Below are 248,424 nucleotides of genomic sequence, written 5' to 3' on the forward strand. Positions count from 1 at the left end.
GTCGGGTCTATGACCATTTCAAAATGCTCCTTTTACTCATTTAACCTCCTTCAATGAAGTGTTTCCTTTCCCTACCTCCATCTGCCACCCCCAGTCCAGATAAGCTTGAAGTTGAAATGCTTTTAGAAAATAAATGAAATTCTATCATTTTATAAAATGTATTCAGTTTGGGCTCCAAGACATATTTTTAAGTCTATCATATCCAAGTATGCACAGTCCTAGGTAGATCGTTACTGACCAACCTGGTTTGGCTGAGATGTTGTAGCTTACTTTTGGTTCCCTACATAACCCCTTGTGTAGTTTTAAGCCCACATTCCTAAAATAAATGGCTCCTGATTCAGTAAACAGACATAAATTAGACTGATCTTTGGATAAACACAAACTTTATTTTTATGGAAAGTATTGTTCACTTTTTACACACCCATACCTGAAATCCAGCCAAGACAGTCTCTTCTCTTACAGAAATCTGTGCTGCTGTTATTTCTTAGAGAAAGAATTCTAAATCAGGGAGCTCAGAGGAATGACCTAAAATCTCATCAGTGTCCTAAATTCTGTGCTAGTAATTTTGGAACCATAATTTTAGAACATGAGTTTGCACTGAGAGCTAATAATACTACAGAACCTGTTGCTATCATTTCAAAGCCTAGATCAAAGGTTTTACAAGCAAAGAACATTAAATCTCTTTAAAAAATTAATCTACTATGCCATTTGCAGGACAACCCAGATTAATCTTTTGTTTTGAGGGGCCTTGTCCTCTCTGTGTACTAAAGGCAGAAGAAGCAGGGATGGACAGCAAAGTCTTAATAGCAGCTTACTTCCATGGTTAGAGAAAGATTTTCAACTAAAAATTTCCTGATCTGTGGCTTAATATAGTATAACAATCTTTCTTACTGTTTAGACTTTGCTGATGAAGAGGAGAAGAAAACAAGAGACAGCTCCTGGGATCATCATTTATTTTAAGGTCTTCCCGAAAACTCTTATGATACGTCAGTGACAACTGTGCCCCATTGGTTGTTTTCTCTATTTTCAATTATTTTGTCAGCAATTGAATGTGTGCAAGAAGCCAAGCATTTTGCTAGGATCTGAGGGGCAATTTGACCCCATTTGTACTCTCCACATAAGAGCTCACTTGTGACCCACTTGTGACCAGTGTCCCAGTGAGAATGACGAAGTCATCATTATTTGCTTCTGGAACCCCTCCACCCTCCTCTCAGTGCTTTGCTCTCTCCAAAGACTCAGTTCCAAAGCATTGCTTAGAAAATAGTTCATATTTATATGAATAAATCCATCACTAACTTCCCTTTTCTCTTTATCTATAATTTGTCTTCCCCAATAGACTCAGAGTTTACCATTATGGAAGAAATACAGTAATACGTGAGTATTGTATTTCAAGAATAACACTTTTTAAAGAAGACCCCAAGAGAGAATAAAGTTTAGCTCAAGATACAAGCCTCCAGCAAAGAATTTTCAGGCTATGAGGTATCCATTTCCCTGGGCCCTTTCATCTCTTCTGGTTACAAGAAGTAGAAATATACTAATACCAACAAAGTAGCATTAATAAGTACACATATTTCATGGACCAAGAGCAGGAAGGAAAGAACAGATGGCCATTCAGTGGCATCTTGACTGGAAACTGGAATGATCAAAGGTAGCGTCGTTCTCCCTCCCTCTCTTTCTCTGACAGGGATGACAGGATTTCTAACTCCTGTTCCCCTGAGTTTAGTCCATCTTAGGTCCTCAACCAGCTTCTTCTGATGCACCTTGCACGTGGCTCCATGTGGCCAGCAGGCCTAACTCTGTACAGTTTCAGACCTTCTACCCATCACCAACTATTATCAGTCTTAGTCCTTCAATCCAAGTATGAAGGAGGAAAACAGGGAAGAGAATGGGTGAGCCAGAGTCTGGCTGGTCCAACCCATCTCTTCAAGTCAAGCTATAAAATTTTCTGACTAACCAATGTATAGACAGATAGTGGATAAGGTATTCACTTCTAACCCAATTATCTGGACCCAGAAAGTATTAAGATACTAGAATATGTAGGGCTGTCTAAATGGGATCTGGACAGGACAGAATCTTCAAGAAATCTGGATAGGGGCAGGGAAAGAAACATCCTTCAGTGGACCCAGCCTCTGTATCCCTAACCATGAAATATCTATAGGATGTTAGACACCAGGATAAGTCCCTCCTCACTTCCTCTTTTCCAATTATTACAGATTTGTTGTTCTTGTTGTTTAAATCCATTTCACATCTGTTACTTGCCTCCCGCAACTCTTTTGTTCTCATTTACTTTAGGCTCTCAACCTTCAGAACATACTTAGTATTGAAACAAAGCAAAACTCACATGGATCATCTCGCAACCATGATTGCCACTTTGGCAGCAATCATGAAAGAGGGTGCTCAGACAACCTCCATCTGTGGTTGGCTGTAACACTGAGTACCATTGAGACAAGTGGGCAAAGAGAATTGGGTGTCCCAAAATACCCTTCACAAAGGGTCGAGAGAGGAGCCCAGGGGCTCTGCATTGTCCTCTTTTCAGCTTGCAAGATTGGACTGACCCTGCCTCACAACAATATAAGTTGGTTTCTTTTTCATACCTACATGATCTCTTAAAGTTCCCTTCCTCCCATATGTTAGCCTTTATCTCAGCTAGAGGGGAAAAAAAATTCAATGCTGATAGCAAATTCTCCACCTGTACTCAATACAGTGGCTGGAAAAACCATGCCATGGAAGATAGAAAATAAAATCTTCCCTGATATAAAACTCCATTATTCTACAAATTCAACTATTCTCTGGTTACATCACAAACATCATGTAATATGATGTGTTTGATAGTGTGGAAAACTTGCAAAATAAACATCCTTTTTTCCCCCTTCAGATAGGACTTTTTGACAGATAGGAGTCCCTTGAATATTAGAGGAATGTTGAACAAAGTAGAAGGAACTCCACCAAGTTCCTCCACCAAGAGCCACCCCAGTTCTATTATTGGATTTGCTGTTGACTAATCTTGTTACTTTAGGCAAACTGTTTAACTCCTGCTGAAGCCCAGTTTCCTTGCAAGTCACGTGCCACGTTGCATGTTAAATCAAAGACTGCTGGTTGCCAGGAGTCATTCGTCTCCCCCTCCACCCTGCCCCGTTCTTACTGGTGGAGCTCATCTCCCACAGTAGAGGCTAGAAATGACCATCTCACTTCTGTAGCTTCTCTGTAGTTAGGACATGAGCATGTAACTGGTCTTGGTCAAAGAAAACTCATCATTCTGCCTGGGATCTTCTGGGGAAGGTGCTCCTTACTACTGAAAATTAATTTACCTTCTATATGCCTTTGGAAGCTCTCATGCCCAGAGTTGTGGTGGCCATCATGGCACAAGGACAAGGAAGATAAGAGGGTTATATCTTAGAATCTGATCCATAGTGCCTCCACCTTTCGAGCTACTGAATTACCAACCCTAGAACTTATTAGACAATTTGATCTCATTCTATTCTCAACCATTTTCACTGGGGAATCCCATTATGTACAGCCAAAATACATCCTTGTTGAATAGATGCCTTGGTCTCTAAGACCCCTTCTAGCTTTAACAACATATGATCAGCTAAGAGACAAGGAAAGTTGTTCTCTTGATGGATAAACTACAGATATTGATTTTAAGGATCAATAGTGAACAAACTTTAGAAAGTGATACCAGACTTAAAAACACGGAGTGCAGAGAGTGGTTGATATGTTGTGGCTTGAAGAGCACAGACACGAACACATCCCCATCTCCACCCCAAACATCCCCCACTGTCTTTATACCCTGGTTGGGGAAGGAGCATCTATAAGTGTATATCTGTAATATTCTCACTGCCCACCATTTGCACACCGTTCCTATTTTAGGAATCTGCCTCCCACAATGGAAGCCCAAGGGAGGTTTTCCCTCTTCCTATCCCTGGTTGCCAGAGTAAGACAAGATGACCAAGGCCTAGCCAGCTGAATGCTTCTACACAAAATTGCAAATCTTGGAAAGTGGTGATGAGAGGTACCAAGGCAATACTAAAGCTATTGACCCCAGAGTCCTTGGCCTTGACAGGGAAATGAACCCATCGCAAGTGGTGACTCCCCGACCAGACTACGTCTGTGGTGAGAACCTGAATAAGAATTCCAGACGCCCAGTCTCCCTTGGTCCTGCCTGCATTTTGAGGCTGCTCCTTCCGAAAGCTTCTGGGAGCTATTCCCCATGTATTTCAATAATCCGGTCTCCTGGTTTCGGCTCTGTTTATCATAACCAAGAAACCCAAATGACAGAGAGTCAAAGTCTTGATTGTGAAGAAATGTATCTGCAAAAGTCCAGATTTTGTACAAACCCGTGAAAATAGAATTTGGAGGAATAGCCAAAGTGTTTGAAGGATATCTGGAACTTTCCATAGCTCTGGCCCTACCAAGAGAGGAGTATCAGCCTTTGGAGGCACTGAGAGAAGGAACTTTGACCATCCCTGAGAACAGCCTCCCCAGAGACTTTTGAATATCGTTAGTGGTCATTTATATGTCAGCGAGCACTGTCATTTCTCACTGCCTTCCTTCAGCGACAATCATGATTGTTCTTCGAAAGTGTTTTAGACGTGTGCTCAGTGACATGTGTGTGTTTGGGAACCAACATTGAGTAGAATATGACTTTTATTTTTATTTTAAAGATTCTATTTATTTATTTGACGGAGAGAGATCACATGTAGGCAGAGAGAGAGGGGGAAGCAGGCTCCCTGCTGAGCAGAGAGCCAGATGTGGGGCTCCATCCTAGGGCCCTGGGATCATGACCTGAGCTGAAGGCAGAGGCTTAACCCACTGAGCCACCCAGGTGCCCCAGAATATGACTTTTATTAAGAGTGACACCTGCAGTCAGTTGAGTGTCTGCCTTCAGCTCAGGTCATGCTCCTAGGATCCTGGGACTGAGTCCTGTGTCAGGCTCCCTGCTCTGCAGGAAGTTTGTTTCTCCCTCTAGCTCTCCCTGTTTGTGCTCTGTCTCTCTGGCATATAAATAAAAACTTAAAAAAAAAAAAAAAAAGAGTGACACGTGCAGAATTACCTGGGGACAGAAAAGGCGAACACCTTCTCCATTTGTGGTGGGGTAGTTTCCCTACCCCCAAAGACCAGACTTCCTGCTACAATTATAAAAACAGATTACAAGATTAAATAAAACAAAAGGAAAGCATAAATGGGAGTTGTATCAAAACAAAGATAGTAAGTTCACTGTAGGCAAACATTGTTGCTAAAAAAAAAATACAATGAACAAAATAAGAGAGAAAAATATTATCATTAGAGAGAAAACAGGAATCTGTACAGCTGAATTATAATATAGTGAAATATCAAAGACTCAAATCAATAAGATAAATTGAAAGATTGGATTAAAATGAATAGTGAAAAGGAAAATAAGGTCACAAATAGAGATCAAAAAGGTAACCGCCCCCCCAAAAAAGCAACCCAAATCCAAACAGAAGCACTATATTTAAAAACTCTAATTCAAAATAAGAAAGTATACCAGTGGGTGCAAACCTCTAAAATGTGTGTGTGTTGTAAACAAAACCACTCCATTCTCAGTAAAGATAAGGAAACAGCAAACATCAAAACATTGTCTTTGGAGGAAGCTTTAGTCTCCTGAGTGGTGTTCAGGAACAGAGACCATGAGGACAAGGAGCAAAGAGGAAAGTCCATCTATAACCTCCCGGGACAACTATCCTGTCCGTTCTTCCCCAGTTAAGCTAACACTCTGTCTCAAACAGCAAGAAACAGCCCCGACAGTTAGGCAAGCATACAGCCCTCTTAATGTTTGCTTTTGCTGTCACCTTTCAGTGAGCCCCTGCTGTATACATGTGAATATGAAGCCAGTCACTTTCGTGTAAGTTCTCTTATTGGATTCCCTCAACAACCCTGAGGAGGATCAGGGATTCTCAAGCACTATGGACACACCAGGGATTTGTTTCCTCTTGCTGCTGTCATAAATTACCACAAATATAGTGGCATAAGCAGTACCATTTTTTTCCTTATAGTATGGAGGCCAAAAGTCCAAAACAAGTCTTATAGGGCCAAAATCCAGGGGTTGGGATATGCTGGTTCTTTCTTCTCACCTTTTCCAGCTTCGAAAGACGGTCCTCATTCCTCAGTTCAGGACCCAGCATCGACATGTCTAACCTCTCTCTGTTCCCACCAGGACACTGTCTTCTCCCATGCCGAATTTTCTTCTTTCATCCCTTATAAGGGCCTTATAAGTGCATCGGGTTCATCCAGATAATCCAGGACAATCTCTCCATCTCCCAGTCTCTAACTTGGTACATTTATGTGGTTCCACTTTTCCACAGAAGGGGGCAACCACATGGTCTGGGGCTTAGCACGTGGACATCTTTGGGGCCATCCTTCAGCCCCCCCCCCCACACCCATTGTGTCAGACTTTTTCGAGGGGTAGGTTGTTTAGTTCATAACCTTGTAACTTCACCAATCCGCCCTTTTTAATGATTATATTAAAATGAGGTGAACAGTCAACATCAGGAGAAGCTGGGTGAGGGGCATATGTGAAACCTAGTTTGGGTAACATTTCTGCGTCTAAAATTAGGGAAAAACGAAAGGATGTGAAGGACAAGAGCAACAACCAAAATTTTCCTGGGAGTTTTATGAAGAACAGAAGTCTTCAGATCCCTCCCACGTGGACGACCATCTCCGAAGACAGAGCTTAAGGATCTGTGGTTGACACAACACGTGATCCTGTCTCACAAGAAGCTCTGAGAACTGCTCATTTAAGCTCACGCCAGGACTCCTCAGAAGCCGACCTGGCATCTTTCAGAAATGTAAGTTCTCAGGCCTACCCCTGACCAACCAGTCAGAACCTCTCCTGGGCATGGGGTCTGGGAAACTTGCGATTTTCTCACACAGCGTACTTGGATAAGCACCTAGCTGCACGCTTTCGAACAGTGGGTTGTGACTCCTCTTATTAGCACCCAGTTCTAGCCCGAGATCGCTGAGGATCAGTAAATAAAATACTGAAAGTGAAGGGCGCCTGGGTGGCTCAGTGGGTTAAAGCCTCTGCCTTCGGCTTGGGTCATGATCTCAGGGTCCTGGGATCGAGCCCCACATCGGGCTCTTTGCTCAGTGGGGAGCCTGCTTCCTCCTCTCTCTGTCTACTTGAGATCTCTGCCTATCAAATAAATAAATAAAATCTTTAAAAAAAACTACTGAAAGTGAGGTAGCTATGAGGTGCCAAAGCTAGAAGAAAATTCCTCAATTTTCAGCGGAAACCCTCATCAAACTGTCCTTTAAGTCTGACAGTTCAACCCTCAAGTGTATAGCATTAAAATCTTTCCCAAATGAAAATATATTATTCTGTAGGAACAAATCATTAAGAGGAGTCAATCACAGGGGCATGTGGGGGGCTCCGCTGGTTAAGTGTCTGACTTTGGGTTCGGCTCAGGTCATGATGTCAGGATCGTGAGATGGAGCCCTGTGTTGGTCTTGGCATTCTGCGTGGAGTCTGCTTAAGATTTTCTCTCTTCCTCTACCCCTCCCCCCAAATTCATGTTCTCTGTCTTTCTCTGAAATAAATAAAATCATTTTAAAAAGATGAACCAAAAATAATAATAATAATAATATGATTTAAAAAAAAAAAAAAGACGAACCAGTTAGTTCATGAATCACACATGAATGGCGTGACCTGCTACAACCAGACTTGAATGAGACTCAGGATCATAGGTCTGACAGCCAGAGGGAAATCTGATATCACCGACCCAACCATATATGTCAAAACTATCAGTCCAAATAGTCCTTCCTGAAATTATTTATTCTACGATCTACTTAAGCACACTCACACTGCTCAGATATAATGTCCCAGTAATGAGATCCAGAAACTAGGAGAATTTTCTGGAGGGTTAGACAAGGAGGCAGTTTGTATGTATGCTGGAAGGAAGAACTTGTTCCCACTCCAAACCCACTGCCTGCTTCTTGGGCCCAGCACACCGAAGGATGCAGAGACTAAAAGGGCACTTGGTGATGCAACTCAAAGCAAAGAATATGAACATAAAAAAGTGCTCTGAGAGACTGACCAGTGTAGCAGGTGCCACGTCTGTTTGCGAGCTGGGAGCATACCTGCAGGGTCTGAGCCCCTCCTGGGGATCACTGTCCACCTTGGTCCCACATGGGTGGAAAAGAATGACCCTGATGATTGGCAGCCAGCACCAGATGTGAGGTGGGGCCCCAGGAAAGCGGGGATAGACATTTAAAAGCATCCAAAGGAAGAAAGATGTTTCCACCAGGACCTCAAGCAGAGTAATTATCTGGGGAGTGGGGTTCAAGAGGCGAGCCCATGAGCCACTCACACCCGCCACCTGTCTGCAGATGGCATGTGACTTAAAACGCACACATCTAGCCTCAGTTATGTTTTCCTGGACCCCTGAATGTGTCCAGATGACTGCAAGGATATTCACTAATGAGCCAAACCCCCATCTCACCCGATGCAAAGACAGAACTCTAAATGGGCAGAAAGGCAGGCACAGGGGCCAAGCCCTGAGCAAGGCTTGGTGGGAGAAGAAAATCAGCATCTCCGGAGCCGACGGAGGGTCCAGGGGTGAGCCCAGAGTCACCATGTGGACCTCAGTGCCAGGCTGTCCTCTTCCTCCAGATTCTAGAACTACATGGGAAGCTGACTGGCCACCCGCTCCGATCACTTGCAAATACCAGAGATCTTTAAAAAACTTGCTGATTTCAGATCCTCATTTTTCCAGCCCATAAAACCTCAGGCTCTAAAGAAAACTATTGATCTTTGAAAGAACAAAGGTGAATAAATTCCAGAAAGGATTCTGGGACCTGTTTGATGCTGGTTCAACAACTTTCACCTACAGCCTGATCTGAATTCATTTTAACGTGTTTTGTAAACCACTCAAGTCCTTAACATCTCTTGCTGAAGGATGGAGGCCTAGAGCCTCCACGCAGAATGCAAGGAGAAGAGAAACACACTCTCTGTTCTTTGAGCAGTCCTGATTCGCTGGCTGGCTTCCAGACTACGGGATGAAATCAGGACCTAAATTTGTCACTGACCTGTTTTCCCATCTCTGGTGTAGTCAGATCATGTAAGTCCAGTGCTTGGCAGTCATTTTTGTGTGAAACTCAGATTTCACCTATTCTGTTTTTCATACCCAAATTTTGTCAATAGTAACCTAAACTTCTAGTTACCTTCAGAAGTGGGGAGCGACACAATGGCATGTGGGCCAAAGACGCCCAGGAGAGATCCAAGCCAAAAACACAAAATGTCCCTCCATGAATGAGCTCATACATGTGCTATTTCCAGATCCCTGCTGAGGACACAAAAGGCTTAGGAGAAATCAGAAAAATCACGGAGCTGACCTGATTCCATTCAGCATTTTTGAAAGCCGTTGCTCTGCACTGATTGAGAACAAATCTCACCCGGGCCCTGCCCAGCCCCTGGCATTGAGAGCTCTTTGGTGAGGTGTCTGATGCCTAGAATCCTAGAACAGGACACACAAAAACAAAATACACAGCTCCCGGCCCCCCAAAATGCCCAGTCCAGTGGAGGAAAGATGCGTGAGCGTTGACAAGGGAGCACAGCAAGTGCCTTGTTGGAGGGGAGCCCTGGCTGGAGGAGCAGAGACAACAGGCGTCCAACCCAGCAAGAGCCGAGAGGAAGGTTGGGAGGGAAGGCTACTTGGAGGGAGTGAAAGGGACAGAAAAGGAGAGCAATCCTATACCAGGAGGACACTGGTTGCCAAGCTTCAGTGGGCAGAAGACCCACCAGAGGGCTTCTGTTGAAATGCAGATTCCCAGCCACCCCCTCCAAGGGTATTGTCCATTAGGACCGCAGTGGATCCCCAGAATCTGATTTTTCACAGCATTTCCGGGTGATTCTCTGGACACCTGGTCCTAGTCCCCATTTTGAGAATCATATTCCCCAAACCAAGCCAACGTCACGTCCAGTCTGGAAAGGCCCTGCTCCAGCACCTCACAGAGAAGGCCTCAGGACTGACTCTGCCTATTTTTTCTGGTCTTTCAGCTGCCACCGGCTTGCACCCAGCTCCTGTTCTCCTGGGAACCCTCAGGCCCTCCTCTGGAGAAACAAGCTCTCTGGAAAGTACGCCCTCAACTCCCCAAGGTCAAGCGAAGGTCTTGAGTTACAGTGACCAGGAAGAATTCGCTTTCCATCCTGACCTCCAAAGAACAAAAAATCTCTATCTTTAATGAAAACATTGTGAAACATCCTCAGGGAGCAGAGTCCGGGAACCTTTCCTAGGAAGCCCCTAGATCATGTCTTGTGGGGGTGGGGATGGGGGGAGCCCCTCCCAGGGCCCTGCGAGCCAGTTCTTGAACAGCTCACCCTATCCTACTCCCGCCTCTCACAGCACATGCGCACGGATAGAGGCTTCATCTCCGTGCAGTCCAGTGAGTTTTACGCTTCCCTCCCTATTTTCAGAAGATAAGGTGTGACAGCCTCTGATAAGGCCCCAGGGATTCTCACCAAAGGATTCTCCGAAGCATCCAGAAGAAGTTCTGAAGGGCTGATGGCTCCCGGAGCCTCCCGGAAGGGACAGAGCTTGGTAAGACAATTCACACCCTCTGACAGAAAAGTGCTCAGGAGACACCCCTTGTCACTCGATTCCCCAACCAGACTGGTCTTATTTCTTCTGTCCCCTGTGGTCCCTTTCTGCATCGTGTCCCTCCAGATGTGTCCGCCTTCCCAATCTCTCCCATCCTTTTGCTTATGTTCCCTACACAACCCACTCAGAGCCTCCTTGTAGGTGCCCGGGTCACCTGAAGTCACCACAGGCTCGGAAACAGCCTCCTGACTCCAATCCCTCCCGCCAAGGTCTGCCAAACACGGCTACTGTCTGGGGAACCCTCCAGGCACTGGCTCCCCAACACCTCTGTGAAAGACCTTCTTCAGCACGGGGCCCCCCTTCACCCCACGCAACAGCCAAACAGACCTTCACGCTGGATTCTTTCGAGGCTTTGAGTTGCGGCTGCTTTTAAACTTTGTTTTCAGAAATATTCTAAGTACACGTGGTCAGCATTCAACCAGAGCAAGAGGCGGGAGGGGAGAAGCAGGTCTCCCTTGGCCAGTGACTCCCCTCTATGCACCCCTTCCCGGAGACAACAATGTTGCTGGCTTCGGAGCTCTTCACTGTGTCAGTGTCTCTGTGGATACACACCCCCCCCTTTTAAAATAAAATAAATAAGAGCACACTATAAACACTGTTCTTCACTTGGCTTTTGTCACCTGATGGTGTCGTAGGGAGTGTTCTGCATCAATACATAGAATCAGATCGCCTTCATCCTGTTCAGCAGCAGTAGAATATTGCATCATAAAATTTATCATAATTTATGTCAGCAGTACTCGAGTACACAATTTGATGAGTGCAGACGTTAGGTACTAAAAACTATGCTAACCTATACATCTAGCTCTACTTAGAGGCACGTTGACACCAGAACTTCCGTGTCCCTCCCTTGCAGGGGCCCTTCCTTGAACTTTTTTTCCCAAAAAGGGAACTGTGAAATTACATATATATGGCAAGACCCACGAAATCTGGAACAGCACCTGGATGTGACATAAATGCTCTATGAGAGCAGAGGCCAAGTGTGTACTTCACATTTCGAAGACGGTCACTGCATTCCAAAATCAAGTCCAAATTCACGTTCTCACCATCCCCCACAACGCCCTGGGCTTCTCCTAATACCTCGGGTAGGTTGCAACCCTTTGCACCTTGTTTCCTATACTCGGGTGTTTGCCCCTTCTTCTTCGAGGGGTTGCAAGGACCCTGAAGTCAGCACTCAAGTCCTCTGTCTACTCTGCCCAGCACTCATCGTAAGTCCTTTGCCCAGCAAACACTCAAAAATGTGTTCCATCTGTGTCAAGTCTTATTCAGATGCAATGGTTATATAATCAGTCAACAAAATGCCGATTAGGTGAATATTAATATCCTGCCTCACCTTAAATACAATTTAATTTTAGATTGTGCCCATGAGATACCAGCCCCGCCAGCTCTGTAGATCTAATGACTGTGCTGTTTCTCATTGTTAACGTCATGTAAAAAATAGTACAGAGTGGTGGCCCAAGGCCAAAGACCTACAAAATATTACCTAATATGTTCTTCCCACTCTTTGTTATTAATATTAAGCCACTGATAGCACAGTCCAAATAGAACCTTGCAAAGAAATTTAATTTGCAAATATGAAGAAGAAAAGCTCATTGAAGCCGACACATGCTGGCTGCCTCATTCTCGTTATCTTGTATTACTTTGCCATGGAGGCACATTTCATTTGTTAGACATAGTTGGTTCTTGACAAAACAGCAGTGGGTATTAGAAAGCTCTTCAAGTTCTTTGCAGTGTCTGCTGATAAGTTTGGAGGCATTCAAGTTCAGGTGCCCAGAATATGCGGGCATTCAACGGGATGGGAGGCATCTTCTCTCATTTAAAGCGTTAAGTTTGGCAATATTGGAATCTTTGCCGGAGGCCTCATTTTTCCTTGATCTAATAAAAGCTGATATTAGAGGATCCCTGAATTCAGTGTTAGCATTACTGTACATTACTCTGAACCTCTTTGACTATCATTAGATCTTTACTTGATTCCGACCCAGCTAATCCCTCTGTGTTTCCTGTATCTCTTTGCTTCTTCATTTACCCTGGTATCCTGTACCTATGATATGCCTCATCATCCCCTGGGAAGCTAATTAAAAACACATCCCCCTAGTCCCACCCGTACCTTGTGTGACTCAATGATTTCTCTAGCCCAAGTTTAGTCCCTACCACTAGCCTTGACGTCACCAGATATTCAGACTCTCGGGCCCCACCGCAGCCCCACTGAGTTAGACCCTGCCCTATTAACAAGATCCCCACCAGATCACACATGCCCTAAACTGGAGAGAAGCACTGAGCTGTACCCCCTTCCTTCCCCTCTTTTCTGTTTGTCTGCTTGACTCCATCCCCCTCTCGTCTAGTCAAAGACATTATTCCTTAAACAGCATCTTTATTTTCTTCTGTCGTCACCATATGAGACTCGGGGAAGATCACAGTGAATGAGTCGAAGATGCTACCATTGTAGAGTTGATGTTCTCTTCTGGAGGACAGGTAATGAGTGAGAGCAACAACTGAAATAAAATAGGGAATGACTGGGAGAGGTTAAGAAAGAAAGCAACACAGCAGAATGAGAATGAGGCAGGAACCCCCATTCCTACTTTACGGAGGAGCTAATGAATCTCAGAGGTGCCCAAGGCAGGACAGAGTCACACGGCCAGTAAATGGCAGGTCTCTCTAATACCAGAGTCCACTGTTTTGACATCTCTGCAAATATGGCGTCATGGAAAACCAAGTGGGATTCCTCCATACCCCCTTGTTGCTCTCTTTTCCCAGGATTTCTGACCTCTCTCCTCCCAATTCCACAAGGCAGGTGGAAAAAAACCTAACCTTTCACCCCAACCCCAGAAGGTCTAACTGTCCCTCCTGTGAATAAGGAAATGAACTATGTTGTCATAATTTTAAAATTCCATCATCTTCTCTCTGGGAAAACAAAAACAAAAACTAACACCTGCTTCTCTGTATCTACAGATCACTGATAGTTTCTCCTTGAATCTTTCCCCAGAAGTGGCACAGGTAATAAACTAAAACACACACCTAGCTTATAGAACAGATTTCAAATCTTCTCTCTTCCAGGTAGAAAGACATGTGGCTGATACAAGTCAACTTTCGGCAAACACCTGCCCAAGAGCAGGGTTCAGTTTTCACAGGTACTACCCTAAAATATCCTCATCCAACTCTGATTCTCTGAAATGTTGTCATCTGTGATACAATAGAAATATTCAGGTTCTACAACATTTTAACAAACCACAAACACCATGCATTTGTTCTAAGAGAATCTTTTACAACTTTGCCCGTATTTAATTGTGACAACTACAAACAAATTTCATTTTGTACAAATACTTATAAGAAAATTTGGAGCTGGGAATGCCTGGGTGTCTCAGTTGGTTGAGCATCTGCCTTCGGTTCAGGATCCCCGGGTCCTGAGAACCAGCCCCACGTCAGGCTCCCTGCTCAGCAGAGAGCCTTCTTCTCCCTCTGTCTCTGCTCCTCCCTGTCGCACTCATTCTCTCCCTCCCCCTGTCTCTCCCAAATAAAATCTTTTAAAAAAGAAAGAAAAGACAATTTAGTGCTTGTTGAACCAGGTAATGGGAAGATATTTTGGCTTCAACAATAGTAATGAACTTTTTAAAAATTTGCCTTGGAAAAAAAGTGCCTTGGCACCATTAGTTTAATGCAAAGTAAAAGAAGAGCATTAAATACTTGCTTTCAACATTTTTTCCACCTTTCCCCCTTTGTGTGTGATGCCATATGGTATTCAAGTTTGACCATGATTACTCTTAATCATGAGTATTGCCAATAATTGGCTTATAAAACCAGACATAAGCCATGCAGTAAAAGGCTTTTCCCTACAGATAAAGGCTAACTAAGGAATGAGCCCATGAAGATCTTTCTCTTCCTCTGGATTTTGCTGTGTGGGAATGTGAGACCTGAGCCCACCTATTGAGAATGAGGCTGACACCTTAAACCAAAAGTGTTGGCTGAAAAATGGATCCAGAATTTTTTTTAAGTATTTTTATTAACATATAATATACTATTTGCCCCAGGGTTACAGGTCTGTGAATCATCAGGTTTACACACTTCACAGCACTCACCATAGTACATACCCCCCCCAACCACCCTCTCAACACTCACTCCCCTCAGCAACCCTCAGTTTGTTTTGTGAGATTGAGTCACTTATGGTTTGTCTCCTCCCGATCCCATCTTCTTTCATTTTTTCCTTCCCTACCCCTCAAAACTCCCACTCTGTCTCTTAAATTCCTAATATCAGGGAGTTCACATGACAATTGTCTTTCTCTGGTTGACTTCTTTTGCTCAGCTTAATACCCTCTAATTCCATCCATGTCACTGCAAATGGCAAGATTTCATTTCTTTTGATGGCTGCATAGTATTCATTCCTATATATATATGTATATATACATATATATATATGTATATTTACATATATACATATATTTACCACTCTTCTTTATCCATTCATCTGTTGATGGACATTGAGGTTCTTTCCATAGTTTGGCTATTGTGGACACTGCTGCTATAAACATTGGGGTGTATGTGCCCCTTCAGATCACTATGTTTGTACCTTCAGGGTAAATACCCAGGAATGCAATTGCTGGGTCACAGGGTAGCTCTATTTTCAACTCTTTGAGGAACCTCCATGCTGTTTTCTAGAGTGGCTGCACCAGTTTGCATTCCCACCAACAGCGTAGGAGGGTTCCCCTTTCTCTGCATCCTCACCAATATCTATCATTTCCTGACCTGTTAATTTTAGCCATTCTGACTGGTGTGAGGTGGTATCTCATTGTGGTTTTGATTTGTGTTTCCCTTATGTCGAGTGATAGAGCACTTTTTCATGTGTCTTTTGGCCATCTAGATGTCTTCTTTGCAGAAATGTCTATTCATGTCCTCTGCTCATTTCTTGATTGAACTATTTGTTCTTTTGGTGTTGAGTTTGATAAGTTCTTTATAGATTTTGGATAACTGCTCTTTGTCTAATATGTCATTTGCAAATATCTTCTCCCATTCTGTTGGCTGTCTTTTGGTTTTGTTGACTGTTTCCTTTGCTGTGCAAAAGATTTTTATCTCAATGAAATCCCAATAGTTCATTTTTGCTCTTGTTTCACTTGCCTATGTCAATCTTTCAATGAAGAAGTTGCTGCAGCTGAGGTCAAAGAGGTTGCTGCCTGTGTTCTCAAGGGTTTTGATGGCTTCCTGTCTCACATTGAGGTCTTTCATCCATTTTGAGTCTATTTTTATGTGTGGTATAAGGAAATGGTCCAGTTTCATTCTTCTGCATGTGGCTGTCCAACTTTCCCAACACATTTGTTGAAGAGACTGTCTTTTTTCCATTGGACGTTCTTTTCTGCTTTGTCGAAGATTAGTTGACTATAGAGTTGAGGGTCTATTTCTGGGCTCTTTATTCTGTTCCATTCTATGTCTGTTTTTGTGCCAGTACCATGCTGTCTTGATGATGACAGCTTTGGAATAGAGCTTCAAGTCTGGAATTGTGATGCCACCAACTTTGGTTTTCTTCTTCAACATTCCTCTAGCTATTCGAGGTCTTTTCTGGTTCCATATAAATTCTAGGATTATTTGTTCCATTTCTTTGAAAAAAAAAATGGATGGGCTTTTGATAGGGATTGCATTAAATGTGTAGATTGCTTTAGGTAGCATAGACATTTTCACAGCATTTGTTCTTCCAATCGATAAGCATGGAATATTTTTCCATTTCTTCATGTCTTCCTCAATTTCTTTCATGAGTACTTTATAGTTTTCTGAGCACAGTTTCTTTGCCTTTTTGGTGAGATTTATTCCTAGGTATCTTATGGTTTTGGGGGCAATTGTAAATGGGATCGACTCCTTAATTTCTCTTTCTTCTGCCGTGTTGTTAGTGTATAGAAATGCAACTGATTTCTGTGCATTAATTTTGTATCGTGACACTTTACTAAATTCCTGTACAAGTTCTATAGATTTGGAGTGGAGTCATTTGGGTTTTCCACATAAAGTATCATATCATCTGAAAAGAGTGAGTTTAATTTCTTCTTTGCCGATTCGGATGCCTTTTATTTCTTCTTGTTGTCTGAGTGCCGAGGCTAGAACTTCTAGTACTATGTTGAATAGCAGTGGTGATAGTGGACATCCCTGCTGTGTTCCTGACCTTAGGGGAAAAGCTCTCAGTTTTTCCCCATTGAGAATGATATTTGCTGTGAGTTTTTCATAGTTTTGATGATATTGAGAAATGTGCCCTCTATCCCTACACTTTGAAAAGTTTTGATCAAGAAAGGATGCTGTACTTTGTCAAATGCTTTTTCAACATCTATTGAGAGTATCATATGATTCTTGTTCTTTATTTTATTAATGTATTATATCACATTGATTAATTTGCAGATGTTGAACCCACCTTGAAGCCCAGGAATCAATCCCACTTGATCGTGGTGAATAATCCCTTTAATGTACTGTTGGATCTTATTGGCTAGTATTTTGACAAGAATTTTTGCATCCGTGTTCATCAAGGATATTGGTCTGTAATTCTTTTTGATGGGATCTTTGTCTGGTTTTGGGATCAAGGTAATGTTGGCCTCATAAAATGAGTTTGGAAGTTTTCCTTCCATTTCTATTTTTTGGAACAGTTTCAGGAGAATAGGCAAATTAAATGTTTACCAAACATTTAATTCTTTAAATGTTTGGTAAAATTACCCTGGGAAGCCATCTGGCCCTGGGCTCTTGTTTTTTGGGAGATTTTTGATGACTGCTTCAATCTCCTTACCGGTTATAGGTCTGTTCAGGTTTTCTGTTTCTTCCTGGTTCAGTTTTGGTAGTTAATGTGTCTCTAGGAATGCATCCATTTCTTCCAGATTGTCAAATTTCGTGGCATATAGTTGTTTATAATATGTTCTTATAATTATTTGTATTTCTTTGGTGTTGGTTGTGATCTTTCTTCTTTCATTCATGGTTTTATTTATTTGGGTCCTTTCTCTTTTCTTTTTGATAAGTCTGACCAGGGGTTTATCAATCTTATTAATTCTTTCAAAGAACAAGCTCCTAGTTTTGTTGATTTGTTCTACTGTTCTTTTGGTTTCTGTTTCATTGATTTCTGATCTGATCGGTATTATTCTCTTCTCCTGCTGGGTTTAGACTTTCTTTGTTGTTTTTTTTCCAGCTCCTTTATGTGTAGGGTTAGGTTGTGTACTTGACCTTTTTTGTTTTTTGAGAAAGGCTTGTATCGCTATATACTTTCCTCTCAGGACAATCTTTGCTGTGCCCCACAGATTTTGCACAGTTGTATTTTCATTTTCATTTGTTTACATGAGTTTTTTTTAATTATTCCCTAATTTCCTGGCTGACCCATCCATTCTTTAATAGGATGCTCTTTAACCTCCATGTACTTGAGTTTTTTCCAGCTTTCCTCTTTTGATTGAGTTCTACCTTCAGAGCATCATGGTCTGAAATATGCAGGGAATGATCCCAATCTTTGATACCAGTTGAGACCTGATTTGTGACCCAGGATGTGATCTGTTTTGGAGAAAGTTCCATGTGCACTAGAGAAGAATGTGCATTCTGTTGCTTTGGGATAGAGTGTTCTGAATACAGGAGCCAGAATTTCTAAAACAAACTGAGAGCCTACACTATCTGAGGACCACTGGCTACCGCATTGCATCAAACCTAATATGCCACCCATTGTAAGACATGCCATTATTTTATGCAGCACTAAGGAAAACCTCTATACCTGTGACATAATACTTTCTTAAGTTTAGGTTTTTCAAATCTGTTATTGAAATAGTTCTTTTAGACTTGTTTGGGTTTACATTTTCACTGTCTTTTTAGACATAATAATAGGGCACATGGAAACAAATTTAAGGTCAACTCAACACTTCATACTTAGTCTGACTCTCCTTAGATCTAGGATATGTCATCCTTTTCTGTGCCAGTGAGGCCACTGGTGGTTTTTTTTTTTTTTTAAATGAATGGTCCAGTGTTTTCTTTAGGACATTCCTCAAACCCAGTGGCACCCATTCTTCAAACATCAATATGCATATCGAGCAATGACCATGTTGCAATTACAGCCTGGCCACCAGTGATTCTAAGACACATTGAAATATTAAAATATAGAAAATGTGGTATACAGTGTATGTGCTATTCTTGTCCTTCTTGCTGCATGGACTCTACCCATCAACCAGTGAACATGACCACCAAGAGGCCACCCTACTCCTGCTAACACAGGTCTAAGTGTAGCTTCGGTATCAGGTCCAACAACTGGAGAGAGAGGGCCAAAAAGAGGGTCTGAGTTGCAGGATCCTATAAGGCAACAGTGATTGTTGAATGATGAATCATTGGTGAAACTTTATGCTGTATCAGAAAGCAATTCTTCAGGCCATGGCAACTGGCTGGCAATTGGGATTATAGCCACATTATAATTCTTCGTCTGACACATCCAACCTGACTGAATAGTGTCTGACATTATTTGCCACAGTACAAAGAGGAATTTGGCATCAATGGTTTAGAATACAATGTTTTAAAGTTAGTGTAGTAAGTGATGATCTATGTCCAGAGTCATTTAAAAAAAAAAAAATGTGTTTATCACAGAGTATGAGGAGGAGCTTGGAAGCAATCTTTATAAATTTGAATACAATTTAAGAATAAATATATTCAAGATAATAATACATTTGCAAGGAAAGAGGTACTCATCTTGAAATTAAATGTCCTCTAAAATTGGTTGTGTACAGTGAATGAGTCCTCAGGATGAAGTGGGCACTTTGAATATTATCATTTCCTAAAGGAGAACACTGAGGCTTGCAAATGTTAGGGAACCTGTACGAGGTCTCTCATGGGGAAATGGCAGAGCTAAGATGGATTAGACCTTGTCTTTTAATTGACTAAGCCTAGCTGTTTTCCCTTACACCTCACTGTCCATTGTCACTAATTTACTAATAAAACCTGGGGTCCCAACTTAGCCTTTAATGAAGATCAGAGAGGTGCTTTGTTCAACTCTCACCCAGAGAGTAGAGTCCCCTGCATTGATTTAGACATGTAGCTTACTCAGATTTTGGAATTCCTCATGTGAATTGGGATATATGAGAAATGGTTGGAGGACCCATAATTTACACATTGAGGGAAGAATTGACAACATTTAAATATTTTCTTGAGATTTACACCAACTCTTTTGATGCCATTGACAAAAATGGACAGTACTTGGTTGTCTGGAAGTATAAAGAGAAAGAGACAGGGAAAGAATGAATGATGACAGTGAGGACAGACATATGGATATAACCCATAATTGGACTTTTTGGAGAGATTTATCATTCTTCTCAGTAGCCATATTCAGGGCAGCCAATGGGCATAAAGTGAGGCAATCTATAAAAGATGGAATAATATCTTCTTTTCAGAAGTTTAGGACTGGTATATATGATATGCCTTACATAGTGTCTGACATATCCTTTCATTCATTCAGTCTTGGTTTTTTACTCTTCGTACTTGGTACGTATCCTGTACCAAGGATACAGCAGTAAATGATGAAACAAAATAAGACACATACCGTACTCTGAAGAAGTTCATAGTTTTGTGAGGAAAACTATATTACATTAACTGTGAAAACTATACTCAAACAGAGCAACTAACTGAAGAGCTCCCAGCAGCCAATTCCGGAGCAGCATGAGCAAGAAAACAGTCCTTAATTATAACTCAAAGTATAAAATAAATATTCATAAATCCATACAGATAGAAATGAATGAATGAGTAAATGGGGGAGAAGAGAGAAATCTCCCATGCCTGAGATTCCTAAACCTGAGTACCTGGGTGCCTTAGTTCGTGAAGCAACCAACTCTTGATTTTGGCTCAGGTCATGATCTCAGGGTTTTGGGATCAAGCCACCATTGGGCTCCATGTGGAGTCTGTTTGTCCCTCTCCCTCTGTTCCTCCCCCTCCCACCTCTCCCCTCTAAAATAAATAAATACACAGCACATTACCTCTGTGCTCTTCCTAAAAAAAAAAAAAAAAAAAAAAAAAAAATCACTCCTGTCTAATAATGAGAAAAACTTCAGGTAAATTCCAATTAAAAGACATTCTACAAAATTCTTGATCAGTACTCCTCAAGACTTCCAAGGTCCTCAAAAAAAAAGGAATATTAGAGAAACTGATTTAGCCAAGAAGTTAAGGAGATATGATGGGTAAATGTATTTGGTGTCCCTGGGTAGGATTCCGTGACAGAGAGAAAATTAGGTCAAATTTAAGGAGATCGGAATGAAGTATTGATTTTCACTAGAAATAATTTATCAATATTGGTTCATCAACTATAACACATGGACTGTATTAATATAACATGCAAATAATAATAAAATGGATGCTGGATATACAGGAAGGTACTATCTTCACAACTTTCCCAAAATATAAAAGCTGTTGTAAAAATAAAGTTTATTTTAAGGAAGCATTTGTAAAAAAAAAAATCCAGAATGTGCTTGTTCTAAACTCTAATAATCATTCTTTTGAAAGTTTTTTAAAAAGTGCTCTTAGCAACAGGCATCTGGCAGTAGGAGAGCAGGAAACTGCTAGATTTGACTTCTGACTTCTGTGTTTGCACATTTATAAATGGTTTTCCTGAGGCAGTGTTGGAAGAGCTGAATTCAGGTTCATTAAAGAGTAGCTAATATTTTAATTCTAAGACTTGCTTATAAAAAAAAAAGAAAGAAAGAAAGAAAGAAAGAAAGAAAGAAAGAAAGAAAGAAAGAAAGAAAGAAAAAGAAGAAAGGGGAAAAAAGGACCTCCTTCCTTAGCCAGAAATCTATACCACGCACTGCTGCAATCACTCCTGTGAGTCAGGCTTACCTGGGAGCGGCTGCCTGGGGGAGCAGACATATCCCACCCAGGGCATGATGGTGTTTTTGGTTTTTTTGTTTTTTTATCTTTGATATCCTGTTGTAGTTTTGTTTGTTTGTTTTAATTTTTTCAATTTATTTATTTTCAGAAAAACAGTATTCATTATTTTTGCACCACACGCAGTGCTCCATGCAATCCGTGCCCTCTCTAATATCCACCACCTGGTACCCCGACCTCTCACCACCCACCCCCCGCCACTTCAATCCCCTCAGATTGTTTTTCAGAGTCCATAGTCTCTCATGATTCACCTCCCCTTCCAATTTACCCCAACTCCCTTCTCCTCTCTAACACCCCTTGTCCTCCATGATATTTGTTATGCTCCACAAATAAGTGAAACCATATGATGGTTTTTGTCCAAAATGCTTCCACCAGCCCATCAGCCTATGAAGGAAACTAATGGGTAGTAAACGCCTGCATGCCCAGCATGAAGGTCAGGTCCTCAAACAGAAAATCCTTACTCTTGTTTAGCATTTCTGAAGATAAAGTGTGGAAACCCCCATTCACAGATGAGGAAACTAAGGTTCAAAAATAATGTGGCAGACCGGCCAGAGCTGGTTCCCTGCTTTTTCTACCTGACATGGCATAATTGTTTACCCTCTACAACATAGGAGTGTCCTAATGAGAGAGAATCACTTTTAAAGGTCTGTCCTAGCTACAGTCATATGAGAATGTACAAAGTTCACAGAATGGTAAAAATGTCAATCAACTTTTCCTGCTAAGAATTAAAAAAAGAAAGAAAGAAAAGAAAAGAAAAACAACTCTTCTGGCATAGTCAGTAGTCAGATGTTTGAACTCAAAGGAACTCAGCAAAGTAGGTCTTGGTGAATTAAATGTGCCTTTAATTGGTGTTTTGGTTGAATGTCCCTTTTGCAGCAGAAGAATCCCAAGTAAGTGCCATTAACAGGGAGCTCGTTTTCCAACTGAGTGACCAGGATTGGGGGGAGGTTGTAAAGTTTGGTTTTTCTATTTTCAGTGGTGCTCTGTTGTGTGAAGTTAATGGGTTAGAAGTAATTTGTATGGACAGGCCAAAATATTTCCAGCAACCAAATCCAAAAATACTCTAGCTGGCCAAAGCAAACACAACCTGTTCTGCATTTTACCCTGCGAGTGGCCTTCTCCCAGCCCAGGGCTCAGACATCACAGCACCCCCCCTTCCCCCCCACCATCCCCCCCAACACCAAGCACACCCCTGTGTGTTTTGCCACAAACTGCATATTCTGTGAGCCATGACACAGTCTCTTTATATGTTAAGGGAACTCTTCCCTTCCCCCTTCCTCAGTAAACCTTTCTGGATCGGGAAGTAAATCATTGGAGCTCCTGTTTTGCTTCAGTAATCTATAGCTAACGTCCTCTGAATATTTCTGAGTCTGCCAGACAAAGGTGAAGCACTTTATATAATTATTCTCAGACTACCTTGTTTTAGAGAGAAGGAAATTAAGCATCCAGAATGGAGGGGCGGGGCGCCTGGGTGACTCAGTGGGTTAAGCCTCCGCCTTTACCTCAGGTCATGATCTCGGGGTCCTGGGATTGAGCCCCGAGCCCCGCATCTGGCAGAGAGTCTGCTTCTCCCTCTGCTGCTCCCTCCCCCGCTTGTGCTTGCTTGTGCTCTCTTGCGCCTGTGCTCTCTCTCAAATAAATAAACAAATGAATAAAATTTAAAAAGAAGAACGTAAATAATTTCACCAAGATTTCCCACCAGTGGGTGGGAGAGCTTTAGTCACAGTGAGCCATTCCTGGGACAGGAACAAAATATAAAGCAAGACTTCCCGCCCTTCTCTTTTCTTGACCCAACTGCATTCCAACACAACAAATTCCGTTTTAATACGTATTTTTTCCACTAACCAATGTATTCAGGGAGCACTATACCAACAGCAGTATGTAGCTTTTACCTTAAAAATAATTATTATTGTAAGTAATAGCCAAATGCATTCTTATTATCAAAATGCAAGATACACTTAAGTATTTTTAGCTGCCCATCATTTCTTTCCCATGGTAACCTATTCTTTGTTTTAATGGAGGCAAAGAGATTTCTATCGGATCTCTCTGAGGGCAGTAAGACTTGGCCATTCCAGGATCTGAATCTGCTGCTTCAGCAAGGAACTGACTCTTCTCAAATGCTTTTGGACCTTTACTGTTCGTTTCTTAATTTCCTCATCCCCGGCTTATGATTATTGAATGTCTAATGAAGGTTGTATGGTAGCCTGCCTCCGGTGCGCGTGCGCGTGTGTGTACGTGAGTGAGTGTGAGTGCTGGCTGGGGGCGGTTCCTTAGGCTGGCCTCTGTCTCCCTGTCCTAAGGTACCTGGGTCAGGTCTCTACTATTCCAGAGCCTGCTCCCGCTTGCTGAGGGTTTGGAGAGGGTCACACGCAGCTTCATCCTTTCCCCCTCAGAGTGATCTGCCACATCTGTCTGGCAGGATCTAGACCTCCTCTCAACTTGGATCTTCCATGATCTTTAAACTGCATTAGTCATGGTTTGCCAGAGAAACAGAACTCACAAGACGGGTGCGTGCATATAAACATAATTGGAACTATACATATATACACACACATACATATATGGGAGACAGAGAGAGATTTTAAGGAATGGGCTCATATGATCTTGGAGCTATGGGTACCATGGCCTAGCCAAGTTGACCTATGAAATTAACCACCACACACACACACACACACACACACACACAATCCCCCCCCCCTTTTTTTTTTTGATAGCTTCAGATAGGAGAAGTAAGATTTGGAGACAGGAAATTGATTAAGTTACTATGTATAGGACAGTATATCCCTCGGGATAAAAGTCTCATGACAGCCAAGACTGCGGGACACCTGGGTGGCCCAGCTGGTTAAGCATCAGCCTTCAGCTCAGGTCATGATTTCCTTAGATGGAGCCTTACATCAGGTTCTCTGCTCAGCGAGGAGCCTGCTTCTCCCCTTCCTTCTGCCTGCCGCTCCCCAACTTGTGCACTCTCTTTCTCTGTCAAATAAATTTAAAACATCTTTGAGAAAAAAAAAGAAAGAAAGAAAGAAAGAAAGAAACGGGCTGTACCTGCTGGCTCTAGTAACCCCAGTATCAAGTGTGATGTAAGCACTCAGTCAAACCGTTCCTTCTGTGGCAATCCTATAGGCCAGACATATTGATAAACTTCTCATTATGGAAAAGACTAGTTAGCCACCCAAATTTGTCTTCATAGTAAAAGAACATTATCTTATTTGGGGCAGCCTTGGAAGGACAATACCCCCCAAACAGAATCTGGGCAAGGCCATATGACCAAATTGTGACCAGTGAGATACAGCCGAAGTGTTGAACGGGACTGTGGGGTTTTAAGAGAGGGACACAATGTCTAGCCCCTTTCTCTACTTGCAGTCTGGATTACACAGATGATGATGAGCTCAGTCAGGATCCTGGCACAGGACACCGTGGGTCACACCCCAGCTGAGGGCAGGAAGGAGGCTGGGCCCCTGATCAAATCTCACAACCATTCTGCACCCCCACCCCCTTTGACTGCTTCCTCTAGACTTATGTTACATAAGAGAGAAAGAGACTTTTATTCAGTTTTTATTCAGTTTATTCAGTTTAGGAAACTGCTATTTTCTATTATAAGAAACCAAACAATTCAAATTAATATAATTCCCACTAAAAGATCTGGAAATGTGGATAGAACATAGCACATTCACATAAATGCATAGCTGATCTCATAAGTCAGAACACAAATTTAAGGAAGTTAAAAAAAAAAAAAAAGTTTGGGAGCCAGGATGCTTAGATGAACTACACCAACCAAAATGAAACGTAGACTGGAAAATGTTTGCCCCTGGCAAAGGGAAATGAAAATGGAATTTGCCTGTCTCCATCTTTGCTGTGGATGAGATAAAACTTGTGCTAATTTTAACCACGGACCTCTCCTTATACAAGTGTTAGGATATATATATAAGATGTATCTTACATCTCTATATAAAATATATACACTTACACATGCATTCACATATACGTACATCTCATCTACATTCCATGTTGTCTCAGAAAGCCCAAAGTAGGAAAATTAAGATAGAAATGTGTCCCACAGGAGCGCCTGGGTGGCTCAGTTGTTAAGCATCTGCCTTGGGCTCAGCTCATGATTGCAGAGTCCTGGGATCGAGCCCCACATCAGGCTCCCTGCGGGGAGTCTGCTTCTCCCTCTCCCACTCCCCTGCTTGTGTTGTATCTCTCTCTGTGTCTCTCTGTCAAATAAATAAATAAAATCCTTTAAAAAAAAAAAAAAAAAGAAAGAAAGAAATGTGTCCCAGAGAAAGCAAATGTGAAACCTCTTTGGAGGGACCCTCCCTCACAACCCAGGAGGCAAACTCTGGTGACCCAGGATTCCCTCATCTGAAAAGCCCCTATTGAATATAACCTCAAAACCTAAAATGACAAACTTCGGGGACACAAGACACTTTCAGAGAGGGAGGACAGAAACAACAATTCGACCAGGAATCACCTCCTATACTATAATTATCATGCATAGACCATAAAAGAAAGATGTTCGCCATGTTTATGAAATAAAAGATGGAATTCAAAACAAAGGCAAACAAGACTGCACACCTATGTCCAAAGAAACCAAACAGAACTTCTAACACACTAACGCCTGCATCTACGTTCGTGCATATTTATTCAGCTAAGTTTAAAAACTCCATGGAGGGATTAAATGGATGGTTCTAAGGCAGATTAGGGTGTGGAGAAGGAAATTCATGACCTGGAAGCTGTAGCTAAAGAAGTTACCAAAATGTATCTAATCCAAGTTGTAAAGAGACGAGAGAAGCTCAGTCCAGGGACACATGAAGGTGTGAAGGTCAAGAATGTTAGAGAAATGAGGGAAGACACGTGTCGCCAAGTGCAGGAAGCAGAAGGCTTCTCGAACAGTCTGTGTGGAAACAGGTCTGGCAGTGAGGAGCCATGCGAGAACCAGGTCTGCCCCGTTTGCATGGACCACGGGGCAGCACAGTGTGTCCTGGAGAAGAAAAGGAATGTACCAAGTGCCAGGCATAACACAAACACATCGCTTGTTTAGTCCAAACAAAGTACAGTAAGCCAGAAATCATCACTCCCATCTCACAGAGAGAAGACCGATGTTCAAAGACATTAAGGAACCTTCCAAAGCCACTCAGAATGAACAGGAAAAGCCCATTCCTTTCTCTCCAACCCTGTGCCATTTCCCGGTGCGAGACCCCCTTGCACAACACATGAAACCCCTTACTATCTCATCTTCTCTTCTTCGAAACAAAAGGAAATCACCCTCCTGCTCTAATCACTTTCCAGAGTGGCCACAAGGATAAAACACAAGTACAAGCAACATCTGAAATTCTAGAGATCTGTGATTCTCAAAGCACATTGACATTGCTGACCCTCTGGGGTTAACACATGGTGTTGCTACCCAACCGTGGCAATGACCTTGGAGCACCTCAAGGGAGGCACTGGTTTTCACAGTAGTGCATTTTGGGGTGTCATAAAAATCTCAGTTTTCTGGTCGGTGCGATAAGGTAAGGACAGTTAAACTTCAAGATTCTTTATAAAACAGATTAATGTAAAATTAACATAGATAAAAATTTTCTGTGAATCTGGCTCTGGGCTAAGCATTTTCTGCACCTTCTCTCCTGAGAGCCTCACCTGGACCTAGGAGGTAAGTGTCGCTGTTGTCCTTATTTTCAGATGGGAACAGAGGGGCTCAGGGAAATGGGAAGACACACCTGAAGTTAGCTCGCTGGTCAACCGTTAGTTGATAAATCAACCCAAGTGACTAGATGGCAAGGTCCATTCTTGTTCTTAAACATTATACTTCATTGACTCCTAATACTGACATGGTTTTTGAGAAGAACCAACAAAAGTGCTTTGCAAAGGACAAGAACACACTCCAAAGCTAAGTTTCCATTTTGTATAAACCACAATGAACACACATTAAGAATTAGGCCCATTTACAGCCACAACCTCAATTTTGTTTGAAAAGTTAATGTTCTCTTCACAATAATCTTGCCACTGACTTCAGCTTTATCATTTGAAAAGGTATTAATGCACAGAATTAACATTTTTTAAAAGATTTTGTTTATTTATTTGACAGACAGAGATCACAAGTAGGCAGAGAGGCAGGCAGAGAAGAAGGGAAGCAGGCTCCCTGCTGAGCAGAGAGCCCAATGTGGGGCTGGATCGCAGGGCTCGATTTCAGGAACCTGGGATCGTGACCTGAGCTGAAGGCAGAGGCTTTAACCCACTGAGCCACCCAAGCGCCCCCAGAATTAACATTTTATTATTCTATTTCTGTTATTAACTCCCAAGTCCTTCCAGTCTTTACAAGAATTCTTTTTTTTAAATTGATGAATGTTTTCTTACTTGGATGTGGAAAACTTGGGTTTGCTGAGCTGGCCAGAGATTGTTTTATTGCAAAAAAAATCAATATGCCCTAAATGATATCACATAGAACTTCTCAGATTCTTTGTTCACCTGAAGAATTCAAAATGCCCGTTGAGAGTGAGGAGTGGTGTGCTTGTGTGAAAGGCGGGGAAATATCATTAGGCCACAATTATTTTGTCTGGGGTGTGTGTATGTGTGTTGCACACCATACAGATACACACACACACACACACACACACATATAGATATATACAGATATCTATATATTTATATATTTTTTTAAAGTAGAATTAAATCAAAAGTAAAGTAAACTCAAGGAAGTAGATAATAACATGATCATTAAAAAAGAGATGATCTGGGGCACCTGGGTGGCTCAGATGTTTAAGTGTCCAACTCTTGATCTCAGCTCAGGACTTGTCCCAACTTCGAGCCCCATGTTGGGCTTCATGCTGGGCATGGAGCCTACTTAAAAAGAGAGCGATTGAGAGAGAGAGAGGATGTGATGACCCTTCTGAAGAAATTATTTGAAAGTTAGCAGAGATTTTCCTGTGGGAAGTTTTTCTTTACAGTAAAGAAAATAGAGCACAGCAAATTACACAGATTAAAGACCAATGATTGGTGCTTTCTAATATTAATAAAGGAAAATACTGCCTTGGTGTCAGATTTTTTTTTTCTAAAATTGTTCTTTTACAAAAAGCAGTATTTGCTTTTGCTTTGGGGCTGAAATAATATTGCTTAAAAAATAAAACAATGCGTCATCTGGAAACTCTAATTTCAAGATCATTCACCAAACCCAAGGATGACTATGAGAAGGAACAGGGACGGGGAAGAGGGAGCTACTCCATTCGTGTTTAAAGGACAGAGTGTGGAGGGTCGCTCTGGCAGCCATGATTTTTAGAGGGAAGCTGGACTAGATAAATTCTCGAGTCATTTTATCCTACAATTAGGTCATAATGAAAATACTATTCAAAGATGTCAGGAGAACCAAATGCTATTTCCTAGAACATGAAGCAAAAAAGTGTGTGTGTGTGTGTGTGTGTGTGCGCGCGCGCGCGTGCGCGCGCATGTGCATGTTTTAGTCAGTTCAACACTAGATGGCTCTAGTTACAAAACCTGTACATTTCACAAGTCTAAGATCCTGAGATGTGACAGCAGAGAACACATGGTGTCTAACCTTGTGGATCAGATTCTGCTCTCCTCCCAAGTCTTAGAGGCATTAAAAACAGCACCAAGCTTTTATTTTTAAACAACTTTATTTGACAGAGAGAGAGAGAGAGAACACAAGCAGGCAGAGCGACAGGCAAAGGGAGAGGAGGAAGCAGACCCTGCTAAGCAGGGACCACACCTCAAAGCTCCATCCCAGGACCCTGGGATCATGACCTGAGACGAAGTCAGCCGCTTAACCAACTGAGCCACTCAGGCGGCCCAAACACCAAATTTTTAGGTTGAAATACTGTGCCCCTCTGGAAGAGAGGGCTTACCGAGAAGTGCTTACGTCACAGATTCAAATGCTGCACCGACACAGCCTTGAGGATGGAGGTTTAATTTGCTCTGTAATTCTTCCTCTCCATGCTCCGACAGTACGCTATTTTCAAACCACTTCCACATCTGCCAATTCATTTGATCCTCTTTCCAGCACCACGAGGGAGAGATGTTGTCCTCATCAAAGGCAAGGACACTGACACTTCCACAAGGGGCAGAAACTTGCTCAAGGTTACTCATAAGTAATAGCTCATACGTGATATAGCACCTAAATGATAACATTAGCACTGGATTCCCCAAGTACCAGCTCCCAGCTCAGAGTTCTTTCTACACCCTAGACAAGGAGAGAGGATTAGACGTTTGCCCTATGTAGTGTGTTTGGCATGGCCCTTTCATTTTCTAGAACACTCCATTCCAGTTCATTAAATACCCCCATCAAATACCCAAAATATATTTTGAATTCTTAAGAAATTGAGAACGGTGAAGAAAACTTTCATGGAGGTAGGAGAGGGAGGATTCGGGCTAGGAGGGAAACGTCTCGTTCTTGGTAGTCTTTGGCTTTGAATTACCTTTGAAGTTTTTTTTAAGCTTCGTGTTTTACCTAAACCATCAGTAAACGATCAACACTTTTTACCCAAATACACAGCTCTGCTGGGTGGCAAAGTCAGTTTGATATTTAAGGCAAGATTAGTTAAAATCCATAAGCCAAATAATTCACACATGCAAATAATTGTTGAACGCTAGCATTTAATGAGCGCTTAGGATGGACTACTCTGCAAATCTCTCCCTTCATCCATTCTTTCTTGCTCCGGTGCCACCACCCTAATCTCAAACCCATTACCTTCCATCTCCTCTCCAACAGGTCTGTCAGATATGTCACCTGCCTTAAATCCAAATCACTGACTCTTATTTGAATATGTATGCGACTACACAACTCTAAGACAAGAAACTCGAAGACAAGAGAAGGGGAGAGGCAATGTTATCTCAAGATGATTTATTCTCAACCTTATACCCAAAATAGACAAATGGATCATGTGGTTCACTTCCTTAAAATCCTTTCAGTGACTTCCCACTGCCTGGGAACAGCACTGGAAATCTGTGGCTCTAGGCTCTTCTCCCCACTCACCCCTCACACCTGGCCTTCTACCAGATATTTGAATGGGCTGAAGTCATTCAAACTCAGGATGCCCACTGTGCTATGTCCACCTGCCGTGATGTCCAGTTACACACTAGCTTAGGTTCCCATGGGGAATGCTTTGTGTACCATCCGGTAGGTACCCCTCGGTAATACTTATTCCAACTCCATTTAATGAAGTATCACGAGGAGTATTTGCTTGATCTACTTTGTCCACTCCTGAATCCCTGAAGACTAACGTATTATTTTGAAGCTTTTAAAATTGTGCTTCACCATCAATTTTAGATCATAATGGGTACACAGAGAGAGACACACAAAATGGAGGAGTTTCATGAACACACCCCTTCTGTATGCAATTCACTTGATAATTTCTGCTCTTTTTTTTTTTAATTTTATTTATTTATTTGACACAGAGAGATCACAAGTAGGCAGAGAGGCAGGCAGAGAGAGAGGAAGGGAAGCAGGCTCCCTGTTGAGCAGAAAGTCCGATGTGGGGCTCAATCCCAGGACCCTGGGACCATGACCTGAGCCGAAGGCAGAGGCTTTAACCCACTGAGCCACCCAGGCGCCCCTCTGCTCTGTTTTAAAAATGTTGTCTGCAACCCGGTTTATTGAGTTTACAGCCACTAAGAGACTCAAACCTCACGTGAAATAACCACTCATCTAACACAGTGCTCAGCCAATAGTAGGGCCTTGATGATTATTTACAGAACAGACAAATGAAAAAAATATTCACCAACCGCTACTTAAAATGATTTGTTTTCGTCTGCATTGGATAATAGGGGTTTGATTATGACTTTGTCTCTCCCCAGAGAATGGGGCCCCAGAAGGGCTAACCCTGCCTATTCTGGGTACATTTATTTCCCTTGATGGGACTGATGGGATCAGGTCATGGGGTGATCTCCTCCTGTCCCCATGCCCCAGACTGTCCCCTTAAGTACCCTTCAGAAAGAGAGACTGTTCATTATTTCCCTGTTGATGGCAGACGTTTATATTCCTATCCCTGCAAAAAGAGGACTTAGAAAATAAAGAACTTTCCAGCAATATCTTTATTTTTTTTAAGATTTTATTTATTTGACAGACAGAGATCACAAGTAGGCAGAGAGGGAGGGAGAGAAGCAGGCTCCCTGCTGAGCAGACATCTCCCCCCGCCCCCAATGCAGGACTCTATCCCAGGACCCTGGGATCATGACCTGATCTGAAGGCAGCAGCTTAACCCACGAGCCACCCGGGCACCCCAGTTCCAGGAATATCTTAATGACACCAAATGCCCAGAATGAGATTTCTCCAAAAAAAAAGCAGGGAAACTGCTCAGTGGGGGCCGGTCCCAGGGGCTTGTCCAGGGGTGTGTCCTTCATGCATCTGTAGGTCTGTGGGGAACTTGAGTGCCCCCACCCCCACCCCCATGAGCTCACTCCCAGGGCACAACTCCAGGGCAAAACACGTGTTCTGTCACCCCGGTCTTGCAACACTTTGGAAGAAGTAGAGATAAACCGACGCTTGCAAGCGTCTGAGAACTGAAAACCGGTAGCAGAATGAACATTCCAGCAATAGGCATTATGTCCTGCATTTTAGATTCTGGTGTGCTTGGTTGATGCCTCTCTATGTCCATACAATGGAAGGATTGTTCATTCTGTGCGTTTTCATGGTCCGCATGCTTCTGTTAATAGTTGGCTCCTAGAAAATCTGACTCCTCTTACTTGAACTATCTATCCCCACAGTGCCCTGGGTGGAAGTAGGCGCAAGAATGCAACATCAGTTGTTCCAAAACTGGCTATAGTGCAAATATCGTCTTCCACACTAAACCTTTCTATGGGGACAAGAAGCACAGAATTACTTCTGAGATTTTTTCTCCAAATGATAAGAAGTCTTTTTGCTCAGTTGAAGGGGAATGGAATGGTTTAGTGTATGCAAAATATGCAACAGGGGAAAATGCAGTTTTTATAGATACCAAGAAGTTGCCTATAATTAAGGAGAAAGTGAGGAAGTTGGAAGATCAGAATGAGTATGAATCCCGCTGCCTTTGGAAGGATGTCACTTTCAACTTAAAAATCAGAGACATTGATGCAGCAACCGGAGCCAAGCATAGACTTGAAGAAAGACAAAGAGCAGAAGCTCAGGAAAGGAAGAAGGAAATTCAGTGGGAGACAAGGTTATTTCATGAAGATGGAGAATGCTGGGTTTACGATGAACCATTACTGAAACGTCTTGGTGCTGCCAAGCATTAGGTTGGGAAATGCAAAGTTTACACCGGAGGACCAGGGCAATAGGCATAATTAAGCAGCAATCTTCATTTGGAGAACCTATTCATTCCCTTCTTATTGCAGTGGTTCCTATCTCAGGGATACTGGACTTTATTTATGATGCAGATGAACAATTAAAGCGAGAAAAGCTTAAAAAAAAGCATAACCAGGTGAGGGTAGCCTCTATTCTATGGGGCCTGCGGTTTCTAAACCCTCAGGGCAAAATGTACTCAAAATTGGGAGGGCTTTGAGTTTTGTTTTGTTTTGTTTTTTTAAGTGGGCTTTATACCTTTAGGATCTTCCTCTATAGACTAGAGCTCTTAATGAAGAACTTAGAATCTCAAGGTTAGTTCTTGAAAATGTCCCTTCCTTTATTCTTCAAAAATCAGGGTTACCACTGAGGTTTCAAGCCAGGAACAATAGCTTTGGATCTCACATAACCCAGTCCATAGCTGGTGCCCTCTTAAAACCCAGATGAGCAGCTTGCATAAAAAAGAAGCCCATTTCCCCAGCCCCTATTTACTTGGTTATGTAAATGTTTTCTGTATTTCAGTTTTTGTAAGCCAGCGTTTATCTGCATACTTGACCTGAAACTCCACACTTTACTCCGTGCAAAACAGTGATCTAAAACAGCATGAACAAAAGGAAGAAAGCCAGATTCTCCCCGATTTCCCCTTAGACTTAATATCCCTTCCACGGAACAGAGAGCAGGGGAACTAACGTAAATTAAAGCCGAGCTGCCCAAACTACAGTGAGTTCCGCTTTTTAAAACACGTAACTCAGGACAACAGCTTCAAAAGCAATATTCACATCAACGGTTTTTAACACAAAATATATTTTAATGTCGTCCACTAAGGAGCCTGGCCCTTTTGTAGATTCTACGGCTGCCGTGACCCAGTTATCTGGTCAAAGGGCTGTATGGATGCAAGGGACAGGGCGAGTTAAAGTTTAACTCCCAGGAATTGTAAACCAAACCTAAAGCCACTGAACCTTTGGAGTTTGATATGTTGATTAGAGCATAACCAGAGTGACACGTTGAACTCGCCACAATCAAGGAAACCTTTTCCGGGTGGGGACCTCTGCAATCACTCAGGTACGGTCCATGTGTTTGGCTATTTCTTGCTTCAACTCTGTGAAACTGTGCATTGTGGCTCAGTGGGAACGCAGCGAGAAGAGCTTCTATCCTACTGCCTATGCAGGGAGCTTTCTGGCTGGGCTTATACTAATGGAGCAACCTGAAAACAAGAGAATATACTTCAAGAGTCACATAATCTCAGAATGAAATGGCTGCCTCTTCTGGTCCTTGATTTAATCTATTTCTGAGCCAAAAAAGTAGATTTACCGCCTTGGGTTCAAGAGTACGGCTACCGTTTATGAGAAGTTTATTTAGCTGGGAGCGTTGGGGTTGACTGTGGGCTGTGGTCCTAGGACCCCCGGAAATATACAAAATGTAATTACAAGAAGAGCATTAACATCAGTGGTAGATTCTGATTTCTCTGTGTAGGTCGTAATTCCTATCATACCTTAGCTTTCGTATTTTCAGTTCTCTCCTTCCCTCTCCTTTGCCCTTCGCAACCACCCAAAATCTCAAACAGAAAACCCCGAAGAAAAGAAACCCACTCAAAGTCATCTTGGTGGATTCTTGCTATCTCTTTGGCCAGAATCCTACTCACCAAAGGAACGCCTTAAGCTGTTCCCTTTTTCATTCTAGCAAAAGAAAAAAAGAAAGGAAGAGAGGGAGGGAGAGAGGAGGAAGGAAAAAGAAAAGAAAAGAAAGAAGAAAGAAAACAAAAACAGACATGGAAAATAACTGGTTTTGAATGTGTTAAAATCTCAGCCTTGGGCATAGCTAATTATTAGAACTTTTTCTCGGGCTGGTTTGGGCGACGGGACTGCAGTGGATATATTTTCCCGTGATCATTTTGTTCAGTCCAGAAAGAGGATTTGCAACCAAAACAGGCTATGATTGTATCTTAAGAAAGGTGTCAGAGCACATAACAGGAATATCCATTCCTGCCAGAAATCTTCAACTCTGATTGAAATACTTTTGTTCCACAATTACGAGAATGAATTCCAAGGAGAACGGGCTCCAGGTTAAACAAGAGTGTTTTACAGGAGGACTGTTGAGCTATGTCTTGCTTATTTTCCAGAAGGGAAGGAACACGGAATTATTTGTGCCCTGTGCAAGATTAGTGTTTTGCAAAATGTACACTGACAAGCTCAACTTTCGTTAGAATTTAGAAGCTTCAAAGGTGTGTTGGTCTGGTCTGAAACATCCTTCATGATTATGTGCTGGAACATACACAGTAGGAACAGAGGTCTGGGGAGAACAGTGAGTTCTCTAGAATAAACACGGACCTGTTTATCTCTAGAATAAACACGGACCTGTTGCAGGGCAAAGACCTTCCCCTGCGAAATACAGAATAATAGAGAGACGACTTATGGGTTCACATTTTAGGGCCGTATTTTCTGGAATTTTATTGATAGTGCCCATTTGAGATAATTCTCACATTTTGCTCTTCCAATTTATTATTTATCGGGTATAAGGGAAGGGGAAAGAAATTTGAAAAAAGAGAGGAAAAGAAAAAAAAAAAACTTGGTGGGCAAATACAAACCGACATGATGGATAGGAATACGCTGAATATTTAGTTATTATTTTTAACTGGGCTAATCCCAAATTGTTTTGTGCTGTTTCAAATGTGACATTTCCTACCCTGTAGTCAGTGGATGTTTGTAAGTGTGGCTCAAAAAAAAGTGACCCCGTTATCAAGTGGAGGAAAGGCAATCAGATACTTTAAAGCAGGTCTTGTTATCACGTGAACGTCTGGAGTGAAACTAACAATGACAGATGTTGGTTGAGCTTTATATGGGCAAGCGTCGTCCTCAGCACCTTCCAGGGTTCGTCTATATTATTCTTCAAATAGTCCTATAAGGTAGATACTATAATAACATTTTACTAATGAGCAAACTGAGCAGGGATTAGTTACCTCGCAGACTCAGCATCACCCAGGCGGGGAACAATGAGCCAGATTCCCCAGCCGGGTGGACAGACCCCGGAGCCCAAGTGTGTCACCATTGTAACTGTCTTCACAGGCACTGGGGCATTACTATGTGTGTACGTGTATGCATTTCTGGTGAGCGTTGGGCAGTGCGAGATGTTTCGTTTCCTCGCTTCATTTACAACAGAACGGCTTTTAGGAACGTCTATTAACGTGTCTCAGAAAGGGATTCCTCTGAATGCAGGTTAAGAAAGAATAAATCCTTTCGAGAGCTCACACCCAGTGTTCATAAAACCAGAACCCACTGAAACTACCAGAGAAACCATCTAGGGACCTGAAGGTCTAGCTGTCTTCCATCAAATAGGACCATGCCTCTTTTAGACACTTTGCAAATTCATTCTAGAAAGAACACTGGACTCCCGACAGAGGGTGGCTGGAAGGCAGGTTCCCAAGTCCCCAAGCTCTGTGGCCTCGGGCACACTACTTAATGTCCCTGAATCTCAGATTCCTTGAGTTTGCCATGGGGGTAGAAGCCACCTTGCAGAATTCGGTGAAGATTAAATGAGATGACACAGCAAAACAGTTGAAGCCAGTCCCTGGCGTTCAGTAGGAATTCAGTGAAACTCTCTTCCCCTTCCCATTTCTCTATTTGTAACAATCTCCAGAAAAATATCCAGAGGCTTTCCAAACTTACCTAGTAGCTACTCTGTCAAAACTCTACTGATAGAATAATAATAATTAAAAAACTCTACTGATAAAGTCAATCAAAAACTATACATAAATAACAAAAGTTCTGATTAGTCACCAAGAATAACCGTGTTCTAGACAAAAAGACAGAACCTCTTATTTTCTCTTATAAAAAGACAGCAGCAACAAAAACACAACATAGCATGCTTTATTTCAGAGAATGTTGCTCAAGGAAACTCTTAGCTAAAGTAGCCCAATGCCCTTTTCCCCAAAACCCACCGGGCAGTCTGTGGTGGCGTGTGTTCATTTCATCACACAGCCAGTTGATGTTACAAATCTGTTTCAATAACTCTCTTTTAAAATACTGTCATCCCTCAGCAGGCTGGGGAGGATGCTGGGTACTGTTGCACAATTGTTGTCATTACCTTATGTGTCTCTAAATGACTCAATCAGTTCAAACAAGATGGTATTGATCGATGGAGGATAAACACCATTTGATCTTACTCATGGAAACAGTAACCAGGCTCCTCTGAAGTGTAGTTCTAACAGCCCAATTCCCCTACCCCCCCACCCCAACCCGGGGGAAAAGCATCTGGAAAAGGGGAGACACCACTGCAGTGACATTACCTATTAGAAATCTGAATCCCATCTGCTCCTTGCAGATCCTATAAGATGCAGGTGATTGTTAGGGAGTGTTTCCTGCTGATTAGATCAGGAAAGATGGCTCATCTATCATTTGAATCCATCTGACTTAATCTAATCTGAATCTCAGTCTTAAAAACTACATAGAAGCTTTAATTGGATAAATTAAGGTTTTGTGTTGAATATTTTTGATTCACCCAAATCAAAAATTTAAATATTGCCTTTTATAATAATGGCTGCTTTGACTAAAATATGCTGGTAACTTGAGCTCCCTAATTTGATTTTTTTAAAGGTTTTATTTATTTATTTGAGAGAGAGAAAGAGAACACAAGTCAGGGGAGTAGGAGAGGGAGAAACAGGCTCCTTGATGAATAGGGAACCCCCCCACTCCATGCAGGGCTCAACCCAGGACCCCAGGTTCATGACCTGAGCCAAAGACACACACTTAACCAACTGAGCCACCCAGGCCACTGAGGCTCCCCACTAATTTAATTTTTTAAAGATATATAAACTCAGCTTTTTTCTTTTCCTTATACAGCTATGTCTGTGGAATTTTATAGGGTATTAGTGATCCTGTGGAAAACATTCACCAGGTTTATTTCAACAGGGCTCCATCCCTGGTAAAAGGAGTAGGAAGGCCATAGTATGGACTGAGATAATCCCCTCCAGTCTGCAAGGGTGTGCACAGTGTTCTGCCCCCAGCAACAATATGGCTATGGAATTAGCACATGACAATTTGGCCAGACAGAATGACCAAGAGAGAAAACTGGTTTGCAATTCTATAAAATCTCGCCTTTGGTGATGTAGTAATGTCCCCTCTTCTTCCAGTAGTTAAAAATGAGCATTGTTTTGGCGTGCTCAACTGATTCAGAGAACACTATACTTAACATAGCAGAACCCACTACTGTTGCTACCTTATTTCTATAGAATATTCTAGTTTACAAAGCATTTTAGACAGAAGCATTTAGACTTTTCTTTAAAAGATTTATTTATTTATTTGAGAGAGAGAAAGAGAGCATGAGAGGCAAAGAGAGAGGGAGAATCTGAAACAGACTCCCCACTGAGTGCAGGGCCCAACCCAGGGCTCTATCTCACCACCCTGAGATCATGACCTGAGTCAAAATCAGAAGTCAGACACTTCACCTGTGTCAGTCACACCTGTGCCATCAGGGACCCCTAGACTTTTTTAAAGCCAGATTTCCTCATGGTCAATGCAGCATGCCTACTTTCTTCAAGGTAGCTCAGCCATCACATCTCATTCCAACTGTGAGAAGCTGGTTAAATGCAAGATGCTCACACAGAGTCTAGAAGCCTAGCGGGGCTCTCAAAGCGGAGGCGCATTACATCCGGAGTTCACCTACCGTGCGGGACGTGACTGCCCCGGTGATGAGTAACTAAGAGGTTAGATGAAACTGGGAAGAGAGGGTGAGAATCCCTGCAGAAGGTGAGAGGAAAACTAGTCCCATAGGAATCCTCGAAGGAAAGGATACTACAAAGATTTCAAGTATGGCACATCCAAGAAGTGAAGAGAGGGAGCCGGGCTCCCTCCTGGAACATCGGCTGTGTGTTTGTAGGGTTTCTGTATCTAGGCAACTCTTCCTTCTTCCTCTCAAGTGATCTTTCTTATTCTTCCATCTAGCTTTTCTGTTAGGACTAGATTTAGGGTTCCTCTTTCCAGCTGGGGGCTTCTGCGTAAAGTAAGTTGGCTTCTTAGATTTAAGCCCTAATCCCTCTGGTTACTTTCCCCGGCAGTTAGAGATCAGATGCTGACACCATGCGGCAAGAGTCTGTGTTGGCACATGGGCATGACCAGGTCAGGTAGCCTCTTGCCTGAAGGTCCCCAGCAAAGCCTCACAAGGCAGGCATTGACTGCTGGCCAGTTAGAGTCGGTGGCCTATGATGACGACCATGACAATGACATGAGGAATAGCTCTTCCAGACTGACATAGCTCCTGCCACATGCCGAGCACAGAGATGGACTTGTTCAACCCTATGGGATTCTGTGGAATGGGTTCTATGGCTATGCTGTTTTCCCAAAAAAGAGGTCAAGCCTCAGGACCATGGAGAAACTTGCCCCAGGTCACAGGGCTGGAAAGTGGTGAAGACAGTAGTGAACCCCAACAGTCTGGTGTACACCACTGTGCAGACAGAGTGTGACCAGAGCATGGAGAAGCACTGGATCTTGGAACTGGAGCTAAATTTTGAGGTCCTCTACTGGACAGAGAAGAACTGAGTTTCACCAAGGACAAAAGACATTTTGGTTGTTGTTAGGGAAAGAACCCAAGTGTAGACCCCCAGCCCTCAGTAACTGCCCTGAATGACTTGGCTTCCTCATGCCCAGATTCTGCGAGGGTCTGAACACAGCACCTCCTACCTGGAGGCCACACCCTTCTCCCCAGGGAAAGAAGAACTGGGCTGCTAGGTCTGTAAATGCTCAGGGAGCCCCAAATTTAAACTGCCCTAATTTGGAGCTTTAAATGGAGACCCAGAAGTTCCCAAATAGCAGCTCTACCAGCCTCAATGGAATTATTCATCTAGGATAACAAGAGCGTGCTTCCAGAAGTTCCTTGTTAAAATACACATTATTTGGGAGACAGGGCATGAGTGATAGGGACACTGTGAGGTATTGACATTCAGGAACACATTAGCCTAAAATCGCTTAGCAAATTAACTAGCCTGGCAAAGCCCACCAAGAAGGGCATTTAGGACAAGTCGATTGTGACTTGTAGGTAGGGAAGAGAAGACAGAGAGGAAAATGGCCAAGGATAGAGGTGTCGTGGGGAACAAGAGGAAAATGTAAGGTATTTGAATGATGGCTATTTGTCTGATCTTTGAGGAAGAATTTACGTATTAATTTTGAATGATTATTAAAGACATTTGAGCATCACACTTAGCAGATTCTTCCCTGTCTGTCCCTCGCTACAGAACAGAGAGTTAAGACAGGTGTCCTGGCCAGAACAGGAATCATCCAATAATGTTAGTACATGGCCCTGCTTTTCCAAGGCAGAGATGTTCTCCATCACGGGCAAGGGCTCCTAATTAAGCCGGGATAAAATAATTGGAAGGAACCTGGGTCATTAGCAAGGTAACAGAATAGAAATCTGGATCTTCACACCAGAGGGCAAGCCTCTTGGCCTGTGTTGTTTTCATGGTTACTACAAAGAACATCAGGACTCAAAGTCACTTACAAATAGCAGGGTTAGGGACACCTGGTTGGCTCAGTGGGTTAAGCCTCTGCCTTCAGCTCAGGTCATGATCTCAGGGTCCTGGGATCGAGCCCCGCATCAGGCTCTCTGCTCAGCATGGAGCCTACTTCTCCCCCCCTCTTCTCTGCCTGCCTCTCTGCCTACTTGTGATCTCAGTCTGTCAAATAAATAAAATCTTAAAAAAAAAAAAAAATAGCAGGGTTATCAGCATGACTAAAACACAGGTATGAGATAATATAACCTGTGCCCAAATCAGTCCCCTACAGGGGCACAGCAGAAGACCCCTGAAGAGAAAATTATGGGGGCAGGGGCTAAGCAGAGCATCAGGACGGAGGAGGAAAGGGCTAGGGATTAGTGTCTATTTCAAGGGGAGCTGCTGGTTGGAAAGGAAGGAAGGCGATCCCTTGGGTTTGCTGCGTTAATCTGTCCGCTGGGACTGACTGATGGACTCCGTGCTTGTATTCAGCATTATTCTAGATGCTGTGTTGGATACAAAGATGTATTGCACTTTCGTTCCTAACTTCAAGGGGCCCAGGAAGGGTTCCCCAGGTTTCCTATCTCAGTCTTAGGGTATTTATTCTCTCCCTTCTCCAAAGTCTCTTACTTTGCTGGAGAAGGAATACTATTTTCTGTGCTATACTGAGGTTTCCTGAAAGACAAGAAAGTTATCCTATTTCTTTTTCAGTGTGCAGACCTACCACCTTGCTCTACACAGAACAGATTCACACTATTGTTTGCTGGATAACAGAGCCATCTAACTGCGGAGAGCAGGACAGGAGGTAGAAGAGGCCAAGAAAAACAGCATTGAGTGCCCGGTACCCTACTCTGGGCTGTGTACTTGTCCTATCCTTTCAGATCACTATGGCAACACCATGAGACAGGCATCCTGATCCCCAATGTTGAAAAGAAGAAGCTGGGATCTGGTGAAAACAACTTCAGCCAAGTTTACAAAGCTCTTAAGGGTAGAGCCCCCACATTAGAACCTGAGTCAGTCTAAATCCATGATCCCATGGTGTGTCTACTGGGCCATGATCCCCACTTGGGAATCAAGGAATGAACAACAAAGGGGAAAATACTGTGTGCTTTATTATTAGGTGGTGAAACTAGAAAATTAGGAGGGAACCAAGTGTGGAGTAGTCCGAGAGGCTATATGAAATTCCCATTCAGTGCAGCGAATATGTATTAACTGTGTCTACTAAGTTCCAGGCTCAGTGGAAGGGCTGGAGATAAAAAGATGAGTGTCCGTCCTTGGCAAGGGCATGGTCCTCCCTCTCTTCATTTCCCCACCAGTCCCTACACTAACCTTTCTGCCTCCAACACATTCTCAGCAACACACATGGAGTTTCCTTCCTAAAGTGCACAGGGGCCTGTTAGAGTTCTTCTGTGCTGACTTCATAATAAAGGAAGAACACTCTGTCCTGCTGGGATGCTGCTCCTCTAGAGCCCCCATCTCCCATCTTCTCTGGACTCCTAGGCTTCTGGACCAGTCTGAGTAGAGGAAAGTTATCCCCTGGAAATTAATACAAAGTTGGGTACTTTTGATAGGTGATGACATTGGTTGCCAGCACTGCAGAATATGGGGCCATGGGAAGTCTTTGAATAGGAAAGTAACATAATAAAATGGTCGAGAAAATTAACGAGTGTTAACACAGAGGATGTTAGAGTTAGAAAAAAGGTCAGAGGCCAAGGTAAGACAACAACCCAGGTATGAAATGATAGTTGCATACATGGTAATTAATGGCCGTGGGAATTCAAAAGAAGGGCAAGTATCAGAACTCAGGGGCTGACTAGACATAATGAGAAAGAACTTATAAGGACAGTTTATGCCAAGGTGTGAAAATTAGCATATAATCACAATTTCTATAATCTGGTTTCAAGGATTTGAGCCCAGGCATTCAGGGTCTGGAAAGGGAACATAAAGCTGTTTTTCATTGCACGTGTCACATTCCCTTAGGGCTACTGCACTATAGAGCTCCAGAGAGTTGGACTTTTGTAAGCTCCACTCAAGGATCAAAAATATTTTATTAATCAGTAGTTGGCCGTCTTAGTGAGAATTGAGTGTTTGGCCTAATTTTTCCAAATTGGTCTCAGGAAACCAGATGCAGAAATTAAGCTCAAAAGGACAATCTCAACTAGAAAAAAAGAGACATAATAACATGAATCCAAGAATGAATGAAATACAGCACTGACAGCTCATCAGGCCCCTGTAATCTGTCACACAAATAATTGCTCCCAGGCCTATGGAATAAACATCTGCTTTTAAGCTGAGACACATCGACACAGCACACTGGGATTACCACTTTCCCAATTTGTAAGTCAACTTAGAAATTAAACATATATGCAAAGACTTTCTACTCCTCTTAGGATACACCATTCTAGAATTTCTAACCTTTGCCAATCCTCTTTCCGAGGGATTCTCAAGAGAGTGGGGCACGGTGGAAAGAGTGGGGTATCATTACTAAGTGAAGACAACACGGCCACCATCTGTAGCCTCATCTTACAGTTACTGGGAACATGCCCACACTGAAGCCATTTTTGTATAAGTATTGGCCAGGGTTCTCCAGAGAAACAGAACTGGTATTCCAATCAGTGCCTATACAAAAATGGTTTTGTTGTTGTTATTGTTCCAGCACCTGTAAGATACCAGTACTGGCAACTAGCACCTCTAAGATACATCTATCTGTCTATATCTATCTGTTCATCTAAAGGGATTTATTTTAAGTGGTTGGCTTGCATGATTAAGGAGGCTGATAAGCCTCAAACCCTGAAGTTGGCAAGCCAGAGACCCAGGTCAGATGACGTATATTTCCAGCCTGAAAGTCAGCAGGCACGAGACACAAGAACCAGTGTTTCAGCCCCAGTGAGTCCAGAAAAGATGGATGTCCCTGGGAGGGTAGAGTTCTCTCTCACTCAACTTGTTTTTGTTCTATTCTTGTCTTCAATTGATTGGATCATTCTATATTTAAAGTTAATCTCATCCAGAAAGATGTTTACAGACACACCCAGAACAATATTTAGCCAAACATCCAGGCACCCCGTGGCCCCGTCCAGTTGAGACATAAAATTAGCCATCATAGTAGAACCTTAATGGAATAGAGTTCATATGTTGTCTGGTTGTAAAGCTCTGTGTTTCTTTCCCAATACCTACTCCGCCCTCCAATACATGCTGTTTCCACCTGCTGTTCAAGTTTTCCCAAATCATTTTTGGATTAAAAAAAAAAAGTGTTCATCTCTCAATCTTCAGTGTTACCAAGAAAAGATCGCATGTGAGGGTCTTTCAGAGTTTCTGATAGTCCTGTTCAAGCTAACTCGAGGCTGAAGCATTTGAGGAGTTCACAGGGTCAGAACCAGTTACAAAGGGAAGGGGTGTATGGAGAAGTTTCCTGTGTGATATTGTGCTAACAACACTGGCCACCAGGCCAGTATAGACACCCACGTGTCTACACGCATTCATGTCTTCACACACAGGCTTGGGAGTTCACAAATATATATATACTCCTATAACTATGCACCCCCCAGAGGAAGCAGCTTGAATTTGTCTCATTCCAGGAGACTGTGGAAAGCAGCATGGAAACTAGGCACAGTGGGAATATAAACAACTTACTGGTCGGTCCTCATGGAAACAGAGTTGCAAACAGATCACTTGAGCCAGAATCTAGTAAGAATGAGATTTTTTTTTTTAATTTCTAAACACTACCATTAAGGAAAACATGTCTTTATTAGGAATGATGAAAACGTAAACAATTATTAGAGAAAATATGGAATCATCCACACATTTCTCCTATCATCTAGTGTCTACCTTTCTTTTATAGGCTTTTTCCTCTCTTTAATACCATGTTCTTTACATGATATCTATCCCGTCTCTTTGGCAGGTGGGATAAATTCAATTACTGTCCATTGCTTTGTTTTGACATTTAACACGTATAGCCTCAAGCTTCATTCAGCAGTTCCCAACTCAGCTGCCAATTACGGTGACTTTGAAGGCTTACAAAGTAACCATTTCCAGGCCCCCCTCCCAGACCAGGAGAATCTGGCCCCCTTTGGGGTGAGGAGGATCCTGCCCCAGTGCAGATGATTATAATGTAAAGCCAAGCAGGGAGTCTGTTCTTTCTCCATAGCTCTCGCTCTCTGATCTGCTGTCAGCCCTGTTGACTAAAGCTATTCTTAGATGATTTCTTTTTAGTGCCAGTTTGGAGTATGCTGAATAGTGGTACAATATTTTAAGGATAGGGCCCTGTTTAGCAAGTGATGGCAAGTCACGATTCAGGAAAGTATGCAAACTGGACACATCCTCTGAGAAGATTACAGTAGAATTGGTTTTTAGATTATGATAAGGGGCGCCTGGGTGGCTCCGTCTGTTAGGCATCTGCCTTCAGATATGGTCACAATCCCTGGGTCCTGGGGGTTTGAGCCCTACATCAGACTCTCCGATCAGCGGGGTGTCTGCTTGTCCCTCTGCCCTTCCCATCCACACACTCCCACTCGTGCTCATGCATGCTCTCTCTCTCTAATAAATAAATGAAATCTTTTTAAAAATTGAGGAAGGGAGATTTAACAAAATGCATGTGACTTGCTAAAATCCAGAACTGCTTGCGATGAAATCTGAAAGTTCTATTTTGACAAAACATGTGTAGGTTAATGCTCTCTCTCCTGCATTTCCTTGTGCAATTTACAGTTTCAAGCTAAATCCCAGGGATTTAATGCCTTCTTGTTGATATTTAAAGGGCATTTTAAGCAAATAAGTGTGAAATGTCTTTTGAAATGGATCAAATGTTCCTACTCTATTCGATCTACTTCAAAATATGTTAAGAAGCAGGAGGTGTTCCCATTGGACCACAAGTTGTGCAGTTTTAAATACACTTTTTAAATGAAAATACATGGTTCTATTTGAAATTAACTTTTCCGTCAAACAAAACAAAATGGTGGTCTAGGTGTCAGGACTGTTTTGCAAGACTCTCCCGAGAGTCTGGGGACTGTTTTCTTTTCAAATGAAATTGTATCTAATTCCTGGTTTTGAATTTGTACTTAAAAAAAATTAAAAAGATGAAAAAAATTTGAAGAACACACCTTCTTACTCCTTGCATGTTTACAATGCCGAGATTTAGTCCAGGGGGCAGGGGAGGTATGTGTGTATGTGTGTGTATAGATACGTATGTATATACATACCTGCACAGACAAGGACACACACACAAAAACTACAATACAGTCATTTGTCTCTTGTACCTCTGCTCATTCCATTTCTCTGCTAATGTTAAGTCAGTAGTTTCCCAATGGAATTTTGTCTGGTATAGTTTTATTTCTCCATAGATATTTTTGCAGCAGTGCAATTTCCCTAGTGTCTTAGGTTTTGCTATTTTAAGTTACTCTATCTAGGACTTCAAATGACTCCAAATAAGACGGCACATAGATTTAAGCGTCAACAAACAGTCCTCAAAGTATCAGCTGGCCCAAAGCCTCTTTGCCAAAATAACTGTTTCTTGTCAAAATTACACCCAACAGCATTGCTTCATTACAGCTCTTAACACCTTTGTCTTAAAAGCAGGCGATACCTTCCAGGTGGAATCAGCCACTTTGTTAGTCAGGGCTGTCACCAAGGGAGGAGAAAGAACAAAGTCAAGGATTAAAGAGAGTAAGAGATGGGAAAAGGAAAAGAGGAGCTATTGAAGAGGACATTTGAAGGTGGACACAGAGGGACAGGGAGGAGACCCGCCCCCACAACTGTTATGTTTGGTGCCTACTGGAAGTACCTGTGTCTGTTAGCCATCAGTGCCCCACATCAGATGTCTGGCCCATAGCTGGCTCCCTCCTCTCTGGCTGTCTACGATTCAGAAGAGCTAAAGGTCAAGGGGAAGAAGGAACCAACACTTCAAATATAAGAATACAAATTAACATGGACTCCAAGTCACATCCGACCAAGTGACACGTCACCTGGTCATCTCTGAATGATGCTCCCCATTCTGCCAGGGAGCACGAAGGCTGAGGTTTCAGGGGGGTATGACCAAGTGCATAGCAGAGAGCTGGCAATGACCAGGTATCTACTTTGGACCATGTGCAAAGTGGGTCAGACACTGAATGTGTCCAGGTGAACCATCACACGGTCTACCCACAGCACTACTCAGATGGTCATAGCCCATTTTCTTTCTAGCAAAAAGGCCAAGTTACCGTAGTGCATTAGATGACCGAAACCATCTGTCCCTATGGAAGAAGATACAAACCCACAGTATCCACGCTTCACCAGTTTCCTCCTGTCATGGGGTTCTCCATAGAAACTCTTTAGGAAAAGCCAGATAGATACTATAATCTCCCTACTCCTTCTGTGCCATTCACCTATTTCCAAATATAGTAATGAGGAGCACAGACTCTGACCCCAGAGTACCTGGATTCTAATTACGGGTCTCCCGCCAGTTACCTGGGTGACCTTGGACAGACATGTTAACCAACCTCCCTAACTTGATTTATTGTCTGCATCATAGGAATGATAATACCTACCCCCACTGAGTGTTTATGAGGATTAAATGAATGAGGTTTGAAGTTTCTGGAATATAGCATATAATAAGTGTTCAGGAAAGGTTAGCTCTGTTATTATTTGAAATCTTTTCAAATTTTGCTATGTGATAGGCAAAGCCAACGTATCTTGTTTTTTTGTTTTGTTTTGTTTTAACTTACCTTTTCTGAGCTGATGACTACATTTAAATAAGTTTACAAGCTCTTTTTGTTTCTTCTTTTCTGTGAATGGACTGCCTGTGTCCTTTGCTTATTTGTCCACTGATGGGGGCAAATCATTATTCAGCCAATTTTTATTCTGGATCTAAAAGTATTCATTGTATATTACAGATACTTATTCTTGGTCTAGTACATAAAAAACAGCAATCATTTTCTTCCTGTCGGTGGTTTCCTTTCAGATTTGTTGTACAGAAGTTTATAATATTTTTAAAGCTTTATTTATCTGAAAGAGAATGCCTGTGATGGGGAGGAGGGGGGAGGGAGAGAGGGAAAATCCCGAGCAGACTCCCTGCTGAGCACGGAGCCTGAGGTCTGGCCCCACTGATGCTCTGTCCCACGACCCTGAGATCATGACCTGAGCTGAAACCAAGGGTCAGATGCTCGGCTGACTGTGTCCCCCAGGCACCCCAAATCTGTTAGTCTTTTCATTTGTGGTGGTTACTATGCCTGGTTAGGAAGCTCTTCTGCATCACAAGATTATAAAAATGTTCCCCCATCTTTCCTTCCAGTAGTTACACTGTGTTTTTGAAGACTTTTCCATTAATCCACTTAGAATTTCAGTATGTGCTCTGATAGAGTGGGCCACCTTTTTTCTCCAAGTGTCTATGATCTATCCTTTGAAATAACACCTATTGGCAAATTCCAACATAAATAAAACTATAGGTCTAGGCTTCTTTGTTTCTTTCCATTTATCTATTTGTCCATTCCTATGCCTGTTTTAATTTTAACTTTGCTTTAGGTGGGTTCCCAAGAATACTATAATTCAGTACACGTTGTGGCATTTCCTGAATGTTTTTCCTGCCAGGTAAACTTTAGACTCATTTGGTCAAAAAAAACACTTTTTTTTATTGATGTTTAAATTGGTTTGCATTAGATTAATGACATGGGAAGAACAGATCCTTTTTTTTTTTTTAAGATTTTATTTATTTATTTGACAGACAGAGATCACAAGTAGGCAGAGAGGCAGGCAGAAAGGGGTGGGGGGGAAGCAGGCTCCCTGCTGAGCAGAGAACCCGATGCAGGGCTCAATCCCAGGACCCTGAGATCATGACCTGAGCCGAAGGCAGAGGCTTTAACCCACTGAGCCACCCAGGCACCCCAAACAGATCCTTTTTAATAATAACACTTAACATATATTCAGGCCTTAGATCCTTCAATATAATTTTATTGTTTTCTTCGTAAAGAATTTGAGTACTTTGCCTTACGTCTATTCTTACGATTTTGTTTCTATTGTTCAGATCTTCTCATATCATCTGCTATTTCTGCTTCAATGATTAACTTGTTTTGACTGTTCTTGTGGTGTTCCTTTATTCTAATTGTTCTGCACAAGAAGCCCCAGTAGCCTAATGGATAAGGCACTGGCCTCTGTTCTGCACAGTTGATTTACTGGTCTTTAATGAGAATGATCTTAGGCACCTGGGTGACTCAGTGGGTTAAGCCTCTGCCTTCAGCTCAGGTCATGATCTCAGGGTCCTAAGAACAAGCTCTGTATTGGGCTTTCTGCTCAGTAGGGAGCCTGCTTCCCTTCCTCTCTCTCTCTGCCTATCTCTCTGCCTACTTTGTTATCTCTGTCAAATAAATAAATAAAATCTTTAAAAAAAAAAGAATGAATGATCTCAGTGTTTCAGTACTAAGTATGTTTTCTGTGTGTTTCTGATGCTTCATCAAATTAAAGATGTTTTATTCTATTACTAACTTAGCAAATTTTTTTTCCTAAACCAATAGTGGGTGTTGAATTTTATTAAGTGCCAGTTTTAATTTAATGGGATGATCATTTTTTTCTTCCTTGTCACTGAAATGAATTAATAGAATCCCTAAAGTTGCACAGTATTAGTATTTTGGTGATAAATGCAATGTGTTTATTGTAGATTAGTATTTTAATACCTTGCTGTATGTAGTTGATATCTAAACTTACATGTGATATTGGGGTTCACAGTTTTCTATTTTGTGATCTATTTGTCTGGCTTTATATCAGAGAGATGAAATTGACAGAGTTAGTATAAGTTCTCCTTTATTTTCTATGCTTCAAAAGCTTTATATAATGAAAGAATTATTTGTTTCTCAAATGATTTGGAAAAACTGCCCAATAAAACCATGTGGACCTTGCATTATTTGGGAAGAAGACAATGAGTTCTTTCATTACAGTGTGTGATTTTTAGCTCATTCAAATTATTATCTCACCCTTGAGTTTTCTAGGTAACTGATCACTGCATCCATATTTTTCAATGTATTAATTGAAATATTAAGAGTCAAGAGTCTCTTATCTGTGGTTACAACCATTTTTCCCACTTTTTTTTATAAAAATATTTTGGGTAGTGTAAAAAAAATAGAGAAGATAAAGAATAAAGCAAAATAAATGCATGATTTTATAGGCGAGAGAGAACTTCTGAACCCATTTGGACTATTTTCTTCCTGCCCCTTTTCCTAGTATTTATGTATCACCTGTTTTTAAAATGGGTTTCTCCATCTTACTTTGTCCAGGTGCCCAGAGGTGCTGATTCACAACCTTTCAATCAGCCCTTACATTTACCAAGTCTGTGGATTTTTCTGTCTTACTGATTCACTTTTGATTCCTTCTGATTTCATTATGTCTATTGTGTTTTGTCCCTGGCCTCTTTAGCCAGACCCTTGGAGTAATTTTCAGCATTTTTCTCTAATTAATGATCAACAGGTTCCCCAGAATAGAACCATGACCACATCTCAGTCTTTGATGATTTGTTCTCATTGGCAATCCATTTATTAGGAAGATTTAACTTACTTTTTAAATTATTAGAGTGAGAGCTATATATTATAGAAAGCTAAAAATGGTCAAAGGAGAGTGGCAAACTGATCTGTTTACCTAGTCAGCCTTTTATAATCCCTTAGAAATATGAAAGTTAACACAAATGAAATCAGACTATGCTTGCTGTTTTCAGCCTGCCCTTTAACTATTCTGTTCTATTCACAAATATCTGTCTGAACTGTATGTTCTACTAGAACAGCATTATTAGATGCATTGTACCACTACTTATTCAAATATTTCTTAATCACTGATTTTAGGTAGTGTCTAATTTTCATTACAGCTCTAAGGTGCTCTGGGGCTCCTGGGTGGCTCAGTCATTAAGCATTTGCCTTTGGCTCAGGTCATGATCCCAGGGTCCTCGTTTCGAGCCCGGCATCTGGCTCCCTGCTCAGTGGGAAGCCTGCTTCTCCCTTTCCCGCTTCCCCTGCTTATGTTCCCTCTCTTGCTGTCTCTTTCTGTGTCAAATAAATAAATAAAATCTTAAAAAAAAAAAAAAACTCTAACGTGCTTTCTCTTTCTCTCTCTGTCTCTCTGTCTCTCTGTCTCTCTCTCTCTCTCTCTCTCACACACACACACACACACACTGAAGACCTTAAGGATGTTTTCCTACTGAGAAGTGACAATAAACACAAGAAACCACCCGATCAAGTACTAAAGCAACATGAAAGACATAACACATTCCAAACAGCATTTCTGTGTCCCCTGGACAATTTCTAGGAAGGATAGCCTTGCAGAAGAATGCAGATGATGCTAAGATGAGTCAACCAAAGCAACAGACAAGGAACAAGGAGGAAATATTTACTGAGTATCATCCAAATGCCGGGCAGTTTATTAAATTCTCTCCTATCCCTTATCTGATTGATTGATTGATTGATTAGGTTCTCTCCCATTCGATATCTGATTTACCTATGCTAAAAAATAGAAAGATAAAAACAAAAACCCTTTAAGTTAGGTATCAGTGCTCCTGTTCTTAGAATAAGCAGCAGAGCCTCAGAGAACTTAAAATCTTGGTGGTGGAATGGAAATCTCAAAGCCAGCTTATCTTTCTCTGAAGATGTGCAATCTACTATAGACCGAGGTTATTTTCTGTAATTGTAAGTTAGTATATCTACTAAGAACAACTTAAATTTCTCTTTATTTTATGCCTTGACAAGGCACAAACTCACCAGGCCCAAAATTAAGGTATGATTGATTACTACTGCCTTAATAACACAGAAGGGATTCTGGTTACTTTAATTTTTTGGCTGACAATATATTGATTTTTAAAAAGAAGGTGCCACATATTGGGACTAGGTGGGGTGTTTTTAGGCCACATTTTGGAATTTTATGTATGCATATTCTCTAATTTTGCTGTGGTTCACGATACATGGCCAACTACAGAGCTATCATGTGAATTCACCTCCAAAATAAACTTAAGACCGATTGTAATCATTTCCAGAGAGAACATTAGAGCTAGTTTCTATTTCTTTATCAAGTAATGCACGATAGTATTTACTTAGCATCAGTAGGCAAACGCATAAACTTTGGTCATTAATCCTTCACAGACCATGTCGATATAACTGGAGCTCCTTCTGTGTAAAATTCCCAGGACATACTAAATGCTTGGAACTCCTTATAAAATCAGTTATACAACTTGCCTGCTGGTAAGAGTTATCATGCAACGTCAGTGCACCAATCCTGGGGAAGCCTGGATTGGGTCTGCAGAGGTCCCACTGGCCCATGAAGCCGTCACTCACCTTGCTGGCACCAACCCCAATGTCTCCCACCTGGTTACAAAGGAACGTCTCTCCTCTGCTTACCAAGTCAGAAAGAGTCTTACCCCCAACTCCGTGTCCTCAGTTCTCCTCTTTAGAAAAGTCCATAAAATACATACAGAAGCTCTAGCAGTAACAAAATGACTCTATTTCCGGACTAAACCATCTAGCACGGTGCCCGGCACATTGGAGATATTTCTCTAATACTCATGGCAGAGGGAGAAGCAGGCTCCCCGCTGAGCAGGGAGCCTAATACGGGACTCGCTCCCTGGATCCCAGGATCATGACTTGAGCTGAAGGCAGGTGCTTAACCGACTAAGCCACACACGCGCCCCCATTGCATTTTTAGACCAAGAAAGCTAATAACTTGAACCTCTGTCTTCCGTCCCTCTTGTCCTCTCCTTCACACCTGCCTCTGCTTTTCTTTCTGCACAGGTTCAGCGGGCCTGCCCTTCTCACCTTTGTCTGTCTTGCCCGATTTACTATTTTAAAAAACAAACCTGTTTTCCCACTTTCTCTGTTGCCACGGGCACCAACTGCTGTCCCGCTAGGGCACTCATCTTCCTACACTGCCTAACTTCGGGCAAATCTAGGTTAAAAAAAAAAAAAAATCACTTACAATCCCCTCATAGTTTCCCTTCCACAACGTGCAAGCCAATTTATAGGTACAACTTTTCCGTATGCTTTTCTTCTTTATAGCATAGGGTAATAAAGCAAGGGCAGCTTCTACTATCCCCCTCGCAGCTGTGGAGGCAGAAATGCTGGCACTTGCTTCCCTACCTGCTTCTCTCTCTTGCCTCCTTATCTTTGTCTCCCTATCACCTTCTCCGAGCCAGGACCCACTGGTACCTGAGGCCACCAGGGTCAAGGGTCAGGAACAGCAACTCTGACCTTGCCCAATAGTGAACTCTGGAAATATCTACTGAAAAGTCTCAACCGAGGTGAGATGTTCATTTCAATCCACCTGTGACTTTCAGGAAGGCAGAAATATTGAACCCTCACTAACTTCTAGACCCTTCACTTCTGGATCAAGTAGGCTCCAATGTTGCAAATAGAAAACCAGAAAGGCACCTAAAAGAAGAAAAGTAAATTCAAATGTCAATTCTCCTTTTCAGTCACTTCGCACGCTTGATTTTACTCCTTTTTCTCTCTCCCAAAGACAAGAACACACATATAAACACAGTGAAAATCCCTGACATCCATCTTGCACAAAAGGTAGACTTACTACTCCAGGACAGAACTTTCTAGAAGTGATTGGAACAAAAAGAATAAACAGTAGGAGATTGACTTCAGAACAAGTGTAAGTTACTGTCATTTATAAAATGCCAGTCCAAGGTCTTTCGTTTGTTCTCCAAGTTATTTACTGAGCACTTAGCATAATGCCAGGCTAAGCATTCTGGGCCAGGAAAGAGGAGTACAGCACAGTCCCCACACTGAGAGAGGTCACGGTGTAGCAAGAAAGCCAGCCATGCAATCAGATCATTACAGTATCTATGCAATGGAACAAGGATGTGCAGACTCAGTTGAGTGTATCAAGGCTGTGGCTCCAACATGACGCTGAGAGGGTATGGAAGGAAGGCTCCCAGAGCAGACCTTTCCATCCAGTCTGGAAGGATAACATGGCCAGTGTAGTGAAGGTTGGATGTGGGACATTCCAAGCAGAGAGCCAAAAATACAAGGCAGCATGGGAGCCCCCAGCGGCAGGGAAGGGAATGGGATGGCTGGAAGGGAATCTAGTCCTGGAGGGACGATGTATGGGGCTAAACGTGTGAGATTTTATCTTCCCAGAAAGTGATTTTGAAATTTTACCCCTTGGAATTAGAGATTAATTATAATAAGAATTAAAAACACTATAATAGGTAACCCTTGCCGGGCAGTTATTAAATGCTAGGAACCACTTTAAGTATTTTTAATCTACTCATAGTTCGTCCTTAAAACAACCCTGTGAAGTAGGAATTGTTGTTATCCTCACACTTCATAGGTAAGGAAATGGAGACTCTGAGTCTCCACCAGAATACTGGAGGCAGAGGAGCAGGGGAGGGGACCATCTCTAGACAGCAGGTTGGCTTCGGAGTGTCCATTCGAACCAAGCGTCCCTTTGCTACGAAAACACACACAGGACCGGGACACACCGATGGCCAAGGAGCGAGAGTTGGCAGAGCCAGGCGAGTCCTCCAGATCTCTGGATTAGGATTCCCTCCCTCACCCTGTTCCAGACTGAATGCAAGGAGGAGGGAGAAGGGACGGGACCTGTGTCGGGTCCTGCCTCATCCAACGGTAAGGGAGGAGGCTTTCCCCCAAGTTGCTTTGCAGCCCCCGCTCTGTGCCTTCTTCTCTCCTCCAGCTGGAGTTACTGGCGGTAACAGCAAGTTACTAAAAGATATCAACGAAGCCCCGCAACCCCCCCCCCCAGCAGCACTGCCTGTGAGCCCCATTCACACGTGAGCAAACTGATCAGGGACCCCAGTTCTTTCCTGTAGCGCTGATGCCAGCAGTAACTTTCTCCAGTGACTTCCATTCACTGCCCATCTCTTTGCGCAGCCGCTCTCATCCGGGTAACAGCGCCTTTGCACAAAACTGTGGGATATCCTACTTACTGCAGAACCTGAGAAGTTGGGGTGCTTAGTCACTGTCCTGTCTCTCCCTTCCCCCCTTTTTCTAAATCACAAATATCTGCATTTAACACTAACCTCGCTAGGCGCCAGGAACTCTCTCAACGCTCTTTCAACATATTTATTCACGTAATACAACAACCCTGAGAGAAATATTACTGCTTCCTGAGTTGAGAATGCATGGACACCATGAGGTTAAGGAACTTTCCGGGCACAAGTAAGAGGCAGAATGAGAATTTGAATCCAGATGTCTACACCCCGATTCAGGCTTCATCTTACTTACTTGACATGACAGAGCATGTACTTCGCATCACTCCTTTGTTCTCAACAATCCTTTCTTCACTTGGCTTTCCATCCACCTCCTGCTCCTGGCTGTTCTTGAACTTTTCGTCTGTTCCAGTTCATTCTCAGCTATGGCTTCTTCCTTGTCTCCCTGACTTCCAAGAGCTGGAGCGACCCAGAGATCTGTCCTTGGACCTACTCTCTACCTTTTACTCGTAGATGATCTCACCTGATTCCACAGCTTCGATGTCACCTCTAGGCCAATAGCTTCCCAACTAGTATCTCCTGCCTGGAACTCTCCCAGGAAATTCCAGCTCCTGGAACCAACTGTTGGCTCAGCCTCTCTGGGCTCATGTGGCTACCTGCTGGGTGTCTCAAAATCAGCAAAGCCGACAGCAGAGCTCCTGGTCCTCCCCAAATCTGCTCTTCCCCATCTGAGCTAATACGTCTATTCTTCTAGCTGCACAGACTAGAAAAATGGAAGTCATCCCTGACTCCTTATTTTTTCCCTCATTTCCAGATGCATCCCATGCATCTGGAAAGTAGATCCAAGATATCCGCTCTTCACCACTCCTGGTCCACCACTCAGGAATCAAGACAAGGGGTGTTTTCACACAGTATATTTTTCAAATCAGAATTCATGCCAAAAATACCCTAATGAACAAAGTAGCCAATTCTTGCATGAAAACAGAACTAGAGTGTCGGCATCCCTCCCCTCCATCCCAGCCCTTCTCGACTCTCCTCAATAGTAGACAGATCCTGCTAAGCATCTCGTTGATCCCCTGGCTTCCCATCTCAGAGCAAAAACCAAAGTCCTCACCTTGACCTGCAAGATCCTTTATGGCCTGGGCTGCCATTATCTCTCTGCTAACTCCCACTTCTGACCTCGTTCACTCAGCTCCGTGCCCTCCACACAGGCTGGCTCCATCAAGGAGCTCCCACCTCAGGGCCCTCAGGCTGGCAGGCTCTCTGCCCAGAACGGTCTCCCCCAGACACATGCCTCACCTCACCGGGTCTCCTCCCAAATCCACCCCACCCCCGGGATCACACCATCTAACATTTCACTCCCTCCTCTCACACACACACTTCATATTCTTTTTCTCTTCATTTCTCTTCTCCTCAGGAACTATCTTTAGCACCTGCACATTTTACTTGTTTACAGTCTCTCTCACCCACTAGAAAACTCTGTGAGATTTTGGGGAGAGGGGTTTGTTTTGTTCTCTGCTATTTTCCTAGTATCTCAAAAAATTCTTCAGTGACAGTAGGTACTCAGCAAATATTTTAATGAATAAGTGATACTTATTGAGAAGTATATTCGAATACTTACTACTCATGAGTGCTCTCCTTCGATGCCAATGTTCCTAACGCCTACTTTGTATTGGTTTTGAATCCTACTGCCTCCATAAATTACATTGAGAACGACTCTTTCAAAAGTCAGTGGTCTTGGATCTGAACAATTTTGAGATATTAGAAAATGTATTGCACAATCCTTCTTCTAAATGGACCAAATTTAACAGAAGCTTGACTTGCTGAAAAAAAAAAAATATTTATCTAGGATCCAAGTTCATCCCTCAGATCAATGTTGGGAAAGGGGATTGTTTTTTGAGAACTAACCATAGAAGATGAGGTGTTTCTTGTAGCAAATTCTGAATTTTATTTCTATTCCCTGACTTCTGATGACTTGACACTATGTCAAGATGTTGTTGAGAGTTTTCTCAGCAATGTCAGAGTGAGTTTCTGTGATCAAAAGCCCTTTCTGATGTCAAAGTGTCTTCAGGTCCCTGTACTAATCATTAACCAAAACTAAAGGTAGGTCTTGCATAAAACTTGTCATTTCACCATGAACTGTTAGGTTTTGATGGAAAAGATGAAGCTCAGCAAAGAGTAAAACTACAAGTTGGCCAAAAAAACAAGAGACTTTGCCTCCAAACATCTGGGAGACACTTGATTACCAAAATGACTAAGCTCACCAGATCCCAGTTCACAGGTGGCCTCCCGGCTTCTGCAGATTAAATCCACAAAGGGACGCCGGGTAGGGGGTGGGGGGGGGTGGTGTTGAGAGTGTCCTGATGAAAAGACAATTTTAGCAACATTTGGAGAAAGTGCAAGAGTTATGTTTTGTCCTAAAGGCTCGTTTTCTTTGGAAATCCTCCAAATGCCTTTTGTAGTTTTATTTTTTTAAGAGAATTTATATGGTCTCATAGAGATTTCTAGAACTGTAGTCAGCAGCCAGTTAGCCTTATAAGCTGAACACAGGTTTCCTTTCGCCTCCCTACCCTGTAGCATCCCTAGGAAGATGGTTTACACTGTAAAGTTGTCAGGGAAGCTACAAGCCCCCACTTAGATGTTAGAGGTCTATCCAATCACCACTATCTGAAAAATAGTTTCAAATTTGTCTTGGCCAAGATACAAAGTTAGGAAGAAAGAAAGGAAGGAAGGAAGGAAACAAGCTTGCTCATTGCCTTTTGCAAAGGACAGCAACAGAAACTGGTACTCTAACTTAATAGACATTCCCTAACGCACAGTGCCTTAAAACAAGGCAGAGGGCAAAAGGGGCCAGCTGGCACGGACTTAGAACCACTTGAGAGAATGAATGAGTCAAAGTGGAGCTGGCCAGGGCTGGAAGCAGGCAAGAATTACTAGAACAATCAAGGGCAAGAATGGCCATTCTTACATGTGAGGCATGAAATCATTCTGTCCCGGTAACATCTGAGGAGTTGTCCCTCTAAAATCTCATTTTTCTCTTGTCCTCTGTATTTTATTGGAAGTATTTACTTTCTAGACAATGATAGATGCTGCTTGCCTATGCATTTGTTTATTAGTTATTACCTTAATAGAAGACTTTGAATCTCTTACTGACATGATCACCCCAGCTTCACTTTTCACTTTTTTACACGTTTCCTACACTATTAATGGCCCATTCGTTCTGAATCTTTAAATGACCACCAGAAGTAGCATAGGAAAGCTCAAGACATAACACAGAAAAGTCTTAAAAGGGCTTATGTTGAAAGGCATTCAATCTGCATGTGATTCAGATCACTGTGAAACACTCTTCTTTAGTCTTGGCTGGCAGAGCACAGTGGGCAGAGTGGAAGGCCAGCACAGAACCTTCCTGAGCCCTGACACTAAGTGAGGTCAGTGTAAGCCCCTCTGGGCATGGGAGCCCCCAGAGCCTCCCGCCACCACAGCCTGGACCACTCAGGATGACCACACCCTCGTCCCATGAACCTCTAGGTAGGAACAATTATCCCATTTGCAATGGGGTTCAAATCATTTTCCCAAATAAAAGGTACAGAAGAGAAAACGCTGAAATTGCATCTTTATATCTACATAAGCATGGAGATGTGTAAACTTGTAGAATTCCTTACATTTTTTTTTGCAAAGGGCATCCTGTCCTCTCCTGAGTGATCTAAGTGACAGATGATCCGAGCGTCAGTCGGCCACTTCTAGCACCACTAAAAAAATCTATTTTTCTTGTTTTATTAAAACCCATAGGACCCCTTTATTACAGAGACTAATTTGCATGATGATTCTTATAGATGCAACAGAGCACACTCTGTTCTAGAAATTTATCTTTGGTGAATAAGTAGATAAAGGTTTTAGGTACCACACTGAGTAGAGAGAGAAAGCTCAATCTCTCAGGATTTTAATACTATATCCTAGTTTATACTAGGATATACTAGTATATCAATAGGATAATACTTTATCCTAGTGATTTGATTTAATCACCCTGTTCTCTTCCCACATCTGCAAGGACCGTTTTGCCTATTTTTAATCGATAGGAGCTAATTTGTTTTTGAGCATTTGGTGACATTCCGAAATAATTGAATTGCGATTTACTGATCTGCATTCTAATTGGAGAAGGGGGGATTACACGTTTGTGACTTACAAATTCCAACTAAAATTGAACTTTTTTTTAAAAACGCTTTTTTAATGAGACATTTCACCAGCCGTGTTTGTGTGTGGCTGTTCGTTAACGCTAACTTAGTGAATTATTTACAGAGGATGTTTCCTATCGATGTCCTTTGTGAGAAGGACAAGTTTGGCAACAGTAATTTACTTAATTTATCTTAAATTTGGTTTCAGTGAGCAACCCTAATTAACCTGATTTTTTGCTGATAATCACTCTCAATGGAATCAAATCACAAATCCGGGGACGGATTGAGCGGCACCCAGAAGGAAGCAGCCCTCCGCGCCCTGGTCCAGCGCACAGGATATAGCTTGGTCCAGGTAGGAACTTCTTGTGACCTCTGCTGAAATCCAGCACTGAGTTCTCTGAATGGTGGGAATATTCGTGGTCCTAAGATGCAAAATGTGAATGGTCAGCTGTGTAACTCTGGATGGATGTTCGTTCCCGGGGGGGTTGAAGTTACATCATTTCAGTGTTTGTGGGTGACCCTGCTGATGACTTTCTTTCCACTCTGGCCCTCAGCTTCATCTTAGCTGGTCCTTTGGAAGCAGAATCGGCATTCATAGTCACTGGGACTATCGTAGCTTTAAAAGAACACTTGGGTACATGAAAAGCCAATTGGAATTTACTACCCAAGGTATTCTATGAAGTGGAACCATGCTAGTGTTGCAAGAATCAGCAGAGAACAAGCTATCCTGGAACTAACCTTAGTTTCCCAAGAGACTCCCTACTTCTAGACTTCTAGGAGCAACCCAGGACTGACCGTTGGTCACTGGAGCTATTCCATGAAGCTTTCTCAGAACACCTCCCCAGGCAGCTTTAGGATCTGTAATAGTTTCTCTCCATGTCCAGCATTTTTAAAGAGGAAAAAGTTCTACAACTGACTATTCCTAGATGTTGGTTAAGAATTATCTATATAGATTATTGCTGTTTCTATAAAAGCCTCCTTTAGAGAGGTTAGGACACACTGAAAAGAAAGCCAATATTTAGCATATCTTACTTGAAGAAATAATGTTGCCCTTTTTACCATAAGACAAAGTGGAATCTCACTACTTTTTACACTTGCTACAGTTTTTACACACACTACACTTTTCATTCCTAGCTGTAATCTTTCACCCACATACCTTTTGAATTTAATCAAACCCATGTGCTGTTACAAATACAAGTTTCATTTGGATAACAATAAAACATGCAACATGCTCCTATAATAATCCAAAGGATTATTACATAATCCTTTGTCAGATTGTTACAAAGTGTACTGCATTTAGTTATGTTAGATACCAACAATACTTAATTTTTTTTTCTTTTAACCTTCTTTGTATCTGAAACACTTATGCAAAGATGGTGTTAGTAGAAGCATTTAAACCCTTCTGAAAAGCAATTAATATTTATAAATAAGGATGTTTGCCTTCTGAAAAATTAATCTGTAATGGCCCAAAATATAATGATAGGAATATATATAAACCTGTCTGGCATGGCATTATTTTTAACACCTCAATATCACACACCTAAATGGATAAAAGAAAATCATTAAGCAAACTATGAATATATAATCATTATATTCAATAATCAGAACTTTATGAGAATTAACCACAAAACATGTAAATTGTCTGTTCAGTTTTATTCAAAGCACTAGTTCTTCCTTTTCCCCAGATGAAATTCAGGGCATGTCTCATGACTTTTCTGGTAACTCTCAGGTAATTAAAAAAAAAAAAATCTTCCACTAAATAGTAGTATGTCCACTGCAGTATAATAAAGACTTCAAATTATAGCTATTTCCTTTCCCATGTATGTCAAGGTAGAGGGTGATTTCTATTTTCTTCCTTCATGCGTTCGGAAGCATAATTTCCCATGCCAGTCTGCTAACTATGCGTTCAGACTCAGCTGAGACAGAAGGAAGGGATCAAAGCAAAGAGTGGGAACAGCGTGGGCTTGACCCATAGCCAGCCCTGGGCTCTCTGGGTCTCGCAGGCAGGCAAGTAAGATCATCACAGTCTTCCTTAATTCCACTGTTAGGCATCTCTCCCCTGTTTCACCCTCCTCTGGCTGGCCACTTTCCTGGGCCTCTGACTCCTTCTGCAGAGCTCTTTTTGACACTCTAAGCAGAGCTCCTAGGGAGAAGGGAAGATAACCCCTCTCCATGGGGCCTACATGTGGCCAAACTCTAGCCCCCGGAAAGCACTCACACGTTCTCCGACCAGCAAAACCTGGAGGTACGGTTTCCACAAAGCAACCACCTCTCATTCTCGTCAACATCAAAGCAGGAGAACCCACTGCTTTCACCATCAGGGATTTCAGGAGTGAGTTAGACCTACCAGCCTAGTATGCTCCCCAAAACAGGGGGTGCTCCTCGAGCTCTCTCAGTGGTTTCCTTATTGCCCCTGCCACAGTTCATTGAGATGCACCTCCCAATTCCTCTCACATTGGGGAAATCAGAATCCAAACTCACCAGCAGGGGTGTCCAAATAGCTCCACAAACCCCTTCCAGACTCCGCCACTGCTTTCCTAAACCCAGGGATGGGGAGCGGGGAACAGTGAGGAGGTGTTGCATCAAGAACGTAAACAATTATAGCAGTTTCTTCCTACCTCTTCCTCCTGCTTGGTGGTCCAATAACTTGGTTCCATATCCAAGCCAGAGGCCAAAGAGAGTCCCATCCATCTTAAAATCCTGTTGCCAATTAAATAGCATTTGGTCATGAAGTAACCACTTTAAAAAATTCTGGACAGAAAATTGTAACGTCTTATTACAGCTGTGTGAAAAGTTTACAGGTCGTATATTTTTTAAAGGCTCAAATAGAGAAGGAGATCGTTTTACCAACCAAATGCAAGGATGTAAGATCATTTGCAATAGAGACAGAGGGAGACCAATAGGGCTCTTTTCCTTTTATAATGAGAAGTGAGTTAGGGGAAATCGGAGGAGGAGATGAACCATGAGAGTCTGTGGACTCTGAGAGACAAACTGAGGGTTTTGGAGAGGAGGTGGGGAGGGGGTTGGGTGATCCTAGTGGTGGGTATTAAGGAGGCACGGATTGCATGGAGCACTGGGTGTGGTGCATAAACAATGAGTTTTGGAACACTGAAAAAAAAATAAAATGAAATGAAAAAAAAAAAAACGCTTCCCAATCAAATCACCCTAAAAACATATGGCCGATCTGCATATTACTTTGAATTTATTTTTTCAATTACATTTAGAAAAGGTCAATAATGGAACCACATATTAATAGCAATTAAATAACAACAGACATTTAGTAGGCACTTCTATTCTAGCTGCTTTGTATAAATTCATTCGCTGGATCCTTACAACAACACTATGATCATCTCCAGCTTCCAGATAAGAAAAACAAGGCACTAGGAGGCTAGGTACCTTGCTCATGATTTATAGGCTATAATTCCACTGCTACTGGCCAGAATTTCTGGCAAGATTTACAGAACTAAGAGAAGTTACAATATTATCTTTCTGATTGCAATTTTAGGCACTAGCATGACAGTACATGCAAAAACTATTTTGTTGAGCCTAAACTTTATAATGGGATTCACTTTCAGTAGTACTATTTATTTGCTAACAGAGTGACTGATTGGGTCAGAAATTCTTCCATAATGGGGGCCCCTGGGTAGCTCAGTGGGTTAAAGCCTCTGCCTTCCTTCAGCTCAGGTCATGATCTCAGGGTCTTCCTCCCTGCCTCTCTGCCTGCCTCTCTGCCTACCTGTGATCTCTGTCTGTCAAATAAATAAACAAAAGCTTTAAAAAACAAACAAAAAAAAAAAAAAGAAAGAAAGAAAGAAAAGAAAAGAAATTCTTCCATAATGTAAAACCTAGAATGCTAAAACCTCGTTATCCGGACCTAAACCCTCTAGTCAAGGTCTACATACATACAGCACTCGGTTCAATCATTTTGAATGAATTGGAAAATCCCTCCTGATTTTGGCTGCAAAGTATAGGAAGTCACCCAAGACTTTAAATGGGAGACCTGTGGTTTAACTTGTTCCTTGCCACAAGTTGTATAATCTTCAACACGTCCCTTAAGCACTCTGGGTCGTAATTTCCAGAATACTGGCTAGGTCCTGCCTCCATTCTACTAGTCATGATGTTGCCATCCTGGGATCTGCCCAGTCACTGGTCCACAGCCCAGATTAACTGGCTGGAAAAGGAGAGCAGCACGTTGAAGGTACAGCCTCGGCGCTTTGGGACTTAGGGGAGACCTTTCAGCCTTCTCCATACTTTAGCCTTTGCAAAGAGGGCAACATCAGGTTTCCTTTTTTAAAAAATCTCTGTACAAAAAATTAAGATAAAGCAATAGCTTAATACAATTCTGGGAGCATACCCATAAAAAGATCATTTTAAACATGAAGGTATTTGCTAACTTAGGTGTTGGGGAATTTATTTTGTCACATCTTCACAGCCTCTGAGATTGAACATTGAACACTCGCAAAAGGAGAATTCAAAAACCAGAGGGTGACTCACTTGTGCTCTCTTATCACCAGCAGGACAAATAGAGCTGTCAAAAATAGAATTTTGCAGGTTACTTAATAACGTGAGCCAATCTTTTATATCCCAACTGATGCAACACTTTGTGCCTGTGAGCATTTGAATTATTGTAAAAAAAAAAAAAAAAAAAAAAAAAAAGAAGGAGAGAGAGATCACAATGTATATCTTTGGATATTGATAGCTGGAAATTTCATCAAAGTACCTTGGAGAAAATAAAGGGACATTAATGCCATATCCTGCATTTAGTGGACATTCAATAAATTTTGATAAAAAAAATATATGTTTATAAAAAATAAAAAATTATATTAAAAAAAATTGTGTAACATTGACAAGCTAGACCTTCAACTTCACACTTGTGCTAACACCACACAGAAATATTTTGGATGGAATTATGCTGCAATGTTGTTGCTCTGTCAACAGTCTTTGTCTCCAGACAATGGAATTAGGGGTGGTGATTTTGTTCCCCTACTCTTTCATTCTTAACTGAACTTGCCAGATTTTCTGAAAGAAGTATATTTTTGAGAGTGAAAATATACTTGAGAAAAAATCAGATCATGTTGATCCTTTCTTCAAGAATGCTTTAGTGTTATGGGTCATGAACTCTGACCTATGATGATCCTTCCATCTGGAATTTTCTCCTTTATGCCAGAAAAATCCATTTTCATAGATGAGCATTGTTCACAAACTTCCCACCCAACATGTGATTAGTTTACATGAATTTTAATTCTAGTAAAACTAAAACTAAAGATATATTTAATAAACATCACCCTAGAGTAGTCCAAATATTTTTAAAAGTAGGATACTTCTTCATGTATTATTTTAAAATAATTGTATTTATCATGTATTTTCTATACTTAAGTATTATTTTTAAATAGTTCAAAAGTATTATTTTTAAATAGTTCAAAATATGTATTAGCACTGTTGTCCGATTACCCCGATAATCTATTTTCTAAAAATCATTACAACACACACTTTTATGAAGTATGACAGTCCCATTGATTTCTTAATCCAGTGGTTGTCTTTAGTATGCATAAAGGATTTTTTGTTTTTCTGTTTTACTTCTGTAATCCATCTTATTGAACACAGTATGTTAGTAGGAGGCCTTGGGATTATAGAAGTAGAAGATGCAGCATCTGTCCTAAAATGCATATAAAGTAGTTGCAATGAAATTGAGTTTATCCAAAATTAAAAATGGTAACATAAGACCCAGTGAGTGAGCAATACAGCTGTGGGTGCCCCCTTTCTGTATGGAGCCATAAAACAGACCATTCCCTCACTTAATGAGTGGGGACAAATACTTAGACATAAGGATGTTCATCACAGTGGAATTTATAATGTCAAAAACAGATATATCCTAAACGTTCAATAAAAAAATCACTGGCCACAAAAAATATGGTCACCTTTCTATTTCCCAATTATGTAGTCAGGAAGTAGGATTTCAAAGAAAGACATGGAGCAATGTCCAAGCATGAATGTTGGCCTAAAAATGAGAATGCAAAGCTGTATACAGCTTCTAAAAAATGTTCTGAGAAATTCTTTACGCACAGTACAAATACTGGGAAAATAATAAAATGTAATCTCTGGTTAGAGTTAAGTTTTTCTTGCTTGATGCTCTTTTTTCCCAAACTTTCTATAATGAGTATGGACTATTTTTATGATAAGGGAAAAAAAATTCTCATGAAGTGAAAAAATGTTCTAGGCAGCACTCAGTCAGCGATCAACAAATTGGGAAATTTTCATGGAGAAAACCTCACTATTAAAGGTGTAGTATAGTTCTCTGGATTCATTAGGCTGGTCTATCAAATCTTTGTAGTGTTTGAAATCTGCTTAATATTATTATCGTCCAACCTTTTCATTTTGCAGTCAGAAAACAAACCCCAGCCTTCCACAATTCAGCAAACACAGGAGCCAGAGGTCAGCCAGCTGAGACTCAACTTTGGCTACTGCCTGTTTTTGTCATTTTTTAGATTTTTTAGATTTCTAGATTTTTCAAGAGTTGTTTTTTAAAAAACCAAAAATATTAACTACCTGACCCTTTCTAGAAAAATTTGCTGACTTCAATTCTAATGTTTATTCTAATACTTTGAGAAGCTAATTCACAGGTTTTAAAGAAAAGTCCGCATTGCATAAATGAGTGTTCAAACTCGCTTAATAGGAGCAGGCACACCCTCTTGGTCTTACTACCTCCTGCCTGCTCCCACCAGAGCCTAATTCACTCATCCATTCATTTGTTAACTCCACAAAGAGGGCTAGGGTTCCTGCCTTCATGAAGGTTAAGTTATCTTCAAGGGGAGGCAGAAAATAATCAAGTAAAGAAACCAAAAAAATTACCGATCATGGTAAGTGTCATGAATATCATAAACTGGGCAGTGTGACAGAGCAGAGCAGGGAACTCTTCAAGCCAGGGGACACTGCAGCTGGAACTTGGAGGGTGAACACAAAAAAAGAACCTTGGAAGGAGCTGGAGACATAGGAGCATCCGTTCCCATAGCACTTGAACAGCAAAGACGTTAGTGTGCCTTAATTCCAAAGACCCAGTAAGATTGGGTCAGACAAGCCCTTCCCTTTCCCTATTAATCAGCCATGACTGGGTTCCTGGGAACAGGTCCCCCAGCCTACAAACAAAATGCGGCTTCATTCCCACCCCTCAAACTTGGCTTGCTGCACCCATTCTCTTATGTGGAATTCCAGTACAACCATGTATTTTAATTCCCATGTGCTCATCTCCTCAACAAATATGTACAAGTCAGGAGGCAGAAAGGCTGGTGCTAGATTGGCATATAGGGGATTAAGATACCATCTTTCTCAGGGTGCCCCAAATTAACCCCGTTCCTCTCTCTGGTTTTGTAGAATGTCCTCCACTAATTTTACTTGGGTACTGCTTAAGTTGCACTGTTTTTCTTATGAATAATGCAATGAAAATAAGCCACTTAGGATTCCTGTATTTACAACCAGTTCCGTCTGGTGATGGATGAGCACAGGGAGAAGCAGATGGAAGAACACTGTGGCACGGACATTCTTTTCCAATCGCCACACAAAAATCCTAGGGACAAAAATAGGAATTTGACTTCATGGTAAAAGATAGCTCCTGGGTCCTACTTTTTCTTCCATTGCCTCGTACCACCTGTTCATGTCCCTGCTATCCAAGGACTTAAGTCATTCACCAAGTGTGTTAATACTAATTCTTTAAATAGGTAGACTGAGCATGAGAACAGGATGGGGCCTGTAGATCATCACAGACATGTGTTTCCCTAAGCTTATCACCCCAGCCACCCACAGACCAGCTTTAAAAACTCCCAAGAAGCCTTTGCTTTCACTAGCCAGAAATGCCAAAGCACAGAGTGGAAGACTCCAAAGGAAGGAAGCTCTGTGAACCTTTTTGTGCAAAACGTATGGCTGCATGCCTGACAGGTGACGGGAACTTCAGGATCCCAAGAAATGGAAATGGAGCCCTAAAGCTATATTCAAACAGCCATGAATTTCTCCTAAAATAGAGTAATAGAGAATTGATTATATAGGAGATCTTCAACTGAAGGTTGAAAATCTTTGCAAACTAAGCCTGAGAGTGTTTTCCCTTTAACTAGAAGCACGTGGGGTTTTCCATTTAAAACTAGGTGTGAGTATCATGATTTAAATAGGCGGAAACATGGACAGCTCTTTGGGACTATAGACTTTGCCTGTGAGCAACTTTGGCATTTCTTAAATTGTTACCTGTCTACTACTGATCAAAATAAATAGTATTACCCAAATAACTATTTTTAACAGGGAACCAAAAATAAATGGTTATCTTCAGAACCCAAAACTTTATCAAGAGATTCAAAGATAGCTATCTAACATAGGCAAGGCCAAGGACAGTGAGATAACAATGCCATACGGTCATGAATTGCATATGAGGTCAGTAGTTATGACTCTTTTTCACATTGTTTCAGAGGCACAGGGTGGAGAGGAGAGACAATGTTGAACGGCGTGTTGACACAGCATTAAATGACTCTATCTCAGAGCAAGGATTTTTCTACAGCTGACCCCTGAACAATGTGGGAGTTGGGGTACTCTTCCCACACACACAGTCAGAACTCTGCCTGTTGACTTTTGACTCCCTAGCAACTTAATCACTAGTAGGCTACTGTTGACTGGAAGCCTTACCGATAACATTAACAGTTGATTAACACATACTTAGTATGTTGTATTATATACTGTCCTCTTAAAATAAAGCTAGAGAGATGTTAAGAAAATCATAGGGAAGAGAAAATATATTTACAGCCCTGTAAAAAACTGGCATATAAGTGGGGCTGTGCAGTTCAAATCCATGTTGTTCAAGGATCAACTGTACTTTGCATTCTTTTTCAAACTTTCTGATAAGAAAAGTTAGTTGTGGTGGGGCCCCTGGGTGGCTCAGTAGGTTAAGCCTCTCTGCCTTCAGCTCAAGTCATGATCCCAGTATCCTGGGATCAAGCCCCACATCAGGCTCTCTGCTCGGCAGAGAGCCTGCTTCCCCTCCTCTCTCTGCCCACCTCTCTGCCTACTTCTGCCTATTTGTGATTTCTCTGTGTCAAATAAATAAATAAACAAATATTTAAAGATTAAAAAAAGAAAGAAAGAAAAGTTAGTTGTGGGAGGTACATCTTCAACACCTCCACTAAACACCTTCTTAAACACAGAGAACAGGACTTGGGCTCAGAGGTTTTAGAAAACAAGCCCAGCTAGAATGTGATCATGATTTCTCTCTTTGATCCTAATATTTCACTTACAAGAATGATTATATTTTTTATATGAGTTTTTTTTAAAAAGGAAATTAATGCAAAAACTGCAATGAAAATTGATTAATGCAGAGAAAGTAATAGACTAGGCATCAAGAGGACAAGCAACAAAAGACACATTGATTTTTTTTTAAACCCCTACAACCTTCCCTTTAAGGATCCTTTTGATTAACTCACAAAACAGTCTGAACATTTTCCCACCTTCAGCTGTGGGGTCAAGGACAGCCTCCCTTTCACCAGCATCCTACCACCCTCACAAGATCTTTGCCAGTACCCGGTCAGCCCTGTCCCTTGATAATGAAGAATTTACATTCAGGAAAGGATACATGCCTTGCCATATCCCTCACCTCATCAGAAATTAAATTCATGGGGGATTTAGTAAGGAGAGTAATTACTGTATACAATTCCTCTCATGCCCCCCAAAAACAAGGGCCTTAGATGAAATTCTTCTTGAGCCATGCTGAACTCAGTAGAATAGGAGGGCAAACATCCAAACCAACGATCTTCCTTGCACCAGGACAGGTGTCTTTATATGTGGACAGATCTCCATCTATTATAGTATTCCTCAATTCAAAAAGGCAGATTGTACGTATAATAAAAAGTTGGAGGGGCCTCTTGAATAAATTACACGTTCTGCAAGGTGAAAGCTCCCAGATGGATAAAGGAATCACCAAAGCTTTCACCCAGTTATTTTTTGGTTGGGCGGGAACCTCTTCCGCAGGCGACAGCAGTCGCCAACAGACATGCGCAAGTCAGAAGCCGGAAGCCGGAAGCCGGAAGTGAGCGTGAGCACAGCGAATCCGGTCTCATTCCAATGGCTGCTGTGCGGTCCCTCCTTAAGTCGATTTCCTCGCAGAATGTGAACACAGGGTCTTAGAAGCGAGTTGGCATTTTACTTTCCCTCTTTTGGAAAAACAAACTCCAAAAATTTTTCCTGATTTTGAATTGTGTGTAAAGATATCCTTGAATTTAGAATTCCCATGAACTGACCAGAAACTAGTATTATAAAAAGCTTTACAAAATACAAGCTATGCTGAAAAACCTGTTTGCTTTCAAACACTTCAAATATTGAGATGCTGAATTCCAAAAGTTTGCCACACATAATCCTTTAAGTAAAAGGACAAGTATTCCAGATTTTAAATGCATCATTTGATAACATAAATTATTTCTGCCTCTAAAAGTGAACAACCTGAGATGTTATTAGGAATATTTTGGTGGACAATAGGGCTTCAGTAGTTAGCTTTCCAAAGTGAAACAAATATGATTCCTAATTTCCTAAAAGTCATTTTTGTGGAAGAAAAATATCATACTTTAAAAAAAAAATAAAATGTAAGGGCTCGGTGGAGAGTGAAACAAATAATTGTTAAGAGCCAAAAGCTGGGTGTATTTTTCATTGTGATTTCTGCCATAAACACGTGCCAATAATACTGTTCAGAATTTCTAGTCAAGTTAATTTTAAAAGTAAACTTTTTCTCACATACATAAACGGAAAAGCCATGGGTTATATATGGTAATTACATGTTTTCTAATGTACAATAAAATGCATATCTATTCAGATAAACCAATGGCCTCTAAACTACCTAGTATCACACACAATGTACTTTCAGAAACACTAAGCTATAAGAGGATAAAGTATCACACACAATGTACTTTCAGAAACACTAAGCTATAAGAGGATAAATTTATATCTGCCTATTCCGTTCATGATTTAGCTTCTCCTCTCAGTTTCCAGACGTAGTCTCACAGTTCTATAAATTTTAACATCCTATTTATTCAGCCTTTACATCATAATTATTATTGTTCCTCTATTTTTAGAAAAATAATACCTGATATGCCTATTGGATATGCTTTTTAAGGACTCTAAAAAATAGAGCTAATAAGAGGAATGTCAAGTTCCACAGTACATAAGTTAAATAGACTCTGCTTTCTAAAATTTCTCAGCCTAAAAGAGATTTCACCAACCTGAGCTCACTGATCTTATGATATAAAGGCAAATAAATGAGAGACGGATCGTTATCTTTACATAGAATTAACAAGATGAGTATTCCCCATAGCACTGTCTATTGGCATCAGGGAACACAAAAGTTCATAAGCAGACCAATGGTAAAATCACATCTAGGAGAACCCTCATGGTCCCTCTCATTTAAGTACTCTGAGATTCGGGTTGAACTCTACTACATATGAGATGTATAGGTGGTCTGTAGGTGAGAATAGAAATAATGTCTAATGGAGAATTTTATTCAATCTCACAGATCCATAACTGGGGAAATATGGCATTAAGTCACAAACTTCAAAAGACACAATCTTGAAATCTGTTCTTGATACACTGATACCAGCTCCAAGAAGAGTCTCCAAGGGTCTGGTCACAGGACCAGTGTCCTGGGCATAGCCCTGGTGACTACAATGCCTGTGAAGGTGACAAATGCCACTGAGCACAATTGGGTTGTCCAGCACCTGAACTAATAGGAACAGAAATAAATATAAACATAGCCAGTTGGAAAATGGGCAGGAGAACATCTGAAAGCAGTTTAGTAAGGGAACGTACACAATTTCTTCCCCTTGGCAAGAAAAAACAAAGGACCAAAGAGAACCACAAAAGAGGATTACAGAGGATTTCCAAAGAATCATTCAAGGAATGGAAATTACTATTCAGGAAACTTTAAAAAAATGGACTATATAAAGGTTTATTAATGAATCCCCTTCTTTTTATAAAGGGGCTCACTTAGAGGAGAAAACAAACCATCTGGTCTCCACGTTTGGTGAAACTAAAAAGTAGGCAGAGCACAATACAATGAATTATAAAGATCATGAGCCTGAGAAAAATGCTGTTGTGACTTGGGACAGTATATAAGCCACAGAATTCACCAGACTGAGAATCAGAGTGTTCAATCTGGTGTTTTGTGCAATAAATTAAATCAATGTGACTTTAAGCAAGTCACATAATATCTCTGGTCTCAGTTTCCTTGTTTGTAAAATGAGCATACTGCGCTAATATAAAATCCAAAGAAAAATATTATTACAAGCATGACCTTGGGGTTCAAATTTTGTCTTCATCACTTACAGTTTGAGTGACTTTGAACACAGTCTATGTGTTGGATTTCTCATCTATAAAATGAATAGCGTCACTCCCATAGGTTTGTTGAGGATATTAAATGAGTTAATAGAGTCAAAAGCCCTTAGCACAGTATGTGATCCAATTAGGAATAACTGTTGAGGGCTTTTTTGTTTTTGTTTTTCTTGCTATTTACATGTAACAGAAGTCCACTGTCCTCCATTATGCATAAAAGGAGTTTATTAAAAGAATGTTTGTTTACAGAAACTCTGATTTGGAGAATTAAGTGTAAGAGTAAGCCTTCAGGAAGGTTTTCAAAGTTTTGACGAAGTAAGGTTTTAGGAACCCGCATCACAAATCCGGAATGAAAAGAAAATGCACCATGGGGTCTTGAACACTGAAGTTTGCACCATTATGATTTCTGCACCAGAACTCCATTTTACTTTATTGTAACCATTACTATCCCAACAGCAAAAGAAGCTGGAAGAGCAAATATCTGGCCTTTTTTAACTCTGTAGGAAAACACAATTTGGCTCAGATTCCCCAATGTATAAAAAGGTCAGATGCCAGATGGCCAAAATGAACTCAGTCCATTTGGCCTCAAACTAAGATTTATTGCTTACAATCATTTATGGAAGTTTGGGTGGTTTTATTCATGTTAAGAAGATGGTATACATCATTTCTTAGAGTCTATGATTCCGTAATGAAAGGCTTAAAATATCTGTGATAGAGGAACATCCAAATACTCTTGATATATAAACTGAGTTACTAGGCGGGCTTGGTGTCCAGTATGTGAATTACACCCACGGATTTATAGTTAGAATTAGGTCTTCCCTTTTTAATTTACATGGTTGAACGTTTCTATTTATGTGCTACGAGAAAGTCAATAGTTTCCAAGTCTTTGATTAGAAAAATGCAAGTTCCCAGAATTTAATGAACATTCCCTCATGAAAAGCAAAAACCTATATTCTTTCTCTCGGAACTATTAATACATTTGTGCTACTGGGGGAATGCATCCCACGAGGAGGTTATCAGCCAGGAGGGGAAAGAGCCATTATAACTGGGCTTTATCTATTTTAAACTCCTCGGCTATAAAAACAGCTCCCAACTGTCCTTTCTGAGTAATGGACAGCTATTCTAATCCCATGACTAACGCCCCTCGCTGTCTTAAATGAGCACAGATGATCACCCCTTGTGCGTGCCTAGTCCAGCGGCTGGTGCGTAGGGCGATCCCCCCATGCATGAGCTTCGTGACGTCTCTGAACCAGCCAGACTCTGTGATCCCCCCAAAAAATACTCTTGGGGAATTTTTGTCCAGTGTTTATGGAAACCGTAGAAAGACAATTAATAAGCTTTCCTGCCCAATCATTTTGGCTCATAAGCAGATGGATCCTCCTATTCACAGTGACGAGCACAAAATAGTCCGGTGATATTTTTAGCAATTGTAGCAAGAAAGAAAAACTTTAAAGGCTAGTCTGTTGGTTGCCTATTTTCAAACTATCAGACAAAGCCTGTCAAATCAGAAATTCTGGAATAGCTACTTTGGTATTAGGGGAGGAAAGTTTGGTTTCTTCAACCAAAAGATTAAATATACTACCAAATTTATACTATGTTCATCCTAATTATCCACTGAACAGACCTCTAGACATTTAATATATACAAAAATGGCCTCAGAGGGATCATTAGCAACCAAATGGACTTTTAAAAAGTGAACTTTAGCCCGGCAATAGAAATATGTCTCCTTATAAGCAACAGTTATCAGATCCGTCCTTCCAAAATCTGTGTAATAAAATGATCGGAAAATGGAAAGGATTTTAAATGCGACAGAGTGTTTGCCATTTACTGGCATGATCATTTTTTTCACAAGTGAATACGTAAAGGTATGAATCTGTTATAAACGATTACACTTCCATATAACAAGGCAAAATGTAGGGATTAAGCTGATGGTCTCTAAAACCAGACGGCCTGAGGTCAAATCCTGGCTTTGCCTCTTCCCAACCATGTGACGTCAGCAAAGTACTTACTCTCTCTGGACTTCAGGGTTTTCTGTAAAATGGGGACAGCAGTAGTCCTTAACTTCTGACAACGTTGAGGGTTATAGCAGTGTCCAGCCTATAGCAAGTGTCATATAGGTTTTTGTTAGAAAATCAGTAACTTTTAATATATCTCTGAAAATGTCAACTTCATATTTTTCAGCAAAGTCTTGGTTGAGATAGAGTTCATTCATTCTAGAATTCTTAAGGCATTCTTTTTTCTAGAAGTAATTCTCAGTGCTACAGAAGTTCTGCTAGAAGATTCTTCAATATAAGGGACAAAAAAAAATACAAGAACTCTTGAGGCAAATATTAAAATAATTAGTGAAATAAATAAACACCCGATTGCTGGAGGCAAAAAATAATCAAGGCAAGGTAGAACACCCATCTGACACCTTTTTTAAAAAATTTAAAACAATATTATATAAATTAGGAATAAAAAAAGCGATTGCAACCAGAGACATAGTTTATACCATGACCTAAAAACCTTTGAGCTAATACTTATAAAATAATTGAGAAAGTCCCAAGTTGGTTTGTATAAAGATTTAACAGTGAAACTAGAGTGTTTTACCTTAGATTTTAAACTATCATATAAACAATGTCTTTAAACAACTGATATATGACTTTTTAGAACACACATAGGAAAATATTTGGAAAAGCATATAAATTTAACAGAAACTACTTCAATAGATGGGCAGAGTGACACACTGAGGAATGTTTCTCTTTATCTGATATATAACTATGTTTTTTGCCTCCTGCATTATAGTTTTTTCCAACAACTTGTATCATTTTATAGTATAAAACCCCTTAAAGTATTACTTGAAGAAGTTAGCAATAAATGCTGGTATTTGGTCCCTTATATTCACTTTTCTTCAAAAATCAGAGTAAAGTCTAATGACCAAGAGCTCTGGCTATACCTACGTGGGAAGTAAGTGTACCTTTCCCCAGAAAGCACACTATTGCCAATCAGCAGCAATGCATCTGACCCATACTCCACTTGGAGCTCCTGAAGTTGCTTTCAGGTCTTTAACCTCTAGAAAAAATAAAGATAGCACTGCTGTCTTTAATATCTAATAATGAAAAGAACCAAACTCTTCCCCATAAAAGGCCAAGTGTTTTTACCAAGGGTTGGTTGATATTACCAAGGGTTGGTTGGTGTTAGCAAGGGTTGGTTGGTGTTAGCAAGTGTTGGTATTCTATTTGGGTGGAGAACAGTATTGCTTCCCACAAAGAGAACTAACATCAGTAAACTCCCCTCACCATATTGTCAACTTTGAAAACAGATTTAAGTCCCTCACTAGCTACCCCCAATATCAGCCAGTCCACTTCTTCAAATGTTAATCTTCATAATGTTTCTATTTAGGACTTTCTATCATGGACGTGCTTGGCACATCAGACAGCCCAAATCCAAGAAGGCAAGGAGAGAATTAATAACTGTTGACTATATATCTCATGCCTAGAACAGTGCCAGACATATTTGATGTATTAGATCCTTTAATCAAAAAGCCACTATTATCCTCACTCTATGTATGATAATACTGAGGTCCTAAGAAGCTAAGTCATTTGCCCAAAGCCCCATAGCTAGTGAGTCAGAGAGTCAGGCAGCCCTGCTCCAGAGCCCTCACTGCCATACCACAGACACTCCATGTTATAGCAGAGCCCTGGATTCAAAGTATAGTCAGATCCTCTGATGATCAGACATTGTGGAGACTGAATGACAAAAATCATAAGTAATTTGTCCAGCACTTTACATGTTCTCACAACACTTATCACAAGCCAGTGCTGAAGCACAGAGCTTGGTATTAATAAGTCAGGAAAGGACAGATGTTGGCAAGGTTGTGGAAAAAGGGGAACCCTCCTATGCTGTTGGTGGGAATGCAAGCTGGTGCGGCCCCTCTGGAAAACAGTATGGCGGTTCCTCAAAAAGTTGGAAATAGAGCTATTTTACAATGCAGCATTCACACTACTGGGTATTTACCCCAAATATACAAATGTAGTGATCTGAAGGGGCACGCGCACCCGAATGTTTATAGCAGCAATGTCCACAATAGCCAAACTATGGAAAGAACCTAGATGTCCATCAACAGATGAATGGATAAAGAAGATGGGGTGTATATATGGATACAATAGAATAGTATGTAGTCATTTAAAAAGCCCCACAAAATCTTGCCATTTGCAATGACATGGATGGAACTAGAGGGTATTATGCTAAGTGCAATAAGTCAATTAGAGAAAAACAATTATCATATGATCTCTCTGATATGATGAATTTGAGAGGCAGGTGGGGGGGTCATGGGAGGTAGGGAAGGAAAAAACTAAACAAGATGGGACTGGGAAGGGAGACAAACCATAAGAGACTCTTAATCTCAGGAAACAAACTGAGGGTTTCTGGGGGTTGGGGAGGGGTGGGATGGAATAGGATGGCAGGGTGATAGTCCTTGGGAAGGGTACGTGCTATGGTGAGTGCTATGAAGTGTGTAAGCCTGACGATTCAGAGACCTGTATCCCTGAAGCAAGTAATACATTATATGTTAATAAAAAATAAATAAAACATAAATTCACATAAAGGAGACCTTGATTTTATCCTCTGCCCAGTTCACTATAATTTGTCAATGATAAATAAGTTCCTTATCCTGATTTTGAAAATAACTGAGGAACTTAAAGGTTTTATTGTTTTCTTCTCTGCCTCATATATTCCACCTGGGATTTGCAGGAAAATGGACAGAGGAAATATGGCGGCCCTCCACCGGGCTGGGATGCAGCACCTCCAGAAAGAGGCTGTGAAATTTTTATTGGAAAACTTCCCCGAGACCTTTTTGAGGATGAACTTATACCATTATGTGAAAAAGTGAGTCCAAATTTCATGTTTTCTTATCTCTCAAGGGAAAAATACTATACACTTTGTTAAAGTGCTCATTCTTGGCCGGGGATGGCTTCTCTTCTGATTGACATTCCTCAACATGGACAAACTCAAAACCTTCCTGTTAGTGGCTGTCCCCTTATTGTCAGTGCCCTGAGGTCACCTTCCTATTCCTGATGGCTCGAACTAGGGCTGCTGCTCATTTTCAAGTTCTGATCCTTGATCTGCATAGGTGCACCGAGTTTGCAACAAGTTAGCCATCACTCTATAATACTACTACAACGATCTCTCCAAAATAAGATATTGCTCCAACTTGACATTCGAATATGGTTTTCCCAAGTGCACCATTTCACATCCAAAGAGCATGTGTAGGTTTGCCAATGCTCTTTGTGTACTTATACGTAATGGTTCAGAATGAAATTTGCTTCTACAGGTTTCATTTGGCTGCCCTAATGCATCAGCAAGATTAAGAATGGGGTCTCTCCAAGTCATTACATAATTAAGGAACATATGTCCTCAGTTTTAATGCCAAGTCATATATTGTAGCTAAACCCAAAGGTACAGGGAGAACAGAAAATTACAATTTGTTTTCAAGGTTTTACCAAGTGGTGTTTCAACTACCACATTCCTGGAAAATTTAGAAAAATTAGAGTCTAGCTATTTCTTTCCGTAAATGCCAAAATCAATTGTGTGTCTGGATAACTCAGCCTCTGATTCAGAACCACTCCTAATTTTATACAAACAATGTCATTTGGCATGTGCACAAATTATAAGGATTTGATCCTATAAGAATTTTATATCCTGACCTTGAAAATGAGCACCGAGAAACACCTGAAACAGATGAAACATGCTTGAACTCTTTCCTGATGAGCCCTGGATAGACAGGTGTCCACCACTGAATACCATGGGGAGGGGTGAGGAGGGTGCCGGTGGGGGAGGCTGAGCCAGTGGGTAACCAACCACCAAGAAGCACACATTTAATGACACCTCTTCTCCCTGCATGTGCCTGTGCTATCTCTTAGGGCCACTGGTTATACAGTGGCCAGCAAGAATAAATTACTGAACCTGGGTTGCTGGAGACCATCTGGGGTAGCAGGAAGAAAACAGAAGACCTGTAGTCAGAAGGATAGTGAGTGGGCTCCTGCTGTGAGCTTCTGATCTTGGGCTGATTATGTAAAACTAGCATCTACCTTCAGCCTGCAGATGAAAACAGCAACAGAAAGCCCCAGATCATCCTCCGAAACACATCCTCCCTGAACATCTTGAGGTCATGGTGGGAGAAAGAAGAAATCGGTTAGCAAGGTTCCAAGTGAAAGTCCCGGGTCACTGATAGATTATGACCAAGTAAAGATAAAACTATGGAAATTCGAGAGGCCAAGGTAGAGGACAAGGACAGATCTATCATGAAATCATGCTTCTGATGACAGATGTGTCCTCTGGTCCCAAGGATGGTGGATAAATCCACAGATGATTGTGTGATGAAAGGCCATTTGCTCTGTCAAAGACCTACTCTGTTAAGTCAAGCTGAAATGCACTTGTACATGTTTTCTTTAACTTGACTTTGCCCATGAATCAGATAACAAATCTGAACCCAGTATGAAAATATTCAAACCACTCCACATAGAATGCAAATGCCGAATATGGCAGAGATGAGGCTTCAGAAAACTCTGTGTGTGTGTGTGTGTGTGTGTGTGTGTGTGTGTGTTTCCACTTGAAAGTACAAATGGACAAACATGGATTCTCTCTTTCACTTGTAGATTGGTAAAATTTATGAAATGAGGATGATGATGGATTTTAATGGCAACAATAGAGGGTATGCCTTTGTAACTTTCTCCAATAAACAGGAAGCCAAGGATGCAATCAAGCAACTTAACAACTACGAAATTAGGTAAGAGACACTTCTTCTGATTAAAAGTGAAGAGACAATGCACCTGTATCTTTCTTCCATCAAACTTATCTAATATAGTATATGAAATACACAGGCAGATCAAAAATAAAAAAGGTTTCTTTTCCTTGGTGAAAACCAATTTGATACAATATGTATTTAATGTCAACATTATATAAGGTGTCAAACTAAGGTTTGTGAAACGCTCCAAGAAACAAACATCATTCATTCATCCATCATGAATATGTTGATGGACACTGTTCAAAATATTGCAAATATCAAGATGCCTTTTCCTAGCCTCAGAGTAAGCAGATGGATATATTTTTACGAGTATGAAAATCATACAAGGACTCTAAAAAAACAAATAAACAAAAAGCAGAACCAGACCGATAAATATAGGAAACAACCTGATGGTCCAGAGGGGGTAACCGCAAGGGTGAGCAAGATGGGTGAAGGGGAGTAGGAGGTTGGACCTTCTGATTCTGGAATGACTCAGTCACAGGGATGCAAGGCACAGCTTATGGAAGGTAGTCAGTGGTACTGTAATAGTGTCATACAGGGGTGAGCAGAGGATGACATACAGAGAAGTCAAATCACTGTGAAACTAAGGACACATTGTGTATCAGCTACACTCAAAAAAAAAAATAGTTATGAAAAAATAAAACCACCTCTGAGGAGGTAGCTACCCTAACTTGGTGTATTTAAGAAGATACTCTCCAGGAAAGTACAATTTTACCTGAGACTTGAAAGAAGAGTCGGCTGTGACAGCCTGATCTGGAGGAAGATTATTCTAGAGAATAAAAACAGCATGTGCAAAGTCGCCCAAGTGAGAACAAGCTCGAGGTGTTAGAGGACAAAGCCAATGAGGTAGAAACAGGAGAGCTGAAGGCAGTGCCCTCTGAGAGCCTTATATGCCATGATTCAAAAATTGCCTCTTCTTCTAATAAGGAGGAGAAAATGTTTCATTAGATTCATGCTTTTAGAAACATAACTCTGGCTGTTTGGTGAAGAATGGACTGTAGCAGGGAAAGAGGGAAGCCAGAGGGAAAGACACAGCGGAGAGTAGTCTAGTAGACAAGGGCTGACGGCAGGGGCACGGCGGCTGGTGGTGCAGGTGGCCGGAGGAGTCAGACATGGGATACGTTCCTCAGGTTGAACAGACAAGACTGGCTAAACATTGGATTTGGAGTGAGAGCGAGGTTAGAATTCAGGGAGGAAGGCAAGGACGTTGGTCCCCGTGTCTGTGGAAGAGATAATGTCCTTGAGATGGGAACACGGGGAGAATCACCAGAAACATGAAGAGCTTAGTCTGGGGAAATTTACATTCGAGAGTCACATTAGACATCTCTGCGGGAGCTGTTGGAGAGGTGTCCATACGATACTGGAGCCAGGAGAGAGGTCACACGGCCTGCCAAACCCAGGTAATATTGCAAACCATGGGACTGGTGGCGGATTCTGGGGCATAATTGACCCTGTGCTATCAATAGCTGGTTTTAATCCACTAGAAACAGGGCTAACGTCATGAAATTGTCTGAGTTCTAAAACCTCCAGCTAGAGAGGGAACTGTGCTCAGTCATTTCTTAAAGGAAGCCACGGAGCCCCTGGAAGAAAGGTCAGTGAAGCAGCTGGGAAGCAACAGCCTTGGGGTCAGACAGGTTTCACTGTGCGCCGGCTGCTCCGAGCCTCGGCGCGCTCATCCCCAAGTGGGGCTCCTCACACTCCCATCAGAGGCGTCCTGGTGCTTGGAACATGGTAATAGGTCAACAAATGATAGAACTCGTACATCTTAGCACAGTCGGCAATCCTAAGATGGAATTGCCCTATATGTCCTTTCTGCACCTTAAAATTCATGTCATCCCCATGTGAGTACAGAGGGTCTCCCTACCGTTTACTGGCTCTCACCTTCCTACAGGCCCCAGATAAGTCCTGCATTATGCGGAGAATTCTGTCAGTCCAACAGTTACTGGGTCATTTTCCTTAAACCCCTGAGCTACAGAAAGATGCACACGGTTAGTAACCACAGTAGCTTACCCACTCAGTCCCAAGGTCGGATCCTGGAACAGAGTTTTGGAGGAGAGTATAAAGGAAGTTCCTCTCCCACACATGCCTCCACGAATCCAAAAGAACTCTGTCTGGTATGTGCAGGGTTGTCTGGCACGGGAAACAGGGGATCAGAGCTATGGGCTTCTTCGGACAAATCCTGGGACCGTCAGCACCTACTAAATCATACCTTCTCAGCATCTGTCATAGGAGATGACAGACACTAAACTGTTGTTGGAAAGGGCTCCAGAAAGCTCTATTTTAATATAGCTTTTTAATAGGACACATACAAGGTTTCAGGGATCAGTGGTGTCCCCATTCCTTGGTCCTTGGTGGAGCCTAGATATCTGGAGAGAGAGGATTACTCTCAAAATGGCTTTTAGGTTAAGATGGATGGAGACTTGGCCTCGCAGGGAATCAGCCCAGTTTGCTGTGTGTACTCGACACTTTGTTACACACTGGGGCCTGTCAACGCTTTCCGAGAACAGATAGGGTGTGGAAAAGGAGCACAATCAATCCATGCCAGTCTCTGATAGGTAAGAGTAGGCTCTGCGAATGTCAGTGTCTTCATCTATAAAGGAGAGAAAGATACACTTATCTCATGGGGGTAGTATGAAAAATAAACAGATAATGCAGGCAAAGCTCACGGTGTCTAGGAGTGTTTGCTGATGATTAAGGGGGAGGGCGGGAGGAGGAGCGGGAAGAGGGGGAGGGGAAATGTCACAAAGCATTTGGAAAGAGCAAGCTGGTGGCCACGTTCCAGTCAAAGACCAGGCTGGAAGCCAGAAACAAGGTGGGGCGGGGGAGGCAGAGCAGAACAGAGCAGTACTTTAAAAATCAAGGTGTGGGATAAATAGGATATGAAGTAATAGCAAAATAGATAACCCAGAGCCAAGCTCTCCTACTTCCACTCCGTCCTAGATCAGTCCTGCTAGACAGAACCTGGCCTGCAGAGAAGACGATAATCTTCAACTGGCTTTAACCACTATTTCTCAGAGGATAGATAACGTTCTTATCCGGAAAAGACCCATAGTTGTCTTCTCGTCCTCCTCATCATCAAATATTCACTGAGTTTTATCTAAACGCCTGGCTTCTGGAGACACTGGAGCCGGGCCCTCAGCGCGTGAGGGAATGGCTTCTTGTCCCCAAGCAGTTCTGGGAAAGTGCCTGACGAATCACACAGATTTAAAAATAGGACAGGAGACACCAGGCTCCACCTGCTGGTAAAGGATACACAACCAGCCCTCCATCAAAAATAATAGAATTTCTAAAGAAATAATGTTTTGGAATAGAGGGGTTTCTTTAAAAAAAAAAAATCCCTAAAAGAGGATTTTATGTACCCTTCCCTACTCACAAGGAAAAGCACATTCCTCAGGCAACAGTCACCAGACTATAAGGGATCTGTCACAGGTCTGCTAGGCGGCCCTCAGTTCTCCAGCAAACCATGGAGGACAAGCAGGACAGGGGCCAGTCCTGGGGAGCGTGCCTGCCGCCCCACTGAACGCCACTAGTTCCAAGAAATCAGAGCAGCCTTCTACTCGCCTGGCTGAGTACTTCTCTCTAAGACATGCGAGTAATTTCTGTGAATGAAACTTTACCCATTTTAACCACTTTAATAAGTTTGTGCTATTATGAAAGTCACACAACAAACAGAAAAAAAAAAAAAAGGCGATAAAAATTCAAGCCACTCCTCCCCAATCCCATTGCCCCAAGATAGTCACTGTGCTGGTGTTTTGCTTTTTAGTATCTTTCTAGATTTTCTGTACAGTGGTCATCAAAATGGTGTCCTCGTATACTTATCCTGAAGTCTTTGTTTTTTAAGCTAGTACCCTAGGACGAACTGGTTTTTTAACCAATGAATATTCTTCTGCATTACCATGTTGAAATGACTATCGAGAATTCTGTGGTGTAAATTCCCAGGTTTTTAGTATCAGTGACTCTCAGCCAGGAATGGTAGCATCCACCCCAGGGAATATTTAGAAAGATGAAGAGGCATATTTAGCTGACCTAATGGGTGGCTATTGGATTGAGAGCACAAGAACCCAGGGGTGACAGAGATACTACAGTGCACAAGGCAGAAAGACTCAGTCCCAGGGTCAGTATCATCTCAGCCAAGCTGCATTTAACTGGTCCTGGATGGTGGGATATTTTGGTTATTTCCAATCTGGGGACTATTTTTTTTTTAAGATCTTATTTATTTATTTGACAGAGAGAGAGGTGACAATTAGGCAGAGAGGCAGGCAGAGAGAGAGAACGGGATGCAGAACTCGATCCTAGGACACTGAGATCATGACCTGAGCTGAAAGCAGAGGCTTAACACACTGAGCCACCCAGGCGCTTCTGGGGACTATTTTAAATAATAGCAGTGAATATCCTGATACAAAAATGTTGGTTCATTCCTTTCCTAAAGATGCTCTCCCAGAAGAGGCACTATTTGCCCCAAAATTATGTACAGAAGATTTTTGATACATTTTCCCAAACATCCCCCAGAAAAGCCCGATCTGCCCTCTCCCAAGGAAGGCAGACATCAACTTGTTCATCAGCAACCCTGGGCAGCAGAACCAGGAATGAACTGAGAGTGTGGAGGCCAATTTCTTCCCTTAAAATCCACAAAACCTTAAGCAAGTCATTCAGTTTCTCGGGGTCTCAATTTCTTCATCTATAAAATGGAAACAGCACCTGCTCTGCCCATCTTCCCTGGGCAGGTCAAGTAAGAGAGTATGTGAAAGTGTGTTCAGCATAAGGGACAATTTCTAAGAGCAGTCATGTCAGAATCGCTTCCCTACTTGGCTGTGAAGGAAAGGGAGCAATGGGCTCAGGACCTCACAGCCACATGTGGCCAAGGGCTGGGGGGGGGGGGACTGTGTGAGTGACAGGGGCAAGGTGCATGCGCCTTGGGGTGGGGGGATTGTTCCTGGTGGTGAGGAAACACCGGGAAGACCAAACATCCCACATCCACAAGCCAGATCAGGTCCAGAGTCAAAAGTTTTACAACCTCTCTCTTAAGCCTCAATCACACAAGGATTTCTTGCCAAGCAGAAAGAATGTCTTACCCCACCCCCCTTTATTTGTTTGCAGAAATGGGCGTCTCTTAGGGGTGTGCGCCAGTGTGGACAACTGCCGATTGTTTGTGGGGGGAATCCCGAAGACCAAGAAGAGAGAAGAAATCTTAGCAGAGATGAAAAAGGTCACCGAAGGAGTTGTCGACGTGATCGTGTACCCGAGCGCTGCCGACAAAACCAGAAACCGAGGCTTCGCCTTTGTGGAGTATGAGAGTCATCGGACAGCTGCCATGGCACGAAGGAAGTTGCTGCCAGGTAAGCACCCCCTTCTCAAAGAGGAGACCCCCCCACTGTGCTACCTGCCTGCCCCAGGCCGCCATGTACCTGAGAAAAGGAGACAGAGGCTGGGTGTTGTGTGTTTGCTCTTGGGCTTTGCTTCGGGCCACTTTAAACCCCTTCCCCTTCTCATCTAGGTCACAGTAGCTCAGCTCCTGGCAGGTTCTGCAGATTGGGTTCTGGAACATAGGCACGGAAGCTAACATTCATGCACTAAGCCTGTGATGAAGGGTTGAAGAATATATCCACTGTTTTTCTGCACAGACGTTGTTATGAGGCTTCTAGGAACAGAGTAGATTGTCCATTATGATGTAGAGTGACCCATGATCCCGACGACAGCTAAGGAACATGAACTCCTATTAGGACTGCCTAGTGTCTAATATTCTCTAATTTGGGGGGAATAGAATAGCACTCCAACTACACCACAAGGTGGGTCCCATTTGGGCAATGCCCTTCAATCCCTGAGTTTTAAGGACTCCACACCAAGGCCCTGGTCAAATTTGGGAAATTGTTGAAAATACTCTGCTCATTCTTAAATATTCACTAAAACTTAGACAAAGAAAGGTATTAGGATGAATCAATATTAACATAAGAGGATTTCAAGAATGACAGAGTGGTGACATTGATATCCATTCTTTTCTTGAACCCAATGAGAGAGCCACCAGAATGAAAGACAAAGCCAACAGCACCTAGATTTATATCATCTCTGTACACAAGCTCACAAACAAACCATGAATGAGGAAGTCGCAGGGATGAAAGGTACAATGCGGGGAGATCATTAATGATATTGTAATAGCATCGTACAGTGGCAGACGGGAGCGACACTGGTGAGCACAGCATAATGCCCCGTGAGCCAATCGTTAGGTCGTGCCCCTGAGTCTAGTGTAACAGGTGGATGAGCTGTACTTCAATATAAAAGAAAATTTAACCCATTGAGAGGGTGAGCCCTCTAGAAGTTTTCAGAATTGGAAGATGACTTCTGATCTGCAGAAAGATTTATTTTTTAAAATTCATTTATTTGGGGGGAGGGCAGGGGCAGAGGGGGAGGTAGAGAATCCCAACCAGACTCCCTGCTGAGCATGGAGCCCAATGTGGAGCTTGATCTCAGGACCCTGAGATCATGACCTGAGCCCAAATCAAGCGTCAGTCGGAAGCTCAACCACCTGAGCCACCCAGGTGCCTCAGGGAAGATGTTTTTATTACTATTTTCATGAAGGCAGCTCAAGTGAAAAGAGATCACCCCCAAAGTAGCCAAATCCAGGCCCCAGATGGGGATTTTTCAGGTCGACACTTCCCTTCCCTACTCTGCTACCACCCAGTGGTCAAGCCCTGTGCCACACAGGCACAGAAAACCCCCAGAGCTCCTCCTGAGGTGTCCTTAGCCCCACCCCCCTCGTTGACCTGAACTTAATCTTTGGTATCCTCACCGACTCGTCCCTCTTCAATGGTTCTGCCATGAAAAAGTCCCTGGGATCCATCCTGATCTCAGACCATCATTGGAGTCAAAAACATCTATTCCCAAACCAAGACTGTTTTCAAAAACTCCAGATTATTCTCCCAACTCTACTCTCTTTTGGATTACCCCACTCTCTGCCTCTTCCTCGCCAAACATCCCCCCCACCCCATCAGTGTTCCCGAAATACCAGGTCATCCTTTCCAGGATTCTGGCCAATAATAGGACTTGGATCTCTCTGTGTCGGGCAGGGGGAAGGGGAGCTGAATGGTCCTGTTCACTCATCGGCTCAACAATAATCACCTGCTGGCTTGGGGCAGCGGAGATAGAGGGAAAAATTGAGCCTGTTACTCAAGGCTCCAGTTCTTTCCACACATACTGGCTACCTTCCATTTCCCCACAAAAGCCTTCTTTCCAGCAGGACCAAGTCCCCTGTGTTCTAGACAATGCCATGCTGATAGGTGTCTCCTTTATTCTGAAAATTGTACCCCCCCACCCTGAGAATGACCAGCAGCCTCCCCTCCTCCACCGCCCTACAGCATTCAAAGCCCCAGCTGAGCTGCCGCTGCCCAGCTCCCACTAATCGTTTCTCTCCATGACCGGTGCAACCAGATACGTGCCATATTTGGGGGGGGGGGCAGGGAGGCTAGCGGTGAGAGAGGGTACAATATGGGAGAAAGATAGCTTTCAGGGGCTAATCAGCGTCCCTAGAGAACCAGAACTTTCGCTCGGCTTCCCCTCTTCCAAGAAAATCGCGTACTGACCCACCAAAGAGTTTCTCCCCACTTGAAGCAAGTGGACTAGTCCCACCAGGACGGGGCAGCCAGCCCTCAGGAATTCTCTGGAACTTGGTTATGCCTGCCCCCGAGGCCCTGACTTTTCCTTAGAGATGGTGCCTGCAGGAACCACCAGCATACAGGCCCCCTTGATCTCCCCGGCCACTGCACCCCTTCGTGAAGACTGAGGCAGCCCCCTCCAATCCCCCTGGAGGGACACTCGGCTGAGTTTCTTGGTCTGCGCGGGAGTCTCGGGGCGTCCTGGCTGTGGACCAGCCGCGTGTCCTCCAGCCAGAGCCGACTGCTCCTTCCTGCTGCACCCCGCGAGCAAGACCGACGAAGCACTGGGACAGCCTGTTCCCTCACTGTAGATTCAACAGCAGCAAAGGATTTGGGTCACTGGCAGTTCTCTGGAGAGCCTGGTTGGAAAGCAGGGATCTTTAGCAACCACGGTAAGAGCCGCAAGCAGCTTTTCCTTCTTAACCCACCCAGACTTGGAGACAGAGACAACCGCTGTCTCATGAGTGGGACGTGTGGGGCCCAGTCACTTACCTCCCTGCCAACAGTGGCCACAGCCTCCCGGCCCCGCGTCCTTCCAGAGGGGTGTGTGTCCCACAGCCCCGGTCCGGCGTCCGCCTCCGAGGCAAGCAGAGCGCGGTAAGGATGGGGCGAGTCAAGATCTCACCGTGGCTCCACCATCAGCCAGCGCGGGCGTCACCTGGAGGGCTCGTGAGAGCGCAGTCAGCGCGGCCCCGCCCCGCAGTTCCCAGCTCTGGGTCTGGACCGGCACCCGCTCATCTGCATTGGTAACGAGCTCCCAGGATGCCATGCTGCGGAGACCCAAGTTCGAGAACCCGAGATCTAAGTCGGCGGCTGTCTGCTGTGGGCTGCAGATGCGAATGATATGAGGAGGTTCTGAAACAATACCAGAAACCAGATCAACCTCTGATCACCTGAATCGGCCTCTCTGGGGCCCTGCTGTTTTAAGTTTTCTAGGTGATTTTGTTGTGTGGCCCGTGTTGTCATTCACTGCTAACTCCATCGACTAAGGAGGATATTAGCCATCACCCGAGGGGAGGTTGGTAAGAACGCCTGGAGGAGTAAACGGGAGCCTTTACTACAATGGGCATTGCTCCCTTTCAAAGGAAATGCTTAAAAAACAAAAACCAAAAAATAACAACAACAAAAAATACGATCTACTTCACCCAAAGAGTAACTCTGAAGAAACTATGCCACAAGGAAAGACCAAAAACCCCAAAACGATCAAGGGAGAGTGTATCCCTGGAAAGTGATTAGGTCCCTTACGTGCACCATCTTTTATTTCTACGACACTAGGTACTACTTCCATTATCCCCATTTTGTAGATGAGATCAGTTTTTGGAAAGGTGACTTCCTAGTCAGGAGTGTGATCTGACATTTGAACTTGAACTTCAAAGCCTATGTTCCCAAATCCCTCAGCAGCCCCGGCTTCCACGGGGATGTTGAAGGAGATCACTGTTTACCATACCTCCTCCAATTCCATCCACCGCAGCCTCTACAGACCTTCCGGCTGGCCGATGGCCTCCTGCAGTCCCAGACCGAGAAGGCGCCAATGGGCTTTAACAGTGTTCTCTGAAAATGTAGCAGACTCACAGCAAGTGGAAGGGGATTGGGTCCAGCACACCTATAAGTGGGACTCAGGTTGGGTCTTTCTTAAAGCTCTTCCAAAGCGACTCACAAAAAACACACAGAATTTCCAAATTTAGAAATTAAGTTGATCCGCCTCTCCCCACGGAGTGACTGTGAGCAGGAACCAAGGTAGCGAATGGAAAATACATTCTATGGGGCAAGATGCACAAGACATTGCAACTTCAGGAATCCAAGAATAGACGTAGTCATCACAAAGAGTTCAGTTTCTCATCACAGACCCTCCCATTGCTCTGTCTTCTCGAACACGGTGAAATGTTTTTCTGCAGATTCCCAAGTTGTCCATTTGCCATCAGGGAAAGAGGAGGGGACAGAGCTGATGAGAGCCCTGATGAATGTAAGGGACAGAGAACATACAAGGGGACCCTGTGTCCCCAGTCACTCTTGCCCACACATCAGTTTGTAGCTTGGTGGTGGCCACTGGTCACGCAGATCCCAACAGCAGCAGACATACTTCCTACTGACTTTTTTTAATGCTTCGTGAAGTCAGACTCTATGTCAGAGCCCTAAATCCACTTTGCCCTTTCTCCCCTCCTGCCACCTCCCTTTCAACGACTATTTTCCTCCCTCTGTGAGAGCTGGAGCTGAAGAACCCAAACCTTCCCATTGCTGCCTCATTTCTGTTGCATTTCAAACCACATCCTAGTTCCCTTTATGCTCCATCATTATGATAAGGCGTCTGCCACAGAGAATCCCTTCTACCACCTCTTCCCTCTATTAGAAAGGTTTCCTAAAATCAGTCATCACCTCTTGAATATCAGTCTTCGTACTCCACCAAGACCTCAAAACATCGGTTGCATTTAAAAGGCCATCTCAGTGAAAGGAGATGATGATGTCCTGATTTCTGCATAACTAATCATACTTGTGATCCTTTTGAACAGGAAGAATTCAGTTATGGGGACATCCTATCGCAGTAGACTGGGCGGAGCCCGAGGTGGAGGTGGACGAGGACACGATGTCTTCCGTGAAAATCCTGTACGTGAGAAACCTGATGCTGTCTACCTCTGAAGAGATGATTGAGAAAGAATTCAACAATATTAAACCAGGTAGGACATAGCAGAGAAGATGAAGTTTTTGAGTTGTACTTTATAAACACTTGGGCTACAGATGACTTCCCGTGACTTTAAACAGAATAACTTTCTTTTAGCATTCTTCTAATTGCATGTAAACTACAAAAACCATAGACCAGCCCTAGGATGAGAGAAAAAGGGACACATGGTCCTAAAACATTTATTGACATCATAACTCTACAGTTATCTGTGTAATTACTTAATTAACACACAACTTCCTTCACTAAACTCTAAATCCCATGAGGGTTCTTTGGCTTCTGTCATCTCCTCGGCCCCAGTCTCTGGGCCTGGGTCATAGTAGATGCTCAATAAATATTTACTGTGTTGAGGAATGTATAGACAGAACTATATCGAAGTCAGGGTTTCTCAGCCTCAGTGCTCTTAATATTTTAGGCCAGATAATCCTTGGTCGTGGGGGTTCTGTGCTAGGCATTATAGGAATTTTAACTCTATCCCATACCTCTACCCTTTAGATGCCAGTAATAACCCCCAAGATGTAATAGCCAAAAATGTCTCCAGACATTTACTCTGGAGGGCAAATTTTCCCCCATTTGAGAACCACTGGTTGAATGGAGTATGATTGTTACTTCAGCTACGTAAATAGGAAGATGAGAATTAATTCCAGGAAACTCATTTGGGTGAGGAGGAAGGGAAAGGAACAGAGGGAGATGGAGGGGGATAATTATTGCTGCTCATCTTGTCAGTACTTTGCAGTATCAGTTTTATACCATGGGATTTAGATGTCATTGCTTTTTTCTCCTGTAGGAACTACGATACTGAGACAGGTCAAGCAATGTCCAAATGAGCATTTTCCAAAGCCAGTTCTTCAGAACATTAATTCTGTGGACACTTAGTAGATGCTACTGATAAAAGGGGTCCATGGTCAAATAAATCCATAAATACAAGATTCAGGACAATTAAACAGATTCTTTTCTCATTGCAGAACTTATCAGAGTCCTTAACCTTCTAATGTGCTTTGAAAGTCTCCAAAGGGAAATGTAGGATGGCTCCTTTACCAAATTTTTGGACCATCGGTCTCTTTTTGGCCAACCATCTTGTGGAATTAACATGTTTGGGAACACACTCTGGCCTAAGTTTATCGCTATGATAAAATTTTTCCACTTTCATGGCACAAGTCATCCTAGGATGTAGGTTACTGCGGCACTTCCATTATTGTAAAGGTGGGAAAACCAGAACACAGAGCAGTTACATTGCTTGCTCAGGGTCATACAACTATTAAGTGACAAATCCCAGATTTGAATCCAGGTCCGGCTAAGACCACGTTCTTAGCCGCTCGGGATCTCCCTGCCCCAACCTCATTCCTCTCACTCATTCGTTCATTCAGCTATCATCACTTTAGTAGCTCCTATGTGCCAGGCACTGTGGGAGGAGTGAACAGGTGTAAAGTATGTGTGGAAGAAGTTTAAGATGTTCCAGAAGAGTGGACACACAGCCCCCCCGCCAGTGACTTAGCCAGTGAAGTGTCCAACTCTTGAATTTGGCTCAGGTCATGATCTCAGGGTTGTGAGACTGAGCCACGCATCAGGCTCTATGCTCAACAAGGAGCCTGTTTGAGATTCTCTTTCACCTTCTCCCTCTGCACCTCAAACCCCCACCCCACCAGGCCAAATGATACTCCAGAAGAATAACAGCCATGACAGCCTACCCTTGGGGCACATATAAGATTCATGTTTAAGAGAGGTAGCTTGTGGGGTGCCTGGGTGGCTCAGTGGGTTGAGCCGCTGCCTTCGGCTCAGGTCATGATCTCAGGGTTCTGGGATCGAGTCCCGCATTGGGTTCTCTGCTCAGCAGGGAGCCTGCTTCCCTTCCTCTCTCTCTGCCTGCCTCACTGCCTGCTTGTGATCTCTCTCTGTCAAGTAAATAAATAAAATCTTTAAAAAAAAAAAAAAGAGAGAGAGAAGTGACTTGTGAGCTAAAAAAAACATTAGAGGAATATACAGGGTAAAGCTTCATGACATTGGGTTTGGCAACAAATTCTCTGACCGTATTAAAAGTCCAGGCAACAAAGAAAAAATAGAGTAATTGAACTAAATCCAAATTAAAAACTGCACCAGAGGACATCTCAACACTGACAAAGCAACTCGCAGAATGGGAGAAAACATCTGCAAACAATACGTCTACCAAAAATTAAATAAAAACTCCAATGTATATTTGTCCAATGAACAATGTTGCGTTATTGCTGTAGACACAAGGTCAACACTCACATTAAAAGATGTTCAACGTCACTCGCTATTCACCTGGGAAATGCAACACCAAAACATTGCCCCCTGGCCAAAATAACAATCACAGTAGTAGTAGCGCTCATCAAAGATGATGACACAGATGCTGGGAGAAGTTGGAGCAGAGAGAACCACGTGCCCTGTACACGGAAATACAAAATAACGCCATCACTGGGGGAATCGACACCCTGGGTCCTGAAGAATAGATAATCACGGTGGCTGCCCAGGGACAGGGGAGAAAGGACTCAGAAATGATTATTTAATAGATCCAGGGTTTCAGTTTTGGTTCACGAAGAGGTTCTAGAAACGCATGGTGATGACAGTTGCAAAATATAAATCTCCCTTTTATCTAATTAAAACATTACCATTTTGCTTTGTTCTGTTTTTGCTTTTTGGAAAAGGCTGGAATGAGAAATGACTCAAAGACTGCTTCCTGTCCTAGTCTCCTGGTCACCAGTTTATCCCATTAAAGGGAGAGATGAGCTCATGTCATCCTAGTTATAGTGAAAATAATAAATGCAGGCTTTCTCTCCCTCTCTCCTCCTCTCCCCCTCTGGTGGCACAACCCAGGGCTCTATAGTGACCTGTGGCTGCTTCTTGGCACTGCACAAAAGAATATAAACTATGGAGGGTAGAGGAGTAGCAGACACCTGCTGTATTAGGAAGAAAAAGTCAGAGCTGACTAGTTTATTTTCCAGTGGAAAGGGTGTGTTTATACTTACCTAGGAAAATTTCCAGAGAGAATAGGAAAATAACCCCTTAAAAACCGTATTGAAAGTTTGGATCCCTCAAAGGAGCCTAAATATTCCTGGCAAATATTTGACCCTATTATTTTAACCCTGATTAACCTAAAAATACTCTACTGACATTCAGAGAAATAACTGATGATCAGAACAGAAACTGGAGCTGAAAACCTCAGTTTTTCCCTGTGTAGCCTAAGGCTATCTGCTGAAATTCCAATTATAGTCATTCTACAAAATCTGATTTCCCTAAAACAGTTTCACATCCAAATCATCAAGAGAGCATAAAATAGATTGCGGGCTCTTCCCCTGGGCGTTTCTGAATCAGTGGGTCCAGGGTGGCGGTCAAGGAGGCCAGGCATTAGCATTTCTTCTGAGTTCCGGTGGGGAGCTAAGGCTGCTGCTCAGAGGACTGCACTCTGAGAACCATGGCCTTCAGATAGCGGCGTGTTTCTCATGAGGTAATTGATGCATTTCTGACAAGTGGATCATGAATCAAGTAATATTTTTCCAGTTTCCTACATTACGACTTTGGAGTCTTTTACATCATTGCTGATGATGACCACTGATATTTTATGGCTTCTGCCCTCTACCAAGTGATGGTCCATCAGTAAGCAAACTCCTGCAGACTGAAGAGGGGCCATACCATCATAGGCCACGTGGTGAACACTATTGTAGGAAAAACCATGCTCCCTTTCTAACTTGTTTCATGAGGCTAGATCTTCATTCATTAAGATTTCCAAAGTCAGGTGCAGTTGAACAGCCTAGCTTAAAAATCCAAGCCAGGTTCGTTACCTGCGAGCAGAGCTGGGGAACATTTAGATCCATAACCATCCGAAATGCCACCTAACGAATGTAAGTGCTGGAAACTGAAGTGGGAATTGACTGGTAATAATTGCTCTTCCCCTCTATTATTTGTAGAGCAGCCTTTGCACACACGGTACTAGGTAGGACTTGGTGATGACAATACCAGGACACCCCTGAACCAGATCCTGTGCTCAGGGGCTAATGGTCCAGAGGAGCCTAGATGAAGGACAGCACTGAAGAATGAATGGAGCCAAGACTGGAAAAACAGAGACCCTCATTGGCCTCCCCTTTCATTTCTCAATGACCAGGACAAGCCATGGGGTTAGGTCATGGTAGTTACCCTACCCCATCCTGAAGGACTAAAGAGACCATGCTGGAAGGGCGGTTAATTCCACGGCCCCTGCTTCATGGTCTCAAATACCTTCATGTACTTCCTCAGCCTTGCCAGACAGTTGTGCCCTGGACAACATAAGAAGTCAAGGGTTGGACGCTGAGGGATGAGAGGATTACCCCAGGTTTTTCAATGATCCCTACATTACAGCCCTGCCATCATTCCAAAAGACTACAACTTACAGCCATCCAACCATTGTGGGAGAGTAAAAAGTCAAATTGCCTTTGTGATCTAGAAGATAGATAACTGAACCTTGATAGGAGAGGACAAAGGAGAACTCTTATCTGCTTTTCTCGTCCTTCCTATGGAAGATCCCATGATAGATTCTTTGTGGTGATTAGGATAAGAGAAGGAATGCAGTCTCTGGAGACACCGCCGAGTCAGAGTCACTAAACGACGACAATTGGCATGCTAAACGATTAACTGATAACAAGTTACACAAGTGTCCATTTCATCTTCACTCCAAGAAGAATAACTTACTCTTAAGACTGTGTAATCAACAATATTTTCTAGCAATATTTTAATAATAAAATGTAAGTTTCAACTGTTTGGTAAAACTTTTTTTTATACATGTTACCATCAACATATGCAGCAGTTCCTCTATATAAAAATAGATTAGGTTGATTTGTTATTTTCTTATTACACAAATAATAAGCATTGTAAATGTTTGCAAAATACCAAGGCATATAAATTAAAATATGAAGTTTCCCTTTATTTTCTCCAAATTTTCTCCCCATTCCTGAAGTAATCTCTATTTTAACAGTTTGATCTCTGTCTTTCCAGTTCTCTTTCTGTGTGCATATCCTTATTTATGTGTGCACATACATGGGTTGGGATTTTAAAAACATAAATGTCTGAGTATTATACTTACTATTTTACAAACTTTTAAAATTTAACAATAGGTCTTAAATCTTTCCACGTAAGTATACATAGGTCTATTTGTTCTTTTTTTTTTTTTTTTTGAAGATTTTATTTATTTATTTGACAGGCAGTGATCACAAGTAAGCAGAGAGGCAGGCAGAGAGAGAAGGGGAAGCAGGCTCCCCACTGAGCAGAGAGCCTGATGTGGGGTTCGATCCCAGGACCCTGAGATCATGACCTGAGCTGAAGGCAGAGACTTGAACCCCCTGAGCCACCCAGGCGCCCCCTATTTGTTCTCTTTAAATACTCATTTTATTTGATATGAATGTATTGGGTATAATCAATCTCATGAGAATAGACTTTGAGTGGTTTTATTTTTGCTATTTTAACAGCGGTAAAGTTATGTCTTTATGCTGATCCTTTTGCTTTTCTAGCACTCCAGGAGTGCTTCTATAAAAGACATTTCTCAAGGTAGAGTCAGTGAATATCTACATTGTTTCCAACATTTAAATATTATGAACAGCATTGCAAGGAACTGTCTTGGTTTTCTGATATTCTTTCAGAAACCACTGTTTTATAAAACATATAATGTATTATTTGTTTCAGGGGTACAGGTCTGAGAATCTTCAGTCTTACATAATTCACAGCACTCACCATAGCACATACCCTCCCCAGTGTCCAGAATTACTTTTTTTTTTAATCAAAAGAACATCAGATAAGCAGTTAAGAGATCTGCGTTCGGGTTCCTAGCAGTGTCAACTCTTATGAATCTCACTTCCCTTGTCAGAACCCTAGGTTCCTAATCTAAGTTAAAAATACTTACATTAAGGCCAAATAAATTTTTTAAAAAGCTTAAAGTAAATCATCACTAAAGTCTTTCCTAATTCTAAAGTTTTATTCCATAAATCAAAAGATGAAACATTTTTCTGGGGAAAAGCCATAAAATTTTAAAAGGTAATCGCCTAAGTAGAGATTTATAGGATGTCTAATAGTTAAGTTCAAATCAGTTCAGTGAATATTTCACTGAGTATAAGTTATTATCTTTTACATTTTATGCCAGACATAAAATGCCAGAAGATATGCCAGAAGATAGTGCTTCTATCCTTAAGGAACTTATAACCTAGGAGGTGGGAAACTCTAATTGATAACAATAAGGCAAAATATAGGGCATGTTAAAAAATATACAAATAAATTTCTGTTGGATGTGTAGAATTGTAAACCTGGACCTAGTGAATATTCTCACTAAGATCTTAGCTAAGTAATGAGTCTCCCAGAGAAAAAAAAATCAAATCATTCTCAGGGCTCTCTCAGTTTTTGCTAATGGGGCTACTTTGTTTCTAGGTGCTGTGGAGAGGGTAAAGAAGATTCGAGACTATGCTTTTGTGCACTTCAGTAATCGAGAAGATGCAGTAGAGGCTATGAAGGCTTTAAATGGGAAGGTAAGGTAGAACAACACGTACACACACACACACACACACACACACACAGGTTTCACACAAGTGTGTTGTGTAAACTTTATTCAGAAGAACAATCCCGCAAGTCTGTGTCCCTCAGGCTTTCTCCACTTCTGACAAGACTGCACGGGTCCATTGAAGATGAACACAAGAGAAGTGACAGAAACACAATGCAGATGTGGCTCATGTGTCTGGCTCTACCTCTAATTTGGGGAGATTTGAACAAGTCCCTGGCTCTCAATTTCCCTACAAAGTGGGTGATTGGAGTACATTATTTCAGGGCATTTTTCTCAGACCCAGTTTTCTCTCATTACTTCAAGAGATTATCACCTCATTACTGTAGTATTTTGGAGGTTGAAGACCAGAAAACAGGCCAATTCTGTTGTCATTCTGCCCTCAGAGTTTGCCTTTCCTACTCTGGAAGGCTCTGGGTCTCTTCCCCTTGCCAAGAGTAGGGTGAGGGGGAAATTAACTTCTAAAATCCTTTCTCCTGACTTGTACATAGAAACCAAGATCATATTTACTTTTTTGATGCAATAAACATTAAAACCTTTCTATAGACAACTTACTTTGCTAAACAATGTCTGGGACAAAAAAAAAGTATATATATATATATATATATATATATATATATATATATATATATACTTGTCACCAAGGTAAAAGTTTACAGAGGACTAGAATGAGTACACAAGCATCTTTCATGGTTCAGCCAAACAAGTTCAGTTTCATTACATTTATAGATAGAGAGGTGAGAAAGTCTGAAGGAATCAGTAAATCTTCATGGAGATGAGAAGATGGTATCCATGAGAAGTGATAAAAATTGGACAGAATTCCCAAAGGAAAGAACCACAGACATGGAGAGGCAGTCTCAGAGACATAGAATTTGGAAAGAGCAGGAAATGACTGAGGAACAGTGAAAGTAGACCGATTCAGTTAGAACATCACGCACGTAGGGCCGTGTTGCCCGTCTGGCTTTGAACAGTTAGTCTTAACAGCAGACGGATGGTGAAAGGACTAAGGACAGAAGGGTGAGTGTGGGGGAGGGAACTGAAGAGAGGTGGAACCGAAGCTCAGGGTGCCACCAGAATCAAGGCAACAGGTGGCAGGAAACATAATGGGAAGCCTCACTAAGAGAGGGCTGTGTAGAGCAGGTCTCCTTGGAGAAGCAGGGATCTTTGGCCAAAGGACACAGCCAGGGGCTAAGGGAGCACCTCTGGAACAGGTCCTTTAGTCACAAGTGGCTAGGTTTAGGGAACCTCCATATGTCTGGAGGGGGGAAAAAAAAAAAAAACACTGCCTCCAAAACACAAAAACTGTAAAGCAAAAATTGAATGCAAATTTAAATACGTGTCCTTGAAGCAAAACATGATTTAGTCTTCATTGGTGATTACATTTAATATCATAAAATTGTTACTACCTTGAAAACAATCTGTAGGTTCACTTCTCAATTTGAAAACATTCCTGAGGATACATTACAATTGCTGAGAAGGAACTGTCAGTCATAAATTATGTGCTAAATAGTTACATTGAAATAATCACAATGGAAAAATATTCAAATTGTTCCCAGTTTTTAGTTAGATATTTTTATAGCAATGTGTACATATATATCAAGGTTAAATATATATTCAAAATCTTAAAATATGTACCAAATATTATAATTATATCTAACTATAATGTTGCATGGGAACATGAAAAGTAAGTTTGCCTAGGAACTATGTAAGGCTTGAGTATACATATGCATATTAATAGTTGACCTATCAGACAGGGTGCGACTCAAAAGCTTTTTGTGTATTGGAGTAATTATCACATACAATTTAGGGAAATGAATGTACTAAGAGTTGTAATTTTGTGGAGTAGGAAGAGAGGTATCATTGGAACTTTTTGAAAAGCTATTATAGTCACGCAAATAGGAAGAAATAGGGCTTGACCAAGGGCAGGAATACAAAGTAGGAGAAAACGCCACACAGGGCTATGGGGGATGAATTCAAAACACCCAGGAAATGACTGGATGTTGGAGTGAGCAAGAGTCATTGCTTTTCAATATGGGAGACCATGATGATGTGGTCAGGGAAGCCAGGAAAGGAAACCTACTTAGAGAGAAAGGTGATGAACTAAGCTTTGCATTTGATTGTTCATTTGTTCTGCAAATAACTTGTGGATGTCTGTGATGTGCAAGGAATTTTGCTAGGCTTGGGAATACACCGATTAATAAGATGTCGTCCTATCTCTTGAAACATCTAGACCAAATAACTAAAATACAATACTAAGTTTAAAACACTATTACAGGGACAGATAAATGCAGTAAAAAATCTATTACCACACTAAATCTGGCTTTGCAGTAAAGAACCATTCCATTAAAAATGTCTCTGGATATGGAAGGACCTAGAAGCAGAGGTCTATTTGGGTGTCTCACCTTCCTCCAGACAGGACTGAAGATAAAAATTATTTTTAATTTTTTAATTTTTTTATTAACATACAATGTATTATAGCACCAGGGGTATAGGTCTGTGAGTTGCCAGGTTTACACACTTCACAGCACTCACCATAGCACATACCCTCCCCACCGTCCATAACCCCACCACCCTCTCCCTACCCCCCTCCCCACGGCAACCCTCAGTTTGTTTTGTGACATTAAGAGTCTCTTATGGTTGGTCTCCCTCCTGATCCCATCTTGTTTCATTTATTCTTTTCCTACCCCCCAAACCCCCCATGTTACATCTCCACTTCCTCATATCAGGGAAATCATATGATAGTTATCTTTTTCTGATTGACTTATTTTGCTAAGCATAATACCCTCTAGTTCTATCCATGTCATCACAAATGGCAAGATTTCATTTCTTTTGATGGCTGCATAGTATTCCATTGTATATATATCCCACATGAAGATAAAAATTCTTATATGTAATACCACTCTGTTCCTTTGGACACTCAGATATGTTTCTTCTAATAACATTGACACCAGTGTGAGATAGTTGAATTTCATCAGGATTCTCTCTCTCAGTGTATTCCAGCTAATATGTTAAATACTGGCTCCTGCTCCTAGAAAATCAGGCCGATATATGAAACTAGGAACAAGTGACAACCGGGAAGCACAACTTTGGCCAGCAAACCTCAATGGTCTCAGAACCACTGAGCACTCACAAAATGGTGAGCAGCCATGACAGGGAATTCTGGAGGGAATGTTTCATATTACTTGCTTTCTTTATAAAAATAGAGGCTTATACTAATCTTACACAGAAGAAGCTACAAGTGCTTCCTCACAACACCTTGTCCCATCAATAAGAACTACCTCAATCCTTCAAGCATTTGTTGAGAGACATCTTTGACTCTTATGTACGCAAGCCATATGGGAAAGTGAGTCATGCGTGCAGCTCTCCCCACAGCCCTTCTCGCCAATATCTGGATCTGTTTGCAAACTGTCCAAAACTTGCATTAGAAAAACAAACAAACAACCAGAACCTCTCCAATAATCCTTGAGGACAAGTTTTAAGATGTATGTGACCTGAGAAATCTCAGTACTGCCCCTGCCATCCCAGCCAGTTCCCACCTCTTTTAAACCTTTCTTCTCTTCCAGTGAAACTTACCTTTCACTGGCTGCTCTAAGGAGTAAACCGTCTAGCTGGTAGGTGGCCCAAAAGATCTGACAAGGCCATCCCTGCCACAGTGTTAACAATGGACAAAGATTTCCTTACTGGTTTCCTACCAACTTCCCTGTGCTGTGCTAAGTAGTAGACATTATATTCCACCCATTATTAACCTAAAATTTCTTAGAATTATATAATATGCAACTTAAAAGATATATAGTGTAAAACTTTCACATAATTCTCTGTCACAGGGACTGTATCACAAAATTTACAACCTGAATGTCAGGGGTCGGTGCCCAGTTTGTTCGCATCAAACCTGTCGCATATTATATGCAATTTTCCAACAAAACCACTCAGGAAAACTCAACTGGCACATGAACATGAACCCATGAAGAGACAAGATATGTATAAGTGAGACCATGACCAGACTGTCAGATTGACTAACACCCAAGAGACCAGGGCTCAGGCACACTTGACTGTCTTCATATCTTCTCATGTTGATTCCTCTTTGCTCTCTACGACAGGTGCTGGATGGTTCCCCCATTGAAGTGACGCTAGCCAAACCAGTGGATAAAGACAGTTATGTTAGGTACACCCGAGGCACGGGTGGAAGAGGCACCATGCTGCAAGGAGAGTACACCTACTCTCTGGGCCATGTTTATGATCCCACCACAACCTACCTTGGAGCTCCTGTCTTCTATGCTCCTCAGGCCTATGCAGCAATCCCTGGCCTTCATTTTCCAGCCACCAAAGGACACCTTGGCAACAGGGCCATTATCCGAGCCCCTTCTGTTAGAGGTAATGCTCATCAACTCTTGCTCTAGAATAACTCTACGATTTCAAATGATTTGTATTGCCACAGCCTTAGACAAATGGGATGGACCCACTGGGAGAAAAGGACTGGGAAATAAATCATTTATGAAAAATCAAGAATTATTATATCAGTAGTTGTCCTTCCATAAAAATCTTTTTTCACATTACAACTGGTTATTGAAAAACCTTGGTCAGAACATAGCACAAATGGGTCTAATGCATACAGTTGATCGTTGTCTGGGCCCATAAAATTTGTTCAGACTAAGTAGTTAGCTTCTCTCTTATCACTGGACCACTATACTGCAGTCATATGGGACTTATTAGAAAACCCAAGTGAAAGCAGGATGGTCCAATGGAAACCAATTATCTCAAATAGCAAAAAACAGGTATATTTGACGGTAACTCAGTGGCATCAAATTCATACATAATCACAAAATACCATATGTATTCTAACAGATATATGAGATACTTTCAGCTGACCTTCCCTAGAAATACATGCTGTGTCTTCTAAAAGGCCACACTGTCGAGGAAATCAACCTATTTCTCCAGGATATGGGGAACTAAATAGTAAAGTCCAAATAGAAGAAAGACTAACTACCAAACAATAAATCTTTCCTATGTAATCCTATAGAAATTCCAAGTGTTCACCCAGTTCTCTGGGCTCAGTTCAAACAATATAGATGTTAAGGAAAGCATTTTTATTTTGAATAAACTACCCTGTCTCTGCCTAAGGGGATCCTTCTGAATGGTTCTGCTAGGATAGAGTTAATGCCAAAAGAATGCCAGTTCTATCTTCCAAATAGGACACCACTCTGGGCAATTCGGCAATGAATTGTATTTAACTCTATACTTGGGTTTTACTTAGAAGCAAATCAGATCACTGTGAAAACAATTATCTTACTGTGTTTTGCTATTTTTCAGGAAAATTGAATTGACCATCCTAGAAGCTCTAGTCTTCAACAGCCTTAAAAGTTCCATAATCATAATAAAATCACTCCACCCAAAATTATAATCATCAGGTTATTCTCCAGGATATTTATCTATGTGATGACAAATTATGTCGTTGAAGTATTGGGCATTTATAATCTGAAATCATCTTGTAAAATAATCCATACATTAAATATAAATTGCCAACCAGTTGTAATGTAGGAAAAAAACCAATTTTCACTCTAAGGGGAAAAACACCTTATAACAAGAAAGGAATCAAAGAATGATATTCATGGATGAAGGGTAATCAATTTAATTTTTTTTATCACTTTACACCACCAATAGGAAATCAAAGTAGTAAGATAGCAAACAAAAAATCAAAAGGAATCTATTAATGAAACTCAGTGGAAATAAAAGCCTCAAATTGTCCGAACATAAAACAGAAAATAGTGAACCAATAAACATGGTTTCTAAATGGTCAATGTTTCCCAACCGATCATTGGGGTTGGGATTATTGGGGAAGCTAGAATTCATTTCTGATCTACTGATCAATGATAAAAAATGCAAGATTTATTTTAATACATGTGGTCATACCATGCTGGGATGTTTAAATACCTTCCCAACATTTATTAATCTATAGAGGAATGTCAACAAAAGATCAACCGAAGATATAAATTACAATTTTTTTCTCTGTGCCAAAGTTTTAAAGTTGCTCATGCATTTATCAGTAGCTTTGACAATATGGCTTTCTTCCACAGATTTAAAAAACAAAAACAAAAGCAAAACAAAACAAAACAAAGACACTTACTGTGAACTCTATGTTGAGTTTCATTATATTAGAATCCTAGAGTTTTCTATGCATCTTGAGGGCAATGATCAATGTGACTTGGGCTAACTTTTCCATTACAGTAAGATTCAGGGTGATCTTCTGGTGGTTTGATTCAGTTTAATGCCTTCTTACATTCCTAGAAATTTACATGAATGTACCTGTAGGGGCCGCGGGAGTGAGAGGACTGGCCGGCCGGGGCTATTTGGCCTATACAGGCCTGGGTCGTGGATACCAGGTCAAGGGAGACAAGAGAGAAGACAAACTCTATGACATGTTACCTGGAATGGAGCTCACCCCAATGAATCCTGTCACTTTAAAACCTCAAGGAATTAAACTTGCTCCCCAGGTAGGTAATGTTATTCCAGAGATAAGTTTCCTTCTGTTGAGCCAAAGACCATCCACATTTGCCTTTCATCAAATGATCTGATTTGATCCCTCCTTGGGTTATTGTTTGGTTTGGTTGGGTTAAAGAGGTCAAGTGGCCAATCAGCATAACATACAGCGAGAGAATGCTGCCCCTTGAGGGCCACTGTTCCATCACAGGCTTTCTTCTATTTCCTAAATAATCTGAACAAAATGGAATGTGAGGATTCTGAGAGCTATTAAGAATTATCAACTGATATCTTACATGAAAATAACATGAAGCAAAGACCCTATTTCAAAATTAATACCTGCTCTGAAGGAGTTGGCTAATGGGGAATATTCATGACAGGAAATGAATAGGACACTTAGACATCTTCTATGGGAAACACTGTGTGAGAGAAAACACCATACCACCTCTGGTGATGTCATGACTTGTATTAATGATAAGATGCCATCGGTCATATCTCATTAGGTCTCCCATGAGGATTTTGCTTGGGGAAGGACATGATGGTGACTTTGTAATACTTTTATTCCACAGCTCCAAGTTTCCAGGTTTCCACATGAGGCTGGGGTTTTTATTATTGGAAAATTTGAAGTCATAAAAGCTGTCCCAGGGTGGAAAGTGAATAACAGGGTTAAAAATAAAACAAAACAGGATCTGTGTGAACCCTGAGCCTGTTGCCTGGGGCTGTGCAGTCCATGCCAGGCACTCTGTAGAGACACTGGCTGAGGAACCCATGCCAGTTGTTCAGAGATACAGTTAGGGGATCCCAAAGGAAAAATCCTTACTCCAGCATGGAAGTAGCCTTCTGATTGTGATCAAACAGAAAGCATGGTTTTCTAAAGGCTCATCCTGAGTATTATTTTTGTTGGATCAATAGGGATCTTGTACATACAGATTAGTTCATCGAAGGTTTCTGCTAACCCTACCCAGGCAATTAAAAATAAAGATGCCTAGTAGAGTGGCACACAGCACTCATTTCTTTGATCAAAAACCATCTATTAGGCACACACCATGTTAGGTGCTGGGCATGGAAAAGGGAACATAATACAGTCTTTGTCATCAAAAATCATATGGGACTCCAATGAGAGGATCCGGACAAATCAACAGATTATTACTGTAAACTCTATTGACTGTCATGGTGAAGCATTGTCCAGAAAACATGAAGGCTTGTCATCCAGTCGATCTTGAGATAAAATATAAAATAAGGAAACTCATTAAGGAACTAGAATACTTAGAAACCATTTAAGAAAATAAAAAATAATCATCATTATCAATTCCATGTAATACTTCTAAGAACCGCCAGAGAGTGAGGAATGATCTCGGCTTCTTATATAAAACCCAGGTGAGAAACTGGTCATGGTCTGTGAAAAACCCACAGCAAATATCATTCTCAATGGGGAACAACTGAGAGCTTTTCTACCAAGGTCAGGAACACAGCAAGAATGTCCATTATCACCACTGCTATTCAACATAGTACTAGAAGTCCTAGCCTCAGCAATCAGACAACAAAAAGAAATTAAAGGCATCTGAATCAGCAAAGAAGAAGTCGAACTACCACTCTTTGCAGATGATATGATACTATATGTGGAAAACCCAAAAGACTCCACTCCAAATCTGCTAGAACTTGTACAAGAATTCAGTAAAATGTCAGGATATAAAATCAATGCACAGAAATCAGTTGCATTTCTATACACCAACAACAAGACAGAAGAAAGAGAAATTAAGGAGTCAATCCCATTTACAATTGTATCCAGAACCATAAGATACCTAGGAATAAACTTAACCAAAGAGGCAAAGAAGCTGTACTCAGAAAACTATAAATCACTCATGAAAGAAATTGAGGAAGATACAAAGAAATGGAAAAACGTTCCATCCTCATGGATTGGAAGAACAAATGTTCTGAAACTGTCTGTGCTACCTAAAGCAATCTACACGTTTAATGTAATCCCTATCAAAACACCATCATTTTTTTTCAAAGAAGTGGAATAAATAATCCTAAAATTTATATGAAACCAAAAAAGACCTTGAATAGCCAGAGGAATGTTGAAAAAGAAAGCCATAGTTGGTGGCATCACAATTCCAGACTTCAAGCTCTATTACAAAGCTGTCATCATCAAGACAGTATGGTACTGGCACAAAAACAGACACATAGATCAGTGGAACAGAATAGAGAGTCCAGAGGCACCTGGGTGGCTCAGTGGGTTAAAGCCTCTGCCTTTGGCTCAGGTCATGATCCCAGGGTCCTGGGATTGGGCCCCGCATTGGGTTCTCTGCTCAGCAGGGAGCCTGCTTCCCCCTCCCTCTCTCTCTGCCTGCCTCTCTGCCTACTTGTGATCTCTGTCTGTCAAATAAATAAATAAAATCTTAAAAAAAAAAAAAAGAATATAGAGCCCAGAAATGGACCCTCAACACTATGGTCAACTAATTTTCGACAAAGCAGGAAAGAATGTCCAATGGAAAAAGGACAGCCTCTTAAACAAATGGTGTTGGGAAAATTGGACAGCCACATGCTGTCCAATGGATGGTCCAAGAATGAAACTGGACCATTTCCTTACACCACACACAAAAATAGGCTCAAAATGGATGAAAGATCTCAATGTGAGAAAGGAATACATCAAAATCCTTGAGGAGAACACAGGCAGCAACCTCTTCGACCTAAGCTGCAGCAACTTCTTCCTAGAAACATCGCCAAAGGCAAGGGAAACAAGAGCAAAAATGAACTATTGGGACTTCACTGAGATCAAAAGTTTTTGCACCGCAAAGGAAACAGTCAACAAAACCAAAAGACAACTGACAGAATGGAAGAAGATATTTGCAAACAACCTATCAGTTGAAAAGCTAGTATCCAAAATCTATTAAAAAAACTTATCAAACTCAATGCCCAAAGAACAAATAATCCAATCAAGAAATGAGCAAAGGACATGAACATACATTTCTGCAAAGAAGACATCCAGATGGCCAACAGACACACGAGAAAGTGCGCCACATCACTTGGAATCAGGGAAATACAAATCAAAACCACAATGAGATACCACCTCACACCAGTCAGAATGGCTAAAATTAACAAGTCAGGAAACAACAGATGCTGGTGAAGATGTGGAGAAAGGGGAATCCTACTACAATGTTTGTGGGAATGCAAGCTGGTGCAGTCACTCTGGAAAACAGCATGGAGGTTCATCAAAGAGTTGAAAATAGAGCTACCCTATGACCCAGCAATTGCACTACTGGGTATTTACCCTGAAGATACAAATGTAGTGATCCGAAGGGGCACATGCACCCCAATGTTTATAGCAGCAATGTTCACAATAGCCAAACTATGGAAAGAACCTAGATGTCCATCAACAGATGAATGGATAAAGAAGAGGTGGTGTATAGATATACAATGGAATACTATGCAGCCATCAAAAGAAATGAAATCTTGCCATTTGCAATGACATGGATGGAACTAGAGAGTATTGTGCTGAGTGAAATAAGTCAATCAGAGAAAGACAATCATCATATGATCTCCCTAATATGAGGAATTTGAGAGGTCACGTGGGGGGTTGGGGAGGTAGAGAAGGAGAAAATGAAATAAGATGGGATCAGGAGGGAGACAAACCATAAGAGACTCTTAATCTCACAAAACAGAGGGTTGCCGGGGGAGGGGGGAGGGAGAGGGTGGTGGGGTTATAGATATTGGGAAGGGTATAGGCTATAGTGAGTGGTGTGGAGTGTGTAAGCCTGACGATTCACAGACCTGTACCCCTGGGGCTAATAATATATTATATGTTAATAAAAAATTAAAAGTTAAAAAAAAAAAGAAATTGGTCATGGCTTATAGGGATATGTAAGGAACCACCTCTCCCAACTAACTAATTAAAGTTCTTTATTTAGTCTCTGCATCTCTACAAGGACGGCTTAGAAACTGCAGGTGATGCCACCGCAAAAACATAGATAGAGCTTTAACAACCCCATGGCAGGGTCAAGGTCATCAGACAAGAGCCAGGAGACCAGATGTGCCCAGCAGAGTCAGGAGTTAGAGTCCATACTCTCTGAGCACGTGTTTGCACAACAGGCTCAAAGAGGCAGGCAGAATGTCTGCCAGCTAAAGCAGGCTACTGGTGCCCAGGACCCTCCGGGAACATTCTGTAGATAACAAGAGATGCTACAGAGCCAAGAGTCGTAACAAGCAAAAGTCAGTAGAGGATATAAGAGCAGTCTACAAATTTAATAAACTGGAAAATGCCCTGCGATCGCAGCTGGATTCGTATCAGAACCAATGAGATAAGAAGTTCCATGGAGTCAGCCCGGGGCACTGTTCTGTCCCCAGGTCTTATTCTTTTCACAGTGAGGCCCTGTTTTGCAATTTCCTGAACCTGCTGACTCATGGGAGCACTGGGGCTGGTGGGTCACTGAAAATGACTACGGGATGAAAAAAAAAAAAAAAAATGGGTGCCTGGAGACAAGATTCAGCTTGGAGTAGTGAAAAAGGGCAGAAAAAAGCATGCAGGAAGATTGTAAAACTCAGATCTTTGTAAAAACAGCCAGAAGTGTTATTTTGCCAAATAAAGACATTGCCTCTGTCCACATCCATCTATTAATGCTCACCAGTAACTAATAACCATTAAACTTTTTAACTCAATTTTTTATGAAAACGTGAAGTTAAAACCCTATGACAAATGACATGAGGTAAATATATTCTTAGGTTATTTTCTCTAAAACATTATAAATAGAAGGATTAACGGTAGTAACGAGGAAATGCAGCCGCGGGCTTGAAATGTCCACTGTTTTTAATGGAATAAATTCATCAAACAAATCGTAAAGTTAAACTATTGGTAAAAAAGTTACAGCTAATGAACTCAACTAAAAACATATTAGAATAAATGGTGTGAAAATGATTTTTGTGAATTAATCGACATAACATTTTAAATGGAGTTCAAGTTGAGTTCATCTTAAATTTTATGAGTCATTAAACCCTGTGGCATTTTCTATTTTCTTAACATTAGCTTAAATGCTGAAGATTAGAGTTTAAAAACCCTGAAAACTGGAGAAATCATGCAAATGTGACATTTGAAAGGGCAATCACTTTTTTTTTTTCCACACTCGTAGATATTAGAAGAAGTTTGTCAGAAAAACAACTGGGGACAACCAGTGTATCAGCTGCACTCGGCCATTGGACAAGATCAAAGACAACTTTTTTTATACAAAATAACCATTCCTGCCCTGGCCAGCCAGAATCCTGCAATGTGGGTAACATCTCCAAATTCCTAATCTTTAACGCTTTTTAGAATAAGAGTCTCTTGTAGATCAAGTGTATTTTATCGCTACACTAATAAGCGAAACACTTGGGTCTACTGCTCACTTGTGTTTCATTAAACACAAACGCTGAGATGTGTAGTTGGGACGAACGTACCCAGGGGGGTCTGACATCTGGGGGGTCTGACATCTCAGAGGTCCTGAATTTCACACAATGTAGACTGCACAGTGTAAGCAACCAGTAAAAAAGTGCAGACATAAAATGCAACAGGAATTGGAACTAGAGTCCATTCTTTTATCTGTGTAGTATTTAGGTTGAACCATATGAAATTGCCATTTTATCCATGACCACAGCCTATGCGAGGTCACTTACATTTTGGATCAAAGGTCCTCTCTGTGGGTTAGTATCGCCTCCTGGAGCCTGACTGGGTACACGTTTTAGGAACCGTCCTGTTTCACGTGTACCTTAGAAAAGCCATGTGGTGAGTTCCAGGTGTGCTCCAGGAATGTCCTCTTGGCCCCCCGCTGTCGTCTGCACATACACCTGTATGTGTATGAGGTCTTCAATGCAAAGAGAATGAAAACCACACGGATAAAATTCCATCATCAGCTCCTCTTAGCTCACGAACAGCGACTTGGGTTTTGTCCCATCTCAGCACCTCAAAGGTAACACCTGACTCTGCCTTGCAGCCACCCCTTCACACCTCCGAAGCTCAGTGCTTACGTGGATGAAGCAAGGACCTATGCGGCCGAGTACACCCTGCAGACGCTGGGCATTCCGACCGAGGCGGCCGATGCCCCTACCGCGGCAGCTGCCGCCACCGCCTTCCCAGGTGGGAAACATGGCACCCTGCCCTGGGGTGTTTGAGAAACAGTCCCCCCACCCTGGTACCCTGAACTCTGAGAGTTGTTTTTGAACTCCACCCACAATAAATCCGGTTACACATTCTGTGGCCAAAAACACGGGGCAAATGCGGGAACCATCAAGGTAGGAGATAAGAGTGAGTGGGAAGCAGAAGAGGAGTCTAGCCAGTTGTGTGACCTTGAAAGAACCAGTCTCTGTGCCTGGATGGGTGGGGTTTTGACTTTTTTGGTCAGAGAGTTCGGAACTACCTAGCAATAGTTGTTTTTCTGCCTGCCGGGTGTTTCCCTAAATGCTCAGCGTGGTTTATTACACCTGGAATGGTCCTGATGCTGCAAGAAGTAGGCTGTAGCGCAATGGCCAGGTTCAGCGGATGGAACCCAGGACAGGAAAGATGAAGGAATGGGGCCAAGTCAACTGGCTTTTAAGGAGTCCTGGAACTTGAATCTTTGACTCAACCTGACTTTTATGGCTCTGCTTTCTGAAAGAAATGTGTAGATCACATTTTTCTTTTGTTTTTAAGATTTTATCTATTTGAGAGAGAGAGAGAGAGAGCAAGCACAAGTGGGATGAGGGCCAGAGGGAGAAGCAGACCCCCTGCTCAGCAGGGAGCCCAACGTGGGACTCGATCCTGGCACTCCGGGATCATAACCTGAGCTGAAGGCCGATCCCAACAACTGAACCACCCAGGCACTCTAGATCACACTTTTCTTAAATTATGTTAAGTCAAAAACTGTGTGTATGAGAGAGACAGAGAGTGAGCAAGAACCTTTCAGTATGTAGATAATCAGCTTTCATTTATCTGCCCTATAATTTTGGACTGGAGCCTATGCTGTTGGTTCAGAATAAAGCCTCTCTGTAGATCGGCACACCTTCACGGTCCTATTTAAAAGGCTTTTCCCCATTTGTTATGTACCTACGACAAATGCTAATAATTTTAAAAAATGAACCCTCTAGAGATTAAAAGTGACCAGATAAGAAATTTGTTTTGTAGATCCTTCCTTAGCAGTTAGCTTGAATACTCCCATTCTTTTTTTAGCAACCAAAGTTCGTTTCATTTGAAGACATTGGTCACTCCAACGTGTCACTATGTCAACGGATCTCCCTTAAGACCAAGTCAGAGATCTGACTGGACCCAGACATGAGGCGTTTCTATCAGTCCATTCTGTCACGTGCTGGTCACGTTCAGGCGTGAGAACTGCTGTATTCCTCTCATCTGTAACACCTGAGCTCACTCTCGCTTTCTTTTGTTTCTCAAAAACGGCAAATATGCTTTCCATCCCAGCAACTAAACACATTTCACACATGAACACGACCTCAATTCCAGCTTTGTTCCAGAGAACATAGGGAAGATGGGTCGTGCGCCCCCGCGAGGTTACCAAGGCAACCGCTGCCACCAGAGAGGGCAGGTCCCCTGGGCTGGACTGGGGGCCATCAGTCTCAGGCTTACTTTTCACAGAATGTGGTGTTGACATGTCCGTCTACTGGGGACCTGTGCCAGGGTTTCTCGGTTCCTGGAGAAGGTTGAGCCCCTGTCTCATGGAAAGCTGCTCCCCAAAGACAGCTAACTAATGTACTATAAAAATAAATGAGCCCCTGTCAGAATGTTACAGTTTGCTTGCACATTGGAAAGAATTCGCTTTCACCTAAGAATGTTTGATCTTGTCCTCCCTCCTGTTTGCTCCTGCAAGAGGTAGAAAATATTTAGGGCATGAGAGTTGTTCTGGGAATGCCTAAGAATTTGAGAGCCTCTCTTAAAACTTTGCTGTGGAGTCAAGCAAAGAATAATAGGTTCCAAGGGAAGAATCTGTTTAAAGTCCAAATACTCTTGCACTTAAGAAAGTGGCCAAATTGAAAGAAAAAAATTCAGAATTCCCAAAGATAAAATCCACACGACACACACACATGCACACGCACTCTCACACATGGGTCTTTCTTACTCACTTATTTAGAAATACTCTTTCCAAAGTCATGAAAGTAATTGGTAACACATTTCTCACATCCTTGGAAAACATACCAAACTTCAGTAGTGCGTTAGTCAACATTACTGGCCAAAGTGCCCAAGCCAACGAGTGAATTTAATTTTTTAAATATAGTCCAGCCAGCTTCCTGCCACCACTTCCTGAGAAGTCACCAGAAAGAAATCAGTGTGTCTGGGCTTGGGATGACTGCCATAGCACATAATCCAAATGGATGATTTTGTTGTTGTTGTTTTAAATCAGAACCCCATTTGTTGCTTAAGTAAATTTTTCCCCTTTTTCTTGTCATCTTCACACTTTTTGGATTATCTCAGAATTAGCTTAACTTTGATCTTAAACATTACCAGGGAAACATTGCTTTTGTACGATAGCGGTGATGCCCTTTTCTCTAAAAGTGAATGTCCCTCAGCCACACATCATCCTAACGTGACCGCGCATGGTGGCCTCCTTACTATGCAAAGCCCTACAGTTTGGTGGTGAAACAAGAGGTCTTGGCCCTTCACGGTTGGGTCTAAATTAAACAGACCAGGTATTTGCTTGTATGGTGCTATGCAGAAACACGTTAAAACTTTCCAAATTGTTCCTACTGGTCTACCCACTCCTTATATGTCTTCCGTAAAAGCAATGGTTTTAACATTTCATTTAGGTGGGGGGCATGGGTCCAGCAGCAGACCCACAGAGCCCCACCCCTCAGCCTGGCCAACCCGTCAATCACCTCCACTCCATTATAAACTCTGAGAGCCTCTGCAAAAGTTCTCAATCTCAAGCTTTAACCAAATTGGCATCCTCTTAAGTTTCCATTTCTTGGACTCTCTCCCCCGGGTTTCCAGTTTTCTAAGCATGAAGCAGTTCTGGTACACGCAGCTGACCTCACTTTGAGGCATGTTGTCCGCTAATCAAAGAATTTAGGTATTAGGTCCCCTGAGTTCACTTTTTAAAAACCTACATATTAACTTTTGGCTTTAAGTGAGGTTAGCTTTTGGTCTTCCCAAGAGAAGACAATAAAGCAGGAGGGAGCAAATGTGCATGGCTTCTGATAAAGTTTTCTCCACCTCCTCCTCCAGGATACGCTGTCCCCAGTGCAACGGCGCCCGTGTCCGCAGCCCAGCTCAAGCAAGCGGTGACCCTTGGACAGGACTTGGCAGCATATACTACGTATGAGGTCTACCCCACTTTTGCAGTGACTGCCCGAGGGGATGGATATGGAACCTTCTGAAGATAGCTTTAAGTTAAGAAACACACAGAACTCTATCCAGAAGAAATAAACCTCTCGCTCAGTTTCCTTATATGATCACAAGTCCTACTTTTCCTAAAGAGATGCCTTTCTGGAGACTGCTCAGCTTACGCTAATGGTAGAATCAAGACATGAGGACATGTTCCTGGTAATATCAAGTATCAAGAAGCCTCTTGTCCACCAGAAAGCTTAAGAGCCATTGTCCCCAAAAGTTGGTTCTCCAAGGTTCCTGAGGGTCTTGGGCGTGTGTTTATGCTCCCTGACGACGTGGAGAGAGGGCTTTTAACCAGCAAGTGTTCGGGGGCTGAGCCGACCTGGCCAGTCAGGAGCAACAAGGGGAGGCAAGCAAACTCCAGAGCCTTAACCCCAGCTCACAGCCGCTTCTGTGATACACAAAGTCATGACCAGGCAGCGGGAGGGTGAGAGGGGATGATTTTGTAGAAATGTTTTCCCTGTTGGGTACCACATGGGGTATGTTCTCAGGCCCGAGTCTGTGAAAGACAGCCCAAGGTTTGATGGGGCCAGCATCACTTCCATCTGAAAATGACCCATCAATCTGCCGTGGGTGTCCATCTCCCTGCCCTTTCCAGCTCCTGGGGACCCCTTGGAAATCCATGTGATGTGTTGCAGATAAAGGATAAAATTAGTCCAGACCCAGTGTTTATTAAACTCATCAGCCCACACCTCTCCTTCCCTGGACCACACCCCCCCATCCTTCTGAAGCATCTCCCAACACAGTAAGCACCCTGACTTAAAATGGACTCTTCTCCCTTTAAACATTTTGACTTTGTCCACTTGGATTTATTTTCACATGAGTCTCATTTTGATCATGTCAAATACCATAAAAATGTACACCCAACCTATAGGAATATCACTTAGACTGCTTTTTCCTATTCCGCAAATGGGCTGAAAAGTCATTTCAAGGAAAGAAGTGAAGGTTTACTCTTATTTCTTTGGTGTTTTTGCAATACCTGGACCACCATCCAGCATTCAGAGACAGTTATCGTAATGTGGGGTTGGCCTTGGATTGTCTAACCCACTTACAGTCAGTCTGCCAAGAAGTCTACCTTCCTTTCCTTCCACTTTCCACAAGTATCAGACGGCTTTACCATATTTGAGACTTTTGGTCTTGAAATGGACATGGAAAACCTTACAGACACACACCCTACGACTGATTAGAAGTGGATTCTTAGACACCAGCAAGGGTATTTGTGACCCAACTTCTCTAGGGCTTTAGGCCTCTCTCCAGGAATATCTCATGGGGATTCCAGAGCTACAAAAACAGGGAGAGAGGGAACAGAAGGCACTACTTTCTTGCCATACTTGTAAATGACCACTTTTGGCTCAAAATTAGAAATAATTGAGGTCTGAACTCCAAATACCTATCACCACTGCTTCTGTCTCTTTAGTGGCTTAAGACATACAGCACCAGAATTTCCAGTTTAAAAAAAAAAAAAAAATCCCTGTGCCCTGGTACAATTTTATAGGACTCGAAGGAAAACATAAACCCAAAGACAGAAAAATTTGTCAACTCTTGAACAGAATCCTGTGATCCAACATCAGCCCAGATTCCAGTCAAAATCAGCTAAGTTCAGTAACAATGAAAAGTTCCTATAACCTTTCAGTTCTGTTAACTCCAATCAGACATCAAAGACCTCAAGGCTATAGCTCACACTCTGAAAGGCTTGGTGCTTTTGGCTTTACATGTTCCTCATAGTCCACAGACCAGTGGTTTCCAAACTTGGCTGCACGTTAGGAACACCTGAAGTGTCTTTCAGACCACCAATGCCAAAATGGCACCCAATCCCCATTACATGAGAATATCATGGGGCAGGAGCCTGGCCCCCGCATTTAAAGATCTTAGATGATTTCAATGTGTAGCTAACTTTGGGAATAGCTATAGTCTTTCTATTTCAATGCTCTCCTCCTAATATTTTCTTGATTTATTTCACTTGCATTAAATAGAAAAATGCAAAAAAAAATTGTCCAAGTTAAAACAGATAGCCAAATCATATTTTTATAAATATTCATCTCATTAAAAGTAGGAATTTGAATGTAACTTCAAACTAACTCTTGGCCCAAACTAATTCTAAAAATGAGAAAGTAAAAAATTCCTCCATCAGCAATTCTTAAGGTCCAAATCAACGTTCCCCTACAGACCTGCTTTTATACTCAAAGAGTAATGACATTGGGGCAGGCAAGTTCCTGCTTAGTCCAAAAAAGCATTCCAAATTCCAAGAGCAAAAGTTTTCATGTTCTTTAAAATCTTTGAAAATAGAAAACAGTGCTCTGAATGTCTAGCCAATGCCAAAGGGAAGGTCTGATCCAGAAGAGTTTTAAATGTAATCAGAATGAATAGTTAGTTAATTCAGGAATGTTTTATGAGAAAAATCTTTATTCCAGATTAAATTATTATGATTTTTTTAAAAGACTCAGAACAGAAACCTAAATATACAAAAACTGGCAAAGTGTCAAGAAAATTGCCCCCAGAACACCATCTCATTTCTTGCCTAGGGAAACACAAGTATTTGTACATTTACTTCCTAAGGACTGATTTTATTCAAGTGAGTAGATGTGGTTTCACTCTATTAAAATCTAGAGAATACTTTGAATTCCACTAGAACATATTCATAGAAAGTATCAATGTGTCTACTGTGCCATCTGTATTTACTTTGCCCAGATTAAGTACTGTAGGGCAACTACACAGCTCTACAACTCAGGATACAGCTATACTGAGTGTGAAACTTTTAAAAAAAAAAAATGGGATTTTAAAAAATCATGTGTAAAACTGAAGGTTTATTTTGCATAATGTTTATATTTTTAGACTTCGGGAAATTAGCACCTACTTATGACCTATTATATCTTGTGCATCAACCTCTATTTTTTTGTTATTTGTTACTTCGTTGTTTCTTAGGAAAAAAACTCTTTATATAAAGAGGAAATTTAAAGTGAGTCAACCAGCCAAAAATAAAAATAAAATGAGTCAACCAACCAAGTGATAATAGAATACCCAAATCAAAAATTTAGAAGCATCTAGCAAGTTAGAACGGAGTTTCTAAGTTTCAGTAATTAACAGCTTAGTGAACATTAAAAGCAACCACTGTTACTTAGGAAGAAATGGACAAGCAGTGAGATTGGACATCTATCTTCGTACCTATAAAAATGCTGTCTGTTCTCAAATTCCTATACTTCTCTCCCAGCCCATTACTGTAGCTAGAAGACCATCTTTAACTGTAACAAAGTGACCATTCCCCTACATAGCTAGCTTTTCTCCTCCTACTCCTGCCCAATCCTGGTATCACGCCAAAACACACTGTGTTTGGATAAAAACACCCAAAGTGCTGCTAGAAAGCTACCTCGTGTGAAGAAAATACTGACTTCAATAGATATCTAACAAAACAGAATCCCTTAACTTTTTAATGGTGGATGGAAAGCACAGTATAGCTATGTATAGATAATAGTTGCTTGGGAAGTTTGTTTTAATTTTATATAAAAGTTTTAAGAAATACACATTCCTCCGATCACTTAGATTAGCTTTTCATAAATATGGCCTCAATATAATTTTCAATTTATGCTGTTTTCACTGTATTTTTCAACGACTGTTTTATAGCTCTGCCTTGGACAACTGAGTCATGATTTGAATCCATGGAGGACAGGGGATTCTCTAGGGTGCCTTTTTAAGAATGAGGGTTAGTAAAGAAAGTTATTTTGAGTAAATTGTCCTTCCAAAGCTACAAAGTTTGATAAAATCTATTATTGCTGTCCAACTCCAGGCCTATCCAAGATTTCCCAAAGGAATTTACAACTAAAAGTGAACAGTGTGTCCCAGGATACACAGGAAGCTATGATCTCTTATCCCCTTCCTTGCATTCACACAGAAATTCCCAGGAGATGAAATGTACCTACAACTTAACCTGGAGATTTGGTACTTTTTATATTTTATGGATACATTTTTACCTATTGTAGATGTATCTGTCCAAGATGTAACTTAGGTTTCAAAGATGACACCTTAAGTGAACTTGTTGTTCTGTTTTGTTTTTAAAGATTTTATTTATTTATTTGACACAGAGAAATCACAAGTAGGCAGAGAGGCAGGCAGAGAGAGGAAGGGAAGCAGGCTCCCCGCTGAGCAGAGAGCCGGATGTGGGGCTCAATCCAAGGACCCTGGGATCATGACCTGAGCTGAAGGCAGAGGTTTTAACCCACTGAGCTACCCAGATGCCCCTGTGATAAAATACTTTTAAAAGAAAATATTAATAGCATAATTTAATGTACTTATTGGAAAACAAGAGAAACTAGGAAATCAATATCCCTACTTGATGTGTAATAGTTATACATTTCATTAACATGATCATCAAATTTGAAGCTGAGATTTTACTTCATTCTGGTGATGTCTTGAAAATGCTTCAGGCTTTGCAAGAACATAGCCATAGAAATGTAATGTGCCCACCAGGATATATGTTTATATTGGCCAAATATTAGAACAAAAGCAAAGCCAATGAGTAAAACCATAAGAAAAATGAGATTTTCTGACCCCCATGCCCTATCACTTTACTTACAGAGTGAAACATTTTTTTAAAAATTTCATTCAGTAAAAACATGGATACAGAATATTCGATAGTTCCCAAAATGCCCATTTTAAAAGCCATCTATTTCGTACAGTGTTTATACGGAACGCAAAATATGTGAGTTTAATAGGGACAGCGGTGCATGCCTTGAACAGACAGGCTCATTTATGGGAGAAAGCAAACCTTATGCATCCCCAGGTCACCTCAGTTCTGTAGTTATCCACTGACAAAGTGGATAACTTTGTCACTTTTCAGAGCCTCCAACAATGAGGGTCTGATAATGGAAGATAATGTGCATAAAGTACATTTCAGCAAGCTCCACAAACTCCTTTCTCAATGATCTTTCTTCCACAGCCCAACAGCTAATGCATACAATCAAGAAATCTCATGGAGCTATTCTACAAATATTATCTTCTTAAAAAAGGAATCTTATCACCTGAACAAGGTAACATGAAGGGCTTTTATTTTTTATTTTTTAAAGACTTTATTTATTGAGAGAGAGCATGAGCAGGGGGAGCAGGAAGAGGGAGAAGCAGGCTCCCTACTAAACAATGAGCCTGATGTAGGACTCGATCCTAGGACTGAAAGATCATGACCTTAGCCAAAGGCAGATGCTTAACTGATTGAGCCACCCAGGTGGCCCACATGAAAGCCTTCTAAAAAAAGCTATATACTCAGTTTTGTAGAAGTGTGTAATGAGAGAAATATCATTTATAAAGACATCTATACCCATTTGTGGCCACATAATACAATACATAGTAGAATCCTTGGTACTTTCAAAACAATCTCAAAATGAAGATCAAGCAAATTTTAATTCTTTGTGAAAGTATTTATCAAAGTTAGTTTTTTAATTGTCTGTCACTTTTTATAATATAAAATATAACAAAGTAATTTTTTTCTTGCCATTAATTCCTTGAGGTCCACTGATTATGTTTCAAACAAGTGACAGATTTGACAACTAAATCAATCACTGTAGGAAAGTTAAAAGAAAACGTTAAACTTCACCTAATAGTGAAGAGAAATTAGTAATCCATATAGAAGTGAAAAATAATTCACTTATTTTTCTGGAAATGTGCCTGGAATGAAATCTAGAACACTTCTGCATCTCCCCCTCACAGTTTTCTCCTATTGAATATGCCTTGTTCACTTTTCACAATTGTTACTTTGTTTAGGGGAGGGGAGATGCCAAGAAACTGCGTTTTAAAGAAGGTAAGCTCCTGGACAGAACTTCTTGGAGCCTGAAGAATGTCAACCCCACCCAGAGTTCAGCAGCCTCTCTGGGGTGACGGTCCAACCCGGCTGGCAGGGATAGCCCCAGCCGAGGTCTGTGGTCCCACTTTATTTTTTTTTAAAGATTTCATTTATTTATTTGACAGGGAGAGACAGCGAGAGAAGGAACATAAACAGGGGGAGTGGGAGAAGGAGAAGCAGGCTTCCCACTGAGCAGAAAGCCTGACTCAGGCCTCGACCCCATGACCCTGGGATCATGACCTGAGCCAAAGGCAGATGGCTAATAACTGAGTCACCCAGGTGCTCCCCCCTTTATCCATGTTAACGATAGCCCTTGGTACTCACAAATATGCCCCAATTCCAATAACATCTTTACGGCTCTTTTTTTTTTTTTCTTCTCTCTCTTTCAAATATGTTAGAATTAGGTTTATCCTCTCCAGAGCAAGTACACCTTAAACAAAAGGGCCCAACAATTTCTTTCTGACTGGGATGGGAGCCTCATGAACAGAGAGGAACACATCAACTTCTCCTTCATGATCACCCCCAAGCTACCCATTCCCTTTTCCCTTCCGTGTTTCACAGGTTTGCTCACACTTCCCCATCTCACTTCATTGTTATGCTCATGAACTCTTCCCTACAAAAACCCTCATAGAAACTCCTATAAAGTTTCAATATTACCTTTTTTTTTTTAAGGATTTTATTTATTTGACAGAAAGAGAGGGATCACAAGGAGACAGAAAGGCAGGCAGAGAGAGAGGAGGAAGCAGGCTCCCTTGTGGAGTGGAGAGCCTGATGCGGGGCTCAATCCCAGGACCCTGAGATCATGACCCAAGCTGAAGGCAGAGGCTTAAAGCCACTGAGCTACCCAGGTGCCCCTTCTTTTATCTTTTTAAGATTGTATTTATTTATTTGACAGAGAGAGAGAGAGCACAAGCAGAGGGAGAGGGAGAAGCAGACTTCTCACTGAGCCGGGAGTCTGATGCAGGACTCGATCCCAGGAGCCTGAGATCATGACCTGAACCCAAGGCAGAGGCTTAGGTTTCAAATATTTCTTTTTTTTTTTTTTTAAAGATTTTATTTATTTATTTGACAGAGAGGAAATCACAAGTAGATGGAGAGGCAGGCAGAGAGAGAGAGAGGGAAGCAGGCTCCCTGCTGAGCAGAGAGTCCGACGTGGGACTCGATCCCAGGACCCTGAGATCATGACCTGAGCCGAAGGCAGCGGCTTAAAGGTTTCAAATATTTCTTAATAGAAAATAAGATTGACAGATATTTTTTTTTTATAGAACTTCTTTTTCATTATTTTCATTTATTTTCTTCACTAAGATTAAGAATTAAACAAATCATTATCCCTCCCGCTCTAAGCCCACAAGCCTCTACTTTGTAGAATACGTGATCAGTCTGCATTTACCTTGCACCTTCTCTTATGCCAGAAACTGCGACTGTGTGTGCGTGTTTCCTCAGTGGGGTTCACAGTCTAGCGATCCATCCTGCGTTTTTATAAACTGAGTATAATTACACTTGGTAGCTTGTTTCACTCAGCTGGAATCCCCACAGTTAAACCAATTCTCTAAATTTTAAGCTTCAACTATTATTGCCAACTGCTAGGCAGGTGCAGTGAGGCTTTATAAAGATTCATGTAACTCTTCACCTGTAATTATTGCTATTCACATTAGAGGAGTTTTCAAATATGCTCCCTAGGAGAAATACACAAGTGCAAAGAATAAAAAAGAATTAACAATTTTCCTTAACAGTCCAGAAGCTTTAAAATATGCTTGAAAAGGTGGAATTGGCAAGTTCACATACTCATTTATGACATTAAAGAACAGGTACCTCCGTGGTTTGTCATTCACTTGAAAACACTGTGGTTATTAACTGTTTCTGTTTTCAAAATACGCCCATATTTATAAAATTCCAAAATCTTTTTTAACAAGCCTTATCTACACCTAGTGTTTTGCAATGAATGGCTTGCAATGAGGCATACATGCCCCTTACAAATGTCCATTTTATTTTGCAATTTGGTACTTTGTACTGTAATTCCTAAGAGATTTTGGGGGGGGGGGGATCTGAGCATCTGAGAAGAAGAGCCACAGATAAATGTATTTAAGATCCATCTACCATTGTCCCTGGTTTAAATGTTTCATAGAATCATTGGTATTGTTTCTATTCCTTCACGAGGTCTTTTTTTTTCCCTCGCTACGTTTCTGACTACAACAGAGCCAGACATCACTGTCCCCTGTCAATGAAAACAATGCTGTCAGCAAAATGCATTTCTGGTTTCCACGTGATAAGCCATCTCTTGCTTCTCTTTGTTATTATTAATGACTTTATTTATGTGAAGTTAGTTAGCTGAGGTACCAAAAAAGAGGGAGAGATTAAAAACAGTATTAAAGAATGTGCATTGGGCACTTATTTTTGTACCGTGAGTACAGTATTTTCTAGAACTTGGATCGATCTAAATATACTGAGTAAAATCACAACTTCCATTCATTGGGAAAACGATCATGGGTTTGGAAGATACAAACATAATGGGACCACAGAATCATAAATCACATGAAATGAGTCATAATACAGTGTAATTTCAGTGACAAGTGTAATTTCAAGATGACAACATGGTTTCGATTGAATTTGGAAGCAACATTATAAAGTTTTTAAAAAGTACCAACGTGAATTGATTTCTTTTTTTCCTCTCTTGAACGCCACATTTCTACTCTTTTTTGAGTAAATACCTCAATATTAATGACCTATAATTGCAGGTGTCCTTTGGTGATCTCTTTACATCAGCATCTTTTATAAAAGTTCCCTCTGGGGCATCTTCTGAGAGTAAAGGTAACATTTAGTAATTATGTGCGTTATCTTCCAATCAACAAAGAAAACAAGAGAGATACCTAGAGACGACAGATAAAGAGAAAGCATGCCTATGGAAAGGTCAGTGAGCACTGAGGCCGACATTTTCCTATCCTTAATGGACAAAACCAGAGGTCAGAAACCATCCCTCAAACCCCAGAACCAGCTGCCTTTGTGAGCTTTTCAAAGGACTAAGCTAAGACATTTTTTACATTTTAAAAGGCCATTTAAGCTTAAGGGAAAATCTGTGTCAAGACCATGGATGGCCCACAAAGCCTAACATATTTACCATCCCGCCCTTTACAATGAGTTCGCCAACCCTGTATAGGCCACACCTCCTATTTTGGCCTCTGTTACCGGTGGCACCACACTTCTAAGTACTCAGTTCCAAATGCCCTCAGATTGGGTTTGGCAGCCAAAGACACTACCCAAAATGGCAGTGCTTTAACATCAGATAACAGTTTATCCTCCCCCTCCCCAGAAGTCCCAGCAGCTAGTACAATGGTGGTATAATGCTTCAAGGCATCAGGAACAGAGGTCTTTCTTCTAGTCCTTACCAGTAGGCTCTTGATCTCATGGCTGAGATGGCGGCATGTACATTCCAACTAGGAGAGAGAAAGACAGAAAGAAGGAGAGGGAGAGACCCCTAACTAGCCTTCCCTTGAGAAGACTGACTGCACAGCACCACTCTTCACAGTGGCTGACACCCACAGGGCAGAACCTAAGCACATGGCCATGCCCAGGTATAAGAGAGGACATGATCTGGGAAACCATAAAAAATCATTTTGCTCTAGGAGAGTGGAAAGATGCATATTGAGAACTAGCGGAGCCCTGCACCACACCAACCCTCCGAAGGAAATCTTCAAGGGTGAAATGAGTTTATAACACATTGTGCTTCCCATCACTCCAGCCTCTCACTGGGTCTTACTTGCTCACTCTGATAAAGCCAGCTGCTGGGGCCATGCGGTGAGCTGTTGCAAAGGCCCAGAGGTCAAGGAAACAAAGGCAGCCTCCAGCGAACAGCGGTGAGGAACACCCTGCTGCCTACAGCCACATGGTTGGGCTTTGGAAGCAGGTCTGGACTCAGGAGAGACTTGACGGACCGTCACCTGGGCCAACACAGTGACTGCAGAGGGGGAGAGCTCTGAGCACAGGCCGGAGCCATGGGCCCCCTGGATGTCTGCCCTATAGAAGCTGTGGGCATAGTGAGTGTTTTCTGAAGTGACTGGGTTTCGGGATCATGTGCTGTGAACAATAGACAATGGATACAACAGTAAAGAGGTAGAAGGTCACAGGGAAAGCAAATGTGTTTGTCAGCAGACTCACTGAAGCTCTTATGCAAAATCAGAGAAACCACCCCAATTTTTTTTTTTTTTTTGAACTCCAGTGAGTTAATACAGTGTTATATTCGTTTCAGGTGTCTAGTACAGTGGTTCGGCACTTCCGTACAACACCCTGTGAAATCAACCCGATTTCTAAGTTTATGGATAACTTGCTGTTGTCAGTATGTGGGGCCATAGGCCCAGCTCAGTGGAGAATAAAAGCTAAGGAAGTTGTTTGCACCTGGTAGGAGGAAGGAAAAAGAAGGGAGGGAGAGAGGGGAGCAGGGAAGGGAGGAGGGAGGGGGGAGAGAGGGAGGGGGGAGGAAAGGGAAAGAAGGAAGGAGGGGAGGAGCAAGGGGAGGAGCAAGGGGAGGGGGAAGGAGGGAGAAACGGAAGAGGAGGGGGAGGAGAAAGGAGGGGGGAGGGGGAGGAACAGGAGGAGGAAAGGGAAGGGAAGATACTCACTTACACCTATTCTCGCAGGCCATATCCTCCTCCTCTCTCAGCAAGCCCATCCATCATTGCTTCTGTAGAAATATCAGGCCGAACATCAAATAGACGCCATGCAAGCCTTTCTGGCTCTGGTTTTCCAAAAGCCTTAGCAATTCAAAGAATTTACAGGGTCTCGGGAGGAAGTTAAAGAGTTGGAGAAAGTGATTTATGGTAGAGACAGAGTATCATGGAAAAGCAAGGGGAAGACTGCACACACCTCGGTCCCCAAACAGAATGGGGACAGAGAGAGAAGAAAGACATCTGAAAAACTAGGGACATAGGGAATCTAGATCCATTCCCACCGTTACGTCAAGTCATGTGAAAGAAAAAGAACATTCCATGTCCACTTCCCTGAAGTTCCGATTGCTCTTCTGGATCCCATGCCCCCTGGCAGAGTGGCTGGGAGCGGGGGCTTGGGAACCCTTCAGACCAGAGTCTGTTCCACCAACCACTAATGGCCGGGAACATGGGAAAGACAGACACTGCGGGATTCTGTTTCCTCATCTAAAGAGAAATTACTGCATCTCTCTTACAGGGTATGACAAGACTTGATTGAGCTCACGTACATTAGAATGCTCATCCCGATGTCTGACACGGTAAAAACCAGGTAAGTAGAAATCGTTAGTATTACAAAGATCTGCAAAGAGCACATAGGACTCTGATGGAAAGTTCCAAGTTCACTTCTCTAAGAACGAGGGGAAAATCAGGCTCACAGACTCCTGGTGTTGTACAAACAAGTAAACCAGCAGCATTCTCTTTTCCCCCATTGATTACAACAGAAAATGCTGGCAGGCACCACAGGGTGGGAAGGCAAAACACGAGGACTGATCCAAATGGTAGTGACTTTGCTGTTTTGTTTTGTTTTGTTTTTCTCTCTCTCTCCTTTATTTCCTTAGGATTTAATGTGAGGGTGACCTAAGTCACAAAATTTTACAAGCACAAACCCTAAAATCTCTAAGAGAAAGTCCTCTTTCTAACCAGAGGCCCAAGAAAGGAAAAAACCAGACAGTGTGGGGGAGGGTGAAGGACTGTCTTCATTTTGTCCTTTTTTATTCTTTTTTTCTCTCCCAGTCCTTACCTCCTTGCCAGGATGCTGTGGCAAGAATGGTGACAACAGCACACGGCTGCCTCTTCCCCACACCCCATCTCTTCCTCCCCGACCCCAAGAAGACTCCTCTATCCAGGTCGAAGAGAAGGAGTAGGAAAAGAAACTTCACTGTAACTATTTTCTCTGGCCACTTTACCCAGAGAGCAGACCCATTGGTATGGAGCTGCATGAGAACACAGGAAGATAAGTCTCAAGAGAGAAACACACCCTTTTAGCCCAGGGGACAAGGCAAGGAGTCCCTGGAAATGGAAAATAAGAGAAACCCCAGAATGGAAAGCGGGGAAGGGAAATCCCTCAATCTGAGTATTAATGGACCTAAGTTCCAGGTTCACCCCAGGCTGCACATACTCAGGAAAAAAATCTCAAAAAGGCATGTAAAAGATTATGGCCAGGGATCAAGACATCTATTTTGTAATGATAATGGAGTTAATGTGAAGAAGACAGACGATCTTGAATGTTTATACACTTACTAGTAGAACTTCGAGGTACATGAAGCAGAAACTGAGGGAACTGAAATCGTCAACAAATTCATGATAGTGCATAGGGAATCAATAATTTATGGAATAGAAAATCAGTGAAAGTATGACAGATTTGAAAAACGCTGTCAACTAATTTGACCAAACAGCAGAATATGTATTCTTTTCAAATGCACAAAGAATATTTATCCAGATGGACCATATTTGGGGCCATGAAAGAAATCTTAGTGAGGGGCGCCTGGGTGGCTCAATGGGTTAAGCCTCTGCCTTTGGCTCAAGTCATGATCTTGGGGTCCTGAGATTGAGACCCACGTTGGATTCTCTGCTCAGCGGGGAGCCTGCTTCCCTTCCTCTCTCTCTGCCTGCCTCTCTGCCTACTTGTGATCTCTCTCTGTCAAATAAATAAATAAAATCTTAAAAAAAAAAAATCTTAGTGAATGCCAAAGAAGTCCTATCATACAGAGTACATTCTAATCACAATAGAATCAGATTGAAAATCAGTAACAGGAAGATATCTGGAAGGGGCATCTGGTTCGTTCAGTCAGTATAGAGCATGTGATGCCTGGTCTCAAGGATGTGCATTCAAGCCCCACATGGAGTGTGGAGCCTAGTTTACAAAACAAAAAAAGCAATTTAAAAAGAGCCAAGCCACCCCCCAACAAAAGAAAGTACCTGGAAAATACCAAACATTTAGATACTCAGTAATATATTTAAAAAAAAAAAAAAAAAAGAGTCAAAGAAAAAAAATTAGAAAATAAGCTGAATGGAATGGAAATGAAAACTCACATATTAAAGTATCTGGGATACCATAAAAATGTACGTAGGGAGAAATGTATAGCAGGAAATACATATATTAGAAAGAAGCCCTCAGATTATTTTTTAATATAGAAAAAGAAGGCACACAAAAGCATGCAGAAAGAAATAATGAAGATGAGAATGAAAATCAATGAAACCAAAAGGCAGCTCTTTGATAAAATCAGTAATATTAGTAAACCTCTAGCCAAACTGATCAGGAAAAAAAAGAGAAAAAAAAATGAACTAAAACACCACAGATTCTGCAGATATTAAACAGATAATAAAGAAATATGATGAACAAATATGTTAAAAGAAATTTGGCAGTTTATAAAATAGGCACATTCCTTGAAAGACACAAGTTACCAAAGTCTAATCAAGAAGAAATAGATAGCATGACTAGTCCAATGACTATTAAAGAAATTAAACTCGTAAAATAAAAACAAACCTGCAGGAAATCTTCATGTCTAGATGACTTTGTCAATGACCTCTACCATGTATTTAAGAAATTCCAATTCCACACAAACTCTTCTGGAAAATTTAAAAAAAAAAAAAAAAAGGAATGTTTTCCTGCTTCTTTTGTGAGGCTAGCTTTGCCACAATATCAAAATCAGACAAAGAAACTCTAAGTCCTTATGATCATAATAATGTTAACCCCATAGGAATTAAAAAGAACTTCCTCAAAATGATGGAGAGCATCTACAAAAACATCTATGACTAACTTGATATCAATGGTGCAAACTCCAGGCTTTCCCTGTGAAATCGAGAACAATTCTATCACTTCTTTTCAGCACTGTGCTGGGGAGGAGGGCGGGGGGGTCCTTGCCAGTACAATAAAATGAACAGAAAATAACAAATAAGATCTGTATGTGAATGTTCATCACTGCTTTATGCATAATAGCCAATAACTAGGGAAAGGGTTTATTCACAGATGGATAAAAAAATAAGTTGTGTTTATACAAGGAATGTGCTCAGCAGTAAAGGAGCAACTATGGATACAATGTATCCTCTATGCAATGACATACAGGAATCTCAAAATAAGTGTGCTGCATGAAGAAAGCCCAAGAGAGGACACACTGTGTGATTCCATTTATAGAAAATTCCAGAATATGCAGTCCCTCCTGCAGTGAGAGAAAGCAGATCAGTGATTGCCTGGGGAGGGAGTCAAGCAGAAGCAGCAGCACATTCTGAAGGGGTAAGATGTCTTCTCAGCTGCTATGTTGGTTTTGTGAGGATATATATGTCAAAACATCAGATTATGCCATTGTGTTATGTTTTTAGTTTATGATGTCACCAAGACCCCAATATAAAAATTTTTTAAAAACAAAATAAAAAGTAAAAAAAAAAAATAAAATAAAAGACAAATGCATTTAAAAATAATAAAAGCAACAGGATAATTAGAGAAGTCAAGAATTGAAGATCCTGGTAATCTGGGTACAAGAAAGTATATTAGCAGGAAAAAAAAAAAAAAGAAAAGAAAAGAAAAGAAAGGGGGAAATATTGCCTCAGCTAACTGTGACCACCAGTAAGTCCTCCATCACCTATGGGCCTGCATTTCTGGTCCTGTGATATGAGATGGCTGGACGTGATGGTCTTCAATATTTGGTCTAAAGGCTCTGCTATCTTCTTTCATTGACATCAGGATTCTTTGATAGCAGGCTTTAAAGAGACTGCCGGTGTGCTTTCTTAAGAATCTTTGCAATTCATGTCTACTAGCGAGATAGGCATGGCTCACCGTCCACATTTCCAGCCCCCCAGGAAGGCACTGTATCCTCCCCCAAAATGTGCGGAACGGTGGAACGAGTGCCCTGGGCAATAAAACGTTTTCAAGGGAAGCCTGATTTCCTCTTATCTTGGTAGATCTTTCAGGCGATTGGATTCTGCTGACATAATCCCAGAAATAACCTTCTGCTGTCCTAATGAGAACGCAACCAGGGGAATCTCATTTTGAGAGATAATTGCCCTCTCTGACCTGCTCTTTCCCAAGGCAGTGGGTAGCATGTGAACAGTATTAGCTTATCCTCCATCTGGTAGTTATGAAAATTTAAGTGTGTGTGTGTGTGTGTGTGTGTGTGTGTGGGTAAGAGAGAGAGAGAGAGAGAGAGAGAGAGAGAGAGAGAGTGTGTGTGTGTGTGGTATTACATTGTAACTTATTAGTACCCAGAGTGAGTTCTGTTGGATTGCTTTTTCTGATAAGAGCTGGGATAAATGATGACCCTTGGCTTGTCTTACCGGTTTCCTGTTAGAGGTTGTGGACTTTCTTGTTAGCCTAATAGATCTCTGCTAAGTGCCTCGGGAAACGTGCTCTAGTGTCCAACCACAGTCCCATCCTCCCAAACAAATTCATGGGCTAAAATATTCACTCTAACACCGATGCAAAAGCCAAGATATTCCAAAGCTCGTCAATTGGACAGAGCTTAGGACAGAATGTCAGCCCGACATGGGTGCTTCTCCCCTGCTTCTGCACAATAGAAATGTCCTAAAGGTGCTTCGTCTTGATTTAGTCAGAAAGTGCCAGGCGCCATGCCAGGGGCCAACCTGGGAGTCAAGTGATGGCAGTTCTAGTCCCACACTGGCTGTGAACTTGGAGCCTGTGTCTTTGGTGAAACGGTGAAGGCAGCTGAGGGGTGAGTTTCCTCAACTATAAAATGAGGTCAGGTGCTCCTCACATTAATGCCTCGAGCCCACATGAGTGAGGAGCCCAAGGAGGACTGTGGATTGTGGGGAGCAGGACAGAGTCTTAATGCATTCAGGTTTCGTTAAAACTGAAAAGAATAAAATGCGAAACAAAACTCACCTGTGGCCTGCAGCTAACTCTGGTTTCAAGGATCACCACAGTGTACTCCGCCTAGAGGAGCCCAAGACTGGCCTAGCCAAGGTGCACTAGAAACGGTGTGTGGGAGCTAACTTAGACCAAGTGTGACATCCAGTGGTCTATTTGGCTAATGGCACGTCAAGGCTTTGGACCAGCCTGGGGAATTCTGACCTGGCAGGCACCCAATCTTACTGAAAAGACTGCAGTTGAAGAAAGGGACTTGGAACGAACGGTTGCCAGACCCTGGGAAGAGAACTTCCCCCGTGGGTCCTACCCACACTCCACTGCTACAGCGAGCCCTGCGTCACTATCCACCCACATGGAGAAGGAAACAGAAAGGTGTGAAGAAGTTCACTAACTCACTCAGCTAACTTGCCAGCTTGCAAAACAAGACACGAGGGAATCATAAACAGTCTGGGACCCCAGTCTGCCTGAGTTCAGCACTCTGGGACCTCAGGTTTCCAAACATCTGTTTTCTAGTCTGACAAAGGTTGTGTGATGCCAAAAACATTATCTACTTGGGGATGGGGCTGAGGGCAGAAGCCAAATCTTGCTGAAGACCGACCCGTTCATTTTCCATAATTAACTGTCCATGCTAGAAACCTCCTCTAGCTCCTCCCAGGCTTCTGAAATACAAACTTACCACAAAGATGCTTTGCTTTCATTCAAAGACCAACCCCCACCCTGACAATTGGCATTAGCACTGACCTTACTAGGAGGGACCTTACTGCTTCCTATCAAGAGTTGACAGCAGCAAGGACACAAACAAGAACCAATAATTATAGTTTTAAAAAACTTGAAGGTGTAGGTAGCACCATTAGTCCAGGGGCATAAGGTCTGATGCACTTTAAACTCCAAATGTTTCACTCTATATAACCCGGCCCAATAATTAATGTCCGTGGTGATGACCCTGAGCCATTAAGAACAATTCAATGATTCTTAGAATCCTACGCTTAATCAAGTAAGGAAATATGTAATCTAATTTAGAAAGATTAACCCTCCAAAATGATGAGCGTGAACATTTTCTGGATAGTTAAAAAGAGTTTATCTTGAAGATTGGTGTGGGTTTGCCATACTCTCAACCCTGGAAGACCGTCTGCAGCTGTAGCCAGAGACTGCAGAGACTACTAGAGACTACCTTCTGTCTCTAGCTTATGCCACAAACACTGTGCTGTCGCCAATAAATAAATAAACCTGGCCCTAATAAAACCTCGTTTAGTCTCCTCGCAGAGTCACATTCGAGAAACAGCTTGTTAGAAATTCCCTTCACTCTCTTTCCCAAATGACTCTGAAGGGCATTCGACAAGTCCACAGGACCTTAGTAAAAAGTATCACCTATCCTATTTTCTTTGCTTACACACTGCACCGGCTCTGGGACCCACCTCTTCAAAACCCCCAGGAAAAACTTCCCCTGCCTCTCTACCAGTCAATCTTGTCTTCCCCCTGGAATTTCTCCCCTAACTCTACCTCCCTTCTTGTCCCCCTTATCTTGTTAGCTACTCCCACTTGTGTGCTTTAGGGTTCGATTCAAATACAGTAAAACCTCGCCCTTGGAGAGCTTCTGGATCCTGTCATTGAAAAAAGTCCCCTTCCTGCTGTCTGTATCTGCATGTTCCGTTCCCACTTTGCCCATTCTCTCATGTTCTCTCAATCATGCCTTATATTTTTTATCTTTTTTAAAATTTTTATTTATTTGACAGAGATCACAAGTAGGCAGAGAGGCAGGCAGAGAGAGAGGAGGAAGCAGGCTCCCCACTGAGCAGAGAGCCCGATGTGGGGCTTGATCTCAGGACCCTGAGATCATGATCTGAGCTGAAGGCAGAGGCTTTAACCCCCTGAGCCACCCAGGCACCCCTTCTTTTATCTTTTTAAGATTGTATTTATTTATTTGACAGAGAAAGAGAGAGAGCACAAGCAGAGGGAGAGGGAGAAGCAAACTTCTCACTGAGCAGGAAGCCTGACACAGGACTCGATCCCAGGACCCTGAGACGATGACCTGAGCTGAAGGGAGACATTTCACTGACTGAGTGCCCCAGGCACCCTCAAGCCTTCCATTTCAATTATTCATCCTATCACTGTATTGCCCAGTTAGCATCTGAGTTCTCTGAAAGAAGGGGAACAAAACAAAAGGGACCCCCGCGGTAGCCACACATTCATCTAAGAGGATTTCAGAGAATTCGCAGAACACTCCTGAGTGACCTGTAAAGATGGCACCACGGGATCAGCCAAGTTGTACAGTGCGCAGAGAGCACTCTTCAGAATTGTTTGTCAGGTGTATGAAGAGGAATAGAGTGGACACCCTCCCGGATTTCCTAGAGCAATGGGTAGACTCACAGAAGAAAACAGGTTCTCGAGCCTCCAATCCTGTTTTGTTGATTGGTTCAGCCACCACTTCTGACAACCCTGCTATGCCCCAAGCTGGGCCCTATGCATTTTCCACCTCGGCACTCATTTTAGCCTCACGGCTTGCATGTGAGACAGGCCCTCTGAGCTACATGATCTGAGAAGTGACCACTAGGGCTTACAGAAATTGATCACACGGGGCGCCTGGGTGGCTCAGTGGGTTAAAGTCTGCCTTTGGCTCTGGTCATGATCTCAGGGTCCTGGGATCGAGCCCTGCGTTGGGCTCGCTGCTCAGCAGGGAACCTGTTTCCCCGCGGCACTGTCAAGTTTCAAACCTGGCAGCTTCCCTCCAGAACGGAAGACATTCACTTCTGCAGTGGCCATGGAGGCAAGACCTTCAGACCTCCTGTAAGGGAGCAGCAGCCACAGCGGGACCTGCCGGCTGGCTCACACTTTCCCAGGGCTCCTCCCAGACCCTGATCAAGCCCAGCAGGAGGCAAGGGCCAGACCCTCACTGCCAGCAGGGGAGTCACCTTTCCAGCAAGCTTTGCCCAGGATTTTCCATCAGCCTGACGGAGACTTTCTCAAGCTGCTCTGTGATCTGAGGATCTTCAGATGCGATCCCTCTCTCCCCTCTCCTCTCCTTACACAAACACCAGATCGGCCCTGCGGTCTGCAGCTTCTCCTTCCAGTTTCTGTTCCCTCCCCCTGGATCCTCAAGGGACGGTCTCTTGTGTTAGACGCACAGGTGATCCCAGAAGCGGGCAAAAAAACCCCACTGTTTTGCTGATTTGTTCAGCTACCACTGAGGATGCCCTTGCTGTGTGTCAATATTGTGAAGTTTCAGGACTGGCCCCATCGTGACCTGACGGACAGGGAGGACTCCATCCTCGATGGCCATAGGGCACGGAGTGTCCCTTGCAGATGGCAATCTCCTTGCTGAAGAGTTCACTTGTGTAACCCTGGGCAAATGCCCTGATGGAAGCGAATGCCTTTGACAGGCATTTGCAGGATATTGGGGAACGAGTGTTGCACAGACAGAAGAGCTGGTGAGTCTTTACTGGGTTGTATTAATGCTGTACAGAAGGACAGGGTGAAACTGAGTCTGGGGGACGGACAACTCTGGGCTGAGAGAACCCAAGGACCTTGTCAGTAGCTTATCCCTTGTAGTGGAAAAGCAAGCAGCTGAGGAACTATTCCAAACGCCCGAGAAAGCTGCCAAACTCCAGAGACATTTTGATAATAACGCAGGATTAGTGGCTCTAGAAGCTGTTCTCGTCTTTTCTCTGAGCATACCTATGGCTCTTGGACTATTGTGGAGTGTCCCTTCCTCCTCTTTACCTCACAAACATTAACTGAGTCTACTGTGCACCGTGTATGATTTTGCTGGCTCTCGGAGTGCTGTCCTTGAATCCGCACAGTGACTCACATTTAAATACTCACCCAAAATAGGTCAGTTAAGCTGAAACCATGTCTCTGGTTGGGAACACATGGGACCCAGGAATATGGGATGGGGACGTCTGGGTGGAGACCCCCAGGGCTCTTGGTCCAAGGTCCCCCCTCCCCCCTCAACAAAAGTTTGCAGCAGTGGCCCACCCTGCACAGAAGAACTAACATGTCCCCTGTGTGGAAAGACACCACAGAAACTTCTCCTGCACCAGGCAACGGGCGTCCCCGTAAGGCGATGCCCCCACCTCCTCACCTGACTTTCAGGCCGATAGAAAGGGTCAAATGCAGTGTGACTTGGCTTTGGACATGCTGGGGCTGATAGGAAAGAAGGTGCACCCCTGCAAGGAGTGGCAGAAGTTACCCAGCAGATACAAGCAGAAGCCAAAGGAGAACCCCTGGGGTTGGACTGTGTGGGGGCCAGTGAGTCAGGCTGGAAAAGGCAGAGTCCATTGACTTGAGGCACTTTGGAGCCAGAGGATTTAACACTGCAGGACCGATCCCGGAGGAAGGGGCGACCTCACGGTGGGGGCCGTGTTAGCACTCTGCTGCTCTAACAGATCGCCCCAGACCGTAATGGCTTGAGACAACACAGATCTCATACCTGAGAGCTGCAGAGACTGCAAGTGCGAAATGGATCTGACTGGCGAAAATCAAGAGATCCGCAAAGCCATGTTCCTTCTGAAGACGAGGCGGAGATCTGTTTCCATATCTGCTTCTGGAGGCTGCGAGCATTCTTGACCCCTGCCCCCCCGCCGTGAGTAGCACCCCCCCCCCCCAATCGCGCTCTCCAACCATGTGCTCTGGCTTCCGCTAGTAAGGGCCCTCGTGATCACGTTGAGGCACGCGTGGATGACTGAGGCCCTCCTCTCCATCCTCAATCTTAATCAAATTAAGGTCCCTCATCGCAGCTGTGAACGGCCGGTGGCCAAGGAAGGTAACATTTTCACAGGTTCCAGGGATTGGGACACAGACATCTTTTGAGGGTGGGGAGGGGCATTATCCTGCCTATTTCAAGTGACCTTTTTTGGACATATAAATTGCATTAATTTAAGCTGTACAACATAATGATTTGGCATATGTATATATTGTGAAATAGTCACAACAGACCTCATTAATGTCCACTACCTCACACTGTTAAAATCTTCTCTTGCGATGTGAACCTACAAGACCGAATCTTAGCAGCTTACAAATGTGCAGTACGGTGTTCTGACCCATGGTCGCGGTGCTGTCCCTTACAGCCCCAGAACTCATTTCTCTTATAACTGGGACTTTGTGTCTTTCAACCACATTACCTGACCTCGCTCACACACCACTCTTCACCTCTGGTGTCCTTCCATCTGTCCTCCAGATCTAGGAGTTCCATTTTTTTTTTTTTTTCTTTAGATTCCATGTATAAATGAGATCAGACAGAATCTGTCTTTCTCTCTCTGGCTTATTTCACTGTCAAGCTCCATCTATGTGGTTGCAAAGAGCAGGATTTCCTGCTTTTTTTGTTTGCTTTTGGTTTTGGTTGGGTGATCTTCCATTGCATGTAACAGGTGGCTCTTTTTTTTTTTTTTTTAAGATTTATGTATTTATTTGAGGGGGGAGGGGCAAAGGGATAGGGAGAGAGAGAGAAACTCAGGCAGTCTCCGAGCTGAGCACAGAGCCAGACACGGGCTCCATCTCATGACCCTGAGGTCATAACCTGAGCCTAAATCCAGAGCTGGACACTTGACTGACTGAGCCGCCCAGGTGCCCCTCATGTAACAGATGACTCTTGAGCCTGGAGATGATGATGACTCCCTCTGATAAGTAGAAAGGCCTGCATTGCCCTGGAAAATGCTAGAGAAAATCGAAAGGTTCAGAGAGGTGGCCTGTCGGCTGGAGATACTATGGATCCAGAGTTGCAGCAGCGGAGGGTCCAGAGCACACACTGTAAGGGATATGCTAGCGAGTGGTCCTCCTCTGCCAGCCAGGGCTCACGGTACGGTACAGCAGGGTGATGGGCCCCGGAGCGACAGAGGCCAGGAGACCGTGCTCCCACACCCGAAGCCAGGGAGCTGCCTTACCTTAGTAACCAGCAACATCTGACAGGCAGCCCAGAGACCCTCAGCCACACAGAGTAGCGGAAATGGTTAATAGGATATTCGTTATGCTGATCGAATATTCTCTTGTGTCCCCTCAAGCCAACTAGGCAGGTAGTGAGGGTGTAGAGAAGGAGGCCGAGAGCCGTTGCCTCAATAACACGTCAAGATCCTTTGCTAAGTTCCCAGATGAGAAAGAATTTTCAGATCCAAGACCCACTGACCGAGATCCCCAAAAGGAAAGACCCCGCAACACTGTGGCCAGAATACGGTACAAGGATTGCCTTGCCAGAAGAGACCTAGCTGGTTACTGGGTGACTGCCGGCTGGCGAGGGGAGAACTCAGAGGTTCAGAAGATGATTGCCCACTGGTCTGCAGGGACACCGATGCCCAGAGTCACTGCAGTATCATCACTGGCTCCTGTTAGAGTTGGGCTTGTGGAGTGTCAGGTAATAAGCAGAGACGGACTCAAGTCTGGCTTACGGGGACTCTCCCCCATCCACAGGCCATCCTCTGGCCACTTCTGTTCATCTGAGCCAGTGGCGGTGAACATCTGCCTCTCTGGGGGAAAAACATGATGCCTGCCAGGCCTCTTGGGTTCTGGAGCCAGTGGACCCCACACTCAGAAATAACACCCTCGCCCATGAAGATGAACCGCCCAGCACCTGCTTCCATGGCCGGAGCAGACACAATCCCTGTGTTCAGGACGATCGCCGGTTATAGCACCGGTCCTCCCAGACTCAGGATGGTCCCAGGAGGCTGGGGTTTGGTTTCAGTGATGCCCCCAAAATAGAGAGGGGTTTTGTGGAGAAGCTGAAGTCCAAGAGTCAGCTCTCCCTTCCTTGAAGCTCCTGGACTCCTCACGCAAGTGGACCTCTGGCAGGCTTGCCCGTCCATCCCCGGGAGCTGAACCTTTGTTCTGGGGCTCCTGGGGTAGGTCTTCATTACTCCGCCATCTGATGCCAGGAAGCCAAAATCCTCCCCGCCGGCTCTCTGTCAAGGCCGTGGCAGGTCAGAGACAGGTTCTGAACATGGAGGGTGGCAGGATGACCTTGAAAGTGAATGTGGGCCCATTCATCCCGAGCCACATGAATACATAACTTCTTCCTGAGAGTGTGAGAGCAGAGGATGTCTTCTCACTTGGGTACCTTGAAGGGAAGGGAGGAACCAGCTGACCCACATGGGCACCTAGACTCAAACCAAGCACACAGTCCAGAGAGAACATAACACACACACATCACTTATGTAATACAAGTTTATTTTCGTGATGGGCCGTAATCCTATTTTTTTTAATAATTATTATTTATTTATTTGACAGAGATCACAAGTAGGCAGAGAGAGAGGGGGAAGCAGGCTCCCTGTTGAACAAAGAGCCCGATGCAGGTCTCAATCCCAGGACCTGAGCGGAAGGCAGAGGCTTTAACCCACCGAGTCACCCAGGCGCCCCCATAATCCTATTTCTAATCCACATTAAAAGTCTGGCTTTCCTCTTGTCTCGTCAAACTTCTTAAATTCACCTTCTTTTTAAACCACAGTTTGAAGAACGGGGTGGTGGGGAATCCAGAATGTTTTCTAGAATGTGGGTCAGACATGCAGTTTTCCACATCCACTTCAACATATTTTATCAGCTGCTTTTTTCTTTTTTTTTAAGATTTTCTTTCTTTCTTTCATGGAGAGGGAGAGAGAACACAAGCAGGGAGAGCTACAGAGGGAGAGGGAGAAGCACACTCCCCGCTGAGCAGGGAGCCTGACACTGGGCTTGCTCCTAGGACCCTGGGATCATGACCTGAGCCAAAAGTAGACATTTAACGCACTGAAACACCCAGGAACCCATTGTCAGCTGTTTTTTAAGTGGTCATCTTTGTTGGGTTTCATGGGCTTGTAACAATTTGGAACATGAGAACAAAGATACTCAGGACCTCATCTGGTCCTCAGTTCAGCCTGAAGAATGAGGTCCATTTGCCTCCTTTGGCCGTGTGACAAAACCAAGACTCAGGGTTGCAGGGTGTGAGGGAGACAGCCAAGTTCAAAGAGCCCGTCCCGCCCTGCGCCCTCTCCGAAAGGCCTGCTCTCATTCAACTTTCATCTATAAAGCACCCAAAATAATCTGCCTAAAAATAGCTTCTGGACAGGTGACCTTCTGGAACAGCCTGTTCTTTCACAGCTGCGCCTTGTTGGTAAGGTACAAAATCTATAATCCCTGCAGGAAATGCCTGTGAACCTGAATCTCAGAGAATCTGACTATAAATTCTGTTTTCATGGCGAAGAGACCTAAGCCCAGTACAGACCTAGGAAGGAAGGGGAGCATATGTTGCACAAATGAAAAATTCCCAGAGACATCCTTTCTCTCCAGATACCCTCCAAAATGAGGCCAGCTTTGGAAGGAGATGGCTGAGTTTGCGAAAAATGACACAATGCACCTGTCACAGGCAGGCCACGTCTAACACGCAGGAGAAGCAAATCACTTGCTTCTCCAACAAGAGCTTTGAAAGTGCCTCTATCCCAGGGAAAGGCCGACTGAAAATAGGAGCTCTTGTGGCCATGCTTCACCTTGTCAAGCAGAAGATCCTGCCCTCAGCCATATGGAAACTGCAGTGGTGTGTCCAGAGTCCATGTGGTGAAGTAGGGGACAGCTTACACTTAGGCGTCAGGCAGGCCTGGCTTTTGGTTCCAGCACTGTTGCTAACAATGTACACTGCAAAATTTCCCTTAACCCTCAGCTCCGTCCTCTGTAAAATCACAGGCTGTAATGAAGTTGCGGTCAGTTCATGTATGCAAAGTACCTGGCACTGCGTCTGGCATGTGAGAGCCCCATATCTGAAGTGTTTTAAAATATCTAAGTCGTGTTCAACTAAGCTTAGGAAACATTGAATTAGAATTAAACAGACTTCTCGCCATCAGAGAATCTAAAAACCTCTACTATCCAAGCGTGCCTTGTGAGTTGGGGAGAAAGGGATCGGTACATAGTAATTCTCAAATTTACTAGATCATGGGACTCTTCTGTGACACCGATGTCAACAGTCCTGGGAATAGTAACTTGGAGAAAAATATAATAGACGTTTGACAAACACCACTTGCCTTTTGTTTCTCCCGCCCAGACTTGTTTACCTCCTAAAACCAACATTTTGACAATGATAAGGACATCAGAAGTGTACAAAAGGAGCTTGGGGTGCTTAATCTTCAATTATATCATTTAAATAATCATTTTTAAACACGAAAAAATGACTCAACAGGTATTGACAACCTACTCACGATTGTTGTTCATATTGAATTCAAAATGTAACAGCTTCTCAAAAGGATTCACCTATCAAAAAATTATCATGTCCATGCAGCTCAATTATGAGCCGAAAAACGTGTGGTCTTCAGTATAAAGCAAAAGATTTCTCCTCACTGTGATTGCACATCCTTCCATAGGCTTGGCATCGCTTCCTGACTGCTTCAGTAGGTGGCACTGACGATTCAGTGGAGAGAAAAATCCCACAGAGTCCACGTGGATTCATCCCGGGATGACTATCCAGTTTGTTTCATACCCTCTGAAATCTCTGATGCTGTCCATCAGCCTGGAGGAAATTGGTCTATTTTGCTGGAGGGACCAAGGAGTAAAGTCGTGTCCAAAATGTGTGTCTGTCCCTCCTGCAATTCTGCCTGTGTATCTAATTCCCTTGGAAAGGGGGTTGGGAGGGAGATCTGTAGAATTCTGGAGATCAGGAAGGGCAAACGCTGAGCCACCGGTTAGGCACTGGTCCCCATCATGTCAGCGAGTGTTAGTGACTCAGAACACACTTTGCCCCGGACCCAGACACAGGCTCTCAATCTTTTCCAACACACTTCTCCACCAGCTCCTGTGTGAATCAGGCGACAGAGACGCCCAGTGAAATCTACACGGTTCTGAGACTTGGAAGATCAAATCATTGACAAGAATCAGAGTCTTTAAGAAATATATCCCCAATTCACCAGATGCTTTGCAGGAGAAACAGGATGGTGACCCAAGACTTCGGAGTCCCACAGAAGAGTTCTGAATCCACCACGATTTGAGTCTCTACCACTGGGAGTCAGGATGTTTAAACAGAAGCCCTGAGGACAGGCTCAGATGATGGAGCCTCAAGGGTCTGTCTGCTGTGTCATGGCCCCTTCCTCATTTGGAGAAGGGGCAGGGGAGGGGAGGTGCACATTAAGTCCAAAAGCTGTCTGTTGCAGGCAGGGGAAGGCTGTGTCATTTGTGCAAGCTGCCTGGCATGTCAACTTTACTTGGAGAAGCAAGTCCCATTCTGCTGGCCCAGAATGACCCAGTCCTCCCGGTGCTCCTGCCCCAGAGCCCCACCTCCACGCCAAGGCTTTTCACATTTGGCTTTGAAGCCATTCAGGTACCCATCTTGAGCTAAATGGCAGGTCCCTTCATCAATATTGTATTTTTAGGAACTTTCGTATCTTTTTCCCCCATGGTGTTTCAGCTTTGAAACTGTCGCTCTTGAGTGTTGCAGGAAAAGCTGAGCGTGAAGCCCGTACACCACGCCCTGCTACTTCTCTTCTCCAAACTACTGAGGATGCAGAATGAGCATTCCTAACGGGCTCAGGAGCACTCGTAGATGACTTCCAGCCAGAATTTCAAATGTCATGCACCCAAAAGCGTTGCTGTCACCCTCCGGCTCCTTCCTGATTTTCACGTAACAAGTGCAACTCTGCAGGACACTGCTATTCCTGGGTCACCCAGGTCTGAAATCGCAGCCCTTCTCAGCCCCCTCCTCCCCGCACCCCATTCTCACAGTCACGCTAACCCCCATGTGTCCTGCACCCACTCCTTTTACAAATCCCAGTGCAGCCCTTCAAACATACGGAAAAGACCAAAAGAATAATAACATGATGGACCCCCATGTCTCCACCATCAGCCTCTAGCAAGTGGTTGTGCTTTCCCATAATTACGTCACGTGTCCTTATTTTTTTACTTTAAAATAAACTTTTATTTTTTAATTTTTAAAATTTTAATTCCAGCGTAGTTGCCATAGTATCCTGTTAGTTTCTATAGTATTATATTCGTGTACTATAGTGATTCAGCCGTTCTGTGCACTACTCCATGCTCAACGGGAGAGGCGTTTTCTTCATCCCCTTCACCTGTTCCCGCCTTCGCCCCACCCGCCTCCCCTCTGGAACCATCAGTTTGTTCTCTATGGTTAAGGGTCTGGTGTTTTGTCTCTTCTTCTCCTCCTGTGTTTCTTAAGCTCCACATATGAGTGAAATCATTTGGTATTTGTCTTTTTCTGACTGACTTATTTCACTTGGCATTATGCCCTCCAGCTCAATTTATGTAGTTGTAAATGGCCAGATTTCACTCTTTCTCATGATTGAATAACATCCCATTGTATAGATGTCACATCTTCTTTACCCATCCATCAACTGATGGACGCTTGGGTTGCTTCCAGATCTTGGCTAGTGTAGATAATGTGCTACTATAAACATAGGGGTGCATGTATCCCTTTGAATTAGTATTTTTTCTTCTTCTTTGGGTAAATACCCAATAGTGTGGGATCATAATGTAGTTCTATCTTTAACTGTTTGTTTTAACCTCCACTCTGTTTTCTGAAGTGGCTTCCCCAGTTTGCGTTTCCCACCAACAGCGCACGAGGGTTCCTTTTTCTCCACATCTTTGCCAACACCTGTTGTTTTTTATGTTGTTGTCTTGAGCCATTTTGACAGGTGTGCGGTGATATCTCATTGTGATTTTGATTTGATCTTCTCTGATAAGTGATGATGAATATCTTTTCCTGTGTCCACTGGCCATCTGTTGGTCTTCTTTGGAGAAATATCTATTCATGTCTTCTGTCCATTTTTTAATCGGGTTACTCATTTTTGGGTGTTGAGCAAAAGAAGCCATCAAGAAAATGAAAAGGCAACCTACAAAATGGGAGAAAATATTTACAAGCCATACCTCTGACAAAGGGTTAATATCCAAAATATACAAACACTCATACAACTCATCATCATCATCAACAACAACAACAACAAAACCAATTTAAATTAAAAATGGTTTGGGGAGCCTGGGTGGCTCCATGGGTTAAGCCTCTGCCTTCAGCTCAGGTTATGATCTCAGGGTCCTGGGATCAAGTCCCGCATTGGGCTCTCTGCTCAGCAGGGAGCCTGCTTCTTCCTCTCTCTCTCTGCTTAAGAAAAAAAAAAAATTGGTTTGAGGAACTGAGTAGACATTTTTCCAAAGAAGATATGCAGATGGCCAGCAAGTACATGAAAAGATACTCACCACCACCAAGGACAAATTAAAATCAAAACGACAAGATAGCATCTCACACCAGTTAGATGACTATCATCAAAAAGATGAGGTAGTTTGGTAACAAATGTGCAGAAAAGGGAACCCTCGCGCACTGTTGGTGGGAATGCAGACTGCTGCAACCACTGTGGAAACCATTATGGAGGGTCCTCAAAAACCTAAAAATAAAACTACCATACAACACTGCAATTATACTTCTGAGTATAGATCCAAAAGAAATGAAAACATGATATCCCAAAGGTATGCACCCTCTCATATGTATTGCAACATTACTCATAATAGTCAAAAACAGAAAAAAATTAAAGTGTCCATCAATGGATGAACAGATAAAGAAGATGTGATTGAAATATGCAATGGAATATGAGTCAACAGTGAAACAGAAGGAAATCCTGCCATTGGTGACAAATGGATGGATTTGGAGGGCATGACTCCAAGTGAAATAAGTCAAAAAGAGAGAGACAAATACCACATGATAGTACTCATACATGGAATCTTAAAAAACAACAACACAGAAGCAGAGTGGGGAATGGTGGTTTTAAGATATAAACAAAAGTCCAAAGGTCCAAAAAGATTCCTTTTCAATAATCTTTAAAGCATTCTCTTATTCACAAAAGCATGTCTTGAAATAGAAAGCATTCATTTATGTCAATATTAAGTAAAACACTCATAGAGAGAAAAACTCACTGCTCTTACTTTTTGCAAAATAACCTAATACAAAGAAACAGCCATCTTCTGCCTTGATTTGAAATTGGCACTACCAAATTCCTAAATTATATTAGGATTCCTTTCTAGCTGTGTCTCCATGTAAACAGGAAGATAGACTCCATGCTGACAAGTCTCTCATTTGCTGCTGATCTCATCATACTTGCATAATAGATTGGAAATGAAAAAACCCAATTTAGTTCAATAAGAACTGAGAATAAACATGCATAATTATATGTGTCCTGATTCTGTCATCTTATAAATATATGTAATAGATATTCCTAGTCTCACCCACAGCCCATAAAAGATCAATTCCCAAAATCGAAGAATGTTTACTCTCCATAAAATTTTAGTTAGAGCTGCATCATAATTGATTCATTTGGCTTTTTATGATATGGAAATTAGTTTTAGAATTTACTATAGTCTTTGACAGTGACAGATGAACTCAGAGACAACCAAAGACAGATGAGACCAGTTGCCATAAAATGACCGTAGGTCATTTTATCCCAAAGAGTAAAGAACAGATGTAATTATTACGTCTTCTAAACTGGATGGCACCCAAGGATCTCTTCTGGTGGGCATCTATAGGGGTGGAAATTAATCCATTTGCCAGTATGTTCATTTCCCAGGACTGCCATAACAAAACGCCATACACTGGGTGTTTAAACAACAGTAATTTGTTGGCTTACTGTTTGGGAGGCTAGAAATCCAAGACCAAAGGGTCAGCAGGTTGGTTGGTTCTGAGGGCTGTGAGGGAGAATCTGCTCCATGCCTCTCAACTTGGTTCTGGTGGTTTTATTGCAATCTTTGGGATTCCTTGTGTAGACACAGACCTCAGTTCTCTGCTCTTTATTCACATTGCATTCTCCTTGTCTGCAGCTCTGTATGTGGCATTTTTTAAAATAAAGATATCTTTATTAAAAGTCATATTGGATTAAGGGCCTTCCCTACTCTACCATGACCTCATCTTAACTAATAACATTGGCAATGAACTTATTTCCAAATAAGGCCACATTTGAAGCACCAGGGGTTAGGAACTTCAACCATTGTTTTGGGGGACATGATCTAACTCATAATGGCCAGAGAGGCAAAAAACATACAGAGGTCACCCTACCATTTTCTCTAGGTCACTTAGTAGAGATCTGCTTTCTAATTTTATGTAAATATGTTGATATTTATTCTAGCCATTGTAGAAGAAAGTGTCTCAATCATAGCCTTTGTGGAGACTACGATCAGTGTAGTAGTTAGAATATAGGTTTCTGCTGTTCTAGCGATGATGTGAATAGTAAAAGATGAGATGGGAATTTACATCCCCCTCAGCTCATCATCTGAAATGAAGCAGTCAAGGAATGATTTGACTCTCAGGGACTAGCAAGGACCCAGACATCTTTTATAGGCTTGCCCTCCTTGACATGGAACTTCCATTTCCAGACTCAAGATGGCTGCTCCGGCCCTTGCCACCTTGTCCATTACTAGGAAGGAACTGGGAAAGGGAGGATAAGACTATCCTTTCCGAGGGCACAAGTAGGGAAACAGAACATACCACATCTATCTTCCCACTGAACAGAACCTAAGTTGGATGGTTATTCCCAGCAGTCAGATTTAGTCCTGGGATACACCCAGGCTGAGCAACGGAGCCCTGCCCTGGGGCCAGCGCAAACGTTCACTATGAATGGGAGAGCAGATACAGAATGGCCGCTGTTTGTCTTCGCCACATCCCACCAACACCGTAGATAACCACATTATCTCTTGTATATGCCTTCCACATTCTTAAGAAATTACTCCTTTCAAGTATTAAAGACTTAACTCAATCCTTAGCCATTTTAGCTTCTCTACAACCTTTACCAAATTGACCTTCTTGGAGTTCTCTCTTCTTACTCTATGAATTCTACTAATTGTCCTTCTTAGTAATACTATTTTCTGGTCCTCCTTCTCCTCCCCCTTCCTAAAAGTACGTTTTTCCCACAGGCCTGTCATCCGGGGTGTCTCCACCTCTTTGTTCTCTTTCTTGCAAATCATCAACTTCCTTGATTTCTACTGTTGGGTTGAAATGGATGATTCCCATATATCTCTTACCCTACTTTCTCTGCAAAAGCTGAGCTCCCCCATTTCTCACTGTGCATTAGACTTTGCCTCCTGGACACCTTGTCAAGTCCCAGACATCCAAACCCAGATCCCTCTGCAACCCTCTTCCTTTTACTATGGTGTTTCTTTCTACTGCTACTGTCACCCAAATGACATTTTAGTGTTTTAAATTGGTAAAACCATCTTTCTTCCCCTCCCCATCCCATCCATCAGTAAGGCATGACCATTTTAACTGTAGAGTTTCATACACTTCCATGTTCTGACACATTTCTGAACCTTCTTCTGGCTCCACTTCTGATCTCCACTATCTCTCAGTCTACACAACTCTCAGAGCCTCAGTTTTCACGCATTCTGACACTTCCCACGCTGACCTCAGAGAGCCAAAAAATTAGGAGAAGCGTAATGTCTCCGGGCAAATGATGGATTCAGTTCACAATGGAGGATTCTTTTTTATTTCCTACTCTTTTCTAGATATTTATCTGCATAATCTTACATAATACTCAGTGACAGCTAAGTCCATTAACAACTAAATAAATTCAGCATATTCTATATGCCAGATACTCCACCAATAACTCTTCCTTATTCTAATCTCACAAATAAAAACTGTATGTGTTTTTGTTGTTCTCATTCATATATTAGGAAATTGAGTTGCATTAAGAACCTGTGGCTTTAAGAAACTGAGTGAATTACTCAGGGTTGGCTATTGGATAAATAGTAGAACTAAGATTTAAACCAACTGGTCTCCAGAATTTGTTTCCTGTTAGTTTCCAATGAGTTTCCTCTCTTAAACATTAATTACTACAGCCCGATATCAGTCATAGAAAGGCATTATTGTTACACCATTTTATAAAGCAGGAATGCTCAGTAACCTTCCCAAGGGTACAGACATAATTCAATCCAAGCTGACCAGATTTTAAAACCTAGGTTCTCTCCTGCAGATTATACAACTTCTCAGTTATATCCCATGGTTAAAAGCTACCCCTTTGACTCCCTGAGATACTTTACAACTGTGGGCTTGAGGCTAAGGGGAACTTACCAAAGAGTAGCAATACATCGGCAGGGTACCAGCCGCAGCTTCAGAAAGACGTTCAAAGTGCATACTCTCTGCATTGTGGTGATGCCAACTTGATAAAATCATACACGCTAGTTGACTGAAATTTCACTCAGCAATGTTGTGGGTCCATGTTGGACACTTTTTCAAAGTTACAATGGCTGGGATGTTAAGTTCTTGTGCTCATTCAGCTTACCCTGGTCTTGTATTGAATAAGGAAGCTCCAAGAGAGCGGGGAATATGTTCATGTCACTCTTTCCGGAGAGTGGGGATCCAGAGGGAAGGGTGGGAGATTTGATTACTCCTGCTAGTGTTAAGCCAATATCCCCGGTTTCTGATAGCTCATTATCCTAAAACACAGCCAAAAAAGAAAAAAAAATAATCAACACAGGCTCAGTCTCTGATAACTTAAAATTAGACACACCAAGGTAACTTTGAAGTTCATGTGGGTGGGACATCTTACAAGATGTAGGCTGGAACTCTGGACTCCATCTCAAGGGAGAGAGTGGTCTTTACTGGCTATACTCACCCACTTAGTAGGCATAAAAAAGCAAAGCAAAATCAAGATTTGGAAACATGAGATGGACAGAGCAAAAGAAGTCTTTATAAATTCAATTCGGACAGAGCAAAAGAAGTCTTTATAAATTCAATTCCAAGAAATGGTTCCAGCCTATGAAGACAGAAAGTTGATACCTAATGTCACTGGAGACTGGGAACCAAAAATCAATTTCCTGAGTTTTAATAGTTGTGTCTTATTAGTTTAGCAAAGGGAAAATACATTCAGTGCATTCATATTTTAAGTGAAAGGTCTTAAGGGGGAAATGCTAATATGAATGTAACTCTAAATTGCTTTTTTTGAAGGTGAAGTTCAGGGTTGTATCTCTGACAATTCCTCCCTTGCACTGTAACTACAGCCTTGATAAACTATTTCATATTCCCCTTACCTGGAAAGTGTAGTCATCCTGCAACCATGCATGGAAACACACACACACACACACACACACACACACGCACACGCACATACACACACTACCTTTCTTCTAGCTAATATCTTTTGGGTCTTAGCTTAGATGTTATTTTCCCCAGGACGCCTCCTGCAATATCCCCAACACCACCTCTCATAACCTAAACAGCAGCAGTTTGGGTCACTCTTACAGAGTTGCCTATCTACCTGTCTGCATCTTCTGCTAAGACTCGAAGTTCCTTGATGACAAGAGCTTGCTGTGTTAACCATTACTATATCCTTAGGGGCTAGCACAACACCCACCAAGTATTCAGGGGCTCTGTGTAAATCTGTTGAATGAACATTTGGATTTTGCTGTGTAGAGAGCGCGTCTTGTCGCCATCAAGGTTCCAAAGTGTGCTCTTTCCTGAAACAGATTTGCTAAGGGAAAAGGAGTGCCAATTAGGTCAAAGAGCTACTAAGTTGGCTCTGTGGCTAGTGTCCCTTGCTTGTCATGGTAACTGGGAGTGTGGGTCACAGAGTGCACTGACCCTCTTACACAGCAGCTACTTGCCCCGTCTCTTTCTCCCTGCTGATCAGAACCTGCCTCCCCGTCCAGAGGCAAAAAAATGCCAAATATTCTCTTTCTCAGGCTCCCCTGAAGCATGTGACTCAACTGTAAACAAGGAAATGTAAGGAGAATTCTACTAAATATTTTGCACCTCCAAGTGTGGATTCTGGGAACTCTCCTCTTCCTTCTTGCCGCTGGAAGACACGAGGGAGCTCTCTTTAGATGGAGGCGACAAGGCTGAGAATGAAAGTTAGTATGTTAAGGGGAAAAAAAGCCAGTGACGTCATAGAATGGTTGTGGGAAAGCTGGCTCTGTCACCTTAAGAATTACTGCTACGTCTGATGGTCAATGTCTTTACTATTTGGACCCCTGTTGATCAGGAATGTTTTGTAACTTACAGATGAACACATTCTAACTATATCACTAAGGAACATGCAAACTTTCCTCTGTGACATCATATAAGACACAATATTCCAAAAGCCAGTTATAAACAGGCAGGTGGGATTGGAACAGCCAGAAGCCAAAATCTTTATTTGAAGAACTAAAGACAGGAAAGGATCATCTAATGATGAAATCTTTTTGGCTAAAGATGAAAACCATGTGCTCCTATTACAGAAGGACAGTGTGTTTGTCTACATTGGAGGAGAAGCATGAGAGAGTAAATCAGAGAAGGATACTCACCTGTTCATTCTTGGCATCTTTATTTGGAATTGGCTCATGAAACGATTTTACGGATAACTACCTGCCTAGGAAGCTCTCAGTTGTCCAGTAGTAAAAAAAAAAAAAAAAAAATGTTCGAAAACCATGTGTATTTTTCCAACAATAAATCTTTGGAGGGCAGGAAGGAACCAATGAAGGGGACTCCTTATGTCTGGGTGGTTACTTACAGACACCATTCATATCACTTTCTGACCCGACCTAGGTGGAATCCAGCCCCATTCACTCCATCTCTTAGGAAAAACAGTGTCCATTTGTCCATACCACTTCTCAACAGAACATACTTTCCCAATTGTACTTACTAATTTATTATTAAATATGATATTGCATATTAGCAATTCGACACAATACTCATTGAAAAGTATAGAGACATCATTCAGTACTTTCTGAGGAAGTCACAGCCTCCTTCAAACCAGAGAGGACAGATTACAGATAGAACACAGATACATTGACACGAGACACAACACCTTCTGCAGACACCTTCTCCCACCAACAATACTCCTTTTTTCCCCATGTTCCCCAACCGTTTCAGGAGGTTTTGCCACATGATTTGGCTCCCAAGAGCTGCTCCCAGCAGCAGCCACAAAACAGCTGGGATGTAGATTTCTATATATTCACAGATCGGATCTGCCTCTTTGTGGTGTTGCTTAATGCAGGCGTGAAGAGCTATGGTCTATGATCATGCAGGATCTGGTCTTATTTTCCTACACAAACCACAGAGCTAGGACTGCGTGGCTTGGGAGAGACGGCAGCGAGTGAACAAATACATTTCTGTGGGTTGTTTGGGGCCAGGGGTCCTGGTGGACGGAGGATGGGTGCGGAAGGTTCAGCACCAAAGCAGTGTCGTGTCTGGCTCGGCACCATTCCAAGTCATCAACAGGCAATCACAGACCCACTGGGGAGCATCAGTGGAAGCATGGAGGTAGTGAAAAATAATTCAAAAGCTCTTCTGAATCACGAGAAATGCATTTTAAAATCTTATCATCCGTTCTGATGTCATTTATCTGTCTAAGGTCAACTACTTTGAGAATTCTCTGCTTCTCAAAGCCTCTGAACTGTTAATACTAAACACCGTGTGTGCTTAGGGGAAATGACTACTATTCTTTGGAATCCCGATTAGCTAATTGTCCAGCAGGGAGCCTCCACAGAACCAGAACCCTGGCCCATCAGAGTGTCCCAGGTCCATTCCAGTGCGATACAATGTGTTTGGTCATATATCAGTGAACACCAGGATTATGGTTCTTAGTATCAGGACTATTTTCAAGCCCTAAAGTTTGTTTTTGAAATAGAGGGTGATTTTTCCCCCTAAAATTCTAAAGCTTTTACATACATACAAAAGCATGACTTGGTTTTTGGAAATTTACTTGGTAGCCTGGGAGCCAGCTTCTTGTTAACTTGGATAATTTTAAACGGAATCAGTACTTCTGGGCGATCAATATCAGACTGTCATATCTCATTCTTCCGGACACTGGGCTGGGTGTTTCATAATGCCCCCCAAATAACTACGAAAATAGCTTTTTCCAAATTGTCTGGAGCCTCTTTCCCCCTAAATTAGAGCATCCAACCCAGATTATGTATAAGATAACACTTGGAGATTACTGCTTTTTAAATGTCTTCCAGAATTTATATACTGAACTGAGTGTATTGAATTTATATACTAAACGTTCTCCATTGAAACAGTCCCCTTTTGACACTTACACATTCATCCCAAGTATGATCACAATAATTGCCAAGGCCGGGCACTAGTACAATAGTGGGTATGTAGGTCTTAGTAAATATCCTGTGATTGAACAGGTCCATGAGTAAGTGCATGACAAAAGACAGATAAATGAATTTAGAGCTTGTCTTTTAAGGACCCCCTTCCAATCCAGTAACACTTTTGTTTTAAATATCTCCACTAATCTTGCGTTTGGGGGGTGAATGCGATTAGTGAAAACAGTCAAAATCCCTTAGAACCAGTCTTGGGAATAGGAGACACAACTCGAAGGGATAAGGGCAGTGAAGGAAACACAAGATATGAACAAAATATTACAGGTCTGACTTTCTCGTGATTGGCCTCAGAAGGCAATGCCAGAAGTAATTTACCAGCATTACGAGTCCCGGATCAGGCATATTGACTCCAGGATGATGTCTCTGAGAGGGTATGCTCAAGACAGAAGAGGTAGAATATGCTCATTTCCACACTAATTTTCTCTAATTGGGCGTATACACTGATGGTCAGTGTTTATATATTTTTAAGTGTGATGGGGGCAAGTGGTGGGGGGGAAGTCCTGGACACTCTGATAATCTTAAATCTGCGAAACTTCATTGCTCCCATCTGCAAAAGAAAGAATCGAAGTCCGCAATCTCTTTAATCTTCCCCAGCACTAACAGTCAACAACTCTGTACATAAATAGTTGGACCATTGCTCACATATCTGCAAGCACTCTCCCTCACTTTTCAGAGACTTCCTACTGAGGGGACGTGTTCCTTCAAACAGCCATAAGGGAACTCATGCATTAGGGTTAGACCATCAGGTGTGCAAAGCTCCTAGAGCAAAAAGAACAGGACCCCCACACACCACCCCCCTTGGTCCCACTCGCCATTAACTACCTGTCCCCCAATAGGGACAATTATCGAAGTCATCATCACAGTGTACATTCATGTGAAATCATTTTTATAAATCAGCGAGTGTAGCTGCTGTTTCAATGACCTCTCAACTGTTCACCAAGCAGTTACTACTTCAAAGGCAGAGGAAGCACTTTCAAATGGAAGGATGACCGCCGGCTTGAGAAATTCCTGCTTCCGACTGTGTCCGAAGTATCTTATTCTGTAGATTCCAGGCTGGGCGGTGTCTGGAATGTGCCATTGTATCGTGGCATTGCTGTGACCCAGCAGCCCCTTGTGCCAATAGAAACTGTTGGTAGAAAACAAACCAACCAAAGTTTACTCTTAAAAATGTGTGATTCGAAAAATGAATGAATGCTCAGGGAGTACTTAGCCTAACCAAGGCACTTGCACGGGTATTGGGAATATAGCAAAGAACAGAACAGGGACAAATACTGACTTTCTAGAAGGGACCTTTTAGGAAATACGCATTCATAGAAATAGTTCCACTTGTTCTACTTTTCTAACTACCCACACACTATCCATCCCAAGGAGCCTCCCTCACCTGATACTCAGAATATATGACATCTCTTGTGTGAGAACTGATAGAACATTGTTTGCCCTTGTCATCCTGTGTCAACTGACACTGAAAACTCCCACCTAGATTCATTTGTTCAAAGTGTATATTTAATGACTGCCTGTGCCAGACTATTCTAGGTCTGAGGATACAGTAGTGAGCAAGACAGGCATGGCCCATAGTTCCATGGAGCGTCTTCTCTCTGGGGCCAGGTGGGGGAAGAAAGGGCAATAAACCAGAAATCGACAAATAATCTTAAAAGTGCTAGGCAATGAAGCAAGTAAGTAGTAAGCAAGTAAGTAAATGAAGCAAGTAAGGCAGAGGTATCTCTATGGAGATGTTATTTAAACTGAGTGCACAGTGCCCAGAGGAAAGACATTGCAAGCAGAAGGAACCAAGAGGCAAAGTGGCTTCAGCGGGAAAGCACAGGGTACAGTAGAGGAACAGAACCCTCTGGTAGGATCAGAGTGTGGTGAGGTGTGGCACAGTGGCTGGGTTTACAGAAACAGATGGAGTCAGCTCACACGGGTCCATGCAGACCACAACACGGAGCTCAGATAACCCTGCCAGTGAGATACGACTGGCTAACTGACTGAGGTCCCCAGCTGGGTGCCGAGTGAGTGCTCTGGGCAGAGAGGGTGTTCTCAATGTTCTGTGTTTTTCAGGGATGGGCCCAGCGCTCTCACGATAGGCGCAACGATACTGCTGCTGGTGGACAGGACGGAAGCCTATCCGTGTCCTCAGTGTTCACTGTCATTCTGATTTGGGGCTTTTCAAAAAACAAAATCAATTTTATTAACTGTATAGTCTTCTTTTAACCATAAATATGTATTTATTATTAGTTTAAAAAATGACCTATGCCCTAGAGTCCTAAAGATCAGAGGAAAATATATGCTATATTTATGGGTGATTATCAAAGGGGCAACAGTGTGGTCAAACCTGGATTTCCGGTTAACCCTGGGAAGGAAACCAACATGCAACCCGTCACTTTGCTGAAGGCGATCGGAATTCAACACAAATTCCCAAAACCTCTGACCACTTGTACAGTGTGAAATGTAGACAATTGGGAGAAGAAACATTCTCTTATTTCGGACACAGTTTACAAATCTTCAAAATATCCCTTTGGCTCGGGACGCCTGGGTGGCTCAGTTGGTTAAGCAGCTGCCTTCGGCTCAGGTCATGATCCCAGCGTCCTGGGATCGAGTCCCACATCGGGCTCCTTGCTCCGCAGGGAGCCTGCTTCTCCCTCTGACTCTGCCTTCCACTTTGTCTGCCTGTGCTCGCTCTCACTCGCTCTCTCTCTGACAAATAAATAAAATCTTAAAAAAAAAAAAATATCCCTTTGGCTCAAATGAAGGATCCTTGGACAGGTATATACAGATGACACACTTTGCGTGTAGACTGGTGATTGTTCCAGAAGGAGCATCAGACTCTGTGAAGCCACAGCCCACCCCCTGTGCCTTTCGGCCAGTTTGCAGGAAGGCTCAGCAGTCTGCAGGGGCAATGTCTGCGGCCATGGAAGGAAACCAAACTAACAGATGTTTACAAAGATGGAGGCCATAACCTCATTAGCACCTAATCTGTCAGAAGCACATACCACCATATTTTGCAGAAAAACAGAATCTAAATGAACTCTAATAAATCAACTAAATATGGCCAGAAGGATCCTTGGGAATTTGATATCATTAATATCATGCATGGAGCCAGGCTTCCCATTTGTCTTCTATTGTCAAGGCTTGAAAGACAAAATATCCAACAGACATGCTCACCGAGTCTCCCAGGAGGCGTCGTTATGCACTGTCTGCCATGATGCTGAGGTGACCTCATACTTCTCAACAGTGAGGAAGGTCTGATGGGTCTGAAATGCAATTAGTTTAACTGGTGAGACCCTGCATGGTCATGGAAGGAACTTGTCTGCAAATATGTCCCTTGTGGCCTGCAGGCACACCTGCCAATATCGTGTGTGAAAATGTAGTAGAATTCCATCCAAATTCATAGGTGTTCTCTTTACATTCCAGATAATGTCTTCAGAATGTTCATTTATCCAGACTATTACACACCATGACTTTTTTAATTTTATTTTTTTAATTGTGCTATGTTAGTCCCTATACAGTACATCATTAGTTTTTGATGTAGTGTTCCATGATTCATTGTTTACATATAACACCCAGTGCTCCGTGCAATACATGTCGTCCTTAATACCCATCACCAGGCTCACCCATCCCCCATTCTCCCCCTGCCCAAACCCTCAGTTTGATTCCCAGAGTCCACACTCTCTCATGGTTCATCTCCCTCTCTGATTTCCCCCCTTCTCTTTGCCTTTCCTTCTCCTAATGTCCTTAGAAAACTGGGTGATCTTAATGTTAGAGTTGACATCAAATTTTGCAAATGGGGGTGGAGAAGAGATAGAAAAAAACTTGACATTTTAAGAAAGGCATAAGTCAAACCTTCTCAAGACATGTTTATTGATCTACATTCCAAGACTTTCTCTAGTTACCTCAAGACTTGGGAAGGAAAATGGTAGAGTTTCTTCAACTTTCCTTCTCTGGATAAATGAATTATGAGTAAATATAGCTCCTGAGTGAAAGAACTGAAAAGAATGCATACATCTTCCCTGTCCTCGGGTGCGAAAAGCAATCCCAATACTTTGTCATAATGGATTGCTAGAAAGCACATCAAAAGCAGGTTATATTTTTCCCATTGGAAAATAGCTATAATAATTCAGTTCAGACCAAGAATTCGGTGTCAAGTAAAGCACAGATTTGAATGATATAACAAATTAAAAGATACAGAGGCCATAAATCTCCAATTTTCCTCAAAAATCTTTAAATTGTGGGCCCTTAAGGGCAGGACTTGTGTCTGATTCCCTTTTACCCATTAAATCCCTTTATATCTGTCACTTACAGGTATAAAACTTTGCTGAATGAAAAGTTTTATACTTTTCATTGCTTACGCCTAGGCCGTGGGATTATTTAAAACTCAAATTACTCAACTGATAGGTTATATTCAATAAAGTTTTATGATGATGGTGCTTGTAAAGAGAAGGGTCTCTGGCCATTTAGGGCAGAGGGACATTGGAGAGGCTGTGGATGGAGTAGGAGTTTGGGTGAAATCTCATGGACAGGTGTAGAGTGTAGACCACAGAATGAGTCTAGACACTGCATATGTGAACTATGTGGCTATCCTTTCCCCCCTCCCAACCCTAATCTCTACCTGAAACACAATTAGTTAATCCTAGTTACTTAATCTTTCTGGCCTCAGTTTCCTCATCTGTAAAGTGGGGACAATAAAATGTAAGCCAGTGGATAGTAGGGAGGATTAACTGAGATTAATGTAATAATGTATGTAAAGCGTTTCACCTGGTGGCTACAAAGAGACAAACTTCGATGAATAGTGGTGAGGATCACTAACATAAAAGGGAAGAAAAATTGTTGTATGCCAAGTCCTAGAGCGTTCTTAAAAGCCAATGCTATTCTTGTTATAGTGCTTTAAGCATTTTGTTCTCCTGCTTCTCCAAGGCAATAACGATGATGGTATTTCTCCAGCCTAAGGGTATCAAAGGACAGCTAATCCTGCAGTTTTGCCATAATGCTTTGATATCTTCAGGAAACAATGCTATAAACATGCAAATATTATGGCACAGTTTGACTGCCTAGAGAAATTATTTCCAACAGGTGCATGTTGACTTTCTAAGCAGGAGAACATTTTTCCTCAGTGTCATATTTGACGATGTCATATTGCCACAATTGTTATCAGAGCAATAAGGATATTTCAATGAACAGAAATGGAAGGCTCGTTTGGAAGAAGGGTGTTTGGGGTTTAAGTAACAGTGGTCCCTGGGAAGAATGGCTCATGGATACAGAAAAAGCAGCCTCTGCCACACTAAAAAAATCTGACCTTGAAATCACTTTTGTATACTTTCTTTTTCATCTATATATCTCTTTATTGTTTGAGTTTTCACAACCAGAATATGCCTAGTTATCTTGTGGAGTTATAAGAACATTCTTTTTTTTCTTTTTTGAGAGAGAGTGGGGGGAAGGGCAGAGGGGTCTAGAAAGAGACTCTTACTCAGCAGGGAGCCTGATGCTGAGCTCGAGCCCATGACCCTGAGATCATGACCAGAGCCAAAATCAAGAGTCAGATGCTTACGTGACTGAGCCCATCCAGGGACACCAGTTATAAGAACATTGTAAAGGAGTTACAGAGGAGCAAAATTGATTCATTTTATTAATAGCTACATTACATATGTATACTTTATATATGATTAAAACAGTGAAGTATGAATTGATACATAACAAACTATGAACAGTTATTACCTCTGAAAAGGTTTATGGAAAGAGAGGCACTTTCACATTCTATTTTAAGGCTCTTCTAGGGGCACCTGGGTGGTTCGGTGGGTTAAAGCCTCTGCCTTCAGCTCAGGTCATGATCTCAAGGTCCTGGGATCGAGCCCGGCATCAGGATCCCTGCTCAGTGGGGACCCTGCTTCCCCCCCACCCCTGCCTGCCTCTCTGCCTACTTGTGATCTCTGTCTGTCAAATAAATAAATAAAATCTTTAAAAAAAAAAATGCTCTTCTATATGGTCTGTTTTTACATCAAACATGTATTTCTTGTGTCATTTTTTTTCAAGATTAAGAAATAAATAGCCCATCAGTGTCACAGTCAAGGGTCAGGAAAGGGCAGATGCAAGATAAAGCACCCGGGCCAGGGCCCCAAGCCATGGAGCACCCCCACAGGGGCCCATGATCACTCTGGAGGTGGGACCAGAGGCTACCGTGTTGCAGTAAGAGGGGAGGCAGAATTGGGGTGGGGAAGGAACCAAGGATACACTTCATTCTTGGCCCTTTGGTTATTTTACCCAATTTAGCAGAGTTTCTAAATTGGAATACATAAATGAGATTGTGTTCAAATGTCTGTCTTCTCCAGGGACAGTGTAACTCTTGATACCTTGTGCAATATGTGATTCTGAGCAAACCCGATTAAATGTTTCCTGTGCTTTTTCCTCCCCAGACTGAATTCCATAGTACTCTTCCTACAGAAAATTAAAAAATATGATGAAAAGCAAATTGGAGCATTTTATCATTATGTCATTAATCTCCATAAGGCTATTCGAATGACGATTAACAAGTGGATTTAAATCTGTCAAAAGAATCATTGATGCTTACCTGGTTTTCTGCTGAGTTCTTCGGGTTAGCGCCTATAAAGGTAACTTCAGCAACTTCTCCCTGAAGATAAAAACTCATTTTATGAGTTCGTTCTTCACTGTGCTCATATTTGGGCCATGATTTATGAAATGTTCAAGGATGCTGGACACCTGTGCAGATTCTATCCTACTTAATAAAATGAGTTATCTTGCAACCATGGATATGGGAATTAGGGGCTGAGAAATTACTCAAGAATTTTTCACCAATGAATTCCCTTGTAGTACATTCAGATAGAGATGAAGACAATGCATTAAAAATGGCTTTTTCAGCCTTTGATGTTGTCTCACACTTCCCTCTGACACACCTACGGGAAGTGGACTGACTCAAATCAAAGCAGTCAACACTTTCCCTGAATGACTTACACTTACACTGACGCTGGCTCATGTGAGGTACAAAGTGGAATGACAGGATGTATACCTACCTCCCCACTTGAAACAACAAACGAGCTGGGCAAATATGTATTAAATCATGGCTCTACAGACAGCAGACCAATGAAAGCAATCAAACGATAAAAACAGTGATCTTGGGGTGATGGAAAACAGACAAAAGGAGCCCCACCATGGCCCCAGCCTAATGCCCTCAGAGCGCACATACAGCATGTGGAGGCAGAGCTTAACCAAAACCAGGAAGCAGATCAAAGTTAAGGAATAGATGTGGGAGTCCGTGAAGGCCAAATAGTCTCATATTCACAAGGCAGAGTCATAGAGAGAAGAGCATACCAGAGAGAGGAGAGCTACATACAGAGGGAGCACTCTGGAGATCTGCAGAAGGTTCCCCTCAACTCTGTGTGCAGAGAAGAGGACCACCTGAGCCCAGGAAAAGAACCTATCAGCAGAGACTGAAATTCTTACTCCCTGAAGCATCTAAGCACACACTCTGGTCAATATTGGGCTGGACATTAAGTTATTTAACCATAGGGACAACACCTTGAGAGCCAGACTTAAATGTAAAATCAAGAACAACAAAAGAAACAGAGAAGACCCAGTAGCCACACATTGCAAGAAAGATAGACTTGACTGATTTGGCCAGTCTAGTTCTCGGGGAGCAAACAAACAAAAAACAACAACTCTGGGGTGGGGAGGGGAGGCTAGGATCCAGAATTGCTACAATGTACCAAAACACACCCAGTATTCAACAACAACAACCAAAAAATGATGGGATGTGTGTACATGAAAAGGTCACTCATACTAAGGGAAAAAAAGCCCAGTCAAAACTGCCCTTCTGTGTCCCCAGATGTTGTAGTTAACAGACAAAGACTTCAAAGCAGCCATTGTAAGGTGTTCTAAGAACAATATAAATCATGTTTAAAGAAAAAAATAAAAGTCTGATGATAATGACTTAACATATAAAGAACCTCAGTGAAGAGACTTGTTAAAAATGGATACTATGCAGCCATCAAAAGAAATGAAATCTTGCCATTTGCGACAACATGGATGGAACTAGAGCGTATCATGCTTAGCGAAATAAGTCAAGCAGAGAAAGACAACTATCATATGATCTCCCTGATATGAGGAAGTGGTGATGCAACATGGGGGCTTAAGTGGGTAGGAGAAGAATGAATGAAACAAGATGGGATCGGGAGGGAGACAAATCATAAGTGACTCTTAATCTCACAAAACAAACTGAGGGTTGCTGGGGGGAGGGGTGTTGGGAGAAGGGGGTGGGATTATGGACATTGGGGAGGGTATGTGCTTTGGTGAGTGCTGTGAAGTGTGTAAACCTGGTGATTCACAGACCTGTACCCCTGGGGATAAAAATATATGTTTATAAAAAATAAAAATTTTTTTAAAAAATGGATTGGATGTTCTAGAGCTGAAAGTCACAACTGACATGAGAAATTTACTAGAAGAACTTAATGGCAAATATGAGATGACAGAAGAAAGGATAAGTGAACAAGAATTTATCAATATAAATTATTAGCCTGATGATGGGTATTAAGGAAGGCACAGATTAGAAGGAGCACTGGGTGTTATACACAATGAATCATGGAACACTACATCAGAAACTAATCAGAAACTAATGATGTACTGTATGGTGACTAACATAACACAATTAAAAAAATAAAAATTAAAATCAATTATTTGATCTGAAGAATGGACAGAAAAACCTGAAGAAAAATTGCTAGGACCTCAGAAATAAACGGGACATCAAGTATACTAATGTTCACAAACCACAAGTCCCAAAATTTCGAGGGCAGAGAGAAACAAACACACAAACAAACAAACAAAATTTGGAAGAAATAACAGATGAAAACTTTCCAAACTTGATAAATATTACCCTGCTGACCCAAGGAACTCAACAAATCCCAAGTAGGATAATCACAGAGTGCTTCTCATTCAGATACATTATAGCAAACTGGGGGCAGGCAGAGGCAAATAGAGAATCTTGAAAGCAGCAAGAGAAAAATGATGTATTTACATACAGGGGAACTCCAATAAAATCAGCATTTGACTTCTCATTAGACAGTGAAGAACAGTGGCGACAACAGAACATACCCGAAGTGTTAAAAGAAAAACGTTTCTCCACAAAGATGGAGCAAAACTATCCTTCAAAAATAAAGGGAGAATAAAGCTATTGCAGCTGAATAAAGCCTGAGAGAATTTGTTGTTAGCAGAGCTGTCCTCCAAAAAGAACTAAGTAGGAAGTTCTTCATGCTGAAAAGCAATGATGCTAGATGGTAACAGTAGTTCAAATTCCTAAGGAACAACAAAGATCCTCAGAATGGTAAATATGTGGGCTGTTTAAAATATTCTGTGACTATGCTTTTCCTTATCTTCTCTTAATCTCTTTAGATGGTACGAGACTATATAAGACAATTAGTTATAACACTGTAGTATTGTATGTATACACAGATTCAATATATGTGACAGTATCACAAAGGATGGGAAAGGAAAATAGATATACTGAAACAATCTTTTTATATTTTTTGGAATTGTTAGTATTATATTGAAGTGCAGGGTACAATTAGTTAAAATGTATATTGTAGACCTATGACAAAATACGTATATATGTATTATATATATATTTATATGTAATATATATTTATATATTGTATATATTTATATATATGGACTAGATAGATAGATAGATAGTCTCTGTCCCCATCTCCTGGTACATAGCTTCTAAAACTCTTGGAATTCCAGAAGTGGTGTGTCTTTTTGTATGTAATGAAATGACCACTGGCTGAGGGTTTCTGGGTAACGTCGGGATGGAGGCTAGTTGTCAGGAAAATCAACCTTGTGATTAGAGGGTTGGAATTATGAAGTCCAACCCCCTGATCTCCAGAAAGGGAAAAGAGACTGAGGGTTGAGTTAATCATCAATAGCCAATGAGTTGATTAATCATGCCTATAAAATGAAGTCTGCATGAAAGTCTCTAAAGTCTGGGGTTCAGAGAGCTTCTGGATGGGCGAATGCATGAAGATTTGGGGAGGGTGTCTTACCTGGAGAGCTCATGGAAACTTGGCCTTCCTTCCCCCATACCTGCCCTCCTGCCTCTCCTCCAACGAGCTATTCCTGAGTTGTAAGCCATGTATAATAAATCGATAACCTAGTAAGCGCCTGAGTTCTGTCAGCCTGTTCCAGTAAGTTGTTTAGCCCAAGGTCAGGCTCCTGGGAATCTCCAATTTGTAGGCAATCAGTCAGGAACAGAGGTGACAACTTGGATTCACCACTGGCATCTGAATTGTGGGAGGCGGTGGGAGTGGAGGGATACAGTCTTGCGGGACTGAGCCCTTAACCTGTGAAGTAAATGCCAACGCCAAGCAGATAGTGTCAGAATTGAACTGAATTACAGGACACCAAGCTGATGTCTGCAGAGAATTGGAGAACTGCTTGGTGTGGGGGAAATATCCACACATATTGCTGCTGCCAGAAGTACTGAAAGGAGGGAGTGCAGAAAGGAAATTCAGAATTCTTTTTCCTTTTCAATTCCCTAAAACAACTACTAGGAAAATAATAAAAAATATATAGTAAAACAACAACAACAACAACAACAACAAAAAACCCCAGAAGAATTAAAAAAGGTACACTAACACGTAAAAAGAACCTTAGCTTCCATTTTAAGAAATGAGAAGAGGAAAATAAAATTTGGGCAGTCAGAAGAAAGAATATAAAACACCAGAGCAAAAATCATTGCATTTGAAATACGAAAAATGATAGATAAAATCAAGGAAGCTAAAAGCCAGCTCTCTGGAGACACAAATTGTCAAAATCATGAAGAAAGAAGGGTCATTGTTGTTGACCCTATAGAAATGAAAACGATTGTAAGAACATATTGTGAACTTTATCCAAACAAATTAGACAACTTACATAAAACAAGCAACTTCCTAGGAAGATGTAAATTTTTAGGAAGATGCAGATTCCTCAAGACAAACTAAATGCCAGGAGAGATACATAATGACTCAAGAAAAGAAAAAAAGAAAGAAAGTCTGAATAGGCTTATGATAAGTAAAGAAATTGGAGCAGTAAATAAAAATTTTGCCAGAAAGACAAGCATAAGTCCATGTGGCTTTGCTGATAAACCTCACTGAATATTTAAAGAAGAAATAACACCAGTATTTTCCATGAACCTCCAGAAAACACAGGAGGAAACACTTGCTAACTCATTCTTTGATCCCAATATTATCCTGACACCAAGGGCAACAAAGAGAACACACGAAAGGAAGATTGCAAATGTCCCTCATAGGCATGAGTATAAAACTTCAGCAAAATATTAACAAAACCAATTCAACAACAGATAAAAAAAGATTCTATACCATTAAGGAAGGGTATTTATTTAGTATCTGAAAATCAACTAATGCAATATACTACCTTAATAGAATAAAAGGCAAAATCTTACATGATCACCTGAGCAGACATGAAAGCATTTGGAACAAATCCAACACCCATACTTCATTAAAAAAACAAACAAACAAACAAACAAAAATAACTTGGCATACAAGGGAACTTTCTCAACTTGATTGATTAAAGTCATTTATAAAAATGCTAAAGGAAACATCGTACTTAACAACTGAGTCCTCTTCCTTCTGATTAGAAACAAGAGAAGGACGCCCAGTTTCACAACATGTCTTCTACACTATACGGTAGACTCCAGTGCATTAAGGAAACAAAAATTAAAAGCCTCCAGAAAAGAAATCCACAAAGAAACAAGTAAGCTTGCTTCTATTCACAGATGACATGGTAGTGTATGTAGGAACTTCTAAGGGATCCACATCCCCCACCCAAAATCTCGTGGGACTAATAAATGATTTAGCAAAGTGGAAGGATACAAGGTCAACATACAATTGTAGTAGTTCAAGTCCTGCCTCATTGCTACGTGCTTTTCCTGTCCTTGATCTAAGAGAACTTTCTGAGCTCTAGTAAATGGTTCCACGACCAACAATTTGAGACAAAAAGAAGCACTTGAATTTTAGAAATTTGATTTTACATCATCACCACCTGGAAAATAAGTATTTCCCCATTTCCACGTCTGCGGAGCTCTGCAGTGTCAAGAACAACCATTATCAATTTGTTAGGACTTATCATTGCTAACAGCAACTTATCATTGTCTATAGCATGATGAGAAGCAGGGGTTGACATTAGACAGTGTCTTTTTCCCATCCTCAGACACAGGTTTCTGGAAGATTCCAAGATCTCTTGGGGAGTCTTACCACTCTGTATGTAGGTTGCGCGGGCTGCAGAACATCCCCAAAATTTTTGCCTATCGGTGTTCTATCCGCAATATTAGGAATTAAGGAGGCTATCAGTTGTTTGAAAAATGGAGGCTCTGGACCTCTGCTCAGGTTGGCTACTGTATCCTAGAACAGAGAGCATCTGCTTAAGGACCACACAATGTAGAGTCAAAGCCCCTTTCCCCAGGCCGCCACCTCCCAGAAATGCCTTCATTAAAGGAAACATGCGCACACACACACACACACACACACACAGCCTCTCTCTAAGAGATAAAAGCTTAACAAAATGTGGGGCAACTTTGCTAAAATGTGAGTCTAGATGTCCTCAATTTAAACTTTTGTCACTAGGGGAAAGTTTGGGTCATAGATAGCACTTTCACTACCCCAGACCATGCAGTCCTGAGATCAGAGTGTAAATACTATACAAGTTTAGATTCTGGGACAGTCATTTTTCCACTATGTGACTGTAGATAGGAGCCTATCACATGGTCACCCTTTGTACCATGACATCGTGATTATTCTTTTGATTTTTAAAATGTGCTGAGCCTCTCTTACCCAGAGTCAATACCAAGCTTTATTTCCCCCTAGATCCTTCTCTGTGCTAATTAAAAAAACATATAATAAATATACTTTTAACTTAAAAGTTAAGATCTGCATATGCCCTGACTGGTTTAATCTATGTTTTCCACAAAATTTGTGATCTTTAATGGTGTCATTACAACATTGATCTCAAATTTTAAGGAATCCTTCATAATGGACATCGAGCCATACTTTAATAATTTAATCTTTTCAACAGCCATAACATCGATTTGCTGGCCTTCCCTTTCCACAAATGGGAACGTAAGCTGGGAGATACTCAGTATTCTTTTTCGAGATCTCATAGCTAATCTTAGAGAGAGAACCATAACACTGGCTATGACACAAATTTCTAAAATTCACAAAATGAATCACACTTTCTCCCTACGTGTCACTATAAAACTTGAAGACTATTTCTGTGGGAGGAACTGTAGACATACAGTCATAATGCAAGTGAAGTCTGAGCCTATCCCTTGGGATGGGTTATAGATTTATACCTTACTGTGTGATCAGAATATTCTAGGAGGAGTTACAGCTCTCATGATAAAAATGAAAGCAGTTCTACTTTGGTTAAAAAAAAAAAAAAGATCAGACCTAAAATGGAGAGGAATGCTATGATAAAACAATCATCAGACAATTAAAATACATCTTCAGTAGATACCCTGTAGTGAAATTTCCTATGGTCAGCAATTAGGTGGAGGCATATGGAATTGCCAATGTTCCATTGTTTCAATCCACAGAAGCAGCTGTATCATTTGTTTCCACTCAATCTAACCAAGCTCTTTCTCTGAAAGGGCTTTGTTGTCTTTGCTATGCGGTAATTGTGTCCCAGGCTTTACTGGGGCTTACAGTGTATTATATAAAGATCTGCCAATGATATTAAGCCCTTTTTCCTGCCTACTGGCTCATCTGCTGAGGCCAGAGTCAACTTCATTGAGGTCCACAGGTGGGGGTGCTTCTAATTCAGCGTGTTGAGGTGTATATATTCTAGTTCAATGCAAAGTGTACGCATTGCACAGTTACACTCCATCATCTCTCAGCCTCTAGTGATCACAGCAACTGCCTTATTTTTGAGCCACCAAGAAAGTAAAAACATGTCACTGATTATAATCATTAATTTCCTCTGATGGGAAGATGCATCCTTGTTTCAGAGATGCTGCACTATGGGAAATCGGCTTCTCAGAAGAATGACCTGCTCAACTCATGAAGTGATTGGAGAGACTCTGGCCAGGACTGGAGAACACTGGTCCAGCCCCCGGCTACAGTTAGAATAAGCCCAATGACTCGCATCTCCAAACCACTTCACTCATCTGAAAGATGGAGAGAAAATGATACCTCCATACTTTCACAGGATGATCACGAAGATAATATGAGATAATATATGTGAACAAAGCTGTCGCCACGGTGAGACACTAATGGCATCGGACTTCACTAATGGTTTTGTTTCTTAGAGATACTTTGTAGCTACTAACTTTTTAAGTACAAATGGTTTGAAAGAAACTGAACATTGGAAGCTCAGGTTTTCTTCTGTTTCACTCTGCATCTCCCTGCTCCCAAGACACACATGCATACGAGTTTTGATTACCGTAGCAATGGCCTTAGCAAGGCCTTGGAAGAGCTGGATATATGCGGACAGAGTGTGTGGTCCATAAATTGTAGATGCTGCCTCATACCGCTGAGCCTGCAGGAGACACAGCACCGAGTCTTACACCATTCTGTCCACGCATTCACAGAGGTGCAACGTCTTAGAGGAGGGGTGTGAGGGATGTGAGGTTGGACATTTCCACTTACCAGCTAAAATAAATGGCTCCCATTAACTGCTAAAGACAATGGGCTCTCTTGGTTTATACCATTTGGAATGTCAGTCTATCTAATCTGAGAGAGGGGAATAGCTCTTAGCTTAAGTCTATCTTAAGTCTATCTTAAAATATAAATGCTGGCCTTCAAGGAGCATAGCAAGATGGAAAAAAAAATAAGGGAAGTGAGGGTCTCAGTAACTCCTGGGGAAATTGGGCGTTGATGGTACTGTCTGGAGAAGGACATTTAACCATCACACAGTTATAAAACCAAACAAGTTACAACTCCTTACACTGAACAGCGAGCCTCTTGTTGTTCCACAGGAATCCCAGACTCATTGCCGCAAAGACACCTGTTCTCCCTGCGACGTCCATCATCCCAGTGAATGCCAACCTTCCGCCATCTTAGACTCTTCCCTCTCCCTCATCCTATATCCTGGAAGTCTCCAAGTGACCATTACTTGGAATCCCTTGAATTCTTTCATTTTCCTCTGTCTCTCCTGATCTTACTGTGGCCAAACTCTTGGCTCTCAACCAGATAATAAGGACAACTTCCTAATCAGTTCTCAGCCCCCACACCTGCCCTTCTAATTTGTTTTCCAACACTGTCATCCTAGTGACCTTTTTAAATCAAAACTTGATCAGAACATCCCTTCCTTGGAATTCTACTGCTGTTTTCCAAAACAACCTCCTTCCTTATTGAGGTCAAGCTTTGTAGCAGAGCATAAAAGATGCTCTTCCAACGAAAACCTCCCCATCAACCAGCTCCCATCTCCCCACTCTCAACTACTCATGGCCCCTCAAACATACTAACTCAGCACCCCCAGGCCACTGCATGTCCAGTTTCTTCCTTATGGGATTCCTCCCTCACTTTTATTTCCCTAACTAGTCCTACCCATTCTCAAGAACTTAGACAAGGGTTACATCTTCCCGAAAATCTGCAAGTCTCCATTCTCAAACACCCAATAAAGACTAGTGCACTTTCTCTTTCTTTTCCTATTACCTTATACGTCCCTTTTATAGCAATGAGATTAATTGTTCTGCCTTTCACTAGATCCTAAATCCTAGTACTCTTGAGGGTAGGGGCAAATTTTTACTTATTGTTATGCCCAGATAGTGCCTAGTATAGTATCTGTCTCAACCCATGTCTGTTGGATGAATTAGTGAATAAATTAATATTAATCCTTGAAGGAACATGGCCCTGAGAGACGTTGTAGAAGTTCCTAACCTTATTTGTGCCCTGGACTCCTATGGCAGTCTGTAGGGCCTGTGCACCCCTCTCAGAGTAAATGTTTCTAAATGTATAAAATGAAATACATTGTTGACAAAGGAAATGAATCAGACTGAAATATATTTAATCAAAGAAAAATAAACCATGTTTGTGATAAGATAATGTTTGAAGAATAATGTTTGTCCGTCTTTACTGAACAAGAAGTAATGTTTGTGCTTCTTTACTGAGTAACAAGATCTAGTAACAGATCTAGTAACTACTATGATTCTAAATTAGTGATGAGAGGGGAGTTGTTTCCAAATCTGCAATAACTCTCTGTGATGTAAAAAGTATCTGTGGTTCCTGTTGGTGACAAAGTCAGAGCTACTGTTAATATTATTGCCATTTGTTACCTACATTCCTAATTGAAGGAAATTCTACATAAGAGTTACAGAGAAATGAAAAAAATGGATAAATGAAAAGTATTCTCATCCAAGTTTGCCTCATTTAAGAATCTTTGTTCAAGAGAATTTCCTAGAAGGCAGAGAATTTCAGGAAAGTCAACAGAGAGTCACAGGGCAGATGCCACTGTTGGCATCATGGGACATTTGTAAAAAATTAGATTGTATGCCTCTGTCTGGACTGCCAAGAGACTCAAGCAGATGTATCAGCAAACATGAACTATGGGAACTAGACGGTTCCCTTGCTTCGGACAACTACTGTTAAAAAGTCAAGCAGAGAGAGTCAATTATCATATGGTTTCACTTATTTGTGGAGCATAACAAATAACATGGAGGACATCGGAAGAAAAAGAGGAGAAGGGAGTTGGGGGAAATTGGAAGGGGAGGTGAACCATGAGAGACTATGGACTCTGAAAAACAATCTGAGGGTTTTGAAGGGGTGGGGGGTGGGAGGTCGGGGTACCAGGTGGTGGGTATTATAGAGGGCATGGATTGCATGGAGCGCTGGGTGTGGTGCAAAAGTGATGAATACTGTTATGCTGGAAATAAAAAATAAATTAATTAATTTAAAAAAATTATTTAAAGCAAAAAAAAATAAAAAGTACTTGGGGACACCTGGGTGGCTTAGACACCTGCGTGGCTCAGCAGGTTAAGCCTCTGCCTTCGGCTAGGGTCATGATTCTAGGATCCTGGGATGGAGCCCCGAATCGGGGCTCTGCTCAGCCAGGAGCCAGCTTCCCCCTCTCTCTCTGCCTGCCCCTCTGCCTACTTGTGATCTTTCTCTCTCTCTCTGTCAAATAAATAAATAAAATATTTTTTTAAAAAAAGTACTTGAGCTACTGTCTGCACTATTTGCAATCAAAGAAACATCACCTCTCCTAAATTCTATGAGACTTTGTTTCTTAATTTATGTCATGGATATAATAAAACCCTACTCCAGGGCTTGTTGTGAAGATGACTGAAGATAATATTTGCAAAGTGCTGAGCTAGTACATTCAATAAATAGTAGTATTAGTGGGAGTTTTCTCTGCTTCAGGCACTAGAAGCACTATGGACAGTACCCCTGATGAAATACTTTATTTCAGAAAAAGTCAACATCAGTAAGACCTGAATTCTGACTTGAACTTGGAAAGGGCAAACCTAGAATGCCCCAATACAACCTCTGGCTTATCATCTTCTCCTCTTTCCCAAAACAAAAGCATCTCTCAAAAACACCATTAAGAAAGTCTAGAAGGAAAACCTGCATTTGACACAAGAATCTTGATGAGGGGGTAGTTCATTTAAACACCGAGAACTTTCCACTTTACCTGGTATTCTTCAAAGGTGGTAATATAATGTGTGTACACATTGCACAGACCCGAAATCACAATGGTCATATTCTCCATCCCATTGGTTGCAAATTCCTAGTGGGGGAAAGGTAGAGCCCGATAAAATTACTCTCCATTGTAATGTACATTGTCAGCCCAGTTAAACTTAACATATGATCCTAGATGGGAGCAGTGGTGGTGGAGGGTGTCTCTCCTAACATCACTCATAATGATCAGAACTGCCAACGAATGTAGAAGTACAGTGAGTCCCTGAGGAAAAGTTAGAGCCATAACTACACTACAGTTGGGCAAATCGATGGACCTGTGAACATCTTAGTGATAACATTTGCAGGTGGAGAATCGTCTTATTACTGAACGACAGATATTTTATCCATCTCCTAAATGGATACTAACTAACCATAGTAGTTATTTCCAACTCCAAGTAATAAAATCTCTGTTGATTATGTCATTCTAGAACCACTTGCAATGTTTCCTGAATATAAATAAATAGAGATAAGATCCAGAACTCTTAACATGTGTTAGATTTTATTTAGACAGGACTTCATGATATTAAGGTACTTATGGTGATTTGGTATTTAATCCATAAAACCATCATCAATTTCTAAATTGTTAATATATAAAGAGCAATAAATTATTTAAACCTGATTCTAGTTCCCTTATAATCTTTAAGCTTGTTCTTATACCACTAATATTTCATATTCACCTCTAGGTATTACTTTCAGGAACTGTGAAACTCTGGTCATCTCAGCAAAGATTAATTTAAAAGGTATCAGATTACAGGAATAAGGGAATTCTTTTCTCTTCATCAAATATAAATCATAGACATTTCATTTCATTTTTAACTTACAGCTTGAACTGCCTCTCGAAGTCTCCGTCCAGACATGGTCCTGAGTCAAGAAAACAGATTTATCTAAGTGTTTTCCTACTCAGATTGTATGCAAAAAATACAGGAAAAACTCAGAGTGAGAGACGGGTGTGATCCTGGCTCATAATACTATATGGTAAGTTTCATAGGAGCTCTACGGCAAAGCAAAGCAAAAATTGAGCTTTTTGTCACTAGCTGTCTTATCTTGAAAATAAATCCTGTACTGAAAACAGACAACTTGTAGGGGGAAAGGGAATCAATAAATACCCCTGGCAAAGACCATAATCATTTTCCATTCTTTGTTTCAGCAGAAGTAAACTGTTCATGTTCTATGTTAGTAAAAACGGAGGCAGGTAGAGAGTGCATCGCTCCTGCATAGGAAGAATGTATCATTTCTTTCCTTCATCGAAACCTTCAGTAAAACAGAGCACTTACTACAGAAGAGGCCCACTTCAAAATGCTAAGGATTCAACAGGAGGAAACTTACATCCCAGAGAGGAAGGTGGTCAGCAAGCAAATATAAGAAGTGAGAGGACAGCAGGTGCTATGGGAAATGTAAGGCAGGGTAAGGATGACAGGGGGTGGTGGTTGTTCTTGTGATGAGGAGGCCAGTGCTAATGCTATGGGAATATGGCTGTGATGGTGGTAATGGTGGTGGTGGTGACGGTGGTGAGGACAGTGTCCTATGTCAGTATGAAGAGCATCTCTGTTAGAGATCCAAGCCGAGAACCGAAAGAATAGAAGAGCCGGCTGTGGTCACGAAAGGAGGCTAAGTGTTTCAGGCAGAAGGAACCAGAAGTTCATAAGCCCTAAAACAGGAGCATACTTGAAGCAGTGCAATGAAGCCAAGGTGGCTGAAGGGGGGGTGAGTAAGGGGGAGATGGTTATGAAATCAGATCAGAGAGGTTGCACAGGGAAAATCTCAATGGGGCCCTTGCAAGATGTTGTAAGGGTTTAAGAATTTACCCAGAGTAAGATGGGAAGCCATTGGAAGATTCTGAGCTCTGGCTAAACTTGGGTTTTGAAGGGATTTCCCTGACTGCAGTATTGAGAAAAGGCTATAGAGGAGTAAAGGGAGAAAGCAAGCAGGTGAAACGGGAGGTGATGGCGGTAACCTATGGGAAAGCTAATGGTGGCTGGGCGGAATGTGCAAAATTCGCTGTGACACTGAAAGTGGGAGAAACTGAAAAGCAAGAGAATTCAGCGATGACTCCAAGGTTTAGAAAGATATAAATGGGCTACTTACTGAAACAGAGAAGACTGCTTAAGGAGCAGATTTCAATCTTTCCTGCTTCTAATACTTCAACTGTTTCCAGTATCTGTATTTTGATACTATTTCAAGTCTTTCTGCTGACATAGTAATGCACATCATTTACATTTGCAAGCAGTTTTTCAAATGTTTGTTTGCTACAATTTACCCACTAGAAATACACAGCGAAAGATTTACTCTTCAGAGGCGCACGGAAAGAGGGCTGAAATATTTGTCACTGTTGCCAAAATGGCAGCGTAAGATACAAAGGAGTGAGTTCAGCATTATGGCCCGTGAGAAGAAGCAATTCCAACAGAAACACATACATTACGATTACATTTTTAACTACAGAATAACAAAGGAGACTTACGTAAACTCCCCAGGGATGGCAGTTATGGCCAAGTACCCAATCGTGACAATCTGAACATCAACAATATCTGGGTGCCAGGGGTGAGGTTTTGTCAACTAAAAACCCAAAACATGAAAACTGTGTTAGGGATGTTGTTCTTTCTATGGGCAAAAGACAGAAGATGCTCACACAAGTTCCTTTATGGATAAAAGGATTGACAATGTGTCCAGTTCCTTTGGGTGCTTTCGCCCATCAGCACAGATCTTCTATCTAATGAATGAGATAGTATGGGATACTCAAACTGGTCATAACATAAGGATCTCAGATGCATTCACCTGACTTCCTTCCTCATCAATGAAGTTGTTGGTGGATCTGGCGTCCTAGAATCACAACGTGTAACAGGTAACCAAGGGTTCTCTTGGAGCACCGTGGTGACCATCCTTGCCAAGATGGATATATAATTCTACATTTGGAACAGCTTCACTTAATCATTACTCTTTGGATTCTCATAGCACTTTAAAAATTTGCAGTTACCAAGTCTTGCCTTACTCTCCCAAGTTTTCTCCAAGACAATCTACCCTTTTCCCAGGTCAGATTCTTGTAGAAGCTCTCCCTAGATTCTTTCCTTTCCTCTTTCTTTTTCCTGAAGAATTTCAATTGAATGTTAGGGGGAAAAAACTCAAAAATATTTTCTACATCAGTAATTTATATTACAAACACTGACACGACCTTTTGATGTTTAGAATGTAAAAAATCCATGGTCCAAAGGGAGTATTAAAAGACTATTGCTTTAGTTGATCGTGTTATCTGAGTTGTGAAAAAATTGAGATAAGAACATGTCCTTTTTTTTTTTTTTTATGACCTGAGGATGTTTTCCTCTGCAGAGAATTATATATGAACTCCTGTCCTGGAGTAAACAAGAATGAATCCTGAATAAGATATATGTTGATCACAAATTCTTCCTTTACTACTGCTTTCACCATTCTAGCTATCTATCATGAATTTTAAGTTGCAATACTTAATAATAATACCCCTTGTGCTTTAGATTCTTAACATAAATATTTTTAATGTTAAAAATTTGATGTGGTGGGCGCCTGGGTGGCTCAGTGGGTTAAGCCGCTGCCTTCGGCTCAGGTCATGATCTCAGGGTCCTGGGATCGAGTCCCGCATCGGGCTCTCTGCTCAGCAGGGAGCCTGCTTCCTCCTCTCTCTGCCTGCCTCTCTGCTTACTTGTGATTTCTCTCTGTCAAATAAATAAATAAAATCTTTAAAAAAAAAAAAAAAATTTGATGTGGGAATGTCTAAATAAGAACTCTGTCCATAAGATCTATCATTTGTCTCTGACAAGTTATGTTTTAAAATAACAATATACTAATTTTACCATGATAGTCAAAATGCATTACCTCTCCAGTGTGAAGGAGAATTGGCTTTGGTTTATGACACTCTTTGATTTCTTCAGATGGTTTGCCCAGGATTTGATCCCGAAGACTGTCCCAAAATGGATCCCCTACTGTTGTCCCTATTTAGGAATGTTAGGATTAGTGTGATTCCAACCCTCTGAACAATGCCATCACTTTGACAAATGTACGACAATGCCTTTATTGCAAAGATTTTATTAAGGTTGTTGCCCAGTAATTCCAAACAGTATGAATAATAGAAGAGGTAAAATTTCCTGTGCATCCTAAAATAGGAGTCATTATTGAATTAGATCCCTGTTGTGGCTGATAGAATAAAAGAGAGTATTTTTTTCAATGACCTTAAAGTTTTGTTTCCATTGCTCTTCCTCATCCATGTTGCAAAGAAAAATAATACATTATAATTAACTGTAGATCTAGGAATGAAATCACCTTTCCCATTTGAAAAACTAAAAATGACACCCCCAACTTGAAGTACTGATTGCTCAGCTTATGGTCAGAGGAAGAGGCTCTCTTAACTCCCCACTTATTTATCTACACAAAAATCACACTTAAATGCCATAATCGGGGGGAAGTTCTGTTGACTCTGAAACCTACGAACTTAGAATCTATAATCCATTAGGGAAATATAACAATTATAAACATGCAGGACTTAGCAACGGAGCACCAAAATATAAGAAACAAAACTAACAGAGATGGAGGGAGAAAGAGATACTCAACAGTCATGGTTAGAGTATTAATAACCCACTTGCAGTAACAGATGGGACAACCAGTCAGAAGATCAACCATGAAAATGCAAGCAACATGAGAAACCAAGTGGCTGTACCAGGTACCTGCTCGTACCTCCCTCCACACAAGAACATAACAGACACTTCTTAAGCGCCTACGGAACACTGCCTGGGACCGACTGTACACTGGCCATGAAAAAACCCCAGTGAACTTTAAAGGGTACACATCATACAAAGTACATTTTCCAACCACAAAGTAATGAAACTAGGAATAAATAACAGAAGAAAATTTAGGAAATTCACAAATATGTGGAAATTAAGCAACACGATCATAAACAGTGGTCAAGGAGGAGATTAAAAGAAAATATGAAAACATTTTTAGAGAAATACAAATAAAGACACCGTATACCAAGACTTATGGGAAGCAGCAAAAGAAGTGCTTAGAGAGAAATTTATAGCGTTAATGCCCATATTAAGAAAAAAAGGGGATAGGGACCTAGCAAGAAGGGAAAGAAAATAGAAGCCTTTGTCACCCCACAGAAAAACCACAATTAGCGGCTCACAAATGAAGGTAGTCCCAGGAGGGCTCTAGAGTCCAGTTAGGAACCTATAGCACAAAACATGGAATAATCACCTAGAAAGGACCCCTGGAAGGATTAACTTGGCTGAAACAGTGAGGATCAAAGAAGTGCAGAGACTCTTGGTCTCAGCTACATGGTCGATGCCGTCCCAGCATCCAGTGGCTGCTCCGTGGAGGACCCCAGCAGTCCCTGCCACTACACAGCACCCCCCTGACAAACAAAGACCCCAGCAGCCTGCTCCATGAAGGACACCAGCAACTTTGACGACTTAAGTCGCCAAGAGCCATCACTGCCATCACCACCACCATGGACTGCCCCCTGCCCCAGAGGATGAGCTGTTGCTTCCTCACCCATTAGGAGCTTCTACACACCACCCTGGGTACAGGTTTGAAGCCCCCACCCCCAAGTGCCCCTGTTTGCAGAGCTCCACCTGCTCCATGCACACCCATGTCAGAATCCAACATTGCGTGAGCACCACATGTGACTGTGCTCCAGACCCTGGATCGGGAACTGCTCGGTATGTACCTGAATCCTAGGCACCAGAGCCACCGCTGAGGGCTATCCTGGACCCCGACCCACTGTCCTCAGCAAGCTCCTGCACTCCAATCCCCAGCTGCACGGCTGCTCCATATGTACCCACAACTCGGGTGCGGAGTCTCTACTGCTGCTGGAGAGCCTGTGGCCCGGACCCTGGAGCTACCCTTGCTCTATGAGCGCCTCTGCTCCAGATCGCAGACCTGTCACTGACCCATGGGCATCAGCTCTCAGTGCCTCTGCTACTGTAAGGGCACCCACAAGCCTGACCAAACCCCAAGAGAGAGCTCCTCGGCCATGACACTCCCAGTGGGGAAAGAGATCAGGAGGATTTCAGCAGCAGCCTGGAGATCCCAAGAGCACGGATGGCAGCTGCAGACATTTGAGGACGCCAGGGCCTTGGCGTTTGAAGACCTATGTGATCTTCACCGGTGCTGAACTAAGCTAAAAAGGACTGTATGGACACTACGCCACTTGCCCTACCCTGGATCTGGAACTACCACGGCTCACCCATCCTATATCCCTGCACACCCCCGTGGGTAAAGGTCCTTCCCCTGACAACCAGTTTGCAAAGTCTAAAAGAGGTGGCTTTATCCAATATACAGACAAAATTCCAGGCTCCAAGAAACAGCAAAAATCAAGGAAACGACATCACCGTTGGAACACAATAGTTTTCCAATAATGGATCCCCCCAAAATGGAGATCTATGACAAATCATTTGAAATGATTTTTCAAAAGATTTTACTTATTTATTTGAGAGAGAGAGAAAGCACAAGCAGGGGAAAGGAGCAGAGGGAGAGGGAGAAGCACACTTCCCACTGAGCCAGGAGCCTGGTGGGAGGCTCGATCCTAAGACCCTGACACTGTGACCTGAGCCGAAGGTAGAGGCTTCACTGACTGAGCCACCCAGGCGCCCCTTGAAATAATTTTTTTTTTTTTAAGAAAGCTCAACAACTAGAAGAGAACACAGTTAGACAACAAAACCAAGAAAATAATATAGGAACAAAATGAGAAGTTCAATAGAGAGACAAAAATCATTAAAAAGAATAGAAATTTTGAAGCTGAAGAATATAGTGAATGAAATGACAACCCAGTCAGGTACACCAACAGCCGATCTGATCAAGCAGAAGAAATTATCTGTCAATTCGAAGACAAGTTATTTGAAATTACCCAATCAGAGGAAGAAAATAAAAATAAAAAAGAGTGAAGGGAGCCTACATGAATTATGGAACAGAAAATGCTAAAGGGAGTTCTTCAAACTAGAACGCAAGGATACTAATAGTACATAAAAGATATGAAAGTATAAATCTCACCGGTAAAGGTAAGTACATAATTAAATTAAGAATACACTAATACTTTAATGGTAGTATATAAATCACTAAACTCTAGTATGAAGTTTAAAAGACAAAAGTATTAAAAATAACTAAAGCTACGGGCACCTGGGTGGCTCAGTCATTACGTGTCTGCCTTTGGCTCGGGTCATGATCCCAGGGTCCGGGGTTTGAGCCCTGCTTTGGGCTCCTTGCTCAGCGGGAAGCCTGCTTCTCCCTCTCCCACTCCCCCTGCTTGTGTTCCCTGTCTTGCTGTCTCTCTCTCTCTCTGTCAAGAAATAAATAAAAATATTTTTAAAAATAAAAAATGAAAAAGTAAATAACTAAAGCTACAATAATCTGTTAATGGATATATAATGTAAAAAGATGCAAATTATGACATCAAAAAACACAAGATATGAGAAGAGGAAATAAAAGGATAGCTTTTGCATGCAATCAAAGTTACGTTATCAGCTTAAAATAGACTCAATCCTTCTCAAACTCCTTCCAAAAATTGGATAGGGAAGACTACTCCACAACTTGTTTTGCAAGACCAGCGTCATCCTGATATCAAAGCCAGGTAAGACACTACAAAAATAGAAAATTTTAGGATGATATCCCTGAGGATTATAGAAGAAAAATCCCAAACAAAATACTAGCAAACTGAATTTAACAGCAGATTTAGAGGATCACACACCAGATCAAGTGATCTGGGTAGTTCAAAATATGCAAATAAATAAATATGACACACCCTATTAATAGAGTTCAAAATAAAAATCAGATGATCAATTCTGTAGGTACAGAAAAAGCACTTGACAAAAGTGAACATCCTTCCATGTTAAAAACTGGACATATTGGGTGTCATATAATAAAAGTCAACAGTGAGAGGTTGAAAGTTTCCCCACTGAGATTAGGAGCAAGATAAGAGTGCCCACTCTCACCACTCCTGTTCAGTGTAGTATACAACTTTTCCACCACTTAAAATTTAAAAACCAGTGTTCTCTGTTTACCCATTAATGTTGGGATCCATATTTCGTTTTACAAGCTTTTCCCTGTTTTTAGGTTCGCTTTGGGTTTTTGGCTCTTGAATTTTGTTTGTCACCAAGAAAGCTAAGAGTAGACGTTAGTAAATTCCAGTTCTATAATGTCAAGAATTTTAAAAATTTAAATTGGTTAAAAATCCTTCATATTTGAAAAACCTGGACTCGAATATCTTAAATTCTCACTTGTGCTTTCTTCCCCTCCCCCTTTTAGTATAAGGTGTTTATAGGGTGAAAAGTGGGCCTGTCTCAAGCCCTTTCTACCTTATTGATAAGATTCTACTCCTTGCAAAGGAACACAGCAGGCTGGGCATGTTTGGGCATGTTTGCCAAGACTAGGGGCCCATCCCATAGAGTAACATCTTAACATGAGCCATGTTTTAGGGAGAGAGGCCTCTGCCCTTTTCTCTGGTAGAAAACACAACAGTTTCTCTCAGAAGAGGAATGATAGTGTGTCTTCCTGTTAACCAGTCAGCACCCCTGAATCCCCAACTCCGAAAAAGTCATAGCCAGAGCAATAATGCAAGAAAAAGAAAGAAAAGGCATTGACATTGGAAAGCAACAGTAAAATCATCAGATGGAGAAAAACAAATACTGGAGGTTCTTGCTTCTACGTGGCCAAAAATCATAGAAATGAGAGTAAAATGATGGTTTATCAGGGGCTAGGGTGTGCGGAAGACGGGATCTGTGCCTGGGTCAAAGGGCTTAGCCACAGAAAGGAATGAACTACTGATAAATTGTACAACACAGATGAACCTCAAAAGCATGAGCTAACAAATGCCACATTTTTTTTTTATGATTCCACTTACAGGAAATGTCCAGAATAAGAAATCAGAGAGACAGAAAGATCGGGGACTGCTTAGTTCTGGGGGAGATGAAGGATGGGGGTTGTGAGAGCTAAAGAGTCTGGGGCTGTTTTTTGAGGTGAAGAAAATTCCCTAAAATTGACCATGGGATGGTTACCTATATCTGCAAATATACTAAAAACCACGGAGTTGTACACTTTAAATAGTACATTATACGGTATGTGAATATATCTCAATAAAGCTGTTAAAAATTATTGTTCTAGGAAATTAGACCACCCAGAATGAAATATTACCAGGAAAGATGAGGCAAATGTCTCAAATTGCAACTGTATTCATCAATTTGTCAGTCAACAGTTCCAAAATATAATATATAAAAAGCAGGAATGAAAGAAGCCAAAATATTTCCTACAGGTGAGACTCAAATATTTTTCCATCTTCCCTACTTCACAGCACATGTTACTACGGAGATGATCACGATGAAAGTAGGAAGCCTACAATCCTCAGTTATAAATTTGTGGAAATGCACATAGGAAGAGGACTTGGCAGCCTGCGTCTGGGCTCCTGAAGACCTCTGCCTGGAGGACTCTGGGCTTCCGTAAAGGCATTCATTAGCAGACGGCAGAGCGAACTCCTATCATTGAAGGTAAAATGACAACCCCACTCTGTACTCCTCCCAAGTGCACCCTCGTGCCAGATCCGTTAAAAACCATCCATCTGTAGACTGAAATGCAAGGGGAAACTGTCTCCGATTCTGTTTGAATCAATGGAAGCTAAGTTCCAGGAGACACGCATCCCTGGGAAATCTGGATGCTATGGACACACCTGGAAAGCACACACACACCCACATCTAAAGATAACAGTAAAAAACCATAAATGCATGGTGACCATTAGACCCTTCCAAACCCTAAGGCTTTAGAACCTGGAACCACAGATTTCATCCGACAGCACCTTACCCTGCGTAAAATTGAGGCTCCCGAATCCGTCAATGGTCCCAGCCGCAAAACTGTAGCCCAGTGCGGGTTTACATGTTTTTACCTAAAGGTGAGAGTTTTAAAACAACACAAAAATACAAAGTAAACACAAACAAGAAGTTAAACTTCCGGTAAGTCATGAGATCAGACCACAGCTTTACCTCTGGGTCATCATCGTGTGACTCAGTGATACTTACTGTGTGTGTGGAGTTGAGCTGGATGGTGACATCCGTCATATTCACCCACTGATGAGCCGCAACCAGTGGTCCCGTGACCTCCTGGGAGGCGGAGTCATACAGTTCCTAGAAAACCCATGCAGGCTTACTGTTAGTAGCAAAAGAGCTCAAATGAATAGTACCAACTGTGCCCAATAAGTACCATTTGGAGAAGCATCTGTCCACCATGTTTTGTTTTGTCAGCTGCTTAGAAATGGCCACTACCCACGCTGCTCTCTCTGCCCACCCCCATTGCTTCCCAGATGCCCAGCGTCCCTAAGACCTGGACCTGTGTCCACTCCCCCACAAATGGGACAGTCTAGTGATACAGGCTGTGGCACAAAAGTCCTCCCTTGAAAGACAGTCAAGAAAATTTAAGATAAGGAAGAGGCTCTCTTTGCCAGGATGAAAGCATAACCTCAGGGATTCTCCCTCAGAAGCGGGGAGTCCTCTGACAGGGCTGGCACCGAAGGGTGGCCGGAAAGACTCTGCACTCCCCCACCATCCACCCTTTGAGATTCCTCCTTTTTTCCCCTTTTTTTCCTGTAGGATTAATTGACGCTTTTTCCATCTCGTGGGAAATATGAGTCAGCATTTCAGAAACAGCTTGTCCCACCTTACCACATGCCCCTTTTCCTGACACTTGCCTGTCTCCCACCCCCAATTCGACAGCCAAGTGGGGGTTCTTGGAGCGAGCTGTCAGTAACACCAGCTGCCTCCCTGATTAGGAGCAAGGTTGTTCCTTACTGAGAAGAGAATCCAGAATGTGGGACAAATCCCTGTGACTCCCAGGCCCAGAACAGTAACAGCATTTCTGACACCAAACTGTGTCTAAATAGAATCGCTAAATAGAATCTATTCATCTAGAACCATCCACTGGTAATACCACAGTAATTAGAAAGAAACTGTAGCAATAAGGCTGGCTGGTGCCTCACATTTTTAAGGGTGTTTTAGTTCTTCCTTTGTTGCTCCTGAAACATTTCAGGACCCATGAGCAAAATATTTACTGAAACACATGCATGGGCTCACACATACGCAACAAAGGTACAAGTTAGCCACGTGAAAGAAGAGATATCCAACTATGGGAGAGATCTCATCCTGAGGTCACCCTCTGTCTTTTCAGCCAGAAATGTGTCTCCAGAAGAGTGGAGGCAAAATATGGGGCCACAGGGGCTCGTGGGTGGCTCAGTTGGTTGAGTGAACGCCTTCAGCTCGGGTTGTGATCCTGGAGTCCTGGGATCAGGTTGCACATCGGGCTCCCTGCACAGCGGGGAATCTGCTTCTCCCTCTGACCCTCTCCCTTCTCATGCTCTCTCTCAAGTAAATAAATAAAATCTTTAAAAAACAAAAAATATGGGGCCACAATTTCACAGAGGGAGAAGCAGAAAGAAACTCCTCATAATTTCATTGCAAACCAGATTCACTCCTCATCAAAAAATATCTTTAAAAGAAAAGAGAAGAAAATAGAAGATGGACAGTTGGGTCATATTGAAGACTAGGAACTAATCTGAAGGCAAATTGTAGGCATGAAGAGCTGCCCTGCTCAGTGTGTCCTTGCCACCGAAGACGTTAAGAACAGTCAGGCGACAGGGCAGCAAAAGCCAAGAGAATCTGGATCAGTCCGGTCATTGCGGACGCCATGTTAGCTAAAATCTTACACTCTCTATCACCGTGCCGTCTGAGGCAGGCACCTGGATGGAAACAGGATGTTTCCCCGAGTCCTTGGTTTTCAAAAGATTTCCTGTAAGAAGTCAGATGAGCCGTCAGAGAGAGGTTCCTGCATGCTGTTGGAAGAGCCTTCCTAGAGGGCCGGTGCCAGCTGACTCCATGGCTAGCATGAGCTCTTGCTGCCTCTTACCATTAAAGACTTCATCGTGAATGCTGTCGGTGGGTTTTAAAAAACAACGTTAAATGAAGGTGAAAAAAGTGGTGCCCACGGCTGACCTTCGCTTTCCTGTAGATGATCCGTCCTATAATCTGCGTGCTCTGGAGCATGTCCTGTCCAGGTCCCACAGCAACGCACATGCTGGGCTGCAAGACAGGGAGACAAGGCAGATGGGCGGTGAGGTAAGCCGAGGGTCCAAGCAGTGCGGCATTGCAAGGGAGGCTAAGTCAGAGGAGTTTCTAAGCCACATGCTAGCACTTCTGGTCAGATAGTCTCTCAATTTACAGATTATGAAAAGCAAAATCATTCATGGCATTGGAGCAGGGAAAGTCTTCTGAAATCACCTATTGTAACAAAATTTTTTTTGTTACTTTATAAAATTTTTTAAAAAATTTATTATGTTCAGTTAGTTCCCATGCAGTACATCATTAGTTTTTGATGTCACGTTCCATGATTCATGGTCTACATATAAAACCCAGTGCTCCGTGCAATACGTGCCCTCCTTAAAACCCTTCACCGGGCTCACCCATCCCCCACCCCTCTCGCCTCTAAAACCCTCTGTTTGTTTCTCAGAATCCACGGTCTCTCATGGTCCATCTCCCCCCTCCAATTTCCCCCAACTCACTTTTCCTTTCCTTCTTCTAATGTCCTCCGTGTTATTCCTTATGCTACACAAGTAAGTGAAACCATATGATACTTCTGACTTCCTCTGCTTGACTTATTTCCCTTAGCATAATCCCCTCCAGTCCCACCCATGTTGATGCAAAAGTTGGGTATTCATCCTTTCTGATGGCTGAGTAATATTCCATCACATGTATGGACCACCTCTTCTTTATCCATAAACAAGCAGCACCTTACTTTTACAGATTAGGAAACTGAGGCTTAGGTGGGTTGGATGATTTGTCAGGGTTGGTACAAGTAGCTAATATCTGAGTTAAGACCTAAAGCCAAGTTCCCCACTGGCTGCATATCTTCCTACCTGTTTGTTCTTGCCTATGGTTCATGATTGCCTTGAATTGAAACTCAGTTAAAATTATACTGGAACAACTATATGATCTTTTACGAAAAATCAGTATATAAATCTGGCTCTCTACTTCACTTCTTATACCAGATAATCTTGAAAGGGACCAGATAACTCAATATTATAATTGAAAATTAAAAAGTATTAAAAGATAATATGGATGACTACCTTCTTAATACCTTTTGATTCATCCATATTGAGTTGGGTTTTTCTCTCATTTGCAGTCAAAAGCATCCTATATGTGTGGCAAAATTATCACATTGTACTCCTTAAAATTATACAATGTTGTATAATTTACATCTCAAAAGAGCTGGGAGGGAAAAAGAAAAAAAATCCTAATGGATACACAATAGAATATAGATAAAATAGGTAATTTGGGGCTCCTAGGTGACTCAGTGGGTTAAAACCCTGCCTTCGGCTCAGGTCATGATCTCAGGGTCCTGGGATTGAGCCCTGTATTGGACTCTCTGCTCAGTGTGGAGCCTGCTTCCCCACCACCGCCCTACATGTCTCTCTGCCTACTTGTAATCTCTGTCTGTCAAATAAATAAATAAAATCTAAAAAAAAAAAAAAAAGAAATAGGTAATTTGCAAAAGAAGTGCAAGTGGTCATTCAACATAAAATATTTTCAATCTCATGAATAATTAAATATAAATTTAAACTACAAAGAGAGAACTCTTTGCATGTTATGTTGGCAAAAACTTAAAGGCTGATAAACCGGGTATCAGTGAGGGTTTGGGGAAATTGTCACTCACGCTCTGCAGTGGGGGATTGGAGGGGAAGGGACTGACGGGTACCCCCTGGGGGCTGTCTTTCTCTTTGACAACAAATTCATTTCTAAGACTTTGTCCTAGGGGTACCTGGGTGGCTCATTAGGTTAAACTTTGGCTCTTGGTTTCAGCTCAGGCTGGTGGGATGGAGCCCCAGAGCCCCACATCAGGCTCCGTGCTCAGAGGGGAGTCTGCTTGAGAGTCTCTCTCTCCCTCTGCCCCTTCCAAATAAATAAGTAAATCTTAAAAAAAAAATGAATTTGTCTTAAGTGAAACTCATAGGCATGTGAAAATATGTACAACACACAACACACATAGTGACCAGAGCATGTTTATGTGACGGAAAAAAGAAAAAGAAGGGAAAGAGGGTGTGAAGGAAGAGAGGGAGGGAAAGAATGTTCTCATCAATGGATCGAGAAGATGTGGTATAGATACACAATGGAATACTATGCAGCCATCAAAAGAAATGAAATCTTGCCATTTGCGACAACATGGATGGAACTAGAGCGTATCATGCTTAGTGAAATAAGTCAAGCAGAGAAAGACAACTATCATATGATCTCCCTGATATGAGGAAGTGGCGATGCAACATGGGGGCTTAAGTGGGTAGGAGAAGAATGAATGAAACAAGATGGGATCGGGAGGGAGACAAACCATAAGTGACTCTTAATCTCACAAAACAAACTGAGGGTTGCTGGGCGGAGGGGTGTTGGGAGAAGAGGGGTGGGATTATGGACATTGGGAGGGTATGTGCTTTGGTGAGTGCTGTGAAGTGTGTAAACCTGGTGATTCACAGACCTGTACCCCTGGGGATAAAAATATATGTTTATAAAAAATAAAAAATTTAAAAAAAAAAAAAAGAATCTTCTCATCAGTATGGGACAGGTAGACTCGTTTATGGCTGAAAACTATGGCGTTAGTTTAAGTGATATTTTCAAGTATATTCACTGGAAACAAGAAAGCAGGTTCCAGAACAGCATTATGGCAGGACCTCATTTATAAACAACTCTACATGCAGATAAGTGCCTGGACACAGAAAATGCTGTCTGTAAGGACGGTCATTAAATTTGTAACAGGTTAATTGTGTTGGCTGTGTTAGGGGCTTCTCATTTACCTGTTTTGTTTTCTGAACTTTTCAATATTATTTGAATTTTTAACAAGCATTTAGCTTTTTTTTTTTTAACATCAAAGCTAATTTCTAAAGTTAAAGAAAATAATCTGTTTGAAGAAGCAGGGTTAAAGCAAAAGACATTGCAACATTGCCCTCTTTGAGTTTCTTAAGCAAATCACAATTTCGTTCAGAAAGCCGTCTCTTCTTGAACAGTCACTGATTCCATTTTCAGCTCCAGATAAGCCTAAGGTGATCATGGCCATTCCCTAGGCCTTGCCAAAGACTGGGCAGAAACCCCAGTTCAAGCCAATCAATACATATCATTTCCCCAGCAAGTACTTTGGTCCAGGAATGGGTATGTACCTCCACTGACCCAATCAAAACCAAAAAGAACTTTTATTCCATGGTTAGAAGAGAGGTTTTCTCTTCTGCCATATATGTGGGGAGAAAAGGACACCTTTTCTTCAATGTGAATTAATAATGTGTGGAAATTCTGCAAATGAAGAATAACAAAGCCATACTTTCTATATAAACATGGTAATATATAATAAAAAGGTATAATTGTTAAAACTATACTACTCATTGGGTGGCATTGACTAGAATAGAAGAAATAGACCAGAAATGATGTTTAATGAAAGGAATATCACAGTGACATGTTCTATAGATACAAAGAATAGCATCTTCTCCTCACATCAAAGCCAAAAACAAAAAACCCAAAAAAACAAAAAACAAAAACAAAAACAAAACCTGTAAATGAACATGGCAAGGAAACAGTTCAATAAATGAGGGTACATACACGCATTCTTGTTGTCTTTACATTTTTTTTTAAGATCTTATTCATCTATTTGGAAGAGAGAGACAGCAAAAGAAGGAACACAAACAGGGGGAGTGGGAGAGGGAGAAGCCGGCTTCCCACCAAACACGGAGCCCAATGCGGGACTTGATCCTGGGGCCCAGAGAGCATCACCTGAGCTGAAGGCAGACGCTTAATGACTGAGCCACCCAGGCATCCCTCATTCCTGTTGTCTTAAAAACCTACCATACAGACCTATATAGGGTCATAAGAAGATTTTTAAGAACTATGAGGTAGAAAACTCAAATCCCAGACCAATAAAAAAAAATCAATAAATAAGTTACAAAATTTTATCCATGAATACTTAGAGGAGTACATGAGAAAAAGTGTGACAGTCATAACTCCTCATGGAGGGGGGCAGGGAAGGAAGTGAACAGGACTCACTTCCTACTGCTGTCTGTGTTTTCCATGTCATGTGAGTTTTCACAGCAAGATATTTTGTTTGTGACTTTAAAGAAAATTTTTAAAAATGTCAATCTTAAATTTTTAAGTAAAAGCAAGTGAACAATCAAAAAAAATATCAATCTTATATATTTTTTTAAATCCGGTAAAATTATCATCAGTGAAAAACATCTCAGGTAGGCAATTTTGGTATTGACTTGGAACAACAGAAATGCCAAGGTGAAATGTTCCAGACTGTCCAAGTTTGGGGAAGGGTATTGTATCTCTGACATTGGCTAACTGTCTCACCATTCAAAAAACTTAGAGGTCAGTCCAACGGGAAACTAGAATTTTACCCAATCATACTTTAGTGGGTGCTCCTGAGAAGAGCTAGAGCTAGCAGTTGGTAGGCCTGTGTACACTTGAGGAAAACATAATTATTAGTTAATGGTGGATATTTAAGCATAAAATGCACATGAGATGCAAAAATAAAGATTTCATGTCACGATTACCTACCCCGCCAATGGGACAAGAGCTATTGGCATTATCACAGGACTCTCCTGTGTTGATGCAACGTGGGCCAAGAACATTGGGGGACACATCTCCCAAGTTTGATGAAGCGAAGGCTGCTACATACGGCCCCTGCCAAAAGAAACATCCAAGTGTCTTTTATTTCTTCTTATTTCCCATAATGATGTCCATTAAAAATGCAAACATTCAGTTCACTCTGGTGAACTGTTCAAAATCATTTGCAGACAATTAAAAGAAGGAGGTATAACATTCTGAGAAAATTTCTGAAAAAAATTCACATGGCAGTCCACATACATATTGTTACCCATGACTTTCCAATGATCAATAAAGCCATTTCAAGTAGGAGAGTTTCAAACATGTGCCACAAAAGAAACATTTTTGACAAGGAACGCAGCCTACAACAACAACAAATTATAAAATGCTGACTCATCAAGCTATTCTCATATGGTATCTGGAGCTCAGAGATTTTCCTTGAAAAATAAATATCCTACTGGCTTAAAAACAGTATAGTGAATCCACATCTTCCTTTGGTAACACTGAACCTAAATACAGCCTCTACCACCCAGATCTCCCTCTGTGTAGCTTTTCTCTTATCCCGTCAACCTGAAGTAACAACACAAGGTTTCTGAGTGGTACAAGATGCTAACCTCAATCCAGTTAGCTGGCCTACCATTCCACTTTCAGTGTCTTCAGTTTTCTTAGGAAGAGAGAAAAACAGGTATCGGAGATCATATGTCTCTTTTTATACCAAAAAGGTACCCTAAATCAAATTGCCTAGCACCCAGTGATAATAAATGGAAACTTCCTTTCCTTTCCCTAAAACTCAAGCTCAAATGAAGAAAAAAAAAAAAAAAGTATTGAGTCAACAAAGAGATAAAAGATCAGATCAAATGTACATGGAACCAATAATTTTTATGTCACTACACACCTTTTAGATATTTATTCTACCCAAGGGCCTGGGGCTCTCATCCTCTTCTATTCTGCATTTGGGACTTGGACACCAGGGTCAAACAGAACAGGGCCCCCCACCACCACCTAGTTGTCTGCAGTCGGTAATTTACACAGCTTTCTGAAGTACACAGACTGAGTTTTGGCCCCCTCTCTAATTCCAGCCCTCACTGCATTTCAAAGTTAAAAAAAACAAGTCTGGGGCATTAGGGCTGTCTCTGACTTTGGCCTTAGCGAAGGAAAGTAAGACAAACTCCTTGAAAGGAATTTTGCCAATAACAGGGAAATCTGAACCAGTGAAAAAGATGCATCACCTTACCCTCAGTTGGGTTCTTAACACTATTCAGAAGGTGCTTAATACCTCCATAGCTCTGGAAACAGAAGTAAACATCAAGACAACTTATCATATTTCCAAGTTGGTCAAAAATCCTGAACTTGTCCTTCCTTATCCAACCAACTGCAACTTAATGAAACCATCCATAGAAGTAGCATTTGACACAGTTAGCCATTTTAAATTTCTCTTTCCCCGTCAGGGAGGATGGAGAAATCTTCTTCTCCAAGCATGTGAGTATATGATATCCATGATAACGCTTGACAGGATTTGAATTTGCCATTTGAATTTGTCAAATCCTTGACAAGATTTGAATCAGCCATTCTTTATTATTATTATTATTGTTATTAATATTATTATTATTATTATTATGTTCGGTTAGCCACTGTATAGTACATGACAAATTCTTGATGTAATGTTCAATGATTCATTAGTTGAATCAGCTATTCTGAGCATGGCATGAATGGTGATAAGTGGGTGAAGAAGATGCTTCCAATGACCCATATTCTCACCTGTCCAGGTAGATAGCCTTTGTTCTTCTCTTGCTCAAAAAGGTACGAGGCATAGCCCATGTTGTCGCTATTGACGAGATGATTGCTGTTGTTCATGCTGACCGGGTGGATGGCAAACCAGCTGTAAAAAGAACAAGGAGCCAGACAATGGGGGCAAAAACAATGACTGGGAGCTTATGTTTTCCCCAGAAGGAAAGGAAATTCATTTTAATGAGAGGCATTCCGCATTTAGGTTCTTCCATTGTTGGGGAGCCCAAATGACTAGTCATATGCTCCAGAAGTCTGATCATTTAGTGAAATTAAAAATACAAAGTGGTATATATACACAATGGAATACTATGCAGCCATCAAAAGAAATGAAATCTTGCCATTTGCGACAACATGGATGGAACTAGAGCGTATCATGCTTAGTGAAATAAGTCAAGCAGAGAAAGACAACTATCATATGATCTCCCTGATATGAGGAAGTGGTGATGCAACATGGGGGCTTAAGTGGGTAGGAGAAGAATAAATGAAACAAGATGGGATTGGGAGGGAGACAAACCATAAGTGACTCTTAATCTCACAAAACAAACTGAGGGTTGCTGGGGGGAGGGGGTTTGGGAGAATGGGGTGGGATTATGGACATTGGGGAGGGTATGTGCTTTGGTGAGTGCTGTGAAGTGTGTAAACCTGGTGATTCACAGACCTGTACCCCTGGGGATAAAAATACATGTTTATAAAAAATAAAAAATTAATTAAAAAAATACAAAGCTCTATTTTTATAACTGTGTCGTCATCATCATCATCCTCATCATCATCTTCAATATCACAAGATTTAACAAGACCCAAGACTGGTCAGTGATCAGACGATATGGCTAAAACGCTGTATAGGCACAGATCCTGTCCTTTAAGACAGGTGCACATAATAATTATTAAAATCAATCCTATCTAATTCAGTAGACATTTACTGAGGTTCTGCTGTGTGCCGAGCACGGAATAAACTCAGTTTATGCTCAGAATCTTGCAGAAGACAAAAATGTAAACAAATGGCTTTAATACAGTGTGGCACATGTTATAAAGAGATAGGCATAAAGTGTTTGGGGACTGCAGATGACTAGCAATTAATTCTTAAGGGCATTGCAGGGGAAAGGCACAACAAAGAAAGTGCAGAGAGGTGTGAAAGAGGCTATTATACATAATTTGATATATCCTTGTGCATAGTAATACCTCATTTAAGTGTAGAGCTACACAGTTTAACAACTAATTTCACATCTGTTACCTTACTTGAACTTCACAAGAACCCTGAGAACTAGACAGTTGTTCCCTCCACTCCAAGGTGTCTCAGAGATGCAACATGGCAGCCTCGTCAAGGACCAAGACTGAAGTTCGCATCTCAGGAAACCTTATCCAGTGGCCTTTGTAGGATCAAACCTCCACACAGGTGAAAAAGAGACCTACAGAATGGAGGGCTATAAAGCAAATCACTCGATGACTGTTCCAGAGAAGAGAGACACCGATTCCTAAAGTCTCAGGCCAATATAAGATTTGTTTAAAAAAAAAAAATCCTTCGTTGATGTAAGTCCTTGCTGAAAGCTTTTTAAGCATTTCAGCTTACATTCCTACCTAAGTAATAGCGCTCAAAGCTGAACATTTACTTAATGACTAGGGATGTTTCTAAACCTCAAGGCTGTCATTCAGGATTCAGACCTCATTGCCCAACTGATGTATATGTAGGTCAGAGACGGCCAGCACCACACCCATGAAAGCTGGGCAGGCAACACAGATGGGTGAAGCTGGTTGATAGAATGAGGACTGGCATGAACTGTGGATACCTGGAGGCATGGCTGGAAGACCCTCACCTCTACCATGCTGCTTATGAGAGTCTAAGCCAATGCTGCCAGAGCTTGCCTACATCCATGGTTTTGTGAAATGTTTATCGATTTTAAGACTCTTAAAAAAGTAAAGGACACGAGAGGGAAGGATTGGGGGGCTGTGCAAAATGGGGGAAGGGGAGTAGAAGACACAGGATTCCAGTCATGGCATGAATCAGTCATCGCTGTGAAAGGCACAGCACAGGAAATAGAGTCCATGGCTCTGTAACAGTGTTGTATGGTGACAGACAGGAGTCACACTTGTCATGGGCATAGCAGGTGGCATACAGAAATTGTACATGGTGTCACTTCATTGTATACCTAAAATTAATGTAACATTGTGTGTCAACTATGCTCAAATAAAAAAAAATGGAAATTGAAAAAAAAAGAAGTAAATAACATAGGATAAAAGAAGAATGGTTACCAGAGGAGAACCTTCAAACACATAGGCAGCAAATGTAGTTTGTGAACTCTTTGGATTCTGATTCAAATAAAAGGATTGTGAAAACTCTTTATTGATACAAACAGGGAAAACTGAAAATAGACTGTTAAAAAATTATTGCTAATCTTGTTGGCTATGATAGGGGATTGTAGTTATACTGTTTTTATGTTTTTACTGGATAGAGCTACACACTGAAATATTTATGAGTGAAATGATTTGATATCTGGTATTTGCTTTTTTTTTTTAAAGATTTTATTTATTTATTTGACAGACGGAGACCACAAGTAGGCAGAGAGGCAGGCAGAGAGAGAGATGGGGAAGCAGGCTCCCTGCTAAGGAGAAAGCCTGATGGGGGGCTCCATCCCAGAATCCTGGGATCATAACCTGAGCTGAAGACAGGGGCTTTCCCCACTGAGCCACCAGGTGCCCCCTGGTATTTGCTTTTAAAAGTCTTTTAAAAAACAAACCAGAAGTAGAGGAGGGATGGAAGAGAGTGGCAGGGAATTGCTAATTACTGAAGCAGAATAAGAGTTGCATGGAGATTCATTAGGCTAATTATGCTAAATTGACATATATTTGAAAATTTCCATAATAGTTTTTTTTTTCATGTTGACATCCATTTTGAACTTTTCTTTTAAACAGCGTTAGGCCAAATCACCAGTCTATAAGCAAAATTCAATCCCCAAGGTATGTATTTGTTACGATGTAAAGGGATGGATATTTAGGCTAAAGGGAATTCTAAGATCATCTCCTAGAAGTTACTTGCAGAGTTTCTATATTTAAAAAATAAAAAATAAAAATAAAACCCTTACCCTAGTTTCTTTGGGGGGTGTGTGTGTGTGTGGTTTGTCTCTTTCTCTTAAAATTCAAGTGCCAGAGAAAATTCTAGTCAACTAGTGTTTTCCAGGTAGCTGGGAGTCTGTTTTTGCAGTGTTACTCCACCTAGTTTGGAAGGGAAAGGGGGTAGAGGCCATGACAGCTCCTTGGCTCCTGGACCAAAATGCTTGTGTCTGATAGGACTGCGGGGTCAGCCACATTCGGCCAGACTGCAACCTCTCCAGTGTGAAGGAAACCTATCGGACAATTTTGTCAACAATGGCTATCATTTAGCACTGATTAGGTGAAGGATTTTATGCTCAGGATCTCATTTCGTTCTAACAAGAATGCTTTGAGTCAGATGCTATCATTGTCCTTACTGTACAGCTAAGGAAGTGACCTCTCCGAATGAGGCAGTAATCTGACCAAGGTCACTCCATTGTAAGTCAAGAAACAGGTCCATGAATATGCAGGTTTGTCAGATCACAAAGCCCAAGTTCTTATCTGTCATGGGATACTGGCTCTGTTCCTCTGTTTCATTCACTGGCTCATTGAGTACACATTTCATTAACTTTGATTCTGTGCCAGGCACTGGAGACACGGAGATGAACAAGGCGTCATCTTGTCCTTGAGGAATGCTTCACAGCAGAGGGGACATCTGAGCTGGGTCTTTAGAGATGGGTAGGAACTTGGCAAGGGGATCACTGGAGAAAACTCATTCGTAGCAAAGGCATGGGGATGGGAAGGGGCATAGCGGGTTTGGAGGATGGATAGTTCATCTGGCCACAGCAGAATGGGTAAGGGCGGGGAGACATGACATAGCAATTGTTCTAATTATTCAATCGGCATGAATTTATGAGTAGACAAGCGTGTGGTTGGATTGTGTTAAACCCCAATGAACACAGAGAGGAATCAGGTATGTCCCCTACCACCAAGGAACATCTGGAGAGAAAGCAAATGCTAAAAATTGTGACCTGTTAATTAGATTAAAGACTTGAATTCTTATTGATTTCATGTGTTTACTTTCATTTATTTCAGGCCTTAGAAAATTAACGGAATCTTTTTCTCTATGAAACTGAAAAAAAATAAGTATTTGAAAAAGTTATTTGATATTTCAGAATAAGAAGATGCAATATATTTCCTCTTCTGGCCTTTAGAATATGTGCTATTGAAATATCAGGCTTGTCACAGCAACCAAAGTACTATGACAATAGATGAATTTTTATAAGATACACAGAAAAGCAATCATTCTTAGTTTAAGAAAGCTGCACTCACAAGTTATTTTATCTGGTCAAAAAAAACGTTCTTCAAAGCAGAGTTCAAAAGAGAGAAAGAAAGGTGAAAGTGGTTTCAAAAGAAGTTAGAATATGGATATAAAAGGATATATATGCCCCTATTAATACAACTCTAAAGGGGTACCTGGGTGGCTTGGTCATTAAGCATCTTCCTTCAGCTCAGATCATGATCCCGGGGTCCTGGGATCAAGCCCCACATCAGGCTCCCTGCTCAGCGGGGAGTCTCCTCCTCCCCTTCCCTCTGTCTGCTGCCCCCCCTCCTCATGTGCTCGCTCTCTCTCTCTCTCTCTAATACATAAATAAAATCTTTCATAAAATAAAATAAACACTTCTAAATAACGATTAGGTCACAGCTAAAGCAGGGCCTTCTGGGGGTAGTAGGATACAATCAAGGTACCAGGGAAGGTCAGAGGTTTGAGATTTTATCCCAGTCTGTAGCACCGTTAGTTAAAATTTCTGGGTCTCTGTTTCCTAAGACTGAACAGTAATAAATTTTGACTATGCTTTGTGACTCAATACGGAGCAAATTAATATAGACTATTCTAAGTATTCTCTCCTCCTGGGTCACTGAGGCATTTTCTAGGGCCTCTTTTAATTCAGACACTCCGCACTTCTTACTCCACAACAGAAAAAGAAAAGCCAGGTGCAAAAATGGAGCTGCTTCTGTATTCTAAAACAGTAACAAACCCGCCCCAAGTGCCATTTCTTCCAACTGGGCCATCACGTCCAGCATGAATGCTGTACTTTACATAGGGATGTGTTCCAAAGGGGTAAACAGAGGCTGAAATCCAGTCCTTGCCTGGCTCACGGAGCTTGGCACCTTAGTCAGCCCAGAGAAGGGAACGCCTGTGTATGCTGGGCACGAAGGTCTTCTGCACTAATGGCAGCCCTCTCCAACTTAAATGTCCACCAATGGGGAAGGAGAATATTGTACATCCATTCAAAGGTAGTGTTCACGAAGATATGTAATAGTATGGGATCCTTTGGGGTAAATACAATATAGGAAGCTGTAGTAGGTTGAACAGCGCCCCCCTCCGCCACCATATTCACGTCCATCAGATCCTCAGAACGTGACCTTATGTGGAAATAGTCTTTAGAGATATAAACAAGGGAAAGAACAAATGAAATTATATTGGCCTGGGTTGGGTCTTACATCCAGTGACTGGTGTCCTCATACCAAGAGGAAAGGAATAGAGAGATGCCCTGAGACATCGAGAGTAGGCGATGTGAAGAGAAGGGTCTACAACAGAAGCTGGGGAACACATGGAGCAGAATCTCCCTGAGAGGATCCAGGGGAAACCAACCCTGCCACCTGATTTTGGATTTCTGGCCTCTAGACATGCGAGAGAATCAATTTCTATTGCTTTAAGCCAGTCAGACTATAAGAATGTGTTAGGACCTCCTTAAGAAAGTGCTACAGAGGCCCTATGTTTTAGCAGCTAGAGTACTAGCTCTAGACTCAGACACAAATTGTTTAATCTAGTGGAACCTCAGTGTTCATTTCTGTAGAATAATGATAACTGTAGTATTTGCCACCCATTTGACAACCAAAGGAACAAGTAAGCACATCTACAGTACTTAACACAATCAATGATCTCCACAAGGAATGGAATGGATTACCACTATGATGAGAAGGATGGTTCTAATCCTGACCCCGCTGCTGTAGCTGATGACGATGATGGTCATGAGAAGGGGGAAAAAGATGCAAAGCTCTGTGTGTGTGCATGTGTGTGCGATAAGATTAAGACAACACTAAAACATAGGGTGCATGTGGACCTGGGTATATTCAACCCACATCACACACACATGAACTAATGAAAGGAAGAAACCTTGCCCTCCTGTGGCACAAATGTAAGGGCTTACCAAATACCCAGAGTCGTCTACTTCCCCATCTCACTAGCAGGATAGGACCTGTGAAGAGCTCTGGCCAATCACACCAAAGCAAAACGACCACCCAAATTTTATGGGACTTTGTGTGGGGGGGAAATGTGCACATTTCGAGTCCTTAACAGGTTAAGCCACTAGAATTTCATCGTCTGTCTGCTGTGGCTCCTGGAGCAAATTACCCTAAACCACACACCCCTTTTCCCCTCCCTTACAGTCTTCACCCTGCCCCACTACAAAGTATCTGGAAAGGAGAGGAAAGAGTGTTTCATTGCTTTATACTAGTTGAATTTTTAAACAAGCAGATGCAGTGAATAGGAACCAGACTGCTCAGTATGAAAGCAAGACCATGAGCTGTAGTCAGGGGAGCCTTTCTGAAGTTACAGGTGAACTCGGTGGCCAGCATCTCCGAAAAATCTTTCTACCATCTCTCTTCCATTCTCTGTTATTTTTATTGTATTTTTTATATTCTTATTTTAATATATTTTAATATTTTTATTGTCATCTGGGACTTTCATTCAAAAGTCCCAGATGACCCTCTCAAAACGTTATTGGGGAGATAGCTGGTTTCGGGAGGTCCCAGTAAGTCACTGCAATCAAAATTCTTCTATCCTAAATGGCACGATGAAGCAATCAACAAAGGCAGAACAAGAAACGGCCCAGAAAATATCTTCTAAAATTCGAGCCTAATGAACCAGGAACTGAAGGAACTGAAAGGAAGACAGAAGTGATTTGGCTTTGGGGATCTATTATTCAGAATAATCGGAGAGCAGGATAATACAAAGATGGACAAAAACACGGAGAACAACACCCCACTCATGTTTGGGTAACAGGAGTGAAAATGAGCAGAAACCTTCCAGAGGGCCGCTTGGCCACTTACAAGAAAAGGGGTAGTAACCAGCAGTCCTTTTGAGCCCAGAAATCACACTTCTAGGAATTCAAGCTTAAGGAAATCACTTGCAAATATACAAGATATCTGTTTTGGAATGCTTATCGCATTGCATTTATGATGGCAAAAACTGTAAACTAAGTATCAAATGATTGCCTATTTGTTGAGTACCTTGTCATACATAAAATGGCCTACCACACCGCCATTTAAAATGGTGACTTTAAAAAATACTTAGTAGCACTGAAAGGTACTCATAAGGTACTTCTAGATGAAAAAGCTACCAATGGCATACAAAGTCTCACTTTTTCAAGTAAAAAAATGTATGGATATGATTAGGGAAAGATCTAACAAGCTATGTAACAAAATGGTAATAGACGCTATCCTGTCCCAGAATTATCAGGTGATTTTTAATTTTCCTCCCCTTTTTGTTTCTTGTTTATTGTTGAAATATTTTAAAATACATGAACAAAAGAGAGGAGATTTTAAAAACCACTTGAGGGACTCCTGGGTGGCTCAGTGGGTTAAAGCCTCTGCCTTCGGCTCAGGTCATGATCTCGGCATCCTGGGATCAAATCCCACATCAAGCTCTCTACTCAGCGGGGAGCCTGCTTCCTCCTCTCTCTCTCTCTCTCTGCCTGTCTCTCTGCCTACTTGTGATCTCTGTCGGTCAAATAAATGAATAAAATCTTTTTAAAAAATTAAAAATAAAATAAAAAACACTTGATACCACCCCAAGGGTGAAGTCTGATGTAAACTATGGACTTTGGGTGATAATGATGTATCCATGTAGTTCACTGAATTTACGATGTATAGCCCTCTGGTCCCAGATGTTGATGGGGGAAAGGACAGGCAGATGGTATATGGAAAAATCTCTGCACTTTCTGCTTCATTTTGTCGGGACCCTAAAACTGGCCTAAAAAATAAAGCCCATTAAAAGGCAAAAAGTTACCCCAACCCTGCCACCGGGTCCCCCCTGCCTCCATCTATTAAGCAAAATGATCCCACAGCCAGCCAAGATTCAAGGGCTGGAGAAAGCCTGTCCTTGTTTTCATGGGTCCTATCGAGGTCACTTTGTACAGAATACATGTGATAAGAGTTTTTGTTGCCACCATCCTTGGAAATTATTATATTCCATTATTTTTTAAAAAGATTTTATTTACTTATTTGATACAGAAAGAGAGAGAGCACAAACAGGGGGAGCAGGGGAGGGAGACACAGGCTCCCCTATGAGCAGGGAGCCTGATACAGGCCTTGATCCCAGCACCTTGAGATCATGACCTGAGCCAAAGGCAGACACTTAACCGACTAGGCCCCATAGGTGCCCCTAAAATCTTCCACTCAGAGATATTTTTTAAATGTCTATCAATCTTAAAAGGATAAGAGAGGGAGAAAAAAGTTGAAAAAGAGAGACAAATAGCACAAAATGAAAAGATATCCCCAAAGTGTAGATATGTAAGAATCACAATTCCTAAAAATAGACTAAACTCACTTATGAAACAATGAAGATTGTCAAAGTAAGAAATAAATAAAGCTATACGATACTCATTAGGGACACCTCTAAAATGTAAGAACAAATAAAAGTTGAAAGAAAATGATAGAAAAATATACCTGCAAATTCTAACCTGTAGAGAGCTGAGTTAGTGATGCTAACATGAGAATACAAAGATTTTAAGACAAAAATAAAATTATTACTAGATTTAAAGAGGATCACTACAAAACACACACACACACACACACACACACACACACACTTAGTAGCCCATGGAGAGACACTGTTAATATTTCTCACAGTATTTTAAAACTTCTAGTGCTCAGCATGAGTATCTACTTTTACAGAATGAACTTTTTAAAAATTTTTTAATTATTATTTTTAGTTTGTTTTTTTATTTATTTGACACAGAGACAAAGCGAGAGAGGGAACAGAAGCAGGTGCAGAGGGAGAAGGAGAAGCAGGATCTCTGCTGAGTAGGAAGCCAGATGTGGGGCCGCAATCCCAGGACCTTGGGATCATGACCTGATCCGAAGGCAGATGCTTAACGACTGAGCCACCCAGGTGCCCCCAGAATGACCCTTTAGACAAGCTTGTTTTTTATTTTATGTTTTATGCTGGGAATTGGGCAGAAGAAAATGTACCTGAATATAAGCCATGATTGACTTTGGGAAATAAAATTTGGAGTTAACTTTTCTCTCTTTCTATTTGCCTATATATATATATATTTTTTTTAATTTTTCCATGGTGAGTACATATTATTTTTATACTTTAAAAAAAAAAGTATACTTGGAATAAAAAAGGAATAGTCCCCCAAATCTCTCCAGGTTAGGAACATTCCAGAAATCCAACAATCAAGTAAGTCCAATGCCTTCAGCCAGTTATGACAACCGGTTTTATGGGCTTTGGTTTCCGAGTTTTGTAAACTTTCTTTTTTAAAAGATTTATTTACTTATGGTGGGGGGCGCACAGATGTGAGTGGGGGCGGGGAGGAGGGATAGAAGGAGGGGCAGAAGAGACTCTAAGCAGACTCCATGCCCAGTGTGGAGCCCAACATAGGACTTGATCCTTTGACCCTGAGATTATGAATTGAGCCAAAATCAAGAGTTGAATGCTTAACCACTTAACCGACTGAGTCACCCAGGCACCCCTATAAACTTTGGGGTTTTAATCTTTTAAATTTAACAATTCAAATTAACAAGCATGATTTATCTCTGTCACCAGTCAGCTATTATCACCCTTGTCATCAAAGAGTGCTTAGTAGGGAGCTTCACTTTAAACAGGGACAGACCAGATGCAGGACAATCACTCCCCACACAGCCCGAGGCCCATCCTCCACCAGAGAGGAGCAGTACAAGTGCGCTGACAGGAAGTTGGAACAAAAAGACGGCCTCAACATGGCTGAGGCGGAACAGGAAGAAGAAATTCAGGACATAGTAACAGAGAGCGGGGTTTCGCAAACCAGAGTTGATGCAAATGGAGAAGGTATTTGTACCAACAAAGATGAGAGGAAGTGGAGAAAGGAGAAGTCCAGAATGACTGGTAAAGGGCAGTCACGGAGCGTTCCATGTTTGCTCCGTGAGTGGGGTGAAGAGACTGAGGGGGGAACACAGAAGGCAGAACAGACAGACCTGATTATTCAAGAAGTCATGCTCACAGATGGTAGAGAAGATTTACACATGCACACACACCCTACAACCAAGTTCTATAAGTCACCATCATCCAAATAAATTAGCTTAATGTCATAAATCGGGCCTCTCTAAGTGTGTACACCAATTATTCAAATAGGATGAACAAATCATCCTGTTGTTTTGTAACATACACCTTGAAAGAAACCCCTCAGGGTGCCTGGGTGGCTCAGCGGGTTAAGCCTTTGCCTTCGGATCAGGTCATGAAATATTATTATTATTATGAACAAGAAGATATTATTATGACCCGGGATCCTGGGATCAAGCCCCACATCAGGTTTTCTGCTCAGTAGGGAGCCTGCTTCCCACCCCCTCTCTGCCTACTTGTGACCTTTCTCTCTGTCAAAACAAAAAACAAAAAACAAAAAAGCACTTTAGAAAGAACCCCCTTACACCACCCCTTTCTGCCAGCATAAGAGGGTCTTCAGTGTATAAAACACAAGGGAGTTGAGCAATCATTCAGAAATTTGCTTAGACCTTCCTCACAGCTCTGGTGATGAGAAGCCATGCCAGACAGAGCCCAACAGGGCTGACAAGATAAGAAAAGGAAGAGGAGAGTCCGTGACCCTCCTACAAGCTGAAGGAGAACCCGACAGGGCAGACAGGGAAGAGCAGGGAGACCAAGCCTGTGCTGGTGCCTGGAGCTTGAGGAAAATGAGCCTGGCCCCTCATACACCCCAAGATCCCACCCTGCTAGCACCCAGAGCCTCAGGCGTGAGGGCTACTGGGAGAAGTGGCTCACCACCAACCAGAGCTGCCCTTCAGATTATCTGTCCACACTTATGACTTTGCTATGGGTGCAGACATTTGAAACCTCAGCTGGTTTTCTCTCTTCAGAGCTCCCTCTCGCCCATGGTGTCCTGTTCCAATAGGATCTCTCAAGACTTAATGTTGTGTTTTCCATTGGAGGACAGACTCCTTCTTTGGGGTGCCTTCTAGAGCTGCCCCAAAGTGGATTTTGTGAATGCCACTCAACTTCCATTTTAATTAAGAATTCAGAATGTCCCAAACATGACCTCCACATCTGGAGACAAATCATTTACTGTTTCTGCATGAGATAGCATCAAGCAAAAAGAAGCACTTTCCTGGCATAGACAGGCCAAGAAAAGCAAATGGTGCCCTTATGAATGCAAAGAACTCAATGACTTATGCAATAGGTTCACACATATAATTCTATCCCATTTTTCAGGTCACCACTCTTCCTAACCCTTCAAGAGCCTCCATCTCCCAACCCCAACTTAAAACACTTTAATGATTTTCCCTTCCTCCTGGTGTAAAGACCAAAACCTTTATCATAGCATTTAATCTCTACTACTCACTTTAACTCACTACACTTTCTCCCCCGCACTCCAACCACACAGACCTTCTATCACCTCCTCAAATGGACCACAGGACTTTTGCACATGCTTCTCCATCTATGTTAAATGTTCCTTCACCACCACCACCTGCAGCCAGCTCCCCCATTTTGTACTTTAATTCTCATCCTTTCTTTGGTTTTTAGCTCCATTGCCACTTTCTTAAGGAATCTTTTCCCAGTCTCCCTGACCAGGTCAAGTCTTAAGAGAGCTGCACATACCTTCCTTTCATAACACTTAACCCAATTATAATTTTACAATCATACAGTTATAACCCAATTATAATTATTTGTATGACTATTTGGATACCTTTTGTCTCTACCAGGAGATTATAAATTCTACAAGGGCAACAACTCCCATCTATTTCTGCTCATCAATGTATCTATAGTGCTAGCTGAGTTCAGGACATATACACTCTACAATATTTAATGAACAAATGAGTAACTAATGGGCTGAAGATATTATATCCACATTTGAAAAATATGGAAATTGAGTGTCTGAGAATTTAAGGGATTTGCTCAAGGAGCACAGGCATGGGGATTTGGTTCCAAGGTATTTGATTCCTGATTTCACAGTCAGGAAATGCACCATTCCAAGGACTGGGAAGTCCTGCATGCCACATAGTAGGTACCCAGGGCAGACTTAAGGCCATAGCTGACCTTTGAACTAGATGATACCCATGCTCTGCAAATCTGAGATTCAGACTCCTCCTACCTTGGGAGTCTGCCTAACAGCAGGCACCTACATGTGGCGGCTGAGTTACTGAGCAGCCCAGACTTGACCTTATGCTTTGGATCACTTTTAATGCATTCAAAGACCAATTATCAAGATGCAGTAAGAGGCAATTGCAGGAGCAATTACATCACGGAAAACATATGGCAAATACAAAAACAATAGAAAGTTATTGCACTGTGTTGCACCTAGCAGATGGAGGAGAGCTGTTATAACCTTGACAGTTGACCCTGAGACTTCTAGACATGTTATATAGTCAGATGCAAGGAAGCAAGAACATCTGGCAAAAGGATAACATGTTTTAGCTTTCCGTCGGCATTGCTAAATGATTCGGAAACTAATAAAAGGGAATCATGAATGGTCTCAGTCATCCTTCCAGGAGTTAGGCTAAAACGATAAGGAATAATGGTCCTTCTTCTGCCAATAAATGTGGAATTCTCTAACTAGTCACAGATGACATGCTTGTGTCCTGATGGTCTCTGCACCAAATATCCCACCAGCGTGACTCACAGTCTGGAACTAGCTCACCTTTTCAGGTCCATCCCTAGCCCCCTGTCTGAGAGTCACCCATACTCTGGCCTCACAGCTCACCATGTTTTCAGGATTCCGTGAGAAATCCCTCGGGTCCTTCAGATCCAACGTGAACGTCATTTTCTCTGTGAAGCCTTCCGTGTTGCTCCCGCATTAGTGCCAGCACCGTCACATTCCCACAGCATTTATTCATGCCCAGGTGGTAACGTTCGTGACCATGGGATTTATGTTGTGATTCCTTGTCTGTCTGTCTCTGTCCCCTGCCTCTAATCATTCCACTGGTCGGGGATGGGACCTTCAAGATAGGGACCATGCCTTATTCATACCCCTAGCACAGAGTCATAGCCCTGACATTCAGAAAGTCTATTGAGTGAAACACCGGGCCAGGGGCACTGATCAGTAGATGAATTAATCATTAATGGATGGATGACTCCTATTATGTCAGCCTGGAAAATAAAGACTATTTTATCAGGGACTTTCTAGCGACCTCACCTGAAACCCAAAGAAGTAACTCCAGCTGCTAAGAATGTCAAGCACTCTGATAAGCCAGTAATGGCGTTCTTCCCAAATATTACCTCATTTAGTCTTGAAATGATCCTATGAGTTTCAATGGAATTCCCAGTCTCAAATGGAATGGCTGAGGTGTAAGTAGGTAAGTTACTTCCCCCAGGCCTCAGGGTTAGTAAGTAGAAGGTTAGGATTTGAACTCAAGTCCTAAAACCTATGTGAACACTAGAACACTGCACCACCAGGCTGCCCCCCAACTAGTTACAGGGCCAGTCCTGGTGATGGTCTTTCATGTTTTCATTCACCTCTTATTACTTATTACTTTTAATTAACTGTGAATTTGACTTCCATAGAAACTTTCACATACTGCCTTCACTAACACTTATTAGCAACATTTTGAGGGCTCACCTTATCCCTCACTTTGAAAGTAAGAAAATCAAGACTTAGAGCAGTTAAGTAACTTAGCCAAAGTTACATAGCTCATCACAATGAGAACCCAGAGTGACCCCAGGCCACTTAACCGCAGGGCCCGTGCGCCATCTTGTGCTCCCACTGGGCATCCTCGATCACTTGGAATCCGCATGTCAAGGCATCGGCACTGTTACCCATCCAGTAGCCGAGACTCTCCGATTGCAGGGACCAAATTCACATGTGAATTCAAATACCTTCTTTTTGAAGAAAACAAAATCCATGTTTTCTTACATATAAAACGGGACTCAAATCCATGCCAAGCTGTAGTTTTGCCTCAATTCTGCTTCCATCACTAATTAGCACTGTCCTTCGTTAGATGTCACTTCTTTCTTGTAGGAAAACACAAGTAAATCATCTTGAACCCACCAGCCCATGCCTGGTCGGTTAGAGCATCTTCTCATTTTACCCAGAGAGAGTGGTGCATCTCATTACGGGAGGGAAGTCCCATATATGACGTCATGAGAAAGGAATAAGCACTAGCATTGACTGAATTCTTACATCACACGCCAGATGCTATGCTGCTTTCTGCACACAGTTACCTCATTTACATCGTCCTTTAACTAACCCTGTTTTCCTGCTGTGGAACTGAGCCCTGGGAGGCTGAGAGCCTTGCCCCGGGGTCCCCCGCTGGATCCCAGATGGGTCGGATTGCCACCTCTGGACTCTTAACCACTCCACAGATTCTCAGCCCCTTCTGCCACGATTCTCCCTCAGCCCCTTCTGCCACGATTCTCCCTCCCCACTTCCCCTCTGCAGGATTCAGGAAAGTTATCCAGACAGAATGAAAACCAAAAAGAAAAAAAAAAAAGGTGAACAGAGTACCTGAGAAGGCCCAGTTCAGCTCCATTCAAATCTTGCATTTTTAGGACGACCATTTCTTTATCAGTATTTGAAGAATACCTAGTCGGCCAAACAAAGAAACTCAGTCACTTCTATATCAGAGCCTGGCCCTCCTGTGTGAATAGCAGTAAAAGCTGACACAGAAACCAAATTACCTTTCCATAAGCCAGGCGCCCTAACAGGCTGACAGTCTCACGAACCACACCCGAGACCCCATTCCTCGTCTAAAGAAATGGTTTGCAAACGCCACCAGAGTCAGAGGCATCAGGCCAGCCAACGAGAGGTGACGTGTACATCTCTATGTCGTACACGTGATCTTCGATAACATACTGGTATTTCTTACAAAAAGGATCTGCCTTTGAAATTTCTACTCAGATTAAATTCTAATGGAATCTCTTAAAAATAGCAGGGACTATGCAAAATCAAAAGCATTCGTGACCTGCAGCATAAAGCAGTTCTTTCATGTCCTTTCAGTGGGCGTCAGATTACGTTTTCTAAAAATCAGCTCCTTTGAAATCTACTGAAAAGTACACAGACAAATGTAAAAGGTTAAGCGGTCAAATCAAAACGGAAATATTCTTTTCCTACACTGTAGTAGGCAAGTGCTTCTCGTCTGTTGCAGACCTGGTTCAGCACGTTAAAGAAAAAGACAAATAACTATCTCCCTTCGTTGTTCCATTCAACTCTGCTAGTTTTATTTCTTGCTTTTCATTCCAGTTTCTTTATCCTTTTATGACCTTTCTCTTGCCACAGTCTCCTGGAAGAAGATGATTTCTTCTGAATGACATAATAAAAGGAGCTATTCGTTAATTTAACAAATATACGTTGCGCACACTTTTATTTCCACTTTACAGAAGAGGCTGAGAGCCCATAGATTAGGAACAAGTAAATAACCAAAGGTCACACGGTTAGGAAAAGATCACGCTGAGATAAGACCCGAGTCGTGCCCGATTTCAAAGCCGGTGGTCCTTTCGACATTGATATTGATACCTGCCCTCCCCCAACAGCCAGCAAAGCACCGAGACTTGTGTGCAGGTACTAACTTGGTATTTCTGCCACTCTTAAACTCTAAGCATGCTTCAAATTTATCTTAGTTGTAATACTCCTTCAGGATCTTTCCCCATTCCTTGAGGAACAACTGTGTTCTTAGATTTTGTGACTGACGGCTAAAGGAAACACATGATCTGATTCCAATCATCCCCTCACCTGGCTCGCTCTGACTCAGGATTCTGAAGGTAGGAAGAAGGGCTTCGGTTGATCTGGGCACCTTCCACAATTCCTTTGTTGATAAAGATTTTGCCTGGTTTCATATTTCTGTGCGCCATCTCGATGCTCTGTGGGTTAAAGAGAGAGAGTGAAAGTGAGTTGTGAATTTAGAAATCCTGGTGGGGTACGGACTTAGTCAATACAAAGAGAAGGTGCTGTGGACAGTTTTCTTGGTCTCCAAGCTGCCCCAGCTAGGGAGGGTCGGTCACTCTGGAGGTGCGCAGTTGGCCTTGGGGCTGAGACACAGAATTGCTGGGAACTCAGGAGCTCGCGCCGATGGGAAGCCGAGTGTCTTGGGGCGCCCGTGTTAGGCACCGTCCTCAGGTTCAGGGGGCCAAACAGGGAGCGACTCCCCCAGCACTGGCCCAGAATTGGTAACATGTAGGCGTTTCCCCTCCATACCTACTCCATCCACCCCACTCTCTGAGGCAAAGTGTTTTGGAACTTTTCTAACTCAAAACCACAATAAGCAATATATTCTTCATCACAGCTTAATATCCCTCAACATGTGCATCCTAAAACAGACATCCACAAGATGAACTACATCCTTATGATGTGTTTGGCACCATGATACTCTCTGATCTGATCTCTGATCTCAGGTCGTATTGCAACCCACGAAATTGATTTCACGCAGCCAGTCATGAACTGCGGGGCAGAATCTAGAAAACATTGCTGTAAAGACATGTCTGGGGGGCTCAGTCAGTTCAGCGTCCACCTTCGGCTCAGGTGATTGCAGGGTCCTGGGATCAAGTCCCACATTGGGCTCCCTGCTCTGCTTTTCCCTCTACCCATTCCCCCCTGCTCATGATCTCTCTCTCTTTCTCTCTCTCTCTCATACTCTCACTCTCTCAATTAAATAAATAAAATCTTAAAAAAAAAAAAAAAGACATGTCTGCTTTTGCCGACTAGGTTGCCAGGCTTAGAGAGTAGCTTCCTGAGAAAAAGTAGAGAGAGACTACATTTCAAAGGCGAAAGCGTGAGGAGCACACTAGAAAGGCTCCTGTGTGAGAGCTGGGGAGAGAGGAGAAAGAGGCACCCAAGCCAGCAACAGCAGGGGGTCTGGGCGTTCTGGGAGCACCATGTCATCTGCAGCGACCATTGAGGATGTGGGTAAGCACTGAGGGTGTGCGTGGAAATAGAATCCCCCGTCATGCTGTCTGGGAAATAGGAGGCAAGATTACAATTACTCGTAATTACTTTAGGTTCCTTGATGGGCTCCTTTCCGTGTGACTTAGCACAGAGAACAGACCGCATGGGGCCCTCTGCGTTACAAAGGTTATGACCATCGCTTTAGACAATGGCATGAGGCTTCCTGCAGAGAACTGTCCTCTCTCCATCGGTGGGTGCCTGGGAGACCAGAGGCTACATGGGAGTCAGGAACGAGGGCGAGGTAGGAGCAAAGATGCGCAGCCCGAGATCCTAGAAGGACTCTCTCCGTATCACAGCACACCACTCCTGCACCCTCTGTGCCTACCTTCACAATGCCAGTGACCATGTATTCAAAAGTTCGATTGCTGAACCCTTCGCTGGCGATGACAAATACAGTGTACTGGAAAAACCCCGCTGGCCCCGAGTGAGTGTGAGTGCCGCTCAGGACGACATTGTCCCTTCTGTACAGGGAGCCGTATTTACTCTGCAGTCTGTTCAGGACCTACAGGAGAAAAGAAAACAAAAAATTAGAACTAAGAAGAGGGATAACAGAACCGCTCACTATGGAAAAGGCTCGGAAGAGGCTCATCGCCAGTCCCTACCAATGACATCCCTGGCGGGAGGCCCTTCCCTCTAGGGGGGAGTGTGTTGCCATGGTAACAACGTCAACACCAAGGGTCCCTGCCACGGCAGACGTTTCATGGCTCCTCGCTCTGTGTAAGCACCGGGTTGGGTATCACACACATTACGTTGTTTTAGAATCTTTGTAACAACCCCAACAAGTAGGTATTTTTAAGCTTCCAGCTGAGAACACGGAAGCGTCCAGAAGATAAATACCGTGCCCACTGCTCTCATAAGGAGCAGGGCCACAATCCAGATCTGTGTCTCGAAAGAAAGAGTGCACTTTCCTATTCATTATTCCACATGTAGTGTTAGCGTCCAAGCACTGGTCTGAGCACTAGGGATAGGTGAGGTTCCTACCCTGACCAAGCTTTTTTTCTTAATGGGAGAGAAACGAGCAAACAGAGAAGTGTGTCTTATTACATTAGATCATGCAGGGGTGAGTGCCATGAAGAAACATGTTTCTGGGAAGGGAAAGAGAGAGTGACGGGTGTCAGCGAGGAAAACTACCTTTCAAAGACGTTATCTTCCATCAGAGGCTTAAAATGAAGAGCCTGAGCTGGTCAGGCAATGCACAGGGAGAAGTGAACAGAGCATGAATGGAGTGTGTCCAGGCCTCTTTACTGCCTCCTGGCCCAAAATGAAGAACTCCACACCAGACACATGGGGTCACACCTACTGGTCTGAGGGAAGCCGGCTGCCATGATGTAAGGACACCCTAGCAGCCCTGTGGGGACACCCTGTGTGGAAAGGAACCCTCTCGTCAGCACCAGCTTGCCGACCCCTCAGACCCTTTGACCCTTCACCTCAGGAAGCCTTCCAACACCCGCAGCCTCAGGCAGCCCGGGAGTCCCACCTCACGACACAGCAGGAAGGTGTGGGACGGCTGTTCTCACCTCAGCTGGAATCACCCAGCCTGGCCCCCTGGGATTCCGGAGCCACAGAAAGGACAGGACGAGTGTAGGTTTAGGCCCGAGTTTTCCAGATGACTCACTGTGGAGCAGGAGATAACGCACACAGAGAGACCGGGGAGTGCGCACTGAACCCATCAGCCGGTGAACATCTCATCATGTGTGATAACGTGTGCTTATGGGGCATAGACACATCGAGAAAATGACAGAGAGAAATCGCTAATGGTGTCCGGCACCTGTTTCTGACTCTGCTTTCATCAGCTCCAATCTGAAAGTTGGTATTATCGTGGAAAAGATGTTCTGACTTTTTTTAGGCCAAAAATCATTAAAATGATCTCATGGGGCACCTGTCAGTTCAGTGTCCAACTCTTGGTTTCAGCTCAGGTCATGATCTCAGGGTCCTGAGATCGAGCCTCTGGTTGGGCTCCACACTCAGCAGGGAGTCTGCTTGAAGATTCTCTCCCTCTGCCCCTGCCCCTGTGCACTCACTTTCTCTCAAATAAATAAACAAAATTTTTTTTTTAAGTGTCAAACCCAAACCAACCTTCCTCGACGTAGGACACTATCACCTAATACCAGGCACAGGGATGAAATCTCCCCTCTGGCAGGGACGGTGAATACCACTTACTTGTGGACCCAGTTCTACTTACTGGTAGCTGCTCTCAGACGCAATGTGTTGAGAAGGATTCTGAATCCAAATCTGGCTTAGCAAAACAAGAAGGCCTTTTCTGACTCGCAATCCTGTCTACCTCGAGAATGGCACAGACGGCGGTGTGCTGAGAAGCTGTCACACAGACAGAAATGAAAGCACCCCCCTTCGAATTGTTCACCAGTTTCTGACGTATAAATACCCCCACCACAGTCCATTTCAAGCTACCAAAATCTAACAACAAGCTTAGCAAGTTCCTGAACATTTAACAGTCAGCCCTCGTGAGCTGGCCCAAGCCAGTTCCAACAACACCCCGGAACAAAAGGGCATGGCAGGAACTTTGGTATCATATACCCAACACACATAAATGCATCCATCCAACCTCTTCTGTTTTAGGTGAAGAGTTACACACCCTCATCTACCCGTGTGGCCACTGAATGACAAAGACCTTACGACCCATCCTGTCTTGTGAACCAATCCAGCCCCAAACACTGATTGTTAGGTTATTGCAAGCCAATGTGGAGAGGAAATAGGACATGACCAGACTAACTCTCTCTGACCAAGTAGCCCACATTCTCCATCCCAAGAAGTTTCCATGTCGCTTCTGTGGAACCTAACTCCAGCCCACATGTTTCGTTGCTCTTTTACCTTCTTCCACAAAGTGATGACGACACTCACAAGGAAGAAGTGTCTGTTGGGAGCGGGTGGAAAGGTCACTGAGGGGGTACCACAAAACTCACTACAAGCCTGGTACTACACCCATTTTTATTCCTAGAGAACTATGATGTTAGGATTATAGAAGTCAGTGTACATCTCCTTATTCTCTCAGGAATCAAGCCTGTAAGCAGATGGAAATTATGGCTCTCGGGGTGCCTGGGTGGTTCACTGGGTTAAGCCTCTGCCTTTAGCTCAGGTCATGATCTCAGGGTCCTGGGATCAAGCCCCACATCAAACTCTCTGCTCAGTGGGGAGCCTGGCTCCCTCTCTCTCTGCCTGCCTCTCTGCCTACTTGTGATCTATCTCTCTGTTAAATAAAGAAAGAAAATCTTTTTAAAAAGAGAAATTATGGCTCTCATGTTTAAAAAAAAAAAAAAGACTACAAACAGCTCACAGCCATTGCATCCTAAACTACACTCTCCAATATGAAGTCCAACACATGGGACTTCAAGAAGAAGGGAAGAAAAACTCAATCATCTAATGACAATGCCTGCGGGTAACCATTATAATTAGTAAGTTCCCTACCTCAGGAGAGGAGAGGGTTTGAACAGAGTGAAGAAGTTGCCCAAGGGTCTACAGCTCACCCCTCTGTGTTCAGTTTCCTAATACTGATACACCTGAGTTCCTGCCATGGAAAGATCTGGCAAGCCGCTCTGTTCTCCTGTCCTGCCTCACTGCTCAGGGATCTTCCCGCACCTTCATTCCATGCTGGAAATTTCATTAATCCTTACAGCTGAGACTGAGAAGCTGCCTAAAACCAGATGTTCTAAAGCAGCCTAAGAGCACCTGTTTCACTACGTTTATTTTTCACACCTGACCTTGGGTTCATCTGGATGAGAGAAGTGGGTTCATTGTAAGGCCTTCCCGGTTGGGTCTCAGACCGCACGGGGAAGTAGAAATCAGAAGAGCTGGACAAATGCTGGGTGGACTGCTGACTTCACAGCCTCTGCAAACCAACTGTCCACCTTCGGATACCACCCCCAAAAGTCCACCTCTGAGTCTCCTGTTTCTTCTCACGACCCTACCGTTTCCCTGTGAGAAGCACAGCCGACGCTCAGGGAAAGCAGGAAGCGTAGTGGTAGCGAGTGTGGGTGCTGACGTCCAGAGGCCGTGGGTGTAGCCTGCCCAGCCACTTCCTAGCTGGCTGCTTGTGCACAGGTCACTCGATCCCCTGCAGCTCGCTTTCCCAATCCGTCCAATGACATAATGATAGCACCTCCCTCCTTCGGATGTTTGGAGGATTAAATCCATTCATACATATGAAGTAATCAGTGTGTGACTCATCGTGGGGACCACGCCAGTGTTAGCTTTTATTTCTACTCACCCCCGAATCTCACTAGCATTTAATGTGACCTCCTACTGCCATGGAGTCTCGCTGCCACCCACTGATTTAAGACCTTTGTGCCAGCCTCACGTGGCACAGGAGAAACTTCCAGGCAGAGTTGAAATCCTTCCTGCCACCCGAGTTTCCCTTTCTAGTTCGCTCAGCCTTCCGACGCACCAGAGAGCTCCCACGGGTTCCTGTGTTTGAAACACGGAGCATGATTGCCAGTTTCCCACGTGGACCCTCACCGGTACAGCCTTGGCATTCATGGAACCAAACTGCCAATCTGTGTCCTCACCTCCTGCCCCAGTCTGGCATCAAACATCCCTGATGCATCATCCTGGAGCAAAATTGGGTTCGTGTTACTCCTCCACTCAGAAGTTTTCAAAGAATCCCCAGTGCTTACCGGAGTCAAAATAAGCTGGCATCCCAGGCCCTCTACAATTATGAGCAGCATACCTTCCAGGTGTATTCCCCATTACGTGCCCACATGTGTCCTAATGGCAGCAATCCCTGTCCCTTCCAAAGACAGTCTACATTCCTCCCTGTGTCTCCGTGTTGTCACACCGTCTCTCCATTTGATAGCTCTCTCTCCCCATGTTAGCCATTTAAAATTCTTCCCATTCAGATAAAGAAGCTGTGGTGTACATATATACATATGTATATAATATATACAATATTCCATTATATATATGGCATAATACACCATTAGATGCATATATATACATCATATATTGCATTATATATAAAATATTCCATAAGAAAATGCAATCTTGCCATCAGCAACAACATGGACAGATCTAGAAGGCATAATGCTCAGTGGAATGAGTCAGTCAGAGAAAGAGGAGTACCACATGAGTCCATTCATGGGTGAAATGGAAGAAACAAAACAAACACACACTGGGGGGAAAAAAAGACAAACCAAAAAACAGACCTAACTATAGAGAGCAAACAGAGAGTTCCCACAGCGGGAGGGGTGACCTAGGCCAAGGCCACGGGCAGCCCGCTCACTATGGTGCACACTGAGTCATGTGCAGAGCTGTGGAAGCACTGTATTTTTACTCCTGAAAATAATATAACAATACTGTTAACTATTCTGGAATTGAAATAAAATAAAATCCTGCCCATTCACGTGTCATGTCCGTCATGAGATTATTCCCTGCTTCCCAGTCCCCTTGTGGTGATTTTAAACCACTGTGTGTCCACAGGTCCCTTGCCAGCCCTCCCTTTCGGAGGGGACACTTTGCTTTCTTTCCCCTCCCTCGGTGTGACTTGGTGACTTACTTCCAATGGACAGAATGGGCTAGAAGTGCAACTTCTGACCCAGGTTAAGAGGAGCACTGTGACTTCCCCCCTGAGGTAGTGACTCTGGGGAGAGCAGCTGCTCTGGGCTGTGATGATGCAGAAAGTGGGGAATAGAGGCCTTTGGCCGGCAGCCATGCAAGGGAATCAACTTAGAGGTGGATTAGTCAAGGCTTCCAATGACTGCAGCCTTTGTCAACACCTTGATTCCAAGACACCCTAAGCCAGAACCACACATCTAAGCCAGTCCTGATTTCCCAACCAAGAAAAGGTGCGATTATGTCTATTGTTTTAAGCCATTGTATTCTGGGGCTATTTGTTACTCAGTAATAGATAACGAACACACCACCCTACGTTACTCCAATGAGTTACAGAGAATGTTTTCTACTATGGCCCTTCCTTCTCTCCACAACTAGGTAGTGAGCTCATAGGAAATGTGGATTACAACTCAGGTTATGTGCTCCCTAAGTGACCAGCAAAGTACCGTGCAAAAAGCAGGTGGTCAAAGCATTTTTTTCCTCCACATTAATAGAATAATGTCACTTTTAAGAACCCACCCATGAGGGCTCTGTGGTACCAGGCATATGTGTGTTCAAAACCCAGCTCTACCATTCACTGACTGTGTGAATTTGGGCAAGTTCCTCGCCTCTTCTAAGACTCCATTATTTTATCCATAAAGTGGGGATAACAAAAACGCATCTCATAGTTTTGTTGTAAGTGTAAGAGTGGGGAGAACTTGTGGCTCCCTGCTCCTTGGGTGTCAATGATGGGGGAGGCGACATTGGAGAAATGCTCCGAGGCCTCCCCTTGTCATCCTTATTACTGGCCGCTTCATGACACAGGAGAAGCATTGTTTAAGAGAGGCTAACAGAATGTGACCCTGAATAGTGACATTTAATGCTCACTTTCCTGGGTGCTCCGGACTCCCTTCTTGGTCACCTTCATCGGTATGGGAGCAGACATTGAAAGAGCACGTTCTCTTCCTGTGACCTGATCCCATGCAGACAATACAACTGTGCCAAGGCCAAGAACCTGGCTTAGAAAAATAGAGCTGGAAGGCTGTACCCATCACCCTATGTCTCCCTGTCCCTCTGCGCATCTTACTGCTGCCTCGCCAGAACCCACGGGCACCTTCTGCTAAACCCAACCTTCTCCACAGATGGGGTAATATGGCCTCAATTCTGGGACAATCACAAAAGAGCCCACCATTGCCTACAATAGAGCTTAAAGAGTAAGAAAGCTAACATTGTATTCTTTTTACAACTTGTTACGGAAATTTTAAAACATGTACAAAAATCATTGGAATCGCATAATGAGACCCCCATCTCCCTCTCACCCAACTCCAGCCATTTATGGCCAACCTCATTTCAATGTTGTATATTACTTCTCATCTGGCCTCTTGCATCTCAATTGTCTAAAAACTTGAGGGAAGGATTACTGAGTTGGAGTCGGAGCTCTCTGACTTCTAACAAGGAGGGTTAAATAAGAGAATGGATGTGAAGGTTGCCTCAAACATAATAAGCTTGCAAAACACAGTACCAGCGATGATGAGCCGTCATTGTCAAGTTTGCAAGTTTGACCAAGGTGGCAGAGACCGGAATTGTTCGCAGGCCAATTGTCCGAAGGCTTCCGCAGAGTAGAAACTCACCGGATGAGAAGCCAGGAGGGCTTAGCTCCTGTCACATCCACTCAGAGCGTTTCTTTTAAACATGTCCTTTCGTCATCACCTCAGCCACTTACCTCCAGCCTGAGGCGTTGGGATACCATGCCTATGTCGACGCTGACAAACACCATTCGATTTAACCCATCTGGCTCTGCGATGACGAAAGCTCGACTGTATAGCCTGGTGAGGATGCCGCGTGCATTCTGGCCAGTCTTACTGTAGCCCATCTAGAGAGGAAGAGAGAGAAGTCAGAGCTGCTCTGCCTCACTCCCCCACCACCAGAGCCAGGTACAACCACACAGGATGAGACCACTTAGGAAAGATGAAGTACAACACAGTCCACGGGACCCTGTGATTCTGCCTGGGATAATAATATGTGTTTTCAAGAATAAAGCCAACACCGTAAGAGAGACTTTACTCTTCTGTGTGGGAGAATGCAAAGTAACCATCAGTTTGGCAGGAGACATTCATAGGCCTATGGGCAAGGAAGGGGTTGGCTTGGCTCTGGAATTCTGTTACCATGTCAGCGACCTTCCAGGGTTTTCAATTCTTTTCTCCTGCCTGAGATACTACGGAAAGAAGTAGTTCCCCTACCATCATCCTACATTCCCAGAATGTCCTGAAGACTGAAGGTTCCCTTCCTTTGGCTGTTTGGTGTGTGATGTTCTTTCTTTCTTTTTCTTAAGAAAATGGTTTCATTGTGATTAAATAGTCTTCACTGAGGGTACCTCATGCTGGCTTTTACCTTGTTGGCCATCCCTCAGTTAAGTCAGTCCAAGTGTACCCAACGCAAACCCCCCTTCTCACCACATCCTAAAGCCTACCCATGAAGTCTTCAGCACGCTCCCTCTACTGCTTGCTTTTCCCCTCACAGGAGTAGTGGCACCTCGGGCTCTCATTCCAGAGCTATTTCTCAGAACAGACAATGGGAAACAACTCCTAGAATCTAAAGATTATTGGGTAGGAACGAGAAAAAATCTCATAAAACAACGCCATGTTCTGTCCTCCTATGGAAGCTGTGAATGAATACACCCATCATCACAATCAAGAAATTGCAGTCCAGCAGCCAAAAGGCCACACCAGACGCACAGAAGCCTTTTCCTTGGCTTACGCAGTGCTGGCCCACACTAGGTTTCCAGTTTGAACTAGAGTTGCCTTTATTTCCCAACTGAGAGGTTTAGATCCTTAGTCTCTGATCCAGAGGTGACCCGCTTCTCTTGAAAAACCTTTAAGATAGGGCAGCCCTACATGGCAACAATTGCTAAAGCCATGCACTTTTCAGCTGTACCCCCCACTTCCCACTGCCCCCCAAACTGAGGATTCACTAGACACTTATCCGCTTACACTGGCCTGCTTCCGTCATCTGTGGTGCCCCGTGGTATGTGATTTTGCCAGCCCTGCCCCTGCCATTCATAAAAAAATGGCCAGTCAACTTTACAAAGGAGATGCCATTGAACACATGGCCCCTCGTTATAGTACAATATTCGCAGTGTTAGACAGCAGTGACGTCAATGAAAAAGTGAGAAGAAGAAGATGATGTGATGATGAAATTATCTGGAATAAGTATAGGATGCAAGGAATATTGTTACCCGTTTCATCCTCCCTGAGGAGCCCATGATTGACCTACCAAGTTGATATCTGCTACTTGTCCCGTGCAGTCGGCTCGCCCAACACCAATATGGTAGCCACTGAAGTTCTGGAAGAGAGGAGGCTCTGGAGTGCTAACCACTGGAGGGGCTTGCGTGATCGTAGCGCCATTGGTGTGTGCCGGGCCTTGACTGGCCGTGGAGCCCACGGTGGTTGGGGAGCTCTGGGTGGACGGGAAACCTGAATCTGAATTTAAGGGATAACGTCTCAGTCTACTTACTTATTGGCATCAATTAAAACACATAGTTTGAGGTTCCTAAGGAAAAAATCTATATATTCTCTTATATTTAAAATATATGGTAAAGGGGCGCCTGGGTGTCTCAGTGGGTTAAGCATCTGCCTTCGGCTCAGATCATGATCTCAGGGTCCTGGGATCGAGCACCATGTCGGGCTCCCTGCTCGGCGGGGAGTTTGCTTCTCCCTCTCCCTCAGCCCCTACTCCCAACCCACTCATGCTCTCCCACAAATAAATAAATAAAATGTTTAAAAAAAAATAAAAACACAAACTAAAATATATGGTAAGGCATATCTCAGGGACTTTTTGTAGATAATAATCCTAAGGAGGGTCTTTCTGTTGAACTGGAGATCCTTCTGACTAATAATCAAAGCCTGAGTTAAACGTCCTTCAACTTCTCATCACAAGCCATTCCTCATCAAACGCACGGCTCTGTACTCACTCGCCCTGCTCTTCTCCTCCAGCCAAACAAACCAGGTGCCAGGTTCCTGGCGCACAGCCTGCTAAACCTAGCCTCCAGGGACTGGTCTCCACCCTTCTCTCCATCCAGAGACCTTCCTCCTCTTTGCTCCACCAACCAAGCCCCGCAGATCCCTTCTGAGTTGGTTTGTTTCCGTCACACTCTGAGGCAGTCCAACCCTTGTGTCCAGAGATGCCATCCCCACTATCTCTATGCTGCCCCCTCTTCTCCGTTCTCAAGTCTTTTATTTGGAATGCCCACTAGACCACTGTCTGTTCGGCATAGTGCCACCTTATTTTACTCCTATCACCATCTGCGTATGTGCATATACACACACATGTCCTATGTGACCACACACACACACACACACACACACACACACAGTATCAAGGGAGGCAGAATGGCACAGAGACTACACGAGCAAGTACCAGAACCAAATAGCCTGGGTCTGAAAACTAATTCTACCACCTACTAGCTGAGCAAGTCACTTACCCTGTTCTACCCCATTTATTCCCATCTATAAAATAGAGGTGGTAATACTCTACTCCCGAGGGTTGTTTTGAACAATAAATTTAGACTAATTGCCGGCATATAGCTTTGGTTCTATTTATATACTGAGATATGTTACCTATGCTTGTTATTTGCTTGTTTGTTTCCACCCCAGACAACAGCCAGGGTGGCCAAGGCGACAGAAGCCACAGAAGTCACAGGCATTAGTGCTAGGAAAGTACTTAGTCAAGAGACTGGCTGCTGACTAGAGTTGGGGGAGATCCTAGAGTTGGGGGACTCTCATCTCTTCAGTTTTACATATAATAAAACTGAAGCCCAGAGAAATGATGGAACTACAATTTCAGGGACAATACGAGATGAAGCCGGTGCCCAGCTCAGGTCCTCTGACTCAGGGTTTGATGCTCTCTCATGCATATTCGATATGAAGTTAGAATCTGTATTTTCTCAACCACAAGCCTCCATCTTCTACAAGACATCAATTATCACAAGGAAGGAGGCAGGCTCTTTTTCCTTATTGATACCCATGTAGGAACAGGGTGCCAGCCAAAGGCAAACCATGTCCAATGGCCAAGGACGATTCCTTTGGGACCTCAGAGTCTCGGGTTCTATATCTGGAAAATGGTACTAAGACCAGCACCTACATTTATAGAAGTTTTATGAGAATTAAGGAGGAAAAGGAAGTAGGCTCTTGACCATAGTGCTTGACACAAAGCAACCACTCAACAAACAGCAGCTCCTACTATGAGCATAGTTAACATAATTGTTGATCACCCCGTGAATCTTAGCCTCTGGATTCTCCAAGTTTAACAGCTAAAACTAAGGAAGTCCTATGGTTGCTTTCCTTTCTAGCAGTCCATGCCCCTACTCTGCATACTGCTGGAGCAGAGGATCTCTGTTCCTCTGCAGGAAATGCAAAGCACAGGGTCATGGTAGAGAATATACTGGAAGGAAGAGGCCATAAGAGAGAAAAGAGGCCAAAAGAGAGAGTAAAAAATATTGGGCTCCTTCTCTGTTTGGTCTAAAGCCAGCTCTCCCTTTACTTCGGTCAAAGTGTTCAACCCCCGCCTTTCTTCTCTACTTACTTACCAGTGTATGACCCACCACCGAAGTAGGGATCATCAAAGACTCAGGGGCCCAATATTGCCTGTAATGTAGCCTACATTGTTTTCCAAAACTAAATTAATTCCCAACATTAATACATCAGGAGAAGCCTAAATCATCCATTCCAGCTTCTCTTGAAAACTCTGGAGATCTGCATTCATGTGACACAATGACAACTACCCATTCCACCCGCATCCCCACAGCACTTCATTTACAGAACTTGAGTGGCCCTCCTAAGAAGTTGAGTTCAACGCTCCCTTCTCTAAAGTTTTTCACAGACTCATTAATACCCAGTGCGTCTGTCATTTTCCTTTTTTCCGCAAGAGGAGATGATGTCCGAGAAAAGGCAAAGAGAAAGAGAGAAGGCTTGGGGCAAATGCTCACATTACTGGGCCTTGAAGAATTCTGAACTGGGCTTAGGTCAATGGAAAAGTGAGAGATGAAAAAACGCATGTCATAATGCCTGTCAACTGGCTATTTGTGGACAAAGGTAAGCTTGATAAAAATTGCTATTGATGCACAAAGGGCAATTAATGTAACAGCTAGATGGCCACGCCAGCTGCTTATGTACACATTGAACTGCCCTGTTATCAGCATTATCAGCAGACACTGTTCTTTGCCTTGGCATCCCCGGTAATCAAGAAATTTCCCACAGGCTAGGAAGAGCATCCAAGAGAGCCCATGACAACTTGCCTTTGTGATTTTCGATGGTCCCACTGGTGATAAACAGAAGGCTGAGAAGGGCTACTGTGATAGCGGTCATCAACACGAGGAGGAAGATCAGGAACGTCTCTAGCATGGAGAAAGTGCGTTTGGCCATCTCTCCTGAGAAAAAGCAGAAATGGAAGAGGCAGAAAAAGACAGAATTACAAATTAAAACTTATATGCTTTGAGCTGCCCAAGCCTTAGATGTCTTAGTTCTTCCATCTGAATAGACTACACCAGGAATGGCAAGCACAGCATACCTGCCACTGCTTCCCTAGCCCGAGGTAGGGCAGACAAGACCAATCAATCACAGCACTCTTTGGTGAACTCACATGTGGTTTCCAAAGCCTTCTTGGCACAGTGCTCATTCTAAAAGCCACCACCTATCATTTGGCATTAGCATCTAAGCCAAAATCTATGTGTACTCCTTGGCTGCATCATACCGCTTTCATTTATGGTGGTGATTTTGTCTGTACACAGGTTGAGTTTGGAACACTTCCATCAATAGGGATGATTGCCCTTGATTAGGGCTGTCCTTTGTCATGGCCTAAGAAAGACTACCTTGTCTATAAGGAAGTGAAACTCACAATTTTGACCTTGAAACTCTATTTGCTAATCTCCAGTTAATACCTAATAGAAAACAATATGGAAGAGGGAATGGCATTTCCGGTCTCAAGCCAGGCATTAAGAAAATCTCCCTCTTCTGTCATCAGAAGGATCCCACACTTTCTGCAAACCCTGTCAAAGGATGGGGACAAAGACAATGCCCCTGTGCTCTACAAAAGCAGAAAGTGTCCTTACAGACTCCTTAAGCTATTTTGGGAGTAGGAGTTGTTGTCACTCAGCAAGACTATAGAAGCTAAAAATCCACTTAATATAGCAGGAGAAGGCATAATATGGCAGTTAAAAATTGGATTCTGCCTTCTGACTCCAGCGTCCAAATCTCACGGCTGACGCTTACTGGGCGACTTTGGGAAATCCTTCCCAACCCCAAGACTGCCCATCTGTAAGTAGGAATGTGATCATGACAACAATTTTAGTCCCCATCTTAGAGAGTTCTTATAAAAATGAGATGAGAGTAATAATTCTTTCATCCCATAGAACACAGTAGGTGTTGAACATGTTTGCATTTATCATTAGGTTGCAAAACAGCAGACTCTGCTCCTCACTGTCCTCATAGGGAGTTTATATGAAGCGAGCATTAAAGAATTATTGGAATCACAGGTAGGAACTTCAGAGCCCATTTTCTTAACCTTACTGCAAGAAGCCAGAACAATGAGATGGAATTAGAGTCCCAGGACTTGCCTGCAAAGGGGATAATACACAACTTAGATGTTACTGTCCCCAAGAGTTACAAATTGGCTACAAGAAAGTGTGCTTAGCCCGGCTCAATGTTTCATTTCAACTTGATTTAGTTGACAAAATTGAAGAGCTCACAGTTCATCTGTAAAAAAGAGTCTACATTTACTAATCTAAACCCTCAAGTTTTCTCCCAAAATCTCTGATAATCCATGGCAACATTGAGTCAGCCTTCCTACGTGCCAGGATTTTGGTAGAACTTCATTGCTGCTCTTCCTTGAGATGGGGTATGCGTTCTCCCATCCACCACCGACTCTTCCCAGCGGACCCTTTCCATCTTTTCCACTACCTGGTCTTTGCAGATAGATTATTTTGCAATCGCTAGACTAGAGTTTAAAAAGTGGTCTATCAGCAAACATTTCAGAGGCAGGACTGAACTGGAAGGGATCAAAGAGACTGGCCCATCTTTCCAAACTTCTTGGATAGTAGGAGGATTTCCTCATCCATTTACCACCCCCATGATCACTCTCACCACCACCATCAGGGACAATTTCAAGTTTAAGGCCAAACAAATTAGTTCAGATCTTGGTCCCAACATCCACCATCAGCCCCCCAGGAGTCAGGAGACCCATCTAAGATATGCCTCTGAAACTTTGATGATCCAACTAAGCTTACTAGTCCTGTCCCAATAGAACAACTAAACATGGCTGACCAACAGGGGGAATTGCCAACCCCAGAGCGTCCACACACACATTGTGTGTGTAAATGTGACCTCGTGGTAGGAGTCTACGCAACAAACAGACATGGTTCAAAATCATACTGTTCTTTTTATTTCTTTCTTCTTTTGCAAGTTTTATTCTATTGAACTGATGACCACCACCAGCCTTTTACACAAGTCAATAAGACACTTGATTTAACATTAGCGTGTCCGGCTTGAACTCAGATTTCAATGATGTACTTCACGGGATTCACTGCTCTGTTGCCAGAATTACTGCCAATGTTATTACTCCTCTTTTTTAACCACTTAGCACTATTTATTTTCCAATGATGACTATAATCTGAAGTCAGATGTGAAAGCAAATGCCTTGTCTGCCTTCAGAATGCACCACGGAGAGCTGAGCTAATGGTTGTAAAAGATTTGACACTTCCCACTGGTTCTCACTTCTTCTGGCACAATTCTGCAAGTTCAGTGATGAGGCTCTGTGACACCACAGCAAGCCACTTGCCACATCTCTACCACGCTGAGGTCTCAGTTTTTCGAGACTGTGAGAGTAAAAGGTGATAATTTCGCAAAATGGGTTTTCAAGGCTAAGAAAATGGAGGGAAGCTTTTGGGATTTCATAAGGACCTCTAAGACAGAGAGATGATTCAAGATCCCTCCCTCCCTCTCCAGGACCATATCGGTACTCTTACCTGATTCAGCCAATCAAAAGAAATCCTGCATCCCAGTAAAGCAAGTGATAGTCCAGAATCTCGTTTCTTCCCCCTTTCCTGTCGCTCAGCCTAGATTCCTCAGCACGTTCTAAAACCTACTGAGGAAAAATGTTCACTGTCATGCCCAGGAGAGTAGAGTTCTCATTAGCATACCATTGTGGACTTGGTGCAGGATGAGATTAAAGTGTGATGATAACAAGAACCTTCTAGCAAACTCCACCCTGGGATGGACTGATACTGAGGTAGAGAAGATCTGCTGGACTGAAGGTCATGGATTTCAGCCTTTACATGCCTCTCCAGCACAGCAAGTTCCATGCAAGGTCTATTGACTGGGTCACCAGAAAAAAGCACCTGCTTTATTTCCCACTGGCCACTCAACAAGTGACCAAGAGGGACCAATGATGCGTGCTGGACATTAGTGTGGACTCTGGCTCACACTGAGCTATGTAAGCAATGCATACACTAATTTCAGATAAGAAAAGTGATTCTTAACTCTCAGGGTTTTGTACATAAAAAGAACGCAAAGTTTTAGATGAACTAAGAATGCAAATAATGAGTGTACAATAAGGCAAGAATGCTGTGCAACCATGAAGTAATTTAATGACCTGAGAAAATTACTGTATTAAGTTACTTTAAGCTTAAAAGACATTATAATCCAATTTTTTTAAAGTAGAATTTATTTATATGTGTGTGATGATAAAAACTGTAAGAAATCACAGCAGGGACACCTGGGTGGCTCAGTCAGTTAAGCATGATCCCAGGGTCCTGGGATTGAGTCCCTACATCAGGCTCCTTGCTTAGCAGAGAGACTGCTTTTAGCTCTGCCTGATGTTCTCCCTGCTTGTGCTTGCTCTCTTGCACTCTCTCTCTCTCTGACAAATAATAAATAAAATCTTAAAAAAAAAAAAGAAAAGAAAAGAAAAGAAAGAAATCACAGCAAAATGGTAAGAAGTAATCTGGTGGTAAGATTATGAGTTTTGTTTTCATCTTTTTGAGTCTTGGTACTTTCTATAAGAGCCTTGTGCATTTTTGTAAGGGGGGGGGAGATAAAATGTTTTACCCTCTCTTGAAGAATGTATACTGTATAACAGCATGACATTAAATAGTGGCACACAAGAGACAAAAAGAGGAAGAAATAGGCCAAACTACTCCCCTCCAAACACCACTTTTTTCCCTACTAAATCCAAGCTGTCCAGGAAGAAGTTTGAAGAACACATAGGGCACTTTATTCTCACAGGCTTAAAAGAGACCAGCCCCCAAAGTCCACTGGAAGTATTAGATCTATAAGTGCCTCCCAGTAGTGCATTCAATAATGTGGCTTAGCTACTTCTCTGCGACACAGCAGGGAGCGGGTTAAATTATGGTATTAAACCAGTTTGGGTTGTTTTTTTGTTTTGTTTTGTTTTGTTTTGTTTTGTTTTTGCATGCAAAACAATTAGAATTCTTGGTGTCAAGGAGCAGAAGCCAAATCCAGCTAACTTAAGCAGAAGAGGAAAGAGAGAGAAGTAAATTCACTGAAAGGCAGCAAAAGAAGTTGAAGATCTAGGCTCTAGAAGGCCAGAGTTCTGGACAGATCTAGGTGGCAGGAGTGACCATGGAAATGCTTTAGGTCTTTATGTCTCGCTACTCAAGATTCAGGTCCTGAGAGACAAAATCTGACTGGCCCAGCTCAGAGCATAGACATATCCTTTCCTTTGAGGAGATACTTAAACAAACCTCTCAACAAGACCAGAAGGGCAATTCTCTAGAATGAAATCCAGGCAGATAAAAACCATAGACACCCATTAGTGACTTGTCATCAGACTTCCATCTCCCGCCCTTCTCCCTTACAATGGAGCCCCCCACTGTCCCCTCCATACCTCTCCACCACTCTCTGCGCCAAGAAAAGGAGCCCTGCCATGCTCATTCTCACCAAGACTTAGCAGGTGACCTGCAGTCTAGTCCGGTAAGATCATTTTAATCAGGGCTTAGTAGATCATTTATCATTTCCCAGACAACATTTGAAGAACCATCCCTAAATACCAAGGGGTGAGAATCAAGGGACTGTCAAGCACTGGGGCAAAGCCAGTGGAGAAGTGATGTTGGGCCAAGGGGACCAGCAGTAGACTTCAGACCAGCTGGCTCCTGTAGCCAGGACCACAGGGGGCAGTGAATAGAAGATAAAATCACTGCCAGTCGTTACATGTCTACATAGATTTGATTTCTGTCTGAATGGCCCTCAGATAAATCTTGTTTGCTAGGATATGGATGACTGTCCTACTCTATGCATTACCCCAGGACATGTGCTCACACTCCATGTGCTCATACTCCACCCATACATGTGTTTGTATGAGGGAACACATACAAAACATACATGTGTTTATATGAGGAAACACATACAAAAGGGTGACATGGCTTCCAGAACAGGAAAGGATGGTTCAAAGTGAGCGTGTTTGAGCAATTCTTACTGTAGGATGTGAGCCAAGTCTCCAGATTTCTCAACAAGTTATCTTGCCACTCACCGAAATCTTTTTTTTTTTTTAAGATTTTATTTATTTATTTGACAGAGAGAGAGTGATCACAAGTAGGCAGAGAGGCAGACAGAGAGAGAGGGGGAAGCAGGCTCCCCGCTGAGCAGAGAGCCCGATGTGGGTCTCCATCCCAGGACCCTGAGATCATGACCTTAGCTGAGGGCAGAGGTTTTAACTCACTGAGACACCCAGGCGCCCCGTTGAATAAATTACTTCTTAAAAACATACATTAGTTCATAGAGCATCCACACTTGATCTCAGCCAAAAGGCCGAGAAGCTATTGTTTCATAGATTGTGATCTCTTAATACTGTTCTTGCTAAAAGGAACAAGAGATCCTTGAAGAAATGGCTGATTCTACCTCTGGGACAAGAAATACATGAATGAAACCTGCAGCATGTTTTCACACCAGGAACAAGGAGGCCAAGGTGATGATCAAGAAAATTAGAATTGTAGAAAAAGAATTAGAGGTTTCCTCTCAAAAGGCTCAACTTGGATATCAGTTGTTTTTAAAAATTGCAGTAGAGGGGCACCTGGGTGGCTCATGGGTTAAAGCCTCTGCCTTCGGCTCAGGTCATGGTCTCAGGGTCCTGGAATCGAGCCCCGTATCGGACTCTCTGCTCAGTGGGGAGCCTGCTTCCTCCTCTCTCCCTGCCTGCCTCTCTGCCTATTTGTGATCTCTGCCTGTCAAATAAATAAATAATAAATAAATTTTTAAAAATTGCAGTAGATTGACACAAACCAAATTTGCTTAAATCTATGATATCATAATAATACTTAAAGAAAGTTCAATTACCTGTAAAAGATGCTACCTTTAAAATAATGAATTCTATTTTGCTTTTCTGAAAACTGATAAGAAAAAAGGGGGGAGATCAAGAATGTATTCTACTTTTCCTATGTAAATTTACTTTGGAAGCCAAACTATTGATGGGGGATGGTTTCACACACTTGAAATATTCCAGCCAAATAAGTTAGGAAAGAATGACAAACCAAGAAACTACATGCTTGGCAAACCCCTAGTGAAGTGATGGAGCGAGACAATGATCATGACTGGATGCTTACATAAGTCACCCGAAGATAGACAAATGAATATTGCAAGCCTTGGGGTGTTGTGTTCTCCTCAAGGCACTCTAAACTGTAGATTAAAAGAGTCTGGGAGATGTGCCCATCAATTCATGCTGTGAGACCCTCATTATTTAGAACCTGATTCAAACAAACTGGTTTTGAAAATTAGGAGATAATTATGAAAATTTGAACACTGACTAGATACTTGACGATCTTAAGGGGTTATTGTTAAAAATGTTAGCATGCTAATGGTATTGTAGTCAGAGCTTTTAAATAGTCCTTATCTTTTAGACACAGATTTTAAAGAATCTGAAACAGATTATTTTTAAAAAAAGAAAGAATACCAATAGTTCAAAAATTGGATGGATGGATGGATAGATACATGTATGGTTGGATAAATGGGTGAGTGATTGATAAAGGGAGAGGTAGGAAGCTAGATATATGGGAAATAAGCTTTGCTCTTTAGTATGCAAGTGGAGGGAAGAGCTGCAGTTTAAAACACTATTGGCTTTATAGAGGGCTTCTCTCAACACCCTTTCTAAACCCAGCTGGCAGGCCAACACCAGATGCTCACTTGCTTAGAGTTCAAGATGCAGCCTCAGTTCTGCCTTTCAGATGCACTAGGGTGAGAATTTGATTCAGAACTGAGCCACATGGGAAGAGACACTCTCTGTACCACACATCTGCTTTGTTGGTTGGGACTGTGGCAGCATGGCTCTGAGAAAGCAGTATGGTGGCTTCTTCTAAAGGCTATAGCCACTTCCTTATTCTAGGACCATTACCAAAGCAGCTCAGGTCTATATTTAAGTTGGAGAGTTTTTCCTGGAAGTTCAACCCCAATTCTCTGTTTTTATTTTTCACAATGATTGGGCAAGTTATCTCTATCCCCTAATAAATCCTGTTCCTCTTGAGCTAGCTGGTGTAGATTCTGTTACCTCTGAGAACCTGCCCAAGAAAAATCTCATGGAAGTGAGCACTGGACCTCCCTTTGGAGAACATATGCATTCTAATTGCTGGAAACTGTATGCTAAGCTGCCTCTGGGAACATTTTCAAAGTTAAAAGTGCTGAGCATGGGGCACCTGGGTGGGTTAAAGCCTCTGCCTTTGACTCAGGGTCCTGGGATCGAGCCCCGCATTGGGCTCTCTGCTCAGCAGGGAGCCTGCTTCCTCCTTTCTCTCTCTCTGGCTGCCTCTCTGCCTACTTGTGATCTCTATATCTCTGTCAAATAAATAAATAAAATCTTTTTTTAAAAAAGTGCTGAGCAGTCTGACACAATGAATTCTTCATTAGGTCAGAAAAGAAATTAGTTTTAGGTATGTAGGGCTGCCATACTGGAACCTTACCACCTTATATGGTTTGCAAAGGAAAGAAAAATCTCATTGAACCTCAAAGCAGCCCCATTATCAGATGCTATTTATAGATTCACCTTTATACTTGGCTGTGTTGAATCTCAACCTCACACCTCAAGCAATAGAAAAGAGGTCTTTTCTGTTCCATGTTGCAGAGACTGTTTTGTATTAAACCCCTTCTGCACCTGTCATACACTGAACTTGAGAATGAAACTAATGGATGTACTTCACTGCAATGAAGAGCCCAGTTTCCTTCTGGGAGGGAGGTCACAGCTCTGACCATAGTGGCAGAGCACAGGAAGAAGATGGTATGTCACAGAGTAGTACGCTGTGGCTCTCCTTCCCTGGGGGGGTTCACAAAGCTTTTGTTCCCAGAAATATTGTTCTGGTTTCCTCATAGAAAAAAATAGATACACTCTCCCAGGGCTGCAGAGTTTCTCACTTACTCAGTCTTGCCTTCAATACAAAGAGCAAAAGACAAAGGCTAAAGATTGAATATGTGGGAAGGAGTGGAATTTGGAATCTGAAGATTGAGACTTTTTTCACAGTGACCTTAATCTCTCTGTTTCATTTTCTTATTAGAAAGATAGAGACTGGGGCACCTGGGTGGCTCAGCGGATTAAGTCGCTGCCTTCGGCTCAGGTCATGATCTCAGTGTCCTGGGATCAAGCGACGTATCCTGCTTCCCCCTCTGTCTCTGCCTGCCTCTCTGCCTACCTGTGATCTCTCTCTCTGTCAAATAAAATAAATTTAAAAAAATTTTAAAAAAAAGAAATATAGAGACTAACAAAAACCTACTTTGCTGCAAGGTTCACATAGACGATATTTTTTTAAAGTCCTTTGCTAACCCTACAGCATGATGTGAGTGAGTTATTATATTAATTAGGCCGAATGTGGATGCCCAAGAGTGGTGGGTTCCATGCAGTTAAACCTTACAGCACAGTTCTTTTCTTGGTGTATTCCTCTTGGGCTGTACTCATGATCTCCCCTTTAGAGTCTGACAGACTCAGCCTTGGGAAGAAGGGGTGTCTTTGCTGTTTTCAAAACATGCAGAGGGTTTGAAAGTAGATAAGAATGGAATTGAAAAATTTCCCAATTGTCCTACTGCTAGAAAACCACCGTGGATCTATATAACCTTTGCAGAGTATTTAGAAATTATTCTCTGTTATCTTTTTCCAAAACCATGGATATGGATTTATTGCATTTGACCTGCTTGCCGAACAAGTGACAAATTTGACCTGTTTGTCATACAAGATTAGGAAGGCAGATTGGGGGGAAACAGGTTGCAGTTGCATTTATCTTCATTTCAGGGACAAGGTGATCTTTTGATGTAATTCCTTCTACATAAAGCTCAGAGGCATAGCATCCCCCACCCAGCATGGTGCAACCATGGAAAAAATACCACACTGTTCACATTATAGAGATCCCAGAAGAAGAAGACAGAGGAAAGGGAGGGGGCAGAAAATTAAAGAAATAATAGCTGAAAACTTCCCAAATCCAGGGGAGGAAATCAATGTCTAGATCCAGGAAGCCCAGAGACAGACCTTCCTCTCCAAAATCAACCCAAGGAGGTCCACACCAAGACAGGGTAATCAAAATGGCAAACGTGATAAAGAAAGGATGTTAAAAGCAGCAAGAGAAAAGAAGGCAGTTACGTATAAGGGAAATCCCACTTGGTTGTCAGCAGATTTTCCAGCACTTGGCAGGCCAAAAGGGAGTGGCATGGTATATTCAAAGTGCTGAAAAGAAAAAATGTGCAGCCAAGAATACTCTATTCAGCAAGGCTGTCATTTAGAATAGAAGGAGAGATAAAGAGCTTCTCAAAAAAAAGGAACAAAGTTTCTCAGACAAACAAAAATTAAAGGAGTTCATGATCACTAAAGCAGCCCTGTAAGAAATATTACAGGGAACACTGTGAGTGGAAAGAAAAGAACATAAGTGAGAGTATGAAAAGTAAAAAACACAAAACAGCAAAAATAAGTATTCCTATAAAAATCAGACAAGGGATTCATAAAATATAAGGATATAAAATATGACAGCACAAACCTAAAACTTGGGGAGGACAGGAGTAAAGAATGGGTTCAAATTTAAATGACCATCAACTTAAGATAGACTGCTATCTATATGCAGAAGCTATATACAAATATAATGGTAACCACAAATCAAAATGCAAAATCATAAATAAGCAAAGAATAAAGAGAAAGAAACCGAAGTGTATCATTAAAGAACACCAACAAACCACGGAAGAAAGCAAGAGAAGGAAAGACCAGAGAAAAATGACATAAACAACCACAAAGAAATAACAAAATGGCAATAAATACATATCTATCAATAATTACTTGACTATAAATGGACTAAACTCTCCAATCAAAAGACAAAGGTGACAAAATGGGTTAAAAAAACAAAGAAGCAAACAAACTAGACCCCATCTATAAGCTATCTACAAGAGAGTTATTTCAGACCTAAAGACACCTGCAGATTGAAAGTGAGCAGATAGAGAAACATTTATCTTGCAAAGGGTTATCAAAAGAAAGCAGAAGTAGCAATACTTATATCAGACAAAACAGACCATAAAACAAAAACTGTAAGAAGAGACAAAGAAGGACACTATACAGTCATAAAGGGAACATTCCAACAAGAAGCTATAATAATTAATATTAGGTATGCCCAAACCGGGAACACTCAAATATATAAAACAGTTAATAACAAGCATAAAGGAAATAATTGATAGTAATACAATAATACTAGGGGAACTTAATACCCCACTTACATTGATGGACAGATCATCCAAAGAGCAAATCCACTAAGAAACAGTGACTTTGAATGACACACTGGACCAAATGGATTTAACAGATACACTCAGAACATTCCATGTTAAAACAGCAGAATACACATGCTTTTCAAGTTTACACAGAACATTCTCCAGAAGAGATCACATGCTAGGCCACAAAACAAGTCTCAACAAATTGAAAAATAAGGGAGTCATACCACACATCTTTTCTGACCACAGTTTATGAGACTAGAAATCAATGACAAGAAAAAAACAGAAGGACCACAAATACATGGAGGTTAAATGACATGCTACTAAACAATGAATGAGTCGACCAAAAAAATCAAAGAAGAAATTGAAAACTACATGGAAACAAATACAAATGAAAACACAACAGTCCAAAACCTTTGGGATGAAGCAAAAGTTGTTCTAAGAGGGGAGTATATGAGAAACAGACTTACCTCAAGAAGCAAGAAAAACCTCAAGTCAACAACCTAACCTTACACTTAAAGGAGCCAGAAGAATAACAAACAAAACCCCAAACTAACAAAAGGAAGGAAATAATAAAGATTAGAGCAGCAATAAATGATATCAAAACTAAAAAATCAATAGAACAGAGGCACCTGGGTGGCTCAGTCATTAAGCGTCTGCCTTCAGCTCAGGTCATGATCCCACGGTCCTGGGACTGAGCCCCACATCAGGCTCCCTGCTCAGCAGGAAGCCTGCTTCTCCCTCTCTTGTCCCTCGCCCCGCTTGCCCTGCTTGCACTCCCTCTTTCGCTGCCTCATTTTCTGTCATATAAATAAATAAAATCTTTAATAATAATTAAAAAAATAAAAAATCAATAGAATAGAGCGATGAAACCAGAAACTGATTCTCTGAAAAGATCAACAAAATTGATAAACATCTAGCTAGACACATTAAAAAAAGATAGTGAGAAGACTCAAATAAATAGAATCGTAAATCAAAGAGGAAAAATAAACAACTAATACCATAGAAATACAAAGAATTATATGAGATTATGAAAAAGGAAATGTCTACAAACTGGACAACCTAGAAGAAATGGGTAAACTCCTAGAAGCATATAATCTACCAAAATTGAAGCAGGAAGAAATAGAAAATTTGATCAAGCTAATTACCAGCAATGAAATTCAATCAGTAATCAAAAATCTCCCAACAAACAGAAGTCCAGGACTAGATGGCTTCACATGTGAATTCTACCAAACATTTAAAGAAGGATTAATACCTATTTTTCTCAACTATTCCAAAAAATAGAAAAGGAAGGAGAACTTCCAGATTCATTCTATTTTACCAAAATCAAATAAAGAAATCACACACAAAAAAAGAGAACCACTGGTCAATAATCTCTGATGAACCCAAATCCAAAAATCCTCAACAAAATATCAGCAATAACTGAATCCAACAACACATTTTTTTAAAAAATCATATACCACAATCAAGTGGAATGTATTTCCAGGATGCAAGTGTGGTTCAATATTCACAAAGCAATCATCATGATATGTCACATCAATAAGGGAAATGATTAAAACCATATGATCATTACAGTAGATGCAGAAAAAGCATTTGACCAAGTTCAGCATCCATTCATGATGAAATCTCTCAAAAAAGTAGGTCTAGAAGAAACATATTTCAACATAACAAAGGCCATATATGAAAAACGCACAGAAAACATTATCCTTGATGGGAAAAACTGAATGCTTTCCCCCTAAGGTCAGGAACAAAACAAGGATGTCCACTCTTACCACTTTGATTCAATGTAGTACTAGAAGTCCTAGTCACAGCAATCAGACAGCAAAAAGAGATAAAAAGTACCCAAATTGGTAAGGAGGAAGTAAAAAATTTTCACTATTTGCAGATGATATGATACTATCTGTAGAAAACCCTAACAACTCCACTAAAAAACTACTAGAACTCTTGTTTGTTGGGAGATTTTTGAAGACTGCTTTAATTTCCTTGCTGGTTATGGGTCTGCTCAGGTTTTCTGTTTCTTCCTGTTCCAGTTTTAGTAGTTTATATGTCTCTAGGAATGCATCCATTTCTTCCATATTGCCTAATTTGTTGGCATATAGTTGCTCATAATACATTCTTACGAGAGTCCAGGGCCAGATGGCTTCCCAGGGGAATTCTACCAAACATTCAAATAAGAATTAATACCTATTCTTCTGAAGCTGTTCCAAGAAAACAGGAAACCTTCCTGAAACAAGGAAAACTTACAAACTCTTCCTATGAGGCCAGCATTACCTTGATCCCAAAACAGACAAATACCCCACCAAAAAGGAGAATTACAGACCTATATACCTGGTGAAAAAAGTCTCACCAAGATACTAGTCAACAGGATCCAATAATACATTAAAAGGATTATTCACCACGACCAAGTGGGATTGATTCCTGGGCTGCAAGGGTGGTACAGCATCTGCAAATCAATCAATGTGATACAATGCATTAATAAAAGAAAGGACAAGAACAACATGATCCTCTCAATAGATGCAGAAAAAGCATTTGATGAAGTACAGCATCCTTTCTTGATCAAAATTCTTCACAGTGTAGTGTACTTCAATATCATAAAAGCCATATACAAAAAACCCACAGCGAATATCATTCTCAATGGGGACAAAATGAGATCATTTCCCCTAATGTCAGGAACACGACGGGGATATCCACTATCATCACGATTGTTCAACATAGCACTAGAAGTCCTCGCCTCAGCAATCAGACAACAAAAGAAATAAGAGGGATTTAAATCTGCAAAGAAGTGAAACACTCATTCTCCACAGATGACGTGATACTCTGTGGAAAAACCAAAAGACTACACCCCCAAAATGCTAGAACTCATACAGAAATTTAGCAATGTGGCAGGATATAAAATCAATACACAGAAATCAGTTGCATTTCTACACACTAACAATGAGACAGAAGAAAGAGAAATTAAGGATTTGATCTCATTTACAGTTGCTTCAAAAACCATAAGATGCCTATGAATATACCTAAAAGAGGCAAAGGATCTGTACTCAAAAAACTATAGAACACTCATGAAAGAAATTAAGGATGACACAAAGAAATGGAAAATGTTCCACGCTCAAGGATTGGAAGAACACATATTGTGAAAATGTCTATGCTGCCTAGAGCAGTCTACACATATAATGCAGGCCTTACCAAAATACCATCAACTTTTTTCACTCAGCTGAAACAAATAATCCTAAAACTTGTATAGAATTAGAAAAGGCCCCCAACAGCCAGAGGAATGTTGAAACAAAAACAAAAACAAAGTTGGTGGTATCACAATTCCACTTCAAGCAATCTTACAAAGCTGTCATCATCAAGACAGTATGGTATTGGCACAGAAACAGACACATAGATCAGTGGAACAGAATAGAGAGCTCAGAAATAGACCCTCAATTCCATGATCAACTGATCTTTGACAAAGCAGGAAAGAATATCCAATGGAAAAAAGTCAGTCTCTTCAACAAATGGTTTTGGGAAAACTGGGCAGTAACATGGAGAAGAATGAAACTGGACCATTTCCTTACATCATATACAAAAATAGACTCAAAATGGATGAAAGACCTAAATGAAAGACAGGAATCCAACAAAATCCTAGAGAAGAACACTGGCAGCAACCTCTTTGACCTCAGCCACAGCAACTTCTTGCTAGACACATCTCCAAAGGCAAGGGAAACAAAGGCAAAATAAACAACTGGAATTTCATCAAGATAAAAAGCTTTTGCACAGCAAAGGAAACAATAGACAAAACCATAAGACAACTGACAGAATGGAAGAAGATATGTGCAAATGTCTTATCAAATAAAAGGCTAGTATCCAAAATCTATAAAGGACTTATCAAACTCAGCACCCAAAGAACAAATAATCCAATCAAGAAATGGGCAGAAGACATGAACATATACTTCTCCAAAAAAGACATCCAAATGGCCAACAGATGCATGAAAAAGTGCTCAACATCACTTGGCATCAGGGAAATACAAATCAAAACCTCAATGAGGGCGCCTGGGTGGCTCAGTGGGTTAAGCCGCTGCCTTCGGCTCGGGTCATGATCTCAGGGTCCTGGGATCGAGTCCCGCATCGGGCTCTCTGCTCAGCAGGGAGTCTGCTTCCTCCTCTCTCTCTCTCTCTGCCTGCCTCTCTGCCTACTTGTGATCTCTCTCTGTCAAATAAATGAATAAAATCTTAAAAAAAAAAAAAAAAAAAAAACCTCAATGAGATACTACCTCACACCAGTCAGAATGGCTAAAATTAACTAGTCAGGAAACGACAGGTGTTGGTGAGGATGCAGAGAAAGGGGAAACCTCCTACACTGTTGGTGGGAATGCAAGCTGGTGCAGCCACTCTGGAAAACAGTATGGAGGTTCCTCAAAAAGTTGAAAATAGAGCTACCCTATGACTCAACAATCATGCTACTGGGTATTTACCCCAAAGACACAAATATAGTGATCCAAAGGGGCATGTGCAAATGAATGTTTATAGCAGCATGTCCACAATAGCCAAACTATGGAAAGAGCCTAGCTGTCCATTGGCAGATGAATGGATAAAAATGATGTGGTGTGTATACACAATGGAAGATTATTCAGCAACCCAAAAAAACAAAATCTTGCTATTTGCAACCATGTGGATGAAACTGGAGGGTATTATGTCAATTGAACTAAGTCAATCAGAGAAAGACAATCATCATATGATCTCATTCATATGTGGAATTAAAGAAACAAAACAGAGATCATGGGGGAAGTGAGGCAAAAACAAAACAAGATGAAATCAGAGAGGGAGACAAACCGTAAGAGACTCTTAATTAGAGGAAACAAACTGAGGGCTGCTGGAGGGGTCCTGGGTGGAGGGATGGGGTAACTGGGTGATGGGCATTAAGGAGGGCACATGATGTAATGAGCACTAGGTATTATATAAGACTGATGAATCACTGACCTCTACCTCTGAAACTAATAATACACTATATGCTAACTAATTGAATTTAAATTTAAAAATAATTTTATATAAAAAATAATAACGTAAAAATTTAACTGCCTTTCTAAAATCCAAATAAAGTATAACTGCCATTAAAAAAAACCTACTACAACTGATAAAGGAATTCATTAAAGTCACAGGACACAAAATTAATGTTCAGAAACCTGTTGTATTCCTATACACTAATAATGAAGTAGCAGGAAGAGAAATTAAGAAAACAATCCTATTTACAACTGCACCAACAATAATAAGATATCTAGGAATAAACTTATCAAAAGAGATGAAAAAACCTGAGCTCTAAAAACAGTAAGACGCCAATGAAAGAAATTAAAGACAAGATACAAAAAATGGAAAGACATTCCATCTCACAAATTCAAAGGACAGATATTGATAGAATGTCTGTACTACCCAAAGCAATCTACAGATTTAAATCAATCCCTATCAAAATATCAAGAGCATTTCTCACAGAACTAGAGAAAACAATCCTAAAGTTTGTGTGGAGCCACAAAAGACCTCCAATAGCCAAGGCAAGTTTGAAAAAGAAAAACAAAACTGGAGGCATCACCATTCCGGAGTTCAAGCTCTATTACAAAGCTGTGATCATCAAGACAGCATGGTGCTGGCACTAAAACAGACACACAGATCAATGGAACAGAATAGAGAACCTGGAAGTAAACATATAATTGTATGGTCAATTAATCTTCGACAAAGGGGAAATAAATATCTGATGGAAAAAAGATGCTCTCCTCAAAAAATGGTGTTAGAAAAACTGGATGGCAATATGCAAAAGAATGAAATTGGACCATTTTCTTTTACCATATACAAGAAATCAACTCAAAATGGATTAAAGACTCAAACGTGAGACCTAAAACCACAAAAATCCTAGAAGAAGACATGGGCATTGGTGGCTGCGGCAATGGTTTTCTAGATAGGTCTACTGAGGCAAGGAAATAAAAGTAAAAATGAACTATTGGGACTACATCAAAATAGAAAGCTTTTGCACAGCAAAGGAAAAAAAAAAAAACAACAAAACTAAAAGGCAATGGGAGAAGATATTAGCCAATGACATATCTGATAAAGGGTTATTACCCAAAATATAAAAAGAACTTATACAACTGAGCCACCCAAAACCCACATAATCCAATTAAAAATGGGTAGGAAACATGAATAGACATTTCTCCAAAGAAGACATGCAAATGGCCAACAGACACATGAAAAGACACTCAACATCACTCATCATCAGAGAGATACAAATCAGAAACCACAATGAGATACCACCTCACACCCCAGAATAGCTAAAATAAAAAACACAAGAAACAGCAAATGTTTGCGAGGATGTGGAGAAAAAGGAAGCCTCTTGCACTGTAGGTAGGAATGCAAACTGGTGCAGCCACCATGGAAAACAGTGTGGAGGTTCCTCAAAAAGTTGAAAATAGAATTACCCTACAATTCAGGAATCGCACTACTGGGTATTTACCCCAAAATGTAAAAACACTAATCCAAAGGAATACATGTACCATATATACACACACACACACACACACACACACACACACACCCATCTTCTTTATCCATTCATTTATCGATGGATACTTAGTCCATCGATAATATATATAATAATATATGTTATATATATAATATATATATATATATTATATATATATTATATAACATTATATTAATATGTTATATAATATATATATTATATATATGCACAACAGAATATCATTCATCCATTAAAACTAATTTTGCCATTTACAACAATATGGATAGACCTAGAGAGTATTATGCTAAGCAAAATAAGTCAGTCAGAGACAGACAAATACCACCTGATTCCACTCATATGAGGAATTAAAGCAACAAAACGAAGAGGGGGTGAAGAAAGTGAGAAACAAACAAACAAAGAAACTAACTTGTAAATACAGAGATCAAACTGATGGTTACCCAAGGGGAGGAAGGTTGGGGGGATGTACAGGAAATAAAAATACCATATTGCTCTTTGATGGAACTTGCCGGGGGGAGGATCAAGAGAAGCAGAAAGTTTGCTTATATCAATGTCTAGCCTGGGGCGCCTGGGTGGCTCAGTGGGTTAAAGCCTCTGTTTTCAGTTCAGGTCATGATCTCAGGGTCCTGGGATTGAGTCCTGCATCAGGCTCTCCGCTCAGCGGGGAGCCTGCTTCCCCCTCTCTCTCTGCCTGCCTCTCTGCCTGCTTGTGCTCTCTGTTTGTCAAATAAATAAATAAAATCTTTAAAAAAAAAAAAAAAAAGTCTAGCCTGACTCAGTATTGTCTCCAGCCAACGGGAAAAAGGACAACCCGTGTGGAGGTTGACATGAAAGCATTTTGTCTTTCTTGTTTTGGGCAGAACCAAGCCTGAGGAGGAACCCTGCCTGGTGAAAATTGCTTTCTCCCCTGCCCAGAACAAATACACTGGCAACCATTCATAGTGCCCCCCATATCAGAGTAGCCAAAAAGCAAGTGGGGAGGGGACGTGGACCACCCCCATGCTGGAGAGTGAATTCACACCATTTCTCACAATCTCTCTTGCGGGGATTTGTCTGGCTCATTCCCAAGGACAATCTACCTAAGATCTAGGGAGGAAGGAAGAAAAACTTCTTGCTCACATGTATCCAGCTAGAGGGATAATGCGTGAGGGGGCCTTAACATCCTGGGTTTTCATGGGCTTAGGATGGTGATAAGGGTTAGATGGCACCAGAAATGCCCAGGCCTCTCACCAGAGGGAAGGGGGTGTCTCATGTTCCCCCTGCTGTGTGGAGGCTGGAAATCAAGCCCGTGTGAGAATCAGAAGCTAAGGCAGGGTTTGGGTTCTGAGGCGCTGAGTTTAGGGTGGGCAGCTGCCCCCCCTGAAGGAAGGGAGAACTCCAGAAATGCAAGAGGCCAGCCCAGACCTCTCTCGTGGGTCTCAGAGAGAAAGCCAGGGCTCAATGACAGGGGAAGACGGAAAGGGATCTCGAGCTTGTGGGAGCTAAAGGCAGGATCCACCTGGACGACAGAGCCAAGACAGAGCCAGGCAGCAATGGAGTGTGAGCTAAAGCAGGTAAGACACACCTGCAAGGGCGTCGATGGTCTTGGAAAAGACCCAGATCTCCTATAGAGTTCGTGACACTACTTCATGGGTCAGGAGATGAGAGAGATTTGCATGGATTAGGCTGACTAGTCATGCCAGGACACAAAGGACGCCACCAATGTATGGAGCTGTTACTAGGTAGACACTTACCAAGCCAGGGCAAGGAGGATAGTCACCTTTTAAAAATAAAAATAAAAATAAATAAATAAAATAACATGAGTGTACTGATCTCGTAATAAGGCTCCACACCCTGCTCTAAGTCACGACATAAGTTGCCTCCTTGAGTATCCACAGCTGTATTTTGAGGATGGCACTGGTCCTAACCCCCATTCTACACTCCAATTAAAAAGAAAAAATAAAGAGTCCAAGAGAAGTGAAACAAATAGCCAAAGGTTATATTGCCAGTATAACCAAGCATCTGTCCCGTACTTGTAGCTGTCCGATATTCTTAGAGGGACAGTGACATAGTGTCTACAAAGCAATCAAATTCACAAAGCTAAGAAGAAACCAAGGTTTAGACTCAGCATGGTGGGAAGAGGTAAGGGTTCCATGGTGGCCCCCTGCCAGATAGAGAAATTTCAATACTTGCCCAAGGTCATGGTGATGGAGCCTTGAAGCCGTTGCCCATATCTGGCCTTCTGCTCCTTTGTGGGGACAGAGGGAGGTTATGCTCTCCGGGTCCCTGGTAGTCACTGGTCAATGGGCTGTGAGTGGCACTGACATGTGTCACTTGCAGATTGATTTATTTAGTGCAGAGGCATTTAGAGGGGGTGTGCGTTCTCCATGATCTCCCTTCCTCTGCTCTGATGACCTTGATAACTACTTGTTCCAGATGACAGGTTACATGATCCCTGAGTCATCACTTGGAAGAAATCTGCTCCAGAGAGTCATCAGACCAGGAGCGCAGTTTGCATAAGCAAGAAATAAATGCTTCTGTCTTAAGCAATGATTTTCCCACAGCAAGCCCCCCAACCCATTTTGATTAACATAGACATCTGAGGAACACCAGTTTTATGAAGAGGACTCCTTAGCTACATCTTAAGTCTTCTTGAACATGTCTCTCAGTCCAGTAAGTGCCACAGATCAGAGAAAGGAGACAAACCTTATAAGACTCTTGACTCCACGAGACAAACTGAGGGTTGGGGAAGGGGGGTGCGGCATGGGGCAACTGGGTGACGGGCATCCAGGAGGGCACGTGATGGGATGGGCCCAGGGCGTTATACGCGACTAACGAATCATTGAACATTATATCAAAAACGAGTGATCTGTTGGCTAATTGAAATTAAATTTTTTAAAAAATCAAACAGTTTTATTCCTGGATGACCACAGAAAGACAAATGAAATTTGACCCCTCTCTTACACCATTCACTGAAATTAACTCAAAATGGATTAAAGACTTAAACATGAGACCTGAAACCATAAACTTCTTCTACAGGAAATGTCAGGGAAGAAGCTCCTTAACATTAGCCTTGGCAATGATTTTTGTGGATACGACATAAAAAGCACACGCAGCATGAGCAGGAATTAACAGGTTGGATTATATCAGAAGAAGCTTCCGCACAACAAAGGAAACCACTGACAACACAAGAGAGCAACCTACAGAGTGGGAGAAAACATTTGCAAACCATATGTCCGATAAGGGATTCATCCAAAATATATAAAAGAACCCCTATAGCTCAATAGCAAAACACCAAACAATCCAATTTAAAAATGGGCAGAAGAACCAGACATTTTTTCCAAAGAAGACATCCAAATGATGAAACATACATGAAAAGATGTATGTTTCAATGTTACATTTCAAAATATACTAACATCTAATTCAGACGTCACATTTCATGCAGTCTCAGCTCTAAGACGTAATTACAAATGGGAAACAGAAGATGTCTGCAGGCCACAGGAACTTGTGAAAGAAAGTCTGCATTTGACCTGGGCAGAACTTGTTGACTTCTAATAAATAAACAATTCTAACCAACTATGTTTTTTCTTCTGCAGAAAACTGGAAAACTCTGGGTCTCTAGAAGCCGGCACACAGGTAGTAAGAGTACCAAGTAAAGGAGGTTGTAGAGACAATGACTCAGCCATGGCAATGATCAGTAGTCAGAGCAACAACCTGAGTCATTTTTGCTTAACAATATCTAAGACAGCAGGAGAATGTGCAACAGATTTCAAAACATTCCCTTTGAGATTTTTCTTTTTTTAAGCTTGGGGTTCAAATCAAAGCAGTTCCAAGTTGTAAAGCTGTCAAAAAAATATATATATAATTAGAGAGAGGGAGAGACAAAGAGATAATTAAACTAATCCATTTTGAAGTGCTATTGTGATGTGAGGGAACTTTTTATTTATATATTTATATTATTTATTTATTGTATCAGCATTTTGCTTAACCCTATTAAAATGTTTTGCAATGATTATGTTTTAGTTTTGTGATATAAAAGTATTTTTATTTCCCCAATGGGTGAATACAAGATGTGAAATATTCCCATACAGTAACCTAATTTCTAATGAGGCTGAAAAAGGAGATGTCAACTCTGCTAGTCTATTCTTAGATATTCTTCTCTTTTTTTTTTTTTAAGATTTTATTTATTTGACAGACAGAGATCACAAGTAGGCAGGGAGGCAGGCAGAAGGGCGATGGGGTGGGGGAAGCAGATTCCCTGCTGAGCAGAAAGCCCGATGCAGGGCCCAATCCCAGGACCCTGAGATCATGACCTGAGCTGAAGGCAGAGGCTTAATCTGCTGAGCCACCCAGGTGCTCCTATTCTTGGATACTCTTAAAGGAAGAATAACCAACACAAAAAATAGAGTTCCTGTTCCTTCTATTGGCTTTATGAGGGAGACTGTGTTCCCTTTCAGCCTCCATCTTGGTTGAACTCATAACTTGGTTGTCTGATCCCAAAGGACTTTTATAAATAATGAGGCAACAACTAATTTCATCAGGACTAATGGACCAGAGCGAGTTCTACCTGCTTATTCATTTCACTAATCGGAAAACAGGCTGATCTGCCTTGCCTGCCCTGGTAAACTGAACTTTGGATGCACCATGAGAGATAAAGCTTCTTCTGAATTAGATAATTCAGTTGGTGTTTACATAAGAGAACTGATACCACCAAGGGGCACAGCACTGTGACCACGTTCTTAAGCCTATTGCCTCACAGATGAGTCCAAAGGTAAAGGCATAATTGGAGACTAGCATGTTTTCCATTCCAATGTGTTAAGTTCAGGGTTGATATGTTCAAAAGATTTAACTACTGATTCAGCCCGAGCCCTGACCAATTAGAACGGGTGCTGGGGTAAACAACTAGCATCCCTAAAGCAGTGTGTTCCTGCTGAACATCCATGAGCTCTAAGCCTTGTAAATAGAATAAGAAATCAATCAATCAATAAACAAATAAATAAATAAGGCTCCGCCATCCAATAGGAAAGAGACAGAACATCAGAAAGCTGGCATGTTCCAGCATCGCTGGGTGAGGATGTTACCTCCAGCCAAATGCAACGGAATTATGAGATGAAAGAAAACACCTTGCTCTAGCCGAGGCAGGTGATAAGCAGATTACCCTTGAAAGGCTTTCAGAGGGAGACTATAACAAACTCAGCTCACAGAGGAGAAAAATGAGATTGTGAGCCATGCTTCCGATCTTGCCCTGGAAGACAGAAGTTGCCTCTCATCACACCCACCCTGCAGGCAGAACTCGGGGAGCGGACACATTCACCAGCAGCTTCCCTGAGCGCTGAGTGCTTTATAGCAGGTAAGCAGCTGAGAGAAACTCGCAGACACAGCAGAACGGCACCGATTTGGTAATAAAGGACGTGTAGGTAGGGATCGGTGGGGACTGTCCCAGCCAGAAGCGTGCGCTTGTCTCAAGGGGACAGCCACCACTCATTGGTGCCACGAGGAAATGAAGGTCCAGTATCGATGGATCTTTCCATTTCTTTTAGGGAAAAGTTAGTAACGTGAGGCTTATCTTAAATTTCTTGATTTTCCAAATGTAGGCGAAATATTTCTCTTTCACTCTATGTGGGACAAATCGAACACGTGCAGGCCACCAGGTACAGCCTCTGGTTTACTCAATTGCTTCCTTCATTTAATTACATTCCTCAGGCATCTACCAAGTTCCAGATACTGTGCAGGACGGAAAGGATAGAATTCTGAAGACGTAATTCCTGCCTTCAAAAATCTTACAGTCTCACTTAAGCTAGAGCGGATTGCCAAGTAATTACAAAACTGGCCTGTGTGTGCCTCACTACTCTGTGGGCTAGCCACGTGGCTGAGCCAACGGGCAGCTCTGCTCATCTGGGGAGCTGCTGGGTGGGCTTGGATTTGGCTGGAGCTGCCGGTTTACGGTGGCCTCCACGGGACAGCCCATCTCTGTTCCACACGGTCTCTCATCCTCCTACAGGCTAGCCCAGGGTGGTTCACAGGGCAGCTGGGCCAGTTTCCAAGAAAACGAGTGGCAACACGCAAGCCAGGCTCCCAGCCGGCCTGTTGTAACTTCCGCCCCATCGTATGACCAAGGCAAGTCGCGGGGCCAACCCAGCCTCAAGGGGAGGAGAAATGGTCTCCACCTCTTGATGAGAAGTCACGTCTCAGAAGGTGTGGATTCAGGGAAGGGTGGAGGGCCATGGCCATTCTGGCAATCTACTTCACCTCATTAGAAGGCATGGCATGTGCGAAGCTGTCTGCCATCACGAGAGTGGAGAAGGCAAAGGGGTTACTAAGGCAAGACAGGACCAGGGTGGTCAGAAGAGGCCAGTCCATGAAGGTCCTACCTCGTATGCAGCCCAGGGGAATAGAAAGATTGTTTTAATTAAAAAAATAAAAATAGGGGCGCCTGGGTGGCTCAGTGGGTTAAGCCGCTGCCTTCGGCTCAGGTCATGATCTCAGGGTCCTGGGATCAAGTCCCGCATCGGGCTCTCTGCTCAGCAGGGAGCCTGTTCCCTCTCTCTGCCTGCCTCTCCGTCTACTTGTGATTTCTGTCAAATAAATAAATAAAATCTTTAAAAAAAATTTAAAAAAAATAAATAAAAACTGGAGTAAAAAAATCATTCTCTCTGCTGATTATAAGGGGAATACAAGACAAATGCAGAATAAATACAATGCAAGGTTTGAACATAAGCTTATGAAATAAAATGTTCTGGGGACTTGCAAAAAGGTCAGATCATAACTAGCTTGATAAAAATCAAGGAAGGCTTCCTGAAGGAGGTGGACTGGCAGCTGAACTTTGAAGAACAGAACAGATTTTCCCAGGTAGCAGTGGGGATGTTGACGTAACAGTGTTCATCCGAGTGCAGGGGAAGGGAAGCCCCAAATACGTGTGATAGCAGAGTGGTTTGGCTACATCGAGGACAGACGTTCGCAATCCTTTTCTACCTTAACCTTCTGGAATATGATATTCCCGTGTGACACTCCCACATTCATACTCCGGGCATGCCAGAGGTAGGACAGGATACAGTGGTACATAAGAATGGCCCGTCCAGCCTCTCTGGCTCATGGGTCCACTGTGACACTGACCTTGAGATCCACTAATGCAGGCTTTTTTGAGAGCAATGAAAGAGGCAGTAGAGGGGATAAGTTACTGGAGGTTCTAAAATATCGTGTTCTGGGGCGCCTGGGTGGCTCAGTGGGTTGAGCATCTTCCTTTAGCTCAGGTCATGATCTCAGGGACCCAGGATCGAGTCCTGTGTTGGGTTCCCTGCTCTGCGGGGGGGTCTGCTTGCTTCTCCCACTCCCTGTGCCCCTGCTCCCTGCTTGTGCTCTCTCTCTCTCTCCAATAAATAAATAAGATCTTAAAAATAAATAAATAAATAAAATGCCAGGTTGTGGAAATCTTAACTTAGAATGCAAGAAAGGGTCCCGGCATGTTTTTGAAGAAGATAAAAACATAAATAGAGCTGCAATTTGCCAATAGTCGCTAACAAAATGGAGCAACGTGAGCAGGATGAGGCTCAAAGAGGATTCACCTCCCTCATCCCCCAGAGTGGACATCATGAACCGGCCGAAGGACATCTTCTTGGGACCCTCCAAATCTTAGGGCCTTAACCCTGTTGAGAAATATGGAGCTGGTAAGCAATGGAATCTGATGGCCACCATGAGGTTGGAGACAGGCAGCCCTTGAAGAGGGGAGACCCCATTTGGGAGGGAAGCCCAGCCAAGGTGGTATTCCGGGGGCCACAGTGGAAATGTAGAAAGGAGGACTACGTTAAAGAAGTGTGGGTTGTCTCCCTGGGATTTGCCACTCAGGTTGGTCAAGCTGGGAAAAGAAGAAGAGGGGAAATGAAACATGACTCCAGTGTTTCAAGGTTGGGAGAGACCCGTGGTGCCATGCAGCAAAAGAAGAAAGCTAGAAAACTGTGCAGTGGGGAGAAGAATGGATTCAGTTTGAATCGTAAGGATAAACATCAAGGCTGGAAAGCATCAGGGCGAACCTGAGGCTAATGCTTGTAACAACACCACAAAACAAAAATGTCATGAATGTGGCCTTTCTTCTAAGATTCCAGCAACATTGGAAGAGGGCGTGTGTGGGAGAGAAACTCACTTCTTGTTTCTTCCAAGAATGTTGCAACATTGCTTAAGGTTCCTAGTAGAACTCAGAAGAGGAGGAGAGGTGAAAAATTGGTCTGCAAGAGTTTTGTTTTTCTTTTGCATAAGGAAAATTTTGCATAAGGAAAGAATGACTCCTGGGTACTGGCCATGGCTGCACCTGTCGAACCTTGAACTTCCTGGCTCCCTCCTTCAACCTCCGCTTAATGTCCGAACAGAGTCCTGGCTTCATGAATGTAGCAAACTTGATCAAATTATGAGAGCCGTCGTTCTGTTGTCTCAAAATTGAGATCGTTTTTCATGCGACAAAACTGGGGGTCCATGTTCAGAGGAGAGGAGCTGAATATCTAGTCACCTGTCTTGCAGGGAGAGGGTAAAAAAGGTGGCTGAAGAGGACGGGTTCTAGGGGCGCCAGGGTGGCTCAGTCGGTGAAACATCTGCCTTCAGCTCATGTCATGATCCTGGGGTCCTGGGATCAAGTCCTGCATCGGGCTCCCTGCTCGGCAGAGAGTTTGCTTCTCTCTCTGCCTCCTCTTCCCTGTCCCCCACTCGTGCTCTCTCTCTTTCCCTTGGTCTCTCTTTCAAATGAATAAATCAAATCTTAAAAAAAAAGGGGGGGGGGGATGTTGGATTCTAGGTTAAGATTTCTTGAGTCAGGGCGCCTGGGTGGCTCAGAGGGTTAAGCCTCTGCCTTTGGCTCAGGTCATGATTTCAGGGTCCTGGGATCAAGTCCCGCATCGGGCTCTCTGCTCAGCAGGGAGCCTGCTTCCTCCTCTCTCTCTCTGCCTGCCTCTCTACCTGCTTGTGATCTCTGTCTGTCAAATAAATAAATAAAATCTTAAAAAAAAAAAAAAAGATTTCTTGAGTCAAATCCCAACAATGCCTCACTGATGCATTGATTTTTTTCATCTGTAAATTGGAGATGTTCCTCCTTGCCTTCTCTACCCGTAGTTGTGAGAATTCATGGAGAAATACAGGTCAGGTGTACTTAGTGATTAAATCTGATTGCTTCACAATTCCCTTTATTTCTTTTTTCAGTATAGACACCTATGAGGTGCTAATGAATAATTCCCCTTGTTTGGTTGTATCACCCACGGGAAGCTCTCATTTTCTAAAATTTCCTTTGGTTTAGGATGACCAGGAGAGACTTCAAGACCTATCGATGAATGAATACCTCTATAGTGGATGTTCTCAGCAGCTTCCCTGCTCTCCGAGAAGATCCGAAGTCAGCCGGGCCATAGAGGTCATCCGTGGGGAGTGCCGGCCGTACTCAGGCTCCATCGTCGATATGAAGTTAGTGAGATGAACTTCAGCAAATGATCTTCCACATCAGAGCTTGGAAACTTTCTTGTTTCTACTTGTGCTAACCCCCAAAGGTACATGAGCTGCAAAAGGATTAGAGTACTCATACACTTCAGCTACAAAGATTTCCTTATAAATTCTTCCTCTTATTACTATAGTGACATAAACATGGTGCATTGGGATTCAATTAACATAGTTCCAGGGTCTGAGCGTGTTGGACGGTAGTAGCATTTTTTTTTCTCCTAATATCTTAAACCAGCACATCATTTCTTTATTAAAGACTTTTCTGCCACAAGTATGGGCAGTGGTATGCTGCTGTTTATAACAACCTGCTCTCCCGGAATAAAAAACCCCGGGTGTGTCATGCCATTTGCCAAATTCTGTGAAGTAAATACTCTCACCACAGCTAATCAACCATCAGCTACTGAAGAAGTCACTGAAAAGTGAGGTTGGGTGGTCTCTGTGCAGCGGGCTCCAACGAACCAGTATGAACCTTCCTTGATATTCAATCGTCACTGCGCCCAACACCTCGCAAGCTGCCAATGAGACATTTTGTAAGTATCGTTTAGGATAACAGTGTTGTCCTTGGAGCCAGGGCAGCAGGAACTGGATATTCCAGGTGATGGAGGAAAGCATATCCGGCTGGAACACGCTGCTCTGTTTTGTATCGGAAATAATCATAAATACACCTTGGTGTGTTTATGTTAGCTGCCCTTCCCAGACCAGGCCTGTCTGCAAAAGCAATCGGAGAATATGGATGGCAATAACAACAATAACCAAAACAGGTGCCCAAGGATTCTCCAAAGACCCCAAAAGGACCTCATTCCTTGGCAGAATCCTAAAAAGCTCATTAGCAGATATTAAAATTCTCCCGCGTGGTCACCAGTAGGAGTCTCTGCACTGCCCTCTAGTGGTTTCAATGGTGGCCGTCACCTAGTGGTGGATGACTACTTCCGGACCACACTGTCCCCTTCTTCTCAAGTGTGTTCTTGTCACTGAAGCTGTCTGTCCTCCGTAAGGTGTGAAGAGAAGCCGCCTGACCACGGATACATGGGTAATTGGACCCCACTTCTTTGGAGAAATTTGATACAAAATTCCCACATGCTGAATGGGAAAATCGGTAAGTGGGACGACTTAGAGTCAGAGCCTAAGGGGTCCCTTGGTGCAGGAAGTCTGGGTATCGGCGTTCCTTCCCTGCAGAGTGATCCTTGACATTCAGATCTAGGTATACGAGGTGGTTCTTCACATCCTGTTTAACAGTCTCGGTCCTAAGCCCGGGTAACTCACCAACTCTAAGTTTTTGTTACCATTTTTCCCAAAATCCCCATTCCACCCTGGTGCGAGCAAACCTTCTGGTGCCTGCCCTGAGAAGTGGTCCCGATTGGCTGGGCTTCCTCCCTCTCCCTCCAGACAGTGTATTTGCCCTAGAGATTTGGTAAGTTCTCCATTTCCCTCACCTACTCTTGACCTTGTAGCTGTCTCAGCAGAGAAGGAAGAGCTTCTTTCTCAGAGAGGAAAAGGAAAAGACTGGCAAAGTTCTCCCTGCAGAAAGGCCTTGGAAAGGTGCCTGTTTGGAAGAACCTTGAAAGCCAGCTCCAGGCATCTCTGTTTTAACCCACAAGGTAAGGTTTCCAGGTGTCCCCTCACAGCATGATTTCCTTTTGGCAAAGGTGACGGGGCTGGGGGCACGCCCCTCCTCGTCCTCCCATTTGACAGGATTGTGAAGGCAACAGAGAGAGCAAGTGTGATATTGCCGTGAAAACTGCAGTGCTGAAAAGATGCTAATTCTCGGAATAGCGATCCCCCGCATAAAGGGAATGGCTTAACCCATTTCTGCCTCTGAAACTGCATCCATTCTCCCATGCTGGTACTTACTGTGTAATAACGAGTGTGTATCTCTCCACTAGATTTGGGGTCAGAGCCTATTGTGTGTCTCTCTGGAGCACCAGCATCAGTCCAGATAGTGACACACTGGATCCCATATTCACAGAGGAAGCAAATGCTCAAGGACGTTTGAAGAACTAATGCATCGCAGACAGGGGATTTGAACTCACATCTGTTGACACCGGCTGCAGTGAACACATCACCCTGATCATCAGGGACATTGATGTCAGTTATTGGTGGCTGATGCACAGCGACAGGACAGATGTGGAATGAGGATTTAATCAATCGTGCCTCTGTAATGAAGCCTCCATAAAAATCCCAAAGGATGGGGTTTGCAGACCTCCTAGGTTAGTGAACCTGTGGAGATTTGGGGGAGTGGTGTGCCTGGAGAGGGCAGGGAAGCTCTGCACCCCTTCCCCATACCTCTGTCTGTTCCTGAATTATATCCTTTTATAATAAACTGGTAATCTAGTTTAAAAAAAAAAAAAAAGAATGAGGAAGGATGGCACCTTGGTGCCTCAGTTCATTAAGCATCTGATTCTTGATTTCAGCTGAGATCATGATCGCAGGATCACGGAATCTAGCCCCATGTCCGGCTCCACACCCAGCTTAAGATTCTCTCTCTCCCTCTTCCTCTGCCCCACCCCCACCTCTTAAAAAAAAAATCAGAGATGGAATGAGATACGCACAAATGTTGCTTAAGTCCCTATATCCTTGGAAATTTCATTCCAAACCAAGTTTTCAAGGGTAGTTCCCATCTACTGAGAATTCCAGCTATCTTGTGAGTGACAGAACAGAGTCATCTAAAGGGGTGGGAAGACCAGGATGACCCAGGCGAGTAGACTCACTACAAGAACTGGGATCCTCAGAGTGATTTCAGGTCACGCTGCAGACACCTGAGGCAGCAGAGGTCAGGCTGTAAGCAAGACAAGGGGCACCTCCGAGAACGTGCTCTCACTCAGGCAAATTCAGAGAAGTTTTGGGACGCCTGGGTGGCTCAGTGGGTTAAAGCCTTTGCCTTCGGCTCAGGTGATGGTCCCAGAGTCCGAGGGTCCTGGGATCGAGCCCCGCATCGGGCTCTCTGCTCAGCAGGGAGCCTGCTTCCCCATCTCTCTCTCTCTCTGCCTGCCTCTCTGCCTACTTGTGATCTCCGTCTGTCAAAATAAATAAATAAAATCTTAAAAAAAAAAAAATTCGGAGAAGTTTGCTTAAGACTGCTGATACAAATCTTGCCATCCAAAACGGGCCAGAAAAGTGGGGTTTCTGCCCCTCAGCTTCACCAACTCAGCTAACAGCTCTTGAAACCGAATCCCTATCTCTGAATGTAGATCTGAAGACTGATGGGGGGGGGGGGGACAGCAGAAAGAGCCCTTTTGACTCCCCTCTTCTAATGCTGACATTCAAATGACCTGATCTCCCAGCCGAGGAATGCAGACAATTAAGGAATTAAGGAAACGTGCCAGGGCTACCGCCAGGGCCAAGGAAACATAAATGAGGATGAAGACTCTGCTTTCTGCCCCTCCCCATCTATGACTGATTTCCCCCAAGAAATAGGGGGCTCAATAAACACCCGCGTCTGTGGGCAACCACGAACCCCCATTGCTCCATCCTCCGGGGAGAAGGCAAAACACCATTCATCAAAGCCCAGCTACGTACCTAGACCTGCTGCTGTTTTGTTCCCAAGCAGCTCCTCAGTCAGTCCTCCTGGAGAGCCCAGGGCGTCAGGACCCCGCTCTGCCCTGCCGAGCAGTGCTGCTGGCTAAGTCCCGGAGGCCGACTGCGCGCTAGCCCGGGGAGCACAGCTGCCAACTTAACTACTTGTGTGCTGACTCACGCCTGGGCAGAAGGCGCCCCGACCTGAGTCTGCTGGTGGAAAAACCCGGCCCCAGCCCCGGGAGTCACACCTGGAGCTCGTTACTTTGCACGCAGCACACGTGCACGCACACACACACACAGACTCTGCAGACCAGATTACGCTGGAGATGGGAGTTATGTTTGTTCTGAATGAGGGAGCTCAGCTCTGGCCCGGAGGAGGCCCCACTTGCCTGGAAGGGATCTAATTACATAAAGAAATTGATAGTAGGTGTTTCAGTCTGGGAGTTTAGGGAAGCTCCCATGACCTTCCCAGGACAAAACCAAACTTGTTTCCTGCAGTAGGACCTCTGTTTTAGTCTCTGTGGCTTCTAGAAACCCTAGGGGGAAGGTTCGTTCTTCGAGCTCTGTTGCAGGCCCAGGCATCAGCGACTGGGAAAAGCAAGCAAAGGTTTCGAATGTTTGATCCATTCTTGGAAGTCAGTTACTGTCCACCCATGTCCCCGCACAGCAAGCAAATGCCTCAACTTCTTAAAGCTGAGGCCACTTTCTAGTGATTGTTGGGGACAGTCGGAGCAGCAGCTGTGGGGACAGAAGCCTGCCTCTCTCTTGGGGCAAGTCAAGCCCCTGGCTTTCTTCAGGCATCACGGGGTCCACCCTGGGGTCTCTGGAGGGTGGGGGGGGATGGATGGACAGTCACGTGGGAGCCATGCGGGGGCTCAGCACAGCCTCCGTCTGCAGCCCACCAACCTGGGGGCCCGAGTTGCCGGCTGAGTTTATTAGGCTGAGTTTATTAGCTACTAATTGGCTAAAAGACTAAAAGGCTCTGGGGCCTCCGTTGCCTAAAGTGACTTGACCTTGGGGGCCTCTGAGCTCCGGCGCAAGGCATGCACACCCACAGGTGCACAGAACACAGCCTGCAGACTGAATGGGTAATAATGAATAATAATAACAACAACAATAACAACAACGGTGCTAATAATAGCAGCAGCCTCGGTGTGGAATGCTTCCCAAATTTGGGCGGATGGGCTGAAGGCTGTGCGTACAGACGCTCTGTAGCGAGGACAGCCAGCTCTTCCAGACTCTGCACACCTCGCTCTGTCCTGGCGCCCCCTGCAGTCAGGAGTGGCCACTCACTGAGGTCTTGCCCAGGCAGAGTGAGCAGGCATGCCCTGCACCCATGTGTCCTTGGCCCAAAACGCCTCCCCACGGGAGCATCTCCAGTCTCGAGCACAGACTTGGAGGGAGATAGCCGCAGGGACTGTGGCTGTCACAGAAAGAAGAAGGTGGAAAACTTTTGCTGCTGACCTTTGCAATTACTTTTAAATTATGGGGGAAAAATGGATATGAACCCAAAAACATGTATTTTGAAATTCCCTTAGGGATACGTAAGCAAGACAGTGTAGACACCGCTTGTCTACACAACAAAGACGAGACTCCTGAAGCAGGTGTTCAAACTCTCCTAGCCCAAGCCTTTGGCATTTCCCATTGTCTCTCACATTGGCATCTGGGTCTCTTGGTGGCTCTGAAACATACCTGCCCATCCCACCCCCCCCCACCCCACTCAAAGCCACCCAGGCGGCCCTGTGGAATGGGTTTTAAGGCAACATAAATTTGCCAAATACTAGTTTCATGTAATCTAAGGATGTTTCTCTAAGGGAAGATTTGTTACAGCTTGAAATATATTGATATGAATGCTAAATTCATGTGCGTGTGTGTGTGTGTGCATGTGTGTGTGTGTGTGTGTGTGTGTGTGTGTGTGTCTAAACCCGAACTTAGATCCCATTCCCTCCCTCCATCGAAAGCAAACATCCCTGGAAGAGCAACCTGCGAGACAGAGAAGCTCGTGTTCCATGGGACTAGGCTCACCTGCCCTCCGGGGTCCGGGCTTCTGTGCCCACCAGCAAGCACATTCCTGCAGTCCCGGACAGGAGAAGCTGCTGGAAACTGGAGCAGAAAGCAGCAGTCCTCTGCTGTGAGCCCTGCTTGCCCTTCCTCCTCTGACCTCCTTTGGCGGTTGGGAAGATTGCCAGCAGTTCCTCCTCAGTTTTGCCAAATGAAAGGCTTGGATCAGGGCCTTCTTCCTTCCTGGGAGGAAAATGAATTTCCCGGGGCCTGCACGAATTCATTGTTTTTGATGATTTTAATTGGTGATTAAACCCTGAATATCTTGAGAAATTAAGCCAGTTTTGATAGCCGGGATCTACCGGAAGCCCATTTGTCACCGACCGTTCTTCATACTTGGCATGTGTTAAAGTGACATTTCGGATACGTTCCCATCTAATTTCGGTGACTTTTTGTTTGAATTCACACTCAGTGAATGTTAATAGTATGTGGGGGTTCTGTGTGCTGAATACATTGACATTTTCTCTCCCGAAGGAAGTACGATGCTGCTGCTCAGTCCCCAGCCCCCACCCCGACCCCTTTTGCTGTATGTTGGGTGCAATGAGGACCAGGGATTGTGCACGAACACACAACAGGACTTGTGGCCCTACCCCCTGCTTGGATCTCTCTGTCCTCCTGCAGTTGCTTCCCTCTGCCCAGGAACCAGGAGCCCCGGAGAAACCTCATTAGGCAGCCTCTTGACCCCAGGGTTTGAAGCAGTCCCTGCAAGCCCCCAGGGCAGAGATTAAGCTCTGGGATCAGCTGGGGTCAGCTTCTGAGCACAGCAATGGGCACCCATGGCCCTGGGCCAGTGACACTTCCAGGCAGACAGGTGCCTGTAGCACTAACAGGACCCAGCCCATCTTGGTGTCATTTGCTTTTCATGCTCGCCCCAGGAACTCGCAGAGCAATGCAGCTAGCCCTGTCTGCCAGCGTATCTGCCCGCCTCCGGGCTGGACTGAGCCTACCCGGCTCATTGGAGCGTCTGCAGAGAGGAAGCCCACAGCTCACCACAGCCAGAGGTCAGAAGGCTCCCAGGACCACTCGGGCTGGCAATGAACGTGCTTCCCATCAACCTGGCAATGACTGGCCATGGCCTCTTGCAACTCAAAGCCAAGGATTTCGGAGACTTCCAAACAAACGTTCATGGTAACAGATCATGCTTTTTCCCAAGTTATTTTTTCCCCTGAAAATCCTAAGATATCAGGGAGCATGCCCGCTGTGTGCCTTTCCATGGCCACAGGCTCGTTATTCAAAAGAGAATGCTTTGGCCAAAGGGCCTAAGCCCCCTGTGGATACTACCAGCAGGAAGCCATGAAAACACCACCAGCAACTGGGTGGGACAACACAGAGCTGGCCAGGGATGCAGATCTGAGGGCCAGTCAATCCTGGCGCTACACCCACATGTGTGCCTCGTTCTCCCCTTGCTCCTTATCTGGGCTGCGTTGTGCCGTGTCAGAGTCCACCAGCAATCCCGCAACCGTGGGATGCTAAGGACAGTGAAGCAAGGATCTTACCAAAGATGTAAGCCGTGAGTGGCTTCAGGCTCCTGATAATATCCCCAGAAGTTTAAATAAAGGCTGAGTCTCAGTTTGGTTTCACATGTGGTCCAGCTCCCTCTCTGGCTGGGGCCAGTCTCTCCGTCAACTGGGACTTCTACCATGGCTCCCAGGGGCTTCGTCTTCATCTTTCCAGCTCACTTCCCTCCATGTAACACTAGTGGCTGTTTACTACGCACAAAACTCGTCTGCGTGCCCCCCGTCACCCTACGTTACACTGCCACATGGGTCACCTGCAGTGATGGCCCCATGGTTCATGTTCTTTCAGGAAGTGCCCCGGCTATGTGACCATGACTTGTTACGTCTCCCCGAGCACTAGTGCAGCTTAGACGCCAACTCTTTTTTTAAAGATTTTATCTATTTATCTGACAGGGAGAGACACAGTGAGAGAGGGAACACAAGCAGGGGGCAGTAGGAGAGGAAGAAGCAGGCTCCCCATTGAACAGGGAGACAGATGTGGGGTTCAACCCCAGGACCTGGGATCATGACCTGAGCTGAAGGTAGCCGCTTAACGACTGAGCCACCCAGGCGCCCTGACACCCACTCCTGAGAGAGGAGTTGGACAAAGCCCTTGGTGTGAAATAAAGTACATACAATACCTTGGTTGAAGTTCTTTGTAGACTACAGACCGGGACAGCTATAAGAACTGTAAGAACAGCTGTAAGAACACCACCACTTGCCCTATTTTCCTGCTCACACTGAAAAAAATGCTTTGAGCCACCAAGTTAAGCTATTTAGAACTTATCTTAGTCCAAGTCAAAGAGAGAGAGAAGAAAGAAATTGACTGATTCAACAGAACATACTGTAAATCCTTTGGCAAAAAGAGACCAAGCATTCTGGACTGTAGGCACCTGACACTTTCTCAAAACATGCTGATGTTCCTAGTAAGCGATTATATTTGTTGCTAATACACAGTTTATTTGTTACTAACCAGATCTTTCCCAGGTACCAGCCCGGGACAGGCAAAAGCACTCTCAGACAACGAACCACAAGAGCGGTCTTTAGAAAGGAGAGAGAAAGTCATTCAGGTTCCTCCAGATTCTGGGTCTGCTTTAGTGCTTGTTGTGTCCCAGGTCTTCTGGGCTGTTGGGGGGCAGGGGCAATGGAGCACGTGAAGGGCTCTGGCAAGTAAGCTCACAGTTCAGATATTTGAATGTACCCCCAACATTCCCCAATCCAGTGTCAGTTGCCTTCATGTTCTTCTGGACACTCTGTGTGTTGAGAGTTGGAAGTCATTAAGGCAGACTCTAACGACCACTTCTATTTTTAGTTCTTCAGTTGTCATTAGGACACCAATTTCTATGTCCAGATGTTAAAGGCCCTCCTCAGACAACAGCTTACTCGTTGTCTTCCAAACTGATTTAACAACAAAAACTGGGTCACCAAGGGCTTCTGGTTTCATCTTCAACAAGCAAAGAGCTTTGGAGTCAAGTCACCACTCTCATCCTTACAACTACAAAAGGCTGGACGAACTTTGCAAAACAGGACTTCTTTTTGGAGCCATCAGAGGACTGGGGCCAACAGAGCCAATCGCCACTCTCCAAATCTGGAGAGACAGTAGTATCCAGAGTCACAGCCGGGATTTGCTGACATGGGGCCGAAGCCACTGAAACTAAAACACTTACTAAAAACACTTACACCATAACTTAGATTGACTATCGTGAAGGGGAGAGGGGCAGGCAGGAGTCAAAAATCCTCATAAAAATTTGGACTCCCCCCAAATTTATCTACTAATAGCCTACTGTTGACCAGAAGTCCTATCAATAACAAACAACTGATGAACACATATTTTGTCTATGTATAAAGCTTAGAATAAAGCTGGAGAAAAAAATATTAGGAAAATCATAAAAGTACATATATAGTAATTGATTGAAAAAAACACAGAACCTGCTCAGTCCAAACCCCTATTTTCAAGGGTCAACTGTGTTATCAATTATACTTTAAATGTGACAGGTCTAAATACACCAATTAAAAAGACAGAGACTGTCAGAATAGATTAAAAATGGGAAGCTGGTTATCTGCTATATATTCTGTCTATAGGAAATCCACTTTGTAAAGATCGAGAGTTTAAAAATAAAGGGGTGGAGAAAGATAGATACCATGCTGAACACTCATTAGAAGAAAGCTGGGGTCGTTATTTTAATTTCAGACAAAGCAGACTCCACAACAAGGAATATCATTAAGAATAGAGGACAGAGCGATAAAGGGGTTAATCCTCCAAGAAAACACAGCAACTTTAATGTATATGCATCTAACAAGAGAGTGTCACAAAACACCAGCTTCTAGGCCACCATGGGGCTGGGAGGGGACTCTGGGCAGGTCCCTCCTGGGTGTCTGAGCCTTCCCTTGTCCTCACCTGGGATGCCATTTTGGCCCCTCAAGCCACTCCCTAGACATCCTTCGACACAGGATCCGGGACACAGGAGTTAGCATAGGCCTCTGAAGTTGGACCCTCTACTTCTTTAACTTTGAAAAACATGGGAGTCCATCTATCTCGTCAATCTCTGTCTTCAAATCTTTAGTAAACCTGTCCCAAGAATTCTCAAGAGACTCTCAAATCTTGGCACTCATCAACCATGAGGCAATGATGGAATAATGAATGGCTGAGTACTATTCCTGCTGATCGGATGTCACACGTACACTGTGAATGGTAAACCAGAAAATCTCAAGGGCATCTCTAATCCTGTCACATGCATTTTCTCAATTGCTAGATGCTCAACAACACTAGTGCCAGGCCAACACTAGAGAACGCAAAGGATTTCCCACATGTGCAACATACACATTAGCTCTTGTGATAAACCCTCCCTCCCCGTCTTCACCAATGGTAAGCCATGGCCGCCCGCACTGTCCTTCTGCCACTCTCCCCACAATCCCGACCTTCTTGCTCCCTCCTTCCAGTTTCCTGCAACCTCCCTTCACTAAGTGGGTCACTCACAGACCATACCCATCTCTGACCTCAGCGGGCTGGAGTCTGGATCTAGCAGGTTATTTAATTTTGTGACTTCTACTGAACCAGCAGACAGAGGAGAAGTTCAAGGTCCTGATAAGCAGAATATCAAGTCTGGATTTGTTCAAGATAAGTTTCCTGACCAAAGGGAGAGGGGGAAAAAAAAAAAAGACTTGTCAGTCAGCATCAGCATCCAACTCTTGGTTTTAGCTTAGGTTGTGATCTCGGAGTCATGAGATCAAACCCTACATTGGCATCCACGCTCAGTGGGGAGTCTGTTCAAGATTCTCTCTCCCTCCGCTCCTCCCTGCTGCACACTCTTTCCCTAAGATAATCTTTAAAAAAAAGAAGAAAGGATATCAGCATCCAAGGGATCCAAGTAGCATATTCTATACCCTAGTTATGCCAATACCTGGTTGACTCTTTTTTCTTTTTTTAAGGTTTTATTTATTTGACAGAGAGTGAGAGAGATCACAAGTAGGCAGAGAAGCAGGCAGAGAGAGAGGGGGAAGCAGGCTCCCTGCTGAACAGAGTCTGATGTGGGCCTTGATCCCAGGACCCTGAGATCATGACCTGAGCTGAAAGCAGAGGCTTAACCCACTGAGCCATCCAGGCACCCTCCTGGTTGATTGCCTGTATAATGAAGGTCAAATGAAAGCTAACAGGGATCCTCATTTTATCTTATAAAGTTTATGAGCTATTGATTACATTTATCAGGTATTTGGGATCCAAATAAACCATTTAGCAGTTAAGAAATCAGTCTCTCAGCTTGTGATGTGAATTTCCTACAATGTGGTTCATAGTAAGAGGTGACCCGCTTGGCTTTACCAGGGTAAGCACCGATTCTCTCACTGCTGACCCTGACCCTATAGAATTTATGAACACTCACAGTATTTGTGGGGAGTACAGGGTGCTGGGGAAAAGGTAGAAACCAGAACTCCAATCAGTCCCCTCCTGCAAGACGGGGTAATTACTACTACCCTCATGGTTTTTGTCAGGCTTATACACGTAAAATGTCCTCCTCGTAAAGAGAGCCAAACAAAGGAGCTACTGTCCAAGAATTGGTCTTAGCAAATGGAAGGACAAAAACGCGCATGTCCGCAACCAGACAAGCATTATCAAGTGGACTATGATTCCCTAGAACACGAGATTTCTCTGTCCTTCCTGGATCTACAGATGGGGGAGCCACGGGATACGTCCATTCATGAACCAGGGCGGTCAG

The 248,424-nt window shown here is 42.5% G+C and overlaps 2 protein-coding genes and 2 long non-coding RNA genes across 7 annotated transcripts; 2 read left to right on the forward strand and 2 right to left on the reverse strand.

The window, feature by feature from the left end:
* The first annotated feature begins 33,698 nt into the window (after positions 1 to 33,698).
* A1CF (APOBEC1 complementation factor) lies at positions 33,699 to 112,932 on the forward strand. Of its 3 annotated transcripts, none has more exons than XM_059170236.1 (12): positions 33,699 to 33,786; positions 58,467 to 58,610; positions 75,332 to 75,466; positions 77,236 to 77,366; positions 82,482 to 82,720; positions 87,538 to 87,702; positions 94,107 to 94,204; positions 98,331 to 98,604; positions 100,516 to 100,721; positions 105,831 to 105,967; positions 106,668 to 106,810; positions 109,883 to 112,932. In XM_059170236.1, exons 2-12 carry the CDS (start codon positions 58,512 to 58,514, stop codon positions 110,032 to 110,034), a joined length of 1,779 nt encoding a protein of 592 aa, XP_059026219.1. In that variant the 5' UTR covers positions 33,699 to 33,786; positions 58,467 to 58,511; the 3' UTR covers positions 110,035 to 112,932. The 3 variants fall into 3 exon arrangements, with proteins under 3 accessions (XP_059026219.1, XP_059026220.1, XP_059026221.1); XM_059170237.1 differs by having other exon boundaries at positions 100,540 to 100,721; XM_059170238.1 differs by lacking the exon at positions 58,467 to 58,610 and having other exon boundaries at positions 33,718 to 33,786.
* Positions 112,933 to 136,474: 23,542 nt separating this feature from the next.
* On the reverse strand, positions 136,475 to 143,344 carry LOC131828964 (uncharacterized). The gene is made up of 3 exons (XR_009352628.1): positions 141,661 to 143,344; positions 139,229 to 139,420; positions 136,475 to 137,449 (listed from the first exon to the last, which is right to left on the reverse strand). It is a non-coding gene; the product is annotated as an uncharacterized LOC131828964 (long non-coding RNA).
* Positions 143,345 to 144,198: 854 nt separating this feature from the next.
* ASAH2 (N-acylsphingosine amidohydrolase 2) lies at positions 144,199 to 213,643 on the reverse strand. Of its 2 annotated transcripts, XM_059170239.1 has the most exons (21): positions 213,487 to 213,643; positions 210,763 to 210,894; positions 207,744 to 207,949; positions 206,194 to 206,343; positions 199,255 to 199,431; positions 197,721 to 197,848; positions 196,497 to 196,574; positions 181,723 to 181,843; positions 179,917 to 180,042; positions 175,324 to 175,410; positions 173,362 to 173,466; positions 173,147 to 173,228; positions 167,183 to 167,298; positions 165,801 to 165,895; positions 164,164 to 164,203; positions 163,296 to 163,391; positions 160,107 to 160,202; positions 157,925 to 158,071; positions 152,236 to 152,295; positions 148,839 to 148,927; positions 144,199 to 146,802 (listed from the first exon to the last, which is right to left on the reverse strand). In XM_059170239.1, the coding sequence occupies exons 2-21, from the start codon at positions 210,887 to 210,889 to the stop codon at positions 146,610 to 146,612; spliced, it is 2,319 nt and encodes a 772-aa protein (XP_059026222.1). In that variant the 5' UTR covers positions 210,890 to 210,894; positions 213,487 to 213,643; the 3' UTR covers positions 144,199 to 146,609. The 2 variants fall into 2 exon arrangements, with proteins under 2 accessions (XP_059026222.1, XP_059026223.1); XM_059170240.1 differs by lacking the exons at positions 163,296 to 163,391; positions 164,164 to 164,203; positions 165,801 to 165,895; ... (11 more) ...; positions 210,763 to 210,894; positions 213,487 to 213,643 and having other exon boundaries at positions 157,925 to 157,997; positions 160,107 to 160,192.
* Positions 213,644 to 232,726: 19,083 nt separating this feature from the next.
* Positions 232,727 to 240,147, forward strand: LOC131828963 (uncharacterized). Its single transcript, XR_009352627.1, has 4 exons — positions 232,727 to 233,022; positions 236,947 to 238,236; positions 238,592 to 238,738; positions 239,024 to 240,147. It is a non-coding gene; the product is annotated as an uncharacterized LOC131828963 (long non-coding RNA).
* Positions 240,148 to 248,424: the final 8,277 nt, after the last annotated feature.

Source organism: Mustela lutreola, chromosome 4 (assembly GCF_030435805.1).
Source record: "Mustela lutreola isolate mMusLut2 chromosome 4, mMusLut2.pri, whole genome shotgun sequence".
NCBI lineage: Eukaryota > Metazoa > Chordata > Mammalia > Carnivora > Mustelidae > Mustela > Mustela lutreola.

What these genes read in the sequence shown, in the direction of transcription:
- A1CF (XM_059170236.1), top strand. Translation starts at nt 58,512, where the DNA reads ATGGAATCAAATCACAAATCCGGGGACGGATTGAGCGGCACCCAGAAG. An exon ending in TTATACCATTATGTGAAAAA is followed by an intron (nt 75,467 to 77,235) that starts GTGAGTCCAAAT and finishes TTTCACTTGTAG; the next exon opens with ATTGGTAAAATTTATGAAAT. An exon ending in ATTCAACAATATTAAACCAG is followed by an intron (nt 87,703 to 94,106) that starts GTAGGACATAGC and finishes CTTTGTTTCTAG; the next exon opens with GTGCTGTGGAGAGGGTAAAG.
- ASAH2 (XM_059170239.1), bottom strand. Translation starts at nt 210,889, where the DNA reads ATGGCCAAACGCACTTTCTCCATGCTAGAGACGTTCCTGATCTTCCTC. An exon ending in TCATCTACAGGAAAGCGAAG is followed by an intron (nt 173,467 to 175,323) that starts GTCAGCCGTGGG and finishes TGGGTTTTCTAG; the next exon opens with GAACTGTATGACTCCGCCTC. An exon ending in CGCAACCTACATACAGAGTG is followed by an intron (nt 152,296 to 157,924) that starts GTAAGACTCCCC and finishes TTTTATCTTCAG; the next exon opens with GGAGAAGTTGCTGAAGTTAC.